This window comes from Tamandua tetradactyla, chromosome 9, assembly GCF_023851605.1.
Source record: "Tamandua tetradactyla isolate mTamTet1 chromosome 9, mTamTet1.pri, whole genome shotgun sequence".
In the NCBI taxonomy this organism is placed as follows: Eukaryota; Metazoa; Chordata; class Mammalia; order Pilosa; family Myrmecophagidae; genus Tamandua; species Tamandua tetradactyla.
The window spans coordinates 91,416,224-91,704,581 of record NC_135335.1 but is presented as its reverse complement, the minus strand read 5'-3'; the positions used below and the strand labels follow the sequence as shown (position 1 = coordinate 91,704,581).

General features: G+C 37.3%; 1 protein-coding gene and 1 non-coding gene across 3 annotated transcripts; both read left to right on the top strand.

Moving 5' to 3' along the window:
• The first annotated feature begins 124,823 nt into the window (after positions 1–124,823).
• On the top strand, positions 124,824–124,894 carry TRNAV-UAC (transfer RNA valine (anticodon UAC)). Its single transcript has one exon. It is a non-coding gene; the product is annotated as a tRNA-Val (tRNA).
• Positions 124,895–129,813: 4,919 nt separating this feature from the next.
• PLCXD3 (phosphatidylinositol specific phospholipase C X domain containing 3) lies at positions 129,814–282,708 on the top strand. 2 transcript variants are annotated; one of them, XM_077117070.1, is made up of 4 exons: positions 129,814–130,096; positions 226,670–227,378; positions 255,044–255,165; positions 276,040–276,143. In XM_077117070.1, the coding sequence occupies exons 1-3, from the start codon at positions 129,994–129,996 to the stop codon at positions 255,150–255,152; spliced, it is 921 nt and encodes a 306-aa protein (XP_076973185.1). In that variant the 5' UTR covers positions 129,814–129,993; the 3' UTR covers positions 255,153–255,165; positions 276,040–276,143. The 2 variants fall into 2 exon arrangements, with proteins under 2 accessions (XP_076973185.1, XP_076973184.1); XM_077117069.1 differs by lacking the exon at positions 255,044–255,165 and having other exon boundaries at positions 276,040–282,708.
• The last annotated feature ends 5,650 nt before the right edge of the window (positions 282,709–288,358 follow it).

The following is a 288,358-nucleotide window of genomic DNA, read 5'->3' as shown; positions in this document are numbered from 1 at the left end:
GTGATTCATAAGCATGTTGGTTTATTTAATTTTTTAAATTTGTCTCTAGAATTTTCAGTGTAAAGGATGGGCATATCTTTTGTCAGATGCATGCTTATAAATTCTTTTTAAGCTGTTGCAAATAGTAGTGTTTTTAATATAAATCTCATTTTTTTGTTGCTAATATGTAGAAATATAGTTGAGTTTTGTGTATTGTGAACCTTGCTAAACTCATTTATTCTAGTGGTTATTTTGCAAATCTATAGGATTTTCTACATAATCATTTTGTCTTTGAATAAAGTCAGTTTTATTTCTTCATTTGCAATCTGAGTGCTTATTTCTTTTTCTTGCCTCATTGATCTGACTAGAATCTCCAGTACAATGTTGAATAGAAGTAGTGACAATAGACATCTTTACCTTGTTTCTGATCTTAAGAAAGTGTTCCGTCTTTCATGATTAAATATTAAATATGGTGATAACTGTAAGGGAATTTTTGTTGATGTCCTTTATGAGGTTGAGGAAGGATTGCCGAATCATGTGGCAATTCTGTATTTAGCTTCCTGAGAAACTGCCAAACTATTTTCCATAGCAGCTACACCATTTTACATTCCTACCAACAAGTGAGTCTTCCTATTTTTGACATGTTCTCCAACACTTGGGTATTTTTGTGTGGCCATTCTAGTAGGTGTGAAATGATATCTCATTATGGTTTTGATTTGGATTTCCCTAATAGTAATGTTGCACTATATTTCCTCTTTGTCTATATGTAGCTTTTTAGTCATTTATATTTCTTCTTTGTCTATTCAAGTCTTGAATTTTATAAAATTGGGTTGTTTGTCTTTTTATAACTTGAATTGTAGGATTACTTTATATATTCTGAATATTAAGCCTTTTTGGATATGTGGTTTCCAAGTATTTGCTCCCATTGAGTTGGTTGTCTTTTCACTTTCATGACCAAGTCCTTTGATGCACAAAAATTTTTAATGTTGAGGAATTCCCATGTATCTGTTTTTTGTTTCATTGCTTGTGTTTTGGGTATAAATTCTAAGGAACCATTGTCTACCACAAGATCTTGAAGATGCTTCCCTACTTTTTCTTCTAAAACTTTTATAGTCCTGGTTCTTACATTTAGATCTTTGATCCATTTTGAGTTAAATGTTATTTACAGTGTCAGAGATAGGGGTCCTCTTTCATTCTTTTGCATATGACTATCCATTCTCCCAATACAATCTGTTGAAGAGATTATTCTTTCCCAGTTGAGTTTTCTTGGCAGCCTTGTACAAAATCAATGGACCATAGATGTGGGGTTCTATTTCTGAGCTTTCAATTTGAGTCCATTGGTCAATATATCTGTCCTTTTGCTGGTTTCATGTCATTTTAACTGTTTTGAAGTCAGGGGATGTGAGTCCTCCGACTTTGTTCTTTTTCAAGCTGTTTTTGTCTATTTGGGGCCCCTAACCCATCAAAATAAATTTGATAATTGGATTTTCCATTTCTGCAAGGTAGGGTATTAGAATTTTGATTGGGATTGTGTTGAATGTATAAATCAATTTTGATAGAATTGGCATCTTAATGATATTTAATTTTTCAATCCATGAACATGGAATGTCCTTCCATATTAAGGTTTTATTTGATTTCTTTTAGCAATGCTTTGTAGTTCTCTATGTCCAACTCCTTTACATCCTTGGTTAAATTTATTCCTAGATACTTGATTCCTTTAATTGCTATTGAATGGAATATTTTCTTGATTCCCCCCCCCCCCATATTCTTTGTTACTAGTGTATAGACACACCACCAATTTTCATGTGTTGATCTTGTATCCTGCCAATTTGATGAACTATTATTAGCTATGGTAGTTTTGTTGTAGCTGTTTTTCAGGACTTTCTCTATGATCTACATAGCATCATATCATTTGCAAATTGTGAAGGTTTTGCTTCTTCCTTTCCAAATTGGATGCCCCTTATTTCTTTTCCTTGCCTAACCGCTCTGGTTAGAAGTTCCAACACAATATCGGATAACAGTGGTGACAATAGGCATCCTTGTCTTGCTCCAGATCTTAAAGAGAAAGCTTTCAGTCTTTCAACATTGGGTACAATGTTAGCTGTGGTTTTTCATTTATACCTTTTGTCATGTTGAGGAAGTTTCATTTTATGCCTATTTTTGAAGTGTTTTTATCAAGAAAGGATGTTGGATTTTGTCTAATGCTTTTTCAGCATCAATCTAGATGATCATGTGGTTTTTCCCTTCACCTTGTTGATGTAGTGTATTACATTAATTTATTTTCTTATTTTCAACCTCTGTATATATGGGATCCTTGATCATGGGATATAATTCTTGCAATATGCTGCTGGATTCAATTTCCAAGGATTTTGTTGAGGAATCTCCCTTATTTTTGCAGATAATTTGCAAGATATAAAATTCTTCTTAGCAATTTTTTTTTTGTCATAGCACATTAAATATTTCAGTTCAGTGCTATCTTGCCTCTGAAGTTTCTGATGAAAACTTGGCACTTAATGTTATTGGGGTACGTTGGTACTTAATATATTGCTTTTCTCTTGCAGCTTTCAGGACTCTATCCTTGTCCTTGACCTTCAGCCACTTGACTGCTATATGTCTGGACATGGTTTTTTTCAAGTTTATCTTGTTTGGAGTTTGTTGGGCTTCTCAAATGTACATTCATATCTTTCATTAAATTTGGGAAGTTTTCTGTCATAATTTCTTTGAATATTTCTTCTGCCCTATTCTTTCTTCTCCTTTGGACACCCCCATAACGTGTATATTTGTATGCTTGACAACTGCACTTCAGGTTTCTCAGGTTCTGTTAAATTTTATTCAGTTTTTTTTTCTTTCTGCTCCTCAGCCTAAATAATTTCAATTGCCTTGTCTTTGAGTTCACTGATTGTTTCTTCTGCCAGCTCTAACCTGCTGTTGAATCTCTCTAGAGAATTTTTCATTTCAGTTTTTGTGATGTTCATTTCCAGTATTTCTATTTAGTTCCTTTTTAAAATTTCTGCCTCTTTATTGACAATATCATATTGTTCATACATCATTTCCTGATATTCTCCAGTTCTTTCTCTGTGTTTTCCTTTATCTCCATGAGCATACTAAAGATCATTTTATTAAAGTCTTTGTTTTTTCTATAGTCTAGACCTTTTCATTGATGGTTTTTGAAATTTTATCTTGTTGCTTTCATTGGGTCATCATGCTATTTTCTTTGTTTGTCTTGTAATCTTTTGTTGCACACTGTACATTTTACTAATTTAATGTGTTAACTCTGTGATTTAGTCCCTGAGTGCTCCTTATGTGACAGAGACTATCTTGAATGCCATGGACTAATATAAACAAACAACCGAAAAAACACCTTTCACCGTCTTTGCAAATTGATTGCATTGACGGATGATGTTCTTCAAAGTTAGCCCTTCTAGCAAGAAGATCAGTTCAAGGGAAAAGTGAAATGAAGGGTCCTTTCTGACTTTATGAACCTGTATCTTGCCTTATGCTTGTGCTAGGTCATGGCCTTAGGAATTCCTCCTTTACAAGAATCTGAATGTCCTTTGATTCCCTATGAATTAAACTCCCTCCCTCTCACCCCCAGTAGCTCTACTATATGTCTTAAAGCTATTGTATTTTGCTTTGGTCACTTTGACTTAATTATGTCTTACATGCTTTAGCTGTCTGCAAGCTATGTCTCCCTTCAGGGTAAGTTATGGGAGGGTGAGCCAGAGATGTTTTCAGTTTTCAGGCTGCCTCTTTGATAGATTGGCATCGACATATATTACCCAAGTATGTTCATGCTTTCTTTAGAACAGGGCCATTATCATACAATGGGAGCACAGGCTGGCTCCACAATGCACCAGGGAGAGGATAACAGACACTTCAGCAAGTGCACCATACATTTTTTTTTTACTATTTTTTTGTTTGTTTGTTTGTTTTTTATTTGCATAGTCAGGCACCGGGAAACGAACTCGGGTCTCTGGCATGGCAGGAGAGAACTCTGCCTGCTGAGCCACCATGGCCCTCCTTTTTTTTACTGTTTTAAAAGTGTGTTTTCTTGACAACACTCGTCCCATTATTGAACCATTTTTCTGTTTTCTGGGGTTTTGAGGAAGATGGCTCTGCTTGTCTTGGTAGTTGCTCAAAGCTTCTTTCGGTTTTTCTTTTCTTTTTTATTTATATATATTTTTTTACATGGGCAGGCACCGGGAATCGAACCCAGGTCCTCTGGCATGGCAGGCAAGCATTTTTGCCTGCTGAGCCACCGTGGCCTGCCCTCAAAGCTTCTTTAAGACACATATGGAGTGTCTTATACTGCCATTTGTCAAGCAGAACTTTTCACCTTCATTTCTGAGTTCAAGTTTAACAGTTTTTATTTTTCTCTTTTAGTACTTAAAGATGTTTCTCTACTCTCTTCTAATTTTCATTGCTTCTCTTGAGATATTTGGAGTAATTCTTATCTTGTTTCTCTCTATATAATGCACCTTTATTCCATTAGCTGCTCTTAAGATGTTCTCTTTATCATTAATTTTAAGAATTTTGACTATGATGTGCCTTGGTTTAGTTTTCTTCCTGTTCCTTGTACTTGGAATTTATTGAACTTTGGAGTTGTGGATTTATTACATATACTAAATATGGAAATATTTCTTCCATTGCTTCTCTTTTGCCATCTCTTCTTTTCCTCTACCTCAGAGACTCAAATCACACATATTTCGGGATTGTTGAATTTGTCTCACAGTTGCTGTAGCTATTGAAATTGAAAAATGTGGGCAGTATATCTGAGGAACTGAAATTTAAATTTTATTTAATTTCACTTAATTTAAATTTAAATTTATATAGCAACATGTGACTATTGGCTTCTATATTGGACATCAACAAAATGGAGGATAAAATAGACAAGAAGCAAGTAGACAAAGAATAGTTAGTGATGGTAAATGCTATGAAGAAAACTAAATCATGGTAAGAGGTTAGAAAGAAGGTTGAGATAAATATGTGGTGCTTTTAATGTGAATATTCAGAAAGGCGTCCCTGAAATGGAGCATTTGAGTAGAATCCTTTCAAAAATAAGGGACCAAATCATGCTTATATGGGAGCAGGGAGCAATTCTGGCAGAGAACTTTAATTGCAAAATACCTGATAAGATAGCATGTTTCATGTGCTGACAAAATAGCAAGAAGGCCAGTGTCGATGATATAAACTGAAGCGAAGGGAGAGTGATAAGAGGTAAGATTAGAGAGATGGAAGGGAGCCAGATCACACAGGCCCTTGCAGGTCATGGTAACAGCTTGGAATTTATTCTGATTAAATGGGGAGCTATTGCATGTGTTGAGATAAGGAGTGATATGATCTGACTTACATTTTAAAAAGCATTGCTCTTGCTGCTGGTAAAGAATAAACTGTAAGGAACAGGAAGTCAGTATTATTAAAAGGAGAAAAACTCATTCAAGATTAAGCCTAATTTATCAACTTATACCTATTTTTCTTGGGCCTCAGAATTTCTCAATGCTCCAGGCCTCTTACTTGACCCACTTACCTTTTCCAGTACCTGGGATTGCCTGACAACAGAGATGTGGTTTCCTGATGTAATTTTGATGCAATGGCAAGCTGAATAAGATTGGGCCAAGAGAGAGGACATGGACTGCCCTTAAATAGAAAGAAAAAAATGGCCTCTTAGGCAAAGATAAGACTGTTAGGGTTACTAATAGGGTTAGGTGCTCCTGATTAGGATGGACCTAAAAAGAATTGAAGATTGCCTTAAAGAAGAAAGAAGCACTTCCCTGGGCAACCAGAGCCACCATCTGTGGTTGTGCACACTGTGCATTGCACAACTGTAGGGGGTACTTTTCCCATTGTAGATATAGATTTTAGATTTATTTTATGCTTTTACAGTGATGGCAATGAAAGAGCTTGAGGAAGGAACATCTTAATATTTTGTCCAAAAGTGGCATATGGTCTGGAGATGATGCTGAACTCAAGCCACAAATTACTAGAGGATGACAGCCGTCTTGGAGAACAAAAAAAAAAAAAAAAAAAAAAAAACCGAATGGGAAAAAAGGGTTCTCTGATTATATCTGTATTCCCTTCCCAGGCCTGTAACCGACAAATAAGGATTTAAGGGATGATTTTTGGTTACTGAATCATTATATAGATATTCCTTTTTGCTTTCTGTTATATTGGAGAAGACAGAGGAAAATTCCTGAAATCCCTAAATTGTAATCCAGTTGCCTTGATCTCTGATAATGATTTTATAACCCTTACCTTCTGCCCCTGTGATTGTAAAAACTATGTGACTAACCTTCATTTGTACCCAATTATCCAGTTTTTCAACTTTAGAGTCTTGTAATCACTAAGTATGCCCTCTAATGTTTATTAATGAAGGGTCTTGGGTCACCCCAGAACTAAGCCACCCCAAGTCCAAAGTTATCTTGATAACTTAGACTGGATCTAACCAAAATGAGCCTGCCTGACACGTGCAATAGCTTAGACTTTAACCTACAAGTCATCTATATCTCATTCCACCATTTTCTTTATACTTTCTATGACTAACCATGTAATCAATCTGTGCTTGCTCAACAGTTAGATCACCTCTAGTTATCTCATCTGGGGCCGCTATATTCATTGTTCTAGACCCTGGCTATCATTTTCTGTAATAAAACTATTAGAATCACTGCAGGTCAGGGAAATAGGTTTTGAGCCAATAGCCCACCTGGTCTCCTACTACATGTCTAGTAATACACTCTTTCTCTCTTTGAAACTTCGGTGTCTCAGGATTGGTTATTGAGCACATTGGGCAAAATAATCCATGGCCTTTGTCCCATATCAGCCCTACCATGCAGAGTAGAGATGTGGTTAGGGATGATTTATCCCCAGCAGAGAATAATATAGTCCATCCTGGATATTTTTGGTTCTTTGTTTTGGTAATCTGTGACTGTATTTTTATAAGCTTCCTGAATCAACTATTCTTCTGTCCTCTCACAAAACACCAGAACACAAGTAGACAGTGGTACAATTGGAAAGTAGATTGAAGAAAGGATTGAAAACCTCAGAGATTTGGTTTTTAGACTCTCTCTGTCCTTAACTGACTGGACCTCCATGGGCCAATCATTTAATATCATTTAACCTCGTTTTCCACTCTGTAAAATGAAGGAATTGGGCTTGCTGATTATCAAAATCACTTCTAGCTCTAAGACTTCAGGATTCCTTGTGAGTTTTCATAAGACTTTTGTACGGAGTTACCTGGTTAACAAAGATAGCATTATTCTTAACCTTTTCCCCTGAGAAGTACAGAAGTTGAGAATGTGAAGATGTAAGTGATTTTCCAAGTAAGCTGGGTTTGGAACAGCACATCCTGAAACCTGGCAATAGTGCTCTGGGTCTCTTTTTCTCTATATTTCTTGAATAACCCTCATACTATGTTCTAGTAGGAAGAGTAGTTAAGATGAAGTCCAGTCAAAAGTCCTGGGTGAAAGTTTTAGCTCTGCCACTTATTAAGTCATGACCTTGAGCTATTCACTAAACTTTTGTGACACTTAATCTTCTCATATATAAAATGGGAATAACATCTACTTGCAAGTATTATCACATAGACTAATCAAGAATATGCTTGTAAGAACCCTCTGTAAAATGTAACATACTCTCCACATTCAAGTGGGCATTAGAATCATGTTGAGGACAATTTTCCATCACGTAAAATGTCAGCAAGTATAACATAGAAACCAAAGGTACTGCTTGGCAAAGTGCCTCCTTCCACCACAGGAATCCTTTATATCTTGTTGTATTATCTTCTCACCATCCCTGGGAATCCAGCTTAATTTTGCCACTGTTGAAGGTGGTGAAGCTGATGCATAGGTAAGTATTAGTCAATTTTTATGCTATCACCTTAAAAAATGATCAAAAGAATATAGAAGGACACTGGATTTTATTTTTCTCCCTTAACACATCATGCCAGAATCAAGATCCATTCTGATAATTTAGTTGCATATTTGTATTTCTCTCTCCTATTCCTTTTAGATTCTCAGTGTCACATTTCCACTCACATTTTGCAGGAAGGATTTCTATCAGCCACACACATCATGTCTGTTATGAAAGAAGCAGTCACAGACTGTGGCTCGTTCTTGATTCCTATCTAATGGAACAGAAGACAGCCTCTCTGCTTCCTGCCTGACCCTGGCAGAGTTAGAGAAGTATACTTTAAATACTACCAAATGTTTGATATTTTTATTAATATCTCCTCTATCTGCATAGTAGTCTTTCTCTTGAACCTCAAAAGTAATTCACAGTCATTCTGAGTTAATATGCTCAGTGTCCTTGTGTTATCTTCCTTGTTCAGCTGAGAGAACTGGAAGTGAATGTGGTGCCTCCAGGCTATTCTGAGGAGGACTGGGTGATTCAGGAGCAGATCTCAGTTGTTGACTCAGATTCAGAAACTCTCATCAGTACAGTTTTAGGGTCAAAAAAATTATTTAGCCCCAAGAACAGGAATATCCTATTTCTATTACTGAAATCCCAATTGACAGTTTCTTACTGCCTGGTACTAGCCCTCCTTTTTGCTCAACAAGGTTTTATAGGTTTTGGAGCACTTTATCCTGCATACATGAATCCATCCATCCATTCTCAACAAAGCACTTAATATATTCCCGGTGCTGTCCTAGAACCCAGAGGTAAAAAGCTGAAGTAAGACTTAGCTCTTGCCCTCGGGAAATTACAATCTACTGGAGAGAGACATAGATATTAATAGTGCTTCAAAATAAAGATGTTCTGAGACATATGTGTGTACAGGAAGTAGTGGATGTACATAAGAGAATGGGAGTGGTCAATTCTACCTGGGGTCAGCTTTAGAGAGAAGGTAAGTTTTATTTTGGAAATACGGCAACTAATGAGGTTGTTCTAGTTTGCGAGTTGCCGGAATGCGATATACCAGAAACAGAATGGCTTTTAAAATGGGGAGTTTAATGAGTTGCTAGTTTACAATTCTAAGGCTGAGAAAATGTTCCAATTAAAACAAGTCTATAGAAATGTCCAATTTAAGGCATCCAGGGAAAGATACCTTGGTTCAAGAAGACCGACGACGTTCAACATTTCTCTCTCACTGGAAGGGCACATGGCGAACATGGTGGCATCTGCTGGCTTTCTCGTGGCTCTACCAAAGAAAGGACTGTCTCCAAAATGTTTCTTCTTTTAAAGGATTCCAGTAAGCAACTCCACCTTCAGTGGGTGGAGACACACCTCCATGGAAATCATCTAATCAAAAGTTACCACCCACAGTTGGGTGGGTCACATCTTCATGGAAACAATCAAAATGCTCCTGCCCAGCAATATTGAATGAGGATTAAAGGGCTTGGCTTTTGGGGTCCACCACAGATTCAAACCGGCACAGAGGTAGACAAGCAAGTCTTTTAAATTATGCTACCATCAAACATTAAAGCTGCACATCTCAAACATCAGTGTGCAGGAGAAACACTTGGAGGCCTTGTTAAAACACAAATTCCTTGGCTCCACTCTCCAGAAATCCTGATCCAGTACATCTGGGGTGAGTGCAGTTCTAATGAGCTCCCAGGTGATCCTGATAGTGCTGGCCAGTTGGTCACACTTTGAGAATCACTGTTTTGAAGCAGAAAGAACCTCTAAAATCACTGTTTTGACCAAGTGATTCCCATGGACCATTTTTCTCCCCTAGAGTATAAGAATGGCAAAGTTCAATGAATGAAAACTCTTATTTTATAGAAGAAGTAAGTGTGATCCAGAAATTTTTAATGATTTATAGATTACCTAGTTATTAGCAAGGCTGGCTCCACACTGCTTTTAAAACAAAGGTTTCAGATAAATTTTACTCATAGAGCTGCTCTTCCCCTATATTAAGGCTTTGGCCACTTTGATAAGCATTGAGGTGCTGATAGTTTGAGGCTTAGGAGGTTGAGTGTGGACATCCATATACAGACCAGCAGCAAAGCAAACAACAGAGTGGAACTGAGGTACAGCCATGGCAGTAGCTTTCAGGTGGTACAGTTGCCTTGGTTGTAGAGGCTTTACAGGAACCTGTGTAGTGCGACAGTGGTAGATGATTCAGGAACCACTTCCATGGACCTCTATTTCAGCGGGAAGTTACTGCTTATGAATTTTCGTTCTCTCATTTTTTTTGAGAAGCATTTCATTCTTCTCAAATTGAGAAGTTTGTAGATGTGGCAGCTCCTGCTCATGTTGACTTGGGGTGGGTAGAGTGGGGAAGAGAGCAGGGAAGGACTGAATCAACAGTTTTCTGGCTTTCCATGACCTAAATCTTGTGGTTCTGCTTTGTATTTAGTCCATCAATTGTGCAGAGGACTAATCTCACATCCCAGCTGAGAATATAGTCTCTCTCTCTCTCTCTCTAAGTATCTATGGATCCTCTCTTAGCTTCCCTGTGGCAAACTATGGATTTCATCTCTTAGCTTCCCTTGGCTCTCACCAGGTTCTCACTTTCTTCATTTCTGTGGGTCCTAGCTTAGCATCTCCCAGGCCATTTCTGTCTCCAAGTGTCAGTCTTTCTCCAAATTGTCTCCCTCTTAAAGTAAGTGGAGTAAGACCAATCTTGAATGGGTGGGGTCACATCTTCATGGAAACAACTTAATCAAGAGCTCTCACCCAATCAGTAGGTCTGCCTCCACAAGACTGGATTGAAAGAACATAGCTTTCCTGGGGTATATAAAAGCTTCAAACAAGCATACCACCCTTCCCAACCCTTTCAGGTATGTAGTTCTCTTATGAGGCTCTCTACTATGTGTGGTCTGTTCAGAGTCCATCCAACTTCCCTCAGCCAGGTATCCTTTCTCTTCCTTCATTCTTTCCATATGTACATGTCTTTTATGCTCAGGTTTTTTGTTTTCTACAAGTGGACTGATGATTAATCAGGTCATGCCCCTAGCAAGAATCAATTCTATTGAAAGAACAAAATCCTTCGGAGTTTCAGCAGTCCGACAGCCATGGGAGACTCCTGAAATTATTTCACATAGGTTCCCACTTCCCTTCTGTCCTGGTTAGCCCAGTCAACAGGTATGTAAATTATTTATTTATTTGGTAGCCAGATGGATTACAAAACAAGCTGTCCACAACTGGGGAGAGGCATGGGGGACAGTAACATATTTTATACCTTTCTGTTCCTGCCTACTGCCTGGGATTGTGGAGGACAGGAGCCCATAGGATATGGAGATGCTCTTTTTCTAGGTATTGCAGTGTCTGCGGGAACCAGGGTGTTGCCAGTGCTCTGTTAAAGGTTTGTGTGACCATTGAATTATTTATATGCAATTGATAAATAAATCATTACAAATTTGCAGAGGGAGTACCATACCATGGAGACAGAATGGGATTGGAAGTTCAAAGACATGGGTTCATATTCTGGGTCATGTGACCTTGGTCAGGTCCCTAAGCTTTTTGGACTATAGTTTACTTGGTTATAAAATAGAGTTAAACACAGTTATAATAATAGTCACCCTACCCATCACACAGGACTTCGGTGAGTATCAAATGAAAAAACATGCATGAAAACTTTTGCAAATACAAATGCTATTTTATTATTTTGTGTGTCTGGTGTTCAGGGCAGAGGATAAGTATAAAACATGGACACAACCCATATGACACAATTTAGTTGGGATATTAAGACTTATCCTCATGAAAAACTAAGGCATCCAGAGAACTTATTGTGGTGAATATTAATTCAAAGAGACCATATGAAAGAAATAAGATGTAAGCATTACTCTAAAATTGGAATTCTCTGTCTTCCCCATGAATTTGCATCAAATAACTGAGTATTCATTTTAATAGTTTTTTTTCCTGTTATTTCTTCTCTACCTGGACCTTGACCTCCTCCAGGGCAGGTGTCATACACACTGTAGTTACCTGGGGCTGCTGTAACAAAGTATCACAAATTGTATGGCTTATAACAAGAACAATTTATTGTCCCACAGTTTTGGAAGCTGGAAGTCTGAAATCAAGGTGTCAGCAGGCTTTGCTTCCTCTGAGATCTATAGGGTTCTAGGGATGATTTGCTGGAAATCTGTGACACAACTCAACTTCTGCCTCTCTCACATGGCTGCCCTCTGTCTGTCTGGTACCCACTATGTCCAAATCTCCTCTCAGAAACACACCAGCCATATTGGATTAGGAAACACCCAATTTGGCCTCACCTTCACTAATGACATCTTCAGAGGTCTTATTTTCAAATAAGATCACACTCACAGAACCACAGGTAAAGACGTGCATATATCTTTTGGGGGTGTATTAGTTAGGGTTCTCTAGAGAAACAGAATCAACAGGGAACACTCGCAAATATAAAATTTATAAAAGTGTCCCACGTGACCACAGGAATGCAGAGTCCAAAATCTGTAGGGCAGGCTGTGAAGCCAACGCCTCTGATGGAGGGTCTGGATGAACTTCACAAGAGAGGCTCACCGGCCGAAGCAGGAAGAGAGCCTGTCTCTTCTGAATCCTCCTTAAAAGGCTTTCCGTGATTAGATTAAGCATCACTCATTGCAGAAGACATTCCCCTTTGGCTGATAACAAATGGAATCAGCTGTGAATGCAGCTGACATGATCATGATCTAATTCTATGAAATATCCTCATTGCAACAGACAGGCCAGCACTTGCGCAACCAGACAAACAGGTACCACCACTTGGCCAAGTTGACACATGAACCTGACCATGACAGAGGGGATACCAATTTGATCCATAGCCTGGTGCTTGGCATAGTGCCAGGCACATATTAGGTGTTCAGTAAACAAATAGTCACTGAATGAAAACTAGAATGAATGAGTGAATAAATTGCAAAGAAAAGCCCTACTTTGAACAACATGACATGGTCCTAGATTATGAGGCCCTGACATTTTTAAAATTGCAATGTAACATAGATTCAGAAAGTACACCAATGATGTGCAACAATTCAGTGAATTTTCATAAACATAACCAGCACCCAGTTAAAGAAACAGAACGTTACCAGCCCCCAGCCCGAGGACGCCTTCTACCCTGACCGTATTTTCTTCTTGCCTGTTTTTTAATTTTATATAATAGAATCATATCTTAGTCATTCTTCTGTATTCTGGCTTCTTTCAAAGTATGTTTGTGAGCTTCACCCCCATTGCAGCATGTGGTTAGAGTTGGTGCAGTCTCATTAGTGTATTGTATGCCAAATGGCTTTCAAACTCTTTGGACTGAGAATCTCTTTGCTTTCTGAAAAAGTATTGAGGGCCTCAAAAACGTTTACATTTATTGATATTTACTCCACTAGAAATTAAAACAGAAATTATAAGAACATTTATTTATAGATTTAAAATAACAATAACAAACCCAGTAGAATATTGACTTCAATAATATTTTAATGAAAGTATGTTTTCCCAAACAAAACAAAAAAATGCAAGAGAAGTGGCATTGTTTTGCATTTTTGTCAGTCTCTTTTATGTCTGGATTAATAGAAGACAGCTGGATATTCAGATATGCTTTTTCATTCAGTCTGTTGTGATACACACATCATGTAACCTCTGGAAAATTCCACTGTATGTGTGTGAGAGAATGGGAGTGTAAAAAACAAATGATGTCTTAATATGGTGATAAGATAGTTTGTCCTCATGGATCCCCAAACGTTTCCCTGGGATCCCCATGGATTTGCCACACTTTGAGAACTACCATAGAATATCACGTGTGAATGTATCACAAATTGTATGTCCTTTCATCTGTTTAAGGGCATTTATATAGTTTCTGGGTTTTGGTAATTATGAATAGTGCTGTTATGAACATACTCATCCTACATTTTTAATTCCTCATTCTTAAATGAGATCACTACATCAATGCAAGGTTTCCAACATGAATAAGAGGAACTTAAAAAATAAAAAATAATGAACTTAAAGAAACAAATACCCAGAGATCAGAGAAGATTAGAGAAGGTGTAATGTTCATAAGATAATAGGAGGCAATGTCAGTCAACATTTAAAGAATAAGAAAGTTTTTGGGAGTTAAAACTGTGATAACAGGAAAATATAAGTAATAAGTAAAGTAATAAAACTTATATAAAAACTATATAAGTTTTTTAATATGTGGTTGAAGAAATGTTCTGGAAGGTAGAATTTAAAAAAAAGAGAGTGAGAGATGAACAAAAGGAAACCAAAGTTAATTACAGGATGAATCAAAGAGATTCAACATATGATTAATAGGAATTCCAAAAGAGGAAACAGAAAAGATTTGGAGAGGAAAGTAACTGAATAAATAATATGAAAAAAATTCTCCAACCTATAGGACAGGAGTTTCCAAACTTGAGTTCTCCTTGTGTATCCAGCTCAATTAATAAGAAAGGACCACCATCAAGACATATTATATCATCATAAAACTTAAGAAAATATTTTTATTGAAATATTTCTTAAAAATAAAGTTTGAAAGGTTTCAAAAAATCCTTATTGAGAATAAAGATTTAAAACAAAATGGTGGGGGTCCAAGGGTAGTTCAGTGGTGGAATTCTCACCAGCCATGTGGGAGACCTGGGCTTGATTCCCAGCCCATGCACTTCCCCAAAACAAAACGAACAAGCAAACAAGCAAAAAACAAACAAAAATTCAACAAATGGTCCTGAAATAATGGGATACTCACATGGAAAAGGAATGAAATGTGACCCCCATCATACAGCATGCAAGAAACAAACAAACAAAAAAATGGCATAAAAATTCTCAACAGCCACTCTGGATGTTTGAAGGGGATTGATGGAGTAATGCTTCCAACATCTGAAGGATATTTGCTTTCTAACCTAGAATTTTATAGCTAATCAAGGGTGATGATTACACAAGAACATTTCATAAATGCACACATGCATAAACACTATATCTAATGCATGCTTTCTTATGAAGTCACTGAAAGATGTACTTCAAGCAAAAAAAAAAAAAATCAAAATGGAGAGACATGGGGTTAAGGAAATAGAGCATTTATCACAGGAGACTAGCAAAGGAAAACCCCAGGATGACAATAGTGCATCAGGCCTTTTAACTACCAGTCCTGATTGATGCAGAAGGATGGAGGATTGTGAGAGGAGAGCTTCAGGGAAAAAAAAAAAACTGAGCTGCTATTATTTGATATGAAAAATACTGCTGGGTATTTGACAGATTTTATTGGTTAGCCACAGATATGTAGAAGATTCAACAAATTAAGGCAGGGGGAAAGAGGAAATTCTTAGCACTGGAAAGACTGAAACTTGTATTGAAAGAAAAAAATATAATCATAGAACACGACATGGCTCAGTAGGAAACAGAATCTACAGAGTCAAAATAATGTAATGCTTAAAACCAAAAGTAGTGATAGGATTACAGTGGGAGAATAGAGGGGAAAGGGAATAGTTGCACTGAGCGCATCAAACCTCCAATTACCATAACAGAAAGTAAATAGTGACTGTTGAAATTTGGTGCATCAAGAAATAATCAGTATAAACATTATTTAGAAGTACAGGGATACATATGAAAATAAAGAGCTAAAGAATTGAAAGATAGCACCTGATGGGAATGGGATTGTGAGATAGGGAAAGATGGAGCCAGGAACTGCTGTTTTGGCTAAGAAGCTTTATAATAATTATATAGACAACAACAACAATAATAATCATAGTTAACCCTTATAGAGCACGTACTATATGCCAGATACTGTTCTAATTCAATAAACATATTTAATCTCACAACAATCATGTGAAATAGGTATATTATTATTCCTGTTTTACAGATAAGAAAATGGAAGGATGAAGCACTTAGGAAACCTGCCCATGATCACAGAGCTAGAAGTGCTCAACCACGATTTGAATCAAGTAGCCTGGTTCAGAGTCTTTGCTCTTATGCACAAAACCATATTGCTTCTACTATTTGATTTAAAAATTCTGTAATGCTACTTTTATTAAAAATAGAAATTAACAAAAAATATAGACTTTGTTCTAAAATTTTACCCATATCCAGTTCTGGGATTAGGAAAGTGCTTGCTAATATGATGTACAATGCTAGACTTTTGACATCTTGGGGTAGTTTCTGCCCATGCCTTCCTCTGATGTCAACCTTTTAAAACAGTTTTCTTTGGTTGTGATTTCTTCTGCAAGAGAGGATTTATTATTAGATACCCGGGAGAACTGGACTTCTTGGCTGTAGCATCTTCAATGCATACATCCTAAGTAGATGATGGGCATCTCATCTTCATTTTACCTCCTGTTCATGTTCAATCCTAAAGAGTGGTAACCATAGTTACTTTATATCCAAGTGGTTTTGAAGTGAACTGCTCTGAAAGAAATTCTGAGCCAAAGCCAGAGATTGCATTTGGGAGAGAATGGAAAAAGGAAACTTAAAAGAAGGGAAGGATTTGAGAAACTGTTGGAGGTGAGGAGGCTAGGGTGTGAGCTGGGGTAATCCAATACAGAGATGGAGACTTAATGGGAATTACCTTCAGGTCAAGAAGATTATTAAGTCTCTTCAACTGAGTTCTACTCACAAGTGAGGGTTTGGTATTGTATAATTGCATTAAGCTTCACTTTAAGGTGTTTTATTCCAACATTTCTAGCAACATGTGTGGGTTCCTGAGCCCATTCCCCTAAAACATTTGCAAAGATAAGATAATGATTATCACAGTGTGTTGACCCACCTAACATTTGGCATGCATAGCATTTGACATCTTGTGTAGGGTATGGGAAAAAAACCAGACCTTCTACTAGCTTTAATGACTCTTGGAATATTCCAACCTAATTGTTTAATCTATGCCTTATGGGAACAGAAGAGGAACAAAACCTCCAGCAGAAACTCAAAGGAACAAGTACTGAACTACAGAGATGCCTAAAATACTTTAAGACTCTTTATCCTTGAGCTATCACCATCTGTCAACATGAAGGGAATTCAGAGGGCTCTAAGAGCTGCAGGTGTAAAGATGCCAGATGGAACCATTTTAGCAGCTGTGGAAAGCAGGGAATAATAATTATCCCCCCTGCTTTTTGGCTTGGAGAATCCTCAAGAGATATAGCTAAAAATAATCAGTCAGATGATTCTAGGGTGATGCTATACATTGTCCTGGACCCGTTTTCCTGTCCTCTCCTTTCCAATCTGAGGCTGCCAAGCCTGGATTTACATGGTGATTCATAGTAAATATGGACTTCAGATATAAACAAGTTTACTCCAACAGCAGCGGTGCCATAGCTGGAATGGGTTCTTCCCAATGGAATGGGAACTTTATTTTAGAAAGTGGCATGCATTTACCATTTACCATTCATGGACTGTTCTTTACTGCTGATGTCTCAGACATTAGACATTTCTGGACTGATCAAAGCATAGGTAGAGCTGGGCTGTTTATGTGTCCCATATGAGCCTTTTTTTCTTGTGTTATATAACAATTCCATAGAACACTCTTCTAGTCTATTTAATACTCTTTCCTTAGATCTTGGTGCTGTCCTATACCCTCAGAATTCTGAGCAGACTGGTACCATCTAGCCATTCACAGATTAGAGATAGCTTGTCAATAAAGTGTGGCCAGGTCTGCTTGGCTAAACCTAATATCTCCCAGCGTTTCTTTTCAGGGTGAAGCAGGAAACAATAATTGCTTTTGAATATAAGAAGACATGTCATTTGAGTACACTGTATGTCAATCCCATAAGAAACAAAATCTTCCTGGTGGAATCAATCTAGTTGACCAGCAAGGTGGTTCTATTCATACCTATTTTTGCTCCAGATTTTAATTGTGTATTTTATTTTCAACTCAGAGACTGCTTGACCTTAAGTGCTGTAGGTTAAGGAATATAATGTAGAGAAGGTACAGTCCCAACAGTGATATGCTAGAACCAGTTGGCTCTCGAGAGCTGATTTTAAATATTCAGGAATTTCACAAGCTGGTGGTTAAAGCAACTGGTTGTTACAGCTTGAAATCAGCCACTGTGGGAATATTTACACCATGGAAATAGCGAAAAACTATATTTAGGGACTTTTATCCCCTCTCTGGGGACACAGTTTATGAGCACACACTGAATTACAGCCATAGTGCATGTCTCTGTTTGTGTTTATATGAGATTGAGTGGAGAGAGAGTGATATGGAGTGATGTGTGCTCCCCAATTTCCCAGAGAAAAATAACTTGTAATGGGGTTGTCATAAATGCCCAAAATCAGTCATGCAAGTTATGAAACATGTCACATTTTAATTCTCATAAAGTATAAAAATTTGTATAAAAAGTATACAATTTTTTCTTCTAATAGAGAATTAAATAATATAACACTGCCACCTTCCAGTGATCTGTACTTTCCCAAATGTTATAAACTAAGGGTCCCTGAACCCAGGTTGCTTGCATTCGGGTCTGATAGAACTGCGGTAGATTAGCTGATAATATGTTCTGAAAGCTGAATGTCTGTAATATAAATTACACAGAAGGCTTTGGAAAACATTCTTGACTTTGCTTGCCTAGTTAGGGCCTCGTTAAAGTACTAGTTTATCACACAAAAACAGGGTTTTGATTATCAAGGGAATAGAGACACTTTCCTGACTTCAAAGTTATTTTAGTATTAATATCTCTCAACTCAAAACTATTTTCCCCAAAGTTTCTTTTCTGGTCTCAGTCTCAGTGGTTTAACTTAAGTGTTGATACGTTAAGCCTGTTGCAATTTGAACTTCAGTCTTGCCATTGCTTTGCCATCACAGTAAAGATATCTTTCAATTATATTTCTCCCTGTGACTTTTAGTACAGCAGATGTCCCTTGGGATGTCGTGCCGATGCCACTGAGACTTCCTCAGTTAACAGATACCAAAAGGCAAACTTAGTAATTTCAACATCACCTGATGCAAAAATAATGTGATTGATAACACACTAGATACTTTGGCAACTAATTCCCAAAGTGACAAGAAATCTATCCAGCTCAGTTATTTCCCGGGGACTCACAAATGCCACAAGCCACTGTTACCTGTTGCAAACCACTAATGAGCTAGTGAAAGAAAAAGTAATAGACCGAAGACTCACAAAATGTCTAACAGGCTACCAGTTCAAATCATGCTCAGGGTACAAAATTCAAAATAAACAAAAACGTGAGGCAAAGGAAGCCTCCCTTCTAGCCCTAAATTTGTGCTTTCTTCCCTCTCCTCTCTTTTAAAAAATAGGTTAGTTAAGATTATGCCTTTTAACTTCTCTTTATTTTTTTCAGAACTGCATGCTGAATTTATTATTTTTTATAACCACCTGTCATTAATTTTTGGTACTATCTATATCTTTCTTTTTATTTTCTTTAGTTTTGTTTTTGAACACTTATTTAATCAATTGCAGTGTTTCATTTTCCTTGGGATAAGGACTTAAGATACAAATATAGCTTTAGTGATATTTTTTAGTTATGTTTTCAATATTATATTTTGAAATTTCAGTTTTTTTATTAGAGAATTTGTATGTTTATAGGAAAATCTTACATAAAATACTGACCACTATACTTGCTTGTTTTCTTTTTTAAGAGAAGTTGTGGGTTTACAGAAAAATCATGCATGAAATACAGGGTTCACATATACCACCCTATTATTAACACTTTGCATTAGTAAGGTACATTTGTTACAGTTCATGAAAGAACATTTTTATAATCGTACTATTAACTATTGCCCATCATTTACAATAGGTTTCGCTGTTTGTGTTGTACAGTCTTGCGTCGTTTTCTCAAGAAATTGTATTCTAGTAACATATATACCACTTAAATTTCCTCTTTTAACCATATTCAATATTTAATTCAGTGCTGTTAACTATGTTTACAAGGCAATCAGTTTCAATATTTTGTTTGACTTGGGTAAGAGTAGGAATTTGTAGCATTAACTTGAGTAAGTAATAATAGCTGATTTGTATTGAGTATTTACCATTGGCTGGCACCATGCTCAATGCTTTACATGCATTATTTAATTTAAGCTTCAAAACAAACCTTTGAAATACTATTATGTAATTTATTACATCTCTATTGTTTTCCTAATATTTAAAAATAAAATTGAGGCTTAGAGATAGTAAAGATTTGACCAAGATCACATACTTAGCAAATGGAAGAATCAAGATTGAAACCCTGCCATTCTGAGCCCAGAGCTGGGCTCTTACACTGTGAGCAGGATGAGAGTGTTTGCTGTCCTAATTCATCAGTTATGGAGCTGCCTGGTTTCCTTGATTGGAGAGACTGAGCACTGCTACTTAGGCAGAGCATCTGTACTATGTCTCTTTCGGCTGTAAATTACATTCCAAATCAGGGCAAGGAATGCTCCTTGAATCATTTCACCCAAGTGATTCCACATTTAGACTTATTAATCACCAGGAGCCCATGATTACATGCTGCACTGCCAAGTGCTACACAAGTTAACTGACATTGTCTTGCTTTGGAGGTCTATGTGACTTGTATTTGTACCTATTGTACTTGACACTTAGTTGGTACATTTATTTTGGTAGTACCTAACTTGTGAAAAGGGCATTGATGAGTATTTCATAAGCATCTTGGTGTGCAGCGGTTTTCAAATTTGACTGCACGTCAGAATTATCTGGAGAGTTTTTTAAAAATCTCAGTGCTCAAACCTCATTCCAGACCAATTAAACCAGAAATCTCCAGAGGGACAACCCAGGCACTAGCTGGCATTTTAAAATTGTGATGTCTTTGATAATGACAGTGTCGATACTGTCATTCTGAGAAACATATACTATCATTCAATTGTTCAATCAGATGGTGTCTATATTTAAAATAATTTCTCTCTCTTCGACTCTGAATATAAAAATAATGCATTCTCTTTGTGTGAAATTTAGAAAATAATAGCCAAAAATATTGATGACCCAAATGTCCATCAGGAAAGGAATGGTTAAGTAATGTATGGTCTATTCATTCTCTGAAATTCTTACTCATGGGGCAATGCTTCTCATGTAATTGTGTGAATAGACAATTATTTATGATGGCAAGTGCCAAGAAAGGAGATACAGGAAGCTCTTAGGACATACAGCATAAGCATCTTTTCTAGTCTGGCACTTAGGGTAGGTTTTCTTATAAAAAACAAGAAAAACAAAACAAACAAACAAACAAACAAAAACATTTGAACTGAGAACTAAGATTTTCAGAATGAAGAAAAAACAAATTAGACAAAATAGGTGGCAAAAGCCCTTGACTACAAAGGAAAAACCTGGGTAACAACCCCTTCTACCACTGAAGACCAGGACATCTGAAATGTATGGGGTAGGATAGTCTGTGGAGATTGACCTGGGCCGAGTCGTTCACAGGCATTGCAAGTCATATTAAACATGTGGGGCTTCATCTTAGGAGCAACAGGAAAAAATGATTAAAAAGTTTAAGAAGAGATATGGAATTATCAGAGTTGTGCTTTGAAAAGATCGCTTTGGAGTTTCGAAATTAAGACTATGCTGCAAGAGGGAAATGGGAAAGCAGGTAGAAGAGAGTTGATAGATAATAGTATCTGAGACTGAAATGGTAGGCAGGCAACCAGAGAGGATGGACAGAGTAGGGCACAGGATATCTTAGAGGTGGAGGAAGAGTTAGCAGAATTTGTAATGAAATAGATGAGAGGATCAAGGGAGAGGGTGATGTCCATGATGATTCTCTATTTTCTGGCTTTCATTACTGGGTAGAAAGTACTGTTATTTACTAAGATTGGGAATATGGGTGAAGGACCCATATTGAAACAGAAAGCAGATGAGTTGTTTTGCACAGGCTAATTTTAAGGTGTCTTTAAGTTGTTCAAATGGAGAAAGCACATAGAAAAGTTGAAAAGGTGAGCTGTAAGTCCAATGCAGAAATTGGGGCTTCAGGTGTGAACCTGAGAACCACTATTTTATGGCTGGTAATAAAACCATTGGGTGGTAGTGAGATTGCTAGAGAAGAAAGTTTAGATTAAGAAGAGAAGGGGAAAGGCTGAGCCTTGAGGAAAGGTAATATTTGAAGCCAGCTAGAGAAGACTGTTCACAAAAGAAATGAGACGACTGGCTGAAGAGGTAGGAGGGAAGTTAGGAGGATATGATGTCAAGGAAATCTAAATAACACAGTGTAGGTTTTTAAAAATTAGGAGTAGCTAATAGGGTAAACTTCTGTTAACAACTCACTTTAGATGAGGACTGGAAAGTTCCCATGTGTTTTAGCAGCATGGAAGTAGGTCATTGATAACCTTAGCAAAAGCCATTTGAGGAAGGAGTGGGCACATAATCAGATCAGAGTGGACTGGGGAGTGGGTGGGAAGTGAGATGACAGAGACAGGACAACAAGGAAAGAAAATCACTTTCAAAAGTTTGGTAGTGAAGGGGAGAAGAGAGAGTGATTTGGAGGGTTATGGGCATTAAAGGAGTATTTTGATTTCTTTTATTTTTTAAGATGAGATGGACTTGAGGCTATTTTGAAATTCAGAAAGGGAGAGTTCCTGAGAGGGTAAGAGAAAATTGAGTCTATGCAATAGAGAGACTGGTCTTCTTCACTGATGCTTTCTGAATATTTATTTTATTCCTTTGCATAGGCCATCTTTTCCTATTTATTTATCTATAATCTTTTGTTGCACACTGTACATTTTAATATATTAATATGACAACTCTAGTACTTAGTCTCTGAGCTGTCTGCTCCTTAAGTTTGCATATAGCTAGTGATATGAAAGAGATTTCCTTGAGTGCCATGAACTAGGAAAAAACAAACGAATGCATAAAACACCTTTCATAGTCTTTGCAAATTGGCTGTGTTTGGTTGATGCTCTCTTTCAGAGTTAATCCTCCTATCAAGAAAATCAGCCCCAAGTGAAAGTGAAGTTTAGAGTCCTCTCAATCTTTTCTGAGTCTGCTTCTTGTCCTGGCTTGTGGCCTTAGAAATTATACTGTGCACATGAACCTAAATGTCCCCTCTCTGGGGTGCTCCATTATATGTCTTAAAGCTGGTAATCGTTTGCTCCAGGCTGCTTTGAATTCTTTTTTTCTTACCTTTATTTAGCTTTATTCGAGTTGTTTCTGCCTGCAGGGCAAGTTCTGGAATGGTGACACGGATTTAGTCTTTCAGGATGCCACCTGATAGATTGCCACCAATATGCAGGCACCTTAGCATGTGCATAATGGCTACTTTGCTTCCTTTGGAAAAGTGCCAGAGATTCACAGTGGAAGCACAGCTTAGTTCTACATTGCACTGGAGAGGATTGTGGAAGGGGATATCAAGTTCACCATGGTTCTCAAACGATTTTTAAAGCTGTGTTTTCTTTATTCTTCACTTGTCCAGCTCCTACAATCCTTTAATTTTTTATGGATTTTGAGGAAGATGACTCTGCCAGGTGTTTTTTTTTCCAAGTTGTTTTAACATTTTGTGGGGATCTGCACCCTGTACTGCCTTATATCACTATCTTGGTTAGCTGGAAGCCCTCCTCCCACCTTTTTGGAATTTGACATAATATTGACTGAAACTGTAATTTGCCATTAACTACATACTTAAAAATGAGTTCTAAAAAACATACATAACCTTGGAAAACACATTACTCTAATAGTGCAGATCCCCGAGTTCCACTTCAAGTTTTTTAAAAAGAAGATTTTCTTCAGTGGTACTCTACTGAAACAAATCTCAATGGTGGAGGTGCGTTTGATGCTAGTGGAGTATGAGTGGGTCAGTACATAGGCAAGCTGTAGGATTATCAGCACTGTTTAAGTGGCTCACAGCTGGAAAAACTTGAGAATTGCTGAATTATTTTACAACACATTCAACAAATAAATTCTTGAGACCACTAAGTGATTTAGACTTGGCTGCTTGCTGAATCATTTATAAAGCTTTTTCAAAACACAAGTGTCCAGTTTCCACCCTGGATCAGTGTTTCATAGTTTTTGAGGGATGATACCGAGGCACATATTTATAGTTATAATATTCCATGGGTAATGTAAAACTAGGACTGAAAGCCCATTGGAATAGTGTTTAGTGGGTAGTTATTGCTTGTGCCTGCCCAGTATTCATGGTCTCTTTCCCTGGTCTCTGACTTTAGCCTGCAGCACCATCCCTCACCCACTCTTGATCAATGTACTTTGGGTACAACTGACTATACTCCTGGTTTCTGGGAAAATAGGTGATCCAAGACTGCTTAATTTGGGAATCACATTTCTCTTTCTATAAAAATTGGTTTAGAGAACACAAAGGACTTAAGTCAAGGTACATTTTTCTAATCAGAACTAATTCTAGGATTTTACTTCACTCATAGAGATTGAGTCATTCTTGCTTCTTCTGAATTTAGATCTTGAGGATGTAAGCACAGAGCTGTTGTCAGGAACCTTGCCAACAGTGGATTCAGGTGTTTCTGATTTTTCATTACTGATCCTATATTCCTTATTTGCTTAAGTTAATCCAGTTGGGTTTTCTGTCACTTTGAAGCTGATGAATCTGACATTTACAGGTTGTAATTTTGTCTACAATGGAACTGAGGTTTCTTCCACTTCCTAGATACTCCACTCTTCCCGGGTCATGTGGTTTCATCCTTTTGGTCAAACTGGCTCAGGAAATTTACAGTCTCAGAATTTGGCTCCAATTGATGGAAGACAAGAAAATAGAATAATATAAAGAGCAAAAGAAAATTGGTTCTCTATAAGACCATGGTCCTGGAAACCCCTGGACGTGCTTAAACTGCTCAGTATCTATTTAGACCGCATTAACATGCCCAAGAATTAAGGAGCAAACAGATTCAGGCAAAATAGAACTATTGGGGTTGAGAATGCTTGAAGTCATTGACTACAATATTACATTTCGAACTCAAGTTTATAGTGTGACATAAGCTAGACATATTAATCTAAACAGTTTGTGTGTTATCATGTTTCTTAGATGATTCCTCTTTATGTCATTTCCAAGTGTATACCTAGTTTTGTATGATCATTAATGGTTTATGAAATAAAATGCTAGGTAACACCAAGTAGTTATGAAATGAAGAATTGCTTTATTTCCTGGAGTAATTTTGAAGAATTTATGTTTTTGTAGCAAGAAATATTGAGAACTTTAGATTAGTTACCTCATTGAACTTCCTTTTTCTAGTCTTTCCTTGATTATTTAGCTCCTGAAATTCCAGACAGACATAATTAAGAGAGAAGTTTAATTTTAAGTTAGTCTCATATTGTGATACCAATGGAATCTTAATTGAAAGAAGTGTCCATCCTATTTTACCTATTGTCTTTCCATTCATAAGGCAAATAACTTTTCATTTTCTTGGAATGTTAGAGGCTATTATTTTAGATTCTGTACATAACAACATCAGTACTAATAAAGAAACTTGATGAAGTCCAATTATTTCATAAATTGAAATGCTAGTCAGTGGATGGATTTGAAAATGTAGTCCAAAAGAAGGTTCAGTGTAATTAATGTACTTTTATTTCTCTTGGAAAGGATATAATTTTATGATTCCTGGTGGAGGTCATGTTTAACTGCTTTTCTAAAATGTCACAATCCTTTCAGAATACTGCATAAATGTCATTTGGCATCAGTTTTCTTCCATGAAACTAATATCCTGAAACTCCCTCTGAGTCACAATGTCTAACCTACTTTAATATTAATATGAAACTCAATTTTAGGGGAAAGAAATGGCAAAGGGCAATTGACACTCAAATCCAGAGAATTTGAGATGTTATGTTTCTTTTTTTCCTTTATCATTTGTACTTTGAAAGAAAAGGGGAAAAATCTCTCGGTAATAGAGAAATACAGGAATATTTCATTTTCTTTCTTTTTTAGGGCTAACTGAACCCCACTTTAGGATGGTGCACAATACACTGGCATGTGGAGACTACTTTCATTTGTCATTGTCAATGGAGTAAGAGAATTGTAAGGAATTCTAAGAATACATCTGAGCATGATTAAAATCGTCTTGATTTATCTTTGGTCTCTGAGCAAAGATACATTGTCAACTGAAATCTCAAGGTTATTTCTTGTGTTTAAAAATTGAGTTTCAGGAAAGAATGAAGCTGTAATGCAACCTTTAAAATTCAGGAGTGACTAAATATTTGTTTAAGATGCTTATTTTATACTCCTACCTTGGATAGTTTTTTAAAAGAAATGCATGGGGTGGTGCAATGGTGGCACAGTGGCAGAGTTCTCACCTGCCATACCAGAGACCCAGATTTGATTCCCGGTGCCTGCCTATGCCAAAAAAAAAAAAAAAAAAAAAAGCATGCATACATACACACCTATATATATGTGTGTGTGTGTGTATATATATAAAATCTTTAAGAAAGGTAAATATATCATGTTTTTAAACAAATAAATCAGAAAATAATTTCTTGTATACCAGGAGCCCCAACTTGAACCTAAGCAGTGTTTTCTCTGGGCCTTTGGCATTTCTGATATTCTCTGGTGATCTTAGGAAGAGGCTTGCCTACTATCCTGTTGTATCAAAAGATGGGGGAGTCCCCTGTAAAAGCATCTATCCTAAATAAAGAACTAGAGACACAAAAGAATATTGAAAGACAACCCCTCAGAAGTGAAGGGGAAGGAACTATTTGAGTACAACATAGGTATCTCATGAAAATTGTCCTTTTACCCCATGCCCCAAGGATTTAGACCCCAGTCTTATGGTAATATAGACTTTGAGTTACACAAAATTTAGAAAGCTACTTTTGAATAATCTTAGTAAGTTGTCAAGAGTTCATGAACCCAAGGCAGTATTGCTTTATAACTTATGTTCAACTGTGGGGAGATTTTCTTTATCTGGAATTACTGCTGCTGAATATTTGAACATAGTATTGGCACAGTAGATTGAACTTTGGATTGAAATATTCTCCATCTGGAACAATAAGGAGTAGGAAAAGTCCTTACACTTCTGTATTAGTTAGGGTTCTCTAGAGAAACAGAATCAACAGCAAATATAAAGTTTATAAAAGTATCTCACATGACTGTGGGAATGCAGAGTCCAAAATCCACAGGGCAGCCTCTGAAGCCAACGATTCTGATGGAGGGTCTGGATGAACTCCATGGGAGAGGCTTGCTGGCCAAAGCAGGAAGAGAGCCTGTCTCTTCTGAATCCTCCTTAAAAGGTTTCCAGTGATCAGATTGAGCATCACTCATTGCAGAAGACACTCCCCTTGGCTGATCACAAATGGAATCAGCTGTGGATGCAGCTTGCTTGATCATGATCTAATTCTATGAAATGTCTTCATTGCAACAGACAAGCCAGCACTTGCCCAACCAGACAAACAAGTACCACCACTTGGCCAATTTGACCCATGAACCTGACCATGACAGTCCACCCCTTGTCAACTTGGCAACTATATATATCATCTTAATCATACCTGATTTCTAAATAAAAAAACATTAAAACACACTTTTTTTTCTTTCACCTAACAATACTCAACTGTCCTGCATATAACTGGAAACACAGTAACTCTCTCCAGAATAGGGTGCAAGTCCTTGGGTAATATTCATTCATAAACTTGATATCTACAACTTCGATAGTATAACAGGAACAAAACAACATCACAGTCCTCATTTATATAACTGATCATGTGGTCGTAGTTCATATTTATGAACACCTTCTTCCACTACCCATTCCATGTTCCCTTGATCCTCAGCAAGCACTTCAGCTGGCCATGGTTCATTGCCTGGTGGGGTGACCCAAACCTTCATTCCTGAAGTTTCAGACCCACTGGTAGTCCTGACTGGATTGGGTTGTTGCAGTTTTCCATTGATTTTAGTCACAGGGCATGGTAGTTCTAAAAGATGCCCTAGGGGATCTCCTATATTCCAAGAAAACTCTTCTTTGCCTCCATTGTATAGTTGCAGTCCTATTTCCCCCGATAGTCAGGGTCAATCACCCCAGACAATAATGCAATCCCTTTCTTGGCTTGTTGATCCAGGGGCATGAGTAGCCCAAAGTGGCCAGGTGGCAGTCTTAGATTCCAGTTCAATGCAATCATTGTTGTTTTACTTGGTTGGAGCAGTCTCCCTTTTGGAACTAAAACCTGTAAACCAGCTGAGCTCAGGGTCACAGGGACAGGAAGCAAAGATTTTCCTAGTGGATCACTAGGGGTAATAGTGAGTGGAGCCACTCCCATTTCCACCCCTTGTTTCCTGGACCCATGGATCCTGGCTATGGGAGAAACAGCACTTTCTGTATTTTTGTTGGATTTATCTCCCATCCTCTGACACGCAAATGTCTTACCAGTAAGTCTAGAGTAGTTGCTACTTCTTGCTCACTAGGTCCAATCAACATGATATCATCAATATAATGGACCAGTGTGATGTCTTGTGGGAGGGAGAAATGATCAAGTTCCCTGTGGACAAGATTATGACATAGGGTTGGAGAGTTGATATACCCCTGAGGTAGGACAGTGAAAGTATATTTCTGACCTTGCCAGATGAAAGCAAACTTGTTTCTGGTGGTCCTTACTAATAGCTGTTAAGAAAAAAGCATTTGCCAGATCAATAGCTGCATACCAGGTACCAGCGGATGTATTGATTTGCTCAAGCAATGATACCACATCTGGAACACCAGCTGCAATTGGAGTTACCACCTGGTTGAGCTTACAATAATCCACTGTCATCCTCCAAACCCCATCTGTTTTCTGCATAGGCCAAATAGGAGAGCTGAATGGGGATGCAGTGGGAATCACCACCCCTGCATCCTTCAAGTCCTTAAGAGTGGAAGTAATCTTTGCAATCCCTCCAGGAATCTGGTATTGCTTCTGATTTACTATTTTGCTAAGTAGGGTTAGTTCTAGTGGCTTCCACTTGGCCTTCCCCATCATAATAGCCCTCACTGCACAAGTTAGAGAACCAATGTGGGGATTCTGCCAGTTGCTCAGTATGTCTATACCAATTATACATCCTGGAACTAGGGAAATAACCACAGAATGGGCCCGGGGGCCCGGTGGACCCACTGTGAGATGGATCTGAGCTAAAACTCCATTGATCACCTGGCCTCCATAAGCCCCCATTCTGACTCATGAACAGAGTGAGTTTTGGGTCCCCTGGAATTAATGTCACTTCTGAACCAGTGTCTAATAATCCCCCAAATATCTGATCATTTCCTTTTCCCCAATGCACAGTTACCCTGGTAAAAGGCTATTGGTCTCCTTGGGGAAGGCTTGGAGGAAGAGTAACAGTACAAGTTTGTGGCAGTGTAACAGAGTTCTCCCCCAAAAGGACCTGGCCTCCCCTTCATTCAAGGGCTCTGGGTCTGTAAACTGTCTCAAATCTGGAAATGGATTAAGGGGCCATGACTCTCTGTGTTTTTGTAATTCAGGTTAGACTTCTGTTCATTTGACTTAGAACTCTTTTGTTTATACAGTTTGAACAAGAATTTAATAGACTGCCCATCTATTATATTTCTAGATACCCCATGATTTACTAGCCAATGCCACAAATCTGTGTGGATCATATAATTTTGACACCTGCTTTGAGTTTGCTGTCTATTATAATAGCCACATCTGCCCTGTCTTTGGTGATTAAGTGCTGCCACCTGGCTTCTGCCAACTTGGGATCCCATATCCCCATTGTGTTTAAGGATTCCAGCTCAGTGACAGCAGTTCCTACAGTAATATCTGCCCTACAGAGTAGTGCAACCACAGAGCTCTTCAGGGATGATGGTGCTAGTCTCACAAATTTATTTCTCACAGTTCTGGTAAAAGGTGCATTCTCCGGACTTTCCTTGGGTGTAAGAGCAGGCTTTGCATAATAAATCCACTCTAACATTCCAATCACTCTAAGCCTCTGGATCCCCTCATCTACAGTATACCAGGGCAGTTCTAGCATTTCAATCTCAGGTAATGTTGGCCACCTTTTGATCCATGTCTCAACCAACCATCCAAGCAAACTGTTAATACATTTCCTAACCCCTTGAGCTATAACAATGAATGCAGAATCTCTGCTTAGTGAGCCCATATCAATAAATTCAGCCTGATCCAGCCTTATATTCCTCCCACCATTATCCCACACCCTTAAAATCCATTGCCACACATATTCCCCTGATTTCTGTCTATATCAATTGGAAAACTCACACAGCTCTTTTGGAGTATAACGTACCTCCTCATGCATGGTACTTTGTACCTCACCTTTAGGGGCCTGTTGGGACTTTAGCTTAGTTATAGGTCTGGAAGAAATGAGGGGTGGTGGGGTGGGTCATGAAAAGAATTAGAAATATCTTCCAAGCCATTTGCTTCAGGGCCTTCATTTGCAGTTTCTTCTGGTGAAACAGGATTAATCACTCTAGGGCTAATTCCTTCAGGAGGAGGTTGGGTGGCCAACTCCTCAAGGCAGACTGGAGGTGGGGCAGCTATGTCCTCAGGGCAAACTATTACAGGTTTATCTAGAGAAAACTAAGCATGACCTAGGGTTTCAACCTCACCCTGACATCATTATCAATCCATATGTCACTATCGCATTTTTCAGGGTCCCACTCCTTTCCAATCAATGCCCTCACTTCAATGGCAGACACCATGCAACATTGAGATTTAAGTTTATATTGTAAAGTTTCTATTCTAACAATAAGATTCTGAGTCTTATTTTCAGAGATCTCAAGTCTATGGCTACAAGAAATAAGATTTTCCTTCAGGATACTCATAGAAATGTCTACATCTGTCAGACGGTGCTTAAGCTTCTTGTTTGGAGCCTTAAGCCCATCCTTTTCACCCCTTAATGTAGCCAGTGTATCTAACAACAACCAGCCAACACCTCTATACCTCTTATTTCCACAAAACTCTGTAAAGGTGTCAAAAACATTATCCCCCAGCGCCTAGCTTCATACAAGCGAAGCATTAGGAGAATCAAATGGTGATATTTTGACTATCTCTTTTGCCAACTCACTCCATGGATTGGGAATGGCATGCTGATTATGGGAATCAGAGCCAGTGCTTTTGAGTCCAGTCAGAGTAGAAAATCATTCATAAAAACCCATTTTTAAGATTCTGTTTCTTAAGAACTATTCCTGGTACCAAGATGTATTAGTTAGGGTTCTCTAGAGAAACAGAATCAACAGCAAATATAAAATTTATAAAAGTATCTCACATGACCGTGGGAATGCAGGGTCCAAAATCCACAGGGCAGCCTCTGAAGCTGATGATTCTGATGGAGGGTCTGGATGAACTCCATGGGAGAGGCTTGCTGGCCAAAGCAGGAAGAGAGCCTGTCTCTTCTGAATCCTCCTTAAAAGGCTTCCAGTGATTAGACTGAGCATCACTCATTGCAGAAGACACTCCCTTTGGCTGATTACAAATGGAATCAGCTGTGAATGCAGCTGATATGATCATGATCTTATTCTATGAAATGTCCTCATTGCAACAGACAAGCCAGCACTTGCCCAACCAGACAAACAGGCACCACCACTTGGCCAAGTTGACACATGAAGCTGACCATGACAACCTCAGAGGACATCATTATCTCAGTGGTGCTGGAGACTTCCATGGATCAAGGCAGTGTCATTGGCAGATATACTCATTGGGACCTTCTGTTGGCAAAGGAAGCATTGTGTCAGTTAGTGAAATGATCTCACCACAACCATCTCGAGTCTGAGTGGTAGGTGAGATAAGAAAATTGGCACATTCAATATGTAATTTTAAGAGTTTGATTATGAGAAACACAGAAATCACTTGGAATGTTCCTAAGTAAGCAGGGAATTACATTGGCACAGTTGTGGGAAAAAGAATTAATGTCTTGTAACTGAACTTATTCATTTACTTTGCCTCTAACATTAAAGTGGCCTGGAAAACATAGGCCCCCTTTCATTTCAAAAGAATTCTTTACTTTAATAAAAAAATCATCTTAGAGCTCTTTGGGACAATGAGAATATGATTGACTTTATCACAAAATTTGAATTATAGATAATTTTTCCAGAACAGATACCAGAAATGCAATATACCAGAAATGCATTGGCTTTTACAATGGGGATTTATTACCTTACAATTTTCAATTCTTAAGTCATGAAAATGTCCAACTCAAAGTATCAACAAGTTGATACCTTGGCTCTGAAAAAAGGCTGCTGGTATCTGAAACACCTTTGTCACATGGGAAGGCACATGGCCAGCATCTGCTGGTCCTTTGCTTCTGGGTTTTATTGGTTTGAGCTTCTGTACCAGTGACCTTCTCTCTGAGCTTCTGTGGGTCCTCCCTTAACTTCTCTGGGGCTTTTCTCTATGAGCTTCTCTTAATTTCATCTCTTAGCTTTTGTAAAGGTTTTATGCTCTTATAAAGGACTCCAGCAAGAGGATTAAGACCCACTTTGAATGGGTGGGTAACATCTCAATTGAAAAAAGTTCCCACCTACAATGAGCCTGCACCCAAAGGAATGGATTTAAATAAATGGCCTATTCTAGGGTATATAATAGCTTAAAACTACCAAAATCTCTCTTGTGAAGAGTAAGGCCTTTAGTGCTTTTGCTTGACATGGTAACCTCCATGGAGAAAGGGATTGGATACTAGTGGCTTTTGCTTAAAGACTACTAATCTAACTTAACAACTTTCTTATTATAAATTGATGACCATTTTAGTGGTTCTTATTAAGTTCATAAGATCAGAGTTGTTTAAATTGTCAATATGATATTTCTATTTTGAAAGGATTTTGTGTACTTTGGGAGCCACGTGATGGTTTAATGCTGTTGATTTCATAAAAAAATGAAAATATGTAAATGGATTAAGAGAATGAGAGAATTAACTAGAATTTGGGAAGAGAGAGGAAGCCTAAAAGAGAGGGGAGGTGGTTATTTAGACTAACAACGAAATATTAAGGTTTAAGTCTACCATTTTGTTATTGTTTTCTATTTCTCTCATCGTCATTTCTAGCCTTTTTTTCTCATTATTTTTATAATTTCATTTTATTTAATATATTGACTTTTTAGTTCTAGCCCTTTGGTTATTTTTAGTGCTTCCTATAGAGATTACAATATATATCCTTTATTTATTGCTTATATTGAATTATATTACTTCACAATGTAAAAGCCTTAGAATGGTATAATTCCATTATCTCCCCTACTGCACTTTGTGCTATTATTGTCACATATTTTAATTCTACAAACATCATTAACCCTAAACCCATGGTCATTATTTTCCTTAAACAATTAATAGTCTTTAAAATAAATTTTTATATATATTCTCAAATATTTACCTTTCCCAGTGCTTTTGAATTAACACTCATTTCTGGCTCCCCCAAACACTACTTGATCTGCCAGTCAGAGTGGGGACTTACAGGCCTCCTTAATGCTTTTCTCTTAAAGATTATGTCTTTTTTCCCCTTTGCTTACTTTTAAGACTTCTTCTTTACATTATTTTACCTTTCATTTTTGGCTGTTTGACTATGATGTTCTAGGTGTTTTTCTTTTTTGAATCTGTGGTTTGGTGTCTGTTCTGTTTGCTAGCTGCCAGAATGCAACACACCAGAGATGGATTGGCTTTTAATAAAAGGGGATTTATTTCATTAAAAACGTGTAGTTCTTCAGAGGAAAGGCAGCTAACTTTCAACTGAGGTTCTTTCTTACGAGGGAAGGCACAAAGCGATCTCTGCTGGCCTCTCCAGGCCTCTGGGTTTGACCATCTTTCCCCAGCATGGTTCCTTTCTGCATTTCCAAAGGCCTGGGCTGAGCTGTGAGTGCTGAAATGAGGTATGCTGAGCTGCTTGGGCTGTGCTATGTTGAGCTCTCTCATTTAAATACCAGCCAAATAACTCAAACATCATTCATTGCATCAGGCATGCCTCCTAGCTGACTGCAGATGTAATCAGGAACAGATGAGATTTACATGTCATAGACTCATGTCCACAGCAATATAATTAGGTGTCTTCACCTGGCTAAGTTGACAACTGAATCTAACTACCACAGTGTCTTTCCAATTTTGGAAAAGTTTTCAATATAATCTAGTCATATATATAGTGTTTGTTCCATTCTCTCTCTCTTCTCTTTCCGGGATCCCAATTACCAGCATGTTTTATTACTTGATATTGTCCCATGGGCTTTTTTATTTTCATCTATCTCTGTATCTGTATCTTATATTTACCATGAATCATCTATTTATCTATCTAATCTATCAACTCTCTAATCTTCACCTATCTATCAACTGTCTACTTTTTACCAAGCTTCTGTTTGGTTAATTTCTACTGACCTGTTTTTGAGTTCACTGTTATTTCCTTCTGCTCTGTCCTATAGGTTTTTGACCCCATCCAAAGAACTCTTCATAATGCATATTGTAGTATTGAATTCCAGAAATTCTAATTTGTTTCCTTCCCAGATATTCCATTTCTTTGTTGATATTCTTTATCTTTTTCACATATTGTATCCATATTTTAATTTTATTTCTGTAACATATTTATAATAGTTATTTTAAAGTCCTTGTTTTCTAATTCCTACATATGTATCCTCTGTGATTCTTCTTCCACAAACTGCTTTTTCTCATTTTGTAAGCCATATTTTCCTTCTCTTTGCATGTATGATAATCTTCATGCTATGTAAGATATTGAGTATAAAAAAGAGAATGAAGTAACTAACATTTACCTTCAGAAATGCACATCATTTCCTTTGTCAGAGATTAGAAGCTGACCTCTTCTAATCATGAATTAAGCTGGGTCAGGGTTGGGCTGCAGTTTACTTTGTTTTCCCTTCTTTTTATAGGTTGCATTATGGATACTTTCTAAAACTCTTTTACTCAGTTCAACAATTCTTTCTTCAGTTACAATTAATCTTTTGTTTATAGCATGCATTGAGTTGTGAATTTTTCCTTTACATTTTATATACTTAATTTCCTGAAGTTCTATTTGGTTCTTGTTTAACTTTGCATTGTCTCTTGTGCTTTGCCTATATTTTCAAGCCCCCCTTGTGTTTTAAGCCATATTAAACGTACATATCTTATACCATATGTTTGCAATTCCAGTAATTGAGGTATTTTCTGTGTGAAGTCTGCTATCTTTTGTTTCGTGATTTTTTTACTGAATGCATGTGATCCTTGGAACTTAATTTCTAGAATTTCTCTAGGAACTTGAAATTTTACTCCTTTGAAGAGAATTGCTTTGGCTAGATGCATGAGATTACTTTAAATTAAATTTCTAGATTCAGGTTTTCTTCCCCCACGTAACATGAATTGGTCACAGAAACATGTGAGGCAGTCCTTGTATTTATGAATTCTCTGGGAACATTTTATCCCCCTCTCCAATACCAGGTAGAGGTAAGTTTCCTTGCTGTCTTTTTCTGCGTCAAGGGGTTATTTCTTGTTGACTCTTTACTGATGTAAACTTTTAATGCTCCAGTTTTATATCTGGGTCTCTTATTACAATGTTCCCAAGTGGGCCCTAGACAAGAACTCCTTTCTCCAGCACTTTTAGTAGCCTTCAAAAAAGAAGTGGAGGGTCTCTAGATTTCAGCAGATACTATCAGAGAGAAAGCTGGCTTTGGCACATGCTCATTCCTACAGTTCCTGCTTTCAGTTAAATTTTTGTCTTTGATATCTCAGTTGACTTGTTCAAAACTGTTTACAAATATTTTCTTCAGTTTTAAAATTTGTTTCCATTGTAGGGGTCATGGCATATTGTTCAACTTCTTCCAGATGCCAGATTAATAATGATGGCTATTTCTCATTGAAACTAGGCACAGAGCACATCATTTGCCATAATCAGTTGCATTTTTGCAAAGTCTTTTTCTTTAGACATAAAATGGACAATTTTTATTGTTAGTGATAGTATAACCCTGAAGAACAAAGACTTAAGGAAAAGCCTTCTAATAGCAATTGGAAGAACACTTTGACAAATTGTAACAGATAGCATGTCATCTTAGTGTTTATCTGGCAAGAAAGTGAACGTTTTTCCTTTTTTCTCATTAACTAAGATATTTAATCTTCATTACAATCCCTATATAAGTGAAGTGGGTGTTTATTTTGTAATGATGATAATTACGATGCTGTTGCTGATCTTTAAGCCTTTAATATTTTGGGTATATATTTTTTCTGGCATGTTTTGTCTTTGTAATTGAAGATGAAGCTTATAGTAATGTAAATGTACATGTGGTTAAAATGAAATGATATATCTAGTAAATTCAGACTCTTTAATTTGCAGCTTAAATAATATAAGTGCACATGTGGTTACAATGATACATCTTGTAAGTTAAGTGTCTTTAATTTGCACAAGAATGTCCCATCATTGGATGAAGACACCAGAATGAATTGCAGTGAACCTAGATCTCAGTCTCTGCTCTGCTATAGAAATAATTGCTTAAACTTTCTAGATCCCAACTGTAAAATATCAACATTGCATTTTTCTTCTAAGAGATTATGTTTTTCATAGAAATGAAAGTTTCAATTACATTAAAAATAATATTGTTCATGTATAGATTGAATAAAAGCAAAACTAACAGCTAGGGAAAAGATAATCAACTTACAGTAAAGCAACTAAATTTTCTGATATTTTATTGAGGTTGTTTTTCTGGTATTTCTGATTTCTCTAAATATTTTACTGGCAAGCACGTCTGTTGAGTCTCAGTACTATTTTCTGCTAAGGACAGGACAAAGGGCAATGTTCTTATATAAGAAAGTTTTTGTTGACAGTGTTAATTCATATGGTAGAATTTTTTGTGGTTCTATCAATTTCTAATGGTAAATGTGAAGCTGTCTAGAGGAAGGGAAATGGGAAGATAGAGAAGGGATCATTTTCGAGTACATGGTGACATAAAGCTAAGAAAATTTTGTGTGGTTGATGTTTGACCTTGTTTCAGAAATACCTTGCTGGACTAATGCTGAACTAAATCCAATAAGATGAAATCTCTCGGCTTTAAATTTGACTTGATAAATACAATTTTGAGGACAACTAAACACTACAATGTTTTTTATATGAAAAGACTTATAGGTTTTCATTGACTTAAAACTATAAGTTAGAGGACTTCCAGGAAGATGGTCGAATAGACTAGATTGAGCTTAGCCCTGCTCCATGGAAAAGCTAGAGAAGGGGCAGGAGGGTGACTAGGTGGTGATTTGGGAGTGCAGCTGGCCTGGGAGAGCCTTCTGCACCACATGCAGAAGCCCTGGTTGTGGAGGCCCAGGAACTGAGAGGCAGAAGGCTAGAGCCTCTGCAGAGGTGCAGAGCCCCGGAGCCTGCGGGAGTGCACCGACAAGAGCCCGGGGCCAGGAAGTAAGCCAGGCCATGTTCCTTGGGCAGGTTGCTCTCACCTGCACAGCCCCGAACTGGTGACTCACCCCACACCCCATGTACCTGAACCCTGTCACCCTCTCCTATTCCCCGTGCTCCAGGGGCCCCCACCCTACTAGCCCCCAGTGCAGGTACCTGTACCCCACCCCCACCCCAAGTGCAGCCCATTCCACCTGTCCTGCACACCTCCCTAGTACCACCTTCCTCTCTCTGTTCCCTGCAGGCTGTTGCCAGTGCATAAAGTCTGCAGGCACTGACCTCCATACTCAAGCTACTCCTGATGGCCTCCTCCCACCCACCTGCCTGCCCATAGTATAGCACAGCCACATCTGCCCTGCCTGAGCTCTGTGCATCCTTTTACAGTACTCTCAGGCCCACACATGTGCATGGGCCCCCAATCACATCATTCAGCTCTGGGAAGTGCACTTTACAGCAGTCCAAGAACCGCGCATGCAAACGGCCCTCAGCCACAGTTCCAGCTCTGAGAAAGTGCCGACCTGCGTAGCTGGGTCACATCTGCCCCCAATCCACAAAGAGGTAACACCAACCTGCTGCCACAGCTCTACGCATGCACACAAAGGGCCCCGTGCCTCAGACCAGTGCATACCAAGGTTATGCCCCCCAGTCCCATGCACCTGCCCAGCTACATCCTCACTGGCCACTGGGAACGCGTGTTCACAAGCTTCAGCGTAACATCCCCAAACTGGAAATCACATATCAGACAAAGGTTTGATTACCTGTTTATACAAATAAATTATATAACTCAACAACAAAAGAGCAAACAACCTTATTATAAAATGGGTTAAGGATATGAATAGGCATTTTTCTGAAGAATAAATACAGATGGCTAAAAAACAGGTGAAGAGATGCTCGTTTTCATTGGCTATAAGAGAAATACAGATCAAGACTACAGTGAGATACCACCCCACACCTATAAGAACGGCTGCTATTAAACAAACAGGAAACTATAAATGTTGGAGGGGATGTGAAGAAACTGGGACACTTATGCACTGTTGGTGGGAATGTATAATGGTGCATCCATTATGGAAGACTGTTCGGCAGTTCCTTAAGAAACTAAATATCAAGTTGCCCTATGACCCAGCAATAGCACTACTTGGTATATATCTAAAAGAGCTGAAAGCAATGACCGGATATTTGCACACTGATGTTCATAGCAGCATTATTCACATTCAGCAAAAGATGGAAACAAACCAAATGCCCATCAACAGATGAGTGGATCAACAAAATGTGGCATATGCATATGATGGGATATTATGTAGCAGTAAGACAAAATAATGTCCTGAAGCACATGACAAGATGGATGAGCCTTGAGGACATAATGCTTAGAGAAGTCAGCCAGACACAAAAGGATAGATACTGTATGATTCCACTTTTATGACCAGCATGAAGGTATAATCAGAGGCTTATAATACCGAATATAGGGATTTAGAGATACATAGAAGCTATAGATGGCTGAACCGTTAGCTAAGGAGATTGAACTCTGTGCTGGTTTGAAAGGATGTATGTCCCCTAGAATAGCCATATATTAATCTAAATCCCATTTCATAAAGGCAGAATAATCCCTATTCAATACTGTATGTTTGAAACTGTAATCAGATCATTTCCCTGGAGATGTGATTTAGTCAAGAGTGGTTGTTAAACTGGATTAGGTGACGACATGTCTCCACCCATATGGGTGGGTCTTGATTAGTTTCCGAAGTCCTATAAAAAAGGTAACATTTTGGAGAGTGAAAGAGATTCAGACAGAGCAGAGAATGCTGCAGCACCATGAAACAGAGTCCACGAGCCAGAGACCTTTGGAGATGAAGAAGGAAAATGCCTCCCAGGGAGCTTCAGGAAACCAGAAGCCAGGAGAGAAAGCTAGCAGATGATGCTGTGTTCACCATGTGCCCTTCTAGCTGAGAGAGAAGCCCTGAATGTGTTCACCACATGCCATCTCACTTGAGAGAGAAACCCTGAACTTTATCGGCCTTCTTGAATCAAGGTATCTTTCCCTGGATAGATGTCTTTGATTGGACATTTCTATGGACTTGTTTTAATTGGGACATTTTCTCAGCCTTAGAACTGTAAACTACCAACTTATTAAATTCCCCTTGTTAAAAACCATTCTGTTTCTGGTATATTGCATTCTGGTAGCTAGTAAACTAGAAAAAACTCCAGTGAAAGGGAATATTTTGGAGGGAAGGTGATTCTCTAGTGGGTCTATAAGTAATATTACCACATTGGAGATGAACACAATTGAAAGGGATTGTATAGACCCACATGTCCAACTGATCCACACTAGAAATATGAATGAGTTCTCATAAGAATTACTTCAAAGATATGATTCTTGTACAAAGAGTGTTTAAGTCTAGGGTATAGGGGGAAAACTGCTATTGCATGCTATGAACTATGTCCAAAAAGGAACCATCAGCACTACCACAGCAACAGCAGAGGTAAATAATGGAGGGAGGGACAAGAGTTAAGAGGAGGTTTAGATTTCCTATTTGGCAAGGGTGTGATTTTTGTTTTCTTTCTCTTGGGAACAATGAAGTTATTTAAAATTGAGAATGTTGGACTGTGGACTTTGGGCCTTCTGCATGATGCCTGATGAATGCAGGTGGCTGAAGGATGCACTCATGGAGAAGTAGATTGGCAAACAATGGTGTATACTTATGAACAAAGGTTGTGCTGCTACAAAAAGGAAAAAAAGTTGTGAGGCATGCCATGATGTGAATGAACATGTGGGACATTTGGTGAGACAAAATAAGTCAGAAAAAATAGAACAACAATAGCATGGTCACCTTTTGAAAATGCTTATAAGAAAACAGGGGCCTAGATTTTAAGCTTTTAGAGCAGACCCATTAAGTCTGGAGTGGTGATTATTGTTTCTGATTTTGAGAGGCTGTTTTATATATATATAACCCAATATTAGAGATAAGAACAAAGCCAAACAGGTTGGGGTTAAAGTAATTCAGAACATAGGGGTAAGGAAGACAGTGTCTATATTTTAGAACCACACATACTCTTTGAGAACAATGGAAGAAAAGTTTATTTGGTCTGGAACTGAAATCTTCTATAGTGCACAATTCAATTCAACTTATCTGTATAGCTCATTTGAACAACTGAAACACAGGAAGCATGGAATAAGAAAGAGGTCCTTTAATCCTGTATACATTATTGTAATGCCTGGAAACATCCTAGACTATATTAATCAGATAATCAAAAAGTATTGGCAAAATCCCCTGAGGGAGGGGCAAAGGAATTTGAAACTATTAAACCTTACCATCAGGGAATCCCCTCATACTGTGTCAAACTTTAGGGGTACCCAAATCAATTGGCCATGTCCTCGATCATGAAGCTTACTCTTGTGAAGCTTATGTAGGTAGCGGAGAAGCTTAGACTATCTAAAGACATGCCTAAGAGTTACTTCTGGAGGACCTCTGTTGTTGCTCAAATGTGGCCTCAGTCTCTCTATGCCCAACCCTGCAAGTGAAATCATTGCCCTGGACATGACATCCAGAGATGAAAGTCTCCTTGGAGATGTGGGAGAGGACTCCCTAGGGATGAATCCAGACCTGACACCATGGGATCAACAATTACATCCTGACCAAAAGGGGGAAAAGAAGTGTAATTAATAAAGTGTCAGTGGCAGAAAGAGTTCAAATAGAGTTAAGAGGCTACTCTGGAGGTTGCTCTTATGCAAGCTTCAAGTAGACCTTGCTACCTATCATAACCTGCCAACACCCAACCAGGACCATTCCAGCCAATCCTAAAGAACACCTAGGGCAATATGTAAGATTCCACAAGGGTTCCAGGCACTAGAGTAACTTTCCAGAAACCTACAACCTCCAGATGGGCCCCTAGTCCAGATAAATCCTGAAATCTAGCCCATCCTCTCCAGAACATCAGATAGTTCCATCTCCCTACCCTATATTAGTGAGACCCTTCCAATGTCAAAAATTTAGAATTGCCATAGCCCAGAACCCCAATGAGAGGTATGGAAAGATCCAAGGTGATAGCGAAATTACACACAGAAGATAGAACTTAACAAATGAGTATGAATGCTGAATCATTAAATTGATATCTCCTTTAGTCTCCAATATTTTAGAGCAGCTAGAAGTAAAAGCCTAAAATTGTGAAATTGTAACCCATGTCAAAGTCTGAAATATGTTCTACAACTAATTGTGCTACTGTGCTTTGAAATTTATACATATATATATATATTATTTTCACACAAAAAAAGGAAAAAGGCGACTGTGAGGGTAAAAAAAAAGATTTAAGCCCTCTAACTTCCTATATTCTGGAGCAGCAAGAAGGAAAAATATGAGAGGATTGTATCGTGGCCCAAGACAAACTCTGGTATCTGTCCTGTTACCACTTGTAGAAGAGTGCTTTGAAAACTATTGCTTTTTCATTTCTTTGCTTTGTATATATGTTATACTATACAATAAAAAAGTTTAAAAAAAAACTAAAAGTCAAATGTGACTTGCTCTCCAAAGAAAATAATGTGAAATTATCTAAAAAACTAACAATAATAAAAGTTTTGCCTTGCTGTGATTAGCTTGCTATATTCTGTTCTGCATGATGATTTATAAGAAGCTCATATCCTCACAAAGAAAGTTAAGCATGGTGTGCCATTGGGCTAATGAGTCTTATGAAAGTGTTTAGAGAAACTTGGAATATTTAGCATGGAGAAGCAAATGAATTGTAATAAAAATTTATTCTAATTGCTTATTCCTTGTTTTTGCCTCTGCATCTTATTTTTGCTAAATTGTAGCAGAATTCAGTTCTTTGTCTTTCTGTCTTTTCCATCTACACTCACTCCCTTGGCTATTGCATTTGGTCTTCTAGTTTCAAATTCATGTATATGCTGAAAACTCTTACATATATCTCTCTAGTCTTGACCTCTACCAGGAACCTAGAATCTCATACTGAACTATTTACTTGACATCTCCAGAAAGATGTATGTTAGATGTTTAAAACATAATATGGTCAAAACTGAACTCTTGCTGACAGCCCTCACTACACCTACCTTCAGAGCTCTGCTTCTTCTGAATCCTCCAATGAAGTTGATGACAACTGCATACTTTGCTTAGGTCAAACTATTGGAGTCATACTTGACTCTGCTACTTCTCTATAATCATTGCAAAAAGAGCATGATGCCTGACAGATATGTGGGCAGATGATGGACAACATGCATACAGCAAGTAGGAGCCAATCTGATCTCATTGTGTCCATAGGAAGTTTCAGAAAATGCACTTGGAAGGAACATTTGGAAGTGGAAATTTATCTCTAGGTGTGTTTCTCAGAAAGGACTCCTGTATTTCTAGGCACCTGCTGCTCTTGAGAAGTTTCTGGATGAGGGAGAGAAAGGCACAGTGGAAATTATATTCTAAAATGGATAGCCTCTTCCAGTAGTGGCTGTTTTGCATGGTTTGGGAGAGCCTGACTCTGTGAATATATCCAAGCGTTGGCAACTGTAAGGCATTAAGTGATGCCTGGTTTTGGTGACACTGAGAACAAAGCTTTTAATGATGGTTTCACCCACAGTTTGCAATGCAAAACCCAACACCTGTGACTGTTCAGTGTTGTGTTATTGTGGAAGTAATTATACTATTCATGAAACACAATAATCTGCAATATTTCTCAGAGGAAAAAAGAACAAATTATGCCTCTTGGTGCAATTTCCAGAGCAAATTTCAACATCTTTACTGTTCTACAGGAAAATAAAACTAAAAGCAAAAACAAACTGGGAACTCAGATGAGCAGAAGATGGCTATGGATCTCACTGTACGTATTTATTTTTAATTTTCCCCTTCATTTGTCTTTTGTATAGATACAGTGTATTTTAAAAGTGGTATTTAACCCTGTAATTATTCATTGTTCCATGCATAGAAAGATCATTCATTCCCCCATATACTGACAGTGCCCCTGGGTGGATATGCTATAATCAATGAAACAAAATTGGGGTTTTCATTTTTCTTAAGCTTTATTATTTAAACCCCACTGGAGCACAGGATGTGTAAGAGTTTACTTGTGTCTAATCTAAATGTAAATATGACTAAATAGCAAGTAAAGAAAGATAGGTGCCAATATTGCTTTTGTTGTTATTCATTGAGGACTGCACACTTTGCATGCATTATCCAAATTAATATTATTTCTTCTGTTTTACAGATAAGTACAGTGAATTTCATACAAATTTAAATAATTTGCTTGATATCACACAGCTAATAAGTAGCAAAGCCAAAATTAGGATCCAAGTCTTCTCGAATGTACTTCAAAGTATGTGCCCTTATCATGACACTGTGCTGCCCCCCCCCCCCCACAGAAAAGGAAAGGTTAAAACAAGATGGTGCCTTGAGGAAACATAAAGAAGGCTGAGCTGCCTTCCTATCTAGGGTACCTGGAGAGCATGTAGGGTGAGGGTAGACAGATAGAGGAGGATGAGTTGACAAATGATTGAGATATATCTGACTTCTACCCTCAATGTTTTGCAGGCCATGGCCTTGATGAAAGCATAGTCTATGGGAATGGATAGAACTATTCCAAAGAAAATTAATTCCCTGGATTAGCCTGGGGCAGAGAAGTTTGACATGGTCTTCATCGACAGTTTTAGTCACTAACATGCTCTTGGACTTATTGGTAGAAATAGTGGGAAAGCTAAAGCAATAGTGTTGGGAACTTAACTCATAACAAAGGCTTTTTGTTTGTTTGTTTGTTGTTGTAGCTTTATTCAGGATTCAATTGCTTAAATGTTCTACTGTTAGTTATTTAACTAATTCTGTGGTCTGGCTCTCAAGGTATGATTCAGATACTTTTCTCTGTGTTTCCCTTTTTCTCAGCTCTTTCTCTTTGGTAGCCTAAAGGCAGAGTTCCCCTTTTCTCCAGTTTTTACCAAAGGAGAAACAGAACCAAAGAAACCATCAACACTTTAACATTTGGAGCTTAAGCTCTAATCAGGAAAGTAGAAAACAGAAAAATCTGATAGTTTTATAGAACTCAAAGAATTGTAGAACTAAAAGGGCAAAATAAGAGAAGAAACCCCAAGGGTTTTTACTCTGTTTGCAGACATAGGAACTTCAGAAGGAGGAAAAAGAAATGGTTGGAACTTGTGTTTGGGAAAGGGCTTCTCAGAGTGGGGACCAGGACTGCTGTGAAGATTGCATTGGGCAGCTAGCACTGGTATCTCTGAATGGCACAATGAAGCTAGTTCTGTGAGGGTGAGAAAAATGTTGGAAACAAGAACTAACTGTTCTTCTGGGAAGATGGCTGAATAGACTAGATGGAGCTTAGCCCTGCTCCACGGAAAAGTTAGAGAAGGGATAGAAAGGTGACTGAGGTGGTGATTTGGGAGTGCAGATGACCTGGGAGAGCCTTCTGCACCACATGCAGCAGCCCTGGTTGCAGAGGCCAAGGAACTGAGAGGCAGAAAAGCTGGAACCTGGCATGGAGGCACGGAGACTGTAGGAGTACACCGATGGGAGCCTGGGACTAAGAAGTTCCTTGGCCACATACCTTGGGTGTGCTACCCTCACCAATGCAGCCCCATGACCGGCAACTCACCCAACACCCCGTGCACTCAAACCCCATCACCCACTCCCATTCCCTGTGCTCCAGGCACCTCCAACCCACCAGCCCCAAGTGCACATAACTGTCCCCCACCCCCATCCCAAGTGGTATCCAACCCACCTCTCCTGCACCCCTCCTGAGCACTACCTTCCCCTCCCTCTTCCCTGAAAGCTGTTGCCAGTACATAAAGGCTGCAGGCACTAACTTCAATACCTAGGCTATGCCCCCCCAACCCATAGTGTCATACAGCCTCACTCTGTTCTATCTGAGCTCTGTGCATCCATTTATGGCACTCCTAGGCCCATGCATGTGCACGGGCCCCCAATTACATCATTCAACTCTGAAAACCACACTTTACAGCAGTCCTAGAACTGCGCATGTGCATGAACCTCAACCACACTTCCCAGCTCTGAGAACATGCCAACCTATGCAGATGGGTCACATCGGCCCCCAATCCACAAAGGCGTAATGCTGACCTGCTGCTACAGCTCTGCACATGTGCACAAAGGGCCCCATGCCTTAGACCAGTGTATACTTAACGACCCCCAGACAAGTGCACCCGCATAGCTACATCCGCCCTGGCCATTGGGCACAAGCATCAGTGCAATATTGCCAATCTGTGCCTATACCTGCCCTGAAAGAAATCACCACACCGAGTGTCCCACCCTGTGCCATGCTCCCTGCTGAAAAAAACATCCCACAAATACAAGGCCTTAGACTACTGGAAGAAATTCAACTCCCAAAGCAAATCAATTATGATATTTACATGTGATAAAGACAGCAGAAGATCACTAAGCATATTACAATGCAGACAGATATAGCCCTGTCTAATGAACAAATTAAAACACCAGAGGAGACACAGACATTGGAACAACTAATCAAAGATGTTCATAAAATTCTACTTAATAAAATAAGTGAAATAACAAATGGCATAAAGGAGATCAAGAAGACAGTAGAAGAGCATAAAGAAGAACTTGAAAGAATAGCTAGAAAAATAGTGGCTATTACAGAGATTAAAGATTCTGTTGACCAAATAAAAAAACATACTAGAGGCACACAACATCAGATATGAAGAGACAGAAGAAAGAATAAGTGATATAGAGGACAGGATAATTGACTTCAAAAATTCAAAACAACAAATAACAAAAAAGTTGGAAAAAATTGAATTGGATCTCAGGGAAATGACAACAAAACAAAACATGTAAATGTAAGAATCATTGGTGTCCCAAAAGGAGAAAAGAGGAGTAAAGAGCTAGGAAAAATAGTTGAGGATATAATGGGGTAAAACTTCTGAACCCTCATAAAGGACATAAATATACAAGTCAAAGAAGCCCAATGAACTCCAATAGAATAAATCTAAATAGGTCTTCTCCAAGGCACATACTAATCAGTCTGTCAAATGTTGAAGAGAAGCAGAAAATCCTGAAAGCAGCAAGAGAAAAACAATCTACTACATACAAGGGATATCAAATAAGACTGAATTCAGACTACTCAACTAGCACCCTGGAGACCAGAAGGCAGTGGTATGATATATTCAAGATTCTGAAAGAGAAAGACTTCCAGTCAAGTATCCTGTACCCAGCCAAATTGTCCTTCAAAATTGAGGGAGAGATTAAAGTTTTCAAAGGCAAAGAAGTTCTGAAAGAATTTTTCAACAAGAGACCTGCCCTACAAGAAATACTAAAAGCAGTTCTGCTGGCTGAAAAAAAAAGACAGGAGAGGGAAGTCTGGAGGAGGGCACAGAATTGAAGACTACCACTAAAGGTAATTTAAACAGTACAAAGACAAAGAGGGAAAAGAATATATAGACCTGATAAATAAAATAAAAAAGATAAGATGGTGGAATCAAGAAACACCTTTTCACAAATAACTTTGAATGTTAATGGACTAAACATACCAGTTAAAAGATACAGATTACAGAATGGATTAAAAAACATAATCCAGTTATATGCTGTTAACAAGAGACTCATCTTAGACACAAGGATACCAATAGATTGAAAGTGAAAGGATGAAAAAAGATTTTCCACGCAAGTTGTAACCAAAAGAAAACAGAAGTAGCTATATCAATATTAGACAAAATAGACTTTAAATGTAAAGACATCATAAGAGACAAAGAGAGAATCTATATACTAATTAAAGGATCAAGTCACCAAGAAGATATAACAATCATAGATGTTTATGCTCCCAATCAAGGAGCTCCAAAGTATGTGAGACAGACAATGGCAAAATTGAAGGGAGCAATAGAGGTTTCAACAATAATAGTAGGAGACTTCAATACACCACTCTTCTCTATAGATAGAACAACAAGATAGAAGGTCAACAAGAAAATGGAGAAGTTAAATAACTCGGTAAATTAATTAGACCTAACAGACATATATAGGTCATTGCACCCTCAAATAAAGTTTATACATACTTCTCTAGTGCTCACGGAACATACTCCATGATAGATAATATCTGGGGCACAAAAGAGGTCTTTATAAATTTTAAAGCAATGAAATTATTCAAAGCAGTATCTCTGATGAAGCTGGATCTCAATAACCACCAAAGATTGAGAACATTCACAAACATATGGAGATTAAATAACACACTCTTAAACAACCGATGGGTCAAATGAGAAATTGCTAGAGAAATCAGCAGCTATCTGGAGATGAATGAAAATGAGAATACAACTTATTAAAACTTATGGGATGTGGCAAAGCCTGTGCTGAGGGGGAAATTTATTGCCCTAAATGCCTATATTAAAAAACAAGAAAGAGCAAAAATCAAGGACTTAATAGCATACCTGGAGGAACTTGATAAAGAACAGCAAACTCACCCTAAAGCAAATAGAATAAGAGAAATAACAACAATTAAGGCAGAGATAATGAATGGGAGAACAAAAGAAAGAATCAATAAAACCAAAAGTTGGTTCTTTGAGAAAATCAATGAAATTGATGGGTCACTGACAAAACTTACAAAGAAAAAAAGAGAGAGGATGCAAATAAATGAAATCAGAAATGAGAAGGGGTATGTTAATACAGACCCTGAAGAAATAAAAGAAATAATAACAGTACTGTGAACAGCTATATGCTGACACATTAGAAAACTTAAATGAAATGGACAAATTCCTGGAGACACACAAACAAGCTCCACTGACTCAGGAAGAAATAGGAGATCTCAACAAACCAATCACAAGTAAAGAGATTCAATCAGTCATCAAAAATCTTCCTGTAAAGAAAAGCCCAGGGCCAGATGGTTTCACAGGGGAATTTTATGAAACATTCCAGAAAGAACTAACACCAGTCCTGCTCAAACTTTTCCAAAAAAAATGAGGAAAAAGGAACTCTACCTAACTCATTTTATAAAGCTAATATCATTTTAATACCAAAACTGGGTAAAGATGGTATAAGAAAGAAAAACTACAGGCCAATCTCCCTAATGAACATAGATGCAAAAATTCTTAATAAAATATTAGCAAATCAAATTCAACAGCACATTATTAGAAGTATGCACCATGACCAAGTGGGGTTTTATACCAGGAATGCAAGGATGGTTCAACACAAGAAAATCTATTAATGTAATATAGCACATTAACAAAATTGAAAAGGAAAAAAATCACATGATCATCTTGATTGATGCTGAAAAAGCATTTGACAAAATTCAGCATACTTCTCTGATAAAAACACTCCAAATGATAGAAATCAAAGGTAACTACCTCAATATGTTAAAGGGAATATATGAAAATCCAATGCCTAACAATGTACTCAATGGAGAGAGACTGAAAGCTTTCCCCTTAAGATCAGGTACAAGACAAGGATGCCCACTGTCACAACTATTATTCAACATTGTGCTAGAATTTCTAGCTAGAGCAATCAGGCAGGATAAAGAAATAAAAGGCATTCAAATTGGAAAAGAAGAAGTAAAACTCTCATTATTTGCAGATGAGATGGTACTATTCTTGGAAGATCCTGAGAAATCTACAGCAAAGTTACTTGAGCTAATAAAATTCAGCAAGATGGCAGGATATAAAATTAATGTGTAAAAATCAATAACATTTCTATACACAACCAATGACTTAGCTGAGGAGTCAGTTAAGGAAAAAATTCCATTCAAAATAGCAACTAAAAAAATTAAATCCTTAAGAATGAACTTAACTAGGGACATAAAGGACTTGTACACAGAAAACTACATTATTAAAAGAAATCAAAGGAGATCTAAGTAGGTGGAAAGACATTCCCTGCTCATGGATAGGAAGACTAAATATAGTTAAGATGTCAATTCTCCCCAAATTGATCTACAGATTCAACACAGTACCAATCAAAATTCCTACAACCTACTTTGAAGATTTGGAAAAGCTAACTACCCAATTCATCTGGAAGGGAAAGAGACTTCAAATAGCTAAAACCATTGTAAAAAAAGAAGCAAGTGGGAGGATTAACACACCCTGACTTTAAAACTTATTGTAAAGCCACAGTAGTCAGAACAGCATGGTACTGGCATGAATACAGAGTATTAACCAATGGAATCAAATCAGGAGAACAGAAATAGACCACCAAATCTATAGTAAACTGATTTTTGACAAGTCCTCAAAACTTTTGACCTGGGACAAAGTAGTCTTTCTAATAATTGAGCATGGAAGAACTGGATATCAACAGCCAAGAGAATGAAAGAGGACCCCTACTCACACCCTACACAAAGCATAACTCAAAGTGGATCAAATACATAAATATAAGAACTAGCACCATAAAGTTCCTATAAGAATATGCAGGGAAACATCCTCAAGATCTAGTAATAGGAGGTAGCTTCCTAAACTTTGCACCCAAAGCACAAGCAATAAAAGAAAAAATAGATAAATGGGACCTCCTCAAAATCAAATGCTTCTGCACTTCAAAAGACTGTCAAAAGAGTGAAGAGGCAGCCAACTCAATGGGAGAAGTTATTTGGAAATCACATGTCGGACAAAGGTTTGACTTCCTGTATACACAAAGTAATCATATAATTCAACAACAAAAGAACAAACAACCTTATTATAAAAATGGCTAAGGATATGAATAGGCATTTTATTGAAGAACAAATACAGATGGCTCAAAATTACATGAATAGGTGCTCATTTTCACTGGCTGTAAGGGAAATGCAGATCAAGACGACAATGAAAGACCACTTCACACATATAAAAATGGCTGTTATTAAAGAAACAGGAAACTACAAATGTTGGAGAGGATGTGGAGAAACTGGGACACTTATGCATTGTTGGTGGGAATGTATAATGGTGCATCCACTATGGAAGACTGTTTGGCAGTTCCTTAGAAAACTAAATATCGAGTTGCCCTATGACCCAGCCCAGAAGATCTGAAAATAACACAAACAGATATTTGCATACCAGTGTTCATAGCAGCATTATTTACAATCGCCAAAAGATAGCAACAAACCAAATGCCTGTCAACAGACAAGGGGATCAACAAAATGTGGTATATACATAGGATGGAATATTATGCAGCAGTAAGACAAAATGACATCCTAAAGCACACAACAAGATGAATATCTTGTTGGACATACTGCTGAACAAAATTAACCAGACAAAAAGGAATAAATACTGTATGATTTCACTTTTAAGATCAGCATAAAGGTATAATCAGAGGCTTGTAATATAGAATATTGGTGAGTTAGAAATATATAGAAGCTATTGATGGGTGAACCCTTAGCTAACAAGGTTGAATTCCAATGTAAGGGAATAGATTGGAGTGAAGGTGATTCTCTAGTGAGTCTGTAAGTAATATTACCATTTTGAAGATGAACAAGATCGAAAGGGGTCATACAGACCTACCTGTCCCACTGATTCACACTAGAAATATCAGTGTGTTCTCATAAGAGTTACTTCAAAGATATGATTCTTGTATAAAGTCTGTTTAAGTCCAGGGTACAAGGGGAAAACTGCTGTTACATGCTATGAGCTATGTTCAAGAGGAAACCATCAGCACTACTTCAGCAAAAACAGAGGTAAATAATGGGGTGGGGGACAAGATTTAAGAAGAGGTTTAGATTTCCTATTGGGTGAGGGTATATTTTTTGGTTTTCTTTCTCTTGGGAACAATGAAATCATCTAAAATTGAGAATGTTGATGGACTGCATACTTTGGTCTTCCTGCATGATGCCCAATGAATGCAGGTGGCTGAAGGATGCACTGATGGAGAAGTAGATTGGGAAACAATGGTGTGCTTATGAACAAAGGTTGTGCTGCTACAAAAAGTTGTGAGGTATGGAATGATGTGAATGAACATGTGGGACAGTTGGTGAGACAAAATAAGCCAGAAACAATAGAACAGCAATGGTACAGTCACCTTTAAAATGCTTATAAGAAAACAGGGGCCTAGTTTGTAAGCCTTTAGAGCAGACACATTAAGTCTGGAGTGGCGATTATTATTTCTGGATTTTGAGAGGCTGTTTTATATGTATAAACTGATGTTTAGAGATAAGAATGAAGCCAAACAGGTTGGGGTTAAAGTAAATTCAGAATATAGGGGTAAGGAAGACAGTGTGTACATTTTAGAACCACACATACTCTTGGAGAACAATGGAAGAAAGTTTTATTTGATCTGGAACTGAAATTTTCTGTAGTTCATAATCTAATGCAACCTATCAGTATAGCTCCTTTGAACCACTGAAGCACAGGGAGCACAAAAGAAGAAAGATCTCCTTTAATCCTGTATAGATTATTGTAATGCCTGGAAACATCTTAGGCTATATTAATCAGATAATCAAAAATATTGGCAAAGTCCCCTGTGGGAGGGGAGGAAGAATATGGAATTATTAAACCTTACCATCAGGAAAACCCCTGATACTGTGTCAAACTTTAGGGACCCTTGGCCAGAGCCTCGACCCCCACTTCCCCCTCCTTGCCTCTGCAGGTGGTCACCTGTGCCACCGGGCTGCAGGCACTCGCCTTCATACCCAGGCCACACCTACACCCATCCCACAGAATCGCTCAACCTCTCCTGCCCCTCCCCCCAACGAGCTTTGCACAGGTACACATAAGCCTCCGGCCCCCAGATGTCTGCACACGCAGCTGTCAACTCATGTCATGCACCCTCAGTTCTGAGCAAGCACTGACCTGTGCATCTGGGCCACCCCCACCCCCAACCCACGCAGGTACAATCCCACCCGCTGCCCCTGAGCTCTGCACACACACACACCAGGGCCCTGCCCTCCAGATACATGCACACCAGGGCCCTGCCCCCCAGATACATGCACTGTCATGGCCACATCCTTCCTGCCAGGCACAAACATATCTGTGCACAGATCTCTTGACCCTGCCCTTCCCCTGCCCCACTGCTCCACACACGTCACACCCCTGCTTCACTCCAGAGCACAAGCCCCCTTCTGCCACACACACACACACAAAAACTTTAGGGACACCTAAATCAGTAAGCCATGCCCTTGATCATGAGGCTTACTCTTGTGAAGGTTATGTAGGTAGCGGGGAAGCTTAGACTACCTATAGGCATGCCTAAGAGTTACTTGTGGAGGACCTCTGTTGTTGCTCAGTTGTGGCCTCAGTCTCTCTAAGCCCAACTCTGCAAATGAAATCATTGCCCTCCCTCCTACATGGGAAAAGACATTCAGGGATGAAAGCCTCCCTGGTGACATGGGGGATGACTCCTAGGGATGAATCTAGACCGGGCATCATGGAATCAACATTTCCACCCTGACCAAAAAGGGGAAAAGAAGTATAATTAATAAAGTATCAGTGGCAGAGAATCCAGAGGCTACTCTGGGGGTTGCTCTTATGCAAGCTTCAGGTAGACCTTGCTACCTATCATAACCTGCCAACCCCCAATCAGGACCATTCCAGCCAATCCTAAAGGACACCTAGGGCAATATGTAAGATTCCACAAGGGTTCCAGGCACTAGAGTAACTTTCCAGAAATCTACAACCTCCAGATGGCTCCAGATAAGTCCTGAAGCCTAATCCAACCTCCCCAGAACATCAGATTATTTCATCTCCCTACCACAAATTAGTGACAGATTCTTTCAATATAAAAAATTTTAGAATTGCCCTAGCCCAAACACCCCTAAGGAGAGGTATGGAAAGATAAAGGTGATGGTGGAGTTATGCATAGAAGATAGGGTTTAACAAATGAATATGAATGTTGAATCATTAAATTGATATCTTTTAGTCTCCAGTATTTTATAGCAGCTAGAAGTAAAACCAAAAAATTGTGAAATTGTAACCCATGTCAAACTCTGAAATATATTCCATCACCAATGGTGGTGCTGTGCTTTGAAATTTATAACTTTTTTGTAAATACGTTATTTTTCACAAAAAAAGAAGGAAAGAAGTATATTATTATATAAAATAAAAAACACTTATGCCCTCTGGCCTCCTGTATTTTGGAGCAGCCAGCAGGTAAAATATTAGAGGATTGTGTGGTTGCCCATGACAAACTCTGGGATCTGTCCTGTAACCACTTGTAGAAGAGTGATTTGAAAACTATGCTTTTTTATCTCTTTGCTTTGTATATATGTTGTACTATACAATAAAAAAAGTTAAGAAAAAAGTCACAAAAGCAATACCCAAAAGAATCAAACTAAATTAAACTAAATGTATATTCAAGTAATTTAACTTTATCCCACAAAAAGATCAAGTATATTCACAGGAACATGAAAGTTTTCTCCAGCATTCAACATGGTAAAATTCACAATCAGACCTCCAATCAAAAATTAGCAGGCATGAAAATAACCAGGAAAGTATGATCCAAAATGGAAAGGTAAATCAAACTATTGAAACTGGCCCAGAATTGAAACATGTTAGAAATAGAAGATAAGAATAATAAAAACCATTATTGACTGTGATATATACATTCAAAAGGTTATGTAGAGACATGGAAAATATATAAAAGATGTAAGTTGAACATGGAATGTGAGCTACAATGTCAAAGATGAAAAATATATAGTGGATGGGATTAGTGACAGATTGGACATTGCAGAAAAAAAATGCTGACCTTTAAAAAAGAAACTATCCCAAATGAAACCTAGGTAGAAAAGGCAATAGTTTTTAAAATTTAACAGAATATCATTCAGCTGTGGGACACTTCAACGGGCCTAACGCTGGCGTAACTGGAGTCTCTAAAAGAGTGAAGCAAGAGGTAGGGACAGATAAAACTTTGAAGAAATAATTGGGTACATTTTTCCAAATTTGATGAAAACTATAAGCTCAAAGAGCCAAGATGCTCCACAAACCCCAAGTACAAGTCACTTGGGGAAAACTACACTAAGGCATTGGTAAAGAGAAAATCTTAAAAACAGGCAGAGAAATAAGATATGTTCATTACAGAGGAAAACACATTTCTCAGAAACAAAAGAAGAAATGACAGTGGAGTAGCATCTTTAAAATATTGAAAGATTAATCCCATTAGCCTAGAATTCTATACTCAAGGAAAATATTTTTCAAAAATGATGGCAAAAGAAAGACCTTTACAGACATGAAAATCTGAGAGTTTATTGCTGACTTGTAAAGAAAAGTAAACGGACCAAGTTTAATACAGCCAGTAAGTGAGAAAGTACTGATTTAGCACCTCAACACGTGAATTTTCAGGTAAATACTGATAGTTCTGAGAAAAATGTATTACAGCTGAAACTCAAATAAGGGGTGGGCAGCTCATAGACAGATATGAATAGTTGGCCTGTTCCTTGTTTGTTCAACGACTAAGCTTAAAGCTTCTTGGGAATCTGAAGTGAAATTTTAAAGTCATACTATATAGAATATAATAGAGGCCCATTACAAGTTCCCTGAATGGAGCAAGATAGAATTTTGCCTCTTATAAAGGTAATTAGAAACATAAATTTTACATGACAGATTTATGCAGCCTGAGAGATAACCTACAAACTTTTCATTTTCTGTAAAATGGTGCAAATTGTATTATATAAAATAACGTATTTTGTTTGAAAAAAAAAAAGAACCAACTGCACTGTTCAAGTGAAGAGTGAGGTGACAGCAACAGGAATAGTGAGCATTCAGGAAGGAGTATGTTCCTTCTCGTTCTCCCTGCCTTTTCGGTATCCCTTTAGTGCAGCCTTTTTTAGCTGAATCTGACTGGGAGCCATCTAACAAAGGTGAAATGTGGTTTTGAGTCCCAATTGCAGCGTCATGAAGCAGTGTGAAAAGGTGCGTTTGGAGCTAAGAAACAAAACTTAATAATCACCAACTACAAGTTTGTAGAGCCAGTTTTTCAGATTTGGAAGATTGTTTAATACTGGAAGCTGATAGAAAAGGGGAAAGAAAGTGAGGCAATGAGGGCTAGAATTAAACGTGCAGAAGAAGCATGAAAGAGAAGAAAGATCTTTTCTTTTCAGGATTAGGAAATAGAGTATAATGGAAAAGGCTTTCCTAAAGTATGACTCCCCAATGCCACCAACGTAGGATATTTTTACCCCCCTGCACAGAGGGTTTTGAACTTCAATACTTTGGGTGGAAATGAAGGCATGAAGGGAAAATCTTCAAGGAGGACCTAAACAGATCTATGTTGGAATTTTTCCCATGTCCTGGGGCAGTGTGCAAAGGTGGGTTTGGAGCTAAGAAATGAAACTTAACAGGGTTTAGGCATAATCTCTCCACTGCAGGAACTCAATCTTCCCTGGTCACTACCCTCCTTCCTGAATGGTCAGCTCACATGGAGTCTATAAGTCTCTCTGCTAAAAGCCTCTCCTTGACTTCTTTGGGTCTGGGTTAGATGCTCCTCTGTTGTTATCATAGACTTAACACCTTGTAGTGTGTCTCGATATCAGATTCTCTATAGCACCTACTGTATATATTAATAAATGAAAAAAATAGATTATAGAATCATGCAATTCAGGTTATGGGTAAATGTTTGTAATTAAAAGATGCACTCAATTTTTCTATTGCATTTTTTGCTGTATGCAATTTGACAAAGCTGAACTCCCAGAGAATTAAACTTTTCATCTTCTATTGTTAATAAAGTCAAGTCATACCCTTAATCTTTTTGTGGATCTGTTAACTTTATGATGTTTAAGGCAGAGACATGGTTTGGCATTAAGAAAATGAATTGTGGAGCTCACTGTTGGGGTTGAAATACCGGCTTTATCATTTACTAGCTGTGTACCCTCAGCGAAGACGTTAAGTTACTTAAAATCTATGTTATTCAGTTTCCTCATCTACAAAAGGGGTTAATCATAGTAAATAATTTTTCTGTTACTCAATCCCTCTCTACCCTTCCACCTCCCCCTGCCTCCATAAGATTACTTACTCTCGGTGGCTGCATGCTCATTTAATACCAGTCTAGGCAAAGTATAGATGAAAAAAATCAGATCTATTACCAAAAAATTATCCATAACATGTTCCCAAATTATTATCCAGGAAGTACATTGTGTATCATCCATGTTAAATCTTATCTCTTTTTAGCATGGAAAATTGAGAAAGGACTAGGTAGCCAAAATTACAGTGTTTACAAAGGACAACTTTATGAACCAGAAAGGAATTTCCCTAAATTCCTGCCAATGGCAGGAAAGAATTCCTTCTCTCTAAAGCCCAGTCATAAGTTTCCATCTGCCAGGTGATATTGCAGCACCAAAGAACAGATGATTCCATGGTCTGCCCTGACTTCCTAACCCCACAGGGAATCTAATTTAGTGTATATACCAGGGGAAAAGGCTGAGACCCTGAGACCTGAATAAAGCCTACTTGTTCAAAGATGCTGCAGGGTCAACATCCTGCTGATGAATGTCTTCTGAAAGAAGTAAGAATTGTAAATGTACCTTTCTTAAGGAAATAAAGAAAAGTAATTTTCTTAAGGAAATACACACAAAAGGAAATTTTAAAAAACTTACCAGAGTTATGGGGAAGAGAAACTTGGCTGAAAAAAGTCTTCTACTCTTCTACTCAAGAATATGGTCCTCTTGGTTTTAAGAAAATCCATCTTATATATATCCACCCATATATAAGAACAGGAAGCTCATGGACTTAAATCATCAGTAAGTTGATTTCATCTATAACTGATTACATCTACAGTCAACCAAGGAGAGTGTCTTCAGCAATGAGAGCCATTTAATCCAATCACTTGAAGACTTTAAAAGGAAAAGTAATGACTTCAGCAGTCAGAAGAGAGAATTTTCCTCTGTGCTTCAGCCAGCCAGCCTCCCCTGGGGAATTCCTTGAAAACCTTCATTGGAGTTGCCAGCTTCTGGCCTTTCCTGTGGAATTTGGACTTGTGCATCCCCACAGTTGTGTGAGATACTTTTATAAAATCTCATATTTATAGATATCTCCTGTTGAGAACCCTGTTTCCCTAGAGAACCCTGACTAGCACACCTGTCTAATCTGTACTCACCCCATCCACACAATTCTAGTAGTGTGATTGTGAGGTCACATGGTAAGTCTGTACTTAACTTTCTAAAGAACTGTCAAACTGTCTTCCACAATGGCTACACTATTTTACATTCCCACTGGTAATGACTGCGTTTCCTATTTTTCCACATCCTCTCCAACACTTGTCATTTCAGACTTGTACGTGCTAGCCATTCTAGTGGGTGTGAAATTACCATTTTCTAATTGTGCTTTTGATTTACATTTCCCTAACAGCTAATGGTGTCGATCATCTTTTCAAGTGCTTTTTGGTCATTCGTATATCTTTGGATAAATGTCTATTTAAAATTTTTGCCCATTTTAGAAATTGAGTTGCTTGTCTTTTTATCCTTTATATATTCTTGAGATTAAACCCTTGTAATACATATGATTTTCAAATATTTTCTCCCACTGTGTAGGCTGTTTTTCTTTCATGATAAAACCTTTAAGTGCACAATTTATTTTTTTTATTTTGGTGAGGCCCACTTTTCTATTTTTCCTTTTGTTGCTTGTGCTTTGGGTGTAATGTTTAAGAAATCATTGCCTAAAATAAGGTCCTGAAGACATTTCTCTATGTTTTCTTCAAGGCGTTTAATAGTTCTAGCTCTTATATTTTGGTCTTTGATCCATTTTGAGTTGATTTTTATATGGTATGAATTAAGGATCCACTTTTATTCTTTTGCATATGGAGATCCAATTGTCTCATAAACATTTGTTGAAGAGACTATTCTGTCCTTGTTGAGTGGTCTTTGACCCCTTGTCAAAAATCAGTTGGCCATAAATATGAGGGCTGATTTCTGAACTCTCAGTTTGATTCCATTGGTCCATATGTTTGATCCTGTGTCAGGGCCATGTTATTTTGATACTGTGGCATTGTAATAAGTTCTAAAATTTGGAAATATGAATCCTCTAACATCACTCTTCTCTTTCAGTATGGTACTGGCTCCTTGGGCCCTTTAGTCTCCCTTATAAATTTGATGGGATTTACATCTCTGCAAAGAAGTCATCTGAATTTTTATAGGGATGGCATTAAATGTATAAATTGCTTTGGGTGGTATTGACATCTTAATAATATTTAGTCTTCCAACCTATGAATATAGATTACCTTTCCATTTATTTAGGTCTTCTTTGTTTTTTAGAAATCTTTTGTAGTTTTCTGTGTACAAGTCCTTTACATCCTTGGTTAGATTTATTCTTAGATATCTGATTCTTTTAATTGCTATTGTAAATGGCTTCTTTTCTGATTATTTCTTCTAATTGTTCATTACTAGTGCACAGAAACTGTACAGAATTTTGGGTGTTAATTGTGTACCCCACCATCTTGCTGAATTCAATTATTAGCTCTAGGAGGTTTTTTGTAGATTTTTTTTCAGGGTTTTCTGTATATAGGATAACGTCATCTTCAGATAGGGAAAGTTTTTACTCCTTCCTTTACAATTTGGATGCCATGTTTTAATTTTCTTGCCTAATTCCTCTGGCTAATACTTCCAGTAAAACGTTGAATAACCCTGGTGGCAGTGGGCATTCTTGTCTTGTTCCTGATCTTAGAAGAAATGCTTTCAGTTTTTCACCATACCATAGAGTATGATGTTAGCTGTGTTTTTTTTTTTTTCATATATGCCCTCTATCATGTAAGGAAGTTTCCTTCTATTCCTAGTTTTCTAAATGTTTTTATCAAGATGAGGTGCTGTATTTTGTCAAATGCCTTTTATATTTCAATTAGATTTTGTATTTTCCCCTACATTCTGTTAATATGGTATATTACACCAATTGATATTCTTATGTTGAACCATCCCTGCATACCTGGGATAAAACTCATTTCATCATGGTGCAAAATTTTTTTATATGCTACTGGATTTAATTTGCTAGTATTTTGTAAAGAATTTTTGCATCTGTATTCGTAATTGAAGTTGATATTTAATTTTCTTTTCTTATATTATCTTTATCTGGCTTTGGTATTAGGGTGACATTAGCCTCATAGAATAAGTTAGGTATTGTTCCTTCTTCAATTTTTTTCAAAGTGTCTGAGCACAATTGGTCTTAATTTTTCTTGGAATGATTGATAGAATTCACCTGTGATGCCATCTGGCTTTTATTTTGGGGGATGTTTTTGGTGAATGATTCAATCTCTTTACTTGTAATTAATCTGCTGTGATGTTCTATTTCTTCTAGAGTCTGTGTTAGGTTGTACATGTGATTCTAGGAATTTGTCCTTTTTCTATTTTTCGTGTAGTTCCTCAAGGTGTACAGCTAGGTCTTTTTTTTTTTTTAACTTTAAGCAATTAAGACTATAAATTTCCCTCTTAGCATTACCTTCATTATATCTCTCTCACACACACATATATATATTTCACACACACACACACACACACACACACACACACACACACACACACATATAGTATGCTATATGCCCAGGGTCACATTTCATTCTTTTTCCATGTGAGTATCTCATTATTGTAGCACCATTTATTGAACTTTTATTTGTTTAGTTTTTTGTTTGTCTGTTTGTTTGTTTTTGTTTTGGAATGTGCATGGGCCGGGAATTGAACCCAGATTTCCCGCATGGCAGGCAAGAATTCTACCACTGAACTACCTTTGTACCCCCTCATATCTTTTTTATGTCTTCTCATTTTCATTTTTCTCAAGGTATTTACTAATTTTCTTGTAATTCTTCTTTGACCCAGAGATTGGTTAAGAATACGTTGTTTAACTTCCATTGGTTTGTGGATTTTCCCGTTCTCTCCTTGTTATTGATTTACAGCTTCATTCTATTATGGTCAGAGAGATGGTTTGTATAGTTTCAATCTTTCTGAACTTTTTGAGACCTGTATTGTGACCCAACATGTGGTCTATCCTGGAGAATGATCCATGTGCGTTTGAGAAGAATGCATATCCTGGTGCTTTCGGTTGCAATATTCTGTATGTCTGTTATATCTAGATCATTTATCATATTATTGTAGTTCCCTGTTTCCTTATTTTCTGTGTAGATATTCTTTCTGTTGATGAGAGCAGTGTATTTAAGTCTGCAAATTATTATTGTAGAGGCATTTATTTCTCCACTCAGTTTTGCCAGTGTTTGCCTCATGTATTTTGGGGCACCGTGGTTGGCGGCATAAATATTTATGATGGTTATTTCTTATTGGTGGATTGCTCCCTTTATTAATATATAGCATCCTTTGTCTCATAACAGCTTTTGACTTAAACTCTATTTTGTCTGATATTGGTATAGCTACCTAGCTCTTTTATGGTTATTATTTGAATGAAATATTTTTTTCCAGTCTTTCAATCTCAACCTTTCGGTCCAAAATGCATCTCTTGTAATCAACATTTAGTTGAGCCACAGATTTATATCCATTCTGCCAATCTATGTTTTTTTTTTTTATTGGTGAGTTTAATCTGCTAACATTCAGTGTCATTGTTGTAATGGCATTACTTACCTCAACCATTTTGTCCTTTGCTTTTAATATGTTATATCTTATGTTTTGCCTTTCTTTTCCTTTATTACAACCTCCTTGTGATGGTAAGGTTCAGGTGTCAACTTGACCAAGTGATGGTGCCCAGTAGTCTCATCAGGCAAGTACTGGACTGTTACTGCAAGGATATTTCATGGATGGTTGATAAACTGGAAGGCTGGCTTATTGAACCATCGGTTAGTCAATTGCAGCTGTGGCTGATTATATCTACCACCAACTAAGGATACAAATGAAATAATCCTATCAGTTGGATTTGATTTGAGTGGTTGAAGACTTTTAATGGGAAAGAGATATTTTTCACTTTTTCTTCAGCCAGCAAGCCTCTCCAGTGAATTTCATTGAGGCCCAACATCAAAGTTAACAGTTTCACAGCCTACTTGCATTCCCATAGTTGCATGAGACTTTTTTTTTTATAAATTTCATATTTACAGATATCTCCTGTGGATTCTGTTTCTCTAGAGCATCTGGACTAATACACTTCTTTTCAGTATAATTGATCTTCTGTGATGTATCTGACTGGTCCATTTCTCATTTTTCTTTCCGTTTAGTTTAAATACTTTCTTTGTGATTACCCTAGGCATTAAATTATACAACCTACACCTATAACCTCATAATTTTAAAAAGGTAACAATGTAGCTTCAGTAGCATGCACATTTTCTACTTCAACAGCCTTCTGTTTTCCCTCTTTACATTGTTTTTGTCCCTCTTTACCTATTTATATTTTATGTTTATTATCAGAAAGCATGCCCTTTTCAGATTCAGTTGTATTTTGACTCTTATAGGATTAACATGTAGTTGTATATTGAAGAAACTGTGAAATTGGATGTTGCAATTACCCTTTTAGTTATGCTTAATGAAGATCTTTTCCTTTCAATCTGCAGAACTCCCTTTACTACCTCTTGGAGGGTAGGGTATTTGTTAACTGTCTCAGTTTCTGTTGACTTGTGAACAGTTTAAACTTTCCCTCATTTTTGAAGGACAGTTGTGCTGGTTAAAGAATTTTGGGCAGGCAGTTTTTATCTTTCAGTACCTTGAATATATCAAACTACTGTCTTCTTGTCTCCATGGTTTTTTTATAATAAATCAGACTTAGTTTTATTGAGGATTCCTTGCATGTGACAATCATTTTTTCTTTTGCTGCTTTCAGAATTCTGTCTTCATTTTGTCATTTGACAGTCTGATTAATATATGTCTTGGAGTGGGTCTGGAAGGATTTATTTTGTTTAGAATATCTTGTGCTTCTTGGACATATATATTTATGTCTTTCATAAGAACTGGGAAATTTGGGCCATTATTTCCTCAAATATTCTTTCTGCCCCCTTTCCCTTCTTTTATTCTTCTGGGATACCCATGGTGCATATGTTCATGTGCTTTGTGCTATCATTGAAATCCCTGAGACACTGCTCAATTTTTTCTATTCTTTTCTCTCTCTGTTCTTCTGACTGTATGCTTTTGATTTCTTACCTTCTAGTTTGCTGATTCTTTCTTATGTCTGTTCAAATCTGCTGTTGTATGACTCTAGTGTATTTTTTTCTTTTTTTTTTTGTCATATGGCAGGGTCACATTTCATTATTTTTCCATGTTAATATTCCAATGCAGCACCATTTGTTGAATTTTGTGTGTTTGTTTTTTATTTGTTTGTTTTGCTTGTTTGTTTCATTTTGGGGGAAGTGCATGGACCAGGAATCAAACTTGGGTCTTTGCATGGCAGGCGAGAATTCTACCACGGAACTACCCTTATGTCCCCCTCTAGTTTATTTTTAATCTCTACTTTTGTGTCTTTCTTCTCCATATTTCTGTTATATTTCTTTTTAAGTTTTTAAATTCTTCCTCATGCTCACTCATTGTTTTCAAAATATCCTTTAACTCTTTATTCATATTTTCCTTCATCTCTTTGAATTGACTTAGGGGATTTGTTTGAACATCTTTAATTAGTTACTCCAAATTCTGTGTCTTTTCTGAAGTTTTAATTTGTCCCCATTGACTGAGCTATATCTTCCTGTTTCTTAGTGTGGCTTGTAATTATTTTGCTGATGTTGAGGCATCTGGTTATCTCGACATTAACTCAGAACGTCTGTTTCTCCCTCCTGTCGTGGGTTTTATTGTTAATTGACTTTGTCTTAAGGCTCTTCTTTGAAACTTAGTCCAACTTACTCCAGAATTACAATATCTCAGATTTTGTCAGCTCTTCTTCATCTGATTCTTGCCCTGGATATGTGGTGCAATTTTTAAGATTACACTTTTCGTGCTACTATTTTACCTCCAGGAGAAGCCTTCCTTTCCTCTGTTCCTTCTGTAGGAATCTTGATCTGTTCTACTTCCTGTTGTACAGAATTTTCTCCCCAATTCTCATGATTTGTTTAAGTTATCACCATCACTTTTCCTTATACTTTCCATTTCTGGGCTCTGTCTTTTCTCAGCTTAACACTTCCTCTTTTTATTTTCTTCGAGGTCTTTCTGCCTCCAGTTTCTTTCCCATTAGGGTATCCCACCCAGGGGAGTCAGATGGATTCAATCGGGAAAGGTAGATCACTCCAGAAAAGTCCATTCTGGATTTAGGTGGTCCAGCTAATCAAAACAGGATTAAGTGAGAGCATGTTCTTATCACCAATTTTTCCCTCTCTTGTTCTCTCTTTTTGGCTCTTTTTCTCCCCTGAGGGCCCTTTTGTATGTAGCACTCCTAACTGGTTTTGTTCCACCCTGGGTCTCTGTGGATTTGGGTCCCTGTGCCTGGGTATGCCTGTGGTTTTAAATCACTGCTGTGAGTGGATCTCTAGTCTCTGCCTGCAGTGGGAAGGACCTGGGCTACTGTCTCTGAGTGACACCCTAGCGGTGCAGGCCCTAGTAATGTGGAGGGGAACCAGACCAGACCAGTGTGTCTGGGGCAGAAGTTTCTTACTTGACATTTTTCTTTTTCCTTGACTAGTATTTGCAGAGTCCTTCTCCTGTCTCTACTATCCTCCAGAGTTCTGAGTAAGAGAGCTTTGTCCTTTTATTTACTAAATCTCAGGGAAGGCTTTTTCAGGGGATGTTTCATGTCTCCAGGTTGATGCTGATTCTTTCTTCTGACAGCTCTAACCTGCTGCTGAAAGCCTTCTGGAAATTTTTCATTTCAGTTACTATGGTCTTCAACTTTAGTTATGTTTGGTTCCTTTTCCTTTAAAAAATTTCTATCCTTTTATTGAGATTATCTTATTGTTCATTGTTTTCCTAATATCCTTTAGTGCATCTACTTGATCATATTGAAGATTACTTTTTTTGTGTTTTTTTTCTGGTACTTCCAGAATCTGTATCTCTTTGTTAATGTTTTCTGGATTTTTGTTCTCTTCTTTTGGATATGACATTGAGAGAAATAGGGAAAATGGCTTCTTCTCAGGAAACAAAATAGCTCAGATCTGCTTGCTCAACCTCCCCACAGTCCTGTTTGCTAATCCTCCCACATCCTGGTTCTTTGTTTAAGTCCCAATAAGCGCAACTTAAGTTTCACATTCCTCTAGGCTGGTCCATTTTCCCAAATCCACGTCAACAGGGGGGCTGTAACTATACCTTGGACCTTCCTAAGGGAGAGTAGTGTTTCTTCCCAATTGGATTAGCTTTCATGCTCAAAGATTGTCTCTTCTTAATTGTATTAGCTTTTGTGCCCAAGACTGTAAGAGCAGAACTCCCAGTCAATGGAGGACAGGTGAGCAGGGGGAGGGGGCAGTTGCATCAGGGTACCTATATAATCTTTGTTGCTGTGCAAAGCCAGCATACTGCCCTGCTTCTGTTTATCTGGTGAGTATCTTTTCTCATGAAAAAGAAATAAAACAGTGGCTGTCTGTGATTCAACCTCTTGTCTTCAGAAATTTTCTCTTGGGTAGGCGACTGTCATCCCAATCACCATCATTTCCTATTTCCTTGTTTTTATTATAATCTTTTGTTGCACGTTGTACATTTTAATATTTTAAAATCTTAACTGCAATATATTCTCTGAGATGTTTGTTTCTTGAGTTTTTATCTATTTAGTATTATGAGAAACATTTTCTTGAGTGACAGAAGCTAACAAAACCAAGCAAACATAAGCATAAAAAACACTTTTCACTTTCTTTGCAAATTGGTTTTGCATTGGCTATTGCTTTCCCTCAGAGTTCAGCCCTCTTATCAGGAAGGTCATCCCAAGGTGAAACAAAGTACAGTGTCTTCCCTGTTTTTTCTGGGTCTGTGTCTTGTTCTGGGCTTGTGCTTACAAGTGGCCTTAGGAGTTTCCCTGTTTACAGGAGTTTGGATACCCCCTTTCCTTCCCTGGAAACAGACCTTTTTTCTGTCCTGGATGGTCCACTCCAGGACTTAAAGTGGGTAAGCCTTTGCCCCAGGATGTCTTTTTCAATTGTTTCTTCCCTTGCTTTAGTTATCTCAATTGCTTTTGCCTAGGGGGCAAATTCTGGGAACTGATGCACCAAGGAGAGAAGTTTGTCAAGTTAGTCTTTCCCAGTTATAAGGAGCCTAGTGACCCTCAAAGGGGGTACAGCCTGGTTCCAATCTGCCCTGTGAAGGGGATGACAAGGAGGCCAGGAATAGTACCAGGAGTTTTTTCCATTTCTCCCAAAATCTACATTATCTTGACTTGGCACCTGCCCAGCAAATGCAACCTTTCAACTCCTCTGCATTTCTGAAGAAACGTGCCATCTTTACATCTCCATGCCTTTGTCCTGGTTGGATTGGAGGAATGACCACCCTCATAGTCAGGACCCCAGTGATCCAAAGTAGTTATCAAAAGCAGTAAGCAGTGACGGGAAGGTGCACTCCTTCAACACTACCCCCTCCCGCCCTGCTCCAGATCTTTAGAAACTATATTTTTATGGCCTTTTCTGGCATAAATATGCTATAGGAGGGGCCAGATACCTTGCTATTACTGTGGAAGTGGGAGATGACTGATTGTAACTGTTAAGCAGAGCCTTTCCCCCATGATGTGATCAACTTCTAGCAAATATTCCAGGAAGTTTTCCCCACAGCAACTCACTGGGCAGTCACATGATGGTCCCTACAACAACCCTCTGGCAACTGCATTCCTGTGATAACCACCTTACACAACACCTGCCCTCTGGAAGTTACAGCCCTGCCTGGCTACAGTGGCATTTAACATCTAAACCCCACCAATGAAGAGTTGCCAACTCCCAACTTAGCCCCCTGCTTCCAAAACCAACCAATGGTAACCTGCCAACAGCCTGCTCTCAAGTTAGACCAAGAAAATACACCACCTCCCTTTCCTTATTTCCCACCAGCCATCCTTTATAACCTGAGCCCCTTCCGTTATTTGTTGCTGTCACCAACTTAGGTGTTAGCCCATCTGTGCATAGCCTCACAATAAAGCTCCTTTAATTGAGTTTTGGTCCCTTCTCCCCGCTCCCAGTCGAGAAACCTATCAGTAACCACTACACTGAGAGAGCAAGTTGCTGGTATTTACTGCAGTTTACTGGCCTCTTAATGCTTTTCACTTGTTGCTACACAGTGTTTTGACTAGACTCTTGAGTTTTGAAATACTTGATTCATAGATTTCCTACCTGTTCAACAGTTGTACCGGTAGAGGGACTGATTTCTTGAGATTTCTACTCTGTCATCTTCCCACAGTTCACTCACTTGTTCTTTAACATAGGATCCCTCTATTTTCTGAGGCATCACCCTTTACTGGTTTTAGTTTAACTTCTTGGGCCATACCTTTTTAGTCTCTTTTGAGGGTTTCTTCTCAGTAAATACTGGCCATCTCCATATGGATGTCTCATAGATACCTCAAACTCGTGCATCCAAAATACACTCATCTGCTTCTTCACACCTGAGCCTTCTTTGTGTCTTCCCTGCCTCAGTAAATAGCACCATCATGTTCCCAAATACTGAGATCATAAGCTAGGTGTTAGCCTTTCTTTCTTCATCTCCCTCATTGTCCACATCTAATCAATCTGTTATACATGGAATTGTGTTCCCCAAAAAGACATGTTCAAGTCCTAGCTCCTAGTCCTGAATGTGCATTATTTGTAAATAGGATCTTTGAAGATGTTATTACTTAATATGAGGTCAAATTATGTTAGGGTGGGACTTAATCACGCATGACTGGTGTTTTTATAAAGAGTAGGAAAGTAAGACTCAGACAGAAGCGTAGAGAAAAGATGGCCTTGTGACAGAGGCAGAGGGTAAGTTATGCTTCCATAAATCAAGGAATGACATGAATAGCTGAGCACCAACCAGAAGATAAGGGAGAGACATTCTCCCTCTCGAAGAAGAAACAGCCCTGAAGATACCTTGATTTTTGGACTTATAGGCTTCAGAACCATGAGACAATAAATTCTTTCAGGTAAGCCAACTAGTCAGTGGTACTTTGTTACAACAGCCCTGGTAAATTAAGATGTTCACCAAATCAGTGGACTTGACGTTCTCAGTAGCTTTCAGTACTACTCACTTTTCCCCATACTGACTGCCACATCTTACTTAAGCCATCATAATTTTTCACCTATATTTTTGCCACAATCTGCTAAACATTTTTCAAGCCTCCAGCCTTGTTCTCAACCAATGCATTACCCCCACTGCAGCCAGGCAGATCTTTTAAAAGCACAAATCTATTTTTCCTTCTTTTCTGTTTAGGTCCGTTAGTTTTCTATTATTCTTGAGCCCTCACATTAACAATAAAACTATGGTTTAAAGTGATTTACGAGGCTCTACTTTATTTGATTCCTGCATTTTCTCCAACTCCTGTATTAACTATTTCCATGTTCATGCGCCCTCCACCCCCTAGCAACAATACTCTATAACCAGATTTATTCCATGCTCTCTATAAGCTTCAGTCCTTTGCATACTGTTCTCCTAGCTTTGAGAACTCTTCTCATTTTCCTGGTTAGGTCCTACTTATTTTGCAGATCACAGCTTATATATCACCTCTTCTGGAATATTTTCTCTGCTCCAAAAGTTCCATGATAGAACTTTTCAGAGGGTTTGATAATTACTTTTTACTTTATTGTTTTGCTTATCAGAATGCATTATTCATGAGTGTAGCAATAATCAGTCTGTCTTACTTCTAGGGTCTGGCACACTGTTCTTGGCACATTGTGTGTTCTTCTTACATAGCGAAAGAATGAATGAATGAGGATTTGTTGAACTGACTTGCAGAAATTTGTAGTAACTGAGTTTGAAAAATATAAAACAAAAAAGCAAGGGCGGCCCTCTTCCCCCACCTTCACTGTGCTCCTCCGCCACCAGCCTCGACAGCCTTGCTGCCCTCACCTTTCCTCCTCCAGAACAGCTACTGGGGGAGTGGAGATAATACAGAGCAGTTCCCGGAGCCACGAGGGAGATCAAAGGGACAGCGTACCCCATCCTGGAACGGCTGACTATCTGGGAGAACCAGCTCCGGTGAGATCACCAAGGGGCACGGGCTTTCCTGGGTGGGACGGCAAGCGACCGGAGTCCCTCCCTTCCACCTTCCCGGGCCAGCTGGTAGAATTGGACAGGCAGTCCCCTTAGGCCGCGGCGGCTGGTGCCCCCACCACACGAGACCCCCCGGAACAACTGAGATAGTTGGGTCGGAAATCCCCAGACTGTGGAGAACAGTGACCGGGGGATCCCTTCCAAACACGTGACTCCCCCGTCGGCTGGGAACAGTGCACTCTCCCGGGCTGCGACAGCTGGTGCCCTCCCGCCACGCTTGGTGCCCTGGGCCGACTGGCTAATTTGGCCGGACGCTCTCCTGTGCTGCGACGGCCGGCGACCCTCCCCGCGTTTGGAACCCCGGGCCGGCTGGCATTCTTCCAAGACGCTTCGGCTGCCGAACCTCCCCTACGGCGAGAGTTTTCCAGAGCTGAGGGACCCACAGCAACTTTCGCTGGTGGAACCCACAGACAGGCGTGTGCCACGAGCGCCACCTACTGGGCAGGATAGGAAGAACAGAACCCAGAGATTGCACAGAAAAATCTTTCAACCTGTGGGGTCGAACACCCGGGGAAATCTGACTAAATGCCCAGACGCCAGCAGAAGATAACGGATCACGCTCAGAAAATTGAACACATGGCCCAGTCAAAGGAAGAAACCAATAGTTCAAATGAGATACAGGAGCTGAAACAACTACTGCTGAATATACGAACAGAAATGGAAAACCTCTTCAAAAACGAAATCGATAAATTGAGGGAGGACATGAAGAAGACATGGGCTGAACATAAAGAAGAAATAGAAAAACTGAAAAAACAAATCACAGAACTTATGGAAGTGAAAGATAAAGTAGAAAAGATGGAAAAAACAATGGATACCTACAACGACAGATTTAAAGAAACAGAAGATAGAATTAGTGATTTGGAGGATGAAACATCTGAATTCCAAAAAGAAACAGAAACTATCCGGAAAAGAATGGAAAAATTTGAACAAGGTATCAGGGAACTCAAGGACAATGTGAACCGTACAAATATACGTGTAGTGGGTATCCCAGAAGGAGAAGAGAAGGGAAAAGGAGGAGAAAAACTAATGGAAGAAATTATCACTGAAAATTTCCCAACTCTTATAAAAGACCTAAAATTACAGATCCAAGAAGTGCAGCGCACCCCAAAGAGATTAGACACAAATAGGCGCTCCCCAAGACACTTACTAGTTAGAATGTCAGAGGTCAAAGAGAAAGAGAGGATCTTGAAGGCAGCGAAAGAAAAACAATCCGTCACATACAAGGGAAACCCAATAAGACTATGTGTAGATTTCTCAGCAGAAACCATGGAAGCTAGAAGACAGTGGGATGATATATTTAAGTTACTAAAAGAGAAAAACTGCCAACCAAGACTCCTATATCCAGCAAAATTGTCCTTCAAAAATGAGGGAGAAATTAAAACATTCTCAGACAAAAAGTCACTAAGAGAATTTGTGACCAAGAGACCAGCTCTGCAAGAAATACTAAAGGAAACACTAGAGTCAGATACAAAAAGACAGAAGAGAGAGACATGGAGAAAAGTGTAGAAAGAAGGAAAGTCAAATATGATACATATAATACAAAAGGCAAAATGGTAGAGGAAAATATTACCCAAACAGTAATAACTCTAAATGTCAATGGACTGAATTCCCCACTTAAAAGACATAGACTGGCAGAATGGATTAAAAAACAGGATCCTTCTATATGCTGTCTACAGGAAACACATCTTAGACCCAAAGATAAATATAGGTTGAAAGTGAAAGGTTGGGAAAAGATATTTCATGCAAACAACAACCAGAAAAGAGCAGGAGTGGCTATACTAATATCTAACAAATTAGACTTCAAATGTAAAACAGTTAAAAGAGATAAAGAAGGACACTATATACTATTAAAAGGAACAATTAAGCAAGAAGACATAACAATCATAAATATTTACGCACCGAACCAGAATGCCCCAAAATACGTGAGGAATACACTGCAAACACTGAAGAGGGAAATAGACACATCTACCATAATAGTTGGAGACTTCAATTCACCACTCTCATCAATGGACAGAACATCTACACAGAGGATCAATAAAGAAATAGAGAACCTGAATATTACTATAAATGAACTTGACTTAACAGACATTTATAGGACATTACATCCCACAACAGCAGGATACACCTTTTTTTCAAGTGCTCATGGATCATTCTCAAAGATAGACCATATGCTGGGTCACAAAGCAAGTCTTAACAAATTTAAAAAGATTGAAATCATACACAACACTTTCTCGGATCATAAAGGAATGAAGTTGGAAATCAATAATAGGCAGAGTGCCAGAAAATTCATAAATACATGGAGGCTCAACAACACACTCTTAAACAACAAGTGGGTCAAAGAAGAAATTGCAAGAGAAATTAGTAAATACCTAGAGGCAAATGAAAATGAAGACACAACATATCAAAACTTATGGGACGCAGCAAAGGCAGTGCTAAGAGGGAAATTTATTGCTCTAAATGCCTTTATCAGAAAAGAAGAAAAGGCAAAAATGCAGGAATTAACTGTCCACTTGGAAGAACTGGAGAAAGAACAGCAAACTAATCCCAAAGCAAGCAAAAGGAAAGAAATAACAAAGATTAGAGCAGAAATAAATGAAATTGAAAACATGAAAACAATAGAGAAAATCAATAAGACCAGAAGTTGGTTCTATGAGAAAATCAACAAGATTGATGGGCCCTTAGCAAGATTGACAAAAAGAAGAAGAGAGAGGATGCAAATAAATAAGATTAGAAATGAAAGAGGAGACATAACTACTGACCTCACAGAAATAAAGGAGGTAATAACAGGATACTATGAACAACTTTACGCTAATAAATACAATAATTTAGAAGAAATGGACAGGTTCCTGGAAAGACATGAACAACCAACTTTGACTCAAGAAGAAATAGACGACCTCAACAAACCAATCACAAGTAAAGAGATTGAATTAGTTATTCAAAAACTCCCTAAAAAGAAAAGTCCAGGACCACACGGCTTCACATGTGAATTCTACCAAACGTTCCAGAAAGAATTAGTACCTACTCTCCTCAAACTCTTCAACATAATCGAAGTGGAGGGAAAACTACCTAATTCATTCTATGAAGCCAACATCACCCTCATACCAAAACCAGGCAAAGATATTACAAAAAAAGAAAACTACAGACCAATCTCTCTAATGAATACAGATGCAAAAATCCTCAATAAAATTCTAGCAAATCGTATCCAACAACACATTAAAAGAATTATACATCATGACCAAGTAGGATTCATCCCAGGTATGCAAGGATGGTTCAACATAAGAAAATCAATTAATGTAATACACCATATCAACAAATCAAAGCAGAAAAATCACATGATCATCTCAATTGATGCAGAGAAGGCATTTGACAAGATTCAACATCCTTTCCTGCTGAAAACACTTCAAAAGATAGGAATACAAGGGAACTTCCTTAAAATGATGGAGGGAATATATGAAAAACCCACAGCTAATATCATCCTCAATGGGGAAAAATTGAAAACTTTCCCCCTAAGATCAGGAACAAGACAAGGATGTCCACTATCACCACTATTATTTAACATTGTGTTGGAAGTTCTAGCCAGAGCAATTAGGCAAGAAAAAGAAATACAAGGCATCAAAATTGGAAAGGAAGAAGTAAAACTATCACTGTTTGCAGACGATATGATACTATATGTAGAAAACCCAGAAAAATCCACAACAAAATTACTAGAGCTAATAAATGAGTACAGCAAAGTAGCAGGCTACAAGATCAACATTCAAAAATCTGTAGCTTTTCTATACACTAGTAATGAACAAGCTGAGGCGGAAATCAAGAAACGAATCCCATTTACAATCACAACTAAAAGAATAAAATACCTAGGAATAAATTTAACCAAAGAGACAAAAAACCTATATAAAGAAAACTACAAAAAACTGTTAAAAGAAATCACAGAAGACCTAAATAGATGGAAGGGCATACCGTGTTCATGGATTGGAAGACTAAATATAGTTAAGATGTCAATCCTACCTAAATTGATTTACAGATTCAATGCAATACCAATCAAAATCCCAACAACTTATTTTTCAGAAATAGAAAAACCAATAAGCAAATTTATCTGGAAGGGCAGGGTACCCCGAATTGCTAAAAACATCTTGAGGAAAAAAAACGAAGCTGGAGGTCTCGCGCTGCCTGACTTTAAGGTATATTATGAAGCCACAGTGGTCAAAACAGCATGGTATTGGCATAAAGATAGATATATCGACCAATGGAATCGAATAGAGTGCTCAGATATAGACCCTCTCATCTATGGACATTTGATCTTTGATAAGGCAGTCAAGCCAACTCACCTGGGACAGAACAGTCTCTTCAATAAATGGTGCCTAGAGAACTGGATATCCATATGCAAAAGAATGAAAGAAGACTCATCTCTCACACCCTATACAAAAGTTAACTCAAAATGGATCAAAGATCTAAACATTAGGTCTAAGACCATAAAACAGTTAGAGGAAAATGTTGGGAGATATCTTATGGATCTTACAACTGGAGGTGGTTTTATGGACCTTAAACCTAAAGCAAGAACACTGAAGAAGGAAATAAATAAATGGGAGCTCCTCAAAATTAAACACTTTTGTGCATCAGAGAACTTCATCAAGAAAGTAGAAAGACAGCCTACACAATGGGAGACAATATTTGGAAACGACATCAGATAAAGGTCTAGTATCCAGAATTTATAAAGAGATTATTCAACTCAACAACAAAAAGACAGCCAACCCAATTACAAAATGGGAAAAAGACTTGAACAGACACCTCTCAGAAGAGGAAATACGGATGGCCAAGAGGCACATGAAGAGATGCTCAATGTCCCTGGCCATTAGAGAAATGCAAATCAAAACCACAATGAGATATCATCTCACACCCACCAGAATGGCCATTATCAACAAAACAGAAAATGACAAGTGCTGGAGAGGATGCGGAGAAAGAGGCACACTTATCCACTGTTGGTGGGAATGTCAAAGGGTGCAACCACTGTGGAAGGCAGTTTGGCGGTTCCTCAAAAAGCTGAATATAGAATTGCCATACGACCCAGCAATACCATTGCTAGGTATCTACTCAAAGGACTTAAGGGCAAAGACACAAACGGACATTTGCACACCAATGTTTATAGCAGCGTTATTTACAATTGCAAAGAGATGGAAACAGCCAAAATCTCCATCAACAGAAGAGTGGCTAAACAAACTGTGGTATATACATACGATGGAATATTACGCAGCTTTAAGACAAGATAAACTTATGAACCATGTAATAACATGGATGGACCTAGAGAATATTATGCTGAGTGAATCCAGCCAAAAACTAAAGGACAAATACTGTATGGTCCCACTGATGTGAACGGACATTCGAGAATAAACTTGAAATATGTCATTGGTAACAGAGTTCAGCAGGAGTTAGAAACAGGGTAAGACAATGGGTAATTGAAGCTGAAGGGATACAGACTGTGCAACAGGACTAGATACAAAAACTCAAAAATGGACAGCACAATAATACCTAATTGTAAAGTAATCATGTTAAAATACTGAATGAAGCTGCATCTGAGCTATAGGGTTTTTTTTGTTTTTGTTTGCTTGTTGGTTTGTTTGTTGTTGTTGTTTTTTACTATTACTACTACTTTTATTTCTTTTCTTTATATTAACATTTTATATTTTTTTCTGTTGTGTTGCTAGTTCCTCTAAACCGATGCAAATATACTAAGAAACAATGATCATGCATCTATGTGATGATGTTAAGAATTACTGAGTGCATATGTAGAATGGTATGATTTCTAAATGTTGTGTTAATTTCTTTTTTTTTTTTCTTTCCGTTAATAAAAAAATTAAAAAAAAAAAAAAGCAAGGGCTGGCCACAGAATTCTTGCCTGCCATGCCAGGGACCGGGGTTCGATTTCTGGTGCCCGCCCACGAAAAAAGAAAACAAAGCAAGACCTAGATTCACAGTTATTGTGAAGGTTTGGTTCTTTTAAGTGTCCTAGAGGAACACAAAAGTGGATTATGAATAGCTGCAAAATCTTTGCTACTCTCCTTTTGAGAGATGAAGACCTATTTCCCCTCCCTTTGAATTTTTAGAATGGCCTGTGACTGTTTTCACCAATAGAACATGATAGAAGTGACTCTGTAATTGTGGGCATAGTATTTAGGAGGATAGACAGCTTCCGTCTTATTCTCTTGAACTTCTACCTGTTTTGAGAGACTATATAGCAGTTCTGAGGCATGGAGAGAGAATGGGGCCCAGCAGAACCCATCCTTCCAAGTATTTTTGTTAAATCTCTGTGCATGTGAGTGAAACCCTCTTGGATCTTCTAGGACTTAAAAAACCAGGCTATCAGGCACAAGTATCTCCAGTAGATTACACATGAGCAGGAGAATTTCTTAGATACTCCTAAACGAATTTTTGATCCACAAAATCTTGACAAATAGTAAAATGGTTTTATATTATGCCACTAAACTTTGGAGTAGTTCGGTATGCAACAATAAATAACAAGATATCCAATGCTTGCTTTTCACTGGCTACTGGATACCTAAGAAACAGAAGGGATTTTCTCAATTCTGTCACATTCTCTTTTCAATTCACATGGCTTAAGGCTTGCAAGTGGGGTGGAAAGTTCTGGGTCCCAACTCAGAGCACATTTTCCTATAGCAACAATTCCCTTTCTGGCTGGGTTGTCAGATAAGCCTACAAAAACATACTAAACACACATGAAATTTGACGAATTACTTTTTCAGTTCACACAACAAAGTTGTGGAACCTGACCTATTTGGAAACTGGCAATGTTTAGAAAGAGCCTATCAATTTTTGGCACTGAATCAAGTGGCAAAAGACAGCACTTGAAATGAAACCCATGAAAGAGATTGACAACTGAAGTTGTGGGGAGGCAACTGGTATTGTCTATAGATACCCATCCTTGCCACTTATTCAGTTCCATCCAAGATTTTATGGACAGTCAAGCCCTTTGGTGGAGAGAATATAATGGTTAAATCAGTATCAGCTGGTCTCTTGGGTGGACCTACTAGGATTCTGGTGCACCAACTCTTAATTACCTCTACCTCATTGCTCTGTTCCAAGTCATTACCTAGCAGCCCAGATCTTTATATTTATTATATATTTATATATATACCCCAGTAACCCCAACTTCAAATCTATGCTGCCACCCATCTCGGACTCTCTCTTTATTTTTTTACATGGGTAGGCACCGGGAATTGAACCCGGGTCCTCTGGCATGGCAGGCAAGCATTCTTGCCTGCTGAGCCACCATGGCCCACCCTCCCATCTCTGACTCTTAACTCTCATCTGTTTAGAGCCTCTGCAGTTCATGTGGTATCTAGAATTCTGGAGGTTCTTGATCTTACCTATATTTACAACGATACCCTGAGTTTTTGGCTCCTTTTGGACTTTTTCACTATCATCCCTATTCTCTAGTTCCTCTCCACTCATTATCACCAGATCCCTGTATCAAAGGGAAAATCTCCAGTTGGTCTCAGTTGACAGTGTGCCAAAGACTTATGCTTGACATTATTCCCAGAATTCCAACTTCAATATATTAGTCAGGGCTATTTCAATTGTAAGTGACACACATCCAATAAAGTCTAGCTTACTCTAAAGGAGGAAATTCATTACTTTTTGTATCCAGAATGGGCCTGTCCTCTGGGGCAATTGGACTAGGAAAAAACCCACAGGATTATCTCTGGATCATGTGTGTCTGCTTCTCTCACTTCCTTCTGCTATAATTGAGTCTGGAAACAAGTCTACAGAAATTCACATCTTATACCTTTCAGTAGGGTAATGACATATAGATCTCTGGTAATGTAACCATATGGGTAATTATAATTTTCAATACTATTGTATAGTATTTTCTTATGTAACTCTACTTTTTCTTCTTACAGTTTCTAAACTGAAAATGCATAAAAATAATGATAAATCTATGGTTTGAGGCATGCAATGTATAAAGATATAATTTGTCACAAGTACAATGAAAAGGTGGGATGCTAGCTTTAAGATATTAAATTTAATCTGCATGGTAACCACAAAGAAAATATATCAAACACATATACAGAAGGAAATGAGAAGGGACTCAAAATTTTACATTACAAATAATTGACTAAATTTGAAAGTAATCACTAATAAAAGAATTGGGAGCCAGAAAAGATATGACTTACAAAGGCCAAATAGCACAATGTCAGAAGGAAGTCCTATATTGTCAGTAGATACCTAAAATAAAAATGGATTAAACTCTCCAGCCAAAAGGCAGAGATTAGCAGAATGTATGACCCTAGTATATGTTTTTAACAAGAGACTTACCTTAAATTCAAAGATATAAATAGTTTGAAAGTGAAAGGATGGAAAAAACATACCATGCAATTAGTAAACAATAGATGGTTGGAGTAGCTATACTAATATTAAATAAAATAGGCTTTAGATAAAAAACTATTATGAGGTAAAAAGGAGATCATATATTCTGATAAACAGGTCAATACAATAAAAAGACATAACAATCATGAATATATATGCACCTAAAGGCAGAGACCCAAAATATATAAAGCAAATATTGATGGATTTGAAGGGAGAAATGGACAGTTTTGCAATATAGTAGGAGACATGAATACACCACTTTAAATAATGGATTGAATATCTGGAGAGAATATCAATAAGGAAACAGAAGACTTGAACGATGTATAAACCAACTAGATCTTACACGTATGTAGGATGCTTCACCCAAAAGCAGTATAATATACATTCTTTCTTCTCTAGTGCACATGAACCATTCTCCAGGATAGACCATATGTTTGATCATAAAACAAATTTCAATAAACTTGAAAATATTGAAATTATACAATGTATCTTCTTTGACCATAATGAAATGAAGCTAGCAATAAATAACAGAAGGAAAACTCACAAATATGCTGAAATTAAATGCATTCTTAAACAACCATTGGGTCAAGGCAGAAATCCTAAGTGAAATTAGGAAATATTTCCAAATGAATGAAAATGAAAACACAGGGTGGCTCAGTGGCAGAGTTCTCTCACCTGCCATGCCGGAGACCTAGGTTTGATTCCTGGAGCCTACCCATGGCAGAAGAAAAATGAAAACACAATACCAAAACTTATGAGAGGGTACAAAGACAATGCTGAGAAGGAAATTTACCATTTGAAATGCTTACATTATGAAATAAGAAAGATCTCAAATCAGAGACCAAATCTTACAACGAGGATCTAGAAAAAGAAAAGTAAACTAAACCCAAAGGAGCAGAAAGAAGATACTAGCAATGATGAGAATAGGATAAATGAAATAGGGAATAAAATAATAGGAGATATTCACTGAAACCCAAAGTTGGTTCTTTGAAAAGGTCAAAAGAGTTATTAATTCTTTAGCTATACTGACAAAGGAAAAAGAGACATACTATGTTAGGGAAGTCACGGGCATCTGTCAAAAGCCACCATTACCCAGAACTCACTGAAACTCACCTAATTCTTTGGGGAAGTCACAAAAATGCTATGTGCTATCGTCTGTCCTTCTGCTTCCTCTACATCCTATTGCAGTGTGTGCAATTCATGAATCTGAGGGAGATGTTAAGTCTAACAAAAAGGCACTGCCAAACCTTAAACCCAGAAACAACGAATAAGTACTCCATATGCTTATCAGAACAGGAATTCTCATTAGCAGCACCCTCTCTCCCAGAGATGGATAAAAACCACACTCAGACAGTGCATATTAGTATCTCTCCAGCACAAAGTAGGGCATGTGAAACTGCCATCTACTGACCCAGACCTGGAGCAGTTTTCAGCCACCCCAGGAGTCTAGCGATGATGGAATGTCTTCCCTTGATCTTTTGTACTATGTGGTGATAAGGAAGTCTGCCCATTCTGGATTTCATGCTGTACAATAAAGGAATCATTTGTTGAAATTTTCTGTTGTATCTTGAACCTGTATTTCCATGATGCACTGTGGTAGTAACTCTCTCCACAGATGCAAATTAAAAAATCAGAAGTGAAAGCAGAGACATTAATAGTGACTCCACAAAAATAAGAAGCATTATGAGAGGAAACTTTGGAACAACTATAGGTCAACAAATGAAATGACCTAGATAAAATGAATAAATTTCATTCATTTATGACTGGAGCACAAAACTACCTACACTGACTGAGGAAGAAATAGAAGATTTTAATAGACCAATAACAAACAGAGAAATTTAATCAGTAATGAAAAAATTCCCAACAAATAAAAGTTGTTTGTTGGATCAGATGGCTTTACAGGGATATTTTACCAAATATTCCAAGAATGAGCCCCAATCCTACTCACATTCTTCCAAAAAGTTGAAAAGGATGGAACACATCTTATCTTATTCTAGGAGGCCAAATCACTCTAATACCAAGATCAGATAAAGATACTATAAGAAAAAAAAATTACCTACCAATAGTCCTTAAAATGTAGATGCAAAATCCTCAAAAAATTATAGCAAAGTTAGACCAACAGCACTTTCAAGGAATTATCCATCCTGATAAAATGGTTCTTAACCCAGGTATGCAAGGGTGATTCAACATAAGAAAATCAATTAATGTACTGAATTTCATTAATAAAAGGAAAAAAAATACTGGGTCATCTTGATTGATAAAGAAAAGGCATTTCATAAAATCCAGCACTCCTTCTTGATAAAAAACACACTTAGAAAATTAGGAAAGGAAGGAAACTGCCACCAGCTATAAAGGTCATCTATGGAAAGCCCGCAGCTGACATCATACTTTATGGTAAAAGATTGAAAGATTTCATACTAAGATCAGGAACAAGACAAGAATAGCCACTGTCGCCAATGTTACTGAATATTGTTTTGGAAGTTCTAGCCAGAGAAATTAGGTGAGAAAAAGAAATAAAAGTCATCCAAATTGGAAAGGAAGGAGTAAAATTTTCCCTATTAGTAGATGACATGTTCCTCTTTATTGAAATTCCTGAGAAACCACAACAAAGTTACCAGAGTTAATAAATAAATTCAATAAAGCAGTGGGGTACAGGATCAACATCCAAATACCAGTAGTGTTTCTATATATTAGTAGTGAAAAATGTGAAAATGAAATTTTAAAATATCATTTATAATCACAACTAAAAGCATCAAATATTTAAGAATATATTTAATGGAGAATGTAAATGTATTGTACATGAAAAACTACAGAATATTGCTAAAAAAAATTTAAAAGACCTAAATAAATGGGAGGACATTCTACATTCATGAATTACAAGGCTTAATATTGTTAAGATATTAATTCTACCCAAAGTGATTTACAGATTTAATGCATTCTATCAAAATTCAAGCAACCTTCATTGTATAAATGGTAAAAACAGTCATCTAATTTATGTGGAAGGGTAAGGGGTCCTGATGAAACAAATACATTTTTAAAAGGCAGAATGAAGTTGGAGGGCTCACACACTTTACAATGTTTTAAAACTTATTACAAAGCCACAGATTCAAAACAACATTGTATTGACATAAGAACAGATACATTGACAATTGGAATCAAGTTTAGAGTTCAGAGATAAACCCTCACATTCATGGCCAATTGATTTTGGACAAGAGTGTCCAAAGCATTCAATTGGGAAATAATAGTTTCTTTAACAAATGGTACTGACAAAAATGGATAACCATATTCAAAAGAATGAAGGTAAACCCTTACTTCAAACCATATACAAAAATTAAATCAAAATCTATCAAAAACCCAAATTTAAGAACCAGAACTATAAAATTCCTAGAAGAAAACATAGGGATGCATTTTTAGGACCTGTGTTAGGCAATGCCTTCTTAGATTTTACACCCAAAGCATGAGCAACCAAAGAAAAAAAAAATAGATAAATGAGACTCTCCCAAAATAAAGACTTCATTTCATCAAAGGACTTCATCTTGCAAATAAAAAAGCAACCTACAGAATGGGAGAAAATATTGACATCATATATTCAATAAGGGTTTAATATGAAGAATATATAAAGAAATCTTACAACTCAATAACAAAAAGACAAACAAGCCAATTAATAAATGGGTAAAAGGCTTGAATGGGCATTTCTCTAGAGAAGAGATACAAATGAACAATAAGCACATGACAAGATGCTCAACATCATTAGCCACTAGCAAAATTCAAATCAAAATCACAAGATACCATTTCACACCCAATAGAATGGTTAGTATTTTAAAAATGATAAATAAGTGCTGGAGAAGATGTAGAGAAATAGGAAAACTCATTTTTTTGTTGGTGTGATTGGAAAATGGTACAGCAAGTATGGAAAAATTTTGGCCATTCCTCAGAAAGTTAAGTGTAGAATTACCACGTGATTCGGCAAGTTCTTCTCTGAGTATATATGAAGGCAGGGACTCAAACATTTACACACTGATGTCCATAGCTGCATTAATCACAATTGCCAAAAGATGGAAGTAATCAAGAGTCCAATAAGAGATGAATAGGTTAGCAAAATGTGGAATATAAAAGCAATGTCATATTACTCAATCACAAAATAGAATGAAGTTCTGATACATGTGACAAAATGATTTTCCTTGAAGACATCATATTCTGTAAAATAAGTCAGACACAAAAGTTCAAATATTGTATGATCTCAGTAATATGAAATAATTAAACTAATCAAATTCATAGTCAGACTAGAATATAATTTTTAAGGGCTGGAGTAGGTTTAGAGAATGGGGAGATAATGCTTGATGGTGTTTCTGTTTGGATGATGGAAACATTTTGGTAATGGATGGTGGTGATGTTAGCACAACATTGTGAATTAAATAACATCCCTGAATTACATATATGAATGTGGTTAAAAGAGAAATGTTGGCTGTATTTACGTTATTAGAATAAAAATTTAAAAATTAGCTGTAGGACTGTACAACACAATGATTACTAATATGAACACTATGGACTATAATTAACTGAAATATTATAACAATATTGTTTCATTAATTGTAACAAAGTGACCACATTAATGTAAAATGTTAATAATAGGAAAAACTGTGGAAGTATATGGGTAGTCTGTATTTTCCACATAATTTTTCCATAAAACTACAACTTCAATAATGAAAAAAAATTTTAAAAAGCATTTTAGGAGTTGAACTTGCGATTGAGCTATTTGTACTGGTTCTAAAATGGTTATTTACCACTGGTAATTCTGTTTTATTTGGATTATGTCTGTTTCCTTATGTTGGACGCCAAGGATAATAGCTGACCTCCATTTGAGCTGTAAGCAGACTCAGGAAGGGTGGCTCTGACCTGAAAAAGAGTATGAATTAACATAAGTAGAGGGGCGCATAGGTAGTTTAGTGGTAGAATTCTCGCCTACCATGCAGGAGAACTAATTTCCAGCCTCTGCACCAGAAAAAAAAAAATCAACAAAAGGTGCTGTGATAAAGGGTTAATCAAATGGTAAATGAATGAAATGTGACTCCCACCACACAGCATACAAAAAAAATAAGTGGGCATTTTCTTCCAAAATGATAAAGAGATGAGAAGTTGGTTTAAGATGGCCAAGGGAAAGCAAATAGGTAAAAAGAAATTACCTTCTTAATCAAAGGAAATTAAATATTTTAATTTTTATATTTTGAACAGATGGCCTTATTCAAAAATATCTTTTCAACAAAGAGAAAATAAAATGAACATGTTTAAGTCAATTAGGATTTGAGAAGTTGCAAAAAAAGTTTTTGAAAAACTGAAACAAAGACGCTGCCTTTTGCAATGAATTAGAGTTCTTTTTTCCACTTTGTTGGATAATTTGCATATTGTATTGCTGATTGCCTAGAATACCCTTGATATACTATCGACTGAAGCATAACATCTTTACAGATCTTCACTAGTAAGATGGTTGATTTTGTAAATCACTTATTAAATCTTAGGATAGTGTTCTGTTTGCACATATTAAGACAAATACTTAAATCTTGCTTTGCCAACAGATTATTTAAAAATTTATTCTAAATTGAGTAAACAGAAAGGAAAGTTTGAGACTTCAAATGAGAGAGTATTCTCTTTGTAGAATTATAGTTTTCCTTTATGGAAAGCAAGGGTCCTATAATTGAATGTTTTTCACAAAATTTGGCTCATTGTTTATTGAGCACTCATAATTATGGTAAACTGACTTTCCAGAGAAATTTTGATTTCAAATTCATAATTCCAGTGAGTGCACTCATGCATGCCAGATCATGTGTCTGAGCTCGGTATTAAAAAGTCTGGATGTTCTACTTCTATAGCAAGTGTAGAGTAGATTTTACCAATTTTTGCATTAACACTTAGAAAGCTTAGTTTAAAGTCAATAAAATGGAAAAGCTGTCACAAAGTGAAAAGTGACCTAAAGAACATCAGGGGCATGTTTAAACAGCAATGATAAAATATTCAGTCAAAATGAGGCATTTAGTGGGAAGCTGTGGAGCTCAGTGAAGACCGGACAGAGCAATTTCATGAATGATTTTGAAGGAAAGAAGAAGGCATGCTAGTGAAACTTGCTGAGGATGTCTTAGAGGATGTGACTCATGAGAACCAAGTAATATACATATATATACATAGTAAAAAACTAGGCAACACCCACCCACCAAAAAATGAACACAGCAGTTAGTAGTACTTGAGCCATATCTAGCATTCAGCTTATTAGAATGCAGAAAGACGAAAGTCATTACAAACAGCAATTCTCAATGGGTTTTGGAAAAATGTACAAATCAGTCATACTGAAGGAGATACAGATTGAAAGGTAATTTGAAATATCCCTGTGTGTGCTGGGTAGTAAGTACATCTCAAAAATAGATGCATGAAAACCGGTGATGAGAGGTAAAAGAAAGCAAAATGTTTGAGCTGCATCTAAAACAGCAGCTTCTCACCCAGGGTGTCAAAGAATAGCAGTGGGGTGAGGTGTAACTGCTTCTCTGCAAGGCCACCTCATAAAATAGGCAAAGAGAGAAAAGTGGGAGCAGAGTTCCAAGAAGTGCAGGGTAACATTTTTACCCCTTAGGTCTTCCTTCTGTCCTGGGTTAGATGGTTTTTAAGAGGACTCTAAAGTTGTCTGAGACAGTGGCAAATCACCATTAGTTTGCTGTACCTGACTATGTATGGGTGAACTATGGGTGAACTCTTTTGGATTTGTTGAAAGCACCTCATTTGTTAGCAGAGAGGGAACAAGAGCAAAAAATCACTCTGCATGGGTGTCGTGTGCCTAGCCAAGTGAAAATCTTATATGTAGCCACATTTTAAAAGAATTGCGTGTGTGTGGGATGGTGTATGGTAAGATATTAATGTACAAATTGTGTACCAATTTTCTAGTGGATAACTGGATCCCAAGGGCTCTGGCATGCAGGTAAGTTTTTATGGAGATTTAAAAAATGTGGGATGTGTCTGATTTATTGAGTGTTGACTTGCACGACAAATCTGGAATTGGGAGTATCACTATATCAAACCAAGTACACCAGGAGCTACCAATAGCAGCTAGAAGTTTCCAAGAGAGGGCAACATTAAAAGTAGGGTGAAGTAACCCAATATGAGGCTTGCAAAACTTGTAAAGTATCTAACAAGATGCTTGAGCTATAATAAATACGATAGGCATCTCATCCTGGTCCCCTTCCCATAGTGTATCATCCCTACAAATTGTATATTTTATCTATGAAATACTTATGGAACTATGTGCTATCTGACTCAGAGTCAGGGCAGGGGTGTGTCTAAACAAATGAAGCCCAAATAGAAATTCTAATTTTTACTTGTCTTTCCCTCTCAATGAAGAAGTTCCAAATAAATATTTCATGGCAACTATTTTAAATTCTCCCAGCTGTTTCTATTCTCCACTATCCCAAAACTTGGAATTTCTTATTCTTCTACCCGTAAAGAACTATGTCATTCATGCTATCCAGTTCCTGTCACCCTTATTCCAGACTAGCCCTTTTGTCTTTGTCATCTGGGACCCCATGGCATGCTTCAGACACTTCACGTCCCCCAGAAATAGTCAGGCTCCTGAGAAGCACAGGGCTTTCTCGTGCACTATTTTCCCAAGAAATTGCATGTGTGGGAATTCTGTCCTTTCTCTCCTTGAAAAAGAGGGAAAAGGAAGAAAATACACAGGCAAAGGGAATCAGGGAAAGGCTGCAAATCCATATTAAATGCTTTGATTTGATTTTATGCAATCTAATAAAATGGCCTATATTTAACTTTCTTAGAAGCACATTTCTCTTCCCATCTCAACTCTTCTAGATGGATATTGAACCTTCATTTGCAACCTATTAGCCCAAATTACCTGATGGTGTGTTGTAGGGGACATATGCTGTGGATGGGGAAACAAGACTAAGATGAAAAAAAAACCCTTACAGAATTATCACTAAGAGAAAAATGGGGGTGCTGCTACATTTTCCTCTGCCCTAATATATTATTGTTCTTGCTACCTAATCAACTCCTGCCGACTCTGTAAGGCCCCCTTTCAAATTGTACTTCTGCTGAGAACTTTTCTATCTCCCCCAGGGTAAGCTTTTTGTCATTGTGACAGCACAGCACTCATTACACAGTTATTTCTGTGCTTACTGCTTTGCAAATTGTTGATGGAGCTATCTCTCCACCACAGTGTTGGTCCTTTATGGACGGAAAATTGCATCCCAAATATCAAGCACACACCTAGTACATATTCTCCAACTATTGAATAAACATATTCGAATAGGCGATCTCTTCTTTTCCATGTGCTTCCAACCATTTATAATAAAGGCATCTGGGCCTACCTGATCCTATAAGGGTTATATCATAACTTTTTCATTACAGGTTTTGATATATAACTTTTGGTTAAATAGCATAATGGGAGAAGATTCTTCTGTGTGGCTGTTTAGTTTCATGGTCCAAATGACTGGACCATCATTATTTTAGTAGGAACACCCCACTAGCTGCCAGTTTTATATGAGTGGTTTTTTCCTTGGACGATGAGAGAAACAAAGAGAAGATCAAGAGACTGCAGGGAGCACGGATTCAAGAGATCATGAAAATACCTCAATGTGGCTATTGGAAAGAGTCATCAGCCTCTGGCCCCTTTACCATCAAGCCTCAATCTTTTCCTTCCCAATGACTCCTCAAATAGACAAACCAGTTATCTATGGGCCAATAACTTTGTTTGGATGGTTCTCCTAATCTCACTTTGAATCTAGGGGTATATGATTAAAATTGGCTGTGATGATTGCCCTAGAAGAGCATGAGAGCATAAAAGGAGCTTGCTGAAAATGAGTGGCAGCAACTGAGAAACGCCTCTTTGTAAATCTGAAAGAAAGGAAAAATTAGCAACCATTAGGACTGGAAAACCACCGAAGGGGCATAAAAGACATTGTGAAAAGTGGGAAACAGCAGGGGCTCTTGTTTTATTGCTGGCCAAAAGGAAGATTAACTGTTAATGTACACAGTATGGTAATAATTTATTTTACCATGAAAATTGTAAATTTGTTTCAATAAACAGGACTTAAGTTGACTGCCACTGCTATTAACTTGAGTGAGGACTCTCCAATGGTAAGCAGGAACAAAAGGTAAAAAATACTGGCCTCAGAGGGATACACCATGACTGTAGACAGACAATTAGGCTTTAGATGTGTTGTCTCACCTAAAATGATAGCAGTTCTCCTCCAGGTGGGAGAATAAAAGTACAACTGCTTATTATTTTCATAATAGTAATGGAAATTATTATTTCTGCTAACAGCAGGAAACTTAGAAAACCAAAAGAAATTTGAAGTGCATTTTACTGGAAGTTGAAATTGCTAGGAGAAAAATTAAACATATTATTTTTTATCTCCCCTTTAATCCTCCTCTAAAGGAAGCAGAGAGGCAGAAATTTCAGGTCAAACCTTTTTATCAACAGCACTTACATGGAAAGTGCATCAGATGACTTCCCTTCCTTTCCCTTGAGCCACAAATCACTGTGAAGCTGTTTTGGACATTTTATCCCTTCAAAGAACCAGGCTCTCTATTGCCTACTAAGAACCTTTGGAATCCATGCTTTGCAAAACAGATTAGCTAAAAAGAAAACATTATTATCTGACTTTACAGAGACTCTCAGCTTTGCTTCAAGTCATGTGGGATTTTTTTCTCCCTAAAAATATGAACATAAAGGGCATAAAAGCAGATATTTAGAAGGTCAAATACATGACTAAAAGGCAGAATACGCTAACTTTTTCTCAGGCTTTCTTACTTCCCTTAGAATCTACTGTTAGCTTGTAGTATAGCTGGTAGGGTAGATAAGGCAGGAGTTTTGAAGGCAATGTGTGTTATGAGAGAAGGACTGTGGGGTACAATGGGGAATAGTGTGGAGGACACTATTCTGGTCTGAGGAGCAAGAGAAAATGTCCCTGATGGAATAATATGTAAGAAAAAACCTGAATGATGAGTGGGTCTGGAGAGGTAAGACATTGTCAACATTTTGGACTTTATTCTGTGTTAATAGAAAATGACTGAAAGGTTTTACTTGGAAAAATGATTATCAGATACGCAATTTGAAAAGGTCACCCCAACATAATAATCGTTCCCATCAAAGGTTATCAATGGATGCTAAAACATTAGGTAAACATTTGTTAGGGGACAGGCTATTAGCCCGGTGCCAAAGTGTCGCCCAGTAAATCACTTTCTAACTGAATAGGGAAATACATATATTTGTAATGAGGAAATTAGACATCTGTCAGTCAGCACTTTAACTCAGCATTAAAATGTAGGATTATTAAATACTGAGGAAATAAACCAACACTTTCAGAATTGGGACATTCTACAATACAGCTATCATTAACTTAATAAAAAGTCAATGGATTAAAAAAATGGTTGAGGACTTGCTCCAAAATAAGATACAAAAGATATATAATGATGAAATGCAATGAGTTAATTTAGATAGAACTTTGATTGGGTGTATAGGGAATGACGATAGAAGTCATTCTTGGGACAATTGGGGAATTGTGAACATGGGCTGAATATTACATGATATTATGGAATTATAATTTTCTTAGACAGTATAATTGTATTGTGGTTACATAGGATATTCTCCAAATTCATTAGAGATGAAAACTGAAGTATCCAGGAGTGAAGTGTCATCTTATCTGCAGTTCAATTTCAATTAGTGTGTGTTTATGGTTTATTTTGAAGATTTTTATAATTGAAGGTTAGTAACAGTAATTATTAAATATTATGGGGTAAAGAGGAATAAAGGGACTACGAATGGACGTGGGGCAGTCAGTTGGGAGCTTATGAAAATGTTCAGGTAACACCTGAAGCATAAACTAAAATGGTGGTGGAAGAGACAATTTGGTAAATGATATAGATATTTAGGGAGCAGAATGGACTGGAGATGATGGTTGTTTGGAATAGTGCCTGGCACCTAGTAGGAACTCAACAGGTGTTTTCTGAATGCATGAAAGAATGAATACATATCATGGGATTAAAGACAGGGAGGAATAAGGAAACCGTTCAGATTTTTTGTTTCAGCAACTGGATATATAATAGGACCATTAATAAATAAGAACAGGAGATGGAGCACATTTTGGAAGGAAAATGACGTGAATAGGTTGAATTTGAGATTTCTTGTAGATGATCAACATGGCATATATAAAGCTCAGGTGAAAGTTATTACAGATTTATTGACCAATAGAAAGTCATCAAAGCAATTGCTTCAGAAAAAAAAAAATTGTCCAGGAAGAGTTTATAGAGTGAGAGCTAAAGGAAAATGGATAAAACCCTGAGGTACTGTAACATTTAAAGTGTGGGTAAAGGAGGAGGAGCTGTCAAGAAGACAAGGAGGAGTCAGACTCCTTGGCCAGCTTTTGGTATTTCTCCAAAATACCAAATAGAAATACCAAAAGAGAGTTGCAACAAGAGGCCAAGGGGAGAGTGTTTTAAAAGGAGGTACTGGGCAACAGTGTCAAATGCTCTGAAAGATCAAGCAAGTTAGGGATTAAAACATGACTATAAAGATATGGAAGTCTTTGGTTGGTGCCAGTCAGAACAATTTGGGGAGAGTTGTGAAGGTGTAACTAAACTAAATTGGGTTGAAAAGTTGAGTGAGGGGGAAGAAATGGGAAAATGACTACACCTAATTCATTTGAGAAACTGAACTGTGAGAGAAGAGACAGATTAGGAGTTGGAGGGAGGTATGGACAGAAGAAGGTTATTTTTGTTTTAAGATGGGTGACATTTGAATGTGTATAAATGCAACTTGGAAAGAACAAGTTGAGCGGCAAGACTGCTACTACAGGAAAGGGAAGGAATGATTGATAATGCAAGGCCTGTGAGAGGACTGGAAACATGGGGATCCAGAGCAGAAGCACCTGGGCAGGGCCTGAGAAAGGGAAGATGACTCCTCTATTGCTACAAGAGTGGAGGAGAGCATCATGCAGACGCCCGTGAGTTACACACGTCCTATAGCAGGAAACTAGATGAGATTTATCCGGTGGCTTTTATTCTCACTGAATAGTGAAAATGAGGACATTCGCTGATAATGAAGGGGGAAGAAAGAATTTGAAGTTCATACCCACAAGCATGGCTATTAAGGAAAAAACACAGAAAATAACAAGTATTGGAGAAGATGTGGAGACACTGGGACTCTAGTGCAGTATTGGGGGGAATGTAAAATGTGGCAGCCACAGTAGAAAGCAATATAGCAGTCCCTCCAAAAGTTTGATGTGGTATTACCATGTGACCTAGCAATTCTACTCTTAAATATATACCCTATTTTGAGAGAGTGAAAACAGGCTCTCAAACAGATACGTGTACACTTATGTTTATAGCAATATTGTTCACTATAGTCCAAAGACTAAAACAATCCAAGTATCCATCAACAAATGAATAGATAAACAGAATATGACACATATGCATGATGGGGTGTTATTTAGCCATAAGAAAGAAGAAGTTGTGAGACATGCTGTAATACAGAAGAACTTTGAAATCATTATGCTTAGTGAAATAAAGAAGGCACATGAGGACAAAGATTGTGTGACATCACTTATAATAGGTGGGTAGAAACTGCAAATTTGCAAGATAGGAAGCAGATTAGAGGTCAGGGGGCAGGGGAATTGGGGAAGGAATGGAGGGTGTTTTTAAAATTATGACAAAGAAACTGAAGGTTTGTGGCAAGCATAAAAGGTTAATAAATAAACACTCTAGACAGGAGATTGACCCGATCAGAGAAACAGCAGGATTTTGGGGCAGTGTTAAAATCCAGTGAGATTGCAGACCATATCCTAGAGTGGTGCCAATATTTTTATCTACATTTTTTTCTCCAATTGTCTGAGTTCTGTAAAGAGAAAAAAGATGGTTGGAGTCAAGTTTGAGGATTTCTGAGCAGAATACAGGGCAAGGTACAGCCTTATATCAGGTTTAGTATACTGTAAAGGATAGTTGAAATGTTGGTACTGGAATTTAAACTTGAAAGGGAAAATTTGAAGATAGAAGTAGGATAATGGATAATGAGAAAGTAAATAGAGGTAACTGGTGAAGTGAGTGAATAATAAATTGCATAAAGAGGAGACTGTGGTCAAAGAGAGTGGCCATGGATATGTCATATAACCATGCCAAGCTTCAAGTTTTTATTGGTGGAATGAAAGACCTGGACTGAAAGATTGCCGAGTTTTCTTCTAACTCTAACAATTTGTTTCTGGGTGTCTTCAGGGATGGGGAGTACTTGAGGATGGATCCTGTTAGTCACCAACAGTGTATAAAGGCCACAGGACACCAGAAAACCACAGGCTCAGGACTGACCATCTGGGGGTGATTATGTTTCTAGGGTGTCACCTATGCGGAGATGAAAGGAATAAATTGACAACTGTGAAAATCACCTTAAACCCTGCACTGCTGATTCTTGGTACTTTTCTCATCTAAGCCAGGACAAGAGGAAATGGAAATTTTATCTTGCAGTTCTACCGATGGATAATCTTGCAAGCTTCAAAGCTTTAGGGTCACTTTGAAGATTGATGGCTGAATTTAAATAGTTTCCTTTTAGGATTCTTATAGGAAACTCTAGTAAAAGGATCTGGCCTTCAAGTACATTTTTTTTTTTTTGACTTATACAATGACTCTGCCTGATACAAGGATGTCGGATAGAGTGCATGATTGGGATAGGACAATGGTGATGGATGGGCCCAAAACCTGCAGGTGGATTGGTGCAGTGGAGTGGAGAAAGGTGGCTGATGAGATAGGGAATAATGAGCATTGATACTTGTGAATCCTGTTGGGTTTTAATAGTATATACTTATCAACACTAAAGTGAATAACAACAATAATAATGACCAATTATTATATGCCAGGCACTGTGCAAACTGTTCATTATCTCATGCAATTCTCAAAAAAAAAAAAAAATCGTATGTGATGCTATGATTATTCCTGTTTTAAAAATGAGATAGCTAAGGCTTAACGAAGGTAAAGAGTATGTACCTAGTTCACACAGCTGGCATGTGCCCTTAATTTTAGGATCTGGCATTAATGCGTCTTAAGTTCCTAGGTCCACTGAAGTAAGAAAGATTGTGCAGAGAACATAAATAAGCTTGGAATCTTGAATCCCCACAACCCTTTTAGAACAGTTAACATATTTCTCATATTCCTGACAGATGGGTTTACTACTCCACAGTCGTTCTTTTCAGTGATCAATGTTTGGGTTCCTACGATTTTCTTTTATTTGCCAAGGAATAATGCCTTTTGATAGCTACCAGGAAACTTCCTTGAATTACCTTCCAGGCTAAAACATCTAGCTACAGAAGACTCTAGTAGAGTATATCATTTAACGAAAACTATAAATCCCCCCAGAAGTTAATAATTTACTAAACAATAGTAGCCTAACAATTCTTTTCTGAAGTTGTAAGCAGAGAAATTAAAAACAAAACATTTGAAAACCTGTCCTACTTTTCCTTGGGATTTTATTTTGCTTTTTCTTTTGATGTCTTTTTATTTCTCCCTCTTAACTGTACATACATCCGTTGGCTAAGCACACTTTAATATGTTGCTGGGATACAGGTGTTTGGAAACATAGGCACATAATTTATACCTGCTTCTTGTTGCCAAGGAAACTGGGAAAACTTTGGGATATTCCTTTGGGAATTATGACCACAAACTGGAAAGAACTGTATTAAGAGTTTGAGAAGAAGAAAAATACGTAAGATGTATTTTAATTGTATTTCCTCACTGCAGACTAATGTTTAAAAGCTCTGTTGCCTTTTTCTGCCTGTGGTATAAATATTGCTTCATAAGTCTTTTTCAGTAAGTTTGATCACATTACATGGTATGTTGGGATGGTCAGCATATTGAAATATAAACACAAACCACATTTGAAAAGCATTACATTAAAAAAGGCTATAAATAAAAACATCGGTGCTTTAAGGGATGATGCTTCTAGGACTTTAGTTCTGCAAACTTTCCTCTCTCAATCAGAGCATAAGATTTGCAGGAAAAAGTTTTTGCTTAAGCTAACCCCTACTGGAAAATCATCCCCAGGTAAAACAAACAACAAGTAAAATTTGTGAAATCTATTTTGTTTCTCCAGCTGCAAGGAACATTATAACTGCCTGAGATTTCCTGCAATCCCAACCCTGACAAGCTTTCTTAATATTATTGAAGCTGACAGTGTGAGAGTTAAGTTTAATATTGCAGGGAAAACTAACAACTCTCTGCCAGGATGCGCCTCTTTTACATGTGTACATAATTGGGTGCTGAAACATAGCCGCCCAGGAACGCAAGAATGTTCTCTTCCAGACGATATCTTTAATAAAACTCGGCGTTCTTGTAATAACTCAAGTCACTTTCTAAAAACTGCTCCAGCCCGTCTGTAGGAAGTACCTTGTCTCCATACACAGAGTCCAAACAATGCTAAAAAGGGAAATGGAACATATGGTAATAAACTCTCGGAAGCTTTGATGTGGGTTGTAATGGGCAACCAGGACTCGGAGAGGCACTGGCAATCATGAACTCCCCCCCAAGGGCCTCATTAACCAGGCCCACTGTGGCGCAGCGGAGGAAAACAGTATCTGCACTCCGAGGAGATGGGAGCCTTTCAGGACGAACCCTGCATTTTCCTTTGGTTGGTGTGAGAGTGAATTTGAAAGTAAGGAGGTTTCAACAAGAAGCTGGGATTAAACCACTGCTCCAAGAGTCCCTTTACCATAAGTGAGTCTATTTATTTGGAAATAAAATTAATGAGCTTTTGGAGGTTTATTTCAGTCAAATGTGGCATAAGGAACACTGGCCGTAAAAGGTCTGGAGATTTACTCTTTAGCTAGTCTGAGCTCTGACCATATGGCAGTTGGAAACACTCTTTGCTTCAGAGTTTCCATTGGGAGAATTGGAGAAAGTGGTGGACACGGAGTACATGTGTCAGGCCAGAGTGTTCTCTAGTGTCGTCTAGTATCCTGCTAATTTCCCCCTAAGGTCCGCTTCCATATAAAAACAATGATTCGCAGATATGTCTGTGGGGATGAGAAATACCAAGGATTATTTTATGGGCACTGCCACACGTGCACACACACACACATGCACACACATACATCCTGCTACCTTCTGCTCCTCTTCCTTCTTTCTTTTCCTCCTTCTCCTCTTTTTCTTCTAATACATTCGTATTAAAGATAAATTCTCAAAAATCTTGACAATGTGTTCTTAAGATAACCCATCAAAGTAAGAAAAGAAAAGGTTCCAGAATGGGTAATATCCCTTGTTGTGTAAATGGTTTTAATCATAGTAGCCTCTAGTTATCCATTCATTATCTTATGAACTTATTTATTTGTATCCAGGTTTTTTTTCAGTTTTATAGATCATAACTGCATCTTATCATTTTGTTCACTTGAGCTCCATAATAGTTTGCAGTTTTCTTTTAAAATGATAACAATTATTTTTATTATTCTGCAGTTATTTGTTCAGTGCTTGCTACATTCTGTATATCCAGCATCATGTTAATCCTTAGAACAAGTCTTTGGTGTGGGCATTACCATTTCCATTTTATAGATGGGGAAATAATCTCCTAGAAACTTGGTTAATTGCTCTGAGTCATGGGATTCATGAATAGCAGCCTGGATTCACAGAGCTATAAATCCATATTGTAAGTGCGCCAGATGTTGGAGAGATTGGCAGCCAGAAAATTGCCAGTGAAATATTGAAAAGGAGACAAAAAATGGTCAAGATGTAAGAGATTTGTATTCTACCTTTATCGCCGTGGCTAACAAAGTTAAGACCTCAAGCAAGTCACTACCTGTGGTAGTTAGACTCAGTTGTCAACCTGGCCAGGTGAAGGCACCTAGTTCTGTTGCTGTGGACATGAGCCAAGGGTATGTGAACCTCATCTGTTGCTAATTACACCTGCAGTCAGCTAGGAGGCGTGCCTGCTGCAATGAATGATATTTGACATAATTGGCTGGTGCTTAAATGAGAGAGCAACATACCTCATCTCAGCACTTGCAGCTCAGCCCAGGCCTTTGGAGATGCAGAAAGGAATCACCCTGGGGAAAGTTGTTGGAACCCAGAGGCCTGGAGAGAAGGCCAGCAGAGATTACTCTGAACCTTCCCATGTAAGAAAGAACCTCAGATGAAAGTTAGTTGCCCTTCCTCTGAAGAACTAACAAATAAATCCCCTTTTATTAAAAGCCAATCCATCTCTGATGTGTTGCATTCTGGCAGCTAGCAAACTAGAACACTAACCAGTTTATATTCCTAATCCTCTTCTATAAATGATTAATGAACTTTTCTGACTGCTGCCATAACTACTTTAAAAGAGAAATATAAACCTCCCATTAAGCTGTGGCATGCAGAAATTAACTAACATCTGTAACGTTTTACATTATTCTTACATATATTTTCAAATTTAGTCACTTTAAGCTTCATAGCATCTCTTAACAACTCAGAAATGTGTCTAGATAAGATGTGTGTCTACACTGGATGACTTTTGTCTTCCTGGCACAAGATTCGAGGTTGAATGTAGGAAAAAGAAACAAAATTCCATGATTGTAAATGTCTCTAGACCCCAACCATGGACCTCAAAATCATGATGACTTTCTGTCAGGATTTCCTAGACTATTGGTCTGGGAGAGAAATAATGAAAGTATGGAGAGAAACCTGCAAATTCATCGAAGCTCTTTACTGAAGTAAGTGTTTGAATTTCAGCTCCTCCCCACAGACCTAAACACATCTTCTCCTTGCTTCCTGGTAGTATGAGGCATTTTGATCGTCAATGAAATTAATTCTCTGAAGATGGTCACTCTTGATGGAGAGCATGTGTTGGTAGCTGCCTGTCCTCTCAGCAAGAGAGCTGAGACTTCTTGAGCTCAGGCAAAGCTGGAGATCATGTCCTATATTTCTGTACCATATTGAGGATAAGTTCTACATCATGGCTGTGCTTGTTTGACCTTTTCCTGCTAGACCTGATGGCACCTCTCTTCCTTGGAAGGGATGAAGGTAAGCCATCCACCACTTCCCATTAGGGAACCCACGTATTTTCTCCTCCATGCATATTTGGTATCGTCGTCTGCAGTCCTTCGGCAGAAGGAATCTACCTGTAGATTCTTATTCTTAAAAAATACCAAGATTCTTCATGTTGGGTCTGTAAATTTGGAGAGCCTTTGAATGCCCTTGTAATATATAGTTCCATAAGTGGCCAAAATATAAACTAATTATGTATTTACTGTATAAATGATTAAACTCTTAAATTTCATCATAAGTAAACAATAATTCCTCCACCTTTGTTCTGGGATATTTCCCAAACAAATCACTTAGCTTTCTGTTCAGGTTCCTGCTCATACTACATATTCTCACTTTCAGACTCATATAGTCAACTCACTGGATACTTCCACTTTGCTATACAAAAATTACATGGAATTTACCATGTTCAATAATCTTTTGGTTTTCCCTCCCACACCAGCTACTAACATAGTCTGCACATGCAAAATATTGGCAACTGTATCCTTCTAATACAGAGTATTCTACTCTAGCCAAATACCTTCTGTCATCCTGACTCCTCTCTTTCTTTCACAGCCGCAAACCAATCTGACAGCAAATCCCGTTAACTCGACCTTCAAAAGATATCCAGGAATTGGAGACTTCTTGTCATCAGCACCATCTTCTCTCATCACGGTTACTGCAATAGTCTGCTAAGTTGACTCCCTGTTTCTACCTTGTTACCATATGGTCAATTTTCTCCCCAGCATCCAGAGTGATCCTGTTAAGGTATATCAGATCATGTCACTCTTCTGCCGAAAACCTTCCAAGGGCTTCCAGTCTTATTTGGAATAAAAGCCAAGGTTTTTATACTCTGGCACCCCTGTTACTTCATAGCACTCATCTCCTACTAATTTACCCCTTTCCTCTCTGCTTCAGCCACACTAGGCATTTTGCTGTTCCTTGAACACATCTCATACGTTCTTCAGATCCTGTGCATCTGTTCTTGTTTATCCACTGGCTGGCTCCCTCATCTTCTTTAGATTTTTGTGCAAATGTCTCCTTTGCAGTGAGACATTTCCTGGCCTATTTAATAATACTTCTTCTAACTCCCTCCCCACAAGTCTTATCCTGTTTTCTTGCTTAATTTTTCTCATAGCTTGTATCACACAGCCTACTATACTATATATTTTATTTGTTTGCTTTTTTTATTGTCCATGTAAGCTGGGGTGGAGGAGAGTGGCTTATTCCTTCAAGCTTTCTGTTCTATGCTACACTGACTCTGTGGGATTCTACCCAAATCTGACATCTGCTTAAGAATTTATTTGTCCTAATGCTGCACAGGTGAATCCTCAAAGAAATCTCCCAAAGATATGAACTAAAGTAAAAACAAGAAGTGAAAATTCTAGCTCTTCTCCAAGGATAGTAGAAGAGTAATTTGAAATTGGATGGAATTCTGAAGACTATCTGGAGTGTGGTACCAACACATAAGAACCATCTGTTTGTACTTCATCTAATGCTGACTATGAGCTCAGTCTGGGTGATGAAAGGACTTCAAGTGCCAGTACATTAAATGAAGAAAAGGCTGATAGATCATTTGGACATAGTAGTATATATATTACAGAGAATTCCTGGCATTTATGAGAATATCTTGCACAAAACTAACTTGTCTTTGTTTCTTTATTGTACGTCGGTTTTAATACTTTTTAATTTTTTTCACAGCATTCAAAGTGTGTCAGTAAAACTATGCCCCAAAGGAAAATGTATTGTCTTTGTTACACAATCCTATGCATCATTGAATTTTGAAACTAGACATGTTAGAAAAGCAAAGCACATTAGAGAAAACATTTTCTAGAATGCTTTAGAGCATTTAGGATGATACCAAAAGGAACATTGTCCATCATCCGGGAGCTGTTTAATACCTTGTCACCAGTTCATAAATATAAATTGAAAGAGATGAAGGCATAGTGGGTAGAGGTAGTGGAAGGAACTGAGAAAGTAAGGAAATGAGAACTCTATAAGGGCAGTATAGTATAATGGTTGGGGTAATGGACGTTGTAAACAAATTGAGATGGATTTGAATTTGGGTTCTAAGACTCAATAGCTGTGGAGAGTCACTAACTTCTACTCCTATTTCTTGGCAATAACAGTCATATCTACCTCAGAATGGATTGCAAATGAAATACACATGGGAAATTCTTAGCTGCATGCTTAGTAAATGGTACCCATTTGTATAATGTCCCCTTATGTACTTGCTATTATAAGTGAGATTAATTTTAATGCACTGTGAAAGGATATCTGGTGAGAGAGAATCTTAGCTCAATGCAATGGAGCTGCTCAGAACCTCTTTTCAGGCAATGATCTGAGTTTGCTTGTTGACAGTAACTACGAATGAGGAAAGGAACCACTCACTACTTTCCTGTTTAACGACAGTACCGTTTCTAATAATTATCCTTTCCATTTAACTTGACTATAAATATATAGTCCAATAATCCTTTCCTTAAATAGCTCCTTTAATGATGGGATTTTCAAAGCAGTTTTCAGTTAATCATTAATTAGGTAGCTCCACTCATTTTTCTAGATGAGCCTATCAATGATTCACTTGAAGAGCTTTAGGGAATAGGAAATTCCCTCTGACTTTCTCCAGGAAACAGAGAAGTGCCCTTACAATTTTTGAAGTATCATGTAGAGGAAGGAAATGATTATTCCAAGAGTTAGCTTTATTACTGTTGTCTTACTAATATCCTTTCTTTGCGACTTCTCGTAAAACCTTTTACCATATGTATGAATTGACGCGAGTATGTATCGTGACAATTGGTCCCTTCTAAAACCTGTGCCTCATTATTTTATAATCTTTCATGTTAAGGTGTGGTATCATTAATTCTGATTTCCCAGATGTATTTCCTTTACCTCTTTTATTCCATATCATGACAAAGTTATCCAGCTGAACATTCAATTTTCCCTTTAACTGGGTGGGGCTGACTATTAAATAACTGTGAATTTAAAACTACCCCACTAAAGAAGACATAGACTTGTAAATGAACCAGAAACTTGATCAGATCTAAGATTAGGCTGACAATCTGACCTGGTAAACTAGGCTGTCAACAAATGAGGCATGTTCTAATTAAGAATCTTCTTTGCATCTTTATAACGAGTAATGTCAGTGTGGTTCTGGAGATTGTATGATAAGTGTTTAAGGAAGCTTTCTGTGAAGCTTTCCTCAGAATCTGACCTTTACCATCCTGGAAGATGATGAGAAAGAATATATGCTATCTTCCTTGCCATGCAGAAATCTTCCTGGCTAAGAAAATAACCAAATTCTTTGAAATTACAGAAAAAGTGTCCCTCTTCAGAAATATTTATTTTAGAAAAGACACATGAGATTACTGCTGTGCCTTCTCCAGGGAATCCACACTCCAAGAATCCCTGGGTAGCCTGCTTCTCACTTCATTTGAGTCTCTATGTGTATATCTAACCCAGTCTTTATTTTTCTTTGTGGCACATATCAGTACTTTTACATGGTATTTTATATTCTGTAGGGTTATTTATTGTATCTCCTCTACTAGTATGTGAACCGTGTGAGAGGAGGGGTATGAGTCTCCCTGTTCTAGCCCCAGTCAGTAAAGATTGAATGGGAGTTGAACGACTTTGAAGGAGATGGTGGAAATGTGTTAAAGACACATGGTGTAAAATAATCAAATGAACAGAATTAGCTGGTCTGCAGATTATAGGATCTCGTTTCAAAGAATATTATGAAAACCTAACTCTTCTTGTAAGAGCATATATATATATATATATATTTTGTCAATGAGGTAATGAGAGGTGGAAATAGTTATAATCTACAAATAATCTTAAGAACTCTTGAATTTTAGCTAATAGTTTAATGTCTCTGCCAGAATGACTACCTCTTATACTCCATATCATTCTTATTCACCCCAGGAAGGAGAGAAGAGTTGAATTAGGTGAGCCTCAAAGGGTAATTGAAAGATGGACGCTGGGTATTTGGGGGTTAGCAGGAACTCTAGGTGAGTGGAAGGTAGTGGGGCCTCCTCCCAGGAATCTAGCAGCAGTGGTCTAATTCATGGTGGCTGAATTTTTCTCCTGTTCTCCTATTCTCCTTTATTGCTGCTAAACTTTGCCCAACTTTTCTACCTTTGCTCTCCTTTCTTCTTTCTCAATGTCTTCCTTTCCATCCTGCCTTCATAAATGGGACAGCAGATAACTTAGGATCCTTCTGAGAGAAATTAGAGTGTAAGGCTTGGAACTCAGGGACAGGAAAACTAAAGTATCATCTTTTTTTTATACTTATTAACTGAGTGACTCAGGTTCTGTGGTTGAGTGGCTAGATGTAAATCTTTTTTTTTCAGCTTTGACTTTTTCCAGTGAGTGTTAAGGATGTAAAAAGTTTTAAAAGTATTTTAAAAAGTGTATTTATGCTTTTCTCTCTGTTTCCACTTTGGATGAATTTATTGCTAGTGTTAGTGGAAAATATCAGCTAAAATAATGGTGAAGACGATGGCCACCATTTTGAACATGAATGTTCCAGGAATATATGTTATATTATATTTTCATTATTTTGGTTAATCTTCCAAATGCAGTACAACTTAGCATTAGCTGCATTTAACAGATAAGGGAACTGAAATTTGGATTATGCAATTGCTCAAAATCAATAGCTAATAAATAGCAAAGTTAGGATTTATACCTAAACCTGTCGAAAATCCAAAAATATTTAGTACACTTGGAGAATTACAAAGGAACGACTCTGCTTTTGAGTCCCCAATGCTTGAGTGTCAGACTTCTGCATTTGGGTTCTAGATTCTTTGACCCAATATGATTGAAAAATGGGTAAGGCTTGAGTTCCAGATTACAGCTAACTGGTTTCAAATCCCAATATTCATGCATGAGATTATGTTCCTTGTTAATTCAATATCGTCCTCCTTATGCCATGATCTAGATGGCAATTTTAGCTCACTTGGTAAAGCATTCTCCTTTTTTGGGGGGTGGGGGTGGGGAATGAATGGTCTGGGAATCAAGTGCCAGGTCTCCCACATGGAAGGCAAGCATTCTACCACTGAACCACCCATGCACCCAGGGCATTTTCCTTTTGAGGCAAGTGTCATTTGCACTGCTTATTTGGACAAGGTTCAGATTTTGAGGAAAGAGCAGTTGTGCCACACCTCCTGCTCTCATTAGAAAATATCTTGTTGACAAGTTTAGTGGACAGTGGGGTGGATGCAGTTCTCAAATGGTCTAGCCAATTCAAAGTTTAGACTTAACAAATGGCAAGTCACAATGGGATACTAAGAAAGAAAAGTTTGCTTAAATTTGTTTAAGAGGAATTAAGATCTAAAATAAACTCTCAGCATCTGATATAATGTCTTTTGGCCATTAACATGAAAAAAGATGTCCAGAAGAACATGAGGAAAATTAAAATGTATTCAGAGAATGTAGGGGAACATATATATGTTAAGCAAGTAATGTGGGCTCCCTGGGCCATAGTTTCTTCATCTGTAAAGTATATATCTCGATAGTATCTATTTCATTGGGTGGTGGAGAGGATTAAATTAGATGATCTTAATTGGTCTTCCTATTTCTACTCTTACTCACTATTTGCAACACAGCAGCAAGAGTGATGCCTATAAAGTGTAAGTCAGATGGTTTCACTTCTTGGTGCAAAGACTGGAATGGCTCTCCATTTCAATCAGAGTGAAAGTCATAGCCCCCAAAATGGCCTGGAGGCACTACATGATCTGGTCCTCTGTAACCTCTCTAGGGTCCCTTCTGTGGTGGTTTGAAATGGTATATACCCCTGAAAACCATGTTCTTAAAGCTAATCCATTCCTGTGGGTATAAACCTATTTTAAATAAGACCATTTAATTAGGTTACTTCAGTTAGGGTGTGGAGTCCTTTCACAGGACTCTTCCTGAAGTCTTTTATAAACAGGGTAAATACAGAGAGGGAGAGAAAGAAAGCCACAGAAGCAGGAAGGAGAAATCAGTGAAACTTGGAAGAAAAGGGAGAGACCAGCAGGCACAGCCATGTGCCTGGCCATGTGTCAAAGGAGCCAAAGATCACCAACAGCCAGTCTTCAGGAAGAAAGCATTGCCTTGATAATGCCTTGATTTGGACATTTTCATAACCTCAAAACTGTAAGCTAATAAATTCCCATTGTTTAAGGTGAAATCACTTCATATTATCTGCTTTGAGCAGCCTACAAACACACCTTCTTACTGTTCTTCCTTTACGTACTCCTAGTTAGCAACATGGCCTTAAACAAGCCAGGGACATCGCTACCTAGGGCCTTTGCTTGGCTGACCGTTCTGCCTGGAACATGCCTGGAATGTTACATGTTATGTTTTTGTCTGTGTCTGCTACTAGAATTTAAGTCCATGAGAACAGGAATGTTTATCTGTTTTGTTGTTTTTGTTGTTTGTTTTTACTGCAGAAGGCTCATTACCTGGAAGAGTACTTTATACTTAGTACTTAGTATAAATGTACTTAGAATAAAGGACATTCAATATTTTTGAATGAATGAATGAGTGAATATATATATAAAGTACCTAGCATGGCTCCTGGGACATACTACAAGCTCAATATTCAGTAGCTATTTCACAGGTCTGCAGACTCGCTCGTTTGGAAACCAGATGAAGAGTGTCTAGTGTGCTAGGGCTACCATAACAAAGTATCACAAGCTGTGGGGCTTAAAACAACAGAAATTTCCTGTCTTACAGGTCTAGACCTAAAAGTCTGAAAAGTGTTGACAGAATCATGCTTCCTCTGAAGTCTGTAAGGTTCTGGAGGTGGCTTGCCAGCAATCCATGACATTCTTTGGCTTGTGGTATGATTCAATGTCAGCCTCTGTCACATAGCTGTCATCTCTCTCTAGTCTGTCTACGTTCATATTTGCTCTCCTTATAAGGATACTAGTCATATTGGATTAGGAGCCACTTTAACCCAGTCTGAACTCTAATTAGCTAATATTACCTTCAAAGATCCTATTTCCAAATAGGACCATATTCATGAGTCCAGGAGTCAGGATATGACCGTATTTTTCTTTTTTTTTTTTTTTTTTTTTTTTTTTTTTTAAGGAAAGACAGAGAGAAGGAAGGAAGGATAGAAGGAAGGAAGGAAGGAAGAAAGGGAAACATTTTTAAACATTTTCTTGTTTTATTGTATTTTGTTTTTCCGTTTTTTGTTACATGGGCTGGGGCCGGGAATCGAACCGAGGTCCTCCGGCATAGCAGGCAAGCACTTTGCCCGCTGAGCCACCGCGGCCCGCCCATGACCGTATTTTGAGGAGAACACATTTCATTCATAACAGGGAGTCAATATATATTGTAATGAACATGAGAAGAACAAATTTATCAGACACATAGAAAAAGTCCTCTAATGCTTAGGCCTTGAACATTTTTGGTTGTATACCCTAATTGCAGAAAGTAGAGGACTGGCCGTGTTCTTGAATGTTACATAATTTAAGACAAGTAAGCATCTCAGTAAAGTATATCACTATCATCATGCAATCAGATTCTTAGAAGGGAGCTTAGATATTTTTAGATTAACATTTTTTTTATCTGGGGAAAGAGACATTAATATTTTTATTTATTTTTTAACTTTTTTGTGAAATATATATACAAAAAAGTAAATAAATTTCAAAGTACATTATAACAAGTAGTTATAGAATAGATTTCAGAGTTTGGTATAGATTTCAGTTCCACAATTTTAGACTTTTCTTTCTAGCAGCTCCAAGACACTGGAGACTGAATTTGTATTTTTCAGAATGCTTGACATAGAGGAGGAATTTAACAAATGTCTAATAAATATATACAATTCCCCAAAGCAAATAATAAAAATTAATTGAATATTCATCAGCTAAAACACAATGTCTGAATTATATATAATATAATAATTCAGCAGTCATACTTATTTGTTGAATCCCATCTTCCCTGTTATAACTCCTCCTTCTCCTTTAATCCTTCTCCCAATCTTTAGAGGTATTTGGGCTATGCTCATTCTAACTTTGTCATGCTGGAAAGGGATGCCGATAATGTGGAATGGGGAATGGAACCCGTTGATGTTCTCGAAGAGGCTGGCACCTCTGAATATCAGGACTTATCTGGCCTAAGAACTTATCTGTAGGCTGTTGGTTTCTGAAAAGTAATCTTGGTATATAAAACACGCTAAGGGGGGAGGGGAAATCTCAAATAGAGCCCCAGGTATTTTTTAGGGTTGACAGGAATGGCTTTGGCTAGGGTTTCACAAACCCTGGTAAATAGCAATATCTAGATCAAACTAGCTTAAGAGTAGCCTCCAGAATAGTCGCTTCATTTTACTTGAACACTCTTAGCCATTGATACTGTTTTGGTTAGCTAAAGCTGCCAGAATGCAATACACCAGAAATGGAATTGCTTTTAAAAAAGGGAATTTATTAAGTTGCAAGTTTACAGTTTTAAGGCTATAAAGATGTCCAAACTAAGGTATTCATAGAAAGACAACTTGATTCAAGAAAGGCTAATGGGCCCAGAAGACCTCTGTCAGCTGGGAAGGCATGTGACTGGTTTCTGCTGGTCCTCTGACTTCTCATTTCAAACAGCATCCCTCGAGGCATTTTCTTCCATCATCTCCAAATGACTGGAACTCCTGTTGGTTCTGTTGGCTCTGAAGATTTTCCCCAAAATGGTTTTCTCTTAAAGGTCTTCAGTAAGGACCCTCATCTTGAATGAGTGGAGACACATCTCCATGGAAACCACCTAGTCAAAAGGTCTCACCTATAATTGGGGGGGGGGGGTCATATCTCCATGGAAACAACTTAATAAAAAAAATCCCACCCGACAATATTGAATGAAGATTAAAGAGCATGACTTTTCTGTAGTATACAACAGTTTCAGACCAGCACAGGTACCTTATTTGGTTACATTTCTTTCCCCCTTTTTAGCAAGGAAGGTGTTGTTGATCCCCTGTTGCCAGGGAGACTTGCACCCCTGGATGTTATGTCCCATGTAGGGAGGAAGGTAATGATTTTAGTTGCAGAGTTGGGCTTAGAGAGAGAGAGAGAGAGGCCATATCTGAGCAACAAAAGAGATTTTCTGGAAGTAATTCTTAGGCATAACTATAGGTAGACTTAGTTTCTCCACCACAGAAATAGGCTTCACAAGAGCAAGTCTCAGTAAGCTTAGCTTATTGGCTTAGGAGTCCCTAATGTTTGAGACAGTATCAAGGATTTCCCTGGTGGTAAAGCTTAATAGTTCCATATTTTTTCTCTCATCCCTCAACGGACTTGGTCAATACTTTTAAAATTATCTGCTCAACATACTCTGGGATGTATTTGGTTATTACATTAAGCTATGCAGAATTGCAAGCCCCAATTCCCACTCTGGTCTCCATGTGCTTGTGTTGTTTAAATGAGGTATCCAGACAAGTCGAGTTAGATTACGTGCTGCAGAAAATTTAGGTTTTGTACAACCTAGACTTTTCTTCCTTTGGTCTCATACAGTAGTAGTATTTTAGAATACTAGCAGTGTCATCCTTATCCCTGTATTCTGATTTACCTATCCGATCGGCTTTGTTCTTATCTCTAATTGAAGCCTAATCTCTTTTTTGGTTTCTTTAACAATTATTGTATAGTAGATTAATCTCTTAATTGTTATTCTTTAGTTAATTGTGTGATTTTGCAAAGTCATTGATGTCACTGCACGTCAATCTGCTCACCTATTACAGGAGGATCAGAAAGGTGACAGGGGATAGAGGTGCCACCAAACTCAGACACAGTTATGAATGTAATACCTCCAGAATTGGAAGTTATATCATTCAACATTTGGTAAGAAGATTGAAGGTCTCCATTTCGACCCACTGCAGAAAGGGCTACAGCTAAAGAAAAACATAAATGAATACCAAGAATGGGCAAGCTGTGCTGCCAAGTCAACCTTTGTCTCAATTAAATTTGGTCTCAAGTGTTGACACTCTGGACACAGGTTTCTATGCTTTTGTGCTTTTATTCTAGTTTTCCTTCCCTCTCTCCTTTCCCTCCTTTTCCTTTTCTTCCCTTGCTTGTCCATCTTCCTTGTTTCTGCACCGTATAGCAGTACTGGTCTTTGAGGAACTTATTCTGATATTTGCTTCCAAGATGGAGATGGTGTAGCCCTAAAGATTTTCTCTATAGAAAATAAAAGGATAAAGATAATATTATGAAAATTTTTATGCGAGTAAATGTTAGATGATATAGAAAAATCCTAATATACCACAACTTACCAAAAATAACACAAAACGGAAGTTCTGAATATACCTATATCTACCAAAGAAATAGAATTCATAGTCAAAATCCTTCCCACAAAGGAAACTCCAAGTCTAAATGCCTTCACTGGCTGATCTACACAAATTTAAGGCGGAAATAGTTCCACATATATGCAGGGGTTTTTTTCAGATATATAAAGAAAGAGGAATATTTCACACTTTTTTTATGATGTCAGCATAACCTTGATACTAAAACATGACAAAGAAGTTGTATTGGTTTGCCAAATCTTCCAGGATGCAAAATATTAGAAATGGAACGGCTTTTAAAAAGGAAATTTATTAAGTTGCAAGTTTACAGTCCTAAGACTATAAAAATGACCAAACTAAGGCATCCAGAGAAAGATACCTTGACTCAGGAAAGGCTGATGTGTCCAGAACACCTCTGTAAGCTGAAAAGGCACATGACAACATCTGCTAGCTTCCTCTTTAGGCCACTCATATGAAAAGACTTCCCTGTGGGCATTTCCTTTCTTCATCTCCAAAGGCCTCTGGTTGTGCCAGCTCTGAAACTTTTCCCAAAATGGTTCCCTCTTAAGCGAATCCAGTAAGCAACCCCACCTTGAATGGTGGAGTCACATCTCCATGTCAACTACCTAATCAAAAGTTACCAGTGGATCACATCTCTATGGAAACAATAAAAAAGATCTGACCCAACAATACTGAATGAAGATTAGAGAACGTGGCTTTTCTGGGTTATACAACAGTTTCAAATCAGCACAGAAATTAAAGAAAAAAGTTATATTCCTTTATCTCCCATGAACATAGACTCAAAATTCCTAAATACAATATTAGCAAAGAGAATACAACAATATAGAAATTGTATAATACCTATGACCAAGTAAAGTTTACTTCAGGAATGCAATGATGGTTTAATATTTGAAAATCAATTTAATTGAATACAATTTTGAAAAACAGAAAATTGTATCATCTTAATAGATGTAAAAAGTCATTTGAATAAATTCAATGGCAAAGCAAACTAGGACAAGAAAAGAACTTTCTTAATGTGATAAAAAAGGATCTACCAAAAAACAAGTGCTGGCATCACATTTAATGGTGAAATATTGAATTATTTTCCCCTATATTTGGGAGCAAGACAAAGATATCCACCATTTCGACTTCTCTTCAATATGCACTAGTCATTCTAATCAATGAAAGATAAAGAAATGAAAGTTATAATGATATTAAAGAATAAAAGAAATAAAACTGTCTCCATTCACAAGATACAATTATGTTTCTTAAGAAATCCTAAAGAAGTTATAAATTGTTAGAATTAATAACTGAATTTAGCAAATTTTCTGGATGAGAAATCAATACAGAAAAAATGCTTTTCTTTCTATATAGCATCCAAAAAAAAAAGCAAATTAGAAAAATAATCCTGGCAGGCCACGGTGGCTCAGCAGGCAAAAATGCAAGAATGCTTTCTTGCAGAGGACCTGGGTTTGATTCCCTGTGCCTGCCCATGTAAAAAAAAAAGAAAAATAATCCCATTTACCATCACACTTAATAAACCAGGTACCTATGGGTTAGACTTAATAAAAGATATTCAAGATTCTACAATTTAAACCACAAAATATTGTTAAAATATATTAAAGAAGATCTAAAGAAATGGAGAAATCTACCATGTTTGTGGGTTGGAAGACTTCAATATTTTTAAGATGTCATTTCCCCCAAAATGGTTTATAAATTGAATACATTGTCAATCAAAATCTTAGCAGGATTTTGTAGGAAGTAACCAGCTGATCCTAAAAATTACATGTAAATGAAAGGACCTAATAAAGCTAGTTTAATTTTAAAGAAGAACAAAAACTGGAGGGTTTACACTACTGGATTTCAAGATTTACTATAAAGCTCTGTAATTAAGCCAATGCAGTATTGTGCAAAAAGAGACAAATAGATTGATGGAACTGAATTAAGAGTCTAGTGATAAACTCACAGATGTAGAGTCTTTTGACTTATAAAGATGCCACTGGTGTTCAGTTAAGGAAAGAAGGGTCTTTTCATTAAATCGTGCTATAGCAATTAAAAATTCAGATAGAAAACCGAACCTTGATTGTTACATTACAACATACACTGAAATTAATTTGAGATGGAGTATAGACCTACATATAAAAGAAAAAAAATTTCAAGAAGAACATCTTTATGTCCTTAAGGTAGGTTTAGATTTCTCAAACAGAGTATATAATGCCCTTACCATGAAAAATCAAAAGATAAATTGAAGTTCAAGATTTTCAATTCATCAAAGTAAAAACCAGTCATTACAAGAATGAAAGACAGTCACATGCTAAGAGAAGATATTTGTAATTTATATATATGACAAAGCATTGGTATTATGAATATATACATTATTCATGCAAATTAATATGAAACAAACAAACCATACCGTTCTAATTTCCTAGGCTGCTCAAGCAAATACCATGAAGTGGGTTGATTTAATGGGAATTTATTAATTTATGGTTTTGAGGTTAAAAAAAAGTCCAAATCAAGGTGATGCTTTCTCCTACAAGTCTATGACATTCTGGAGCTGGCTGCCAACAATCCTGGACCCCTCTGTCATATAGTAAGGCAGATGGTGGTGTCTCCTGGTCTCTTTCTTCTTTTCTGGGTTCTGTTGATGAATCTTCTTGCTTCCTGTGGCTTGCTCTCTTAGTCTGAAATTTATTCTCTTATAAAGGCCTCCTAAATAATAGGATTAAGACCCATCCTGATTGAGGATGGACCACACCTTAACTGAAGTAACCACATCAAAAGATCCTACTTAACAATGGGTTCACACCCATAGGAATGGATTAAATTAAGAACATGTTTTCCTGGAGTACATACAGTTTCAAACCACCACACACAAATTTAAGAATTTTCAGGCAAGCATTTCATAAAACAGGATATCTAAGTAACAATACGCATATCAAAAGATAACCATTATAGGGTGCACGGGTGGTTCAGTGGTTGACTGCTTGCCTTCTGTGTGGGAGACCCAGATTCGATTCCTGGACCATGCATCTGACCCCACCAAAAAAGATAATTATTTTTACCCATCAGGAAAATGTAAATTAAAACCACTAAGATAATCCTTTTCAGTCACTAAAATGCAAATTTTAAAGGATTTACAGTATTAATACTTATCTGACTACTGCTGGTAGGAGTGTAAGATGGTACAACCACTTTGGAAAACTTAGAGTATCTAATAAAGCTAAATCTATGCAGTCCCTATAATCTAGAAAATTTACTTTTAATTAGGAATAGAAATGCATATATACACCAAAAGACTTCTATACGAATGCCAATAGAATTATGGCTCATAATAGTAAAAAACAAGGATCAGTCAAAATGTCTATCAGCAGGGGAATGGATAAAAAAACATGCACCATCATATGAGAGAATACTAATAGGCAAAAAAAAGAATGAACTGGTAAACTCAATACAACAGGGTGGATGTCAAAATAAATCAAAAAGCCAGAACAAAACGTGTGCACAGTATTTGACTTTATTTCCATGAAGTTTGAAACATGTAAAAACAATTTATTGGCAACAGAAATCAGAATAGTTTTATCTCTGGGGGGAAGGCAGCACATGCAGTCACCGGTAGGGAACATGAAAGAAATTTCAAGGATGCCAGTAATATTCTCTACCTTGATCCTGGTGGTGGCTGCACAGGTATAAACATGAAAACACATCCAGCTGAACCTTCAAGATTAAGGCACTTGACATGCTTTGTCTATCTTATACATCAATGAAAAAAATCCAAGAAAATTAAAAATCAGGCTTTAAAATTTAAAGTAAATGGAAACAGCTAGAAGAACATAATGAGACCAGGCAAGATAATTAAAGATAAGCTGACAGGAGGAAGACCACAAGGTGGTTAGGCATGCAGCTGTGGTGAAAGAGGAGTGGTGTGAATTGAGATCTGCACAGGATTTAGGTACACTAGAGGTGAACTAACTCCCATAGCAGCAGGCTTCAGAGTCCAGAGCTTAGGCTCAGCTGATACCAAACAGGCATTAATACCTCTAAGAGAGTAGAGTGAAAAGCAGCCTCAGATAGCCAACTGGACTCTCTGCAGTCCCTCAGCTTCCAGCAACCAGAAAAAAGCTTTCGGCATTAAGCCCACCCCACCTTACTCACCTGAAGGATGCCTCTTGCCTGGACTGGCACAGAACCTTTGGCTTTTGTCTACCAAAAAGCAATTCCAGTCTGTGCTTCTTGATGATAGTTGTTCTGGCATGTTCAATAGATTAGGTAAACTCTTTAAAGACACAGGAAAGCTATTTACATGTTATCACAAATTACTCTGATGGAATAAGTTGTTCAAGAAAGAGTAGTCCAAACTTGCTGTTTCTATTTCATATCATCTCCTCAAGCTTTGCTATGCAAAACGGATGAAAATAATAATCAAAGAGTCCTGTTTAAATCATTCCATTTGGTAGTCCTAAACTTGTTCTGCATGGACGCTGTCCCTGATTTTGAGCTGAACTGAGCACATCGTCGTAAACTTTTAGTCTTTGGTGCCATGAACTATGATGACTACAATAATAGCTCTACAGCGATGGTGACCACCTTGGCCTCTTATTCATCCCAAGTTGTAAAAGCAGATCCATTAATATTTGTGGCCACATATTGACCATTGAAACCTCACAGAGTACTTTCAAAATTAGGGATGAGATAGTGCAAAGAGTAATAATTGCTAGTTCTGTGTGCTCAGCACATACTCATACTAATATGAACTTATATTTGGATGGGCCTTTACAATTTCAATATGTTTGTATACACAGTATCTCAGTTGGATCTCATAAATTTCCATAAAATAAGTACCATATCCATTGGGCAATGAGAATGTGGAATCTCAGAAGTTGTAACGGGTGATTTTTCAAGGTCACCCAGTAAGTGGAGGGGTTGGGACTGTGTTTTGTGGGGCTGGACTTCCACAAGTGGAATCTGCTGCTGGTGAGCTCTCAATTCTGAGAGCTTGAAATAGGAAATGTCCTTTCCCCATCTATTGTATATTGGCACAAAAATGTGGCAACTCCTGACATTTATAGAGGAGGAGTACATCACACCATTCTATGAGATTGGTCATGCAAGGAATATGGACCACATGGAAATCTTGTTATATTTCCCCAATCAATAGATACTTTTTTTAAAAAAAAATAGATACCTGTTTGGCTTTGCTTTTAAAGACAAACAAAGCTCCACAGTTTACTTTAGGTTTAGTGTCAAAAACATTTTTTTATTTAATCATTGGAGAAGGAAAAAAAAAGCATAGCTTCATCTCAAGCACCTGGGACATGACCCTGATATTTTATAAAGTGTAAAATACAGGATTTAACTGCAAGAAAGAAATGGATTAAAAACTTAAATTATCTGCAAGTTCTTTAAGCATTTGATGTGTTTAGTAATAGATATAATTCATAAACTATCAATGTTTTCTACACTACCTAAAATATTTTCCTCCACTGTTTTATCAAGGTATAATTTACATATGGAAAGTATCCTCCTTTTTAGTCCTTGGCTTTGAAAATTTTAAATAATCTATATAGTTGTATAACCACCATCACAATCCAGCATAGAACAAGTCTACCATCCCTCCAAATCCTACACTATCCATGCTTTATGACTTCCTACAATTACCTAAAATGTTTTTTTTTACAAACCATGACATTTATAAACATAGAAATTAAGATATGTATGTGTATAGTAAATATGTATATATTTGGATACTATTTGTCCTAAATTTACAAATTGAGAGTTTGAAGTGTGGTATGGTAAAGAACTTGCCTAAGTGGTAGTGCCAGAGTTGAAACCATGTTAATGAGTCCTCAAAACTCATCTCTATACCAGGGTATGCACTGTTAAAATCAGGAGGTAAGATAGAGAGCTAAGGAACACCCAGTGTTTACAGGTGGAATTAAGAAAGACCATTGCTCAGAAATGAGGACCTGCTTAGAGAGATTGCTCCCCTTTTATGAAAGAAAAAATATATACCTTCATTTTCTTTGACACCGCAAACTCATCTTCAACAATAATTTTCTACTTAGCCCAGCGTTAGACCCCTCTATATGAATACTCCTCTGATCTTACATGGGAAATTTGTTAGAAAACAGAATGCACAGGTCCGTACTGTAGTTGTCAATATGCTTAATTCCATTAGTTTTATGATTCTAGCTTCAACTTGACCCTTACGTTACGAGGTACATAGTTTTATCCATGTGTGAGATAGCCTGAATTGAAGCCTCACAGAAGAAGGGGAGAAATTACTCAGACAAGTAAAATTTGCTTCTTATAACATCATCCAACTGTGTATATAGCAGGCATCATTCTATTTTGACAGATTGGGACCTTGATTAAATCTTTTTTTTTTTTCTGTTTATGAAAGCACCAGAGGTTTTCCTTTTGTTTGTTTGGGTATTTTTTGGGGGGGGGCGGGGGCGGTTCATGGTCCGGGAATGGTCCTTGGTCTCCCGCATGGAAGGCTAGCATTCTACCACGGAACCACCTGTGCACCCTTGATTAAATCTTAGTCAATAAAAATTCCCTTTTAATTGATTGATGCTGTGGGTCTGCCTGTTTCCTGAAACTACAGAGATATGCTGTATCTTCACAGAAAAGTATCTTGTGCAATACTTAATCAAGTGCTATAATGTGCTAAAGAAGCACAGTCTGTCATCCATTAAAAAATGAAATTATTTTCCTGAAAATTAGATTTAATACCATATTTAATTTTTCTTCTTGAAGCAATAGGTTACTTAAATAATTTCATTATATCCAAGGTAGATTGACATGGAAAAATAATTAAATGAAAAATATAGTTAGTCATTGGATATCAGGGAAAAGGAGACAGGCAGATTCATAACACAAGTAAAACTCAAAGGAATCAACTTCATTCAATTTGCGATTAGAGCACACATTTAAGACACTAGGTTAGTTAACCTTGGTAGAAAGACCCAGCTAATTAATGGATATTTAATTAACTCCACAGGGTGGAGTCCCCTGTTGTTGTTTTGTGATCATAACACTTATATTGATAATTATAAAACTAATTAAAAATAGTAAAAAGTAAAGCCTATTCCCTCTTAGACCCCAAATGGTCTCTATCTGCTTTTACCAACTGGCACAACAGTCAGCAAAACTTTTACTCAGTTTTTTGGCAGTGATAGGGAGAGCAAGGGCGGAGTGGAAGAGAAGGGAAACAAAGCAAGTTACCTTCCCTTTGTTGTCACTGGGGCCAGGATATCAAGAGTGTCCCGTATTCTTTCTGTGGTCTTGTCTGAAAGGAAAATAAGAGCCACAGTAGAAAATGCCATCTCATTGAAAAGATACAGACCACTGACAAGTCAGTCTTTCAATTAGCCTTTACTGAATTTATTAAAAACTCAATGCTTTTTACTCATCTCTCATTTTCTTCACGCCCACACAGCCACATTTTTTTTTAAATTAGAAACCATCAAATGCCTTTTGCTCTCTTTCTGTTTAACAACTGACTCAATAGTCTAGACCTCACTCAAGGATCAGCCTCTACAAACAGCAGAACTCATGGGATTATGCATGTCTTTGCTCTCCCAAGAGCAGTGAAGAACACTGTTGAGTTCAGCAGGCAGAACTCTCCTGATAAAGAATCCATTAGACCCAAATTTCATAGAGGAAGTAGTGGGAATGTAAGAAGAGGTATTAGTTAGTTGATAATATTTACTGAGCACTTAATGGGCAGAGCACAATGTCTGTACAATTTGCTCTAAGCTCCATCCTGTCTGTCTTTGGAGAGGAGAGTGGAGAGTTTCATTTTCTAAATTGTCTTGAGTTAAAGCAGTGATTGGGAACAAAACTACTAGAGAAACTGCAAGTAGGGTAAATATGTTTTAAACGGAAAAAAAACTTTATTCAGAAGTGTGTACTTGAAGTCCAACACTGTAGCTATCCATTACAATACCCAAATCAGAGAAAGCCCAATAAAATAAATTTCTTAGCCTAGCATTGAAGCAAATTTCAATGGACTTTTCCAATTTCATCACCCTTCTGTGAAAACAGAATAATAATCACCTATTCTTTGAGAAGGAAAATATGGGAATCAGACATATGGGATGCCACTGAAGGTGGTAATTAGTTCTATTTCACGGAGAATTCTGAGTCAACCACTTCAAACTTTGTTTACCCAGGTGCAGTACAGTGTGTTCCCAAAGTAATAACTGGGGGGATGTTAGAGCCCATTGGCTATATTTATTAGGCCAATGGCATTAGTCCCAAACCAGGTCACAGTTTTTGATACTTTATTCTTTCTCATGAACTTTCATCACCCCTTAGTTTTCTGACATCCAAAATCCAAAAAAGCTGCTAATCTCTCAATTTACTAACCTTTTTGAATGTACACAGCATCTATAATATATGTATATGAATTTCAGATTTGCTGTAAATAATAAAGAAGTGAATGTATGACAAGCAATTGCAGTAGAATAGATCCTTAATAAGCTGCCTCACTGTAACAATGATTTCTTAGAATATGTAACATGATGCAGTATCAAATTTAGTCCAAAGTACTATCTAACGCAATTGTTTCCCCCAACCTAAACTTTATTTAAGCTTTTCAAGTTAGTTAATGCAGAATGAATCAATCCTGTATCTCCCTATATATGTATATAATTAAGGACACTTTTGCTTAATTATTATATAAGTTTTCTAGAAAGCATCAATACTAACTCAAAGAACAAAAGGGTTTTAATCGATAATAGAAAAAAAATTGCCAGCACTCATGCTTCAGTAAATAACTGGCAATTCCATAAAATATATTTTCATTACCATGAAGCTCCTAGCATCTCAGAATATCACAAGTCTTATAATGGCCTCCATCTGCTCTAGGGAAATAAACACTCAAAGGCAGTTAAATTTATGCCATGGGAGGAAAGGCAGGGTCTTGTGTGAGAGTCACTTTGGCTTTTCCTTGTCCTTTAAAATCAGAACTTAAGGTTCAGGTACTGATACAAGATGGAGTGAAATAGCTGAGTTCAGAGCTCTAAGGAAACTTCAAATACAGTAAAGCTAGCATTTATTTTATGTCCGCTATTTGCCAGATATAATTCGAAGAGATTTAACTGTGCTAACTCATTCCACCCTCTCAATCATATAATGGGGTAGCTCCTACTATCATCCCATTTGATATCATCCATTTTATTGATAAGGAAAGTGAGGCAAAGACAGGATAAATAAATTGCATTTGGACGCAGACAAACTGACTCCACAGTCTTTACGCTTAACCATTACCCTATTCAACGGAAAGAAACAAATTTTTCTGAACTCTGAACATTTTGAGGTTAACTTAATAAGTATAGGGTCAGTGCATTTTCCTAAGGAAAGGGAAATTCTATAATTACTTGTGCCTTTGTCCTGTGAATTTCCTTGTTGCCTGAAATTGACAACTTTTTTTTAAGAATGCAAATATTCTTGAATGAATTGAGTCTCAGTCAGTCTTTCAAAGCTTAATGCAAATTAGTTCAAAAATCTCTTTTTCTTTCAAACAGCTGGTTGAGATCATTAACACCTAATGATAAATGGAAAGTTTTTTGTTGTTTTTTTTTTTTTACATGGGCAGGTACCAGGAAATGAACCCTGGTCTCCAGCATGGCAGGCTAGAACTCTGCCACTCAGCCACCATTGTCGGCCCAGAAAGGTTTTTTTTAAATGATGTCAGATATACTTTGGAACATCTTGAGAGGGCTTAGTAGACCACACCTGCGGGGGGAAAATTTAGTCAGCCACAATATAGAATGAAGTAATTTATCGCCCTGAATTGTAGGCATCTATGAGTAAAGGTGAGACATGTCTCCCAACATGCATTTACAAGTCTTTAAAGTTGTCTAGGATTGACATTTTTACTAGGGTAATGAAAAAGGTAGATCCCTGCTCTCAAGCAATGAAAATTAAGAAGACAGACTAATACGCAGGACAATTAGAGGAAAAGTAAACACGAAAGAGTGCAATAGCAATGAGTATACTGTGTTGTGAAAAGCATGTTTAATGTGTGATTAATGTCTGAAGAAGAGTTCATAAGATAACATTTGTGATGGATTTTGGAGAATTAACAGAATTTAGTTATATAAAAGAAGATGATGTGTATTTACTTTATTGGCCTCCTTGATCTCTAAACACTACCCTAGGGAAATGTACTTACTTGGAACAACCCAACCAGGAGATAAAGGATGGGACACACACTGAGCTATAGATCCTCCATTTTTAAAGAAGGAAGGAGATAACCAGTGAAACACAGTTCACTTTTTATAAAGTGATGTGGTCAAATGTTAGAAATGTAGGTAAGCTTATGTATTATTTAGTCAGATTCTCCATTTTGAGACCAATAAAACATCTTGACAAGCCATAGAGGTGCCCAAGATTTCAGTGGTTCTGACAGATTCAAGGTTAAATAGTATCCACTTGTAGTCTGAACAGAGTAGTTCTGCAGAAATTCCCATGGCATGCAAGCAAGTTTACCCCTCCCTAAAACGAGAGATTGTTGAAAAGTAAAGGTAGCTCCTATGTTACTTCTCTTTGCTGCAACCAGATTGAACAGTTTTAGATTATTCCTAAGGAATCAAACTCTGGGCAGGATTTCAGCTAATGTGACTGGCTGGTGGCAGAAACTTTTGGGAGGAGCCAGACCTTTTACCACCAGCTGCCTGCTCTGCCATCTTATACACCTAGAAAAAACAGGAGAAGTTTCAGGCTTTACTTCACTAATTCCATGCTAATTCCTGGGCTAGTAAGAAAACCTACCAAGTGGGTGTTCCTAGACTCCATCTGACTTGGTTTTAAGCTCCCCTGCAAACAGTATCTGAGGCATGTTCAGAAAGTTTATTTGGGAGGTGACACTAGGAAGCAGAGTGAGGAAGCAAGGAAAGAGAGAGGCAGATACAAAAGAAAAACCCATAATAGGCACATTATTGAGTTGGTTATTATGGTGGGCAACCACAGTAGAGTAAAGTAAGTCTCCTTCTCTGACTCTGACCCTCCAGCCTCCCTCTTATACAGACCTTTGTGATTACTTTGGGCCCATCAGAATAATTCAGGATAACCTTCCCATCTAAAGATCTTTGACTTTATCAGATATGCAAAGTAACTTTTGCCATGTTAGGTGACAGGTTTATTCACAGGTTTTAGGGATTATGATGTTGACATCTTTAAGAGACCCTTATTCTACCATATATAGCAATTGCCAAGCTATTTTTCTTTGGTGAAAAATTCACTCTTCTGTACTCTGATTCGACATACTAGATTTTAGTATTTCTGTATTTCTGCTTTGTTAATGGGAGGTTCTGCCAATAGGGGGCAGTAAAGGGACACTGGAAGACAGGAAGAGGAAGCAGGGACGCAATATTTTCTGTTTTGATGTTCCAATTGGTCTTGGCTCAGCAATGGTCCTTCTCGCTGGAAGCAGCAGATGGTGCAGATTCCAGCTTATTTTTCACATTCCCAGAATATCCACACTACAAGAATGAGCCTCATTATTACCCTCAGTGATACTCGCACAGGCTGGGCAATGCCCCCTCTTCTGAGTCCCTGCTCTTCAGAGTCCAGAGTCTGGATTCTGATAACCTCAAATTATTTTCTTTGTTTCTCCAACACTATGGATGACAGCTGCTTCTTGCAATTATTATTACAGTGTTCAATTTTAGATTTTTCAGTTCTCCAACATCTGGTCAACTATTCCCCTACATTAAAATCCCTTGTTTGAGATCGCTAATATACTTTTGTTTTCCTGACACATTTGAACTCTGATACATGCTAATGTCCTTTAACCCCAAGACAAAGCATAAGTGAAGAGAATCCTGAAAATGTGGAGTGAGGAATGCAGGATGAAGTTTGCTGCTATGATCAGGTTCTCAAGCCTATCATCACATGCATATTGAATTAAAGAAGTATCCTGAGAAGAGGTGGCTAGAAGAGCTGTGAAGGAAGAGAAATTATCTCAAGGCTGTATAACACTGGTCAAGAAACACCATGGCATAGAAAGGCACATCTATCTTCCTAAGAAAATTGTTTCATAGGACTATAAATTCAATTTTTTTTCTTAATATGGAGAAACCAAATTCTAAAGGATATTTATATTGGTTTTGATTATATTTGAGCAAAAGTCATTTAAAGGATTAAAGGTTATTAGAAAGCTTTAATCCAGCTTAAATTTAAAACTATGTTGAAAACCAATTTTTTGAGAAATTTAATTCAATATTTGTGTTATTTTTAATAGCAGTAGTCCACTTCAGTCAAGATCTTAATAAATTTGCACACACACATGAAAGAAAGAGATTTATAAATTATAGTCTTCAAATAAACTGCAGAAAGAAACTATCCATTTACATACTGAACTCATTTATTACGTGTTTGAATATCCTTTTAACTACACTCCTGCCATGGACAAATGCACTCAACATAAAATAATAATGTTCCAGTCATGGAAATGTGATCTTAATCATATTTAAATCTGCTTTATATACTCTGACATTAATTGGCAACCAGAGCCCCTTCTTCCACACCCAGTTTTGGGAGAGGTTATTCATCAAGTAGGAATGGTATTTGTCTAGGACTGCACTTCTCTTAATGGAGTTAATACCATTATTTTAAAAATGTCCAGATCCTCACTCCACCCTACACTCCCCACCTCCTGCCCTGGTTCTGTTGCTCACATAGCTCCTTAAGGTCATTGGGACACTGGGAGGAGGTGATGTGACATGAATCTACCAGAAGTCAAAGCAGTCAGTACTTATGCATGAAAAGGACAACACTGAATGGACTGAACAACAGTGTAGTTTAAAAGGAAAAAAATATTTGCAAAAGGGAACATTTGAGTGTGTGTGTATGTGTATGTGTATGTTTCAAGTAGAAAGTGGCTAATATTGTGTTCCAATCTGAGGCCTGGTAATGTGGCAAGGGCCCCAAGGAATGTAACAGAGGTTCAGACGTGTGGAAAGAACTGGAGACAGACACACACTTCTCTACCTGCTGCCTCCTTCAGTCATTGCACACTCATTGCACATTCCTCCTAAAAGCACAGAGCCTCAGAGTTATTACTGAGCTTTTCCATACCAAAGAAGACATTATTTGCTGAGAACTTAATGGGGGCTTATGATAAGTTTAGTTATGCTATTGTTGCATATATTGACCAGGGATAGAAATGTCTCTAACAGTCTATTTTGCAATATAAGAAATTCATAATGTATGTTAGTTAGAAAAGAATGAGAGATACTATGGAAAACAATAATTTATTCAGATCTACACTCATTCAACAAATATTTATTTGCTATTCCCAATATGTAACATTGTTTTCTGGTTTTAACTCATCCCATCAATAAATGTAGAGTAAATCCTACCAACATAGCTGTCATGAAATTAAATTATATAATATATAAATTTCTTAATATGATATCTGACATATAATTAGTGCTTAGAAGCAGAAAATATTGGTATTATTATTTTGGATCTTGTGCTAGGATTTGAAATTACAGAGACACACTAGACATATGCAGTCCTTGTCCTTACAGTTCAAATTTTAGAGGAATAAAAACAAACTTAAAGATATCTGGATTGAAAGGAATATGAAAGTAAGAATGAACTGCAAGAAGAACAAACTTATCTAAATTAATTTCAGGGCTGTGAACCAGGTTAATGATTCAAAACTATGTAGAGAACTAACTGGCAACTTTGGTACTATGCCCTGACTCCTACACACCTTGCCCCTTAACATCACACGATAACTGAGCATTGGAAAGGTGAAATTACTGGACAAATATATATTGAGGGATAAAAAACTAGTGTGGTTGTAGCGATAAAGCATGAGCATACATAGCTCATTAGCAAGAAAACATGTAGAACACAGCTACCATAAACCAAATGGCAAATAACAATGGCATATCTATTTGAGTGGATACCTATGTAAACATCTTGACTTTTGTGTTTTTTTCTGGTGATTCAATTGAAAATCCGAGACTGGAGAAGGGATTGTGGGCATTGAAGGTTAATGTGTCTTAATACTCAAGTGAGGATAATAGAATAAAATGCACAATATGTTGCTTATCCTAGTGTCTGCTATATGTGATAAGAGCCCGGTAAATATTACCTAATATTACTAGTGAGCCTCACTTCTTCCCTGGAAGTAATTTTCAGATAATATATGGCAAGAAGTCTGGGTCAGTATAAAGTATGGTTGAATAATTCATCTTTTAATCTTTATGTCAAATGAAGGTATATTTTCTGACACTAATTTTTAAATATTTGAGGTTACTTTTACAATATTAGTCTTCACCTTCTTCTTTTAGTATAGCATATGTCTCTAAGCATGATACAAAATTTACTATTTGGATTTCATTTTCTGTTGAAATGATATGTACTGCCAAAATACCTAAATGAAATGAGAAAAAACTCAGGTCTTACTGATACAAGCAAAAATCTGAATAATTGCTTAATCACTCTGTTTTCATCTGGGTGTTTTGTTAGAAGGTAGCTTTAGTTAGTATCTACACAACCCAAGGTGAAGTGAGGAGAAACAAGGTAATTAGTGTTGTCAGATAAGCAAGAATCTAGAGGTGCCAAATTTGATAATTTGATCCAAATTAAGCATTGAAATTTTTTACAGCAGTTTAATTAATTGAATAATTGCCAGATTTCTATTTATGAGTTATTGCATGGTCATTCCATTTCACCCTTTACATGAATTTTCTTTCAACTTGTGGAGTTTTTTTCCCCTCTCATTGGCCTCTAATACTTTCATTCTATGATGTATTTCTTCTTTTTTTTATGGTCCATTACTGGCAGCATAGATTATACAGGCTTCCTTATATACTAGTAAAAGGGTTGATATTTATCAATAGCAGATACTTAAAATCATCCTTTCTTAGACTGAAAGAAATATCATGAAAATGATCTATGGCCATTGCATCATATTACTAATTAACTGATATGCCAATACTTTACTTACATCAAATGTGTCCACATAATTTTTAGTTGTCTATATTTTAATCCCTCTTTCAACTGTTAAGTTTAGCAAATGTCCTACCATCAAATCACTTTTTAAACACATTGAATGTGGAAATGTACTTCCTTCACATTGCCTTATTATGGTTTCCAACAGCTATTTAGCATAATTTAGTTTTAAATGGATTCTGACCTGGTGAGGGTCTTCTAATCCCCTTTATAGCCATTATAATGAACTACATTCAATTCAAACCCACTCTTTTTAAACAGTAAAATTATCAAACCCTGTGTCTCTTAAGTATAAGACAAGAACCATATCTCAGCTTTATCATGGCCTGTGAAAGAAAACAAGAACAGCATGAATAATTATAATAATAGATGTATTCTTTTTCAATCTTGCTATTCAAGCTAATAATGAGGTTTAATGAGCAATATATTTGTGGAAAATTATACCAATAATTGTCATGTATGAAGAAATCAAGTTTTATAATTACAGCAAGTATGTGATAATGTTGGGTTATATTTTTCTTGCTATCAATTATTTTAAATAGAAAACAACTTCCCTATTATCAGCCAGCACATACTAGAACATTCTTCCTCTGTTGCTTAACAGCCTGCAGGTGGTTACATCACTAAGCCATAACTTAAAGACTTGCTTTATTTAATTTCCATGGAAAAAACAAGATTAGTTTTGTGATTATTTGTATCTGAAAACCTGGATTATTCACTTTGAGAAATGTTCCGTTTTTCAGAGAGCTTTCTCTGATTTTCTGCCAAACTCATTAATTTAGAGGTTGTGTGCCTACTAATTTTTCTGTTTTAGGTTGTTAGCGCCATAACTTCCTTATACCACAATGATACAGGGCGAGTCTCCTCTTGGGGTCTGTTTATTCATCTTTCCTATTCTCTTCTATGTTTCTTAATATTGAACTGAATCACATTAAATTCACTCAGCCTGCCAAATAAGTCATCTAGGCATTTACAGTGTCCTTCTGAATGTTTCTGTCAGTTGCTATGTGATTTATGATAGATTTCGGCATGTACCTCTGCTGGGTCCACAATTGTTTATTTCAGAGGCCAAGAAAGTGGGCTTATAAGTCATCTTGTACTAATGATCAGTTGCTCTAATCTGATGTAGTCTAAATTTTTAACACTTTATGCAATGTGCGTAAAGGCAAGTTTGTTCACAAGCTCCTTACATAAACTTTTCAAAGCTATCTTGATTCCAAATATAGAGCATTAAATAAAAGCATTGCATAATTATTAAATAGAATATGCATACTTATTAAATAGAATATACGCTTATATCTTAGAAGTCCGGACCTCTCTATACCTTCAAAAAGGTATTTTCATTTATTTACAGAGATAACTACAAAGATATTCTCAGCAGTTGTCAGATGTTATTTTCAAGATATATGCAGGATCAAATGAAATTATATTCTTCCTTATTTGTGAAAATATAATAAATTTTACATTTTATGAAGATGTTATATGTAATAAAATGATCTAGCACTCACAGAATACTTGGTATTAGTGAACAAAATAAGGTGTAGGTCTTAGATCTGTTTCTTTGGGGAGGTATACATTTATTTATGCTTTCTTTTTAAAAAAAGGAAAGAATATTGTGATGCAAATACACATTCGAAAGGAGAAGGGCTTTAGATTATTCAGAATGAATGCAATGAGTACAATGGCACGTATAGATACAGGGACATTGGTAATCTTTTTAGCAGCACATGCCTTTAGCAATTATATAACCAGAGTGTGTACATTTACTTTGAATTTAAGGTAGCCTATGTTTGCAAAGTTTTAATTTTACTTTTTGTAGTTTCTCTAAACATAGAACTGTAATTAAATAAGAGAGAATGTAAAGCTTTGTGCTTATGCTGTATTTAGGTTGACAATGGTCTGGCCAATAAAAACTCAGTTCACTCAAACAATTTTAACCTGAACTGACTGGACTGATTGTGTGTTTAAATTAAATAATCATTAAATTAGTGCATTGAAATATTTATGGATTAAATATTATCATATCTGGAATTTACTTCAAAATAATCCAGTTTGGAAGGAAACTATATAAAAATGTATCAAAATTGCCCATAGGCTGTTAATTATTGAGGCTGGGTGGTGGGTTAACTATCTTTCCACTTATGTAAGTTTTTGATATTTCACAGTAAAATGCTTTCAAAAACACCAAGTCAAAAGCCAGATGTTTCTGTCAATACAAAAAAAAATTGCTTGAGATCTATCACCAGAATAGTACAGTCACGCAGAAGGTCATAGTAATCAAATGCATAGAGCAAATTATGAATCTTTTCATGTTCAGCACTAGAGTTGTGGACAGCTACTCAGAGTATGTGTAGCCTCTAACTTAGATGCAAAATCTCCCAAGTTTATGCATTTACTAGAAGCATGGAGGATCGGGAAATTTTAAATTATTTATATTTTTATTGTATGTTTTTGAAAATATGAATAATATATAATTATCTTCATGGGATGAAGGAAATATTAAATACATTCCTCTTTGTTTGCCCTTACCCTAACCTCATCCACGTCAAACAGGTCTGTTTGTCAGAAGTGATGTAGCCAAATGTTACGGTGCTGATTAACAAACGTCAAGCCAATATATAAATAATGTGGATTTAACCTTTTCAAATAAAGGGATGTGATAACATTTCTTTGAAGCTTGGTTGCATTTGAGACATTGAACATAAATAATGGCGTGAAGCAGCTTCAATTTTTAAATTATTCATTTGTACGATGAAAACAAAAGGAAAAATCCAGATTTAGGATTAAAGAGTACATGATATTGTAAAAAAGCCTTAACACTTATAGGAAGGTGACTGTACAATCTTCAAAACAAACCTTTCTTAGGCAAAGCTGTAGTCATAAATGATACTAGAGTAATAGCTGGAAAAATGGATAAACACAAATAGACTTTGTCTCCACATCTCGGTGTCCCATGGTTGCACATTTCTCAGCTCCCCCTGAACAGTCAGATGTCTGTCCTGCCTCTCATACTCTGCCCAATTTTCTGCCACACTCTTCCACAAGCCAATCTGCAGTTCTAGGACTAGGGCTTGACTGAGAGTTTATTATCTGAATTTTCTCCTCTGACTTTTCTTATCTGTGCCTGTCAGAGAGCCCTAGATATAGATGATTGCCTTTGGGGTTTGTAGAAGACAATGGAAAGAAATTAAAATTGTGTGAATTACTCTGTAGCAGAGATTATTTTCCATCTGTGTAGTTGAAGGATTATTTGAAAACAGCAGGAAGGCATAAAAGGTTTTTCAGGCATGCTTGTGTCATGAGCTTGCTTACACAGGCACATAATTTACTGTATTGTACCAACTTTTCTCGCCATAAGGTGTATGTGAAAACCTCATTAATGGGGCATATATATCATCATTATGAGCAAAAGCGAGAGAGTTGTTAATGGCAGCTATTATTGACAAAGGTCCATTAGACTAGGGCTTTTAGAATGCTAGGTAAGTTAGATTTGGTTGTGTCCTTGAGGAAAATATCCACTGATATCTAGGAGTTGTTCCTGTACTATCAGCTAGGACTTGGTGTTGCTACAAGCTGACCTGGAACAGCTAGACTTTGGTGCTAACTTACTGAACATCAATAAGTTTACAGAATATTAATATCAGACAAGTCCACTCAGTGAGTATGATGAATCATGACAGGAACATGTTCCCACTGTAATCATGTCTGAAAACAGACAAAATATGAATATTGTGCAAGTCACACAAATGACCAAACATCCCAGTACTCTGGCTAATATGAAAGACTGCTGCCTTTTTATTTTTATCTTTTACCAATTACAACTTCAATCTCAGTCTAGTCTTTCCTCTTTCTACATAGGATTTATCAGTATATTCAGTCTAGAATTATTCCCCACTTCCTGACCCTACTTCCAAAAAAGACTGACACTCCACTTCCTTAAGCTTACCTCAAAATTACCTCACACAAGCCCCACTCTATAATAAATTGTTTCTAACGCCATCTTACAGAGATTTCTTGGGTTCATTTTCCCTCACTGCCAAAAGTAATAAACGCAATTTGGTTAACTCCAGATTTGTTCCTTGTAGCCATTGTCCTGAGGGTAATCTATTACAAAATAGTTACAACAGGGATTTTATGATAGATACAACAAGTATGGTCATTCTTTTCAACAGAGTCATTGGTTACAAGTTTTTATCAGTGACGGGTAGAATAGTTCCTATATAGACCTGATTCTACACAAGGATAAAAAAAGTCTCCTCTTCCTTCCTACTCTACGCACAGCCTCACCAAACCTCGCACCCTGAGAAATCAAGCATTTTGCTAAGTAGAACCCTGGAGTTCTAGAACAGGACACCATGTTATTTCCAGCTTTCTCCACTGACTTTACCAAGATTGCAATAGGAATGGGGAGGCTTAGAGGAAACAAAGGCAAAAGGATTCTGAACCAACTGTTCTTTCAATAAATATTTTTAAGACCAAGTTATAACTCTGGGGCTTTAGCACTTAGTGAAGTGCTAAAAAAATAGGCTTCTTAAAGGAGAACTTTTGCCAGTAAGGTAAGAGATGCAACCAAGTCATTTAGTTATTCAAGCGCTAAACGATCATTTGCCACTTTTGTGCCTGGAATATAAACTCAGGGAGGCCAGAGACTCGCTGCTCTGTCTTGTCTCTCTAGGACAGAATTTGGCATGTAACAGGTACTCAATAAATATTTGTGAAACAAATAAATGATTGCATTGCAGTCTTATAATGTCTTAGGTATTGTGAGAGGCGCTACAGGTTGTGAAATAATCCTATCCCTGTCCACATGGAGCTTTAAAACTAGTTAGGGAATTAGAAGCATACACAAACTAGCTATAAACATCCGCAAAGGATGTTCAGAGATAAGGAAAGATTACTTCTATTTACGGATAGTAAAGGAATTTTCAGAGAGGAATTGGTTAAAATGGAAAGGATTTGCAGAGATGAAGTCATGGAAGCACATTCCATGTGGAGTTGACATGAGCAAAAACATGGTAAGAGCAAGAAGTATAATAATGAACTATAGTTTATTTAACTCTCATTCTGTTCAATCAGAGTTAAATTTATTACTTTATGTAAACTTCCGTGTCTTCCATATCCCCATTCCCAGGAGGAAATAATTATTCTTCACACTTTTCAGATAAGAAAACCAAGAAATCATAGTAATTAATTGGTAAAGCCTGGATTTGAATCTAGGCCTTCAGATTTTACAGCCTGTGATCCCAACCACTAGGTTATTTTCAGTGAATAGCAATTATTTTTGGTGTACATATAAAGTGTAGATATGGGGGAGAAGAAGAGGGATATGACTGGAAACTCTGCAGAGTTAAAATGCTAGAGGGTGCATGGGTGGTTCAGTGGTAGAATGCTCCCCTTACATGCGGGAGACCCGGGTTCGATTCCTGGACCATGCACCCTGCCCCCGCCCCCCAAAAAATCTAATGAAAATGCTAGAAGGAAGTAGGGATTATCACTACCAAATAAAGGTCTTTGGATGGAATATCTAAGTTGAGGCTAAAGAGAATGGTAAGAAAGCATTTATTTTCAGGCAATTTAAAAATGTTCTTTTTTGCCCTTTGGTATTTCTTTAAGTTTGAGTCCATAAATGTATGTTTCTAAATATTGTATTTTTAATGATCTGTTTCAATCGATTTCAATTCTAAAATATTTAGAAGAGGAATATTGATTTCTCTTCTAAAGTGTTATTCAGCTGAAATGTTTTCTTATGTTTTCTGACAGATAGGAAACCTTGTTTTTCAAAACATTAGTCAAAATAAATTTAGTTAACAAATAAAACATATATATCTCCAACAATTAAGACAGGCTGTGAACTAATGTAAGAAAATATGTAGTGAAGTATCAATTTTTTCAGCTATATTCTAATAAAACTATTAACAATGATAGGAGACTGTCATACAATTACCAAATCTTATTATATATTATTCTCTTTTTTAATTGTATAAGAATATTCATAAGCATTTTAATAAAGTTAATGAAAAATGGGATTATTCGAATAAGCTTACTTGCTGTGAAAGTTCATAAACTTTAAAAAATAATTGCTTTCAGAAGTATACTCTTTAAATAGGAGTTCAGAAGAAGACATTTGCACACCAGTGTTCATAGTGGCATTATTCAGAACTGTCAAAAGATTGAAGCAGCCCAAATGCTCATCAACTGATGAATTGATAAACAAAATGTAGTATGTATATATGATGGAATATTACTGAGCTGTAAGAAGGAATGGAGTCTTGATGCATGCAACAACATGGTTGAATCTTAAGGACGTTATGGTTACTGACACAAGTCAGACACAAAAGCACAAATATTTGTATGATCTCGCTGATATGGAGTAATTATAATAAGCAAACTCATGTGTTTGTTGGTTTCAGAGTTATTCTAGAGTTAGAATCTAGAATCTAGATTACCAGGGGATAGAATGGGAGTAGAAAATGTGTAAGTGATGATGAACTTGTGCAGAATTTCTAATTAGGTTTATTATAAATGTTTGGAAATGGATAGTGGCGATGGCAGCACATTATTGTGAGTGTAATTAATAGTGCTGAATTGTGTATGTGAATGTGGTTGAAAGGAGAGGTTCTTGTTTGTGTGTCTTACTCAAAGGAAAGTCAGAAGCTAAAACATGGGACTGTATGACACAGTGAATCCTGTTGTGGATGATGGCTGGGGTTGATAGTACAAATGTAAATATTCCTTCATTATAACAAAGGTACGCCACTATTATAAGGTGTTAATAATAGGTGGTATATGGGAAAAATACACCTAATGCAAACTACAGTCTATAGTTGACAGTAATGTTTCAAAATTCTTTATTAATTGTAACAAAGCACACCAATGCAAAGTGTCAACAGTAGGGGGGATATATGGAAACATTGTATTTTTACATGACTTTTATGTAAACTTACGACTTCTGTAATTAAAAAAAATAATTAAAAGACATTATGTTAAGTGAAAGAAACCAGACCCAAGTACTACATATGGGATATGATTCCAACATAAATAGAAATAATTCAATAGAGTCAGAATTAGATCAGTGGTTATGTAGGACTAGGGAAGGATGGGGGAATAGAGAAGTGACTGTTAAGGGTTATGGGATTTTTCTTCTTGAATTAATGAAAATGTTCTAAAATTGATTGTGGTGATGAATGTAAAACTCTGTGATTATACTAAAAGCCATTGATTGATTGTACACTGTGGAAGGATTGCATGGTATGTGAATATATTTCAATAAAGCTGCTTTAAAAAAAAGTGCCCTTAGAGATTGGTAGCAGTGTCTAGTTTAGTTTGTCGGTGGGGAAACTAAATGCCAGAGAAATTACATGATTTCCCTTATGTCAGTAAGGGGTGGTAGAGTTGGTAGTGGAAATGGGGAACATGGGTCATAAAATTGCCTAAGATATTGATTACTAAATCGGGGAAGAACTCAGAACCATCAGCTTTCAGCCCTGTCTTTTCCAGTGGGTTGCATGTTTAGAAATGAGCTGCTTTATGCTAAACGATTACATTAGAAATCCTGAAATTCAAAGCAGATAAAGGAGAAGTGGTATTTCTTGTTTGCTTTACCAAAAGGTTCAGTGTATGGTTCTTTATAGAGAGAAATTTCCTTCACATTTAAGGTGGTTTCACTTTTAATAAATACTTTGTAATCTTTCAGGGATACATAAGCTCAACACATGTGAACAGAACTTTTTTTTTTTCTAACCATCTGTGCAGGTTTGAAAGGATTTATGTACCCTAGAACAGCCATGATTTAAATAAGCAATCTTGTGGGAGCAGCTGTTTCTCTTAATCTCTCTTCAGCACCGTATGTTACAAACTTGATTGTGTTATCTCCATGGAGATGTGACTCAATCAATGTGGGTATTAAGCTTGATTAGATAGAAATGTGTCTCCACCCATTCTATGTGGGTCTTGATCGGTTTACTGAGATCCTATAAAAGAGGAAGCATTTTGGAGAAAGGAGGAGAGTCAGAGAGAGCAGAGAAGAGTGACAGAGCCACGAGAAAGCCACCACAGAGAGCGCGGCAGAACCATGAAGAAAAGTCCACCAACCAGCAACTTCGGGAGATGAAAAAGGAAAAACACCTCCAGGGGAGATGGAGCGGAAGCTAACAAATAACACCGTGTTCACCATGCGCCCTTCCAGCCGAGAGAGAAACCCTGAACTTCATCGGCCTTCTTGAATCAAGGTATCTTTTCCTGGATGCCTTAGATTGGCCATTTCTATGGATTTGCTTTGATTGGGACATTTCCATGGCCTAAAAACTGTTAACTTGCAGTTTATTAAATTCCCCTTTTTAAAAGCCATTCCATTTCTGCTATATTGCATTCTGGCAGCTAGCAAACTAGAACACCATCTCAAGGTTCAATAATTATTTCATCCTCTTGAAAATGAGTACTTTATAAGGGTAGAAAAGGCAGAGAAAGTGAGAGAAAGAGGGAAAGAGGGACGCCACATAGCTTGATATCAATGAACATAAATCTCACACTCTGTATGATGATTTGCTGTTAATAAAGCACTTTCATTATACTCCCTCCTGGAAGCTTCGCTATACATGTCTAAGTTATTATAAACATTTTATAATGTAGAATAAAGGAAAAAAAAACTCATACATGCCATACTCTTTATCACTCCCTTTCATTGATCACTACTATTTCAATCTACTCAATTTATTTTAATCTTTGTTCCTCCCATGATTTGTTTATTTTTATTCATATTTTTTATTCATCTGTCCATACTGTAGATAAAAGGAGCATCAGACACAAAATTTTCACAATCACAGAGTCACATTATGAAAGCTATATCATTATACATTTATCTTCAAGAAACATGGCTACTGGAACACAGCTCTACAGTTTCAGGCACTTCCCTCTAGCCACTCTAATACACCTTGAACTAAAAAGGGGATATCTATATAATGCATAAGGATAAGTTCCAGGATAACCTTTCAATTCTGTTTGAAATCTCTCAGCCACTGACACTTTATTTTATCTCATTTGCTTGTAGGTATATTGATCAAGGATCCAATTTATAGTGAACTAAATTCCCACCCTAATCAAAAGGATATGTAAGGTTGACTGTCATGGCATAAATGTAAGATTTACCTTGGAAAAAATCCTAGTGCAATCTTTCTTATCCCTAAAGATAACTTATCATATTTTCCTGAGGCTATGGCTTTGATTTTATGGGAGAATGGAATATTTGATTATGAGTATGATGCATGCACTCTCCTCTCTATCTTTCCCAGAGTGGTCCCCACTTAAGAATGTATATACTTTGGGCTCAACATACTTGTAAAAATGATCCAGCCTTTAGTTTTTGTAAAATGCTTAATGGTTTACTGAAATGAAATGGTTTTTCCATGTGTTACGGCTCTCTCGCCTACCTTCATTTTCATTTCCCCAACCTGACAATTTACTTCAGTAAAAGGATTCATATCTCATTGGATGAAATAACACAGGTATCTTCATTGCATCTACATTTTCTGGATTGTAAAGATCCAGCACATTCTCACTTACACATTCCTGTTTATGCTACCACTGGATTCGTTCCATCTGAAAGACTTGATTTCTCTCCCCTCTTTCTCATCGGAGAGCAGGTGGACCAAGACAGTTCTTTGGCAATTCAATGACTAATATCTCTTGCGAGAGACACATCTCTCCAGTCTGCCAAGGAATGAAAATTCAGACAATCACATGGGTCATTTTGAATAGTGCCAAACAAATTCCACCAAATGCTGCTGCAAATTTTTACAGCATGTCACTGGGAGATTTGGTGATGACGACCCCCTAGAATGTACAGTCTTTTGCCGACACTCGGCTTATCAACTACTCCAGAGATTAGGCAAAGCGATGAATAAAGACCACCATTTCATTATAAGCAGGGCTGTAACCACCCACTGGGGAACAGCATAACCTGTTGTAGCTTAAAAAAAGGAAAGCTCCTTGGTAAGAATGGAAAAGTCCTGAAAGCCGTCGTGAGAGTCTGCTTCTCAGGAGGTGATAACATCCCCAAATCTACTAGGATTTTAGGTTCAACCACAAGACTTATATACAAACAAGACCGGGAAGTCATGTCAAAGGGCAGAGCAAGACCACAAGACCATGCATAAGGCAGCTAGGCGGACCAAGTTTAAAACCAGAAAAGAAGCAGCAGCAACAGCAGCCCAGGAAGGCGGAAGAACGGCGAGGAAAAGCAGAGACGCCAAGGAGGGATAAAAGGGGAGGAGGGAGTCGGAAAGGGAGGGGAAAGAGCAGAGAGCTGAGCGCGGACGTCAGGAACAAAAGCTCAGGCGGAGTCTGGCTGAGGCACTAAGGGAGCATGGGGTGTTTTGAATAATTATTAAAATTAGCATGTGTCTGCGCCATCCTGTGGGTGTGGCGCAGAGCAGAGTGTAAACTCTAGCCGGGCTGGAGCAAACATTGGATAGCGGTAGCAGCCTGCCAGCCAGCCCGAAGAGTGCGGGGACCAGCGCGCGGCACGCCGACCAGCACTATGGCCTCGTCTCAGGGGAAGAACGAGCTGAAATTCGCCGACTGGATGGCAACTCTGCCGGAGAGCATCCACAGCATCCCCCTCACCAATTTAGCCATCCCAGGTAGGCGCGCAGAGACAGCCCGCGGGGCGCTCGGCTCCGCTCCACCTGCCCCGCCTTGCTTTATCTGCCTCTGAGTGGTAACTTGTTACGGTGCCCGCGGGAGCAGAACTCGCCTCCAGGGCTGGGTCTCGGGCCAAACGAGCGCGTGCCTGGGAGCCTCTGGCTTCCCGGCATTTTCCAAACCTTGGGGACCCTAGCGCCCGGAGTCAAGGTGACTGCTTCCTCCCTGGGCTTTCGAAGCTGGCTGTGTGCACAAGGCTGGGGCATGGGGGAAAGAGGCTTTCACGATTTTTCCCGCAAATTTGGGGGCTGGAGGGCGATTTCTGGGTCTGTGGGGTGGCGGTGCACGGTGAGCGCCCGCGGTTGTCTTGGGGACTCGGCTCCAATGCGTGGACATCCGGCTCCATCCCTAACGCGGAAATGAGAGGTTTTGGTAGGTCTCTGGTGGAACCTACTCGAGTCATTAATATTCGTCCTGGTCTCCTTTAAAGAGACAAAGCGCTTCCTGAAGTGTGATGAAAGTTCAGGGACCTGCGACGGCGTGATCCGTGTCCTTGAGATGGAACTGAAGGGGGCGAGGGGCAGAGGGCACGGTTTCCTCTTCTGCGTGGCCCGGAGGACCCGGCCCCCAGTCCGGAGACCGGCCCAAACGCGCCTTAGCACCGTGCAGCGCCTGGGTCAGGGAAGCCAACCGTTGAGGACCCTGTGTTAGCTGCTCGGGACAGAAGTCGGGCAGCGGAACCTGCGAGAACAGCGGCGGAGGGGTAGGGTTAGCAGACAAATTGTGGAAAAAAGATTACTGCGCCGGTGTCCAGGCAGCCTAGAAGGAAGGACTCCTTGGACAAAGCGAGGAAGAGACGGAGGGATTGAAAGGCTTCAGCATGGCGCGGCGACTTGAGCCAGAAGGCCGGGCTGCCTTCTGGGCTGGAGCGCACAGCAGCTTCTAGCTCAGTTGTCCAGGAGGGAGGGTCGTTTCAGGGCAGCCTACCATGGTGACAGCTGGGGACACGGCCATACCTCCCCACCAACTGCGCTGTGCACTTGGGCGGAGGGAGCAAATATCTGATCTTCCAGGACCAGGCTGAAGGGCAAAATGCTTATTGGTAGTCGACCTCCCTCTCCCAACATCTCAGTCTGGTTATCAAGTTCAACCTCCAGATCTGTCTCTGTTTGATCTGTCCTGTCCAACACCCTCTCTAAGCCACTGAGAGAGAGAGAGAGAGAGAGAGTCAGAGAGAGACGGACAGAGAGAGAATAACAGAAAACAGGGATTCTCTTGAAAATTCTGAGGATCCAAGCAACAGGACTGGAATTGCCCAGTAACTCAAATAAATGGTCCTTAGTCAATTGGCTGCTTGGTGGACTATGGCAGGCACAGACTACCCTTTAGGCTTGGTCCTGGAATGGTTTGTCTCCTTTTGCCCTTCTTCAGAAGTTAGCTTTTCAAGGGCCCAGGGATTTCCAGGAAAAGAACAACCCAGCTTCTCAACTCTGCACTGGCTCTGCTACCAGAGTGAGCCTGGGGATTGCTCTTTTAAAGGAGACAGTAGAAAGTACACGACTTCCTTGGCAAAATTCCACTCTCTTCCCAAAATGTGACATCCTCTTAGCATCATTCATTTTTATCTGATTTTTAGACAGCTACTTTCACATGGTCCAATCTGAGCATTTCTGTACACATAGGAGGTAAGAAAGGCAGAGACTGCGAGACAGCCTTATTGATAGGTGACTCTCCAGGGATGTAGAGAGGTCAAAGAGCCGAAGTTCACATAACTAGTTCTGAGAGATAGGATACCAGTCCGAGTGTGCCTTACATTTCTGTAATACCTCACTTTTCAAACCCTGTCATGTGTACTGACTCATGGGTCACATGATCCTTCCAAAAACCCTGTGAAGCAGCAAATGCTGGTACTTTTATCTCCATTTTATAGGTGAAAAAACTGAGAATCAATGAAAGCAATCAATTGGATCAGTATTCTGACCCCTAAACTGGAATTTAGGGGAATTAGAGAATATCTGCTTAGGGAATATCTCCTGGGAAGTTTGGAGGGAAGGGCTTTGGGGTTCATATCTGGATAGGATAAGAAGTACTAACCAGACATTAGTAGGAACGGGGCAACTATCCTTTTCTCCCCATAGGACTTGCTCTTGAACAAGACCTTTAGACTTCAAACTTTGAAGACAATGATCAGAGACTTTGGTATTCTGGTGATCTTGAAGTAGACAAATAAAGATGATCGAATTGGGAAACCATGTGAATTTCCACATTTTTCTTAGCTCCCCTTAGTATTTTATTCTGTTTTTACCCCCTGCAAATCCTCCTCTTCTCATCCCCAACACTTCAGAGTAAATGAAAAAGATCCAAAACAACATTTTTCACCAAATCATTGACTCTAATTGTTTCTGGAAGGTAGGTCTGGTAGACCCATACATATAAAATTAAGTTTGAAAACATCTTCTTTGGTACTTTTCTGCATTACTCCACACAGAATTTTTTAGAGAAAAAAGCAGTCAAACTTGGATAGAGAAGACTAATTGGAAACTACTAAACACTAATGGAATAATTGCCTTAAAATCATGCTAATAGCTTCCTGGCTGCTACATGTTTACTTGGCCAGTTGCTACAGCTTGAATTAAGTAATTATCTCCACCATTTAAAACCACTCCTGGTGCACCACACAAGTGTTTCTGTTGGAGGGGAACAGCTGCTAGGTCATCCTTCAAGCCTCAGGTTTTTTTAGGTGAAGCAATTGGAGAGTGAAGAATTGCTTAATTATGAGGCCACCCACTTGGGGCAGCTGACCCAATTTACTCATGACTAGAGGAAAGAATAAGCTGCAGGTGTGAAATATTTACCACAAAGAATGAAGTTTAGACACCTCTAAATATTTCTTAAGTGTCTACATCTTTAATGCTCTCTTTAACTGTCTCTCAGTGGCTACTTTGCATTTAAATGGCCTCATGATTTGATATTGATGTGCTGAGGAATTAAGTTAGTAATTGGTATTAGTAGTTTCACTTTTAATTTATTTTTCAGAGGAATGGTACTGCCAGAACATATTGACAGGTTCTCTGACTTTGGTCTCGTTTATCATTTCTTCCTCTCTCTGATGGCACCAAACTAAGTTTTCATTCAAGCATATTTATTTAACAATACCCTGGCATTTGGATTATGAATGACCTTCCTTTCACTATAGGCAGGTGAGAGAGGAGAAACAGAGATAAAAGCAATAAGACAAAGTATAAAATTTAAGTAAAGGTGAGTCTGATGAATTTTTGACGTCTACGAAGCAGAGTTCTAATGATGGCTCCAGAATTGTTTTAAAGACAACCATGATGGATCCAACAAGGTGTTGCTTTCTCTGGGTAAAGTGTTGTAATGTAAGGTGCTGGCAATCTGGGCTTGTATTGTAGTAACTTGACCATCCAATAAAGAAATATTGGCAAAAATGGAATGGGCTGGAACTTCAAAGTTTATGTTTTCATAAACTGGGAATTGCTTATTGTTCAAGAACACAGAAATAGTGTAGAAATTAATGAGTGTACTTGTCAGTTTTGTTCATTTCTTCAAGAAATGCCAACACCAATGAAAAAGAAGTTTCTCTTAGGGAAATTACATGCTTATACAGCTTGTATTAGTATTTTAATTTCTTCTTTCACAGTGATCCCTGCCAGCGTTCCTGGCACCAACTGTCTTCCACTGTCTCTTTATAATTTGCGATTTCTACTTTGATTAGAATGAGCTAATCTACAGGAAAAATTTGGGACTTGGTCTGATTGTACAAACTTCTGAAAGTTTTTGCAATCTTTCAAAGCAATCAGAATGCAACCAAATTGTTTAGGATGACTGTCCTTGTATTGCCCTTGCAATCCTGGTTTTGTCTTTGATTTGCAAAAAAGGAAAAGCATACTTTTGGCCACATAATTTGTTTCTAGTAGGATTTTTTTCTTGATGAGTTGAATTGATTCACCAACTATTGTTGGCCATTGTAAAGTGTTATTTATGCCACTTTACAGTTTACAGAGTCTCAGGTCTTGCTTCTCAAAGTTGGTCCAGGGACCAGCAGCATGTGCATACCTGGGGGCTTGATAGAAATGTAACGTCTTAGATTCTACCAGCCAGCCCTATTTAATCACAAGCCACATTTTCACAAGATCTCTCTGTGATTTGAATATACATTTAAAGTTTGAGAAACACTGCTTTAGGGCATCTCAAAGGGAGTCCTTTATGTAAGTGGCAGAGCCAAATTTAAATAAGCATCTAGCTACTAGGCTGTTTCTATGGGTCCATTAAGTCTATCCATGACTGATCGATCTAATTTATAATCAGGCTTAGAACCAGAACCCTATATTTGACTCACGGTTAATGGCCCCGGTTGGGAATATTTCTGATAACTGACATTATAGTTTATCATGCACCTTGAATGATTAATTGCTGCTTAAGTGTTCTCATTGCTTCTTAAGTGTTCAAATTAGGGCACTGTAATAAATGCCAGACCTTTCCCCTCATTTCCTTAAAGTCATGCTGTTCATTGATATCAGCCATCAATAGCACTTAAAATCAGCCCATCTGGTGCTACTAGTGGTCACTAATGCCTACTTAGAAAACATTCCTGCATTGGTTCTTTGTCCATTTGGGCTCATTTGTTTGGGTACAGACCCGGCTACTTTGGTTTTACTTTAGCATTGCAGGTTGATTCGATTTGTCTGTAAGCTAGATCTTATCAACATTACTTGAGTAAAAATTGCACCATGAATACAAATTGCAGTAATAAACAGCATCAAAGGGTTCTCAAAAAGCAAAGGTAAACACTGAATTCATTTCTGATAGAAAAAAATGATCAATCTTGTTTGCATTTGCAAGTCAAGCCTCATTTATTCAAAGCACGGTTTACATAGGAATGGAAACAGGACTAAGTATGGTTTTAACTCAGTTGTGTGATTTCAGTTATTTGGCATCAGCAGTGTTCTAAAATAGTTAAATTCTAGGAAAAAAAGAACACTTCAATTGTTAAAATGGATATCACAAAGTTTATACATTAAGGCTCGCACAATTTACTTGTAAGAAAATTTCTCATACCCTTACTTAGAGGTTATTTTCACTTATTTTATTTCAACCCTACCCAATTGAAACATAAAGCGTAAATTACAAAGAGGAAGAAGACTGCTGGTGCAATTCATCAGCAATAACAGTAGGGAAGATTTGTGAGGGGACACTACAAGAGAGGATGCAAAGGGTAGTGTTTCCTAAACCCTACAAGCCCAAAAATAAAACCAAGGTCGTAGTAATTATTGGATTCTGTTCCTCTCCAATACTGTTTACCATGGTGGTCAAAGGCTCCTGGAGTTAGGCCCCCAAACAGCTCCAGCTGTGGGAGCTGCTGATGTCAACTTCTAAACCTGCTGACTCCATCTGTCATCATTGGTGAAGCTGTGAGTCCCAGCACTGCCAGCATATGTCAGTCTTTATGCTTGGTATGGATGTCACCAAAAGAGCTCTTGGATGTTTATATTGGCTCTTTTGTTGTTACTCCCATGACCTGAAATCCAGGTATGAATTTATGAGAAATGGGCAGAGTATATTCTGTAGGATAGCTACTGTGCTATACTCTGCATCACTTTGAATGTTAGCTCCATCTGTGGGCCCTGCGTGTGTCTGTATGTGTGTGTGAGTGTTGACTTTCTTTTAGGATAAATTCTTTTCCAGGAAGCTTCTTGATTTCTCCTATAAATAGGCCTCTATTTGGCCTATCTTATCATACCTCCAGATAGGCCCACAAAGGTCTCTGATAAGGAGTCCAGCTGGGGTCATTATGGTTTTCATCAAGCGGTCTGGAATGATGTAAATAAAGCCACATAATCTGACATATTAAAGTAATTGATGTTCTCCAAGCCTTCAAGAAAACGTTAAATTGCGCACACACACACACACACACACACACACACACATTTTAATTCTTGCTGCTTAAAGGAGAAGGCTTTGTTACCTGGAAAATTCATTGTTGCCATTGGGGAGGCTCTCACCCACAAGCATTAGTTTTTTGAATCCCAAGAACATGCCACCATGATGGGTACACAAAGACTTCCCAGACACAATGATGGGATTTGATGCCCTCAGGAAGTTTGTGTGTCCAGTACCTCTCCTGATCTGGTTAGGATTAGGATCAATCTCAGAAGATTGGGGACAGAAAATTATATAAATTATATATTCCAGAGAAGAGACAAGTGAGAGAGGAACCCCGCACATTTCAGATGAAATTCTGCTGGCAGAAGCTTTCTACAGCACCATATGCTTTTATTATGCTCTATTAAGAGAGGAAGCTAGGTCAGGAATAGAGGGGTGGCTAAACATTCTTGAGAAGCAGCCAGGATTAGTCACCTCCGGAGACCAGGTACTGAAACAGATGGTCTATTGATTTGTTAGATGTGCTCTTGTTATGCTCCTATATTTCCTTACTGTTCCTGGGAGTGGACAGCTCTTATACTACTCTATCTTAAATGCCAACCATATTATGTTCACAAAGAAGAATTCTTCCTGTGATTTACTTTAATGAAACAGCCATGTTGGTTATCTTTAGTCAATATTGTAAATGATGATTTTGTTCCAATTTACTTAGAGAATTTGTAATTCATAAAGGAAAACCGACTCTGATGAATGGCTCATAGTTGCCTGCTCCTTTTTCCTGGGGGCCCTTCTGACTTGTTATGTAGTAAAAAGGAAGATGCACTTGAAGGAGTCCTGATAGGCCAAAGGGATTTATCTCAATAAATGTCTTGGGCCATACACTCCTGTTTCCATACGAAGGAAGAGAACCAAGACAGCCTCAGTGCAGAGTTAGTCCCAAATATTCTTCAGCCATGACCTGCCACTAGGCTTTTTCTCAGGGAAAAGAGTGATCAGAGGATGTAAAGATCCTGCTTTGAATGTTACTTTGGGGTAAGGCTACAGAACTGTGAAGTTTTGTGCAAACTCTATCACCGTCTCAAGTACTCATTTCTCTTACAATCAGCTCAAAATGCTTGGTTCAGCATTATGATCACCCTCTTAGAAATGTCCTTGAATCTCTTGTCTTGCTCTTTCTTCATCAACTTACCTGGTAAAACCCCAGCCCAGTAAAACTCAACGTTCTACCTTCTCCTATCCTATACTTCAGTGGCCACATGTTGCTGGAGAAAAATTACACAATCTTGGACTAAATTCATGTTTTGACCATGGTTTGTAAACTAATCTTGTAGACAATCTTACTATACTTCTCCAATAAATTATTTTTCCTATGAGGTGATAGTTTCAACCTTTTCCTTATTCCTAAAACCAATACCTCCTCCCCACTGTAGACTGATGACATTACCTCTTATAGAAAAAATAGATGCAAACAGAAAAGAACTTCCTCAGTTTTACACTACCTAATATATCAACCCACCTGCATCTACTTCTGCATACTCTGTGTTTTCTTTAGTTAAGAAAAAGACATGGCCCTGTTTTACCATCTCCTCCACTTGTGTTCTGGATCCCATCAACTTGAAACTCTTCAAAGTTTCAGCTGAAACTCCTGAATTTATCCCCTTTCTCCTACATCATCATTTTTGTCTCCTTGTACTGGCTCACTCTTGTCAGAGTGATATATTCATATCCCCTTTTAAAAAAAAAAAACTTTCTATGACCCCACACTTGCCTCTATCCACTGCCTTATTTCTCTGATGCTTGCAAAAATACTTTGTCTATCTTCAGGTTATTTCCCTATTTCTTTCTAGTTCACTTTAATCTCATCCCCTCATCAATGCGCTGAAATTATTCTTCTCAAGGTTTCCAATATCTTGTATTTTGCCATAGTGAATGGTTAATTCTCTATCATTTTATTTGGCCTTTCAGCAACATTTGATATGGTTGGCCACACCTGTCTTCTTGAAACATATTGTTCTCTTAGTTTCTTAGCATATTTATTTTGTTTTTCTTGTTACTGGCTGCTTTTGTAAAGCCATCTTTGCTAGCTACCCCTCCTTTTCTTGATATCTAGAGTACCCAGGCTCAGGCCTTGATTCTTTATCTATAACTACACTCTCCCCTTAGCTGACAATCTAATCCAGTAGCATGAAATTGCATCTATGTGCTGTTGACTCCCACGTTTCTATCACTATCCCAGACACCTCTGCTGAATTCCATTCATACTCCTCCTACTGACTTTTCAGTATTTGCATTTGAATGTCTTATCGATTTCTCAAACTTAAATGACCAGACAAGAACTATTAATTCCACCATCAATTGCCAAGTTTATACCTCATTAAATTTCCCTTCTCTGAAGTAACTTGCATCGTGACCATTCACTTATTCAAGCCCAAAACCTTGGAGATGTTTCTGTTTTCTCTTTTTAACTCAATCCTTAAAACCACCTTGTCAGAAAATCCTATTGGTTTTTCTTCCAAAATATATCCCAAATCCTCTCGCTTCTCATTACTTCCACTCTCACATGAATTACTCTAACAGCGTCTTAACCAGATTCAGGGCCTTACCTTTTGCCTCTGCACAACCCCACATCCACGGAGTATTTTTCAAATCAGATACATCATTCACTTATCAAAGACTCCGTGATAACTTAATCATCTGGTGGCTGTCTGTCTCTTTGACCTCATGTCCTTCCACTCTTTCCTCATTCTCTAGTCCCTCCTCTCAAAGTAGTTGACCTTCACGCTCGCTGGACTTCTTGTCTTAGAGCTTTGTTTGGAATCTTCCTCCAGATCTTCATAAGCCTTTCTCCTCCTCTTCCTTCTCCTTCTCTTCTTCCCCTCTCTTCCCTCCCCCCCTCCCTCTCCCACCCCCCTCCTCCAACTCTTCCCCCCTCTCCTTTTCCCTCTTCTCCTTCCTTTTCTTCCTCTTGTTCCCGCCCTCCTTCCTCCCCCTCTTCCTCTCTTCACCCTCCCCTTCCCTCTCTCCCTCCTCCTCCTCCTCCTCCTTTTCCTCCTTCTCCTTCTCCTTTCAGTCTCAAATATGATGCCTTCTCTCTGGGAGACATTCTCTGATCACCCTAAAGCAGTCTACGCCGTCCTCATCAGTTTTCTAGTAATTACTCTGGTTTGTCTTCTTCATGGCGGTTATGAGTAGCAATAATTAACTACTTTGTTTGTATATTTATTATCTACCTGGCTAGAGTATAAATTCCTCAAGATCAGCATCTTTCTAGATTTGCTGGTGCTTAAAATATATATATGAGCTACAGTCAATGTGCAATAAATGATTATTGTCTAACAAATGGTAGAACCACTATAGAGATTCTGACCTTGCACAAAGGTTTCTGTTGATTTTGTGAGCAAAGGAAACTAAAGAAAGTTGTCAGGTCAGCTCCATCACTCAAAATTCTTAAACAAATTCTAGAGAAAAAAAACTAAATTAATTTGAGCAAAATGATGATTTTTAATGCCCTCTAAAAAACTATACCAGAGCCCAGTGTTAATCATCCAAATTTTCTCTCCCTGGGATTGAGATCAGGGGACCAGGGACCCTAGCGTATAGGGGAAGGGCAGCATGAGATGATAATAGTTTGTTTTCTAATCATGGCTCTCATGGTTGGGAATTTCATTTTTCATTTAAAAATATTTATTGAGCCCCTGCTATGAGCTAGGCACTATTTGAAACACTGGGCATATCTTTGAGGGGGAAGAAGACCAATATATCTTCATACGTTGAGTTTATAGTCTAGTGAAGGAGACAGACAAAAAAATAAACAAATAAGGTTTGTGATATATCAGAGAGTGATGAGTTCTATGAAGGGAAATAAAGCAGGAAAGTGGATTGAAATTATGAAACATGCGATTGGAAAAGCCTCACTGACTAGTGAACAGAGGCTGAAATAAATGAAGGAAGAAGTCATGTGGATATCTAGGTCGAGGGCAGTTCAGTCAATGAGGGCCGCAAGTACAAAGGTCCTGAGGTAGAAATATACTTTGAAATAATTGACTAGTTATTTTTTTTCAATCTTATTAATTTATAATACTGATGAGCTGGAGGGAAGTTTAATGGTTTATCTGAAGTCGTACATGTAAACTAGGGGTGTAACCTAAATTAGAACCTCCTCGCCCAAATCTCCAAACTCCCCAGAGCAGGAATCTGTTGTTTATCAAACTGAATTTGTTAGAAATTCAGCACAAACCATAAATAACACATAATTCAGATAACCAGAAACCTTACAATCTTTAATGTGCTTTAAGCTTTATTTTGTACCCTATTTTTTTGAATGACACATATGAAAATTGAACAAAAAGTGAAGTAAAAGCTTATTTTAAACAGCAGCTTTTAGCTATTATAGTACTAAGTATTCAACCCATTTTCCTATAACTTCTAAATTTTTGTGCTTAATGATTATTGATCATAAGAAAGACTTTGAAGAAATATCAGGCTTGACTATGCCTTCAGAAAAACTATGTTATCTTTAATATTGTTTTGGTTTTTGCCTTTTTTTTTTTTAACATGGCAGGCGCTAGGAATCGAACTCGCGTCTCTGGCCTGGCAGGCAAGAACTCTGCCACTGAGCCACCCTTGCCCAATATTGCTTTGGTTTTTGAGTTTGTATCCTAATTATCTGTAAGTTGGTAATTCAAGTATCATCTACATAGTGATTTATTTAACCAGAATATAGTAACAATACTAAACCCCACAATTACATTGAACAATCTTGTATTATTTTATTGGACATTGTAAAGGAATATGGGATAGTCTATTAAAATAAAGCAAAAGTATATGTGATAACCACAAGGCAAATGAGGTGATCCACCTAAGAAACCAATATAACCGATTTAAAGTGCCACGTTCAAAAGATATGAGCTGGCACATGACTATAGAGATGTGTCAGCATGGCCAAAGCCAAGAAGAGGTTGAGACTAAAACAATGAAGACAATACCAGGATCTCTCTTAGCTATCCTTGAAGTTAGAAATAGTATAACGGAGTGCTAGAACATTGCTTGGGACAGACAGTATGAAATAAACAGATAATAAAGAGAAAGAACACTACCTAATTCAGGCAGAATGAGTTGTAAGTTAAGAATCTAGACTCTGGTTTCAAATCTGTGGTTTTGAAGCCTGGCATCACCATTTATTAGCTGAGTGACCTTGGGCAAATTACTTAATCTCTTTGTGCTTCAGTTTCCTCAACAAAGGAGATAATAATAGACTTCACAGGAAAGATGTTGTAAAGATTAAATGAGGAAATACATGTAAAATGCCTAAGGGTGACTGTGTACAATACAGACTGTTCTCAATAAATACTAGCTATTAATATTTCATTTGTGATTTTCGATCAGGATGAATAATCTTTAGAAGAAAGGTGAGAAAATAGCAAGAAAAATATTTTCAAATGTGCTCAAGCATTTGTGCCAAGATAATATATATCCCCACATACTAAGGGGGGAAAATCCTGAAATAATATAACAGAACCAAAATAGTCCTGTTTTGGAGATTGTGAAAAATAAGGGTTCTCTAGCTCTCAGTTCCCTTTTCTTCATTGCCCCTCAATTACAGTCCCTTGGCTTTTCGTCCTCCCTTTGCAGGTTCAGCCCTGCCTTAGTCAGGCTCCAGTAGCAGTCCTACCCATAGACTGGTGAAATTGACAAGAACTATTTCAACACTTCACTTATGTCCAGCCCTCAGCTTCTCTGATGAGGTGGGTGCAGAGAGATGAGCAGTTTGTTGTAGGAGGGGTAATTTTAGCAGCCTAGATCAGGAACAAAATCTTCCTTTTGATGGAGAAGCTGCTGGCCAGGCAGGTACAGGTCTGCTATGGGAGAAACTCTGCATTCAAAGAGGACAGTGGTCAACAATAGTTTTGGTTCAGCAGAAGGGTGAACAGGGTCCTGTATAGGGGCAGAGATAATAGGAAATCTGAAGACAGATTTCCTTGAAACATAGTGAAGTTGTAGCCTGATTGAATTTCCTTGCATGATATTTAACTTGTCCAAGTCTGTGTGGCCATCTCTCTTAACCGAGCTTTCAAGCTTTAACATTTATACGTGTTGCCTGGTGACCAGATCCTACCTATACATTTGTTACTCCTAGGTAATTTTGACCGCAACCTGCTTACGAGTAAATAACCTCAAAGTTGAGAGGGCACCGATTTCAAATCTAGTGAACCAATTCCCCTTTAACGTACCTCTGCCTCACCCTTACTCCCTTCCTGGGGGAAACCACAATAAGGATATTTGGTTCCTCTCCTTCTGTCTCACTCTGTCTGTCTGTCTCTCTCGCTCTCTTTCTCTCCTGTGTAATGGACCCTGTTTTCCCTTGTGGTCCTTCATGGTTTGCTGTGTTCTCCCCAGGAAACTATGACTATAAAAAGTGTTTAAAGCTCTTCTGGTCTCTCTCTTGTGATCTGCCTGGAGCCTTAACATGCCTCACACAGGTTAACATGTGCAAAACAATGCCACCTTCGATGACCACACTTTTCTCTCCAGGATTAAGTGCTATGACCCTAAATCATACCAACATACTAAGATGAGAAGAATTCTAAGTAATTCTCAAGGCTCCTCCTTCCCTCCCAGTCACAGAATACCTCGTGATTTATGTGATTTATGAGAAAACTCCATGTTGTTACAAAACTGATTGATACATTAGGTAACGAAACCTATATTTTGGAGATATTTAGAAACTTGAAGATTAATTGGAGCTATTAGGATGTCAAGAGTCAATGTAAAGCTTTGCCCTAAAACTTAGAAAAAAAAGAAACGACTATTGAAGAGCGGTTCAGCAGAGAGACCTGACTTAACTATGGTTTGTGAGAAAAGACCTAGGGCATGAAGCCAACTGGGAACTTGGCTGCAAAAACGTGTATGCTTCTTTGGGCTATGCCACCACTCAGAGCAAGGAGTGTTCTAGCCCTGAGGACCCTGTACTGGGAGGAGCCAATCCACAGTGCCACTGTCAGTCTGAGCTTCAGGCTTTACAAAGACTGCTGTGCTATATAGCTGGGATGGGGGGTGGGGGAAACAGGAGGTTTGGAGTACAGGAAATTATGGGGGAATATTTGGGAGATGTGGGGAAGGGCTTTACCAGTCTATTGACTCTGGAGTTTCTGGAAGCCACATCACATAGGAATATAGCCTTCTGTCTTTAAGTACACCAAGGAGGGAATCTCTGGAGTGCTAAATTAAAATAATCAAAAAATATAATTTAAAGCTATGGAGGTTTTGGGAACTGAAAAGAAGAAACTTTTATCGATGTGAACTCCCTAGTAGAAATGTATAAAGACATGCTGAATAGCCATCTTCCAAACATCTGCATTGACAGGTTTGAGCATTTCTGGCTCTGATACTGGGTGATGGGGAAATATTACTTAGTCTCTTTGAATATCAGTTTTCTATTTTGAAATGCATATAAGAATAGCACCCATTTTAAGATTATTGTGCAAATTAAATGGAATAATTCATATGAACCATCTAGCATAGCGCCTGACACCTAGAAAGCACTCAGTGAATGACTTATGGGCCAGATAATGTTACCTAGTGAATCTTTGTCAGAATGGATAAATTCTCCCAGATCAGTATTTCTACCTTACCTATCTTCTGTCTGTAGTATATTTTGGAAACAGTACTTGCTTAATAAATGATAAAATGAGAGAGTGGGAAAAGAAAAAAAAAACTGCTGGACTCAAGACCTAGAAATGTAAGAACAAACACTTTGCAAAAAAGTTGCTTAGAAACAAAAGTATATGACTCGTGCGTATAGTAATTTAAATACGGCTCATCTGCTTTGAAATATGCATGTACACGTTATAGAACATTGTTGTGTATATGTGTTAGGATCCTAAATAACATCCTGTGGTATCAAAGATTTAATTTACCTGATTAAGCATAAAAAATAATACATATAGATTCAACATCCCCTGCCTCCAAAGTACATCTTAAAATGAGCATTGTCTTTTTGGTCATAACTGATACTTTGGACCCAAAGGGTAGAAAAAGTTATTCCTATTAGATGCTGATACCAAAAATTGCATTCTCAAAAGGACAGGAGATTCCATGTTAATGCTTTTGGAGCCTTTAAAAAATATGACTGATAATTCGAAGATCAGTAAAATTAGACCATCTCGTGTATGTGTATTTGTGGTGGTGGAGCATTGTTTCAAAATCTATATGCCTACACATTACTCTTAATTTAAATAGAAAATTAATATGAATTTCTACTTCTAAAATAAATCACCTGTTCAGCATTTATGTATCATGATTGAAGTGCTGTTTTATTTTTAAATTTCTTTCCAAATAATTTTCTCTTTCACTTGTAAAGCACTTCAGTTATTTCAGAGATACAGCGTATGTCTTATCTTATTTGTGCATCAGCACTCTTAAGGTAGAGGAGGATTAAAAAAATTATTAGAGAAGTTGTAGGTTTACAGAGCAGCCATGCACAAACTACAGGATTCCCATAAACCAACCCACCACCAACACATTGCATTGGTGTGGAAAATTTCTTACAATTGATGCTAGCACTTTTTAATAATTGTACTACTTCTTTTAACAGTGGTTAACGTTTTGTTGCAATTGATGAAAGATTATTAAGACCTCACTATTAACTATCATCTGTAGTTTAAATTAGGTGCATTTTTTTCCATGTATCACCCAGTTAATACCTGGTATTAGTGTCCTGCATTTTAAATCATGATTATAAATCAGGAAAGAAAATGTTATACTATTAACTATAGCTAGTAGGTGAGGGTTTTAATCCTTATTTTACAAATGAAGTCTCCAGGCTCAGTGATTTTCTAACTCTCACTCCTCTAGTTAGTTGTAGACCCAGATTTTGAACTCAGGTCATCTAGGTTTCATTCCAACATTCTTTTAAGTGTTCAATTAAGGTGACATGCAGTGCTTTGCTTATTCCCATTGATAATGCAAAACTAACTCACTGTATTTTCACCTGATCTCTCAAGTGACTGAACTTATTTTTCTTTGATTGTGCTAACCTAGTAAAAACTTTGTACTTGTTTACCAGGTTCTCTTTAAATCCCAAATATTTGAGGGTTGTGTTTTCCTGATAGGTCCATGGGGTTCATTTTAATTGAGATCCTTTGTGCCTAAGTTAATATATGTAGGAACTGATCTTAAAATAAATGTGCCCAGTTACATCAAGTATTATGGTTTTTGAAGTAAACACCCACAGGTTTGTGCTCATAATTCCTTGAGGTGCTATCACCGAGAAAGGGCATCTTCTTTAGCTTTGCTTCAGGCTAATGAAGTTAACAACCTTGTTTTCTATCTATTTATCTATGTTCATACTTGGATTTATTGATTAAAGGTGTCCTCAAATCACTTTACCTTTCTAGTTCCATGTTTCTTTACGTGATCATGGACTAATGTACTTTTTTCTCTTCCATGCTTTACTGGTAAGGGATAATAAAATATCATATGGGAAACATCTTCCTGGGATTATATAAAATGTTAAGACTCACTTTGCCTGAGGAAACTACCCAAAGAAATGTTCTCTTCTTGAGTGGAGTTAGTGGCATTGTAATACAACTTGGAGGGCAAGGTCAGGATTCATTCATTCAAAAACCGTATACTAAACACTAAAAATACTCCAGCCTTTGTTAAGTGCTGGGAACGGGGATAAACAAGATTGATTAGGCCTGTCCATTCTAGTGGTAGGAAGGAGACCACAACAGCAAACAACATACAGAGGAAAATAATCCAGTGAAAGAATTCACTTAAACTAGAGGAAATCACACTGATTTTTATTGAAATACCTAATTTCCAGCTCATACCTCTTAAAGAACATCACTTTTCAGTTTCACATTAAAATTTTGAACATGAAATTTCAAAATGATGGTCATGTGCTCTCATAAGCACATTCTGCTTATTATCCATGTGGCTTGAACCCAAGTATCCAATTAGATAGTGAAATATTCAACCATTGTTTTAGAAAGCCCCAAATATCTAGGTGATGGCCTGACCTCTCGCAAGGATAATTTTGTGGATTCACTGCCCACTCTTCACGCCACAAGGGAGGGAAGTTGGTTGCTGCTGTGTTCATCTCTGAGGGCAGGACAGTTCTTTACCAACTCTCTCTTTTCCTTTCACCTTGTTCCTGACATCCCTTACTTTTACTGTCTCTTCCTGGGCCTAGTGACAATTGCTTGTAATCCCACTGCACTCTCCATTTACCTCTAAGCTCAATTTCAGACCCTGGCCAGGATAATATCAGAAGAAAGCATTGGTTTCTTTCCTGTCGCTTTGAGAAACAAGGGATGTATTTGGAGGGTACTTGCTGAGTTTTAGGGTCATCCTGAGCTCTGGGAGTCTGGGGACCGTTGTTCCAGAGGTAATGAAAAGATAATTGATGGGTTTGCTTAATAGGTTGATTCCAAAAGTATAATTTGACTCATTTTAAGGTTGGAAAACTCTCCCCAGGGCAGAGGCCCAGAGTCGTGGGAGATCTTTCTAAATGTATTAGTGCAGAATCTTCAAAGGAAGAGAATGTAGTAATAACCACCCTTATCACAGGCCTGACCTTTGCCAGTTGCTTACATATATTAATTATAATTCTTATAAGAACCCTACAAATTAGTATTATTTCCATTTTACAGATGTGAAAACGGTAATGCGGTTTTCTTCTGAGATTAAGTACTCAAGTCCACAAAGGTATATATAGGTGAAGGAGCCAGACATGTTTCCAAGTCCAAGCTTTTTCTATCTAACTTTATAGCCTAAATAAAACAAGTAAGTCTTGAGTAGCAGTCTTCATTAATTTTCTAAGATTTATCTCCATTGATAATTATGAATTACATTTTTTCTGCATGTTCTACTTTAAGTAAAAGTGCATACTTATTTATGCCATTTTAGAAACAATCAGTATTCATTTATTTTAATATTTTAATGGACTTTTCCACTATGCTCTGACTTTAAAAATGAACCTAGGTATTTTCTTAAATCCTCAATATAGTAAAGCGGCAAAGTTAATGGTACTTGCATTCAGCAAAACTGAGATTAAAAGTTTGCATTATTCCCGGTGCCTGTCCATGCAAAAAGAAAAAAGTTTGCCTTATGCCTTAAACCCTGAATTGTGTTTCTTCTCTGCACCGTTCCTCTGGTTGCAAAATGTCATCCTACCATTTTCTGTCAAACGAGAAGAAAGCAAATGTTATAAATGAGAAAAATGTTCAGTGCAGCTCCATCAGCCTCACAAGTACCTAAGTGGAACTTTAAATCCCAATGTTATATTCAAAAGGACATTGCTGCACAGTGAAGCTCAGAGAGCCTCTCAATGGGTGACTCATTGGTCCTTGACCCTGGGAGATGGCATTTTGATTTTGATTGCTTTTTTATCAAGAGTTTAGAACCTTTCCCAGAATATGGCTTTCAGGGGATTTTTCTTGGCAAGTGTTTAGGCAAAAATCATTTTTATTCCTGTTGAAAGGACTCTTCTTCACTGGAATACAGACAGAATATGGCAAAGCTTGAGTCCCTATCTCTCTAAAATGGATATTTACTGACGATCATAAACAATGCATTTTCCCAAACTTTAAGACAATGTTTAATGGAAAACTAAATAAAAGAAATAAGTTTTAGTAGATTATTTTCTCCATTTACAAATCATTAGTAGCAAACTGAACCGACATTTAATTTTTATCCTTTATATTCCAGGCAGTGTGTTAGGTGCTTTGACAAACAGTGCTTCATGTTTATATGTAATGAGCCAAGGCGGTCATTTTCTAAATTATAAAATTTGCCTCGCAATTCCACTCCTAGGTAGATTCCCAAAGGATTTGAAAACAGGGGCTCAAACAGATATTGGTGCACCAGTGTACATAGCAGCATTATTCACAATAGCCAAAAGATGGAAACAAATCATGTGTCCATTAACAGATGAATGGGTAAAGAAAATATGGTATATACCTGGAATAGAGTTTCTCAGCCATAAAAAGGAATGAAGTTCTACTGCATGCTACAACATGGATGAAACTTGAAAACATTATGCTGGAGAGAAATAAGCAAGGCATGTAAGGACAAATATTGTATTATTGCACATATATGAGCAAATTTTAGAGACAGAAAGATAAGAAGTTACCAGAGGCTGGGAGAAGTGTGGGATGGGGAGTTTTTATTTAATGGGTGCAGAATTTCTCTTTGGGGTGATGAAAAATTTTGGTAATGAATGATGATGATGGAAGCACTATATTGTGACTATAATTAAAAACACTGAATTGTACATATTAAAGTGGTTTGAAATGGGGAAAAAAATTTGCCTCTTTAAGGATGACACTGTGATTAATTTTAATGATTTGAGCATAAATTTTAAAAGAGACCATTCTTTCTCCTTTATTTTAAACAGAGTGCTAAGAACCAATAGAGTATAATCATTTTTTATAATCTAGGATTATTACTATTAACATATATTTTTGAGCTATATATTATATGATATATTCAGAAGGATCTGCTTGTATGTGCACAGGTATTTGTCCATGCACTCACCAGTCTAGGCATTTATAAGTTTTTGAGTTTGAATTTGGTGATCTCCCCTGTCTTACCATTTATTTGTACTGTTAGTGTGCCTGCCTTCACTTCTCTCACTCAGCTTCACCCTTTATATTTCGCTGTTGATTATGTTTTCTTAGTTGAAAAGTGATTGAGCTAAGCTGATTACAGTTGTGCTTAGAATAGAAGTAAATAGGCTCTGAGTGAGGTTCTGAGGACGTTTAGTTAGGTAAAGTACATCAGCTTTAGTATATACATTTATGACATCTATTCTAATCGCAGAAAAGACTTTTATATCTTTTCAACTTCTTGATGGTGCTTTAGATCATTGATATTGTAGGAGTGTTAATTTTCTAGACAAGTAAAATATTATAGTTATTCGAATTCAGGTTCTTTAGATGCTAACTGCACGTGATTACATCTTCTGGTTACAGAAAAAAATACCGGATAATGTACATATCAGAAAGTTTTTTTGAAAATTCATGAGTTAGCTATAGATGCTTATTGTGTCTCTATGTTAGGATCCAAGCGCAGCTTTGAATTGGTATGTGGAGAAGTACTGCCTGAGCCTGAATATCAGCTATGAAATGCAAATATAAACCTTTGTGTACCTGCCAAAAAACCAAAATGAAACAAAACATAATTTACTGGTGGTACAAATGGCTTTAATGATAGCCAATAATTTCACACAGACAGATACTGGTAAAAAATATAGCTATCTGGACAGGAGATTTAATAGTCAATTTTCAGAGGTTATTATATGTTAGGTCTTTAGTCATGATATATGTGAGTATCCTAAGATGCCTTCTCAGTGGTCCAGTTTTTAACCTCAGACTTTTGAAGAATTACTAACATCACTACTACATGATCCCAGCAAATTTCCTTTCTTGATTCCCTCCCTTTTCAGGCAAGACAAACTACTTATGCTGGTTTGAAATTGTTATGTATCCCAGAAAAGCCATGTTCTTCTAATCCAATTCTTTGGGCAGATCCATTGTTGTGGGGACCTTTTGATTAGGTTGTTTCTATCAAGATGTGGCCCTTCCTATTCAAGGTATGTCTTTATCTGAGAGACATTTTGGAGAGATCTCATAACTGAGAGAAGCTAGAGAGACAGAAATACTCCCAGGGGAATAAGCAAGGATGCACAGAAGCTCAGAGACATTTTGGAGAGAAAAGCCAATAGACGTTGCCAAGTGTCTTCCCGTGTGACAGAGGAATCACGGATGGCATTGGTTTTTCTTTAGAGTCAAAGTATCTGTCGCTCATTGCCTTAATTTGTACATTTTCATGGCCTTAGAATTGCAACTTTGTGACCTAATAAATTCCCTTTGTAAATGCCATTCCATTTCTGGTATATTGCATTCTGGTAGCTTTAGCAAAACGAAACACTACCCATCAAGCCTAGGGCTCCTCACACTCCAACCCTGGCCAGGACATTTGTGCTGGATCCTGGTTATTTATCTTCATTATCACTTGGGCTCTGAGTCCATGTTTCCATGCCAATGTCTATATAGCTTCTAACCCAAATGGCTTTGTCCCTCATTTCCGTATGCCTCTTTTACTTGATGACTGAAGAGAAAAAAATAGTGCTCTGAAAAATAAAATAGAAAGATTTAGCTATGTTAAAAAGTTCATAAAAAACAAGACCAAAATGAAACAGACTTCTTTCCCTGAAATGGAAAAGCTTGAAGATTTACTAAACGCAAGGTTTAAGGAATCTGTAGATCTTTCTTTTGTCCCTCCCTCCCTCTTTGCCTTCCTTCCTTTCATTCTTTCAATGAACAGTTACCTTATGGAGTTTATTAGACACTGCTGGGTTCTGTACTTAGCAAAAGATGAATAAGATAGCCTTTAATCTTAAGTAGGTCATAATTTCCTGGGGGAAGGTACACATTTTAAAAAATGATAATACAAAATGATTAATACCAAAACGTAGGTCTGCCTAGCTCCTCTGAGATTGTATATGAGGAGACACCTGGGATTGTATAGGCAGTAGGGATAGTAGACAAGAAAGATTATGCATCAGAGATAATGCTGAGGTTGAGTCTCAAAGAATGAGCAGAAGTTTTTCTGGTGGAAAAGGAAGCCAAGGATAATATCACATAGTAGGGTCAATAGGTGGAAAAGCATCAAGGTATCAGAGAATGTGGTGCATTCAAGATATAGTTAGCTGTTTGACATATGGTGGCATATTCAGAGATGAGACAGAGCAGTGATTAGAGCTAGAGGAGAATGAGACAGGGTATCAGCTATAGCTAGAAAAGAAACATCCTTGTACCTACAGCCACAGAAGAATACTAAGATAAATATAAAATACCATGTGGTAAGAAGGATTGCAAAGTAAGGCTTTATTTTAGAGCTGGAGTAAGTCTGTGGAATTCCAGGCCCTTGCATTTCTTGATCTTTGGAACAGGGACCACTCAGCCCTCACTTTTTAGGGTACCCAGCTCTGAGCATTGCATCTAAGACTGTCTCTGTGCAATGAAAATGTATATTCAACACTCCCAATGACCCAATCAATTAACATTAGCTTCATTTCCCTGGACATCAGTTTTGCAATTTGAAAGAGGCTGTTGGACTAAATTCTCAGTTCAATTTGTGATTTTACTTTGATCTTTTATATAGTTACAACATTGTGCTTTATAGCACCTAGCCTAGACTCCATGCTCTAAGTTGCCATTTTAAGGGAAGGATCTAAAAATAGCACTCTACTTCTAAATAAATTGAGATACTTTTGGAAAAACTGGCTTATATTCATAGGCAAGTGGATTTTTAATATGTATTTTTAGAATTAGAGTTGCTTACCCTCGGGGACTCTAATTTTTACCACCAGGCAGAGAGAGGAGCAGAACACATATTCTTGGAGAACAGAATGACTACCAAGAGAAAAGGGAAGGCTAAATGTGATAGTCTTTCTTCCACCTATAATGAGAAGGACTAAGGAAGTAGGCAGAAAGAGGCCAAGGATACCAAGAATGAGGAAGGAATTTTCTCCCCTCAAATACTCTCTGATGAAAAGATCTTTGTCTTTATGCATAATTTTACAAAGGGCTTAAGTTCTGCCTTGAATCATATTTCCTACGAATGGTTCTGCCAGCCAGCTGGATGCCAGGTTGTGATCCCCTTCTCTGCTTTCTCTTCTTACCTCCCATTTATGCTTCCTTAATTGCCTTCTTGTCTTAGCTCCATAAGCTGTCAACTAAGCCTATCAGCCAAGTATTGTGTATGCTGAGTGACTTCATTAAAGTTTTGTTAGCTTCTATTCCTTTAGAAGGCAGATACAATATGTGTGATTCATCATGGCGCACAATTTTTTTTCTCTCTATTAGCTGTCATTTAACTTTTCTGGTACTTGGAGTCTCATCTTAAAAATTTGAGGATTGGGCTAAATGATTCTTAGGTTCCTGGAAGCTATTTTATCTCATGACTCTATGGCAGATTGAAATAATTGGCCCCAATTCTTCACCCGTCCCTGTATCCATTTGCCATGGCCTCACAATTGGTTGAGGATGCTTCCCTACTCTAACTTTGGAATTGGCCATATGACTTGCTGAGAATGGATCAGAAGGGACTGTGTGCTAGTTCTGAGCCGAGACCTTAAGGAGACTTCTCTGTTACCCTTCTGTCATTGTTTGAGAGGAACTTATCCTGGTTAGCCTTCCAGGCCCAAGAAGATGAAAGACTCTGGCTCAGAACCATGCTGCCTCAAGTAGAACCTGCCCAGTCACGCCAAACTTGTGAGCAAGAAGTAAATGTTGTTGTTTTGTGCCACTGAGATTGGGAAATTATTTGTTTTGCAATGTTATTATGGGAATACCTAACTGCCTCAGTCTACTGTTTTGCAGTGTTACTATGTGTTATTATGGGAATACCTAAATACCTACAGCCTCAAGGCTGTAGTGTTCTGCACATAGAAGATTCAATATATACATATGTATTATTTGATTAATTCTATTATCAATAATTGTTTTATTTATTTCCGCATGAAACACCATGGTCAAAGTAAAATGTCTTCTGAATTACATGTCTTATCAATCTGAAGATCAATGACTGGTGGGTTCTTAAAACTATTTTATAAGGGAAGATGGAGTAGTAGTAATTCATTCCTACATTTTGTCATGCATTTCTTAAAGTACCTTTATCCCTGCAGCCATCTCCAACCCCACTTCTAGGCAGTGCACTCTCTGTTACCAATCCTTAAGGACATCACTCCTTGCAAGTTCCCTTCACAAACTTATCATTTTCCCAGCTGGTTGTATTTGTCCATTCTGACCTAGATCATTTGGAGAGGAAAGAAAGGCTGCTAAAGAGATGAAGGCTTTTAATGAACCTCTTTTCAGCTGCATCTTTACAAATTAGGTCAGTTGCAATCTGATAAAAGCAGGGGAAAGTTTATAGTGGATAAGTAGGAAATTGCACTGAGATATAGGACAGCCTCTTCAAAATGACATCTAATTCCTAGATGAGTTTTTCTTAGCAGGCTGCAATGCTAAGATACCAGAGTTCAAAAGTTACTCTGGTGCAAAGGGCCTGGATCTTAGAAATTGTGGAATAGGTATTTTCATACTGAGTACTATTGCAAACCAAGGATCTGAGAAAAGATGTTCCTGGTTCTTTGCTCTGCCTCTTAAAAAGAAGCCAGACAGATGTCACAGGCCTATTAACAGTGAAGATACTGAAACTCAAACAAGGTAAGAAATTGGCCCAAATTATTTCAATCACCAACTGACAGATCTGTGAATTGTATCTAAGCCCGCTGAGTCCAGATTCCTGATTACATCTATAATGCCATAATAATAAAATTTTCGTTTAATTAAGCATGTACAATTTGCTCTGCACTGCATTAGGAAATGAGCGAATTACAGAATGGTATAAAAACAACAACTATTACCAGTAGCAACTACCATATATCTGGAGTTCTTACTTTGGACTAAATGATCTTATCTGTATTATTTCATTTCATTATCATATCACGAAGGATGATATTATTATTCCTATTGTTTAGATGAGGAAACTGACAAATAAAACAAGGGACTTTTGTCCAAGTTCATGAGCCAGAAATAAAAACATGGGCATTGTTTTTTCAGAGACTGAGTGAGCTTTCTTAGAATCACGTGACATTGAAAATGCTGTATGGAAGGTGAGAAACAATACAGGTGGCATAAGGTTGGTTAGGGAAGGAGGGCCTTAGACATGAAAGGTCTAGAAGAGAGGCTTCAAAGCTTTCCTGGCTATTGAGAGTCATTCGTCTCTGATACCCTACTAACTCAAACATCATAGCAGGAAAGCAGCCGTCACAACATGTACACTAATGGGCACAGCTGTGCTCCAGTAAAGCTTTATATATGGACGCTGAAATTTGAATTTCATATAGCCTTCATGTTTCACAAAATATTATTTTTCTTTTTAGCTTTTTCTCAGGCAGTTAAAAATGTAAAACCATCTTTAACGTGCATTTTGTAGAAAAACAGGTGATGGACAGATTTGGCCCATGAGCCCTCCTTTGCTGATCCCTGTACCATTTCCAGCAGTATATTTAGATTTAGATTTTTTGCAGCAGGAAGAAAAGGAACGAACATTGTATCACAATTCAAGACAATCTACAGTACCAACAGGGAAATCTATGGAAACTCCATTTTATAATAATCTCAAACACAAGGGAAGTTAGGGATGGTAAATCCTGCTGTGTCCCCCAGAATAATTTTTGACCCTTAGTAAATAAAAACTTTACTGGGAACTTTGGGCTTTTCTTAACTCTTCTGTACTTCAGTTTTCTATAAAATATGGATAATAAAGACATTTACTGCCCTAAAGTGGTGAGGATTAAATGAGATAATGCATTATGCTTAAATAATGTCTGACAGAGAGAGTAAGCCCACAAAACTGCAAATCTTACTCTCAGCAGACTAACCAACAGGCAAGGAGGGCAGAAAGAGAGAATCACACAGTCACAGATATGGCACATTCTTTTGTGGGTATATATGTGTATTATGTATCATTGCACACTTGTATCCATGTATAAAATGTCATTATTTTCACCTGTCAGGCCGTAGTAATGAAAAATATTGCCTCCATAGTAATCTCCTCAATGCCATGCCTTATTGGCCAAAGAAATATTTAGAGGGGTCCACAACTAACAGATATGACATCACGAGGTTCAGGATTCCCTGGAGGGTGGAGGATGCCCTCCTTGCTGGATTTGTTTGAGATTAATGAAGAAAAAGAAACCTCCTGTTGTAAGTTTCCCACTGAAGGAATAGGTGGCATATTTAGGTCATTATATAATAGTAATTGACAGAGTTATCTCTATGGACTCATCAACTAAGTGTTTTTGTTCTAAGGAATCCTGAATAGGGAATGTTCTACCTAAGTCATTGCATGGCCTACAGTTGGCACTAAAAAAGGAAGATAAATAAATGTGCTATCAGTTTGTAGGAGGGAGCAAAATCATTACTTTGTTTTGTGCTGTTGAAACCCCAATGGTTGTAAAGTGATTAATTAAAGGCCTAAAATGTCAGAGTTCCTCCTTTATTCTGTTAAAATACTGTTAATCCTCAATAATCCACCAGTGGATTTCTCACTTTGCGGCTAATTGTGCAATTATTTAAATACCAGGCAAGGTCTCTAGTTCCATCCAGAATACTTTTTCTTCATGTGCACATTCTTTTAGACAATAAAAATACTTTAGAAAGGAAAACATTAAAAAAAAAAACTCTTCTGCACAAGGTATCATAAAATATTAAGGCGATAAATGAGGTTTATACTTTTATTTATTACTCTGGATTATCTACAATCTTGATTGCAAATACTTGAGTCAACCACGTTTGATTTTTTTCTAAAAACATACATCTTCTGAACAAACCAACAGTTGTTTATTCTGTCCCTTACACATAGTAAAACAAATACCCTTTTATAATGGAGATGTAAAAACATTTTCATTAGTATCTATGTTGAGCAGTTTTTGCTTTGTTGGTTAGCTAATGAATCCCCTGAGTATTAAGGAATTAAGCCTAAACTAAAGATCATCAACCCTCTAATAATCTAGCCATTATCTGACAAACACCATAACCTTCAAAACATCATTGCTTCTTAAAAACTAGAGCTTTAAGCCACTGCAATGACTTCTCTGAAATAGAGCAACATGACCTGGCTATTCTGGAATAACATTTCATACTATTTTATTATATGGAAATTATGGTCTAGATTGTACAATTGTTTTCTTTTTAAGAAACTTGCTTTCATTATCAAGGACTTTAAAAGAAAACCACTTGGGTGAAAAGTTAATAATGCAATCATTTCCAATTCTATCATATAGTTCACATAATATAGTTTATATGCATCTTCATTACCTCAAATCTCTTGCTGAGCTTTGTAGGCTAGGAAATCTTAAGAAACACTGCATTCATTTAGACAATGAGAATGAATGGTTTACCTAATTCTTAGGCCTTATTCTACTTATCAAATGGTGATAAACCAGACAGGGCAGATTGGATGTAGACACAATGCTTACAGAGCCTGTTAGCAAAATTTTTGTAATGGCATAAGCATCACAGTTTGAAAAATCAAGACACAAGCTGCCTAAATGATAACTCTTTTGTAACCAAGCAGGTTATCCTTTATGCTACAGGCCTATTTGAAAATATTATTCAACTCAATTTGAAACTTTAAATTATCAACTCATTACATTTGGCAACTTACACTTTAAGTGGAAGATATATCTGGTCTAAATTTTGTGGCATTTTTCTGAGATTGATCCAAGAACTTGGAGTATTGGTTGGTAGAGGAGGAGAAAAGGAATTACTGTAATCATTAAAAACTCAACTATATACAAAGGGCAACAGGAAGTCAAACAATGTGAAAGGGGAAGTGTCCTTGGGTGGGAGCAAATCAATTATGTTTTGGTTTTGCTTACAAATATTTCTATGGTGGTAATTGGAGAGTCTGTCTTTAGATCTCATACGCAATCATGTTTATATATAAGCCAGGGTCATAAAAAGAAATGGGCAAGTAGAATCAATTTCGATATCAAAACCTTGGCTAGTGAAGTGAAAGGATTTTCCTTTACCTTCAAAGATAGGTATAATGAAATGTTCCTACATTTATGGCCCACTTGGATCCAAGATCAATCTTCAATAAAATGTTCCCTTTGCTTAAAATGTATATAGATCTGATGCGGGTCTTAAATTATTAAATTAAAATCTGATATTAGGTTAACTGTTTTTCTCAGCATATAAACCAATTTTAAAGCTTGCTTGTATCCTGAAAGTCCACTTCTAGGAATTTATCCAACATTTATTTATCTTGCACATCTGCAAAATAATATATGACTTCAAGATATTTCAGCACTATTTACAGTAGTAAAAAACTGGAAACAACCTAAACAGCTACCAGTAGAACTCTTTGTAAATAATTTATAGTGCAATGAAATATTCTGCTAGCATTAGAGAAGAGACTAAGACTCTCCAATGTGAGATGGTCTTCAAGGTATTTTAAATGAAAACTACTTTGCTGAAAACTGTACTATACGCAACCATTTGCATGCGATTTATTTTTAATGCTTTTATTTATATATGTATATATACTTATGCTAAAACATATACATATTCATGCTCAAAATGCATTTTTGCATTTTTGGAATCTTTGGAAGTTTACACAGTGATTGATAACAATGGTACCTCTTGGGAAATGAAGCATTTCTGGAGAACAGGGATGAAAGGGAGAATTAAATTTCATGATATATACTATTTTTGAATGTTGCAATATGTATGAATAATTTGTTCAAAATCATTATTTTCAAAAAATTCACTTGCCCAGGTAAAACAAATGGGTTTGGTACCTGTTCTGTAGAGGACTTTGTTCGTATTCCTATTTTTTAACATTTATCAAGTTATAATAAGTGTTTTCTGTGGAATTCCCTTGCTAGTTTTTGAGCTCCTTAAGCTTTTTAGTTTTATGCATTTTAACATACTTTGGATCAACATGTCTCACTTATGGTAGGGGCTTAAAATGTTTGAATGAATGACTGAATGAATGCATTTTATATGAATTTTTATATAAATGTATTTTATATACCTTTGGTTACTAAGGTTTTAGTTTTTAATTAATTATTTTATGTTAATATGCAAACAAAGTAATAGTTTGAAAATTATATAGTAACAAAAGGCCTATGTTGAAAAGAAGCCATCCCTTGTCCCCATCCACTCCCTTCCTATCGGGAAAACCACTCTTGACTTTCTCTGCATCTTTTGATATTTACTTCCATACCTCTAAATAATAGTCCTATGTGCTTTAGGTGCTATTGATTTGTCAATTGGAGACATTATCTGCTGACTTCCTGTTAGAGTGCTTGAAGACTTAGCTCTCTTACTGACTCTTACTGCCTGCCACCCATACTTTCTCGTCATACTCTCATGATAATTACAATACCATGTAGGGTTAAATCATTAGTTAGTGTTTACATTCCTTTGGCTAGGTAACTATTACTCGCTACTAAAGTAATTCAGTTTATTTATTATTCACTATTATAGTAATGTTCTATGACTATATTTCATACAGTTTTTTTCCCTAAAGTTAAAGATTGCATTAAACTTTTTTTCTATATGCTTATGGATATTATACTCCAAAATGCCCACAAAGTTTTGTCACTTGCCTAAAATAATTTTTACAAATGCTCAAGTTCCAGATACTGCATTGGGCCTAATTTTCCCCTGGACACCTCACTCCAGAGCCCTCCATCCCCTTGGTCTAATATGGATTGCTCTCTAGAGTTTATTTTCAGCTATCGTCTGTGACTTCCTTTTCCTGCTCCGATAAAATTTTCTATATCCTGGATACCAAATCAGTATCTCCTGTGATGTAATAAAGATAATGATAGTATGAGTTAGCATTTATTATGTGCCAGGTACTATCTACATATATGGACTCATTAAATCTTTATTTATTAATGAGGGGCAGGTACAATTATTATCCCCATTTTACAGTTAAGGAGACTAGGCACTTGGAGATTAAATAGCTTGCTCAGTGTCACAGCTGAAAAGTGGAAGATTCAGGATTTGAACCCAACACTCTGATTCCATGATGCTTGCCTTAATCACTATAGTACACTGCCTCTTGTTTTCAAAATATGTCTTTATTACACATCAAATGATATTTCAGTGATAAAATTCTGAATCCTTGCACACAGAAAATATTATCATGATTGATTGTTATGTATAAAATCATTTTAACTTAGAATTTTATAGGCATTGAAGCATTGGCTTTGACATCCGTGTTACTTTTAAGAAATAAAATATCATTTTATTCCTTGTGTGTGACCTATTTTTAAATAACCTCTGTAAACTCTTAGAATCTTCTGTTTATCTCTGATGCTTTGAACCCAGATTGCTTTCCTTTCGTTCATTCATTCATTTGCTGGTTAATTGGTGACTCTTTCTACAGACATGTTTACAGCTCCTAGAAATTTTCCTTTATTACTTTGTCCTCTCTGTTCTTTTTGTTTGTTTGATTCTTTATAAAAAATCCTATTGATCTGTGTCCTTCGAGATCCCCTTTCTTGTTCGTGTTTGGTCTCTCTTTTTCATGTTGGAGGCTTCATTAAGAGATGTGGTGATCCTTGGATGGCCACTTATATTTACGAATGTGTGTGTGTGTGTGTGTGTGTGTGTGTGTGTGTGTGTGTGTGTTGAGGAAAGGACCTGGGACTACAGTTTATTAGCTATTGGGCTTCACTATTGGGTGACAAGCATGTCTGTTCACTTCCCCAGGTTGTTTTGTGGGAATATTTTCTCAGAAGCTTTTTAGATTATCCAAAATAGACTACTCTAGTCTTTGCCTATCAGGCTTTCAGCATTAGCGGAACAAGGCCAGGTAGGGGAGCTGGGATTTTTCACTGTTTGGTGGCATTTGCCCACATTCCATTCAACTTCTACCATATATATGCCCCTACTAGACCAATTTCTCTGTTCTTTTTTCATTTTGCGGGGAAGAATCCTTGCCCAGTTATATTTAATGGAGGAAGGGACCTTTGGATATAAATGCTCTGTTCCATACACCCTGACTAACGCCCACTCATTTTTAACCTGTCTCTTCATTCCACCTTCCATGATACTTGGTGCTTCTAAATCCTATGCTTTTTCAGGGTTCTGTAGAATGACTATCTAGTTTTTTATCAGTATCCTTCTCTGCAAAGACTTTAGCCCCCCTCTGCTGTAAGTCATTTATCATTTGTTTTTCATCCATTTTCTATTTTCCAGGTTTTTGACATAAAAAATGATCTTTGTTTCCTCTTACATGCTCCTTATCTTGTAATTTTTAATTTTTTTTTTGATGGGGGTAGAGGTTGAGAAAGAAAATAAATACACATTTTAATATGCCATGTTACCTAAATTCATTCCACAGTGTGCATTTTTAAATGATGCTTCCACAGGCAAAATATTAGGTCAGAGCTAGTTGTCTGAATCACACCAACGAGGTCTCTGTTTAGTTCTTTCTAAACCAGCTCTTAGCTGCCCATTCTTATTCTTGGCCTCCCCACTCTCAGTCTCCAAATAATTCAAGAGAAGCAGCATGTTTAAGAAGGTAGATTGTGGATAATCTCTATTGGTACCTAAGACCTTTAGTGATAGAGTATAGTAGATGAATTAATGGCTCAAACCATTAAGAAAAGCAAAATATTAAAAAAAAACACCAATACATGTTATAATACTAAAACAACATTTTCCTACCAAAATAATACATAACTATGGCATAGAAGAAAGTACACCCTAATTTTTCTCATTAATTATTTCATTGATGCTGAATTTTAAAAAATAATTGCTGCTATTTTATAAAAATGTACCCATAGTACCCACGTTTTTTAGTACTTATGATATTTCCTCCTGCATTGCTTAATTCAATTATTAACTTTATAAACATTTTAAGATGTGCCTTTTCTGTACTATGCTTAATTTCCTAACATATTTGAAAATACTTTTCAATGAAATCTTTAAAACAATGTTTTGACCCTTAAAATCTATTTTTAAAAAGGACCTAATAAGATTTTAAGGTCAACTTTTTATTAGTATTTTGAGTCTAATTTGAGACTATGACACTTGAGATAGGAAGAGAGGGCATGAAAGAGGGCATTTTTTTTAAGTAGTAGTTAATGAGATTTAGGGAGAAAGATAGAAGAAATGGGTTTCCTTTTGTGTTTGTGGAGTGATAAGGAGAAAAAGATGTTAGGGCTTAATCAGGTAGTCTTTTTCTTAGTCAAAAATTGGGGGCTTAAAATCACTTAGCCAAATTCAGAGCAGAGGTATATTTTCAAATTGCATTGGAGCAGGGAAAAGGTCTTATGAGGTTAGTAAGAAATGTCAATAAGGGAGCTGAGACAGCAGCTTTTACCCCAGGCCATTTCAAAAGTCAAGAGCAGAGCTAAGAATAGATGTTCATAATGGCCAGTCCAGTTTTTAGACCACAGACACATGCTCCCTGGTCCCCCTGCCTCTTTGAGCATCATCTTAGAATAAACCATGATTGGATTGCTCTACAGAATTCTGAGTCACTTCCTTACTTAACCCAACTTTTTTTTTTTTTTTTTTTCACTTCTCCTGTTTATTATTGGACTGGAAGCAAAGCTGAGACAAGGATCAAGGAAAGGCGTTTGGTCCAAAAGAGTGAATTAAGAATTGAGCACATTGTGAATCCTCTCCCATCTGCTCCAAACTCACAAAAAAGTATAGGAAAAATACTCTAAAAATTAAGATAAAGCATGATTATATTAAACTCTAGAAATCTCTGGAGACCACGTGCAGCGATGTCTTAAAAAAATGAAAACACAATCCCATGGGACTAAGTAGGAATTGAAGTTTAGGGGCATGATATTGTTAAGGGCTGAGATTCCTCAACAAGTCCTGAGTGCTGGACACTGAACAGACTTTCTGTGGCATCCATGAAACTACTGTAGGTTTATTGATGTAGAAGATGACCTCAGAACCAAGAAACCCAGAGTACTGAGAAGGTCAGTGTAATGAAAAACACACAGTTAACTTCAGCAAGCTTAGAAATCTATATCCTCCAATATAGAGATAATTGAACATCCTGAAAAAATATGTTTAAATAAGTATTTTTAATATTCTTTAGAGATAATTGAACATCCTGAAAAATATGTTTAAATAAAAATTTTTAATATTCTTTAAAAGATAAACTAGCAGAAGGAGTCATATTTTTAAAACATAAAAGTGGGAAAGGGAGTGATAAAACAAGAACAAATAATGATGAGACAAGAAGACATATTGAAAATTATAGTTCTTAGAACCTAGCAAAAACAGTTATTGAAATAAAAAGGATACACATATTGAATAGACAACTGGACACAGGTGAGGAGAGAATAGTAAACTGAAAAAATCAAGAATCACCTGTACCATAACACATAGATATAGACATGTAAAATATGGAAAAAAAAGGAGACAAAGAAAATAAATTCAAAAGGCCCAACATGCATATAATACAAGCCCAGGAAGAAGAAAATACAGAGAATGCAGAGAAGCAATGTTAAAGGAAAAATAGCCAGAACATAAGAACCAAATCTTCAAATGAGAAAGCCTTCTGAGAGCTGAGCAAGATAAACAAAGAGAGGGTAAACTGAAGGTGTACCTTTTGGAAAGTGGAGAGTGGAAATAAATATTAATTTTACCTGTATTTATTTTGTTTCATCTTCTTATCACCTGTTTTAGAATATGCATTATTCTGTTCATAGTTTGCAAGGCAGTAGTACACGTTAGTAAAAGTTTTCTACTGATGGTGATATACTGTCAAAATATTTGGAACTTACTGATATTTATTTCTTGGTTCTTGGGAGTATAATGCTCTACTAGATAATGTAATTGAGTTCAACTAAAACTGTTGTAACTAGATAGATGGTTTCTCCAATGTTCGGAAACTATAAACTTAATAGATTAAAGCAGACTGATAATTGTATACTGTCAGGGCCGACTGAGGGGTTTGGACAAACTAAAAATGGACATGTTGTTGGACTACTCTGTGAATGGCAATTGAACAGCACAGTTATAGGAGCCAGGTGGTCAGCAAGAACCTAACAGTGGCTAGAAGAATGCCTGTAGCATAATTGCTAATAAAATATTTATACATCAAAAAGTATTGTTATGGATGTTGTTGTGACTATGAAGCCATAGGTAGTTCCAAAAGCAGCTTTATTCTCTCTGAGTAGACTAGTATTCAGGGGGAAAACACAGTCATGAAAGTGAATGCTATGTTTAGCAGAAAAGAAAAAAAAACACAAGGAAGACCAAGCCTAATAGTGGTTAATGCCAACACATAATTCAGAGAGGCTTAGCAACCGTGCAGCAGCACTGTCAGGACACCTGCTTTAGCTGGGAATACAAGCTTATGTGTTATTGTAATTTAGCACTAGGGAAAACATGGAGCCTTCTCAGTTAGGAAGGTGTGGGAAGGTCCCTAAGATGTTGCAAACATGGATTAGAGGTAGAAAGCAAATCAGAAATATGAGCCTCTCACCAGAAGAAGAAAGTACTATATGACAAATTCTTATAGAGGTGAAATAGGTGCTGAGATGATACCATCAGTTTTATACGATTGGATGTAAACATATAATATATAAAACTTTCCTCCAAGACAAATGACTCGGAGTTCTACACATGCTATCTCCAGTTTCTCCCAGTTCATTCTTCTGTTCAATTCAATTTGACTGCCACCCTCACCATACTAAAAATGCTCTTTCTAAGTTGTCAATAACTCTAGGTTGGGAAAGCCAAGGAACACTTTTTCATCCTCAACTCACCATCATTTCATATAAAAGTTGAGCACATCCTTTGCCTTTAAAAAGACACTTCTACTACATGGAACTCTCATGGATTTTCCTCCTGTTCCCTGAATCACTCCTCTTCAGTTCTCTTCTATTATTAAATATTATCATTAAATATTAGAGTTAGGCTTTGTCCTTCTTTGACCTTCTTGTTTCTCACTTTAAATATGCTCACTCTAGATGAGATCATTATTCCTATAGCACTGAATGCTATCCATACACAAAAAACTCCCAAATGTATATTTCTAGTCAAGTTCTCTCACTTGAGTAACTGGATCAAATATCCAGTAGTCAGATATGGCATCTTCATTGGATTGTCTCATGGCCATTGCAGTCATGTTCCAGGCTACACTCCTGACATATCCCCTTTCTCTGCTGCTTGAGAATCTGACCTTCGGTGAACTGGCTAGCTCTGTTACAGGTAACCTCATAAGTGTAGCAGGTCAACTATATATCTCTGGTTAGAATTGCTTATGATATAAATGACCCTTGATTGCTAAATTGCCTCTGGACTAGAAGTAACTCTGTGTAGCTGATGGGAACCTCATAGCTTTGGGCTCTCCTGAATATGGTGACTTTGTAACTGGTTATGTCCCCTGTGGAAGCTCTGCTAATAAAGCTGATAAAAGAGATATAGATTCCTATGGGTTGTGACACTCTTAAGTCAGGGCTAATTCTGCATCTCCTGCCTGATGTGATTTATCTTCTTACACTTAAGTTGTTGTGTTGCTTTAAGGTCTCTTACAAAAGAGACCTTAAATCTCTGAATCTACCCTACTGTTAGCCTCTGTTCCTGTTCTACATCTGGACCATACTGGGGCCAAGAGTGGCTTGTGATAGTTTTGAGAGTCTGAAGACTTAATTAATCTAAAAACACTCCCTGTTAGGCATTTCACCCCCTAAACCTCTTAATCTTTTCTCCATTTAATAATTAATACAAAATCTAATTCTCATGGCTCCACAAATGGTATCTTAAACCAGAGTTTCTGAAGCCAGAAGTCTGTGGTATATCCCCCACCCCACCCACCAGCCCTGGAATTAGGTGTGGCTCCTCCCTCTCCTTCACCACCCAATGTTGATTCTATTTCTAAAGTATACCTTGAACCTCTCCACTTCTCTTCACTTCCTACACGGCCATCCCAGATAAAGTCAATATCAACTCCGGCCTACTATGCTAATGGAGCACGCCCAATCCTAGATGATCTCTCTGGGTCTACCCCCGATCTCTGTCAACTCGTTCTCCACAGAGCCGGGATCCTGCCTGTCACAGACTCACAATCCTTCAAAGCCTTTTCATTGCTCTTAGGATAAAATCCTCAATATACCTCAAGGCCTTGAATGGTCTGCCTGCCTCTCTAATTGCATTCTTTACCAGCCTCCTCAGTGTTCTCAAGGCCACAGCTCACAGGCCTTTCCTTGAACTCACTAAGTATATTTCCACTTCAGTGTTTTTCTGTGAACTCACTTTTGTCTGGAATGAGCTCATGCCTGCTCTTGTGTATGCTAAATCCTATTCAATCTTGGGGTCTCAGAGCATTTTCTCTTCAGGAAGATGTTCCTGGTCCTGGTCAAGGTCGGGCACTTCTGTAATTGCACCTTGTAGTTTTCCTTCAAAGAAACTGATGATAGTTTGTAATAACTAAATATTTCTTTAGTATTTACCTCACCAGTAAAGTATGGCCTCCACAAGGGGGCTGTTCTGTATTTATTTCCTCAGGATCTTTTCTCTGACTCTGACGCATGTTTGTTGCCCAATATATGTATTTTGAACAAAACAATGGATACAGGGATTAACTGTGATGCCAAAGTTAAATATTTAATACATCTGTAAAATAATTATTTTGGTTCTTTTCACATACCTCTTTTCCTCCTTTTCTAAAGTTCTGAGTTATGTCCCTTATAGTGTTTAAACCAGACATACTTTAAATGATTGGATTCAGCTGGATATTCGGTTGTCACCCAGCTGCCAAGAGAGAGAATTCTGTTGTCCAGGCTCGCCAGGCCACCTGTTGAACAGACACCTCTTACACACTGTGGCCTAAACAGGGACATGACTGGATTTTGCCAAGAAATGTAGCATTACAACTTACAGAAGAGAAGGATTCCTGTCAGGTCCATGAGGGAATATATGCAACATGCTCATGAATAAATGCAAATCAACCCAATAAAAGTCACTATCCCCTTCTCTACTGGGGCATAATAGCTCACTATAATGAGTAAAATTATCTCTTTGCTGTTCATGCCGCATATATTAGGTTCAAATTAAGTGAGAGGCTGTTGGAAAATTGGTATTTCACACATGCCATTGGAAGCTTGTTCAATAGATCAGACCTTGGCCCCCAAGCAGAGTATATGCTATGAGGCAGGTAGTGACTGACGGACAGGCAGTGGGTCTAGGGTTAGGCCGTGACTTGGTGTCAAAATCGACAAAGCTCCAAATTCAGCAGAACTCGTAGTTCTGGTCAACCCCCATGAGCCAGAACATCGATGTGAGCTTGGTTGTGGGCTGCCCGAGGGAGGGAGCCAGAGGGAAAGCCTGAGACCTGCAGGTGCTTTCAACTTCTCAGAGAAATGAATGCAAAGATGCCCAACATATTGGGTAGTGTTTACAGCTGACCTGGGAAACTCAGAGGTTCCAGTTCATATGGTCAGTTCTGGTCACCTCCTGGAGGGATGGCCTCTGACTCACTGATGCTGTCTCTCATGGTGCTGTGAGGGAAGTGTTGGTGTGTTGGAGAGGAAGAGGAACGGGGAGCTCAGTAACTGAGTCCCGACTGCTCCCTGCAGGGAGCTTCTTGGATATTGAAGGGTGTGACAGCTGCTGCCTGGGCTAAACCTGTCCCTCTGAATAACTAGCCTGAGTGTACGTGAGACCATGAGGCTCTCTCAGGCAACTATCCCAGGATAGTTGTTTTTCAGGGCTGTGGGTAGAACCTAGTTGTCAATTATGAGGTGCCTGTTTCCTCAGTGGATTTGATACTTAAATTAAAATTGAGTCTATTAATGCAAAATGTAGAAATCTGTGACTAAATAACAACTTGAATTCTAAAGAGTTGTCCCCATGAGGGAAGTGGGAGCTGAAGTGTTGGTGTGGAGCCTGGCTGGCATCGGACCACGACACTGGAATGGCCTGCTGCCATGATTTTGGAGTGGGATGAAAAGCTTCATTCGCCCATGCCCAAGCAGCCGCTGTGACTCCTTACGTTGTCTCACCATTCCTTTCTCTCCCTTGATTGTCTTATCACCTAATCATCTGCAAAGTGATCAGACACCTCTGAAATACTGTAAAACAAAGGCTAAAAGTAGAAATGTCAGCATAGATGAACAAGTGAGGCAGTGATGACAAATGCTACTGTAACCCAATGTCTTAGAAAGAAACTAACACCATTTTGCAGCACTTTATGGAAGAGAGAAAAATTAATTCCCAAGCGTACGTGAAACAGATTGCAGTGATTTAAGTGTGGAGTTTTTGCTTCAAAATATCACATTATTCATTCTCCCCTTTTACAAATTTTTGAGGTAGGAGGGATAATTTCCTGATCTTTTGTAGGATGTATGTATGGAAAGGAAATGATTTCAGTCATGTGTTACACTGTTCTTGTGAGCTTCTTTGATTTAGGATTCTGTTCCCTTCATTCTCAATACAAAACACACTGATGTACCCCTTTTGATTTTGTCTGCTGTACTGGATTACGGATTACATGGACAAATCTGCCCCAATATTTAAGAGGAATATTTTGTTTGGGCTAAAATATTTGATTATCCTTTTAATTCACCAGTTGTAGCTCCAAATAACTTCTGGTCTTTTCAGAAAATACCAAATTAATTTTTATAACCAAAGATTCAACACTACTGAGGATACTCTGAAGGCATTTGCTGATAAACTATAGAAAATCAGCGTTATACCAAATTTGGTCAAAGAAATGGAACATTTAGGCAATAAGAAGAAAAGCAGCAACAAGCAAAAATAAAACAAAAACAAACAAACAAAAAACACAACACCTGACAATTTCCAAACAACCAAAAGATATTTTCAGTAACTTTACTTTGTACATTTATAAACAAGAATTTTAAATTGTTTACAAAATGTAGAATGTAAGTCACTCGTTAATTATGCTGCGTGGTGTCTAATTACCAAAGATTTCACATGACATTACATTTTACAAATACATAGCAAATCTGTCGTAAATAGGGCAATGAAATTTTCAATTCTTGCAGAGTAATGAGGGTCTCAATAGGTGAAGTTATTTGCATGGAAACTCATTGAATTTCTTGTTTTCCAAGAGTACAATAGGATAGAAATCATACGTAAACTGCCTGGTCTCTTCCAGTTTTCCAGGCTCTCTGCTCTAAATGTTGAAGAGCTGTAATAAACCCTGGAATTTCCATTTGGATTTGACAGCTCTCAATTCTGGTTTCTTCAACTTATAAAATAGATCTAATGATGCACATAAGCTAACAGAGTTGAGGAACACATTTATATTAACTGCACACATCATTATCAGACCATAAAGCTGAGCATCTCTAACTACCCAAACTTTGAATGGTTTAAGTACAGTTTGGCAGGAGCAAAGGGTGAGGTATGTTAAAATTGAGCCAACGATCATCTTGAGAACTAGCAGTGTGATTACCAGTGTGGCAGGTACTGCAGTACTAGAAATAATTCCTTACCCCTGAAAAGTTTACAACACAAATGGGAAGATAAATCATCCATAAACACACCATTTGGAAGAGACTAGGAGCATTATGTTATATTCTGTATACACACATCTTTGTTGGAAAATACAAGTTAATGTAGTCTTCTAAATTTTAACTGCTTTTCTCTCTGCACTGTGTAGATAAACCCTTTGTTATATAGGGCCTTGATCTGGATTTTCTTTTTTCCAGAGCTATACCTTAAACTTCAACATTTGTCCTTTACAGGCTTTGTGTTTTTTTTTCAGCCCACACATACGCACTATACCCAGTCTGCATTGCCTCCCTATTCTCCCTAGACCCTGTCTGGTAACTCATACCCTATCTTCTGTCTCTATGAATTTGCATATTCTAGCTATTTTATATAAGTGGAATTATAGAATATCCATCCCTTTGTGTCTGTCTTATATCATTTAGCATGATGTTCCAGGCTTTGTGTTTTATATACCCAATCATTCTTCCTTCCCTTCACCTACACAGCAAGAGAAGATGCCTATCACTTGCTTCATTGTATGCTTAATGGAGCTAAGCCTTAAGGTGGACACAAAAAAAGTAGATGACATCAGATCTGACAGGTAGACAGTACTGATTGAAGATGTTGGTGGAGAAAGAGCATAGTGGTGGCTGTCTCTGATGGAATGGAGTGCAATGTGTTGGGGTGGAGGGGATAAGAAATATGGAGATCTAACTAGTTGGCAGTCTTGAAGCCAGGACTGTGAAGTTTTGTTATTGACCTTATAAACACAGTCTTTTAGGATTATTAACTTGATACTGATATGCCAAAAGGATTTGAGCAATGCGGTGTTAGTCTAACAGTCCCACACATTTCATGCATATGAATTTACCTTTCTTTCAAAAGTAGTGAGGTGAAGTTGAACTTGTGATGTGGTATTTATTCATCCTGGCATGATTTTTTTGATCCCCAGATTGTGTTGATTGATTTTTTGTCTCCATTTATAGCAATGAAACCGAATTGAAGGGCTTTTAAGCAAGCTACTCTGCCACAATGAATTGTGCACATTTTTTTTTAAACAGCATTTCTAAAATCCTGGAGACCTTTTTCTTTTTATCTAATCTGGAATGCTAGTTATATTTAGGAGGATCAAGAAATGAAATCTTCCTAACCTGTTCAAACTTGAGAGTGGCTCAAAACAAAAAGCAAATGTGTTTTTGTCATTTGTCATTCCAAGGTGCATCCTCTTGAACCTAGGTGAAGAGACTCAGAGAAAGAAGTGGATGCTTAATCAATAACTTTACTATTCTATTTGGTCAATTGAAAGATTACTTGGCATTTAAGGGAAACAGTTTCTTAGAAAATAATAGATGAAGAAGGAAAAAAAATCAAGCAATATTCTATGGGAATGCCTAAAGTATCATCTTTTCACAAGGAAATAAATTGTAGGAACAGATACATGTATTTATATGAAAAATTTAAATACATCATTTTTAATTTGAAAATGTGCTACTAACATGTAGCTTATGCTATGGGTAAAATATCTTTAAAAGTCTGATAGGCAATTTTCCCTGTTAAATGTGTATATAGCTCCTGAAATAAGTGCAATTTATTTAGATACATTTGAGTGTTTTGCTTCTGAATCCTTGTTTTTCTCTTTATCCCATTCTTCCTGCTTCAGCTTTCTCTGGCCTCACAATGCTAAGAAAAGCATTCAGATTTCCAGGGGAGTAATTCAGCCATTCATGTGAAATCATCTGATCCTCTGCCTTGGCCGCTTGCTTTCAGTTTATTCTCTCTCTTTTTAAAGCTTTATTTAAAAAGTTAATTTAATGTATTTTAATCCACTGTCTCGTCCACCATTTGATCCCAGCACTTAGCACAGTTCCTGGCACAGAGTAGGCCTTCAATTGAATTTTATTGAATGAAAGTGATTAAACTTTCTTATTTTTGCCACAACTCTTCTCATTTTTTTTCTTTCCTTGCCCTAACAAACTTTTGCTCATCAAGATAAGTGGCATTTTACATCTCTCATTCATCCTTCAGATTTCTCCTTTCAGCATCTCCTTCCTCCTTATCTCGCAGAATTATATTTTGATTACTTCTGGTTTTATTTTGAACTTTTCCATTCCTGTTTCTAAACTTTCACTTCTTCTGTAGAGTCTCTAGCCCTTCACTGGGCCCTTTATCCCTTCTATATTCTTTAATTATTCTTTAATTTGTGAATCCCTAACACTTCAGCTACTTAGGTCATATCTGAATCTTTTTTCTAAAATATTGTACAACCCTTACTCCCCTCACCTCTGACTGAGCTATTCTTTACACCCCCCTATGGACATTAGTTGGGATGGGGAGAGGGAAGAGGTAAAGCAGTTTATGAGCACTGGTCAATCATGTTTCCAGTAACAAACTCTCCCTTTTATATCCCTGTTGTGTCTCAAACACATTCTGTTAATGGTGGTTGATTTTCCTCTAAGTTAAACCTACTGCTTCCACTGGTTCTTTCTCCCCACATCTACACAGTTTTCCTTTGCATCAACGGACAAATAGCCCCCTTCCTTGGTGGTCTATGAATGTTTTCTTAGAACTATACAACGTTGTTTTGTTCTGAGAGAGCAAGCTGAATCATGGGGTTTAGAGGGCTGGGAAAGACCCAATCTTCTTTCATTTTATCAGCGTTCTCTCTCTTATAGAGAGAAAGCTCAGTGGGTTTTCTGTTATATTTTGAGGTTTTGTATATACCTCCAGACTTTGAGTTCCCTATGGAGGATCTCATGAAAGTGTTCTTAAATAAAAATAACAAAATTGAGTTTGTGTGAAATACTTTAAAAGGCACTGTTTTGAATGTAGCCACACTTCTTTGGGAAAAAGATCATTTTGAACACATCCAGTCTAGGTTCTTTGCACTGTTACATCTGACTCAGTGGTCAAAGGAACAAGTGGCTCAGGACTGGGCTAACCTCTCACAGGTAGGCCATGCAGCAAAAGGGCACACACCTGGGTTGTGGTCACCTGGAGATGGTAGTTCCTTTAACCAAGACTGAACCCTGGTGTCTGTTTTCTCTTAGTGCCTTGCCATCATCTCCAAGGCATGTGAGTTTCACGTGGATAGCTGATTCTGTCTACTACAGCTATTTAAATGTGCAGATATTTCACCCCTGTTATTACTATGGTGTTGTCATGGTTTACTTAATTTTCTTATATTTTAAAAAAGTATAGTATTTGCAAAAGACAAAGAAAACATAAACTGATGTGAGAGCAAGGGTGGATACTAGGCCATGTGGATGTCAGCAGGGTCTTAAGTTGATTACTCATTGAAATTAAGTGATTTATTTCAAGTGTTTATAATGGCTTTAATGTGTTTCATATTTATGGAATGACAAAAACATTCCCAACACGTTTTGCAGAAACCTCTCATACCCTATTGATTTGTATGGACTGGGTACGGGTATTTTTCCATTAGTGCTAATATGTTCTCATAAAACACCACCCACTCCAAAAGGAATGAAGTACAGTAGGAAAGAGCACTTCCTTAATGAAATGGTAACCCCAGAGTTCAAAAACTTGTGTTCTGTTTTTTCAACATGAGTGAACATTTTACTTCTCATTTGTCCTTTTAAAGACCTTCCCATCCTGAACTTACCTCCTTTAAAAAAGAAAAGCAGCCACTGTGTATACATATTACATACTTAGCAGCATACAGAAAGTTTTGGAACAGTAGACTTTAATGAAATAGGATGGATAGCTGTTATTTACCACGTGGTTGTGCAAAGATTATAAACAGGGTTCAGATAGCATCCACAGAACTATCTGTATCCATGATGTCAGAATTCCAGAATTCTTAAGGATAATAGACAACTGCCTATTATCTATCTGTGTGGCTAAATTCCACACTTCCTTTAGATCTCTGTGCAAATGTCACTTTCATTGTGAGGCCTACTCACCAACCCATTCAAATGGACCACCATCCCCCACTCAGTATTACCAATACCCTTTAACCCTCTCTATATAGTTTATTAAGAGTACAGTAGAATTTGGATCTCTACTTGCCTGACTCCAGACTCCATGTTTCATTGTACCAGCCTGCTAGTTACCCAGAAATAATGGACTTTGCAGTAGCGCTAGTAACACCTTATATTTGAAATATTTTCATAGTTATGACACATTTTAACAAAATATCCTGACATGAACCAATAACCTTATGTGTTTCTCTTTCTCTCAAGACCCATATTGTCATACCTGAAAATGAGTATAAGCAATATACTATATTTTCAAGTGAAATCACTCTTGGGCTTATAGCAAGATTGATAATCATCCTGAAGACTTTTGTGAATCTTCTAGAAGCAAATATTCTAAAAATATAAGCAGAACTTTCAGAAAAGGCATTATGTCCTTTCAGAATGCACGCGTTGGCCCTCACATCGTGAGATTCTGCCATTTTGTACTTAGTTTTACTTTCTGGGATGGGCATGTAATCTTACACTTCACTCCACATGGCTTTACACCTAAATTTGTTCCTTCCCAATTTCCTATTTCTATCAGAGTTGATATGTTTCTTTTCTCTTCATTTTCTGGATTCTCCAGTGCTATTTCTCCATTGCCTCTATCAACTGACCTCATCATCCTTCTGGGAAAGATGGATTTGGCCATGCTTCTCTGACATCATTTATACCTATCAGTCATCTTTAGACCAAAATAAAGATGGTTTAAGCTGTTGAGACTGAGAAGAGAGAGAGAGAAAGAAAGAGAGAGAGAGAGAGTCAAGTCAGTGGAAAATAAATGGAAAGACCTCATGATCTGTATTTAGCTTTCAAAGGAGTGCTGGTATTATGAGATGTTCATATACGTGAGCTAGCAGATTCCTGGGAGGTCCAAACCCATGCCAATAAAGGTATTTTTCTCTTGTTGAAGGAGATAACTTGTGTAGAGTTGGATGTTTGGATTATGGAAACATAGAAGCCTAACCAGTCATGATCATTAATTTGGATAGGGTCTAAAAAAGACACATAATTGAATCATAACCCATGTATTATAATAGGGTCCCCTGTCCCCACATCAGTACACAGAATGAAATCATGAACATGTGATACTGGTCTCAGGGATACCAGAAACCAGCTGAGTCACTCTGGGCAGTTCACTAGCTACATATTTTTGGGTTAAAGTGTCTTGGACAAAAATTTCCTAAGCATGATCTTATTCTCTTGTCTAAGTATTGGTATCTGGGATTATACAATCTGTACAGAGAAAGTTTTCATGTTCATTTAAGGAAAAGTATTTAACCCCTACCACAGGCTACATGCTATGCTAGACTCTATAAAATATAAGTATCTGTAACAACCTTGTAAAATATTCATTATTAATCCCATTTTATAGATAAGGAAGTGATAATCAGATAGCTAAATAACTTGCCCACAATAAATAGTTTCAATGAAACATTGAGCCAGGATTTGAGCCTAATCTGTCTATGCCTATACCAAACTGCAGAAACAAAATGAAGTAGATGAACTCTAGGTAAGTGGCTGGATGATATTGAAATATTGAGGAAATGAATTCCCATGTGGCAGGGAAAAGAAGACAGAAAATAGTGAGTCTCATAGCAATACATCCAAGCAAGGGCCTGTGACACTTGTGTCAACTCCTTGCTATAAGAATACTGATAGACTTTTAGGCAGAAATGCAATGGCATGGGGTTTCTGAGATGAGTTAGTTAGGGGTGCCTCAGAAATGTGTTCTGTAAGCACCAACGTTTTAATTTAGGTAGGTTTGCCAGCATTGTTCAAGAAAATCATTAACCGTTGTTTAAATAAATATGCCTCTTCCTATGCTGACCTTGAAGCAGACTTTACAGAGATGCCTTTGTGGAGGGCAGCTTGAGTTTGTGTCACTGTCTACAGTTAGAGCATCTGCTCCTGTGATTTTTTTGCATGTCATATTTGATAGTATATTTTTGTTATTTGTTTTGTTTTCTCTGTAATCTATGGCATGTCTCCTTATCAGCGATTTCACATGTCTCGTACTAAGTTTGAACTGCTCTGGGAGAATGCTTACTCACTTAAGGTGCTGTCCAGGGTAAATGCTTTATAGCTTCTGTTTATTAAGTTTAGACTAATTCAAATATACCTTCCAAATTTGTTAAAAATTTCAGCAGCTTCAGTTTATTTTATAGATTTTTCTGAAATCATTTCTCCTTTGACTGTTCCTTAGTATCTAGTAAGGTTCTGAACTTTTGAAATCCCGATACTGTAGTACTAAAGAAGAAGCAAAGGAAATTGGCTTGGTCCAAACTCTGACAAGCGATTTAGCAGGAGGCAACATCAGCAAAATTTCCAAGAGAAGGGCTAACTATGCACCAAGCCGGCCTTTGGAAATCTCCAAATCAACAAGAAAATGATATTTTATCATACCATTCAGTGAATCAGTTGATTACATTGTTTAAAGAAAATTGTCATGTGAAAGCTCTGAAAAGGAATGACAAATGTGAAAAGAGGAAGGATCCCTATGGGGAGCTGGCTCTTAGGATATTGTCTGCCTCTAAAGTCTTTCACTAGGTGACTTTATCTGGTCCTTTGCTGATAACAGAGGAAGAGTTGTTGCCGCCCAGTGGTAAATAAAGAGCCCTGGTCTACCAGAAAAAATAATAGCTGTATTTCTCCTCTGCAATGTGCCTCAAAAGGCTTTGGCAAAAGACTACCTTTTCTTTACTGTGTTAGGCTTGGGTCAGGACACTTTGGTATCATAACAGTCTATATTCACCTTTTCTGCTAGACCGTAAGCTTGTTGACATTAGGGACAGCCTTGTGCTCACTTTGGCAATAACAGACATATAAATGTATATGGAATTGAAGTGTAAACACAATCATACCATCTCCCCGTCAAGTTACGGTCTTTTATAACATTCCTCAAAGATCACGATTCAGAAAATATTCAACATGCTTCTGGTAGCAAAGAATTCAGAATATTTTGGCTTACAAAATATTCTACACGTGTATCTCAGGAGCCCACAAAATAATAAAACAAATTTAGATGTGCACCTCGGCTTTTAACTGAGATGTCTCAGGATATCATGAGGTATGTTGAATCCTTGAGTCTCCAGTATCTTATGAACAGTCTATTCTAGAGTAAAACTCTTTGCTCAGTTGTACCAAAAGATCATTGCTTTTCCAGATTCCACTTATTTCATCTGACATGTGCACCAGGAGGGCTTGTTCCCAGTGTGGAGGCTTTCTCCCAACCAGACACTGGATTGTATTCCAATGTTTTATTAATTTGGCATGGAGACAGCAGGAGCTCTGCCTCCAGCTTTGAAAATGTCTCCTGTTCCTCTTCCTCCTTTTTTTTCTGTTTCTGTTCTCCTCACTGTCCATGCTATAACCCATCTTCTTTTCTTCCCCCTTTCTTCTATTCCTTTTCGCTCTGTGCATCACTCTGTGGACTCCCTTGAACTGAGATGAGAATGAGTTAATGCCATTTCTCTTTTTATGGTCTTGGAAGAGAATCTGTACCCAGACATGAGAGGCAGCTGACAGATTTAGGAGACCTGCATTTAGAAAATATGCCACTGATAAGGAACTTCTTACAGGAAGTCTTGAAATGTAAACTGTTCTTGGGAAGACGAGAGTTAAATCTTAAAACAATTATTTTTTCTCTCGCTCTGCTACAGATATCAGGTGTGTCTTTGGGAGAATCTTTTAATCTGCTTCTATCGGTGTTGCAATCTTGTAAAATAGATATAATCTCTCAGCAGCTCTCCTGATAGCCACCTTTCTAGGCACTACCTAGGGAACGTCATTGTTAAACTATCCATGAATAGAAGGTTAAATTTTAATTCTCTGTCAGTCAAAACTTGCTAATTAAAATGCCATGTTCTTTTATACTGGAGACGTTGAAAAATGGAGAATAGAAGCTTGTCAAGAGAAAACGTAACTACCAACTGGCTTGATGCTTTTGTGTCCAAGATGCTGTAATTGTTAGTTCTCTATCGATTAAAACTAGCAGAAAAATCACCAGGCTTTCTGCTCTTTTTGCATCAGTCTTCCATACAGTCTCTTCAGGCCTCTCTGTACCTTCACCAGGCTCCTGAACATCTAGGCTGTGGGGAAATCAAGCTAAAACCAAGAGTAACTTTGAAGCTGAAGAAAAGGATGTAGTTCCAGAAGACAGAGTCATTTTCTTTTCTTTCATGTTATTTTCAGGGCACCATTTATTTGTGTACACTGTTGTTTGCTCTCTTGCATACTTCCCCAAAGAAAGCCATTTGACATCTTTTGGAGAATTAAAATTATTAAAGGGTTCCATGTACATGCCATTTCTCCGGCAAGGGATTAACTAGGAAGTGTCTTCAAATACTTGTTATAAAAGACGTGCCATAGCAGACACTCTTGGCGCCCTGCTCATATCCCCTTGGCACTCACCTTTCTTATACCCACCAAAGGCTTCTTAATGCAATGCCCAGTGATTTGGGGGTGGGCTAAGGCTGGAGCCTTAACCAATGGCAAAAAGAAATTAGTAGATAATTATCCTAGCCTCCTCCACCCCAGGCATGACAGCTCTGAGGCGTGTTCTACATCAGATTCCAGACATCCCCAGTTGGATAGGCCACAGTGCTGAGTGGTAATCTGCTTATTCACATAACTTGTATTGGCTCCTTTCCCTTCCCTATTCTTCTGCTGGTGATTCTGGGATCACTTTCTAAATAAACTACCTACACTAAATTCTTAATCTCAAGGTCTGCTTTTGGGTAGCCCAAACTAAGACACACACACAGAGAATGCATTTTATTTTTTGAATGTGAAGAGCTATGATTGCCACTGATAATAGTAGAGAAATCTGCATATTATTAGAAAATTAGAAATTTATCTTGATATTAGGCTAGGGTCTATGCTCAATATTTCTGCTTTTTATTCTCCATATAATCAGTCTTTTAGTACTCCTTAAAATTTTTTTAAGTGTGTTATGTAAGGCATTAATGCAGATCACTTTTAGGATATCAGTAAATGTAATGTCTTTTCTTACTGAAATAAATATTAGACTGTACTTTTAGAGAGAATGAGAACATATATAGAAAGTTAAATGATAATAGATAAAATAATATGAAGGAATGCTAAGGAGTAAATGATAAAATTCACGAGAAAATACATACTGCAGGAGATAAGACAGGAAGATATTGGTGTGAAAAGTTTCCTGTAAAATAAAATGGAAAAGGATCCCTGATAGGGGTAGAGGAAGTTTCAAAGGTTCTAGAAGAAGAAGATGTTGCATGTATGGCATGTTGTGTTTGGCTGAAATGGAAGATTCTTTTAGGGGAGTGCTAACATTAAAAATTTATGGATACGGGTGGGCCACAGTGGCTCAGCAGGCAGACTTCTGACCTGCAATACCAGAGACCTCGGTTTGATTCCCAGTGCCTGCCCATGCAAAAAAAAAAAAAAATATATATATATATATATATATATTTTTTTTTAATATTTAAATATTCTTAAAATATGTATATATATATATATTTTAAATATTCTTAAAATATGTGTGTGTGTATATATATATATATATATATATATATATATATATATATATACACACATTGGTCTTAATTTAAGAAGGAACTGAATGTCAGGCTAAAGAGTTTGGGAGGTGAATACTAGTTTCCTCCCTTCCTTCTGTCCTTCCTTTCTTCATAACCAAGTGGTAGCGTTCATTTATTCTCTCATTCATCCATTCATTAAAAACTCACTTAGCTTCTGCTCTATTTAAGGACATAAATTGGGTTTTGTTATCTCATGAAAGAAGAGAAAGAGAAAGAAGAAAAGGATGACTCAGAGTGTGGGTGATGGAGAAGTTAGGACTTTTCAAAGGGGGAAATGAGTTTGGTTTTAGATGATTTATATATTTGTTTATTCTCTGCCTTTTTAAGAAAGATTTAAGGCAGGCCACTCTAAACCCATATAACCATCCTGTATAGTTTTAAAATGTGAGAGATCTTACAAGTTTATTTCTCTCTGAATCTATCCATTTTCTCAGTTACTTTTGGAACACCAAATTGGCACCATTTCCCAAGGCATTGTTCAAAGAATTGCAGCATTGGCTAGTGGCCAGGTGGGAAGTAAGGAGACTCTAGTCACAGAAAGCTGCCCTAAGCTTGGTCCTAAACTGGTCGTATTCAAGGGCAGGAGGTTTTTTCACCTTTCTCAGCTTGTTGAAGTCAACATGATGCCTGGCTTGGATCAACTCTGCAGGCCCCAGCAGTGATGGCAGAAATGGGCTCCAGGTGCCAGTTTAGAGCACCTCGTCTGATGTTCAGATTTCACAAAACTTTTGATGTCTGTTTGAGTCCTGGAGATCCGGGAAAATATGATCTATAGAGTCGATGCTCCAACTATTTATGGCATTTTAAGAGCTGTTTGAGGCTTTTGGTTACAGCTGCACCAGAGCCCGAGGGCAGGCTTCTTTCTTCCTTTCTCCTCTATAATTTTGGAGCAGAGATGATTGGGGGTATTTGTACTGTTATATTGCATGTCAACCAACAACAACCATAATGCTTCTGAATTCACATTTAATTTATTCACAGCACAGCATGCAGCCGGCTGATGATGGCAAGTTAATGGGCTTTTCCTTAATGAGATAACTGTTTGCTTCTCCAGGTTTGGAGGTTTATGCTAGTTTTATTTGTCAGCCTAACCCAAGTGGGAATGAGAAGAAATTGTAGCTTTATGCTGACATATTATCAGGTCCATTTGCAGAGAGAGACAGATGTTATGGCCTCCTCTTCCTGCTCTGTTCCATGGACCATTTCAAGTATATATTTTTTTTCTTTAATCTTGGCAATTAAATGCGACAGTCTCCAGACTCACCCATGTGGCTTAGATTAAGAGGCTATTCTAGTTGCACATATTTCATGGACTTGCATTTTAATATGTTCAGAATTAATGTTTAATAGCACCTTTAAGGATACTAAAGCATACGATATCTCTCTGTGTATGTCTTTCTGCCCGCTGGCGCTTTACTTTCTTCTCTCCTTCTCTCTCTTTTAATATAATAGGATTTAGAATACTGGAAATAAAAGGCTTGAAAATTTAACAACTTCAGAAGAAAGGAAAATGAGCAAAATGATTGGCCTTAGCTTTTGAAATGTTTTGGCCCTTATCCTTTGCAGAAGGCCAAATTCTTTTTCTTCATTCAATTACCACTGCCTAACCCTGGCTGATGACCATCTCTTTCCAAGTCTAACTTTCAGGTAACTTATTAGTGCTTATCAATGAGAAGAAAAGGGCAACAGCTCTATTAACACAATCAAATTGATTATGTAATCAGATGTGAACCAGGCACTGGGAAAGAGTTTTACAAGTGCTAAAGGTTAATAGAACCATTCCCTAGTCTGTTTTCCAAACCAACATTCACAAGGATTTCTGACCTCTACTCCCCAGACATACTGCCACTGAATAAAGGCTTTTGGCATGGGGGCATGGAGGTGGAAGTTATTGCTGAACATTAATAGCTTCTCAACTATCGAGCAATTGTTGGAGCACCCCTACATGTAGCCTTAGCTATGTTCAGGATAAAGCAATTATACCGTTAATTTTACATTTATGTATCTAGAAGACTGGCTTCCAAATTAAAAACTTGTTCAGTTGAAACTAGCACTTATTAATTCCTTGGGGATTTTTACACAGGCTCCATTTGCCAGTATGAAACACCCATGTAAAGCTCTTTTTCAGAATTGACCAGTTGAGTCAGATCACTATCCAATCAATTTTAGTATGAACAGCCAGCTGGATAGAAGCCATACTTTCCATTACTGAGTAATTGCTTTGGTACGAATGTGATCAGCTAATCCACCCTCCAAGGCCAAGGAGACTTCAAAATGGGCCTGTAATTGGTACTTCACTGGTAAGAAGGAATCAAACAATGGCACGCCTGCTTTCCTGCCCCAATACACAGTTTTCTGATTGTTCTGAATAATAGTTTCACTTTTTCCCTTTCCCTCAAAATATATTTTGCCTTGTATTTTATTTTTAGAGACCTTATTTCACTGATCTCTTCTTCAAAGAAGAGTCTAATAGGCAGTTCCACAGAGTGACTCCAGGAAATCTCCTCACTGCATTTTAAGCCCCACTTCCCAGTAAGAATTGAAACCATTAATACTATGATCCCATAAAAAGAGCCTCAGACACTTTAATAATTCTTGTGCCTGCTGAACACTCTTCATGCATTTAAGGTGTGATATTAGTTTACTCTTGATTTGCTAGATAAAAGGTGGTGTAATTGGACTATGCCTATTCTAATATTTCATATCAGAAAAGGCTGTTGGTCATATGGGATAGGGAGATGGAACTAGCTGATGTTCTGGAGAGGCTGGGCCCTCTGGGTCTAAGCAGTATTCTTGACTAAAATATTTAATGAGAATCTGATTGTGAGTTTATGTTTTCCAGCTTACAGGAAATACAGAGGTTAGGTGAATGATTTAGACAATTAAAAGGCAAAAATTAGGCAAATTATGAAGGTAGATCATCCTATAAGACATCTGGCAAGGTGCCCTTGATAATCCAATCTCCTGAAAGACAAGGCAAAACAAGCAAACAAAACAAACCAGAATGGTAGGGTGAGGACTGCTCTAGATTAAAAGAGACTCATAGGCCACACCAACTGAATACAATGTGTGACTTATAGCTGGGTCCAGCCTTGAACAACCAGGTGTAAAGATATTTTTAGGACAATCTAGGATATCTCAATTCAGGTCAAGAACTAGATATTAAGGAAATGTTATTAATTGTACTAAGTACGACAATGGTATTATGTTTTTTTTAAGTTATTTTTTAGATATTTATACTTCAGAAATTTGGGGTAAATGTCATAATATTTGTACCTTAGTTTAAAGTTTTCCGGGTTACCTTGGTGGTTATTCTTATGCATTACATAGATATCCGCCCTTAGTTGATGGTAAAAATTAAGAATGGGCATAACCCAAATACCCCTCAAGAGTAGCATAGAAAGATCAAAGGTGATGGTGGAGTTATACAGAGAAGGTAGGGTTTAACAAATGAGTGTGATTGCTGAATCATTATACTGACGTTTCCTTTAGTCTCCAGTATCTTAGAGCAGCTAGAAGTGAAAGCCTAAAACTATGGAATTGTAACCCATGTACAACTCTGAAATCTGTTCTACAATTATTTATTGTGATGTGCTTTGAAATTTATTGCTTTTTTTGTATATATGTTATTTTTCACAAAATAAAAAGAAAAAAGTCAATTGTGATGATAAAAAATATTTATTCCTCCAATGTTTTATTTATGCCTCCAATGTTCTGGAGCAGCTGAAAGGAACATTCTGAGATGATGGTATGGTAGTGCATGAGAAACTCTGGGATCTTTCCTGTAACTACTTGTTGAAAAGTACATTGAAAACTATTGCTTTTTTTTCTTTCTTTGCTTTGTATATATGTTATATTATACAATAAAAAGTTAAAAAAAGAAAAAAGGTGGCTTAAGAATTTCGCAAACAACATAATTCTTGTTGGGAATCAGGATGATCTGATTTATGTGCCCTTCCTTAATGAGAGACCCCGAGCATTGGCCATAAATAAATTGGTGTTTGAAAATAGTTTGTCACCAGGAGTTACTCCTTACAATTCAGTACACCGGTCTTGTTATGAATTCAGCCAGCAGGATCCTCAAGTCACAAATCAAACTTGGCCTTCCCCCTTGCTGATTGTGCGCCTAACTTTAATATAAAGAAACGCATTTCTTTTTAGGACCATGAAGTTAGATTCTCTCAATGGAGAACATTTTTTTAGAGCTGTGTCCAGAGAGAGCATGTTATACATTGCACATTGTTACTAGCTGTCAACGTGACAAAAGCTTATTGAATAAGCCCTTTCTTTTCCATTCATCTTAAGAATGTGAATCAATTGTTATTTTCTTCTTCTCCTTTTCCTTTTTAAAAATATAATACCCCAAAGTATTCCACTAATACTAATGTCAAAATTAATACTTAGACAAATAGCAAACCCTTTTATGGCGCTTACTATATATTACCATAACCAAAACACACATTCAGTGCTAGTAAGTTACCTGTTCCTTGGCACAGCTTTGCTATGACTAATTTGCTTGTGCTTCTTTGCTTTGATGCACAATGTACTTCTTTGGTGCCTATTGAAAATGCAGTTGGTCATTTGACTAATCACTCTTATTATATTGTTATTTATAGCTATGAATCTTCTTAAAATGTATCCTCTTTTGTTAATTCATGTGTTATTACCCTTCCAGCATGTATTGCAGCTTAACAGGTATTATAGGACCTGACTATTTATTTAAGTGGCGAGGACAAAATTAGAAGAATTGGGCTTATATTTCAGCAGGAAGAGTTTTGTTCAATTATAGATAAACAGGCTGCTCTTGGCAGACAAAGTTGATGCTACTGTCCCGGTGGAAAATATTAGCCAATGTTGTCTAAGGGGTACTGAAAAACCACTCCCCCCAACAAAAATATGACCTCATCTCTTTTTCCTGGAATCTGAAGTGCTATCATTAGAACTTCTTCCTTTTGATTCTAACTTTGACATTTTTAGTTGGGACTGGTTATAATATCAATACTTGTGAGAAAGTTTGAACAGTCTTAGGGGCAAATGTTAGGAAACACTAATTCCAAGGAGATATTCATGGTTAGACTAGAGGACAGGATATTTAAAATACCAGAAAGATGACCAAATGACTGTTACATGAGAAATAATGACTGCTATCACTGCTCACCTCTAGTTAAGGCCACAGCTATTGAGTGAATCTGGTGAAAGGTTGTGAGAAAAAAAGTATATATCCACAGACCAATTTGCCCTTCACTATTTTTCCATTCAAAATACTGCCTATAATAATTCAGAAAAACAGATTCCAATCTATACCGTAAAAGTAGCTCAGGAAAGAATATTCAGACTAAACAACGTCAAAAGGAAAACTAAAAAGGTACAAAATTGTATATGTAGATTCGCAAATGAATTTGTTACATTTAGCACAATCACAGGCTGTCCTCCTAGTATTTATAACAGGTCTGGTCTGTCTGCATTTCATCTAACCTGCCCTGAAATGGTTGTTTAAAAAGGCAATCATTTTGTTTTATCAACACATGCCAAGCTTCCTTAAAAGAAAGCCTCAGTTCAGATTTCTTCCCTCAGAATTCTAAACTCATCGTTCTTGCAAAATGTCGGCACAGCCTTCCATCCTCTATGCTGTGTCTCTTAACATCATCATCACCATAGTGATAATGGTAGTAATAGTAACAATAACAATATATTGAATGTCTAAGTACTTTCTAAGTACCTACTAAGGTCCTCTTATGACTGATATATATATGTCATATATATATGATATATTTCCTTTTATATGTATATATAATATATATATGGAAAAATATTAACCTGTGAGAATTCCCTGCATCCTTCTCACAATAAGAATTATCTTTGACAATTTCAGTTTTGAGACTGGTGTAGGTATAAGAGTGAAATGAAAGACTAAAACAAGCCAGGTAAGTTGATTGATTCACACTGAAAAATACAGATAGAGAAAATGAGAGGAGAAGAGCAAGAAAGAAGTTTGATTTGAGGTGTTTGGGTGAGGAAAGGGGATTTCAGGGCAGCAAATGAGAATGGTGAAAGAAGACTTTGTGAAACTTCCCCCTGTATGGTGAATGAAATGCCTCTTTAGATTTTTTTTGCCACTGCAATACAATTTTTAAGCTTACTTAGTTTAATTCTGTTTGGATGTTGGGAAAGTGTTACCACAAAACCCTTCAATGGTATATTGTATATGGTTTTACATATTCATTATCTCATTTAATCCTTACAATATCCCTTTGGGGTTGACTTATTACACTCCCATTTAACAGATGAGAAAACTGTGGCTTGGAAACATGTAGGAGCCTAGTCCTAATGTATGTTTATTGTCCCCTTCAAGGTGTAAGATGACATGTAAAAGTCTGGGATGTAGTAACATACGAGAACATATTACAGAACTTTATGGCACTGGGAACTTTTTGAAAGAGTGTAGAACATTGTCAACTAAATCATACAGATCACCTGCTTTATGCATTCACTTTCCGGTTAATTAACACCTGTCTAATTTGTTTTTTTTTCATGATTACATGTTAATTTAGAAGGGGAATTCACTAATATAGCATATAGAGGGTTTGTTCTTTTGAATATCAGTAATTTTCTTTCTATATTTGGGATAGTTAAAATTTCAACATGATCATCTAAATAAAAGTTTGGAATCCTTTTGCTAGTCTGCATAATGCTCGTCATGGACATCAGCAATTGGGTTCACTTATGGGAGAATCTAAAATGTTCTGTTGCCCAAAATCTAAATTTTGTTTTTAAAAACACAGTAAGAGAATTAAAAAGAATAGTTTAAGCTCAGATATATGTCTCCATAAAATTAGACTTCTATATAGATTTATATATTTTTCCCTGTTGTTCTAAGGTAATCAAAGCAAGAATCTGTGTCCTGTTTGTGGAAACATTCTAACTCTTCACATTTACAGCTTGGACTAAATTATTATTCTTGTTTTAGAGGCAGGGAATATGAAAAATATGGAGACAATATGATCCCTTCATGTTCCCTGGCAGAATTGAGAGTATGACGAAGACTTGGTCTTGACTTCTCTTATAGATGACATATAAAACACCCAGAGAAAGGAAAAGAAACAAGAAATATCTTCAAAACTTTAATCTACCTTCAAAGTGCATCGTGGGGCCCTGAATATTTAGATCTGTGTAGGGCAGTGGTTGTGTATGTGGGCGAATAGTGATGCTCTACAGAAAACATTTAGATACACCTATACTCCCTCCCAGGAGGAGAGTTCCCTACTGCACTCCAGGGAGAAAGCTTAGAGAATTGGTTCCAGGCAAGTAACTTCTTCTGGCTAAAAGAGAAACTGGCTTCCTATAAGAATGAGAAGTTTGAAAATCAGAGCAGAACTGATGGATTCTGTTACATTTGTAGATTTCCCTGTGAAAACTATTCAGCTTATAAACTGGTAGAGAGGATGCATTCTCTCTGCTAGAGTTGTATCATGTTTACTAATATATTGACAGTGCATGAGTAAAGTTTTTAAAACAATTTTCTTCAGTGTCTTGGCTAGCGTTGTTCCTTTTTGCCAGGTATCCACTTCCCCTTTAAGACTCAGATCTCACATCTTTTAGAGTCTCAAAAGCCCAACTGGACCTACCTTAAGCAATAACTGCATGAAGGAGTGAATGAATGAATGAATAGGAAAGATACTGGAGGAGTTCACAAAATTAAAGCAATGACTGCAAGAAGCAGGCAGCTCTGGTTCTAAGGGCCCTAAGTACCACCAGAACTGTCTCTATATCTCCCTGTATGTTGGCTTTCAGGACCACTGCTAGGTAGTCCATTCTTGCAGCCCAATCCTGTACTGAAAGAAATATCACGCAGACATTACACCTGCAATCCAGGCAGCGGGGAGGAAGAAGGGCATGCCTTCATGGGGATGCTTCTTCTGAGAAGAATTTGTGAAGGGCCCAAATAATATGTTGGCTTATGTCTCATTGGCTAGAACTTCTGTATGGCTACCCCTAGCATCAAGGGAGGCTGGGAAGCATAACCCCCAACCTTTTTTTAAGTGGTTATATGCCTTCCTAAAAATCAAGTTCTAGAACTAAGTTGGAGAGGGGAGAGTGGATGTTAGGTAGGTAACTGAGAGGATTTGCCTCAGAAAATAATCTGTCAGATTCTTTTGTTTCCTTTTATGGGCAAATTTTCCATTTGGTCACCCAGGGTGACCCCTGGAGGAAATGAAAATCTGGTCTGGGTGGCTCATGGAAGGGGCAGGACCCTGGAGAGCAGCCCGATCCCCTGTCTATGGAAACTCTGCTTATCTTTTGAGTGGCTGCTGTAAAGCACCAACAATGTTTTTTCCTTTGCTGAGACTGCTAAAGATGGGACTCTCTTACATTTTTTAAAAAAGCAAACAAACAAAAACTTGAAATCATACCTTGTTAAAGATATTTTTCTAGTTACAGAAATAAATAAAGTAAATCTTGGCTTTCTTTGGCTCTTTTCTAAGGAGAAACATTTGGCTGATCACTTAGATTTTTTATGCTTTAATTTCAGTTGCTATAGATAGCTTGTAAAGTTCTTTTTTTTTTAATCACAGGGTCAGTACTAAATAACAAGTTCCAAATGACACTGCCCAGTTTAACAACCTTGGATATTTTTAGCTTGGAGACTTTCACATGTATTCGTGAGCTACCGTCACTGTCTCGTATATTACTTAAAGTAAAATGATTCAGCTGCTGAAATAAGAAACCTGACAATACTTTGATTTAAAGAAATGAATTTAGTTTCCCTCTCTGACATGAGTGTTCTAAGTCTGGCAGCCTGTCGTGATTGTTCTAAGTTGACAGCCAGCTCTGCTTTACATAGTCATTCAGGGACCCAGTTATGATTTTGCTAGTGGTCGTTCACCTTTGCAGCCAATTTAAGGCAGAATGAAATGAAAGCCAGGGAGGGATTTCTTCTCAAGCACACAGTGAAAAATTGCACGCATTACCTTCCTCACATCCCGATGATGTGCGTTACACGAGTCTACCAGAGTGACTGGGAAATGTTCCATAGTTTCTGTTCAAGAAGAAGGAGAAAGTGGATCTTGATTGACAGCCAGGCATATTTATCACACATTGATCTACAAAAGTCTCCCTTCCACTTTCTGCTCCTCATGTTCCAGCCGCCACCAATAGTAAAGAGGTATTTTGAAAAACAAAAGATAAATCAGGCTGCTTACCTAATCCAATCTCTACCAGTAAACATCCATAATACTTGAATAAAGTCCAAATTTTTGCCACTGTCTACCAGGCATGCCTTGATCTGTTCTATGATTCTTTTTATTCCACCTCCTCCGTTCCTACCCCCTGTACCACTTGGGTTAGCCACAGTGGCCTCTTTCTATTTATGGGACCAACCAAGCTCTTTACGGCTTTAAAGTGTGTGAATTCCTGGGGCCGTGGGTCTGGAATGGAGTACCCTCGGATGCTCATGCCGCTGCTTCCTTTTCATCATTCCAGTGTCTCCTCAAATGTCACCACTGCAAGAACGCCTCCCCAACCATTTCTCACTGCCACCAGTAGCCAGCACAAGACTTCCATTATGATTTTTTTTAGTTCTTAATAATTTTTGAAATTGCCTTTTATGTATTTACTTATTATAGTGTTTGTTTATTTGCTAAATACCTATTGTCATTTAATAGAATGAAGTATCACTGTGGCCAGAGCCCCTATCTTACTGGTTCATTGCTGTATCCAAATCCAAAACCCTTTCTGGGGGCCTAAGGTCTCAGTAGGTCACATCTCTAATGGCTTATATTGTAAATGCCACAAAGACGGGGTGATGTTTTTTAATTCACTTGTATCTTTAAATACCCATGAGGATGAGTTTATTAAATGAAACATAAAAGTGAAGAAATACAGAAGGCTTTTTGAAAGAGAGTGGACTAGACGCTGACATTACAATTAGAAGGTCAGATTTTATATCATGCCGATATGATGCTTAAGTAAAAGAGCTTTCAGAGAGAATGAAAGGGGTCACTTTCAAGTCCATATCATTCCTTTGATTATGCTAAGTATACAAAAGTACAGAATTTATGAAATAAAAGAACCGAACTTTAGGTGAATTTTATAGATGAGTTTTTCCGGTTTTCGGTACCTTTAGTTAGGTTTTGAAAAATCCATTAAAAGTAAGGTTTATATCTTTTATCTAGTACTGACCACAAGAATGTGAAGTAGTTTTCTGCTTCCTGCACACTGTGTTTGGCCCTCTACACCCACCCTCTCACAATGCACGTGGTAAATGCTTAGTAAGTGGTGGTTGTGTGGGATCAATAGGCTTCATGGTTTCTTGCCATGGTGGGCAGTGTGGAGGGTCACAACTGTCTACTGTTGGAATTCTTTAGTAAAAGGCTTGCTGATGTTAATACAAAGAAGTGCTCAGTAGGAACTTTTCATAGAGTTTTTCAATAGTAATAGTTTCATTTATTGGACATATTAAGTAGCAAACTCTGAACTAATATTGTGTGTGTAATTCAACTGTTTCAATGGTCTCTGGTTGAAGATGAGGCAACCAAGGCTTAGAAACATTGTCACTTGCAAATGATCACACAACTAGTAAGAGGTGAAACCAGGATTGGAACTCAACTCAGTCTACCACATCCCATTCTCTTATATAATGCTGGATTTTTTCACATTAGTAGGCATTTACAAGGATAGTGTTCAGTGATACAGTCTTAGAAAAAATACTCTTCTAGATAATTAAGTACTTTCTAGGGTTGACATTTGTGAGTCTATGAAGGTTTCTCTTAATCTGTCTAACCAGTGATGATATTCAAAATATTTTATCAGTTGGCACAGGCATCAATAGTCAGAATGGATGCCTAGCCAATCTGAATTGCTCTTGTCTGGTTTCTGTGGCCTGGTGCATCCTGCCTGAATATCAGTACTATTCTAACTACTCTTTCAATATTCGCCCCTTCCTCGGAAAGTTCTGCCTATATGACACTGAATGGTGGGCTCCAAATCTTCATGGGAGAAGGCAAGAGGGTCTCTTTCCTTGGCTAAACTGCACATAAGAATCACAGCTTCTTTAGTCTTGAATCTCATTTTCTAAACTTTATCAAATATTTCCAAACTTACTGTGCAACAAAGCTATTATTTTCCCCAAAGAACATCTACTAACTTTCCTCAGAATTTAGTGTTATCTAAATCGCCCATCCTCTGCCCTACGCCCCATCCCCATTTTACATATGACAAAATTCAGAGTCAGAGAAGCCAAATGGCTTTGAAGGTCATTTGGGGTAAGAGCTGAGCCTCAGATACGAGGTCTTTACCATCTAACCTGGTAGACTTTCCATTATAGCTCTCTGCTCACACACCACAGCTGGCCAGTGTCTGTGGAAGTGGCACTGAATAAACCTCAACCATCAGATGATAAAACCAGACATCGTGTTGTGTTTCAAAAGCATTTTTCTGGCTGCCCTGAGAGTATTTATCAGAAGGTGGCTTATAATAGCAAAGAGTTGGAAAATAATATCTATCAATTTGGGGCTGGTTGTATAAAATGCAGTGCAATTGTACAGTGACATCAGAATCTTCATAAAAATTATAACAGAGTGAACACTTATTGAATTGGAGAAATGCCCAGGACATATCTAAAGGTGATAATAGCGTGTTACAAAATAGTATTCTCAGTATGGTATCAATTAAAATTATATGTACTTTTGCAAAGAAAGATGTCTAAAATCCTTAGTCAGTTCCTTGAATGCGAGATTATATGTAATTAAATTTTTTTTTAATTTTGCTCATGTGCTTTTTAGTACTGTCAGAAATTTTTTTATAATGAGTATGCTCTGCCATTAAAACAAGGGGGATAAAAGCTATGGAGCTATTTTCACTTTGAGAAACCAAAATTAGATTTCTTCCCTTCCAATCCTACCTATTTTCTCCGAGCGTTCCACAATACCTACTATTTAGTGTTCTAGGGCTGCTGCAACAAAGTACCACAAACTAGGTACTTTTAAAGCAACAGAAATGTATTGCTTCATAGTTCTGGAGGCAAGAAGTCTGAATTCAGGCTGTTGGCAAGGCCGTGAGGCTCAGAAACCTGTAGGGGAGAATCCTTTCTAGCTTCTGATGTTTGCCAGCAATCCTTGGTGTTCCTTGGCTTGTAAATACAACCCTGCAATCTCTGCCTCTGTCTTCACATGCCCTTTTCTTCTTGGTAAGGACACCTGTCATATTGGATTAAGGACTCACTCTACTCTAGTATGACCTCATCTTAACTGATAATGTCTGCAACAACTCTATTTCCAAATAATGTCACATTCTGAGGTCCTAACTGGAGGTTAGGACTTTGACATTCTTTTTGGGGGGACACAATTCAAGCCATGACATCTACTAACTCCACTCCAGGAAAAACCCTGAGAAGCCCCTAGAGACCATCTCTTCCCCCACTCTCACTGGGCTTACTTTAAACCAGGTCCTTGTAAATCTGTTTCCTACTTTTCTATATAATACCTGCCTCTTCCTCCTTAACCATATTAGCCCCATCCACCAAAAATCCTCTCCATTTTCAAGGGTCATCCAGCTTTCTCCCTGGACAACTCAGACTCTTAGTGTCTTGAAATCATTCTATCTGGGTGTGTTCTGCTGATACAGGATTTCCCAGCACAGGGTTGAATGCAGGACCTCTATTCCCTTTCCATGCTGCAACTTTCCGTCCCATCGGCTCTGGATAGCTACAAAAGTAACTCAGTTTTTCTCCCTCCCACCCCCAGGCTTTAAATGGAAGGTGATTATAGGAGTGGGGGTGGGGAGGGGGGATGGGGGGGTGGGAGGGTGAGAGGTGTGGTCACAATCACCTCAAGGGAGAGGACTCATTTGATTGTCTTTGTTTCTGTGCATTTAAATAATTGACTCACAGCTTTTTATGCATGACAGATATTGCAACAATTTTCTCTCCCTACTGTGGGGTGCTGATTAGATCATCGGACATGATCAAGGCTGTGTCCACACCATTTTAATCATTCTTAGGATGGACATTTTATTTCTTGATTTTTACTGTTATCTTGGTAAATTGGTTATAGAAGAAACATTTTTGGCACCAAAAGCTCAGGTCTCATTTCTCTGGTGTCTGGGCAAGCATGGAAAAATCTATAAAATTGCTCTCAGAGGTTACTGAGAAATTAATCTGGTGCTTCCATCTTGAGACTGAGGAAAGTGGTGTTTTGGCAAAGATTGAGTGGCATGCTTTATATTAGGGAAGTTTGGGGGAATCATTGTCAGTCCATTTTTCTGGCTTTTCTCTAATACTATTTAGATGCACAATGTGTGGGGAAAAGAGACCAGGGGAAAAAAGAGGTAATTATCATTTAATGAGCACTTATCACGTTCCAGCTTGTGAGCCTAAGGAGCTTGCTGTCTCATGTAATCCTCAAACAAGGTGATGAGGTTGGTGTGATTATTTTCACTTAGAAAGTGGACTCTGAGGTTCACAGAAGCTAAGAAATTTGCCCAAGCGTACCTAGTTGGTTAGCAACAAAGTCTAGATTCTCTTTCTGGCCTGTCTCCAGCAGAGGTATGGCCACAGAGGCGAAGGAAGGTGACTGGAGCCCTGCATGTTACTTCTGAGTGCTTCTTTCATGCAGTGAAGAGAATTGGCCTCTGGACGAACAGAGCCGCAGGTATACAACAAGTTCTGACCTCACCCTCAGCTTCAGCTCACCGCTCCAGAAACTTCAAAATAAGGTCAAGTTGTTTATAACCCAAGAAAATGGTTCTGGGCTAAAAAGAAAACCGAGGGCAAGAAGGAGTGATATGGACAAGGAGACAGCCTCTTTGGCCTTTCATAAGAAAGAAAAAGCTCCATCAGTCAATTCAACCTGTAAGCAGGTCAGTTCAGTGAAAATATCAAGAAAATCAGTGGAGCAGGACTGTTTATCTGAGGCAAAACAACTGGTTGATTACGTTTATTTTTACTTTTTCTTCATCTGTTAGTTGCATTTTTATATAAAAATAAACCAAATCCTTTGTTGTCATTTATTTATTCAGCAGGTGCCAATTCTGCACTGGCTACGTGGCAGACCTGGCTAGGTGTTCAAGTCCCCAGCAGCCTGACCCTTCCCTCTTGAAACTCTGCTCTCCTACTTTCTTTTCTATCTGGCATGAAACCATTCCCTCTCCTTTCTCTGCTTTGTACTGGAAAGAGAAAAACATTGATCTATATACATTCCTCTGAGTATACATAAGAAACTGTGCTGCACATCAGGGTTCAAAGGAGCATTATTCACAATTGCCAAAAGATGGAAGCAACACAAGTGTCCATCAACAATGAATGGGCAACAAATTGTGGGATATGCATCTTGCCTTATTTATACTTTGATATACCTTGGAAGGGACAGTTTTAAAGTGAGTTTTGGAGAAGTAGATATTGAAAAATGACATGCAATTTTTCACTCTGAAATTTTTAAGAACTATGAATTTCTTAAGGAATAAACAACATCAATTCAGTGCATTTTCCTCCCTTTCCTCTCCTTTCCTTTCCCCCTCTTCTCTCCCCTCCTTTCCTCCCTTTTTCCTTTTTATTCTTCTTTTTTTTTTTTTTGGTATGCTGTATGGCACGGTCACATTTCATTTCTGTATGAGTATCTGTCTTTGCAGCACCATTTGTTGGATGTGTTTGTTTGTTTGTTTTGGGGAAGCACATGGGCCAGGTATGAAACCCTGGTCTCCTGCATGGCAGGGGAGAATTCTACCACTGAGCTACCTTCACACCCCCTCTTGCTTCTATTCTTTATCTTTTTAATAAGTTCGTACTTATTACACAGAATAAGCAGGGGTAACCAAAGAACTGAGAATTTCACAATTTAAACATTCAGAGAGAAGCTCCTGTAATTTTAGGTCAAGTATGAAAATTGTAATTTCAGCATTAAAATTATTTTTATTTTGCACTACATAGTCATGGGGGGGGGGTGGCTTCCTATTTTTCAGGCTGGGATCCTCTAAAAGTCTTCATCTGCTCTTCTTCATCTGCTCCTGATTGTGAAGTCAACTGAAGCAGCCTCGCTTGCATCCAAGGCAGGAAATCAGGGACAAATGGGCATTTTGTGAGTGGACTCTGGGTAGCTGGAAGAAGTCCTTCTTGTCTCCCAGACATAGAGAGATACGTCCCCTCTACTTCGTCTTTCTGGCTCTGTATTCTCCCCTCACCCATCACTGGCTTTTTCTACTCACTTAATTTACTCAAGGCCTTATGTGGCTTCCTCCAAGTCTTTATACAACATATGTCAGGTCACAGGCAGAATATCTGTTGATGTCATCATGGATCAGTTGTAGGAGAGTGGCTCGAAAGTGGAGGTAATCAAAATACTATCCCTCTCCTAAATCTCTAAGAATAAAGTGTCATGTGAATTGTGAAATTATCTGTTTCTCACCTGCCAAAACCTTGCCTCTATTAGAGATTTGTAAGTAATGGCTCTGCAAGACAGGCAGGTCCATGAAACTTCCCTTTGTGTTTTTTTTTTTTTTCTCTGCCTTTTAAAGTGTAAAATACTCCACATTTATTTCTCGAAATAATCAAGTAAAAGGGATGATTGGATTTTATTCTTCTAGTTTTCTTTTTCTGATGAAAGAATATGAGTGAAATATATAGATAGCTGCCAGCCATAGAGTGAATATTTTCCATTTTGGTTCATGTTATATAATCTGTAGAAACTTTGTAAAATTATCTACCCTGTCATAAAAATTTAGGATAAAATTATTATCAATGGGATTATGTTATATGAATATACCTGTAACCTAATACAAAGTCACCACCAAGTAACTTGTAAATATTTGTTAAGTCTGCATAATCAGAAATTTGTATACTGAAAGTGCTTTTTACTTTGTAAACTCTTAGCAGAGTTTTTTCTCATTTTTTTTAAATTAGAGAAGTTGCAAGTTTACAGAAAAATCATGCAGAAAATACAAAGATCCCATTTACAACCCCCCCACAACACAGTTTTCTGTTATTGTTTTGCAATGAGCATGGTAACTTTAGTACAACTGATGAAACACTGTTATTATAATTATACTATTAACTTTAGTCCATAGCATACATTAGGGTTCACTTGTGTTGGACAGTTCTATGGTTAATTTTTTTTTATTCTGATAACATATATACAACCTAAAATTTCCTATTTGACCTACTTTAAAACATGTAATTCAGGGGTGCTGATCGCTTTTACAATATTGTGCTACCATCACCACCATTCATAATCAAAACTTTTCCCTTACCCTAAAGGAAACTCTGTACAATTGAAGCATTAACTCCCCATTCCCTACTTTCATGCTGACCCCTGGTCCCCTGTATTCTAGTTTCTGACTCAATAAATTTGCATATTCTACTGAGTTCATATCAGTGAGATCATCCAATATTTGTCCTTTTGTTCCTGACTTATTTCACTCTACGTGGTGTCTTCATCCATGCTGTAGCAGTGTCAGAATTTCACTCCTTTTTTATGGCTGAATAATATTCCATTGTATGCATATCCCACAATTTGTTGCCCATTCATTGTTGATGGACACTTGTGTTGCTTCCATCTTTTGGCAATTGTGAATAATGCTCCTTTGAACCCTGATGTGCAGCACAGTTTCTTATGTATACTCAGAGAACTGTATATAGATCAATATTTTTCTTTCCAGTACAAAGCAGAGAATAGGCCAGTGGTCTTATCTATAGCCGTTTTTCCATCAAAAAAAAATGAGAGGAATAACTCAAAATCTAATGTTTAGAATTCAAAACATTCCTCAGTGAGAGACGAAATCCCTACAAAGATATAGATAGATGATTTCCAATCTGAGAGTTGGCCTTGATCTTCTCTGGCGCTGATGTTTTGTGCATCTGCTAGGTAACTCTTGCCTACCATATAATGAGCTTCTCGGTGGAGAATTCCTTTCTGGCATGTTTCCAAGCAAAGACAGTTTTGTCAAATACCCATTAGAGGACAACCAATTTGTCAGCTCAAAGCTGGGGGGGTGGGGGCGGGTAATAGTTGGTTTTGGAGCAGTGTGGACAAGCAGCAGATGGAAGCACTTTGATCGCTTGTAGGCACAGAGCTCTTACAGGGCCAATGTTTCCTTTCTTTCATTGTTTAACTTTTCTATTTTGTTTTACACTTGGTGATACATTTTTAGGATGATTTTATAAATTAAATATTTGATCCCCCAAACTCTTAGATAATTCATACCCACAAATTATGCCAACCCCAAGTACTTCTCTGAGTAATTTCCTTCAGCACACAGCGCACACCAGGTCAGAGAATTCTCTTTCTGACTCTGTAAGTTAATTTTTGACAGGTGAAGGCACTGGCAGAAAGGCAGATGAGAACCCAGTCATGCAACAAGCATTTTGTGTCTTTTCTGTATATTCCCTGCCTCATTTAAGCTCTGTTATCAGATGATGTGGAAATTTTTGCTGCTTCAAGCTGCTGCTATTTTCAATAAATTGAATTAATGCTGTTTCCATATTTAACTTTGGAAAACTACAGACTGGACAATTCTTTATGATTTCATTACTTTGGCTTTATAATCGAATTCTACCAGCGTTCCAAGCAACTATTCAATTCACTTCAATTCAGCAAATATTTGTTGGGTTCATTTCTACCAGACGGTTAGCTCTTACCTCATGGAAAGCAGTTAAGTAAATGTATGGATTCACCTTATTTACAAATACTTATATAGCCTTACAAATATTAACTCATTCAATTTACAGCAACCTCTGAGGTAGAAACTGTTAGTCCTGTGATATGAATGAGGAAACTAAGGCACAGAGAGGTTAAGTAACTTTCTCAAGGTTGTACATCTAGTAAGTGGCAAAGCTGGGATTCAAATTCAGGCATCCTGGCTCTAGAGTTTGCCTTCTTCCTTCTGACCTCTGGGAGATTCCTTGCAAATGTGGCATTAGGCTCCACCTTTGACATTTGCTTTTCTCTGATACATAAATCTAGCGTTCCCAGAGGCATCTAGGTTGATGAGAAATTGAACATTTTTCTAGCAATATAATACTTGTTATTAATTGATGCTGAATAAGAACATTGAACATAAGTTAAAACTTTAACTTGTCTGACTCCTCAAGTGACACAGAATTTTGGATCTGTTTGAATGTCAGTAGAAGTTATCTCTCATAAAAAAATGTCTCAGATCTGAACTTCTTCCATCCTCATTTCCTTTTTTCCATCCTCTTTTCTTTGTTTCTCTTTTACAAGAGCATTTTCCCAAACACCCACATATTCACAGCTTCCACTCCCAAAAAACCTAACTGTACCTCCATTTATTTGAAAGCATCTTAACACATCTGTGTTCAAACTAATTTAGAGTCCAAATTCAGAGGCCCAGAAATCGAAGTTCTGTAAGATACAAATCCGCAGGATTTCCCTTAAATAATTTGGCATATACTCCTCTTGAGTCAATTTCTGCAATTCAATTTCATCAGGTATGTTGCTAAGGTAAAATGAGATAGCATCATTAGTTCTCTTTCTCTCTCCCTCTTTCCTTTCTCCTAACCTCCCACCAGCTCCCATAGTAGACTATTTTCAGATGTTAAATGTGTCTTTCCCCCACCCCCATATCAATGTCTTCTTTTTCTTATTACATTTAATTTTCATTCACAACCATTGCTGATTTCATTAGATTATCACTTAGTCTTTCTTAGGCAAGCTCAGCGGAAAACAGGGCATGGGTAAAATGACTTCTTTGATGGTCTAAGTTTTCACTAAATAATATTCCATTTTTGCTTTGGTGATTGACAATTTTTGTGTATCATAGGATAAGTAATTCCCATTTGAAGGCTGAGAACTCCCAAAATTTGGAATGTTTGGGTATATACTGGGTAGTGTAGATGTCTAGGAAGATGGACTAATCAGCACTTCTCCAAGGTAAATTTCCTCTCTTGCATCTCCCCTAAGCCCATCTATAGTCTCTGGAAATAGTTAGATCTGAAGGAGGCTTTGAAACATTGGGTGGATAAAACTGGCAGTTGTTTTTACCCCATCTCATCTACCTCGTTGTGATACCAATTTTTAAAAACTATCCTTTCTTACCATCTGTTTGTTTTTAGGAGCTCATGAACCTTCTATAAAGCATTTCCTCTGGGAAGAAAAATGCACTAAATGCCATGGGATGGAAATACGGAGGAGGAGGGTACTGATTTAAACAGTTGAGCAATTTCTGGTAAATATCAGACTAGACTAGATTGGAGACTCTTCTGCTAAAATACCTAAGTATGCTTGAAAAAATATTAACAATGGTTTAAATACCTATTTGTGTTCATAGGAAAGATAAAGAAATTCCCATGCACCAGAGACAAAGAGGGAAATGAAAGCCATATAAAAAGGCTTCCCTTTGAGAGATGGCAGGTTGGGGTATGTGATGTGGGGTAGGAATAATGCTTAGGTTTATGGCCTTTACAGGGATAGAGGACAAGACATCTGACCCGAGAGGTCCCCCCAAAGGTGGGAAATGGGAATTGATAATTAGACTAAAGGTAGAAACTTTGAAGTACCACTGCCCCATGGAAAGGGGAGCTAAATATGTTTATCACCTGGTTCAGAAAAAATGCAAAATGTTTGTTCTGTTCTGGTTCTGAGCAGTTTTGAAAAATGAAAGTGTTTCCCATGTGCCTTGAATGGGCTTTCAGCCTTAATTTATCCTACTTAGTGGTGCTCCAAATTGTAGACTGAGATATTAACACAACAAATTGTCCCCCAATGAATGATACACCCAAGGTGAATGGAGGAAGGAATTGTAAAGCTATTTGGGACTGACAGAACAACAACCCAGACTGTCAAGATTCCCTTAGGAAAAACCATCTTTGCTTAAAATGACCTCCCAAAAGTTCCAAAGCACATGCGGAAATGATTGACAGCAGACACTCATAAGGCTGACTGGGGGATTAGCAACCACAAAACTTGAGATAATAGACAAATAAGCATATCTAAAATTATTGGAGAAACTAAAATAGGGTTTAGAAGCCATAAGAAAAGCAAAATGTTATTTAAAAGAACAGGGTAAATGAAAAATATAAGAAATAAAACATCTATGTAGAGAGTTGTCCTAAATAGCAGATTAGACACAGCTGAAGAAATTTTAATGCACTAGAAAACAGAGCTGAGAAAATCAACTGGACTACAACACTGAGAGAAAGAAATAGAAATAATAAAGTGAGGCTAAGAATTGTGGATGATAAACTGAGAAAAAAACAAATAAAGCTAATAGGATTTTTGAAAGGAGCAAATAGAATAAGAAACGGCCAATATTTAAAGAAATCATGTCTAAGAAGTTTCGGATTTGATTATAGACGTGACCCCTTATATTGAATAAGCTCAATGGATCTCGAGTAGGAAAACATATTGTTGCAAAACAACAAAGACCAAAAGAACGCCCTTAATAGCAAGCAGAGAATAAAGATTTATATTTAAAAAATCAAATCAATTGCTAGAATTCTGAATACAATCATTACTGATCAGAAAAGAGTGGAATAATTCCTTCAAAATACTGATAGCAAGAATTCTACATATAGCCATATTATAATCGGAAATGAGGACAAAATAAAGACATGTTAAAAAATAAATACATAAAATAAATAAAGGCATGTTCACAAATATAAAAACTGAGAAACTGATCACCCAAAGAGTCTCACTGAATGAACTACCTTAAAAAGAAGAAACTGAACCTATAAAGAAATAGGTATGTAAATCTAAATCAACTTCAACTGTAAAACTTATTATGGCAATAATTAGTTTAAGCACAGAATTAAAAACAAGTGAATCTAAAATTCTAGATACTAACAGCCTGTAAAATGGGAAGGGATAATCAGTTTCTGATATACTTTTTTATATTAAGAGAAAGGTATAGATATTAGACTGTTTTAAACATATGTGTTAAAATTTGAAGGATCATCATTAGAATAGAAATAAGAAAGTATAACTTCCAAATCAGAAGAAGAAAGAGGGGAATAAAGAAATACAATAAATGCAAAATATATATCATAAATACTAAAGAAAGAAGAAAAGGGAAAATATGACAAATAAGGTGGTAATAATAAAAGAAAAAGTATGACAAATAAGGTGGTAATAATAGTCCAAATACACTGATACAAAAATAAACTAATTAAAAAGATAATTTAAAGATTCAAATATTTCTGCTTTTATGCTTTTTCATTTAAAATTAAATGTAGACATCATTCTCTTAAAACATTCATTTGTGTTTATTGGAGCCAGAGGTTGTTTTATTTGTTTTTACATCTCCGAGACCTTTATAGAATCTTATATATTGCCCTAGGTGTTCTTTAGGATTGGCTGGAATGGTCCTAGTTGGGGGTTTTCAAGTTATGATATGTAGCAATGTCTAACTGAAGTTTATGTAAGGAGTGACCTCCAGGGTAGTCTCTCAACTGTATTTGAATTCTCCCAGCCACTGATGCTTTATTAGTTACAATTCTTTTCCCCCTTTTGGTCAGCATGGAATTGTTGATCCCATGGTGTCAGGGCCAGACTCATCCCTGGGGGTCATCTCCCACACTGCCAGGGAGACTTTCACCCCTGGGTGTCATGTCCCACATAGAGGGGAGGGCAATGATTTCACTTGCAGAGTTGGGCTTAGAGAGAGTGAAGCCACATCTGAGCAACAAAAGAGGTCCTCCAGAAGTAATTCTTAGGCATGCCTATAAGTAGGCTAAGCTTCTATGCTACCTACCTAAGCTTCACAAGAGTAAGCCTCAAGATTGAGGGCTGAGGGCCTATTGATTTGGTCCCCAATATTTGAAACAGTATCAGGAGATTCCCTGTTGGTAAAGTTTAATAGTTCCATATTTTTTCTCCTATCCCTCAAGGGATTTTGCCAATACTTTTTGATTGTCTGCTTAATATACTGTAGGATATATTCAGACATTACATTAAGCTATACAGGATTAAAGGCCCTCATTCTTCTTCTGGGTTCCCCGTGTTTCAGTTTTTCAAATGGGCTATACAGATAGCTTGAGTTAGATTATGTGCCACAGAAAATTTAGGTTCCAGACCAAATAAACCTTTCTTCCTTTGGTCTCAAAGAGTATGTGTGGTTCTAAAATATAGACAATGGCCTCCTTACTCCTGTGTTCTAAATTACTTTGACTCTGACCTGATTGGCTTCATTCTTATCTCTAAATGCCAGGTTATATATATATATAAAATATCATATTATATATATATATTTACATATATATATGTAAAACAGCCTCTCAAAATCCAGAGATAATAATTACACTCCAGGCTAAATATATCTGCTAAGAGTTTATAATCTAGGCTCCCGTTTTCTTATAAGCATTTTCTAAAGGCGACCATACCATAATTGTTCTTTCATTTCTGGCTTATTTTGCCTCCCCAAATGTCCCACACATTCATTCACATCGTTGCATGCCTATGACTTCCCAATTATACTTTCAATTTACTTCCTTTTTTTTTTTTGCATGGGCAGACTCCATGAATTGAATCCAGTTCTCCAGCATGGCAGGCGCAAACTCTGCCACTGAGCCACTGTTGCCGGCCTCTTTGTTCCTTTTTATAGCAGCACAACATTCATATGTATATGTATAAACCTTCATTCACCAACCTACGTCTCAGTCCGTGCATCCTTCGGCCACCTGCATTCATTAGGCATCAAGTATAATGTCCAAGGTCCACAGTCCATCAACACTCTCAATTTTAGATAATTTCATTGTTCCCAAGGGAAAGATAATCAATAAACACAACATCACTAAATAGGAAATCTAAACCTCCCCTTAACTCTTGTCCCTCCCCGCATTATTCACCTCTGCTGTTGCTGTGGGACTCTGATGTTTTCGTGTTAAACATAGCCCATAGCATGCGATAGCAGTTTCCCCCCTGTTCCACATGCTTTTTGACAGCACATGGGGCAATTACAGTGCTGACAATATATTTAAAAAATTAAAAAAATGAAATGGGAAATTATGAAAAAAAGTTCAAAAGAACTACTGTGTACCACTAATGTGGAATTATTTAGTTATTAAAAGAGCTTACTAAGGAAGCTCAGAGCAAACAAATAAATAGTATAAGAGAAATAACTTTTGGTAATAGTAATAATAATTTTTAAATCTTTGGCACTGAAGCTGTGCTGGACACTTAGGCTATAAGTATCTATGCTAAGTGCGTGGCATGCCTTCTCTCATTTAATTCTCACAACAGATGATATTATTCTCATTTATAGCCAAGGAAACTGAAGCCCAAAGAGGCTAAGTAACTTAAACTCTGTAACATGACTAGAAAGTAGTGGAGCTGGGTTTTCCAATTCCAGAAACCAAATCATCCTCTCCAGAATGAATATTGATTTGATGACTCAGTGAATAATAATTATTCTAAGAAACAAGAGGATTTTGCCTGTGACCTCTGGGAACAGTCTCAGTGTTATTTTTAATTGCTTCATGATGAACATGGATCAGAAATGCTTTCTACCTTTTTCCCAAAACTCCAACTGTGTCATGGCATCATGAAGATTTGCTTGTCTCGACAGATGATATGTTCTCTAGTATTGGAAAGACACTATCATTCCTAGGAAACTACTTAAATTTTCCCCCAGCTCTTTGTTCTAATATTCCAGGAAATTTTTTCTAAATGATGAGTGCATTTATGGGACCCTAATTCTTTGTTAGGTCCTTTTAATTAGCATGAAACCTTGGAATCACTGAGAGTAGGGGCTTTTGTCTGATTTGTAGAATCTTGATCGGAACTGGGAAGGAAAGGACCCTTGCTGCTGGCAGTAGTCCCCTATCCTCTTCTCTCTGGAAACCCCATCAGAAAGCATTTTCCCTCAGGATGATCATATACCTTCCTCCCTGCCAAAATATGTATCTTCCAAATTTTATGTTTCTAATCTACACAGAGTGGAAAGAGAGAATGTTCTCCTAATAACATCGAGGTAGGTCTGAATAATCCTTCCAAGATGGAAGAATCTAGAATTCCTTTGTTGCCTACTGTTCAGCTCCTGCTGCTTTACATTTACAAGGTGAAGTTTGTGATGAATAGTGTAACCTTTGGGGTATAATGGTTCATCATTTAATTGTGAGACCTAGGAAATGTCAAAATATTTTGGTGTCATCAGCTTCCCCAAAAAGTGATGAACAATTCAGTGTCACTATTGGAATAAAAAATGGGTAGGAGAGCTTATGAGTGGATGTGTTTTCTGTTGGTTGCTGTGCTGGAAGATGTGGGGAGGGGCTGTGGCAGGAAGATGAGAGGGAAGCAAGGAGCCAGATTTATCACTTTTACTTCAGGAATTTTAGTCTAGTTTAATTCATAACCCGGAGGCCTTGAGAGTGAGGTTATTTATTATTCTGCTTTGTATTTGGCTCAGTGCATAGGATATTGCCAGGCACATGTTAGATATCAAGTAATGTTTACCAAAAACATTAAAATAACTCTCATGTAATTTCTTTTTGTCTTCAGCTTGCAGGTTTGATAAAATGCCCTAAAGGTTCTTTCTACCGCCTGTCCCTCTGCTTCCATATGGGCTGTACAACACCAGAATTCCTTAGACTATTGCACCCAATTACTTTTAATGGGTGCGCATGAACAGCAGCCCCTAAACAGGTCTGTGTCTTACTCACAGTAGCTTGCCACAAGGGAGAAAAGTCTTTGAACATTCATGTTTTATCTTAAAAAACAAAGGCAAATTTTGCCCTCTTCCCCCAATATGTGTCTGTCTGTGTGTGTGTGTATGTGTTTTGAGTGAAAACTATCTTTCTCTTTCAAATAGGTAAAATTGAGTTCTAGAAATCCATATTGTGCATGTATGTGGGTTTCTAGAACACTAAAATAGAATATCCCAAACAATCAGCACAACCTTTTCCTTCATGATGAGGAAGCAATTACGTTTATTATAATAGTAAGTAGAGAGATGAAACAACACTGGAGGATTTTCCTTTCAATATCCCATACATCCTGATCTCCAAACACCTGCACAGCCAATCCTACATCTGCACCAGATTAGGCCCTGATGTAGGCAAGTGTCACTGACCACATTCCTGGGTATCTGTGGTCATTTTCCTGAAGTTTCCTGGTCTCTGCAGAAAGCCCCATCATTTACAAGTTAGTATAGTGCAGATCTGTGCTGTGGCTTGACAGCTTTGTGATGGCAGCACCTCCTAATTGTCAGGGAAAAGGTCGGTAAACTCATTTGCAACAATTAGCAGCTAATCAGAGAGTAGTTAATATTAATGTGTTATTCTCTTCCAGGTCTTTTTTTCCCTCCCTTGGGGATCTCTCCAAGGATTTTTCAGAGACCTGATTGCCCTCCTCCTGTTGATTCTTCAGTCACCAGCTCTCCTTTTCTTGCCTTGTTGAGTAAGATAAGAAAAATGGGTGTGCATTTTCACAGTTTGACCAAAGAGCAGCCTGAATTCCTGACCTGGTATTGAGCCAAGTGCCATCATCGGCTTCCGGCTCCCAGTTCCTGGGGTATGAAAGAGGAAGCTGACCCAGGATTTCAGCTGGGACTCCTGAGAACACGTTTCATCACTCTATCCACACTGGCATCTACAATGAGACCAGGGACTCTGGACAACCATCCTCTAGGACTGCTAATAGGACTGCTAAGGAGTAGAAGCGGGTAATAATAATGATAATAACTGCCATAGGTTCAGAGCCCTACGTTTACAAAGCACTATTTCACTGTTTTGCTTGATTATCACAAAAGTCCAGTGAGGCAGGCCAAGAAAATAATAATGGCACCATTAGGGTTGTCTACAAATTTGAGGAGAAGGAAAGATAGAGGTCTAGTAGACATCAACTAGATTATCCAGAGAGGCTCCTTCCATGTCCTGTCCACATTGTTTTTCTTATAGGCCTGTGAATGTCATTGTCCTGGAGCTGATGATTGGTCCTGGGAAGTATTCTTTTTTTGAATTGGATTAATTGGTATTTTGAAAGCACGCAAGCTTTTCCCCTCCATAGAAGATTAATTCTCCTCTTTCATACTATGAAGCTTTGTTGCATTGGAGATTTAGGAGAGTGGTCTTCATGCCCACAAAAATATATGCATCTATTCCGGAGTTCAGTGCCACATCTGACTGGAGCAGAGGTCTTAGGCAAGGGCAAAGGGACACCGATGGTTCTTGAATTTTTCGTCATGCCTGATCTCTTTGTGCATGAAGAAATATTTCAGCACTAACTCTCAAATTCTCAAAATTGGCATGTCTCTTGAAAATCAGGCCAGATTTGTATTTGGCTGTTGTCCCACACTTCACAGAGGGTCCGGCCTGCCATATGCTAGGTTGTGTCACTGTTTAGCAGAAGAGAGGCTGAGTGGATCTGGTTGTTTAGAACATTCTTCTCACTTGGTCCTGGGCACTACACTGGCTTCCCATCTGCTTCTGAGTGCAGGTCTTGGATCTGATTGCAATTCTGAAAGTAGAAGATTGTCTGACACCTGCCCTCAATGGGTCCTGACTCAACATTAGGTGCCCAACAGATTCTTTTTTGTTTAGGAGATTTTATTCAGTTTAGTCCAATTCAATTTAATTCATTAAGCATTTCTGAGCAGTATGAGAACAATCATATTCTAGCTGGTAGTGGATTTGGAGTTAAGAGACCTATAGCCCAGCCAAAGTTATACAGCTTTTGTCTTTTATTGCTTCCTAATCTTTCCCTCCTTCACCTTGCTCTTGGCTAAAAAAGCTATTATGGAGTCCATTAATGAGTTTATAATTGGGTTGGACCAATGGAGGCACTGTGGGTAGATAGAGGAGGGAGGGGGGAGAGTGAGATCAGAATATTTATTCTTTTTCATCTGTGTCTGTAAGGTTGCTTTGGGATTGTGGAGTCCTTAATTGAAGGTCCTTTCTAAACAGGCTTCATTTTAGGATTCTCTTCTGGATTCTGGTAACAACCTTTATCTTTTACTGCCTGAGAGTGGTAACAGCTCTTCAACTGTTGCCAGCCATGAGCCACTACATCATAACCTGTGGTTTCCCTACATACACTTGCTTCCATTATAAATGACCTCTTCTTGTATTATCTTAATTGAATTATGCCATCTGTTTTCTGTTGATACCCTGACAAATACACTGTGTGATATGGGGTAAGTTACTTAATAGGACCAGTTACCACAAGTGTAATTCGAGAGATTTAAAGAAGATAATTGCTAATATCTCTTCCAGCTCTTAATTTGTTTGGCAATGTAGGAACTGCACAATAAATCCCTTCTCTGGGAGCTTAAGGTCTTATTGAAGACATAAACCATGTACTATGATATGCAGAACAGGACCACATGGATAGGACACATAATAAGCATTCTAAGAATTCAGAAATGGACAGGGACCATGTGAACTGATGGTCAGAGGAAGAAAATGGATCCGTTAATAAATTTGGCTCCAACACTAAAGAACCATTTGTTGGCAGATTTTCTCATCCAGTTCCAGGATGGATGTTGCATTCAGTGATGTTCCAAAGTACATGGCTTGTCTGGAATCTATTCCAAAGAGCCCATACAGTACTGGGTGATCTTAGACAAGGCCTCCTAGAAATGATTTCTACTTGAACCTGGACTCAGCCACATCCCATAATAAAATATAAAATTTCTAGGATTTCTTGAATTGAAATATTCTTTGAAAAACAATAAAGAGAGCAGGGAATTAGGTGTTAAGAGCCTGGAGTTCTAACTTCAACTGTCATTTACTAACTGTACTTTAAATGATGTTCAATCTGAAAGTGACCTCTTTCATTTAAATTATATTTATTATAAGCTATTTTATTTTTTATTTGAAGGTAATGAAGACATACATAATAGCATAAGGAATAATACTATAATCACCTTTATATCCAATGCATAGCTTAAGAAATAAAATATTCCCAATGTAATTGAAGCTTACAGTGTATCCTTCCCATATTGGATATTTCTCCTTTGCCACCAGAAATAATCTCCACTTTCTTTGATTACCCCTTTCTTCCCCTCCCCCTCCTGCCTCCCCCAATCTGGTGCCAAGACCAACACAGACTAATTGCTTTGCTAATTCTTTTTTTGTGGTGGGGTGGCTTCACCTTCGCTGAGTGTATCGGGTTATACTCTATCTTCTGATTCTCTCAAATTTCTGCAAGTACTGAATACTGCAGGCTCAGACCCAAGCCTTTCTCCTGTACTGTCTCTTAAAACCCAAAGCCCCAGGGTTTTGTATCAGTAAATGTCCTCTGGACATCCAAGGCTTCAGAGATCGCTTACTCTACTGGATTCTATCTGCTACTTTGTTTTGTTTTGTTTTGCTTTTTTGACCCTTGGAGATTTTCCTTATTTTCTTACTAACTCAGCTGTGCCTTTTTAATATAATAGTCTAAAAAAATTTCCCTGTATTTCTTTTGTATCGGGAGATTTTAAAGAATCTAGTTTACCATATTATGAAGTGCAGAAACTAGACATCTCATTCCACTGAGACCTCAAGACTACTCATCTTGGGAGTCTGAGGACGCAGGCAATCTTCTTCCACTTCACAAGATGGCTGGCCATTGACTGAACTGACTATAAAAACAGCCAAGAAGCTAATCCCGCTAACTCAAATCTGCTGCAATCTGAGTACACTGACTGTTAGAAATTAATAATGGAACAGTGAAAGAATAGTCTCTGGTAGTATTCTCCACAAAACTTTTCATTTAAAATTAAATGTAGACATCATTCTCTTAAAACATTCATTTTCACTTGTTGGAGCCAAAGGTTGTTGGATTTATTCTTACATCTCTCGCAGTGGTTAGCACAGTGCCTTTCACGTCGCAGGTGTTCAATACTTATTTGCTGGTTTGATTTGGATTGACTCTTCCAAAGTCAGTGCCAAAAAATAATGCCTCTAATGTTTTCACTTGCTTTGCCTGGCCTGACACAGAAATTGAACAAGCTCAAGGCAATCCTTTCCTTGTGTTACACAGAATTTGTAACTTTCATAATCTTATCTTGGCTTTGCTCACTTACTTGTATAAAATGAATAAACTTGTAACTAGTCTTGATTTTTAGTTATTTTCAGTCTTGTGTGGTCAAGTGTTAACTCCCAAATTAAAAATAAACTCTACCAAGTATAATTCAACAAATGACAGGGTTTTTGTTCCTTTGTTTGTTTTGTTTCGTTTTGTTTTTGTCTCATCCTAGGATCATTAGAAAATGATTGTTTTTCATGGGACATCATTCCACCCCTCATTATTTCCTTTTTTCTGGAAAAAACAAATGTGGATAAGAGCCGAAATACACGTTAGACCTCAATTTAAATCCAATCTGAATAGTCTCTGGCAGACAATACAAATAGTCTGGCACAATAGAAAAGCTTTTAAAAAAATAGCATGTTAAGAAACTGAACAATTACTTGAGATGCATTTTCTTCTATCAGTGTGTTTTAAAAAAGTTTTCCATGTCCCTGGTAATATCAAGACTTTTTGTCATTCAGAGAATATTTGAGGTAAGGTCTTGAGTGGATAAACGTAAGAAGAAAGGACAGGCACAAAAGTAGATAATATAAGAGATGGAAGGCATCAAGGCTGAATCAAGGGCTGGCTGAAGCAACAATTGCCTGGCTTCTGGGGGTGGGAGTCGGGAAGCAGACTAAGAAAGGTATGCAATTGGAAGAGGAGGTCATTATCAGGAGCAGGTCCATTGGTCACTGTAATTTTTCCCCATTCATTCTCCCTTTGCCTATTATGTGCCCCTGAAAACCCATGTTCTTCCAATCCAGTCTGTGGGGGCAGGTCTATTGTTGAGTGGGACCTTTTGGTTAAGTTGTTTCCATGGGGCTGTGACCCACCCAATTGAAGGTGGGACCTTTTGATTACATGGATATGTGGCCCAGCCACTTCACGGTGGGTCTAAATCCAAGGTGGAGTCCTTTAAAAAAGGAACTTTTTGGAGAAGATACAGACATTTGGAGATACAGAAGAAAAATGCCCCAGGAGATGCCAGAAATTGTGACAACCATTGAAACCAGAAGCCTGGAGAGAAAGACCATTAGATGTTAACATGTGCCTTCTCATGTGACAGAGGATCCCCAATTCCAGCTGCTTTTCCTCCAAGAAAGTATCCTGTTCTTGGTACCTTAATTTAGACATCTTCATGGTCTTAGAATAGTAATTTATAACTAAATAAATCCCTTTATAAAAGTCAATCCATTTCTGGTATATTGCATTTTGGCAGCTTTAGCAAACTGAAACAGCCCCCTTTGGCTTCCACAGTCACCTTCTAGTATGTTTACTTCCCTTAAGGTAATTACCCAACTCTGAGAGGGAACAGAAGCAAGTATTAAAGTAGAGGAGGAGCAACAAGTACATTAAATCAAGTCTTCAAAAGTGTGACTACTGAGTTTCTGAGAATTAGATAAGAATAACAGAGATGATGTTCATTTCAGTATAAGTTATAGGAAAGGAAATTTAGAAATGCATGTGAATAGAAATTGTTGAGCAAAGTACTTGTTAGCATATGCAGTATAATGCAATAATATAAACAATCTGATGATATGAATAGAAGCATTGATGATATAATCTAAGATGTTTGCTACACAATGATCAAACTATATAAAATATGAATGCATGTGGATATGGACACATCCTAAAAGGAAATATAGGTAAATAGGTAGTTTTCTCTAAGATAGCTATCTTAGGGTTAGAGAATTGCATATCTTCATTTTTAAACAATCTTTTAATGTTATCACATTTACTTTGCAGTCAATAAAAAACACATTTGGTGTGCTGGAATGTGGACGTGCTGGGCAATGTTGGCAGAGGGCGAAACCACCAGACCCTGACTGTTGGTGTCACGTTTCCCAAAGTTTCTTTCGATGTCTTGTTTTCACCATTAGAGACTAAGAATGGTTTTAAATGCCAGAGAATGACTTTTTTCTTTTATATTCACTTTTAACCTACTACAGAACATATACTATGTGCTAATAAATCCTTACTAAATTAATGTTTAATGTATTTCAAGTGATATTGCATAGTTTTGTTTTTCATTGCACAAGCAGCAACACTCATTATCTATATGAGGTACAATATAGAGGCATTTTTCTTGATTAATAATTCTACATAACCAAATCCATTGGAAGAGATAATGCTTTATAACAAGTCCATATTTTGATGTGAGTGATTTGGCATTGTTTGCATGCCGTGCAATATGTGTGTGTGTTTGGATATATGGGACACATTATCACATTGCATTGTGGTAATGCTATTCAGAATCTTGTGATAGGTCCAATAGTGGTGCCTATGTTCTAGCTTTTAGAAGCTAATGCTGTAGGTATGCACCAGTTACAGGAACATTGCTTATTATCCTAGCTGTGCTTTACAGATGGAAAACAAGAGAAAGTATGCTATTTTCTGCATATCTGTAATTTTCCCTACATATTTTCCACATATCTCAAATCCCAAAACTGGAGGCAGGGAAAGGGAGACTGGGAGGAAGACCAAAGGGCTAATTAGTTCTGAAGCCTCAAACATGTCTTTGATAAGAAAAGAAACAACTGTTGACAAGAACTGGTGTTTTGTGAGAGCATCATGAAATCAAAGGCCTGTATTTCAAGGAGGTGGCTGTTCTGAAGCACAAGCATGATTAAGGGTAATGTGTTATTTCAGATTTTCATTATTCATAAAAGAAAAACCAATAATGCCAGACACACAAGAACAAAGTGAAATAGTTGAGCTTTGGGGACCTTCTTGTTCTCAAATCTAAAAGAACTTAATAATTGGACTGTTTATTTGCCATGTTTCAAATTTGTTTTCTGCTTCGAGGGAAAACACAACCGTTTTTCTTTCAGGACAGTTGGCTTTAGTGATACAGGCTTGGTTTTATCTATTCCACCTGCTCCCCCACCCCGCCTTTCCCCAGACCATTTATTCTGCTTGCCGAGTAACCAGAGCTGCTTCTGTGGTTACAGAAGTTCAAAGTTGCCTTAAGCTCTGAGGTCTGCTACTATTAAAAGGCTCCAGAGGGGAAACCCAGGGTAGGGATGGAGTATGAAAGAGATTGCATTAAAAAATATATATATCAGCATCTTATATAATTGACTCCTAAAGAGGAATGGGGAAGCCTGGGCTGACCAGATGGTGATCATATCTCTTTCTGTAACTTTCTTTCCTCTCCCTTATGATGCATATTACCTGCAGATGACACTAAATCTCCTTGGCTTCTCCTTCAGTAGCCACTGTCAATGCTTATTTTTAGTTACCTGTCACAAGAATAAAATTATTGGGAAAGAGATTGTCATAGAGTAAGTTCTGTTATGCTTGAACCTCTTACAGGTGACCTAGTTAAGGGAAAGGTATCCATTCTAGCTCTGGATATCAGAAGGAGAACGAACACTCATGGTAAGAATCTGCAATGGCATATGTGTAAAGAACAAAGACTTCCAGAGCTGATGGGACTTGGTGTTGCTGCATCTAGGACAGGAAAGGGAACCAATGGTCCAGAGAGTCTAAAAGGGAGAAGACTTTCAAATACATTTATCTATCTAAAGTACCCCTGGAGACTCTGACAATAGTTTCATTTAGTTCTAAAAACTTGTTGCAGCCATACATGGTTGTAACTTTGAGTGAAGTTCTTATTCATTCATTCACTTGATAATTCATTCAACCAACATTTCCTGAGAACCTACAATGTGTTAGACACTTAAAACTTAGCGCCACCAATATAGAAAAAAATGATTTATAGTAATAATAAAAGTTAATATTTATTGAGTATTTTCTATACAATCCATGTTAAGGGCTTATCACTTATTTTTTAAAATCTTTATAAGTAGATAGTATTATCAGCCCTATTTTACAGATGAGGACATTGAGGTGTAGAGAGATGGAAAGATATGCATACAACAGAATTTACTGACCATCTTTTGAGTGCCAATCACTATGCCTTTTATTGAGCATATAATAATTAGCAAGACCCATTAGGTGCCTGTTTTCATGGAGTTTAAATTCAAGGGTAGGGGCAACAACAAAATAAGCAATTAAATAAAATGAAACTTGTAGCTAGTGAGTGATAAATGCTATAAAAATGGGAGTTGATCATGTAGTGATGATTGGCAGGAGGTAGGGATGGGGCAGGGGCTTTAAATACCTTATATACAAGAAGGTTTATTTAAGAAGATGGCATTTGAGCTGAGACGTGAATGAAAACGTGCCAGCAATGCAAACAACTGGGGGTGTAACATTTCAGGCAGCCAGAATAGTGAATGTAGAGTCCCTAAATTAGAAGTGAGGCTGGCATACTTGATATGTAGAAAGAAGCCCAGTATACTGGTGGTATACTTGCTGGTGCCTAGCAAGCGTCTATAGTGGCCTTAGGAACCTGACATATTTCTGGGAGACAATTTCCTTTGGCCTCATAGAGCATCATTTGAGGAAGTGAATGAGGGAAGAACCACCATGCTGGTAAAAACAGATATTCTTGTATTTTCTCTTAGCTTTCTCTCTCTCTCTCTTTGGTTCAGACTACTTCAGTTCTTCTTGGGACATCCAGGGTCTTTGGAGGTTGAGGCAGAACAGAGTAAACAAGGTACTTATGTCCTTCTGGTTGTCACCCAGATTATTCACCTACAGACATGTCCTTTTGAGTTCCTGTCAGAGCTCTGATAATGTCCAATTCTAGAAGTGTTTTGGTTTGTGGTGAATATTGTGAATTATCTCTAATAATACAAAATCTTTTGTATTTTCTACAAAGACCCTAGTCACATGCTGGAAGACCAAAGCAAGGTTATGTACCAATCATAAGGAGTGACTGTTTCTACTCGAGGTTTAGCCTTTGACGCGAACAAACCCAGAAAACTGATCACTTGATCAGTGAGGTGAATAAAAACTAATGAGACTAATTGTAGGTTATCAGATATGCAAGAACCAAGTGGTTAATTAATTTTGAGGGGTTTTTTTTCCTGTCAGATTGAACACCATGTAATCGCAATTAGAAAGGACTGATTGCCAATGAAACCAAGTGGAAGTGATTTTGGAAATAGTATTGTGTTCATAATCTGTGTATTTTCTCTTGCACATTACAATTAGAAACCAAGAATGGATTCTGTGTATTATAAATCTTATCAGGAATGGAGCAATACACATCCACCCACAGCAAAGGTCATGGGCTGAGGGCAGAATCCTATATGCCATTAGTCAGATTGTAACCTCTCAAGGATAGAGTTCATGCAAAGGATTGAATTTAAGGATTAGGTTCAACATAATAGGTAATGGAGTAGGCAATTTAATACCCTAGAAACAGTTGGATGGAAGGAATACCAACAGGTAGGCAGACTCAGCAAATAACTATGCTCTAGCTATCAGTCTAGCCATTAGTGATGGGCTTTCATCTTTCCTGGGGGGTTAGTAGAGATTATAAGAATGAGTAGTTATTTTAGAGAACTTGAATACTAAGTCAGTTACTAAACTAAAGTCCTATTAGTGAAAGGGGACACAAAGCAAGTGGAAGTTGTTGATACATGGTAGTGTATTGATTATACACTATAATCAGGAATTATTATAGTGCAGGAATTGATTATATATATTTTTCCTAAAATTAAATCCATTCTAGAGCCTGGATATTAGAAGGGTGAGTGGGGGCAACTTGGATTAAGGGAGAGCTTTAGAGGCTGGAAGCAAAGGAGTACTTGCAAGCTATTTAGGCAGTCCCAACAGAAAACCAGGGAACTAGCAATGGACTGGAAAATACAGAGGACATATTTGAGAAAGGCTTTGGAGGTAAATGTATGGAATTTGAAGATTGATTGCATGTGATGTTTACAGGAAAGAAAAGTTGATGAACCAAGGATGATAGAAAGATGATGAGATAACTATATATGATGGGCACCCATGAGAAGGAGCAAGTTTGAAGGGGAAGATACTAAGGTCCTTTTGTGGCATTTTAAATTTGAGATGCCCTTTGGGCAATAAAATTTAGTTGTTTGGTAAGTAGACTGGGGGTCTGGAAACCAGGTAAAATTAAATGGTATTAATTTATGATGCATCTATAGAAAGGCCAAAGAAATGGAAAAGATCGCTCAGGGAGAAAATAATACGGAGCAAGTTGAGATCTTGAATAGTTTTTGTTAACACCTTCATTTTAGAGTTGGCAGAGGTAAAAGATACAATGAAGGAGATCGAGAAGGGACAATCACAGAGAGAGTAAGAAAACTGGGACACAGTTGTGTCCAAAAGCCAAAGGAAAAAAGAATTTCAAAAAGGAGTATAGCTGTGTAAAATGCTTTCAAAAAAGGCAAAGAAGCATTTTCTCATTTGTTCAACATTAACTGTCTACCATCCTCTGTGCTATGATTTAGAAATGACGTTGTCAAAGTGGCCAGTGGGTTTTCTTCAGTTGCCATCAATGACATTTCAAAAAAAGGGGCCCTAGTGATAGTCTGATCGCATGAGTTAAAGAGAGAACAAAATTAGGAGAGAGAACCAGGCTATGTAAACTAATCTCCTGAGGAGTGGAAAGGGAAAACAAAAGGAGAATCCATGATGGCCTAATCTGTAAAAATAACTGTTGGTGGAAGTAATTTCACTTTTGCAGCATATTCCTTGTGAATAATTTTAACTCATTTGACTTGAAGTGGAATGTTTTTACATTAAAACAGCTGGATGCAGTAGCAAGCACAGGGAATTATAAGGCATAGTTTTTGTTTTGTTTTGTTGTTTTATTTTGATCTCCTTTTAGGAGGTTTACAATCTAGACTTAAATCAAGTGTGTATATTTGGGTGATCACAGGTAAAAAGCAAGATATCAAGATAGAGAAAAAATTCATTTAACATAACAAGTGTAAGGAACATCCAATAACAGTTGTTAGCTGTTGAGGGAGCTGCTGGCAAAATGAATTGTGAACTCAGGGGAAGAAAAGATTAACCTGACTGAAAAATGGCTTTGACAAAAAGGAGGGAATGCAGGTGGGCCATAAAACAAAACTAGGATTTTTATAAGGTAAAGACTAGAGAGCGAACCTTACTCCAGGCTCCTGTTTCTCCATGGGAAGTGAAGATAATACCACCTGTGTACCTTCCACCCTGAAAATGACCTTGAAAAACAAATCTGTCCTCTTATTTCCTCCCCCAGCAGCTATCTTTTGGTTCACAGATGGAAGGTAAAAAAACTTTCCCACTCCTGTTGTGTTGACCGAATTTTCATAAAAGGGACCAAGGTATCAAGCATGCAGGAAACCTGCTGCCAGGAAGCAGGAGTCCTGGAAACTTCAGAACTTGTAAATTTCCTGCCAAGTGACAGGAACAGAACATGCAAAGAGAGGGACCCACAGTGTGCTATCACAAGTGAGTTTATTGCCGTGCAAGGAGAGGAGAAGTTGTTATTTTGACTGAGTTGGAACCTGAATTCTAAGGCCAGGACATGGAGATTGGACTTATACATTCACGGGCATATCAAACCTTAGCCCTTTGGGCCTGTTTGGTCTGAAGGTTCACCGATGAAATTGGCTTGATACTTTTTCTTTAAGTTTATTAAACCCATAAATTTTTAGAATTTGAAAGGGAATATATAGTCAAACTGGGAAACCAACCAGAAGTTCATCACAAAGAATTGTCTTTTAAAAATGATGCTGGGGTGCCTGCCCATGCAAAAAAAAAATGATGCTGGGAAAATATTGAATGGAGAAGGGTTAGTACTTAGTATATATCACATATCAATTTCCATAACATGGCAGAATGTAAATCTTAAGCTGCTATACAAAGCAACAAGAAATGGGGTCATTCAACTGTTCTACATTTGCAACATCTTAGAAAAATGAGAGATACGAATCTTGTTCTTTAAATAATATTAGCAAACTTAAATCCTGCCATTAAATCATTTCTGTCCCTGCCTGCCCTCCATATGAGCTGGCTCTGACAGCACAACGTGTTTGTAGAGGTGGAGAAAGTGAATAGATGTTTGTGACTAATTATATCACAATAAGAAAAGAACAGTAATTTAAGTCATATTCTTTTTATGACACTTTTCAAACACGTCTCTTTTTTTTTGCTGTTGGTCCTTGAAAGAATTCTGTGAAATAGGTGTAGAACGTGTTTTAACTTATAAATCTAAAGCTAGGTTGGTTAATGATCCTTCAGTGTCACACCATGAGTTAATGGTCAAGCTTGAATTTGACCTATTCTCCTGATTCCTGCTTTAATGCTATTTTTTGATAAACTGCATTGCTTAACGTGTTTCACTGTAGAAATCCATTTTAAATGAATCGTCTTGTAATATTCAGCTTAGAAGTTAATATATTTTGAAACCTGAGTGTAGACATGTTTCTTCACTGAGCAACCATGCATTGCCTTTTGTTAAAACGAAAAGCTAAAATATAAACATGCTCTGTTTTATTTAGTTTTAGAGAGTAATTATTTAGAAAATTCCCCTCTATTATCAAGGTTTTATGGTTTGAAAAGAACCCCAAATATAAAAATGCATTTTATTTTATACCCATAATGTGAATTTTTTCAGTAAAGCAAAAAAATTAGAGCCTCTAGCTAAAAGTAAAGGTAAGAAGTAATATTAAAAATCATTCAATTAATCCAAAAAAAAGAAAGGAAAAGAGGAGAAAAGGAATGAATAACACAGGGGAATCCAAAAAACTGAAAAAGAGAGAACACTCTAATTCATTGTATGAGGCCATTATTACCACCATACTGAAGCCAGATAAAGATACCACAAGAAGGAAAACTACAGACCAATATCTCTTATGATGTGAAGCAAAAATCTTCAACAAAATGCTAGCAAACAGAATCCTACAGTCTATTAGAAGAGTTATATACCATGCTTAAGTGGGATTTATCCCTGCTATGCAAGGTTGGTTCAACATAAGAAAAATAATTAATGTAATATACCACATTAACAGAATGAAGGAAAAAAAAACACACGCACAATCATCTCAACTGTCACAGAAGAGGCATTTGACAAAATACAACATCCTTCTTGATACACACACTTAGAACACTAGAAGTAGGAGGTAACTTCTTCAACATGATAAAGGGAATATATGAAAAGCCCACAGCAAACATCTTATTTAATGGCGAAAGACTGAGAGTTTCTCTCCAAGATCAGAAACAAAATAAAGATGCCCACTGTCACCACTGTTTTTCAGCATTGGCCTGGAAGTTCTTGCTAGAGCAGTTAAACAAGAGAAAAAAAAATAGACATCCAAATCAGAAAGGAAGAAACAAAACTTCTCCTAATTTTAAATGATGTGATTCTATATACAGAAAATCCTGAAAATTCTCTGACAAAGCTCCTAGAGGTAATAAATGAATTTAGCAAGGTGGCAGTGTATAAGAGCAACACCCAAAAATGGGTAATGTTTCTATACACAAGCAATGAACAATTGGAAAAAGAAGAAATTCTACTCACAATAGCAACTAAAAGAATCAAATGTCTAAGAATAAATCTAACTAAGGATGTTAAAGGATTTTAGCTACAAAAATAGTTAGCTACAAAACATTGCTAAAAGAAATTAAAGATCTAAATAAATGGAAGGATGTTTAGTGTGCATGTGTTGGAAGACAATAGTTAAGATCTCAGTAGTATCCAAAGCAATGAATATATTTAATGCAATCCCAATCAAAATTCCAACAACCTTCTTTGCAGAAATTGAAAAGCCAATCATCAAATTTATATGAAAGGGAAAGGAGCCCCCAAATAGCTAAAGACATCTTGAAAAATAAAAAAGAATGAAGTTGGAGGGCTCACACTTCCTGATCCTAAAACTACAAAGCCACAGTAATCAAAATCACATGGTACTGGTGCAAGGACAGACATATAGAATAGAGTTGAGGGTTCCGAAATCAAGCCTCATATTTATGATCTCATATTTATGGCAAAGACTACTTAATTTTTTAAGTTGTCTCTTCAACAAATGGTGCTGAGAAAACTGGATCTCTACTTGAAAAGAAATAAGGAAAACCCCTTGTGCTGGTTTGAGAAGATTTAGGTACCTTAGAAAAGCCATACCTAATCCTAATCCAATCTTGTGGAGGTAGCCATTTCTCTTAAACAGTATTCAGCACTGTATATTGGGAACTTGATTAGATTATCTCCATGGAGATGTGACTCACTCAATTGTGGGTATTAAGTTTTGAATGGAGGGAGATGTGACTCCATCCATTCCAGGTGGGTCTTGATTAGTTTGCTGGAATCCTTTAAAAGAGAAAACGTTTTCGAGAAAGCTTGAGAACGACGAGAGAATCAGAGTCCACCAGCCAGCTACCTTTAAAGATGAAGAAAGAGAAAGCTCACGGGGAGCCTCATAAAGCAGTAAGCTTGGAGAGGAAGCTAGTAAATGTTGTCATCTTCCCCCATGTGCCTTTCCAGTTGAGAGAGAAACCCTGAACTTCATCAGCCTTTCTTGAGTGAAAATAACCTCTTGTTGGTGCCTTAATTTTTATAGCCTTGCTTTAATTGGGACATTTTCTCAACCTTAAAATGTAAACTAAAAACTTATTGAATTCCCCTTTTTAAAAAAGCAACTCTGCTTCTGGTGTATTGCATTCTGGCAGCTAGCAGCTAGAACACCCCTAATTTGCACCATATACAAAAATCAACTCAAAATGAATGAAAGACTTGGATATAAGAGCTAAATAACTATCAAACTCCTAGAATCAAATGTTAGGAGGCAGCTTCAGGACATTCTGTTAGGCAGTGGGTTCTTAAGACTTTACACCCAAAGCACAAGCAGCAAAAGAAAAAAAAATAGACAAATAGGACCACAGCAAAATAAAAGTCTTTTGTTTCTCAAAGGACTTTGACATGAAAGTAAAACGGCAACCTACACAATGGACGAAAATATTTAGAAATCACATATCTGATATGGGATTGATATCCAGTTTATAAAAAGAAATCCTTTGACTTAGTAATAAAAAGACAAACAACTCAATTAAAAATGGGCAAAAGAAATAAAATCAAAAAACAAAACAAAAAAATCGGCAAAAGATTTGAACAGACATATCTCCAAAGAAGATATATAAAAAGCCAGAAAATACATGAAAAGATGCACCATGTCATTAGTCATCAGGGAAATGCAAATCAAAACTACAAAAGGCACCAAATCATACCCACTGGAATGGTTGCTATTTAAAAGGAAAATAACAAGTGTTTGAGAGGATGCAGAGAAATAAGAACACTCATTCATTGCTGGCAGGAATGTAAAATGGTGCAGTCTCTGTGGAAGATAGTTTGGCAGTTCAAAGCTAAGTATAAAACTACTATATGACCTCGCAATCCCACTAGTAGGCATATACCAAAAGAATTGAGCAGGGACTTGAACAGATATTTGCACACCAGTTCATAACAGCCTTATTCACAATTGCCAAAAGATGGAAGCAACCCAAGTGTCTAACAACTGATGAATAAATATATACAATGTGTTATATACATACAATAGAATATTAATCAGCTGTAAAAAGGTATGATGCCCTGATACATGAGGCATCATGGATGAATCTTGAAGACATCATGTTGAGTGAAATAAGACAGGCACAAAAGGAGAGTGTATGATCTCACTGATTTGAAACAATGGAAATAAGCATGCTCATAAAGCTATAATCTAGAATATTGGCAACCAGGCAATAGAATAAGGAGAGGGAACGGAAAGTTAAACTTTAAATGCACAGGGTTCCTATTTGGAATGATGGAAAAGTTTTGGTAATGGATGATGGTGATGGTCGCACAGCACTGAATGCAATTAACAGCTCTGAAATATATATTTGAGTGTGATTAAGAGAGAAATAGTGTTAGTGTGACAATGGCTAAGTGGCAGGATTCTCACCTGCCATGCCAGAGACCCGGGTTCAATTCCCAGTGCCTGCCCATGCAAAAAAAAAAAAAAAAAGGGAAATACCAGATTGTATATATGGTAATAAAACAAAATTTTTTTAAAGTTCCGTGGAACTGCACTACACAGACAATGAAACCTAAGTTAAATCATTAACTTTAATTAATAATACAATTATAAAAATGTGTGATCATCAATTTTAACAAATATTCCATACCACTGTAAAGTGTTGGTGGTGAGGTGGTTATGAGTAGCATGTATTTTATGCATGATTGTTCTGTTAACCTACAACTTCTCTAATCAAGGAAAAAAAGATACAGATGGACAAATAATAAAATAAAAATAACAAAATTGTGAATTTATCCAGCTATATCAGTAATTACTTAAATACTAATGGCCCAGATGAACCAATTCAAAGGCAAAGATTGTCAGATTTATGATAAAAATTCAAGTCCCAGTGATTTGCTGAATATAAGAAACCCACTTTACATGTAAAGATGCAAACAGCTTAAAAATAAAATGATAAAAATGATACACCATATTCCTATGAGTTGAAGTACTCTTTAGAACAAAGAATATTACCAAGTATAGAGGGATGTTTCATAATTAAAGAGATGAATACATCAAAAAGACGAAACAATTACAAATGTCTGTCTATGTACATAAAACAGAGCTTCAAAATGCAGAAGCAAAATCTGGTGGAACTGAAAGGTAAACGAATAAATCTGCAATCATAATTGAAGATTTTAAAACTCCTTTCTTGGTAGAAAGAAAATTAATAGGAACATGGAAGACTTGAACAGCATTATCAACTACGTGGACGTAATTAATATTTAGAGAACGCGCCATCCAATAGCAGTAGAATAAAAATTATTTTTGGGTAAGCATAGAACATTCACATATAAGAAAATGCCTCAATAAATTTAAAAGATTAAAATCGTATTTCTGGGAAGCCTACAAATAATTGGAAAATAAACAACCTATATGTACATGATGTAAGGGTCAAAGAGTAAATCACAAGGCCAATTAAAAAGCAGTATTTTAATTTAAATGAAAATACAGTATATCGGGATTTCTGGGATATAGCTAAAGCAGTACTCAGAGAAAAAAGGCATAACTTTAAATGCTTTTATTATAAAAGAATAAAGGCTTAAAAATAAATCTGTGATCTAAATTTCAACCATAATAATCAAGAAAGAGAAGAGTGAATTAAACCAAAGTAATTCAAAATAAAAATATAATTCATAAAAAAGCAGATGTCAGTAAAACAAAAGAAACAGAATAAAACAATGAAACCAAAAATTGGTACATAGAAAAGGTCACCAAAATTCATAAACCTATGTTAGGATGACCAAGAAAGAAAGGGAAAAGAAAGTATTTACCAGCATTGGGACCGAAGAAAGGCAGCAGAACAGCTTCTACAGACATTGAAAGAGTAGTTAGAGAATATTATGAACATTATACCAATAAATTCTACAACTCAAAAAAAGGGCAGATTTTTTAAAAGGCAATTACTATTGCAAGTGAATAAAAATGAATAGTTCTGTTTCATTATAGAGATTGAATTCATGATTGTAAACCTTCTCACAATAAAACTGCAAGCATAGATGTCTTCAGTAGTTTATTTGATGAAACATTTAAGGGAGAATTAATCGTTGTCTTGCATAAACTCAAAAGATAGAAGAGGAGTGAATATTTTTCCAACTCATTTTACGAGGCTGATATTGTATGTATATCACAACCAGACAAAAAACAGAAAAACACAGGCTATTATCCTTTATGAATATACATATACAAAACCATTGGCAAAATATTAAAAGACCAAACCGCACAATATATGAAAAAAATAACACATCATGAAAAACACCAAGATATATCCCAGGAACACAAGGTTAGTTTTAACATCCAAAAATCAATCAATGTTTTTGTACCATACGACGAGAATAAAGGGGAAGTTATATGATCATTTCAGTAGATGCAGACAAAGTCTTGGAAAAATTCAACATCCATTCATAATAAAAAGCTCTCAGCAAATGAGGAATAGGAAGAAAATTTCTTAACTTAATAAATGGCATTTACAAAAAGCCACAAATCATTCCTAGTTAATAGAGCATGACCTATTCTTAAGATTTTCTCTTAAGATTAGGAACAAGGCAAGAATGTCCAATGTTATACTTTCTTTCTTTTCAGTATTTTACCAGTGGTAGTAGCCAGTTAAAATAAGGAGAAAGAGAAATAAAAGATTTCAGATTAGAAAGAAAACAGTAAAACTGTCTTTATTTTTGCAGTTAACATGATCATATATATATGTATACATATATAATCCTAATGAATCTACAAAATAGCTACCAGAACAAATAAATGTGTCTAGCCATTTTGTAGGGCATAAGGCCAATAAATAAAAATCAGTTTGCTTCTACATAATAACAATGAACTACTGCACATAAGTGAAACTAATTCATTTACAGGAACATCTAGAAACAGAGAATATTTCACAATAAATTTATTAAAAAATGTGTAAGACCAATACCCAAAAACTAGAAATCATTACTGAGAAGTATCAATGAAGACCTAAATAAATTGAGATATATGCATTATGTATATGCATCAAGAAACTCAGTATTATTAAGAAGTCAATTATTCCCAGGTTAATATATAGATTTAATATATTCCCAATTAAAATAACAGAAGGATTCTTTGTAAATATTGACAAGCTGATTATAAAACATCTAGATACTTAGATTCAAAGGATCTGGAGTAGCTAAAATAAAAGAAAGGATTAACATGGCAGAATTCATACTGCCCCATTTCAAGACTTATTTTGAAAGTACAGGAATTGTATTAGTTGTCTTTTGCTGTGTAACACATTACCTGAAAATGTTGCAGCTTACAACAACAAACATTTATTATCTCAGAGATTTTGTGGATTAGGAATCTGGGTGCATCTTACTTGGTTGCTTCTGACTCAGTCTGTCAGGAAGTTGCATTTAAGCTGTCCAGGGCTCTAGTCATCTGGAGGCTTGACTGCAGCTGGAGAATATGCTTCCAAACTCATTTATGGGGCTGTTGGCAGGCCCAGAAGGTCTGTTTCCAAGCTCATTCCCATGGTTACTGGTGGGCCTTGGTCCCTTTCTGCATATGTCTCTCCATAGGCTTCCTGAGCATCCTTACAGCAGGTAGCTGGTGGAGAAAGAGAGACAGAGAGAGACAGAGACTAAGATAGAAGCCATAGTCCTTTTGTAACCCAATCCCTAATCTCAAGTGACATGACATTCCATCACTTTTGCCATAATCTATTTATTATAAGTGAATCATAAGTTCTAGCTCATACTCAGAGGGAAAGGATTGCAGCAGGACCCAAAAACCAGAAGGTAGGAAGGGATCCCTGGGGATCATTTAAGAGACTTGTCTTTCATAAAATAGAAATTAAGACAGTGTAGTGTTGACATATGGGGAGATCTGGATATTTATTCGATTTCCCAGCAATAGACCCATACACATATGGTTAATTGATTGCAAAGATGCCAAAGTAATTATATGGGGGGAAAGAACTGTCTTTTCAAAAAATGGTATTTGAGTAAACTTTGACTCTTTGAGTTGTACAAAAATTAACTCAAAGTGGATGTAGACTCAGACTTAAAACTAAAGCTATAAAACTTCTTTTCCTAAAAGAACAGAAAAAATAAAATCTTAGCAACTTTGGGATAGGCAATGTTTCTAAGGATGCAAAAAGCACAACCCCCAAAAGAAAATAGTAGTTGATTAGATTTCATCAAAATTAAAAATTTCTACTCTTTAGAAGATACCTTTAAAAATGGAAGGCAAGTCATAGAATAGAAGAAGCAACATACATTTTTCTAGAAGAGTTCTTAGAACTTAGTAATTAGAAGACAAACAACCAAATTTAAAAATGGGCAAAGGATTTGAACAAAAACTCCAAAAGAAGAGATAATAAAATATCAAAGTATCAAATCAAGTATCAAATAAGCACATAAATACAGATCAGAGATTTAGAAACTAAAGCCATAATGAGATACACTCACTTAAAAGACTAAAATAAAAAATCTGACATTGCCAAATGTTGGTAGATTGTGGAGCAACTAGAGCTCTCATAAATTGTTAGAGAAAATGTAAAATGAGAAAATCTCTTTAAGAAATTTGGCAGTTTCTTAAAATACATAAAATACGCTTACTTTTGGATATTGAACCACAAGCGATATACTCAAGTACTAACCCCTGGTCCTGTGGGTGTGAACCCAGTTGTAAATTGGACCTTTGAAGATGTTATCATTAGTTAAGGTGCGGCCAAACTGAAGGAGAAAAGACCTCAATCTAACATGGCTGACGTCCTTACAAGCCAAGGAAATTGGACATGGAAGTAGAAGTCAGAAGAAGCCAGAGAATGAGGCAGATTACCATGAGACAGAGGCAAAGATGAAAAGCTAGAAACCTAAGGATTGTGACAAGCCAGTACCAGAACAGAATTGATGCTGCATAGATTTCGGTTACAGGAATGAAATAGTGCTAGCTTGTATAAGGACTTATCTTTTTATGTCTATGCTCAGCCTCCTCATTAAACTATGAGCCTCTTGAAGGCAAGAACGATCTCTATTTGGTTTTTTGTTTGTTTGTTTGTTTGTTTTTGTGTGTGTATCTCTAACTATTCAGCAGTGAGAAAATTAAGGCAGAATCAACCAGATGTAGAGGTTCTGTTTATGTGGCTCCTAAGAAAGCTATATTAACATTTAACATATATACTGACACTGTCACCTTTTAAGTTAGCCAGAAACCAGACTCATGCAAAGTATCTTAAGAAAACAGTGGGATTCCATCAAACTGAGCACTACACTCACTGCTTTGTCCTTTAACTCAGAAAAACACAAAACTACTTTTGCATTTAGTCTAGTTATTTTTTAATCATTTGCATATTCCCATTGATAATTAATTATAAGATATTTTCTCCTCTCCACTCCATGTTACCTAATTCTACCTAAAATAGGGTCACCAAACTGTGCAGTACCTCTTTATATGTGTCATGCATTAATTATAAATTTGTGGGGGTAGGTACTTTCTTCTTGTGTTTAAACTGGTAGATATTTAATAAGTGAATGAATGAATGAAAAAAAAATTTCTTTCCATATGATGACTGCTTTACTTGAAGCAGATACTTTTTTGTTAAAAAGAATTAGTAGTAGATATGATCTACACAGAGAAGCTAACACTGTCAATTCTTTTGTTGAAAAAGTTAGCTTGTTGTCCAACAGACTAGATTCAAGCAGTATCTTCATAAGCAAAATAAATTAGTAAAATGATTCAGGTGTTGAATGCTTTTAGTAGGAATGACGTTAACTCAAATCAGTATATCATGTTGCACATATAGTCTCAAATGCAGCTAATACTTGCATATGTAATCTTAACTGTAGTGTAACGTATGGCTCGACATATGTAGTTCTTAAATAATGCTTAATAAATTAATAAGCGTAGTTAACCAAATGTTTTAGTTTTATATCGTTCCATAAATCATTGCCACATATGTAATGACTTAAAACAATACTAATTTATTATATCATAGTTCTTGGCATTGGAAGTCTAAGCAAGAGTTCTATGTGTCCTCTGCTCCAGGCTGCAATCAAAGTGTCAATCGGGTCTTGCTCATTGCTGGCAAGATTCATATCTCAGGGGGCCCAGCCATATGTCCCTCTCCACAGCATGGCAGTCTACTTCTTGTTATAAAATATTGCCGTGCATTTTTAAGTTCAAACAAATAAAAAACAATGGTTTAGTGAAAATGTTGAAATAGAGGGAGAGGGTGTATTATTCCAAATGAAATCAAAAGTAATAAAAAATATTTCTTTCTTGGCCAACATTCAATTATGTATTTTTCCCCAGACGCATGGATGGTGCCATGTATCATGATTATTGAATTCTCCTCTACAAATAATATTTACAGTATGCAGCACCCACCAGTGTCGTTTTGCAACACATGCTGTGCACCAACCTCAGAGCCATCTAGCTTTGAAAGAATATTGGTGGAAGCACCATTAGTGTCCTTTTTTAACTACCTAGTATTTTTCATTTTATTTTTAACTACCTTGCTTCGATCTTAACTTTCCTCGAAGGTCAACAAATAATTTAATCTAGTATCTATAATGTCCTTTCACAGGATTTCCAAGATGGAAGAATGTCTTTTTCCTTTTTGTCTTTATTTTATCTGCCATATAGCCACATGATAGAAAGGAAAACCTGAAACCATTCTGAAAAAAAAAATTATTCATTCGTAGAAAAAAATTTTATTTAATTCTTCTTCTTCTTGTTTCATACTATGCCTTCTACTAGATTACAGAAATAATCAATTGCTTTTATCCGCCTTCATTCGCATGCCTAGATACTAATGTTTTAACTCCTTTTTTGAGGGTGTTTTCTGTTTATTTGAATCCTAAGTATCATTTAAGTTATAATTCTTAAACTTATCTCTTTATTCCTTACTTTAAACACACCTTTCTGTCTATATTAAGCACTGTGTCACAGTTTGCTTAGCTTCTTAATTATATGGGCAGCTGATTATAAAGCAAGTGATAAATCAATGCACAGAAATTCAAGTCTCTTTTCAAATTTGTCAGTGCCATTATCTAAACTGCCAGCTTTGCTCATTCACACAGTGCTGACATTTTCTTCTTCTACCATTGACTAAAGATAAATAGATCAGACAGTTCCAGATTAAATTAAACATGGCATTTCAGTATTTGGGGGCTACCTTTCATTGTTTGGAAAAAATCTACTACTTCTGAGAGATCTCAGTTGTAAATCTTAAAGTTTCCGATTTGTAGGGCATCAAAATATTCTCCAAAATATTTTTTTCATGAACCCACACTTGTGATTACTTTGGGCTGTTACAAGCAGACATAGATATATGGATAAAAGCATACACATAAATGTAAATATTCATAGACCTAGCTTTGGAATATATACAGATGTAAACATTTCATCACTGAAACAATTGCCTCAAATAACTTATCAGAGCTCAAATAGCCAATCAGAGCTCTGAGGTGTTGGTTAGAGGTATGCATGTGTTTGTGTTAATGTACTGCATGTGGTTTTAGATGGGGGTAGTGAAAGAACTAGTAAAAGGGATGCTTCAAGAGACATAAATCGGGAAGAGAGTGATGATACTAGGACATGGGTATGAACAAGGCAAGGGAGTATGGACACACACCTTACCTCACCACATTTTCTTATCTTGCTAATGCGTTGTCTTTGTAGTTATTGACAGCTGAAGATTTAAAATATCAGCACTTCTGAAGTACACTTGTCCTTTGTAAAATGTGAAGTGTGCAAGATCCATTAACTTAATTTTAGCTACTCAGCATGGCATTCCAAAGAATTAAAGGAAGCTTTAAAATAAACTTGAAATATTTTTTCTTTATTAAGACCAGTTATTTTTTAAATGGCACCCTGCACTTTTATATCATGCAAGCGTTCATTGCTACATTTCTGGGGTTTTGATATCTGTAGTTGCCAAAAACAAATAAGTAAATGGTCCTTGTTACTCCTAGGAAGAAGTTTTTCTAAATTTGGAGGCCAACTTCAAAGAAAGTTTTCCCCACTGAAAGGAAATATCTGCGAAGAAAAACACCTAGTTCTTAATTGTTAAGTGCTGTCAGTTGTGTTCACTTGCAAAAAAAAATTCATTGCTGTTTGATATCTAAAAACTACTTGATCTCATCTAAGTTCGGGGTTGCCCAAACAGAAGGTTAAGAACAAGGTCAAATTTGCAGCAGTATACTCTCTTCTTGCCTTCTTTCTCCCTTCCTCCATCCCTTTGACCTCTTTGTGCTTTATAAAGTATACGTGACAATTCATACACTGACTGTCTGATGATCAAAAGAACTTCTTTATTCATTGAGACAAGTCTTCTAGGCTTAAAATCAACTGGAAATGAAAGGAAAGGGCACGATTGAAAACAATGTATTTGACAACTGGCGAGACTGGATAAATCCCACTTTGTGAATGGTTACCTTTACTGCTTACATGGAAAGCCAATCCTGTGATTGCATTAAATTGTGGTTCTCAAAAGTACAAGATGATAGTTGGAATTTTAAAATATTGATCAAAAATGATTTTTCTAAGCACTGTATAATCATATTTGATATATTGAGTGTGCTCTGTGTCCGATACTAGATAACAAAGAGGGCTCTCCTATGACCTGGGATTAGTTACGTAAATATTTAGTATTTCTTTTGGACATCACAATAGGGAAAGGAGAAATTGGAAGGACAAAGAAAGACTCTGTCTTTAAGGGATGATTATAACATATTATGCCTTGTTATTCTTCTAGGATCCCATGATTCCTTCAGCTTCTACATTGATGAAGCCTCTCCAGTGGGGCCTGAACAGCCAGAAACAGTCCAGAATTTTGTCTCTGTGTTTGGAACTGTGGCCAAAAAACTGATGCGGAAATGGTTAGCTACTCAAACAATGAACTTTTCTGGTCAGCTAGGAGCTGGAATCCGTTATTTTGATCTTCGAATTTCCACCAAGCCCAGAGACCCCGACAACGAACTCTACTTTGCGCATGGTTTGTTCAGTGCCAAAGTCAATGAAGGCCTTGAGGAGATCAATGCATTCCTCACAGACCATCATAAGGAAGCAGTCTTCTTGGACTTCAACCACTTTTATGGGATGCAGAAATATCACCATGAAAAACTGGTCCAAATGCTGAAAGACATCTATGGAAATAAAATGTGCCCAGCAATTTTTGCCCAGGAAGTTAGTCTCAAGTATCTTTGGGAGAAGGACTATCAAGTGCTGGTCTTCTACCATAGTCCAGTGGCACTAGAGGTGCCCTTTCTCTGGCCTGGGCAGATGATGCCAGCACCCTGGGCCAACACCACAGACCCTGAAAAACTGATCCAGTTTCTTCAGGCCTCCATCACTGAGAGAAGAAAGAAGGGCTCGTTTTTTATATCTCAGGTGGTATTGACACCCAAAGCTAGCACTGTGGTCAAAGGGGTGGCCAGTGGCCTCAGAGAAACCATCACAGAAAGGTAGGTGCTCTTCAGGTATTAGGGAAAATGTTCAAGTAACTTAAACCCAAATGCATAAAGCTAGGAAGTAGTGGCGATAGAAATGCATACCCACATATATTAGTCAGGGCTCTGTGTGTGTGTGTGTGTGTGTGTGTGTGTGTGTGTGTTAAACATTAAAAGACTTACCATAAGAATGACTCATGTGAAGTTTTGATGAATTCTCCAGGAGAAATTGACCAGCTGAGTTAGAGATGGAAATTCCTCCTTCTTACTGCTAAAATCATCAGCTCTCCATTTAAGGCCTTCAACTTATTGGATAGGACTTCCTTAGTTTTAGATGTAATCATCCATAAATGCAATCCAATGACATGATTTAAATCCATAAAATATACATGACAGTAACAGTCAGAACAGTGTTTGTTTGGCCAAACAATTGGACACCCCATAACACAGCCAAACTGACATATGAATAGACCGTGCATTTTGAGTTCATGCCCAGGTTTGTTTTCATAACACCCCTTTTGACATTTGTTTAGTGTTTATATATTACAGAACCCTTTCTTTACAGATTGCAGAATCATTTACATGCCTAATTCTATTTGATCTGCATACAACACTGGAATGTACATATTGTCTTATAAATTAAAAAAATGAGGTTCAGGGAACTTAAATAATTTGCCTAAGGCCACTTTGTTAATGCATGATGAAACACAGACTCCAACCCCATTTTTCTCAAGCCATATCCTATGCTCTTTACATCATGCTACTTCATAGATAAGGAACACCCTCTACAGAGTGGACATTTCTTTGGTCAAGCCCAGTTCATACATGTAAAGTTGCAGTTAACCACAAGATATAATTTGATGGATCACCAAAGATCTCCATAGCTTTTTCCTATGAGTGTAACACAGATGTAGAACTGTACACAATTTTATTCTTTTGAGTGAAGACATTAAACAATCAAATGTTATCTGAAAAAAGAACACAAACCCTTATAGACCTTTTAGTTTTATCTTTAATTAATTTTTTGGACTGAGGTAAGGAAGCAGAGGTTGAGTGTTTTGTCCTTCAGAAAAGGACAAGAAGATGCACAAAGATTGGAGGTGAAAACAGGATGGGTGAATTTACCTCACAGGGTGTGGGGAGAGGAATGACAGAAGATGAAACATGTAGTGGGGACAGGAACACACTGGCATGAAAGGTTTTAGCTACGGCACAGGGAACTTCATCCTGGAGCAATGGAAGGACTAGAAAATGATGTGTACTGATGGAATGGCATGACCAAATCTGCATTTCATATAGGTAATTGGGACAACATGGAGGATAAAATGGATTGGAGAGAGATAGAGCAGTTAAAAAGTCTTAAGAACTGTTGTAGGAAGATAATGCAAACTGAATCTAGGAAGTGAGAAAACACAGAAGATGATGATATGACTTAGGGGCAGCCTAAACATGCAATAGAAGAGGAGATAAATCAAGGATAACTCCACAATTTCTGCTTAGAAGTAGGATGAGTGTTGGAGGCATTCACAGATGCAGAAAGCAAATACAGGAGAAATACAGGAACCTGGGGAGGACATGGTGAAGATGCAGTGAAAACCATGCTAAATTTAAAGTGCCAGTAAGGCAATCAAATAAATATAGTTAATTGTTCATTAAGAATATAGGCTGATTCATTTGGGGATTATTGGTGTTTTGGGTAATGAAAACCACCGACCTTTGGAGTGAAAGTGTTCCTCGATATAGAACCATAACTTCCTTCTGTAATTCAAATGTTAGCTGGGGTCTCCTTACTCCTTAAGATGTAAGTAAAATGGCCACCCATTCATTGCATACTTTATGCAAATCAAAACCATCCCTAAACTTTCTGAAAATATTTAGATTTCCTGTATTTGTATGGTCTGAGGACATGCTGCTGCTGAATTATATCATTTTATGAATCAATCTTTGTAGACCAAAACATGGAATTTGTTCCTTGCTCAATTTCCATAATGGGAAGGGGTCTTAGTTGAGCTGAGTCCAATTCTCCCCATTCACTCCACCACTTCAATGAAAGAATATTCTTTTCTGACTTTTATATAATGGGCATGATAGGAGTTTCCCCATGGCTCCTTCCAGCCAAACCATGCTTTTATGTAGTACTTACTGTACTTGGGAAAAACCATGTTGATATTACATGGCTTCTTTGCATTTGGCTAATAATCATATCCTGAGTTTACCAGTGAAAAAGACAAGGCTTTGTGAAGCCAACGAGAAAAATAGATTCAAGGAATAAATGACTTTGATTTTTCTCTCATATATCATTTGAAACTTTTCAGGACTTTGCAAGTTAGAAGTTGAACTGCTGTTTTGGTTACTCATACCTTAGTAAAGTATTATTAAAGTAAGATTTATGGCAAAGAAGATAGTGCTAAACACTCATTCAAAAGATTCATAATGTGTGTTAGTGTATAAAAAATACTAACAACATTTTAGTGAAGAATCCTGTTTAAACTAAATCAGTACAGTGTTTTCTAAGCACTTAATTTTTTTTTTTTTTTACCCAAATAGCACCTATTAACAACCCATGAAAATCTGTCCTCAGTCACCTGCTGAAAGAGTAGTGGGGGTAAAAAAATTTACTAAGTAGAAATGAAGACCAAATAAGTAGAATCAACTTTTTAACTCCTTAGAATTATGAAAATCACATACAAACAATTTGCACATATATTTAAACCTTGCCTTAATACTTGTGCCATAAGCATTCTGTAGTGTAGTTTAGTTTCAGAAGTACTAGATACACATCCTTCTAAACAAAATTGCAAAGCCTGTATTTGGAGTCTGGTATTAAGGTGAAGCTCTGAGTGTTTCTTTTTGTTTGTTTTGTTTTTGACATATGTCAGCCTTCTGGATGAGGTCTTCAAGTAAAGGTCATTGTCAGCCTTTGGATAGTGCCTCGAAGATGTAATTCATTTATATCTGAAAAAGGCAGTGAAGGAGCACTTGGCTCACTAGGAATGCATTACCTCTTTTATCTCATCCAGTGGTGAAGTCCATAAAGACTGATCTGCCAATATCTTCTTGGCTTTTATACTAAAACCACTCATTCAGAAAGTCCTATGTTCACACTAACATAAGGTGTAAATATTAGGGTGGTATATTGGAATGCTGCAGTTTGTGTGTGATCTGTAAACTTACAACTTCTCAAAGAAAAAAAAAAAGCCCTATATTAGCACCAAAAAATATAATGAGATTCTTCTCTGCTACCAAAGAAGAGGTCACCAGGCAATTTTAAGACCTATCTAAGATTTAGTCTTTCCATCTAAGAAATTCAGCGCTTGTACGAGATTATCTGTCTCCAAGATCTCTTCTAGTTCTAAGGTCCTATAATTCTAACATCCTGAAATTGGCTATTCCCCATAATTTATCACATCTAATATTTGGGTTAACAAAACTCTGAAAACATGTATTTAGAGAAAATGTTTGGAGGCGTGGGTGTCTTTCAGGGAAACTAATTCCAGCCTGGAGTCAGGTACCATAGCTTTCAATCTGGAAACGGATTCCAAACGCTGTAGATGTGTTTTTCTACATTTTAGCAATGCCAAAAGATGCAGACTTTTACTTCTTAAAGAACTATTTTTAATTTATTTTTCAAACACAAGCTTTTGCACCTCACCCCCACAGAATTCACACATTCTTATAAAGAAGGTGTGCAACTTGAGTCAAGTCCTTCCCTAATTTGTAGAAGTTTATTAAATTATAGATTCTTGTAGTAAAAAACAAAGTCATCAGTCACACTGCAGTCAAGATGGTGGTGTGAGAAGTTTCATCTTTGAACAACCAGAACTGGCAGAAATATTTTTCTCAAAATTCTGGAGTGAGAGCTGAATCATGATAAAGCCCACATACAAGTGATAGGCTCTTTTAGCCTCTCCTCAACCCCTGCACTGGCTCAGCACGGAGCTGGCCACACTTCTAAGTGCAGATCCCAGGTCCTACTTCCACAGGGAGCATAGTAGCTTTCATGCACATTTTGGGAACATGGATGCAGGCCCAATCTGCCTGGTAAGAGCATGAAGGGCTCACTGAACCAGACTTGCCCTGCACATAGAAGGCAGCTCACTGAGCCCTCCTAGGATTGCTATGGGAGAACAGTCAAGTAGCTGCTGCCTGAGACAAGGAATTGCTATCTGTAGGACATAGAGAGCAGTGTCCAGGACTATGAAGAAACTGTCTCCTTGGGAATAGATGTCACTTGTATTCATCTTGATGGGAGATTTTATATGGCAAAACGTGCATACCCAAGATAAGACGTATGAACAGAAAGGATGAGGGACTCTCCTACAATTTGGTCTGCAACTACTCTCAAAACTCATTGAAGTAGAACACTGGCACAGGTCAATCTGCAAAGTCAAGGAAAGGTGTTTCTTTTCTTTTTCTTCTCTTCTTTTCTTTTTTTTCCCTTCCTTCCTCCCTCCATTCCTTCCCTCCTTTCTTTCTTTTTTGTTAACTCCTGGCATTCAAGGAAAGTGCTGTCATAACTCTTGCTGGATATAAGCTAAAGGAAGAGATGTCTCAGTCTAAGTTCTGGTGAAAACACATTAAATAAAAAATGTTCAGGTTTCAACAAAAGATTACAAAACATCGAAGAAACAGGAAATGATGTCCCAGGCAAGAGAGAAGATTAAAGCATTAAAAATCATCAATGAAGAGGATCTGACACATTCCAGACAAAGACTTTTAAAAATGTCCTAAATGTACTCAATAGCTAAAAGAAAACATGAACAGATAACTAAGAGAAATCAGGGAAGTGATGAATGGAATCAGAGACTAGAGAGATGGAAATTATGAAAAGGAACCAAACAGATCTGAAGATGACATTGTTGTATATATGCTTCCATTATTTAGGGAAAAACAAAGAGTAGCAGAAATTGAAAATTCCTTAGAGGGGTTCAGTAGCAGATTAGAGCTGGAAGAAGAAAGAATCAATGAACTTGAAGATAAGACATTTGAAATCATCCAGTATGAGAAGCCAAAGGAAGAAAGAATGAAAAAAGTTAGCAGAGCCCCAGGAACCTATGAGACACCAGCAAGCATACCAATATATGCATCGTAGTTATCCCATAAAGGAGGAAGAAAGAATATTCAAAGACAGGATAGCTGAAAACTTCCCAAATTTAGTGAAGGACATGAATAGATATATCTAAAATGCTCAACAAACTCCAAACAGGACAAACCCAAATAGAGTCACATTGTACTATGTTATAATCAAACTGTCAAATGCCAAAGATAGAGAATTCTGAGAGGAGCAAGAGAAAAGCAATATATCATGTACAAGAGAACCTCAATAAGATTAAGTTCTGATTTCTCTTCAGAAACCATACTGACAGGAAGGCAGTGGAAAGACATCTTTAAAGTGCTGGTGGCATAAAACAGCCAACCAAGATTCTCATATCCAGTAAGCCCTCTTTCAAAAATGAGGGAGGGATTAAGACATTTCCAGATAAACAGAAACTGAGGGATTTCATCACTACTAAACCGGCCTGAAGAAATGCTAAAGGGAGTTCTCCAGTTGAAAAAAAAAAAAAAAGACACCAGGAAATTGACTGAAGTTACATTAAGAAACAAAGATCTTCAGTGAAGATAATGGCATGGGTAAATATAAATACCAGTACTATACTATTGTATTTTTGGTTTGTGACTCCAAATTATATTTCCCATAGAATCTAAAAAAAAAAAAGACAATTGCATACAATGTAGTGATAAGTCAATGGTTTTGAATGCATAATGTATAAATATGCAATTTGTGACAAGAACTTCTTAAAAATAGAGGGATAAGAGTGTAGAATACAGTTTATGTATGCTATTGAAATTAAATTGGTATCAAAACAAATGAGATTGTTAAGGATTTAGGATGTTACATTTAAGCTCCATGTAACCACAAAGAAAATATTAGAGAATGTGAAAACTAATAGAGACTAAAAGTACAGTTTACCAGAATTGGGGAGAAGGAGAAATGGTGAGAGTTAACGCAAGATGCAGGGCTTCTGTTTGGGGCAAAGGGTTTCTCTCTAGAGTAGATGCTTTCAGAAAGTGGATTCAATTCTATAATTGATCATCTCAGTGAATCTTATCTATAAGGCTAGAGTGAGGACAAAGCTTTCATTGGTAATGTAATGTCATTTGCTATAGTCAAGAGAGGCGGATGTGTAGTTATTTGTGGGTGGTACGGTAATCATATTGTCTGTGCATAAAAAAAATGATATGACCTGTTTGTCTAAACTTATCAGATCTCAGAGCACTCTGGTTTAAATCTTTACCCCCAGAAAAGCCTATGTTCTTTTAATCTATACCTGTTGTGGGTAGAACTTTTTGCTTAGGTTGTTTCCATGGAAATGTGACCCAGCCCATTCAAGGTTTGTCTTAATCTCCTTGCTTGCTCTTACGAGAAGTTAAAAGAGGGAGACATTACGGAGAGAGTTCAGAGAAGCCAAGAAAGAAAAAAATGCCCATAAAGGCTTAGAGATATTTTGGAGAGAAGGATCAGCAGCTGTCGCCATGTGCCTTCCCATTTGAAAGAGAAACCCTGATGCCAGCAGCTTTTCCTCAAAGAAGGTATATCCCTCTTGATGCCTTAATTCAGACATTTTCATAGCCTTAGAACTGTAAAGTTGTAACTTAATAAATCACTTTTGAAAAGCCAACCCATTTCTGGTATATTGCATCCCAGCAGCTTTAGCAAATCAGAACATAGAATGACTTTTTTTTTTATTGTTAATGTCCAGTGGGAGACAAAGGTAGCAAAACTGTGAGGAAAGGCCAGCTTTCAGATGTCAGAGGATGCTTTGACACCCCCTCTTTACCGAGGGCACTGTGAAGAAAGAAACATCACTTGTTTCTCTTTGGTCTAAAAGTCTCTGGTATGAATTAGGCTTTCTATATACTGTTTCTTTGTGGTTCTTTTTCTCATTGAAATAATCAAGGCTGTTTCTATAAAGGAGCCCAGAGCATTTTGATAATGAAGCAAATCAAAGAGTTGATAATACCCCAGCTCAAGGGATGTCTACTAAAAATGCAAGCTCTTCAAATTGACCCACATTAACAATCAATTTGATTTTCTTTTTCAGTAGTCATAAGCCCCCTCTTCTTCCTCATTGGGTAATGGTTAACACTGATTGACAAGTATGGGGAAATCCTAAAATGATAGGGATTAGAAGGGCTGGGGTTGGAAAGAAATATGAGAACACAGTTCTTTGTGAAGGGAATTGCTGATTCTTAAATATTTTGAACATTCTACTTCCTTCCTAAACTTTCAAAACTCATTCAGTACAAAAGAACTAAAAGGTGGGATGGCAGACTGCCGTGTAGCCAGCGAATTGTTTCCTGCCGATTATTCTTGGGAGGGGGGATGTTTTATTGGGCTTGTTTGAGTGGGTGCCCTTGAAGGTTTGTGATCCATATTTTTTGGGGTGTACCCAGGAGACACAGCTTTAGGGTGTGTGATTTACTGATTATCAAAGCTGACTCCAACAAATATGAGTACTTTTTTTTTTATTAAAGTGAGATTATGTAAGCCAAGTCCCCTCTGTCAAAGAATAGAAAGGTGAGTAGTTGCTTTAAGTGAGTCCCACCTAACCAAATTGTTACATCAATCTCAAATAACTTACTAACATCACTCCAGGCAATGGCAGTTCAGTTTTTAGCTACCACACTCATTCAATAAAATGTTTCCTTCTATAACACTTTCAACATAGCAACAGCAATAAAAAGGTGCAGATGTGAACTTTTCTCAGAAGATCCGACCTTGGAGGATTTTAGAAGAAAATACCACACACATAGAAGGCAGACACTAACATATAACTTAGTTATGCAGAGGGCAGAGCTTCTGGTTCTTGTCTCTATATTTCTGGAATTGTAGCCTATTGTTAATTAACTTATTTCAAATGACTAAAAGTAATTAGACAAGAATAGCTAGAGATTTGCTTGTCATAATTGATTTTATTTTTTTTGCAGAAATCACAAATATACCTTGACTTCTTGCTTTAAAATATTCCTTCCTCCTACCCCCTTCATCAGTTAATTCCCTGTAGCCCCAGGTGTTAAAAGAAAAAACCTTATAAGCTGTTTCTGGGACTGTGACATCTCTCTTGAAGGAGCAGGATGTAGCAGTGAGACTAATGTGTTATTTCATTAGTGAATTCTAAAAGCACAAGCTGCCCTTTGGAAATATATGTGAGATTTGGTCAATATATAACCCAGTGAATTCATTGAATAGCTGCTACCTATCTGAATACTAAACAGAAAAATTGTTGCCAATATGATTTCACTCAGGTTCAAAAAATGAACTAGTCAAGAAAATAAACAACACAATAATGCTATAAAAAGTTATTTGTGAATATACGTATTTCAGGTTTCGTGATTCATTTATTAGGAGTTTAGTTCAAATTGCCTGTTTCTCCAAATAAATGACTCGTAATAAATAGCTTGTAAGCAAACTCTGTTCCCCCTGGCTGGGTGCTTAGTTCAATCTAAGTTCAATATGTAAACAGAGAACATATGTGGATTCAGAGGAAACATGATGGATCTATTGCTAAAAGGAAAGCCTGGAAACTTATTTTTAATTCTGTTTCAGCTTTATATTTACTGGTTAGTGGCTAGCGGGTTATTTAATGAACTTGGCTTTTATTGCCATGCTCAAGTAAAGCAGGCTTCCATAGAAATTTCTATTTGGTCTTATATGGCAGAATGAGAATATCACCCCATTGCATGCACACACACTCACTCCACAAATGATTGCTGATATACTTATCCTTCACCAACGTGTGTGCAGGGCAGCCCCCAGACAGGATGTTTTGGCTGAGGATTCTTGTATTGAATAAATATTGAGAGGCTCCTTAATGTCGTGAACCATGAGCAATGGCATCTCAATGTCTCCATGGTATGGGCTGTGCACATAAAAGCCGTTGCAAAGGTCCACCATTTTCTGTTCCAGCCAGCACTAGGTAGCAAGCTCTGCTTGCTTGAAAATGTGTGTGTGTGTGAGTATGTATATGTGCACATGTGTGCTTGAACATGTGTGCACATATGCGTTGAAAGGGGTGAAAGAGAAGTAAAAAAATAAATAAGTAGAAATGTGTCTCCTCTCCATCCTTATGAGAGAATTGGTTTCCTCATGCTCATAAAGGAGAGAGGAATTTTACATGAATTGTGTCCTTGTCTCCCAAATGAAGACACAGATGTTGGTTTCCCAGAAGTGCTTAGGTACCTAGCGTGGTAGTTTCTCACCCAGATTCCTGATTGTCTTGGAAAATGCTTTTACAATCTTCTAGCTTGTTGTGCATCTCATATATTCTTTGGTTTTTCTTGAAGTATTCCTTTAGCAGTTGTACTTAGGGAAAAACAGAGAGAAATTATATATGGCAGGGCGTAGATGGGAAAAAAGAGATTAATTTTAATATGAGCTTCTTCATGACTAAGTTGTTATTTATGCTGTGATTTTAGGAAAATGTAATTTCTCTCTTTTTTGAAGGGGACCAGAGTAGTTCCTCCCAGGGTTCAAGCACCCTCACTCTTCAGATTACGTAAGGGCAAGGACAATAATCTATCGGTTCATTGAGTCACCTAGTCACTCAACCAACAAAAATGTATTAAAATCCTGCTATGGGCTCAGAGGGGCAGGAGACGGCACACTAATGCCTTGTAAACATGTGCATCATGATCCTTGTCCTTGGGTTACAGGCCATCTGCTTGGAGTGTGAGATTTATGTTAGGGACACACTTAGAGAGTGGTGCAAGACATAGTTTTCTATAGAGTCCTAAAATTTCCACCTGTAGACTGTATATGCCATAAGAACTCAAAGGAAGGAATGATGACAAAAGTGACTTCTCTAATATCACAGAACAATAATCTGAGTAGACCAAATGTAATCTACTCTGGTGTCTAACTGTTGACCATTGAAAATGGTAAAAGCAAAAGCATCTTTCCTATAGCAGAAAACTATGCTTGGTCTTGGGATATTTTCAGACAATGAGGTTTAGACTAGGCCAACTAGAGAGAGTTCTGTGGAGGTTTGAAAGACAGCCACAGACACAAACACTTTGTGTGCTTATTGGTGTTAGTAACAACTGTAATTGAGAGAGAGAAAAGCAAAACCATTATGTGAATGGTTTCTCTCTAGACTATAAAAAACAGGTTTCCTGGGAAAAATTGATGATTACACGCTTTAAATTTTCTACTTTATTTTTAAAATTTGAGGAGGAAAAATATGATTTTAGACTTAACATTCTGACCTGTACACATTATATGCCAAGATTAGCAAAGAACACTCATCCAATGAAGTATATTCCTTCACTTATTGAATTAACTTGACATCAAGGGAGCCAACATTGGGACTCTTGAAACCCAGCTGAGGAGCAACTTTTTAACAAGTGTGGTTGGCCTTTGGGCTGTTTTTTCCTCTTTTTCTTCTCAGTTTTGCAGTGAGAAGGGACAATTTTATAGCAACTTGGCAAAAAGATTGTGCAGGAAGTCCCAGCTGTTCTTGCCACAGCTGCCTCTGAGATCTAATAATATAGGGTGGGAATAGCACATTTCCCTAAAGAGCACACACTTTTTAAGTTGCTTTAAAGTTCCTGCCAATTAGACTTGTAAGATGCCAAATGTATCTCCAGGCAACCTCTGTGACAATTTAGTACTCTTTGGTAAAGAGCCGAAGGCAGAGGGGGTAGGGGGTTTCAAGGGGCAAAATAGCATGGAAAAAATTGGTCTTTCATCATTGAAAAAAATACAAGCACCCACTTTTGCTTACAGAAACACGAGGACACGGGGATGTTAACATGGATCCAAATGAAGGCTATGGAGAGGCTGACAGTCAGAATTCTCAGCTGAAAACAAGGTTTCTTAGTCTCAGAAATATTGACATTTTACAAGGGATAATTCCTTGTTGTGAGGGCTGTCCTGTGTGTTATGGAATCTTTAGCAGTTTCCTGATGTCTCCCCACTATATCCAGTAGCACCACCCCCCGCCTTCAGTCAAGACAATAAAAAATGTCTCCAGACACTGCCAGCATTCCCTGGTGGGGTCGGGGTCTGACAAAATTACCCTATTTAAGAACCACAACCAGGCCTTGGGAAAGTCACCTACTTTTCTTTAGTTGTTAAACAGATGATACCATCTGTCCAGGGATTAGGGGAACATACAATATTTAGTTATACGGCTTTAAAAAATTACGAATATGCCAGAATTTACCCATTTCCAATGTTTACTGACATCTTCAGATTAGTCATTTTGGGAACTTACTCATCTACCAAGGGATGCTGAAGCAATTTTAAGAATAGCTTTGGCAGGGGTGAGGGGAGTCTTTATCATTTCAAGGTGAATCGGTTTTCGAAACAACCTAAACTCATTCAGAGCCAAGCTTAGTAAACAAGGTGGGTGAGCAAAGCTGTTTGGAGTCAAAAACCAAGTGGAAGAATAACGAGATGGATTTTCCTTGTGTGCCTCATGCACAGACTTTGAAGGCAATTTAAAAGGGGAAGTCATAAAAAGATTTTGAGTCATCCCATCATTGATGTGATAAGTGAACAATCATCTCTGCAGATAACAACAGTTCCGTGGAGTGATTGCCCCACAGAACTGGTAGCTCACTTTTCAGCATGGAAGTTTTGAGTTGTTTTTTACAAAAAAAAAATCCTACTTTATAGTCATACCTCATAGAATAAGGATGTATAAGAGAAAATATTCTGGTTTCTTAAAAATGGGTCTTTCTTTAAGTAAATGTATTATTGTTTGAATTATTTCTCTCAAACTAGAGATATTTACAGAACTTTTAACTTGAGTCTGTGCTAAGTGTCTGTGACTTAGTCTTTGGTTCTCCAAGTGGTATGAAAAATTTATTGCAATATAATGTGATAAGTGCTAAAATAAATCAGTATCAAGATTTAATTATCTGGTTTGTCAACCCAATACTGCCATTGGCTAACTGTATAACTCAGAGGAAGTCACTTGTAGGAAGTCACCTCTCTTCATTTTCCTGATCTGTACAGTGAAGGCATAAACCAGCCCTTTCCCTCTCTTCTAGCACCAATAATCTGATTTTATGATAACAGTAACATTTCTATGGACATATGTATTGTAATGTTTAGTAAAGGAAATCTGATCATACTGTATCTAAATACTAACAATTATTTTCACTTGAATTATTGCTAATTCAAATTCAACTCATGAGATGTCTGTCCTATTACTGGTAGTTCAACATTGAAAAAAATGATCATAATCCAAACGCATTATCCTTATTCTCTTCTTCCCTGACCATGAAAGCTTATAATCAGCTCCCCGTAGCTTTGGTTGGCAGGAGCTGCTACTTCTTATAAGAACGGCAAGCAGTGAAAGTGAAGTTAAAAGTCCACATTTAAAACATAACTTACAAATCCTTTATAATTTAAATTAATGCATTATTGGAAAATATATGGGTATCATCCATAAACCTAGGTTCAAGTTTGTATTACTTTCAGGATATCTGTTTCTGATATCGAATTTCTCAACTCTAAGATTGAAAAGGCAAATAATATATTTTGAATGGTTACAATAGACACTCTATGTTTTAATTCTCACAACAACTGAATGTCAATGTCTGCACACACCTTCTTACATATGGAAAAAATGGGGCTTATCAGAGTAAAGTAACTCATCCACTCACACAGCATCTGACTGGCAGAACTGAGGTTCAAGCGTAGGTGTATCTAGTTTCAGAATCTGCCTCTTTTTTCCATCTATACATCACTCAGCCTTTTGGATTCTCTAATGAAGGTTCAAAATTACATGATTCTTTCACAAGAAACCCAAAGTAGCTCTGTGAAAATACTGCATACTTACTAAGAATTGTAAAATGAAAGAGGAGAAAATACTTAAAAGCCATAGCAGATGGGGCAGTGTGACAGTGGCTCAGTGGCAGAATTCTTGCCTGCCATGCCAGAGACCCAGGTTTGATTCCCGGTACCTGCCCAAGCCAAAAAAAAAAGGAAAAGTCCAGGCAGATGAGTTGATTTCCCTAATGTGTGAACGTGGTATACCAGGAATATCATTGATTCTTATCCAGAATATTATAAAGTTTCTGAAGCTTCAGCAATAGAAGAAAGACAATCCAATAACATCTTTGGTCAATGTGCTAACACGCTGATATAAAAATAAGTGGTGTTGTGTTTGGAGACTTGCTCCAAGAGCAACAGTCTCCAATTCTAGTTCTTAATTTTCATATGTGAGAAGCTTGGTGATAGTAAAATTGTGATAATTAGTTCAAGATTTAAAAAGTCAATTAAGTGAAATATATGTTTCTACAATATTGCTTTTGTATATCACATAAACACACACTCACACAAACATTTCAGTGAATTGTAGAGCTCTTGCTTAACTTAACATTATTGAGATAATGGCTTCCAACAGAGAATGACAAAGCAGACTGTCCTTTCATTTTTTTCATCCTTCATTTATGTTTCCATCCTGGGAGTGAGTGAGATAGGTTCTTTTGTTCATTCCATTAGGCACCTACTTCATGTCTTCAGTAGAGCTTTAGTAGTTCAGAGCACACACTCTGGGCAGCCAGACCTGGGCTTGTTCTTACTCTATCCCTGGCCATTGTGTGATATTAGGCAAGTTCCTTACACATTCAGCCTCAGTTTCTCTTCTGTAAAATACGCAAGTCTTATAGGGCTATTGTGAAGCACAGGTGTGATAATGCATACAAAGTACTTAACTCATGCTTGGCATATAATGAGTGACACAATAAATGTGTGCTTTCACTATTATGATTAATGTCACATTCTTGTAGGTACATATGCGCTCCACTAAATTTGAAGAGTGAAAGTATCCTCTCTGAGAGCTTAATTTCCTTGGAAGTGATTTAATTTGGGGGAATAATTAAATTTATTTTAACTAGAACCCTTTTTCAGTAGAGCTTATTATGATGATTTGGATGTTTCACTAGATGTGGGCACACATAACACCACACACTGATTGTCAAAAGCTGTATGTCCATCTTGCCACAGAGATCTTAAAGTTTTGTTTTTCCCTAATACCAATATTACAGACTTATATTAGGCTTATCATTTTTTTTCATTTTAGATTGTAATTATTTTTAGAAGTAAACTTAAATCTGATTCAGTGATTCAGTGTATTGAATTACCTGTGAGGCTTTATGATCTACACTCAACCAAGCTCTCTCTGGAGATTCTGCAGCGGGCCTGAATTCCAGTGTTATCGGAGAACCACTGGTTGGCACTACCATAGGAAACCTAAAGAGAAGGACCGACACCTCTTTAGCATTGTGTCCCCTAAATTGGTTCTTAAAAGCTACTGAAGATAATAAAAAAAGAAATTGAGTTGCGTATTCAAGAAATTGAATCTTGATTGTTTTAAGAAATGGGATAATATCTAAAGAATTCACAGTGGGCCAGTGTTGCCTGAAATTATGATAATAACCGTTTTTTCACTCATAATGACTTTTTGTTTTGGCTAAAATGCAATTTCTCATTTGTTTGTTTTTTTCTGACAGCTATATTGCTTTAGACCAAGGAACAAAGATTAGCCACAATTAACAAACAGTTTCAGTATCTGTCTTTCAGGGAACTATTAGCCGAGTAGGGCTCATTGGATAATGTTGACAAGGCACTGTTCTGAGAAAAATATTCTGTTATAATTAATCACATTTCCATTATTTAAACAAATCAACCAGCCAGCAGATTCTGTCACAAGTAAGCATATGTCCATCCATCTCAGGGTTAGAGTAAGCATGTCTATGTACACATGATAGCTACAGTAAAATGGAAAATGGTTCATTAAGCCTGTTCTGGGTTCTCTGGTCTCTCTGAAGTAACTTGGGTGACCAGAGTAATTGTGCAGCTAATTTCAGCAGCTCAGGGTAGGGCCCTGAAATGTGTGAGCTCTCCACACCCCAGGTGACCTTCCTTGATTGCCATGTGGCTTGAGATAACACTGGACAGCATGGCCTAATGAGCCTTTCCCACTCTGGCTCCATCAGTATAGACCTGGAAAGAGAGAAAAATGACTCCTCCCTTAGAGGGTCATTCCCGAAGGAGATTTCGATGAGAGTTCATGGCACATATTTCAGAAACTATTGATATCAAGAAGGGGTTTTTCCCCCCCCTCACACTTGGTACTTTATAAACTGGAGTATATTTCAACTACATTATTGAGAGGCTATTTTCATCCTTTAAAACAAGGATCCACATATTTTGGGAATTGTTGATACCCCCAATTGTAAGAAGGTTAGTATTTGTGTTAATGAAGGAACCGTGAAAAGAAGTGACCCCAAAGTCAATTAGCAATAATAGCATTGGAAAATTGATTATGCTAACATTCTTTTAGATCTATGCACATGAAATGATTTGCCCAAAGTCGCCTTGCTAATTTATGCCTAGAGTCAAAGTCTCCTGTAATCTACCCAATTTTCTCCGCACTGACACCATACCATTTCTTAAGAGTGATGTCCACTATCATAATTAATGTCTCAAAGAAATCAAGATCTTCAGGTGTATTTGGAGGAGAAGTGATTGTGTAGTAAAGGTAAATGACTTTGGCTGTTTGCAAATCATTATTTCATATAAGTCAACATTGAAAACAAAGGAAACTAATTGACTCCCAAAGAAAAAAAAAGATATACCAGCAGGAGATCATGTAAGTCCTGAGATAGGATGAGCTGAAGTTATTTTCTTCTCCTATGACTGTCCCTACGGGTCCCTATCTAAACTTTAGCCTAATCAGCATTCCCACATGCTCACTCTCCATTTGACTGGAATTATGTTTTACATGCAATTTACTCTGGTGATTAGGGAAACTCGGTTGAGGTGGAAGACATCATTTGATAAATGAAAGCAATGTAAAGATATTCATTTCCTTTAAACGTATACACTCTGTATCAAAACAATTAGAGAAAAATCCCTAGGCAAATTTTTCCAGCATCCTTGCTGAAGTTGAGTTATTCCCCAGAGTTGCAGGGAAAGTGTCTGTATGTAGCATAAATGAGCACTGACAGTTCAGGGTAGACTGAGTCCAAAAAAAGTAGATCTTCAGGTTGAAGCAGGAGAATAGAGGTTGGAGTAGAAGTGGGTTGTGAAGTATATTATTGCCTGGAAAGATAATTATAGAAGCCAAAGTGGGTTAGAGTGCACGGTTCTGGTTGGAAAGGAGTTGCTCCGAGTGTCTTGCGATTCTTTATAATTCTATGCATTTTAAACTATGATCTCCAAACACAGAAAGAGTCATCTACATCACATAATCCAGATGTTGGACAAGGAATTATGATCCCTGAAACTCTACAGGCCTCTTTCTACCTTTCTTAGTAGACTGATGCCTTGCGTCAGGTTACTTTGGAGGAGAGAGAGATGGCAAAGCAATGAGGTTTGTCTTGGAGTAGACATGGACACAATTGGGAGTATCCAAACCTTATGTTTGTGTGTGTATGTGTGTGTGTGTGTGTCTGTGTTCTGAGGGGAGTATTTTTAGACACAATGGAACTGTATGTTCAAAAACCTGGAGATAAGAGAAATTACACTGTATTAGGAAAATTACAGATGGATATATATTCTGGGTTTTAGCATTTGGGGTCAGAGCAAGTGATGAGTCTAGTGAGGGAAAAAGTGAGCAGATTCTGAAGGGCCTTCCTTGTATTTTGTGCTGAGAAATATAAGGGTTTTCTTGAAAATAGTGGAAACTAATTTTAAAGGGTTTTATGCATGGAAATTATATGATCAGACTTGAATTTAGACAAATATAGGTGAAGAGATGAGAGAAAACTTACCAGACCAAAATCTCCAATGAAGTAAGAAGTTTGTCTGGCACTTATTTACCTGGGATCTAGGTGAATAATTGGTAGTCAATATAGGCTTGTTGTTGGATGAGGCTGTGATAGTAATTTAGATACCATATGAACTAAACTAACATAGTGGTCATAGGGATTAGGATAGTAGACAGAGATTCTTAATATGTTAATGAGATAGAATCTACAGGATTTGGACAATTGACTTGGTGGAGAGACAGAAGGGAAGAAATTGGAGAAGTTAAAAAAAAACAGGTTTCTGACTTAGATCTCTTGTGATATCATTCACTGAGGTAAGAAACATTGGAGATTGAGTAAAGGGAAGATGACAAGTTGCACCACACATACAGACTTTGAAAGGCTTCTGGGACATCCAAGTCCCAGTGACCATAAGGCACTCTGGATAGAAAGGTCTAGAGTTCAAAAGAGAGAGATGTGCGGGCTGCAAAAGTAGCCTGGGAGAGTATCACCAGGCAGATAATACGAAGCTCTGGGGATAATGAGATCCCTGAGAAAAAAAATGAAAATTAAAAAAAAAAGAAGAGTGGGCAGAACTCTGAGAATCATTAACATTTTAGGTTTGAGCAAAAGAAAAGTGGCTGCAAAAAGGCTGAGGAGGGACCAAACATACGGGAAAAATACCTAGAGAGATATGGCAACCCAGAAACCAAAAGAGAATTCAAGAAGGAGTAATTCTTGAAATTTTAAATACTGAAGATTTAAAGGTAAAAGGAATACAACTTTTGTGTGGAGAAGTTCAAATTCTCTTGAGGAGGCAGAAAAGTAGTTAATCAAAGCCATTTACACCTACACTACCGAAGTACACAAAGTGTTGGTGGAGCCCAAGGGAAAAACTCTCAACCAGTTCCTGCACTCGTTTAAGTCCCCAACTGGAACAAACCCAAATATAGAAAGATCCTTAACAATTGCTAACTCAGCACATTGATTTGGTAACATGGCATGAGTTTATGCCTTACCTGATGACCAAATTTAATATTTGTCTCCCTTTGATAAAATTGAAGCACCACAAAGTCATGGATTTTTGTCTTTTTTTTTTTTGCTCCTTCCATATCCCCAATGCCTAAACTGTGCCTGGCATGTAGTAGATGCTTAGTAATTATTTTTGAATGAATAAAATGTCAATTATACACTTGGACCATACATGTACTGACTTCAGATCATATCTAGAAAGCCTACCTATATAGAACTCCTAATATCAAGTCACTTTCATGAGTTTGGCTTTTCCTCTTAAAAGCTTATTGCTCAAAATATTGGTTTTGAATGAGGATTCTAGTATGCAGAGTTTTATTCAACCAAGTCTTCACTGTGTCTTGAGGATTATTCAGACCCTCTAGTAAACCTTCTTAGTTTGTGATGTGCACTATCTTTAAATCATATAAGAAAATACGAGTATTGCCTTGCTCTTTAAAAATATTCACTAAGGGAATCCTTGACATAGATCTAACTGTGGGAAGTTTATTACAGCCGATGATGACCTGAAGGAAGATTTTTCAAATTAACTCCACTCTTTTAGAAATTTATGTGAAACTTTAAAAAATAGTCCTTGGTTCCCAAAAGAAAGATTTGTTTAAAAACAAAACAAAACAAAACAATGTCTCTCATTTTAAGCTCTCTGAACAAAGAATTCTTCTATTGTCAAGAATCATTCCGATGTATGTTTTTTATTTTTTGCTTGAATGAGTCTAAAACACCTAGGTCTTAAGAATATCAGTATTTTCTAATGCAGAATTCTGAATAGAGAAATGTGGTTTCTGCAATGGGTTACTACCTTTATTCCAAACAAGTACGTTAAGAATAACAGGTAGCGATTTAAAAGCCTGGGCTAATTATTCATTCGTTTCTTAAGCTCATTCTTGCCAGCTTTTGCTAAATGCTCCAAATTTAAAGTTAAATATAATATTGTCCCTGTAAAGTTAAACATAATGCTGAACCTGGGGCTTTCCATGAAAACAGCATAGAGAAAGTGGTATTTGACTTGAGAATTAAAATAAGTAAGAATGTGGGGGTGCGAAGCTAGTTCAGTGGTAGAATTCTTGCCAGCCATGTAGAAGACCTGGGTTCAATTCCCAGCACATGCACTTCTCAAAGAAACAAATAAATGAAAAAAAAAAAAAAACCCAATCCAAACAAAAATTCAACAAATGGTGCTGCAATAAGGGGATACTCACATGGAAAAAGAATGAAATGTGACCCCCACCAGACAGCATACAAAGAAAAAAAAAATAAGTAAGAATGTTCCAGGTAAGCATAGGCAGAAGGAATTCCCAAGGCAGAAGGAATATTATACACACGTCATGGGAGCTGTGAAACAGGCAAGGTTGTCCATTTTATGATGCAGAAGAAGTTGAAGGGGTCTTGAACCTAAGTTCATGAGGATGAGGGCCTGATGAAGTCGCCAAAAGTTTAAGCAGAGGTCAGAGGGCCCCTTGTATGCTGCACCATTTGACCTTCATCCAATCAATAAGAGACATAGTCCTTATGTCATCATTTTCCATATGTATAAGCATAAAGAATGCATCTGTGTCTGCAGTCTGTACCGTGACCAGATTTATCATCAAAGTTCATTGATTAAAATTCTATCTGGCCATTGTTGAGAACAGACCATTGTTGGCCACATTAAGCCAATGTAACTTAATTTTGCCATTTTTTTAGAGTTTCATATAATTTTCTAAATGAGTGGAGTTAATTTGAAAAATACTCCTTCAGGTCATCATTGGCTATAAAAAACTTCCCCAAGTTAGATCTATGTGAAGTATCTGTGAAAGAAATCATTCAAAACTGACCTAGTTCTGAAATTTAATAGTCACTATTTCTAGTCTTTTCCCCTGAACACTGCAATAATCTTTCTCCTTGTTTCAAATGTGTCCTTAAGAAAAAAAATTTCATATTCTTCATGTGTTTCTAAACAGAGAAGTGATACAAAGAAGTTGAATGATGTGATCCAATTGCCAAATAAAATAAGCTAGACTTAGCGTCTTAAGACCAAGGCCTGTCTGGTTCTTGACATGCAAAGAGAAGGAGTAGTATTACTAATGTTGCTTATTTATACGATTAATAAATAAACAACCTACTACACTGAAGCAGTGAGGAACAGAACATATAATTTAAAAACTGAAGCCATCTTAACTGCTCTCCTTATAGCTACTTCTTTTTCCAGAGCAATTTAGTAGAGCTAGAACTAAAATCCAGGTTCCTGGGCTCCCAATGTAATGGCTCCTTTCCACCATATGTCTCCTCTTATCACTGAGATATCCTGATTGTTCTCAGCAAGGTGAGAGCTTCACTCCCCTTGGAAGCACAGTAAGTCTACCATGTGACCAGAATCTATGCCAGGTTCTGGAAATACAGTGATGGATAAAATGAAACAGGGCCCTTTCTAGCCTAAAGCTATACTCCAATGGAGCTAGGATATTAGTGTGATAATAATAAGTCACACTGATATAAAATGATGAGCTGGGGCAGTGGGGGGATGCTAAATTTTTCATGGCCAATGAAAGCACATATCCAAGGGACTTAGTGAGTCAGGGGATTGATGATGATTTTTTTTTTTCTTAAAAATCCAAGAAATCCAAAGTTTAGAGGAAGTTTGTGCCAAAAAAAAATTTGTTCTGAGAGTTTGGAATTTCTTTAGTAATTTATAGAATATATCACTGCCTGATTTAATAGTGCTCCCATCCATGCCACAAAGAATATTATAGAGTTTGGTGAGTTTTTCCCAATGTAAGAGCAGGAATCATATCTTTTAGGAGCTTTTCACTTCAAGGTGGTGTTAAAAGCATAAGTTGTCAAAACTAGGTTTAAAAAAGTGAACTTACATGGCCAGTCCCAAATTTAAAAAAAGGTCAACCAAGATCTAAAAAGGAAGTTAAAGAGCAAATAAGAGGTTTTAATTTCTTTTCACAATGTATTTATCAGACTTTGAGATAATATCCTGGGAAAAATTATATTTGTTCATGAATACTCTACTTCATAAAACTCTGTGGGACTTTTCTCACACTTGTGCCTTCAAAAATTTTCTTGACCCTGCCCAAAAGGGCAGGATTGTTACCTTTGTACCTGATTTTTCTGATTCATGTTATATGCTGGATTATCCATGTTGTAGTCCTTTAATTATGATTTAAGAAATTCGAAATTTGTATTCAATTAGCCAGTTCTCTCATGCTTTGACATAATCCTTCTAATGGAATGTATCTAAGAAAAAAATTCTCTAAGAAAAAAGATAAAACTCCTTGAAAACTCATAGTATCCTCTACACAATGAAGATAGGGCCTAATATCCTAAGATTATTTCCCCTATTCTTCCAGCTTCAAGTGGAGAAAAAGGAAAAGTTGGCGAAAAAGAGCAAGTGAAGAGAAAGAGCATCACAGAGAGTTGGGGACTGGAGTGGTCATGGGTAAGGGGGTGAGGCCTCTAGCAGAGTCCTAGCTTCTCCTAGTGAGGTTTATTGCACACTTGGCTGAAATTAAACACTCCTCATTCATTTTCAATGAGTGTACAGAGAGGAAAACCTACAAGAATAAAATAATTGGCTCTTAAAGAGAAGTGGGGGAAGGAGAGAGAGCCTTGCTTAATTATTAAGGCTGAGGACAAGGGTACTCAAACAGCATGCTGCCAACCTGCGTGGTGAGGGACCAACTTTTGATCAATGTGTAAAATTTATTTAGGCTTTGTTGTGAAAGTGAAAAAAAAACAGACTACCCTTCATGTTTACCGAAGTTTACGACAAATCTACACAAAGAAGAAAAGATGCCACAGATAGCCTGAAGGAGAATGATTCAGCTTGGCAGGCTGCTTGTTACCCTGAAGTTAAAACCGTTCTGAGTGGAATTACTTTTAGAACTTGGGCTTGCAGGAGCTCTGTGCAGGATGTGGGACTTTGTGACACAGGAGACAGTGGAGTGGGAGCAATGGGAAGTCTGAATGGGGTCTTCATCAATTTTAGTCATTGTAGTGTCAGCTGCACTCAGATATTAGCACAAGTGAGCAGTGTAAAGTTGGGAATAGTTCCCTGCAATAAAGAGGTACAGAGCACTAAATAAAGGCAACGACAATAAGGAAAAACAGCAACTACACATTTACTGGGACATCCTGTAACTTTGCCTTGGGAGTTCACATTAAGTAAGGCCATAGCAGTAAGTACAGTAAGGGAAGAGTTCCCTGTAACAGCAGGATGGTTTATAGACGCTGAAAAAATGTGATTGTGCAGAAATAACACCAATTTGTTTAGTACTTTTTTTGAATCTGAATCTCCTCCAATATACAGCAAATATAAGAACTGGTGCTTTAAATCCTTGGACCATTTCTTTGGAGAAAGTGTGGGATGCTTCATATGCTATGACAATCCTTCACCTCCAGCCATCTCTCCACCCCTGACCTCCACCCCTGTGAGATGAGATGTACTCCAGCTGCTGAAGGCTATAGTTTAAAGGAATTTTTAACCTCTTGAGGACAATGTACTTTTTTTTTTTTTTTTTTTTTTTTAAAGGAAAGACAGAGAGAAGGAAGGAAGGATAGAAGGAAGGAAGGAAGGAAGAAAGGGAAACATCTCTCTTGTTTTATTGTATTTTGTTTCTTTGTTTTTGTTACATGGGCTGGGGCCGGGAATCGAACCGAGGTCCTCCGGCATAGCAGGCAAGCACTTTGCCCGCTGAGCCACCGCGGCCCGCCCAGGACAATGTACTTTTAACAGTCTGTGGCAGGATTTAGTATAACAAAAAGCTAAAACAAAAAACCAACAACTCCATTCTTTCCCAACAAGAGCACTTAACTCCTCTGAATTTGAGAGAAGTCATTTCCCTGAGAGTTGCAATTCTCCCTAAGAGCTACTTGCTGATCAAAATGACAGTTTTTCATCCTGACATAACACATTGAACTTCTGATTGCCCTTTTGTTCCCAAAGCCATGTTTGTATCCTAACAGCTTCTAGTGGGCCCAGTTATCCTTTGAAAAAATAAATGTTGTCTTGAAAACAGGAGAATAAACTCAATAACAGTTTTCTGACCATTACATAACGACCGTATAAAACTAGGCATCTTCACTTTGCATATGCAAAATTGATAAAATAAAGGTATCTGGAATCTTTTTAAAACTTTTGCACTAACAGTCATTACTGTTGATGAATATTGTCAATAAATCATAGATAAAATAACAAATCCCACTATAATTATCTAAGTATTCTGAATTATATGTTTTGATCCAGCAACTGAATAATAGGAGCAAGGACATAGATATGTGATTATTATTTGACTCTACCACTTTTGGCAGACTTTTCAGAGCACAGTATTTTTATACTTGCTCTGAAAGTAATCGCTTGTTCTCATTCCCAGGCAGTTCAAAAGTCTCGCTTCTTCTCTGCTAGGGATGGAAGGGTCGACTGCATTCCTTGATCTCTCCTGATGCCTTTGTACATAGTACATGTGCATTTTAGCAACTGTCAAACATCAAATTTATTTTACATCATATCTGGTCCAGTGCTTTTGCTGTTTAAGTACATGTCTCTAAAATGTAGCAAAATGAAAAACTCCAGTAATTCTCCCTATTTTTTTAACTATTTCATATGATGTGATGACATTTCTAGGGGGAAAAAAATCTGTTTTCAGAGTTGTAAGACCCTTTGGCATATATTTGCAAAAGGCATTCATCTTGTTAATTAACTAGTTATGCTATAGCAATGGATAATGACACTGCAAAAGGCTACCAGGAATTGCTGGATTTTTTTCCAATTTTCCACACCAACTCAAAACCCTGTTCTCATTCTTGTGATACCAGATGCAGTACAAAGATACAAAAAATGAGTTCCTCACAGGAATTCTCAGCTATTCTGTGATTACTTCTCATCCTCCTACCCTTTGCCTAAATATTATCTCATCTCTATTTTAAGATGATGGTACATCTGGGTCTATTTGGAGCCTCTATTTGACCATAATATCACACAAGCAACCATGCCTTTGTTTCACAAATAGCATCCGGAATAACCACTCTCTTAATTCATAATAGGAAAAGAGGCTAATACTATTAACTTACCTCACATGTTGATAAGGATTTTACAATAAAGAATCCCATGAAGTGTTAAGTAATCATTTAGAAAAAGTATTTGTTTCTCCAAATACTCACTAGAACCTCCAGAGGATATCTCTAAAAAAATCTACAAACTATTTTCACTTAGTACTTTGGAGGAGCCCTAAGTCATATATGCAAGATAAGCCTTATATGCCCACCATCCTTGAAAGAGTGGAGGCAACAACAGAGATTATTATTAGGGCAGGAAAGAATGCTAAGACCAGCCAACTCTGTTCATGGACCAATTACCCGCTTTTTGGCTCTTTTGTTTTTTCCTCCCTCAGTGTTTTCTTTCCTACCCCTATTAGGTGATTCTTTGAGCAAGAATACCCTCACTTAATCAGGAATTAGAGTGTGGAAAGATTGGACAAATGCAACTCAGAACAAAAACATCACAGAAGATACTAAAGCTGAAACCAGGATGAGATTGAATAGGTCTCCCATATCCTCTGCTCATAGCCATTATATAATCAAGAACAGCTGTAGGCACTATGTCAAGGCTCTATGCTGGACCCTGGGATTCGTACCCTGGGTAGGGCATGCTTCCTGCCTTTAGGACCTCAAAGTCCGATGAGAAAGACTGACATAGCAATAAATTGTTGCAGGGTAGTGTGATAAATAAGGTAATATAAATAGGTGTAATATACTGTAAGAGTTAAAAGGAGATATCTTTTTTTTCCCCCTTGGAGTAGAGGTTGCTAATGACCTATGAAATTGATCTAATAAATGTCCAGAGCAGACCAACTCTACTGATTGGCAGGCTGTGCCATTATTGGATCACGATTCATTTTAATAAGTTAAAAAAATCCTTTTTACTGTGCTGAGGCATTTCTTCAAAGATATCCATTTGGATAGAGTCAAATAAGTGCTTATCAAAAATTACATATGGAGTTGACCATGAATTAAATTCAGTTTTGATTAAAGAAAAGAGTCAACAACTATAAAAGTTAATGGTTTAATCAACTTGAATATATACAGTTTGGGGTAAAGGATGGAACATGGTAAATAATTGTTTGGAAATTCAGCAAGATTCTTGGCTGAATGCATACACCATTGTGTTTGTTTATTTGTTTTTCATTTACCAGTTCCTAAAGCTTTGGATGACAAGTTGTATTTAGAAAACAATTGAAACCTCATAAATATTCTCCGGGCTTTCTTATCATATTGCTTTTCCAATTACTTCCTCATTTAATCACAGTAGACAGCATTAGATTAACCACATCTAGAAGTGGTATTTGGAAGAGAGGGGTGTACATGGACAGGATTTTAGCATAAGTCTCAGTTTTATCTCTGCCATTGAATGAAAACAATACACTGACAAGTTATTCACACTCCCTCAGACTTAGTTTCCACATCTATCCAAAAAGGTTGGGTGAGAAGCTCTCTGAGCTCCATTCTTGCTGTCAAGTTCTTTTTGTCTTGTGTTCATTTTAGCCAGAGATGTAATTTGGAGACTCTCAAAGAAAACCCATGCTGAGATTATTGCATTTTAGGACAAAACTCATGTTTGACTTCACCAATTACTATTTGGACTTTTAAAAAGAAAACCCCGAGTTAGTATCCTGACTACCCTAATTAGGTTTTCATCCCATTATGGGCTCTCATATAATGATTTAGCTTCCTTTCATATTTCTCACTATAGTTTGTAATTACACTTTTATTTTTTGGATCACTCTGCCCCCTCCAAACCCCACTATATTGTGAGCCCTGTGAGGGCAAGGAATTATCTAGCTTTATTCACCACTAACTCCCCAGGGCCTGGATCCCCAATAGGTAATATGTATTTATTACATGAATGAATGACTGAATGACCCACTATAATAGCTTAATACAAAATAAATGTGATTTTTAATTACATAAAATAAAACAGACTTAATATTTTTAAAACATCATTTACTCTATATGAATCAAGAAACTTTTCTTAAATGATATTCAACTTATGTTGCAGGTTTGAGTTGAGTATTTTCCAGGAATTCTAATTTTTAGTACTCAGTTAATTTCTTATATATAAATACCTTCTGTTAATTGATGTGAGCCACAGGCTTAAGTTCCATTTATACATTTCTTATCTAAAGCAATTTTGAGACAACATAATGAATTAAAATATATAAAGTTATAAGAGTAAATTGTCTTTAAGTGTCAACACGGAAATGAATTTTCTACTTTAGATTCAAATATTATTTCTTCATTTGGTGATTTGATCATTTGGGGTTCAGAATTTCACTTTGCTGAGGAAAAGGAAACTGAAAAAATAAGTATGAAGTCCTACCTTGTATCTGAATAAGAACTGAAGAAATCCGAAACCTTAATTATGGAGTCTGCTCTTTCTAAAAATAAATTGATTTCTAGATGGTTGTCACCGTGCTTAGTCTTTTGGACCAATATGTCAGTAAAATATTGGGCAGTCTATCTTTTGCCTTCTCCTATCCTGTGTTTATAGAGATGATTCTAAATGCCAGCTTGATGCTTGCCATTTATGACCAATTTATTATTCATGTTTTAGAAGTCCATCTAAAATCATTCTTCCTAAACATGTCCATTAACTTAGAACATCAATTTAGGAAGAGTATTTCTTCAGTCCAAAATAATGTTTTGTGGCGAATGGAGAATCATAGATGCCATTTGAACTTAGAACAAAAACGAGATGGTAAGAAAAGCAATACAGTTTTTTCTTGCTTATCTGAAATTGAAATAAATGCCTGCAGTGTAAAGAAGAATTTTTCTTTTCAAACAAACGAACCAGCCAATTCAGCTTGGGCAAGTAAATAACGAAATTCATGGAAATGTTTGTCTTGCATATAGCAAATATATACTTGGGCTTTAGAGGGAAATGTTTTAATATGACTGTGCTTGACACTGAAAAACATTTTCATTAAGATCAGAAAAACGTCAGAATTCACTGCAAGCTGATGCCATTTCTTATTTTCTCCAGATTTAAGTATATTGGATTTTCATTGTGACTAAATTTGTTTTCAGTCTAGACATTGTGTTATAGTTTTAAATTATTTGAGTCTAATACTCAGGCTATAAATACAGAGTTTAGTGATTTTTTTTAATGATAGTGCAATGTGAAAATACCTACTGGGATTAGAAATCTTGACTTACTTTAAAACCAAATTGACAAGTTGTTTTAGTCAAAAAGAAGGAACTTACTATACGTGTAAACAGACTTAATTATCATTTTGCCTAAAAGTAATACAATTTTAAAGTATTCATTGGACACCTGGAATTGTTTTGATTTGGCTTTGGACTGACTTTTATTTTTTCTTGTCCATCTAAAGGAAATTTGGAGCAAAACAACTAGATTTCAAGCCAACATAAAAATCTTCAGACCACGTAAGGAAGGAATGTCCCTCCATTTGAAAGAAAAGAACATGGTTTTAATTTCTTTAGTCCAATTTCCCTGTGCACTTAGAAGCTCAGTAAGTGGGAAAAGGTGGAGATGAGTTTGTGTCTCTAGATCCTACAGTGCTGTAACAGCACAGTGGCATTAATGCTAATTAATTATTTCTCATTAAACTTTCATTTGTTTCTGATGAAAAGAAAATCTATATTCATATCCAGACAAATATAGATTTCTGAAGTTGCCAATTCTCCAGTTTTAAGAGCATGCAGACCTCCCAAACCTACTTATTATTCTTGTTTTTTAACCTATGGTTTTAGTTTGCTAAAAGGTGCAAGAAAGCAACACATCAAAGATGGATTGACTTTAAGAATTTGTATTAGTTACAAATTTATAGTTCTTCAGAGGCTAGGCAGCTAGATTTCATCTGCGTTTATGTGTCACACAGGAAGGCACACAGCATGACTGCTGGCCTTCTCTCCTGGCTTCTGGGTTCAAACGGCTTTTCCCGGGGTAATTCCTTTCTGCATCTCCAGACTTCTGGATCTGAGCTCTGAGTGCTGAGATGAGGTATGCTGAGCTGGTGAACCCTCTTCCCATCTCTCTCTTTTAACCCTGAAGCTAACTAAATTAAATGTTACCTATTGTGGAAGGCACTCCCCCACCTCCCCCAATCACAGATGTAATCAGCCATAGATGAATTTCACATGCTGATGATTTAAGTCCACGGGGCATTATCACCTGGCTAAGCTGACGTCTGAACCTAACCATCACACCTATTTAGACAAAATATTAGAAGAAAAGAAAAGGCACCATTACTCATGTTCTTCTATACATAAAGCACACACTTCTGCTTAACAAAACAACTAAGTATGCTACAAATTCTTATATATTTGAAATTTGGAATGAATCAGCTCCCCCTTTTTATTAACATATTAATATTTATGCTTCACATGGGGGTTTTCTTCTGTTCTGAAAAATGTTCCTATAACAATTGCTTTTGGATATTAGTAGATTCAACCAAGATAGAAAATAAGATCTTGCAGCAGGCAACAGTTACATTTCAAAGCACTCTGGACATCTTATTTTAGTGTAGATGGTACTTAGCTGCACAGCTTTGTATAGCCAAGCAGATTCAGTTCATAAAAGCTTCATCTTAATCATCAAACTGTTATTTGGCTCAACTGCCTGGGGGCCCACATTTTCTGTACCATTGTCAGGGAGTTTGGAGAGCAGACTCAGTCACACCTAACTGCTGCACAGCTGATGAAAACAGGGCCATAGCTTGAGTGTATGTTCAGATTTTCTGATTTCAACTAGAAGCTTGAATGTTTCATTTTCTTATATTCTTCTGAGCACACTCTTCAATACCTAGGACAGTGCCTCCAATGCCTAGCAGAGTGCCTGTTTCATAGAACCAAATGAAACTATGACATTATTACAAGACGGATTCATGTATTAAATGGATATCCTGCTTGAGTTGATGTTACCATGATCCGGTCATTTAAAGGCCATATGGAATCTCCACATGAGAGACAATACCCTCAAAATCATATCTGCATGAGGCTGTGCTTATTTCCAAAATGAGAAGATCCCTTCCTGGCTACCCAGACTTATTCTTGAAACCAAGGTAAGCGCACTAGACTTCAGACCCTGGTCAAGTATCATTTATTAGCACAGTTGGAAAAAAAACTTCCTTGTGGACGGTAAAAACTCCAAAGTGGTGGAAGGGTATGGTGGACTGCTCTCTCTCTAGAACAAGAAAACAGGGCTCAGAGTTCATTCCTTTGCAACCCGATTGAGTTGTCTGATCTCTAAGCAGTGTGCTGGACTCTCAGTTTATTACCTACAGGTATATTGTAAGTATTTGGCTCCAACTTTATTTCAGAGTCAAGTTTCTTGAGATTAGCATCATGGGAGATTCTAAAAAATGTGAGAAGAAAGAGTGATAGAAGCTCTTTTCTACCATTACCTTCAATAATTCCCCACTACCTTTTATGACCATCTCTCAGCCAACATGGCAAGCAAACTCACTGTCCTTCCCTTCTCTACATGGGACATGGCTCCCAGAAGTATAAACCTCCCTGGCAACATGGGACAGAAATCCTAGAATGAGCTGGACTCAGCATTAGGGGATTGAGAAAACCTTCTAGACCGAAAGGTGGAAGAGAGAAATGAGACAAAATAAATTGTCAGTGGCTGAGAGATTTCAAACAGAGTCAAGAGCTTATCCTGAAGGTTATTCTTACATATATATATATTTAAAAAAAGGTAAGAGGAAAGATGCATGGCCAAGTTAAGTTGGGTGAACAAACTTTGCAAACCCAGTGCCAATCCAACCCATTTACAAATGAAAAGTTCAGCCAAAGGCCAGTAGACCTCTCAATGTACTTAATTCCAAATAATTTATTTAATTGGAACATCTTAAATTTGTAGAGCACGTTGCAATTTTCAAGGGCTTTCATAGTCACAAATCTATCTGAGCTTCACAATAACCCTGAGGTAGATTGATGTTATTTCCATCTTCCTTTTTGCACAGTCATAGTTCAAAATAGGGTCACAGTCTTGGTTTCAAGAATGACTTTGTGTGGTCAGGAAGGAAGCTGTCCATTCTGAATGTTAACATAACAGTGCAGAGATTGGTGGCATTGTCTTCCATGGGTCACCTGTTAGTGGAAAAACTGGATTAATAATTCTGAAGTCAATATTGTACCTCTTAATGTACCACTAAATTCCACTAAATGCCATTGTGTGAAGTAGCTAAGAAATGTAAATGAGCATTATAAACCTTTATTTACCATCAGAAATAGTAAGAGTGACTTTCAAAGTGGCAATCATTTTATCAGCAACATCTTATAAACTTATCCACAATGCCTTATTTTGCTAGGATATTAGCAAGATTCCTATTTGTGGTTTTTAATACCCAAACCTTTTAATCCCTTAAAATGGAATTGAATACCAGAAATAAAACCAGTATAAGATGTATTCTCTAATTTGTAGCTAAGAAGATTGCAAATTTGAAGACACTTTCAAATAATTCCTGCTTCATGGCTTCCACTGGGGCATGAATTTTTAAGAAAATTAGCAGGAATATTCTTTGGGTTTTTCCTTGCTAATTCCAACTTTTAGTTGATACATATTCAGTAATTCTTTCACTGGAAAATAGTTCTATCTTTCTGAAACAGTTGCCTATCAGAGCCTTTCACTATCTTGGGAGAAGTTTCTTCCCCAGGCTTGGTCTTTTCCTGGAGGCAGGACTAGTAAATCAATAAGCCACAGGCTGGTGTGATTGTGAGAGATAACACCACCACTTAGTGCCACAGCCCAGATCCCCTTCGATTTCCCTTTGCATGTTTCTTTTCAAATTTAAACTCTCATGATTTGAAAGGAAAACTTTTAGCCCACAGTTGTAAATAATACACAGGATTAAAAACATGTTTTTTTTCTTCTGGTTTCTAGCAGAGAAGCTGGAGAAGAACACATTTATACTTTTGGCTTATTGATGAAACAAATGTGTTACCTCTAGAGTAATTTTTATATTTCATGTTATTACTTATTTGATTATGTCATTTATAATATCAGGGACACCAGGTGCATTCAGATTCAAAATTCGGTTATAAGCAAATATGCTGACATAAAGCAAACTGTGGTGAATACTGGTCACCTCATTCCCTGAAGGAAACTGCTTCTTAATCACCTCACAGAGGTACTGCTGCAAGAAGGACCAAGGACAGCAGCCTCTGTATAGAGGTATGGAATTCATGAAACCTTGGGGTGGTTCTATAAAACTGTGGAAGATAATTTAGATTCCAGAAAATAATATATAGACTTGCTCCTAAATTTTCAACAGCTCTCCATGTGCCCATCAGAAGGCTCCACTGGCCCAAAAAAATGCTCTTCGGCCAGCATTTCTTATGATTAATCAAGGGAACGTCACTGATTATGTCTCTCTAGAGCAGTGTTCCTATGTGAGCCACATAAATGTGTAAAAGTTCTAGTAGCCCAAATTTTTAAAAAGTACGAACAGGTGAAATTAATTTAATAACATATATTTAACTCATCACTAAAATATTATCATTTCAATATACAATCAATATAAAAAAGATTAATGCACATTTCACATTCTCTTTTTCATATTACATCTTCAAAACCACGTGTGTTATTTTACACCTACAGTACTCCTCGATTTGGACCTGCCACATTTCAGGTGCTCATGTGACTTGGAGCTACTCTTTTGGAACACACAGCTGTAGAAATACATGTGTGATAGGTATGAGTCATGCAGTCCTACCTTTAAAGATCCTATATACATTCAAGGAAAGATATTATTATAATCTACAGAGAATATACATTCTTCAACTCTCTGAAAGTCTTCTTATTTTTCGTGACTCCCCTCTTCCACCTTTGTCAAAACTCCATTTATCATCACCTTATTTATCCCCCCTATTTCAATGAGACTGCTACTCTCCATTGTAGTGAATCCCTTTCTCCTGGGGGTGCCATGGTTGATGACTGATCATGATTTCCCTGCAAAGCAAGTCTTCAAGTCTTGGAATTCAAGATCTTCAAGGAGCAGCCCAACCTTACCTATGAAGCTTTATTTCCAACCACTCACCAACACAAACCCTGTGCATGAGTTAATTAACTGTTGCTGCCCACACAACACTTTCCTTTTCCTTTGGAAACTCAATTATGATTAATCTCCAGATCTTTTCTTTCCCTTTAATGCTTCAAATCTTTCATGGTTTCAAAGTACCAATTCATATGATGCTTCCTTCAGGAAGCCCTCCCTGATTGCTTCAGCTGATAGCAATTGCCATGTCCATGAAGTTCATAGCCATCAGATAGATAATCTTCATTTTTCCTTTCTATCATATAAATGTACAAATAGTCCTTTTTGTGCTGGCTTGAAACTGTTGTGTACCCCAGAAAAGCCATGCTCTTTAATCCCCATTCAATATTGCTGGGTGGGATCTTTTTTTTTCCATGGAGATGTGGCCCACCCAATTGTGGGAAGTAACTTTTGATTAGATGGTTTCCATGGAGATGCATCTCCTCCCATTCAAGGTGGGATTGCTTACTGGAGCCCTTTAAGAGGGAACCATTTTGGAAAAGTTTTAGTATGATAGAGCCCACACAGCCAGAGATCTTTGGAGATGCAGAAGGAAAATGCTTCTCGGGAGTCTTTTGAAGACCAAACCAAGGAGAAGCCAGTAGAGAAAGCTAGCAGACATCTCAGTGCCTTCCCAGCTGAGAAAGAAACCATGAACATCATTCACCCTTCCTTTGGAGTTAAGATATCTTTCTGTGGATGCACTAGTTTGGATACTTCCATGGCCTTAGAACTGTAAATCTGCATCTTAATAAACTTCCTTTTCAAAAGCCATTCCATTTCTGGTATAATGCATTCTAGCAGTGTCAACAAATGAAAATAGCTTTCGATCTCGAATTTTCTTACCTATCCACTTCTTTCCAAGTGCTATTTTCTTCATTAGGTTGGGCTTCTCTTCTCAGATCTAACTTCACTTCTGGGCTTTCACAATGAAAGCATACAACCTCAGTATTACATATCCATCATAAAACCAGGATGTAAGCTGTTCTTACTATGAAATAGCAGGAAATTCCCTAAATATTAAGATAAAGGTGTTAATTCTTATATTGCCTGTATCTTGATTTCACTCCTATAATCTCATTATCTAAGTATTGGTGTTGGTCTTTCTGAATTAACAAGGTTACACATTTACACAAATACCTGTTAAATTACTCTTTTTATTTTTTATTTTATTTTATTATTTTATTTTTTTGGCATGGGCAGGTACCGGGAACTGAACCCGGGTCTCTAGCATGGCAGGCGAGAACTCTGCCTGCTGAGCCACCATGGCCTGCCTCGTTAAATTACTTTTAATGAGTAGTAGCATAAATATAAGAAGTGTGCCTTAATTTCTGAAATTTATGTAGAAAATGAATCATTCTAACAAAAAATAATTCACTTTAGCTTAACTCCACCAGATTTGTAAGTGCAGAGCACTCGAAGAAATCTTGCCTCTATTCCAGCCAGGATAAATTCTGTAACAACTTTTAAAGAGCTATTCCTTCAGGCCTCCCCTAAAATAATCCAGTACTGGTAATGGTCTGCTATAAGGAAGCATTTTATTTCACTTTATTTTGGAGTTCTTTTATAGCATTAAGATTAACGTGAAGGAAAATTTTAAATAAGAAAAAGTGTAAAAATTGTTCTTTAGGACCATATTTTCAAAAGCTTCCCTAAAAATACAACGAGACACACACAGTTGCTAATTATGCTTCTCTTTCATAAAGCACATTCTATGCTCAATGACTCTTAGAATCAATAGCTAGTTAATTAATGACTTAATTAAATTTAAAGTGATCTCAAGCCCTGAGGAAGCGCAACATTATTGCCATTATATCACCTTCCAACTCTGCTTCTGTGTGCCAGTGGTAATAACTTTAAGTTCAAGATAAATCAGGCAGGCAGTTGATTTACATGACCAGCTCTTCTCATGCATCTGTGAATCCAAATTTTGAAAGTAAATATATTTACTTACATCATTTCTCTGTATCCTTTGGATATCTTCACTTTAAAATAACCCAGATGAGATTCACTTAGATGGCTAGCATCCTTTAATAAAACCAGTGCTTTTGCCAGCTGGAGCTACCACCCAGCAGATTCAAGCTTCTCTATTTCTCATCTGCTCCCATCCCTTCGTCTCCAGCTGCTAGCTGACCTCCGACATTCTTGAGGGCTTTTCTTGCAGTTATGCTGGGATCCCAGTTCCTACCTGCTTTATAGCTACTTGAAGAGAAAATAGGAGCTGAAGAAGGAGAACGGGTAAGACAGCAAGCTCCCTCGACTGTTCTGGAATTGGAACTGCTTTCCCTTCATCCCTTCCTCCAGCCCTCCCTCATCCCTGCCTTCTCCCTTTAGAAAAGCCTATTAAAGGATTCCAGGAAAAAAAGGTTGTTGTAAAATGACTGGGAAATGTTAATAGAAAAATAGTCAAAATAATCTTTGTCTGTAATAAAAGAACAGAAGTACCCAGAATAAGGATGTAAATACTCTGCTATATGCCACACTCCAGTTAGAAATTTGCGTTAATTTCCAGGCACCTCATTTAGAGGAAGTAGAGACAAAGTGCATTATTCAAAAGAGAGTGACAAGGTCAATAAGAAGGTTTGAAACGGAATATTCAAAGGAAAGGAAATGAGGATATTTAAGATGGAGAATGGGAGGTGCAGATGGTAAGGTAAGAGGTTATTAATCAATTTCAATATTTAGAAGAATATCATGTTGAAGAGGAATAGAATTGTTGTGTATGAACTGAAGTAAGACGAAGGGGTGGTTGAAAGGGTCCTTCTCATAGTGGAGCAGTCCAAAGGTGGGAGGATCTCACTCAACAGATTGCAAAAGTTCCAAGTCTCTGAAACGTACAACAACTGAACCATTGACAAGGATGCTATATAGCAATATTTCTAGAACTGTGTTCTGTAGCTCATTAGGTCTGTTAGATGTCCATTGGTGGTTTCTGGAAAGAAATAAAAAGTGAGTGTATGTGTGTGTGTGTCTGTGACAGTGTGTGCAAGTGTATTGACAGTGGTGGGGTTGTTCTCAGCCCAAATTAGTTTGGGAAACACAAGTTTATACACAGGGAAATAAAAACCTTAATTTCAGGGCATTGCAACGTCCTGAATATATTATGTGGATAATGAACAACTGTGAGGCTTCAAAATTGCCCAAACTTGTTCAATCAATGAAACTTTTTGTTTTAGAAATGCCTTTTAAAAGCTCATGAAGTCTCCATGGGTCTCAGTTTAGGGAACACTTTTGTAGAGAATGTGTTCACTGCTTTTCAAACCTAATATTCTCCGAAAAGTTTCTAAATGTGACAGAACAAAATGTACAGGGAAGAGGGAGAATATATGACAATTAAAATACATATATTGTGCCTATATGACATGGCAATATTAATTTCACTTGACTAAGTTCCTAGGAATATTCCATTTTATATAATAATTATTAAGTGGTCAAATATCTTTTAAAGTTTCAGGCCACATGACTTCCCAAAGATATAACTCACAGATAACACAAAGGAAAACACTCTTCTAACTCAGGCCAATTGATTTAAAATGTTGCATTCTGGTTCTATTAAAAGACTCTGGCTTTGTAAGACTGCTGTCAGAAGAAAATTATAAAATTAGCAGCGTAATGAATATTATTCTCTTACAGAACAGATGACATGTTCCTCTACCCTTTGCACCTGCAGTTGTCATGATTAAAGGGCAGAAAAGCAAAGAAATCACCCCTGATAATTATGCCTGATTATGGGCCCACAGACATATGAACACAATGGCACCTGGGAAATTATGATCAAATTAAGTTCGATTTGTGTTCATTCTGCCTGTTAGCATTTTGTCTAAGTAATGCGAAATTTCTAACTTGACTTTTTAAAAATTGAACATCTGATTTGGAAACTATAACCACACTTAACTTTGAAAATACATGTCAGGGACATGGAGTTGTGAAAATACCGTTCACAAAAGGCTGAGATGATGTAATAAATACTCCCCAGGTTCTGCTGGGTTGTTTGAACTGGAGAAGCTCCCATGACAGTGGATGTGACAAACATTTTCTTTAGAGGTGGGTTTAGATTTTCTGAGTCTGCTATATAATAGACATGGCTTAATGGTATACAAAAGGAGATCCTAGAGGAAGGCTGAGGTAAGACTTTATGATGACTTTATAGTTTCATTTTGCACTAAGACCATCCTTCTCAGCGCCCCCCCCCCCCCCAGTGAACTCTCAAACCAACCTCAGGTCCACCCTGGTTACATTTTGGAAGTGGAATTCTTGTGTTAATTTCTCTATCTCATTAGTCCCAAAGACCAGTCTTGATTCTAATTTGGGTGAAGGAGAGATTTTGCTGATCACAGAATTCCCTGCAACCTCTATTGGAGACTTGTAAGTTGGGTTTCCTAAGAAACAGGCTCTGAGATGTGGATCTGTGTGCAGAAGGTTTATCCTGGTGCTCCCTACGGATCAACACCTCTGGGAGAGTGAAGGAAATAGGACTGAAGAGAGAGGAAAGTTGGACTGTGAAGTGGTCTCAACAAAGGCCTCAGCCAACCATGCAGGGAGCTCTGGGACTGGGAAGGACATTCATAGTTGTCCTGCCTTGAGATAAGTGCCTTTATACACCCCTACCCAGAGATGGGTCACTGGATGTCGGTTGCCCCAGGGACTATGTATGATCTTGAGTGAGGAAGCTCTTTATGATTGAGGAAAATTCTTGAATAGAAACTCAGCTGAGAGCTGACAGCCAACAGTTCTCCCAGCAACTGAGAGGAAGAGTGCCTTCATCCAGAAAGGGGTGCCTGGGGGGTTCATCATAGCCTCATCACATATCTGAACAATATGCCTTAAAGAAAGCTGAAACTGGGATAAATGAAGGCAACTAGTACTTATTTATTGTCTATTATGTGCTACCCATTTTAAGCCTTAATGTTAAGGAGCGGCAGCTAACATTTATTGAGTTCTTAACATGTCTTAAGTACTGTTTTAACTTTCATATGCATGTTATTTCATTTAATCTTCACAATCCAAGAATTAGATACACTTATTCTTCTCTTACACTGAAACTATAAAGATTAAGTGACTTGCCTAAAGTGTGGTGCCAGCATTTGAAATCAGTCTGCTCTAAAGTCTTCACTTTTACCTCTACATGATGCCACCTTTGCTGTACCATTTTATGTTATTGTTACAAAACACTGTGATGTAAATACCATTACTATCCTCATTATATAATAAGAAATGATCTCAGGGAGGTTAATACGCAGCATTAATAACTTAAATAAGTCCTGCCTAATTCCAAAGCTCTTGTTCTTTCTACTGCCCTATATTGATTGTAGACAGCTCATAAAAATATAATAAATGCTCATTTAACTTATGAGTCCAAAGAGAGAGGTTTCTATTTGACTTCATGTATTTGTGAGAGTCTATGGAATATTTCCATTGGAATAGGAGTGTTTGCAAATAAAGAGACCAGCATCTAGTTCATGAAGCTAAAGAAGACTTCAGGGAGGTCTCCATTTTCCACTTAAGGCTATTCAGAGTACTCAAGCAATTCCTATTTGTTAGCAGTTTAGAGACTTCAGAAGTTAGTCTTATAGTAAAGGCAGGGACGATGCTGGATTCATCCATGTAAATGCCCCAACAACTGCCACATGGTAGGTCCTCATAAACATTTGTTGTCAGTATGAACAAATGTATGAATTGATGGAGACCAAAGTTTCACCCCCAAGGACTTCTTTCCCCACTGAGCCCTTTAGCACCTGATAAATGTATATTTTGTAGGAAATAATTTATTTCCCCATTGTTTACATTAAAAGCATGTGAAATTCCATTAGAATTTCCAATAAGCAATTGGTAAACAATTCTAAAATTGAATTGATAAAATTGTTCTGCCAACAGTAAAGAAAAGTGGCATTTTGGGGAACTTATATGACCACAGTGGTTTTCCCCATTATTATCTCTGATAACCCTAAATCCAAGGCCCTTCATTTGGAAGCTGTTGAGAGCCAAGGAATAAACACAGATAGTCCTAGAAATGCTTGCTCAAAGCAAAAACAGATGTAAAATTTTCTTTCAGGACAAGTTCAGCAGCAACTCTTTCCCTGAAAGTAGAAGGTCTTTTTCAAAGAGAGGAGAAAGGAAGGTCAGGTGTTCGCAGATAGAAACTGTGTGCTTTGAATACAGTAAATTGCTTCTGAGCTTTGTGTGCCCAAAGTCCCCCAGCATTTGTGCTGAGTGAGGAGCTATTTAGTACGAAGAAGAGACTCTCAAGTGGGACTTGAATCCACGCAGACGTGTCCATTATATTGAGACTCTGTCCATGAACGGAAACGCATTGTCTGCCTTCTGGCAATCTAAATCTTATTAATATACCAAAGGGTCCCTTTGTTTAGAACTTGCAGAGCTTTTTTTCTTACTGCATTCACTGGGAACATTAGCAGAAAGAGTAGTCCCTGCACGCCAGGAGGCCTCCATCGAAGGGCTGACTGTGCTCACATTTTCTCCAAGCAAACTTCTCACATTCTGTCTCCTGGCAAGTTTGTGACATTCTGAAACACTCGCTCAGAGCTGACAATGAGCCCGAGGATGCAGTGCATTTTCTGAACTCTAAATGCCATTTTTTGTTGTTGTTGTTTATAGTTTCTTATTTTATTGAAAGTGGATTTTTAACAGTTTTCTTCCAAGCCACAATGAAAAGGGCTGCACTGGTCATCATCAAAGGAAACAGATGGCATCTTTCCCTCTGATTTGGCTGCACCCCTTCATAAACAACATAAAACTCAACAAAACTAACAACCTGCCTGACATGGGTATGAGGTAAAATATCTCCCAGGTATTCTTGAGGTCTTCGAATTCTGCCCTTGGATAACTTAAAGCAGCTGGTACAGTTAGTATGAGGGTGAGGTCTGGTTAGTCCCTGAGCCCCGATATTCCTGGTGTGACAGCAACTCTTATGTCTTTCTACTCCCAGAGCACATCTGAACTAATGGCAGCAGTTCAATAATGATGAGCAACCCTGGACCTTACATTTGAATGGCACTTTCATAGCTGTCACCACTTGTATGTGTGTGAGATCTTCATAGTAACCCTTAAGTGTTATTAGTTCTAATTTTACAATTAGAGAAAATTGAGACTCCCAGAGTTTGCATAATTTATGTACGATTATAAATAAAAAACATCACTGTAGTTAGGACCAGAACTTAAATCTGCCTCCTAACACCAATCCAGTGGATGTGCTCATTCATTATTATTATTAATAATATCTTTCTCCCCTGCTAGGCTTTATCAGGAGCACAAGGAAGCAAAGGCTATGTCTGTTTCAGCATTGTGTCCTCAGCGTACTGAATAATATTCAGCGCATAGGTGCTTTATCAATATTGTTGAATAAATATCTTTATAAAAACCACAAATGGAGTTTTAACTTAATTTGAGTTGAGAATCAGGAAGATCAAAAAAAGAGGGGTTTCTTCCTTTTGCAACCACAGAAGGAAACATTGAGATCAACTCTATGTTCAGTCATGTCTTTTAGTAATTTCTACGTTACACCTAAATAGTCATAGTCATTTAGTCCCCAAAGTATATCATGCAGGACTTAGGACTACTTAGATGGATTTTAATTTCTTGTTCAGCAAAGCCCAGGTCACCGAAAAGATTCAGAACTTTTTTCTTAGGGTGTTGTTGTGCAGGTAATTCATATGACTTAATTTTTTCTCTAAGTGCAACTTTAGGAAAAGATGTATAGATATATATATATACTTCAAATGAGCTTTTTTCATTAGTTATAAATCAGATATGCTGATTCCTGAACAGAAACCAACTTAGCAAAGCCTTGTGTTTATGGAATTGCAATTTATGTGATACATCTGCCTACTCACCTTATTTTGAAACCCCCACCATTGTTTAAACTTATAGATGCACAGATTCTATTATCACTGTATGCTTTAGCAAATGAAATGCTAATTTTTGGAGGAAGAATAACTTTTTGTTTTCTCTTTCTTTTCTTTATATTTTCAAGTGAAATTTTCAAAGCTCTCAGAAACAACTAGATTGGCAGAAAATCATGTTTTAAAATTGGCCACACTTGGGTGGTGCAATGGTGGCTCAGTGAAAAAATTCTCATCTGCCATGCTGGAGACCCGGGTTTAATTCCCGGAGCCTGCCCATGCCAAAAAAAAACAGTGTATAATATGCAAAAAAAAAAAAAATTAGCCACCCTTAATTTTAATAATTTGGTCATAGGTAACTCAGCTGCTCAAAGGAAGAGCGTCCTGGCATCAGTATTTTAAATGAATCGACAAAGCCTCCATTTCCCGGGAGAGGCTGTGATAGGGACAAGGCAATAAAAAGGCACTAAGACCTTTTCATAATAATCTTTATCTCAAGTGCATCAGACAGTACTGTAAAAATTAACAAATTGATTTTGGAAAGTGTATTCCACTCAATAAAAGAAACATCTCACTGAAAATTAAATGCATTCAAATATAATTCACTAAAAGATGAAACTTTTTATTATCTACAATTATTCATAATTGAGAAGTACAACAGTTTGGAGAAGTTATCATCTGAAGGTATCTAAAATATGTTTTTTTAGATTTTTTTTTTTTTTTTTTGGCTGGGCAGGCACCGGGAAATGAACCCTGGTCTCTGGCATGGCAGGTGAAAACTCTGCCGCTGAGCCACTGTGGCCCACCTGATATCTCTTCTTTAGATAAGGAAGTTATCTAAAAAGACATATATTTAGATATAAGTCTTATAGAAACTTATATATAAGTCTGTGTACACAGAGAGAAGTAGAATATATATGTGAAGGTAAGTAAAAGGGGAAATTTTAGGCCATAAACACGTTACTAGAATAAAAATTAATAGAAAAGCCATAAGACTGCACAACACAATGGATTCTATTGTAAACAATGGACTACAGCTAGTACAATTATTAAAATTGTCTTTCATAAATTATAACCAATGTACTTCATTAATACAATGTGTTAATACAGGCTGATATGTGGGAACTCTGTCTTTTATATATATTTATGTATGATATTTCTGTTAAACTTCTCTAACAAAAATTGATTGAAAAATGCATTTTGTGCAAAATTATATCTACATGGATACAGTTGACTATGAATTTGACATGGATTTATAATAGATTTCTAATAAATTTAAATCTAACTTATTGAACTTGAATAGTCATAATGAATTGATAAAAGTAAATACATTGAAAGAATCTGATTAAACACACTTAATGCTAGTAAATTTTATGCTTCTCAAGATGATGATGATTACTACTATAATATATATTATAATGATATATATATTAATATATATACCATAAATATATATAATCATAATATCATTATCACAGAATCACATGTATAATGTACAATACATTTATGTATAATGCAGGGCAAGTTATTTTGCAAATTGACTGGTCAATCTGAACAAACTCAGCCAAGTGCAGAAAATTTTTGATTAATTTAGAACTTAAAATTCTTGGAGTTGATTTTATTCAGTTACAGCACAGTGAATTCACAAACTAAACTCTGTAGCAATAGTCTCAGGAGGAAAACTGGGTAACATTTGCATGAATTATGTTACCATGTACTCTTCTATTCTCAAAGTAAATCTTTTGTTTCTACAAATGAAGCCCCTTTTATTTATTCAGCAAATAGACATGGAATGCTTACTATGCACAGGAAGTTCAGCACTGGAGATACAAGAGTGAGGAAACAGTCATTGTCCTCAAAGAGCTCACACACTAGTTGGGAAGTCACACATTGATCAAACATGTAAATCGTTATAAATTAAAATTATCATTAGTGTTTTGAAGACATTATATTTAAACTGTCCCTGAAAGATGAATAAGTTGGGCAAGTGACAGCCAGGGAAGGTAAGGCATTTTTGGTAGGAAAAAAAAAGAAAAAAATCCCACATTATTTGCCCAGTTCCCTGAGGAAGCTTATGCTGTTCAAGATAAACATAATGGATGGTGTGGCTAAAATTCAGTGACGGAGAGAGTGACAGGAGAAACTGGAGGAGTAACTAGAGACCAATGTTGAAGCCCTATAGGCCAGCTAAGGATTTTTATCTTTATCTGAAAAGCACAGGAGGGTAATTGAAGCTTTCTAAGTGAGAGATTGACATGCATTAATAAGTTGGGGTCAGAATGCTAAGAGTCACTGAACTCAGTGATATGACCTGCAAAAGAACTCAGCAGTGCTTTCCTTTAAATCCTTGCAAACTCAGTTCACAGAGTCAGCACACCAGACAATCTCTGGCTCTTACATCTCTCTCTCCCTGTTGCTTCCTTGATGAAGGCAGGCTTTCTGATTCCTACAGATTTGCACATGTCTATTCTAAGAATCTTGCAATCTGTTTGAAGATGATTTCTTCAGGACAGCTCTGCATTACAGAGAGGGGCTCTGAAGCTTCATACATCAAGTTGAGGCTACCAACTTAATTTAGAATCTGTGATGTGAGGCCAAGCATATTCAGATGTTTGTCCACAACCTGTGCCCAGGAAGCAAAGCCCTTCCAAGGATATTTTCCCCTCCGCAAAGCCTTGCCACTCTCTTGTCCTGACTGCACTAGGACATCCACCCCTCCCTTCTGCCTTTGATTGGAACCGTGAAAGTTGAAAAGACACCCTGCAGACCCATTTTCACATCAGAACTGTCTTATGCCTGCATGTTGGTCCCTGGTTCTCAGAATTTCCCACTGCTGTCCTTTTTTTTGAGACTCTGAAGCTTCCAGGAAAAGGCATTGTGTAGGCTGTCACCAAGTGGATTTCAATGCAATAACACTTACAGTCAGATATTCTTCTAAGCATTTTATGCATATTAGCTAATGTAACTCTCATTATTTTCATGCCTATTTTACAGATGGCAAAACTGAGGCACAAAAGGTAATTAACTAGCTCACAATAAATGGTGGAGCTGAGACTTGAATAGAAACAGTCTGGTTCAAGAATTGGCACTGGTGCTATGATTTTATTTGTATCTTTATTTATTGTGAGATGATTCTCTTGGTAGTCAGTGAGATCTTGAAAGTAAAGAGAGTCTAAATCTATGCTATAAGTCCAGCATCTAATGAAAGAAAGGAATAACAAAGCAGAGGGAATTTTTTAAATGGCATTACAAAACTTGTATAATCCCATCTTTGTACACCAAAGTCAACCTTTTATAAATCAACTAAAAAATATACAAATTCAAAGGGAATTTAATAATCTCTTCAACTTACATAACTCATAAATTCACTTAGAAATATTTTCCTTTGTATTAGTTAGTATTATCCAAATCCCTACTAAGAACCTCTTGGTTGCTTTTTAGGATCTTATCGCAATCTAGCTGTGGGATTTCAAAGGGAAAAAATGAGCTTTTTATTTATATGTGAAGAGAATGGAAGTTTCAGTGTCAATGGATGTAAGACTTTGAGTGGAATTGATATTAGGTTCTTTGAATGGGGAATTAAAAAATGAAGAAATCTTCTTTAATGGACAAAATTAACAGCAGAACTATCACTGCAGACAGGGTGAAGATCCCCAGAGTATCAAAGGTGGCCCTTACTCTGGCCAACACACCTGTCCTGCTCCCCCCCACACCTGTCCACTCTCCTACTGTCCCCACAGCTCCCTGGCCCCTACTTTATGGTCACCTTGTCTTTTCAAATCATGTCATCTCTTTCATGCCTATATGCTTTTTTGTGCCTTCTTCTTTATCTAAAAAACTCCCAGTTAAGACCAAGCTCACATGTCACCTGTTTTGTGACATATTCCTTAAATCTGTCCTTAATTTCTCCCAAGTGAAATGAATCATTTCATCTACTATGCCCCCATGGTATTCTATACTCACTCCTGTTCTAGCATATTATTATATCATATTACCATGATAGGTTCAAATCTCCTTTGCCCGTTAGACTTTGAGACATCTGAGTCCAGGATTCCAAGTTCGAACACGAGCTCAGCAATCGTGTTGCTTTCTTTTTTGGTTCCAGGGATAATGGCAGGTACATATGACAATACTACAATATTATTCCTGCTTTATTGAAAAGTGGTAGGCACTTATAGAAGTGGAGATGGAAGAGGATCATTTCAATGCTATGTGCTAAGTACAGTCCTAGAACTATGTTTAAGGAATGTAAAGCATAAAGAAAAGTGTTCTTCATGCTGATAAATGAAATTATAGACGTTGTTGGAAAGGAGTTCTGGAAATTGAATTGGCTAACATGAACCATTTGCTCTTTGACTTTCTCTTTTCTTCCTAGAAGGTATGTAAATTGGATGGATCTCTAGCAGTTTCTTGAAAGCATATTAATGTGATGACATATTCAGAATGAGAAGCTGTAAACTGAAATGACCTTGGATCCCTGACAACATAATGAAGTCAGCATTCCAGGCCTGGACAGTGTAGTAAAAAGCTTCTTCACATGACAGAAGAATAAAATCCATCTGTTAAAGACAAAAAAAAAAAAGGGAAAGAAGAAAATGCAAAGGGCTCTTCACCCCAATTTGGGTGGGAGGGATTGAGATGATGCCTAAGCCAGATCTTAAAGAGTAAGCTGAGAAAAATACTGGAGGAAGGAATGATGTTTCACATAATGGAAAAAGCCTGAACATTGCAGAGAAGCATGAAACCACAGGTGTAGTTTGGCTAAAATAAACGAGCATTTCGGTATTCTAGGAGGACAAATAAGCAGGGAGGGACTAGCCCTAAGTGAGATGGAAGAGGCATGTGGGAGACAGGGGATGTGGGGAAGGCATGGAGGAGGGAATTCTACACATAGTTAATGAGCTTGACTCTAGCCTGTAAGTGAGATTCATGTAGTGATTTTGCAATGATTCACGTAGAAGAATGATACACTCAGATATGCATTTGTAAAAACTGTCCTGACTGTGGTATGGAAAAAGCACAAAAATGAGTGGAGAGCCGAGATTATGGCAACACCTCTCTAAGACGGAGATAAGAAAGGTCTGAACTGAGGATGGCTTTAGGGAGCCACCAAACAACAGTGTCCTCCGCAGAGGGCGCAGGCCACACATGTTGAGTGAATGAATGAATGAAAAAAATTAAATTTCAACCAATGTTTCTTATGTCTTGAAAACTATTAGGTTGAGCCAATCTTTCATTACCCTCAGAGCAGGCTTTTTGAATTCACTCTAATTATCTGCCAGACATTTAGTAAAATCAGGGACTTGTAGATTAGCTTTAAATCATGTATTCTCAAGAGAGGTGATATTTCCCCCAAGAGGTGAAAATTGGTTCTCCAGGCAAAAGGGCTGAAAAAAATATTGCACTTTTTTATTTATAAATCACAGTTATATAAACAGAACATGGGCAGATACACAGTCTATCTGTGCTATTAATATTTCATGGAAGAAAATAGCAATTGAAGAGGAAATGCCTAAGAAGGCTCCTTAAGGGAGGCAATAAAAAAATGTTAAACAATGCTACTCTAAGTCATTATGATAATGTCAGCACCATTTTTTAGTGTCATTCCAGTGTATGGAGTGTTTTAAACATAATTCTACATCAGGCTGATTATTTAAGATTTGAATTCACTTTTTTGGCTTGTTTTGTCTATGGTATCATATTGACTTTAGGAAAGTAAGTCTGAACAGAAAAACAGAACTCTTCCCATGACTCCGAGAAGTGGTATTTTAAAAGTAAAACTCATATTTCATCTGAGGACTATAGGCTATTCCTTTTGGAATAGTTTCATTAAATCCTCAAAGCAATCAATTTAAGAGAGAAACAAAGAGGAACACTCTTGTGTTCCTCTCCCAACCTATATCCCTGGGAATAACAATTATTTCTAAATTCAGATCCAGGTATTTTAATCTTAGAGTCATAAAGGGAATCTTAGGACTTGGTTCTAAGATGAAGATTGGGTTGCCCAGGAACCTCCCACAAGCTAGTACCCCAGGGATCTGGTCAACCAGATACTCAATTGAAGTCAGTACAGAGTCAGCACAAGCCTCAGCATCATTTTTATCCACTTCACCTCTTGTCTCTCAGGCGAGAATATCTGTGGAACAGCAGTTCCTCCTGGGAAGTCCATTGGTTGTGCTACCCCTTTAAGAGTGTTTGCCTTTTCTGAACTGTAATGCTGATTCACAATACAATGATTTCAACTGCTCTAGCAAGTCCAGGAGAGAAAGTAATGGAATTCAGACCTAAGTGGCTGCATACCTAATGCCACAGCAGCTTTTTAATGAACTTGAAAAGACTTGTGTCTGTCCTCCAGGGACCCGAATTTTCAATTTTAAGACAGAATTCTCTTCTGAGTTCATTGCTGTGAGGTCCAGATTTCTTCATCTGCCAGGCTACTTTCTGAAAGCATTGGGCCTAGTAGAGTCATGTTACAATCTTTTAGATCAGCTAGTTCTTCACTCTGTTTGTCTAACCAAAAAATATATGTGATGAAAAATATGGGTCAGGATTTTTAAATTATCATTCAAATTATTACTGTAGACTAAGGCAGTTGACCTAGTTTTGCCTGGATGGGTTAAGTTTGTGTAGACTATGTATGTTTTCTGAAATCTGGATAAAAGAGGAAGCATGGTTTCTGTCTTCCCTTGATTTCCAAGAAATTAGATTCTCTTGATTTTCCCCCTTTTACTTCGATGCCTTCTCTTTCTCTTTTGTTGCATTGTTGAATTATCTTTGTTGCCCATTCCTTAAATGCTGCTAATCTTCAAAGTTCTTCTTCTCTTCTCCCTCCACATAATCTTTCCAGGTGATTTTATCCACTCTCATAGCTCCAACTATTCTCTATATGCAATCGTCCCAGACTAGCTCTCTGTCTTAAATACCAGGCTTGTTCCTCACTGCCACTTGAGATCTTAACTCTTTGCGTCCCAAGTTTGCCTCAAAATTAAATGTTTCATACTGAATATAGCACCTCCATTGAGAAGCTTTCCATTCCCATGTTTCCAGAATTAGTGAGTGGTGTCCACATGTAAGAATACTAGAAATTCAAGCAGCATCCATGGCCTCTCTCTACCTCTCCATCCAAATCCAAACCCCCACCAGATGTATCTCCTCAATCCCTTTCCTATATCTCTACTACTGTCACTGCAGTTCAAGCTACAGATATTTCCGGCTTAGATTACTTGAACAACTCTGCCCCTTGTTTTGCTTTTGCCCATTCATTTGTTTATGCTGAAAGCAAACTCATATCTCATGTTTATATAATCACAAATATAATCATATCATTTTCCTGGTTACAGCTTTTCAGTTGTTCTCCCAACATCTTTCAAGACTTCCTGACATTTTATAATCACCTCTTGGAGGTCCTTAAATTCGTTTTTCTCTCTGTCCCTCTCATTCTGCTCCCCTTTCTCTCCCACCCCCACTCCCTTATCCAGGAATTCAATGGCTGGATGTGTTTCACTTACTCTTTCTTTTTTAATGCATTAACATCCTTCAGCAGCAGCTTAATGCCCCCTTCAAGTTATAGTAGGTTTTACTTCAAAGGGCTGTTATAGGATACCACACGTTGTAGAAATCACTCACTATTAACATCACCTACATCTGTCTGTCTTCACCCCCCCTCCCACTTCTAAGGAAGCACCATCATTTTGTCAATGAATGAAGAAAAGACATTCTTTATGCAGGAAGATGCATTGTATCACCCTGGGTCTCCTCTACCTACCGTACCCAGCTAAGTCCTCCTAATCCCTTAACACTCATCTCAGGGAACAACTGTTTTGAAAGTTTTCCCTAGCATCCCAGGCTAGGTTGGTTGACTGTTCTCTGTGCCCTCATGGTAATAAGTGAGTTTTATAATGAAAGTCAGATCACACCGTTCCTCTGTTCAAAATCCTCCAAAGGTTCCCCATGTCATTCAGAGTAAACCTCAAAGTCCTTACAATGGCCCACAGAGACTTCCCCTAACTATTCCTGTGACCTCCCTTTCACTTCTCTTCCCTTCTTTTTCCAAGCATAGGAATGCTTCTGCCTTAGAGCCACAACACTAGCATGAATGTATTTCTTCAAATATCCACATGACTAATTCACTCTTCTCATTCATACCTTTGCTCAAATTTCACCTCTCAGTGAAGTCTATGTAACCTCCTTCTTGTAAAGGACAAGCTGCTCCATTCTCCACCTGCACACTTTCAATTCTCCTTTATTTCCTCCATTTTATGAGGCCTATATCAAACTATATAGTTTATTTATGATTAGTTATTATCCGACATTCCTTATTAGAGTAAGGTCCATGAGGAGCAGAATTTTTTGTCAATTTTGCACACTCAAGTTTACCAAATATCTACAGTGGTGGCAGGCACGATAGGTGCTCAGTAGACGTGTTTGAAAGAATGAACCCTGATTGTGCTGTATTGATATTATCTTCCTCACCCACTGGGCCCCTACCAAAGCATGAGCTCTTTGAAGACAGGAATTTATGCCCTTACATCTATTTGCAATATCTAGCAAAGGTCCCGAAAGTAGCAGGTTCATAATAAATGTTTGCTAAACACATAATAATTTCCTATCTCACCACCCCATAGCTTGGTAGGCTTTGTGCTCACACCATGACAAACCAGAATATGAGTACAAGAGCATTGTTTTCTTAACGGAGGAGCTAAGAAAGCATCTAAGATCAGCTATCAGAGCATCTGAGATCCCCAAAGATGAAGACTCCAATTTGGCCCAATATGGTGAATATTTCTTCTGCAGAGTCCTTGAAGAGGTTAATACTTTACAATTGTCCATTTGGTCTTTCCCTCATTTTGCACATGTGCTTGGGATATTGATTGCAATAAGTTAGAAAGGTGACAGGCAGCTGGAAAGGAAACTGTAGAGCTTGAAGAATAATACCTTGCCCTCTGTAATTTCTCTTTTTCTTTCCCTTCTCAGAGCTCTTCCAGCCATGATGCAGTGGGTTCGCACGCAGAAGCCAGGAGAGAGCGGCATCAATATTGTCACTGCCGATTTTGTAGAACTTGGTGATTTTATCAGCACTGTCATAAAGCTCAACTACGTCTTTGATGAAGGAGAAGCCAACACTTGATATAATTAGGACTATCCATGATTAAGATAGAGAAGAGTCATTGTATTAGGCGTATTATCTGTAAACACACTGATTTTCCTTTTCCACTGGGTCTCTGAGGGTTTAGGGCTGTTGGGTGGGAAAAGGGGGAAAATCATTTTTTCAGTGACTATACATATAACATACATCACTATAAATATGGCACCTACCATATGATGAGTTAAATCTCCTTCTAGTGTTAGGGATAAAAATAGATCAGTGAATTTTGCTTTTCAAAATTAGTCCTTGTAACGTGTAATTCATAAGTATATTTCCTTGATTGCATTTCCTAATTTCAGCCTAGGGCTCCTACACCATTTATATTCTCTAACTGAACCTTTCTGCTCTCTCTCTCTTGCTCGCACTTTTTAATCAGACCTTGTGTGGGAATCAAATCAAAACAATTGAATGCCTGACATGAAGTGTTTTACTTTGTCGTGCTCAAGTATATTTGCTTTGTGGGACTTAGTGTAATATTCTTTAGTCATCTGTAATTGGACAATCACAGCCTAACTTTTGGTCATAGAAAATTTGCATTGAATGAGTTTCTATGCATCAGTAATACAGGAGGCCATATCATTGATTTTTGTGTTAATGAAAAGAATAGTGTTTCACTATATTTCTATTTAAGGCAGCTATAAATATAGAGCGTAAACTTTTTTGGATGAAATATTAGTGCCAATTCCAAAGTGAAAAAATAAACAGCAGTGGTCTGTTATAGGGGGTGATGGGTGACCATTTAAATTCAGAAATCTCTTAAATAATATTGCCCCACAATTGTCCAGTAAATTATAAATTAAATGAGTGGGCTAAAATCAGAAAACTCTGGAAGGAGCTCTTACAAAAGTGTGCCAATAATTTTCCTGATTAAAGAAGAAAGAATGAAAAGAAAGGAAAGAAAAGATGAAAAAAAAAGATAGGAAGAAATGAATGAATATGCAATCTTTCCTACCAAATTGGAGTTTCCAGTTAGGTAATTCTAAATTCCAGAGTTTTGAGGATCATTTCTTGAGAAGTTTTGATTTGAGTTTTTTACTTGACAGAAGGGAGGAAAAGCTGCTGAAAAAGAAAGTAGAATATGTTCTTGAAACTAGAACCATGGAATCTCAAGGACCCACAAACATCTTTAGGAACTTGAAATATGCATGGCCTGGACAGACTTGTTGAAAATTTAGTACAAACTCTTCACTTCTGAGTTCCATTTTATCCCAGAGACAAAGCTAAAGCAGAGGCAAAAGTTTGACAGAAAGTTTCTGGGGCCTAACATTTGATAGTCCAGGTTTACAGGGAAACACAATGAGCATTACTTCCACCCTGGGTGTCTTTGTGACATTTAACAACTCTAAATCTAAAAAAGAGCACAATAACACTTTTCTATTTGCCTCACAGGACTATTGTGAGGAATTTCATAAAAATCTATAAAATTGGCTGAAATTCTTACAGTTATGAATTATTTTCTCTTCGTGTTTGAAAAATAACACCTCGATAGTTTCTCTGGACAAAATAGTCCATGCAAACTGGGGATATTGAGAAATGAAAACATGCATTTAGTTTTTAATTAATTTAAGTGTAAAACATTTTAAGAGTTGATTTCAAAATTATAAATACTTATTTTCAGAAAATAATATTTCTTAATAAGTGCAGGGAGGAAATAGAAATTGTTTATACTGAAGAGAAGGTATATGGCAAAAAGTGTATAGGTATGTATGATAAGCCAAATAATATATATATGAATATGTTGATTGTGTGTATATGTCTTGCCATATACAATTTATCTACTCCTATGCAGGCAGACAGATACAAATACACACAAACACACAGAGACATGGACACAGACACAGTTTTTTCTTTTCAAATAAAATATTGTTCATATTAAATAAAGCTGTGTATAGAAGACTGTTAAGATCTTTGAACGTGAAGTAGTTGATCATATTCAAATATTTTTGTAAAAAAAATTCTGGCTTTGGACTTCATTTTTTTCAAAGCAATCTTTTCTTCTTTCCACTCCCTCTCCTTGCAATTTTATTTTCTTGCCATCTCTTTCACCTATTTTACATGTGCAACTGAAAATGAATCTTTTTTAAAGGATTATGGATTTTTGAATTTCATGTCCTGTAAACTTGCTTTTGGGTCAGATTTTCTCTTTGGCTATTCATTATGCATCCTCAGGATAGCCAAGCACACTTCCAATGACACAAGGATTTATCATATAAATATGAAAGATTTTTCAATGTATTAATGAATAAAATATAGAGTTAATTACATTATAATTTCTTAATTTTTAGATGCTTTCTTATAGCTTTTGCTTGAATTAAATTTGTTCTATTTGTTGTTTGGGTGCTGGAAGAAACAAATATGCCGAAGCATTAGACTAATTGTGCAGTTTCTTAAGTGGTAGAAAGCTTTTAATTGCTCTTAATAATATGCATACTGAAACCTTGTGAGATAAAAGGGACTTTCAAACCAATGTTATGGTTTCCAAGAGGTATACAGGACCTATGTAGCAGGCACTGAGAGTAAATGCATTTGCCTTAATTTCTAAAAGAGGAAGCAGTAGAGGGGAATTGTGGGCTACCAGCTAATGGGAGATTTCACTAGGAAGAACTCCTCGGAAAGGAGAATGGAGAGAAGGTGACTTTGACTGACTTCTATCCATTGGCCCTGCCCTGGGGCACAAGTAGGAAACAGTCTGAAGGGCTTAAAGTGAGGGGAGGAAGAGATTACTGAGACACAGTCAGAGTTTGCCCTCAACCTTTGTCCCCTTGTCTTAGCTGGGCCTTGTCTTTCTAGAGATCTAGGAGCCCAAGGGCGACAAATAGGCCCCAAGACGGCAGGAGATACATGTTGGTGCATTTCTGTTTTGCTTATTTCTTAAGATTTTCTGTCACAAGTCCTGCAAGGCAAAACCGGAAACAAAATCCAACTTTTATCCAATCTACAGCAGGAAATCAAAGGGATAATTGTGATGAGGAAAAAAATATGCAAAGGGCATCATTTGTTTCCTGTCTGTAATTTTGAAAGTACAATATGGTCAATCCTTCTCCTGCCATTTATGTCTCCCTTACACTCATGTGAATGCAAAGAATGAGAAGGCATCTTCTAAAAGCCTTAGGATATTCTATATGATGACCTCAATATTCACTTTCAGCCATACTGGGAAAACTGACTTTTCATGGAGCATAACAGTGAATGTATTAGAGCAGAAAATGTTTGGCATGTATGCACAAGTGTATGAACATACACATGATCACACATGCACACACAGAATGCACACACACACACACACACACACTCACAATATTCAACTTGAACTGCACTCTAATTTCTCAACCTGATTTTATTGCCATCTTAACATTTACAATCAATTTCTCCCATGTTAGCAGGCATGAACATAATTCAAATATTTAAATATTTAAGAGGAAAAAATCACTAGCAAACCAATGAAAAATGAGACCATCAGAAATAAGAAATGCCTGGTAGTAATAGTCTAACTACATTGCCAATTATACTTAGAAAGCTGTAGAATGTAAGGTGGACTTGAATATAAATCACAAACAAACAGACAAGCTTTAAATTCCTTGAGGTTCTGACGTGTTTCAGCCCGAGTTACCTGTTTGGATCCTCTCCTATCAAGAATCCACAGGAAAGTTTGAAGTCTCAGGAAATGCATACTTGCATGAATTTTTCAGTTCTGATTTACAGATCCAAGGATATAACCTTCCAATCTTTGGTTGCTCAGCCAAATCGAAGCTCCATAGGTAAAGTGTTTGCATTTTGAACTGCTAATAAATATAACGCTCAGCATCCCTCAGGATATACTAAACATGTTTTCGAAAGCATTTTATTTTATAGCACTTAAGTCTTTTCATCTAGAGTTCAGTGACATGAAGATGGTGTAGATACTATATTTGCCATAACTTATTGGTGGCTCCTGTGTTACGTAGAGTTTTAAATAATGCTCTAAATTGTTTGTTTTCCCAATGACAATGATAAAATACTCTGTAGAGTTTATAAAACGTATTGAGTCTGTTGAAAATCATGTAATTTTTATTTTACTTGTGATACTGTTTTGTAGGCAATAGTTCTAAATGTATATTTGTATGAGTCAAAATTGTGTGCTTGTATGTGGTGTGCGTATGTGTATGTATATTGTGGTCTATGAAAAATCAAACTTATCCTAAAGAAAAAGGGCACATTATGACCAGCCTTAGTTCATCGCCATTTTTTTTATTACTGTTGTAATTTGGATTTAAAATTTAAAAAGAAATTGTGTTTTTGTTTGCTAAAAGATGGCTTTCTTTTTTAAAAAAAATCTCATGATGAATGTGTTTTAAAACTTATTTGAGTTCCCACAAGCAAAGGTTACAGCTTGTGAAGCACTCTATTGTTCTCAAAATTAGTATTGAACTTCAATTAATGTATTTACCTCATTATCATTCACTCAGGCTAAATTCATATTCACTTCCATCAGCAACAAACCAGCGCACCTCCAAAGGTGTTCTTCCAAATATGGCATGCGTTTTGCTTGCAGTGATAAGTTTTCCAAAAAAAACTGCTTTCCCCAGCACAGATTTCTAGCTCTCTTAATCTTAAGCGAATCTGGGCTGGTGGTCCTTCTTCTCCTCCAAGCTTTCAGTGTGTTCCAAGCAATTGCATCTTTTTTTTCTTTTTTTTGCGTGGGCAGGCACTGCAAATCAAACCCAGGTCTCCGACATGGCAGGCGAGAACTTTGCCTGCTGATCCACAGTGGCCTGCCCCCAACAATTACATTTTAAAAACTATGTCTTCTCAAGTAAGAACTGTTCGGCTCTGTGAGAGTTACTAGAGCTGCATCAACATTAGATAGTTCCAACATGGTTCCCGTCTCAAAAAGGAAGCATGCAATATTCACACCTTTTGCTGTCTGCCTACGCGTAGACTAGCAATAGAAAACTCATGACTAATTCTTGGATCTGCACAGGTTGTCATGGTTGAAGCATAAACTCTGTAATTTTCTTTGGTCCTGGGATCTAGGTAATGTAATATTAATCAACCTTCACATTTCCTCTCTTTCCCTATCCTCAATTATTTCCTTTTAATACTTAGGGTTGCCAGATAAAATACAGGACACCCAGCTACATTTGAATTTCAAATAACCAATGGATTTTTTTAGTATAAGTGTGACCCAAATATTGCATGAGTCTTACTTATACTAAAAAATTACCTGTGGTGTTTGTCTGAAATTCAGATTTAACTGGGAGCCCCATGCATTCTGATTTTTAACCCTCTGCAGCTGGACTATCTATAAGGGAGGAGTCCTAACCTCTCTCCACGACCCTCTGTTAAGAGACCGCATGAAAATCTGCAGCCCCAATACCCTTCATGAAGGAGAAGGCTAGTCTGTGTCAAGAGTCCACAAATGCTTTATGAACAATCAAATCAGATATGGAGGGAATAAATGGGCAAGTACCTTAATAGAATAGAGTAATTCCAGCTTGTCCATTTCATTTGCCTGTTATGAGATCCGGAGTTTTCACATTAATCCCTTAAATATCATTCCCTAGTAATTGGAACATCCAAAACCATACCTACACATTTTAAATACCCCTGGAAAGTATCATCACCCTCTAACCCAATACCAGGTCTTCTTTTAAAATTCTTTTGTGTTTTCTTTCAGAGGAGTAGCACATTAATCCTTTACTCTTCCATTAACTCCTTAACACAAAATCATTTTTCTCAAATTAGAGCTCGTCATCTCTGACATTATAGAAAATCAGACACAGAAACCCTTTTGGCTGACTGGAAAAGAGCAAGAAAGAGTCTGAGGTACAAAAGGTCCTGTCGGTACCTGCTCAAGAGATGTGGTGGGAGTCAGGCAGGGGACGGAGGGCAGTACGTGGACGCTGACAGTGAAGCTAGCACTTGACAGTCTGGCTAAAGCCAACTGTAATGGCCAGCTCTTTTCCTGGGAATCGGAAACCCAGGAAGGCCTATTGTGAGAACTGTGAGATCTGTGGTCAGTTTCAAAGACTTTTTGTAGAGTTAGAACCATGTTGCAATTCCTTAAAATAGAGTTTTCAAATACTGTTTTTTTCCAGTAGTAAATCCTTGACATAGCCTGAAAGCTAACGGAGTTTTTGGAATATGTTTGGAAGTTACTTGCTTTCTTGAAATTCCTATAGGGAGGAATAAAACCTAAATCCCTTAATATAACATTTCCATTTCATGGCACCAGCTTTGCCACATGTATGTTTATTTGCTTCATTGCTGGAAGAATGAGAGTATATACAGTGCTGGTGACATGTCCGTCATTAGACACCAGAAATTCACCAGAGGGAGACAGATCTGTGCCTTCTCTTTTTAGGATCTGGTTATTGATAACGTCAGTAAATGTAGTATAAAGAAAATATATGCCTACAGTTCTGTATAGCAAATGTGAATTTTTTTGATAAGATTGTGTTCTTAATGTTAAAAGAAAAGTTTATTTGTATTCTGTGAAATACCTAATAAAGTCCTGGTACCAGTTATCTTTATTGTTTTTATTTCATAGATTCATTTAGTGTTGCATTATATGGTGAAAACTGGATTTCTTAAGTAGGACACGACTCAGAGTATCAGAAATATCATACTTTTTTAACAACATGAATCATCATGTTAGGATTTCCTCTATGAAAAGAATAAATTTCCACCAATGAAGGCCATGGCATGACTTTCATTACATCAAAGTTGGCTATTCCAAAGTCTGATACTCTTAGTTTCTGAGATTACCACAGAAAAGATCAATATATAACATAGAAATATTATTTTAATATAGTATAATAACATTATGATACTTAGATATAATATTATATCTTGAGGTGACAAGCTCAGTGTGTAGGAAATCCACATTCACTGAGTCTCTACGATGCCCAATGTGCAAAATATAATTTCAGGAGTGACATGTCACTAAGTCAATCCTATTTCTTGGGGTTCAAATCATGCCTTCAAGCAAAATGTACTCCATATAATATTACTCAAGACACAGTTCAGATAATAAATATGGTCTAAGATTATCTTTGAGGTGACCTAGGACATAAGTACCCAAAGCAACCCTGCTTGTTAGGTCTACTGTTAGACTCATGGTATCCAAGTGTTTCTCTTTATGACTGTGATGCTTTCTAACCTTTAGGAAGTAATGTACATCTGCAAATGATATACCACATGATTATAAATGTACATCCCTAAAGTAACATTCACTTATTCAGTCATTTAGCACATTTTGACCAACTGCCCACGATGTGGTATGTTCCCTCTTAAACACTACAAAACATTTTTGAGCTGTTCTATAGGAAATGGATGAACTACATTTTCTTTGGCAATTTCTCACTGGATGTAAATGGCATCACCATTTTGTTCGCTAAACAAACAAGAAAGAATGTCCTTTTCAAAGTAATATTCAAGGATAGTAAAACTGTTTGAACAGCAGTTACTCTTGAAAGCCTGAGAAGACAGGAACAATTTCTTTTAAAAAGTATATTCAGAAATAAGTTGGCATAAGCACCTATAATCACAGGCCGATTCCTCCTCTCTCACTGGCCCAAACACCTGGCAAACCTGGCTGTCACATCCTATCTGTAGCTCTGAAACAGCAAGAACACCTCCTTCCTCTCCCAACCTCCAGGGCTTCGGATGAAACTGCTTTTGCCTGACAGGAGAACCTGGCCTCACCACTGGGATGATATAACAAAACAACCCCATAAAGTCAAATATTTCCAGAGTCAAAATGGTGGCACTCTCTAGATCAAAGGGGTAAAAGAAACATCTGCAGTTTGAATGTCTTTCTTTTTAATTTGGGTTCCAAGAAAATTTTATTTATGGACACAAATTTGAATTTCACATAATTTTCATGTGTCACAACAGATCCTTCTTCTAATTTTTTTTTGACCATTTGAAAAACTAAAAACCAGGCTTGAATCACAGACTGGACATGGGCTTCAGTTTTCTCAGACCTGACATAAAGAGTTGAGTTATTTGCCTTGTCAATTCAATGACTTATCACCTGTACGTAGCACAGTATCTAGATTTTGTTTTACACTTCTCCTTCATTCTTCCCCCATCCCCTGGTAACCTCTATTCCATTTTCTTTCTTTGTGAATTTACTATTTCTAGACATTTCTTATAAGTGACATCGTTCAATATTGGCCTTCATATGTCTTGCTTCTTTCACTGAGCATGCTTGCACGGTTCGCCCATGTTGCAATATCTCAGGACTTCCTTTTTTCTTGTGACCGAATAATACTCCGTTGTGTAAATGTACTGCATTTTATTTATTCATTCATTTGTTGATGGATACCAGGGTTGTTCCCACTTTTTGGTTATTATGAATAATACTGCTGCAAACACTGGCGTACATGTATCTGCATGAGACCTTGCTTTCAATTCCTTTGTGTTAATACCTAGGAAGTATTCGGAAGCAATTCCGAAGTGGAATTGCTGAGTCATATAGTAATTCTATACTTAACTTTTTGAGGAATCACCATACTGCTTTCCACGGCAGCTGTACCATTTTATATTCCCACTAACAATGCACCAGAATTCCAATTTTTCCACATCCTCTCCAAAAATTGTTATTTTCCATGTTTATAAATATTAGCTAACCTTGTGGATGTGAAGTGGTACCTCATTGTAGTGTTGACTTGCATTTCCCCAGTGGCAAACACAATTGAGAAACATTTCTTTTTAAGTGGGAAGTAATACTGTGTCATGACAGAAGTTTTCAGTCTTGGCTCTCAACATACAGTTCAATATATGCCCTTAGTAATGAACTGTAATAGTGACTGCATTGGAATTAGGTAGCAAAAAGTGAACCTAAAATTAACCAGAAAACTGCACTCAGAATTAGTCCTGTGAATAGAAATATTCCTTGAAACATCTGAAGCTATCAGACAAAAGTGAATCTTGTTAAATCTATAATAATTTTAGAAAGTTGGATTTGTTGTCCTGAGTGACAGGATGGCAAAGAGGGTGGTAGAGAACTGGTAGTTCCTAAACCACAGAATTTTTATTCTTCACACACATTTTTTTTCTCATAGGAACGTGAGCTTGACCTTCCAGGGATTTACTGAGAAATAATTAAGAAAAATTCTTTTGTCTGAACACAACTGCTCAGCTACTGTTAAATTGTGTTTTTTCATTTTGGAAGAAAAAAAAGTGCCTGCAGATTGGTTTCTATATAGGCATGGGGGTAAGACAGACAATATTAATTTAGAATCAATAATCCTTTTCTCATAAGACTTTGGTAATATTAACCTTGATTTAAGCACTGAGGGTAAAAGGCACATCTAAGCTATTTTTGTATTCCCACACCATGTTAACTATTAAAATATAGTTTGGAGAAAATGAAATTGTGGTCGGTTGTGACTCAGCCAAATGGAGAACAAGTGGTTGACAATTGCCACACCATGTTGCATACTGTTAGGAGGTGATGAGGGTTCAAAAATATATAATGCAGTGTTCTTCGCCTCTTGCATTTCCCAGAAAGATATTGAAAGCAGTAAGGGGAAAATATACTGCATGGTAGTCTCTCTAGATAAAGAAAGACCCTGCGTCTTAGCCATGAAATCAACTTTAAATCTTTGGGAAGAATTACATTTTGAGCTGCAACAACTTATCTTGTTAAGTTTCTCCATCTCTCCATCTCTCTTATACTTATAGATACAAGTGGCATTGCATGACGACGTTAAATCAAATTCTGCAGACTGCTCTTTCAACAGGAGACTCTTGCACACACACACACCCTTTCAGAAAACTTTCCTCTTCCCCACACCTGTCTAAGTCCCTAGAAGATATTTCTTCTGTGCTTCATTTTAAAACTCCATGGCCTCTGCCTATTGCTGCTATGTCCTCTTCTCGCTGCCTATTGTGGCCTCAGTTCCTTGCCCTGCCTCCACTAGACCCAGCCATCTGCCTGGGCTGACACTGCTTTCTTCCCAGTGGAGCTTCACTGCAAAGGACCAGAAATTCTCAGAGGCCAAAGCGGTGGGTAGTCTGTGGCCAGCTGAAGGTAGGAGGGGATAGGTTTTTCCTTCCTTTAGAGTCCATTATAATAGATGGCATCAAATACAGGGCTCTTATGTTTTGATAATTATCTGAGATTTAGGAAAGAAATCTTTCAATTTTTATATACAGTCTCCCTGCCCCTGTATCCTAACAAATAAGCACCTTCTATGGAGCTGAGTACAGAAATTAAGTCCAGCAACTGCCACCATGAGGTTATCAAAGTCACTACTTCCTTCTGAGGACCAAGACTTTCTTTTTGGTGAAACTTATCTTCTTGGCTTCTCCTTCTTTCAAGAAACTATTCTAGAGAATTCTTTGGTTCTTATAAAATAGGCCTCTGATAGAACTACCTTTAAATTCTGCTGTTTAAGCTCCTTCGGGACACCAGACACCTGCAGTCTAAAAAACCTGCAGCTCCTGGCAGCACTCATTTCTGTATTATGGGCAAATGACAAAATTGGGTGGGGGACTTTGTATGCACAAGTAGTAGAAATTTTTAGTAGAATTCATTTTTCCCCAGTTCAACCCAATCAAAACCTAATCTCTTGCAATTTCATAAGTTTATTCACAATGGTTTCAAGGTGTGGGTTTCAAATGTCTCTTACTTTAAAGAAGCATTTACAGAACAGTAGAACTCAAAGCAAAATATTAGCACATGACCTTCACAAAGGAAAGGCCAATGGTTGTGTATCTTCCTTCCCCACCTCTGGTTATTCCTGAGAGGCCCTATGGAAACTCTTTAGACCCTATGGTACTTCTCAAACTTCTGCTCTTCTTTCTTTTCTTCTTTCCTTCTGTTTTTCATTCTTGTGCATATAAGGTGATTTTGATAAAATACAGATTCTGATTTATTACGTCAGAGATGGGTCCCAGATTCTGCATTTTTAACAAGCTCCCAAATGATGCCAATACAGTTGATGTAGGAACCACATTTTAAGTGGATGGGCTATAGAGCCCAATTTTCAAACAACTTCTTTCAAGTCTTGACTTTTCCAAGAGATTTGCTGTTAGCGGAAAACAAATGACCAGATCTCTAGCTATAAAATCAGTTTGAGTAGAGGTATTTTATGGGAGGAATTATAATTAATTAATTATTATAATTAAAATTCTTTTGTTTTTCAAGCCCAGTCAGCCTAAGACTGCCAGTATAAACTTGTAGTAGGGAAAATTAGGCTTATTGACCTATTGCAAAGAGGGAAAAGGCACACTAGATGAAACATTGGCCATCTTGGTAAACAAAGGAAAAAGAGTTGTAAGATTCTGTGGAAGGGTGCAGTTTAGATGAAATTTAAATGAAATAGTATTTCATAAGCTCAAAGCAAAATAGGGCTGTTAAAGGGGTTAACATCAGGTCTGGACGGCAAAGTGAACCTGGGTCCTGCTTCTTTTGACACTGCACAGCTAAGATAACTACTGAATGTTGTGTCAGAAATCGCTTATCTGAAGTTCTGCTCCTGGGCTGTAAATTGAGACTACCTCTCTATGTCAAAGGGACTTAGAGTCTCCAAGCAAGAATGGGGATGTTTCCTTCTTACTGATATAGCTTCAAACAGCCATAGTCACTCAAAGAGGGGGTTATTAGAACACTTTACTGCGGCAGAGTGCCCTTAAGAGAAATATTGTTTCGTGTTGACTTTACAGAGCTGGCTTTCTCTGTCTGTTATTCCATCCTGATGAATGGCCAGGCAGATTTATTTTCTCAACCTGGGCTCTTTTTTTATTAGAGAAGTTGTAGATTTTACAGAACAATCATGCATAAAATGCAGGTTCCATATCACCTTGCATTGGTGTGGTATATTTGTTACAAATGATGAAAGCACATTTTTATAATTGTACCATTAACTATAACCCATGTTTTAACTTAGGATTCATTGCTCTACTGTACAATTTCATGGATTTTTTAAACATTTTATTCTACTATCAGATATACAATCTAAAATTTCCCCTTTAACCATATTCAAACATATAATTCAGTATCATTAGTTGCATTTACAATGTTGTGCTACCATCACCACCATCCATTACCAAAACCTTTCCATCTTCCCCACATTCTGAGCTAACTTTTACTTTCTCAGTTTGCAAGTGACAGAAAAACAACCAAAATTAATTAAGGCAAATAAAAGAGGCTTT

Excerpts from the sequence above, each read along its gene's own strand:
- PLCXD3 (XM_077117069.1), top strand. The coding sequence starts at position 129,994 with ATGGCCTCGTCTCAGGGGAAGAACGAGCTGAAATTCGCCGACTGGATG. Across the intron at positions 130,097-226,669 it reads CACCAATTTAGCCATCCCAG|GATCCCATGATTCCTTCAGC; the intron begins GTAGGCGCGCAG and ends TTATTCTTCTAG. Across the intron at positions 227,379-276,039 it reads AGAGAAACCATCACAGAAAG|AGCTCTTCCAGCCATGATGC; the intron begins GTAGGTGCTCTT and ends TTCCCTTCTCAG.